At 43.8% G+C, this 288,358-nt stretch overlaps 7 protein-coding genes, 1 long non-coding RNA gene and 1 other non-coding gene across 26 annotated transcripts in view; 5 read left to right on the top strand and 4 right to left on the bottom strand.

Annotated features, from left to right (window-relative positions):
- Window positions 1–22,890: 22,890 nt before the first annotated feature.
- On the bottom strand, window positions 22,891–22,964 carry trnav-uac (transfer RNA valine (anticodon UAC)). Its single transcript has one exon. It is a non-coding gene; the product is annotated as a tRNA-Val (tRNA).
- Window positions 22,965–25,468: 2,504 nt separating this feature from the next.
- On the top strand, window positions 25,469–50,395 carry LOC106588939 (uncharacterized). The gene is made up of 49 exons (XM_014178511.3): window positions 25,469–25,674; window positions 28,170–28,171; window positions 29,814–29,849; window positions 30,381–30,464; window positions 31,140–31,196; window positions 31,986–32,030; window positions 34,254–34,307; window positions 34,663–34,716; window positions 34,901–34,954; window positions 35,068–35,121; window positions 35,782–35,835; window positions 36,318–36,362; window positions 36,789–36,887; window positions 37,206–37,259; window positions 37,630–37,728; window positions 37,940–37,984; window positions 38,654–38,752; window positions 38,856–38,909; window positions 39,018–39,125; window positions 39,231–39,284; window positions 39,434–39,532; window positions 39,671–39,724; window positions 39,949–40,047; window positions 40,329–40,382; window positions 40,876–40,929; window positions 41,037–41,144; window positions 41,438–41,482; window positions 41,698–41,796; window positions 42,136–42,243; window positions 42,510–42,563; window positions 42,680–42,733; window positions 43,834–43,887; window positions 44,024–44,077; window positions 44,282–44,389; window positions 44,516–44,569; window positions 44,846–44,899; window positions 45,011–45,172; window positions 45,485–45,592; window positions 45,896–46,003; window positions 46,129–46,182; window positions 46,421–46,528; window positions 46,627–46,680; window positions 46,843–46,950; window positions 47,234–47,287; window positions 47,403–47,510; window positions 47,763–48,009; window positions 48,337–48,521; window positions 48,820–49,062; window positions 49,362–50,395. Exons 1-49 carry the CDS (start codon window positions 25,605–25,607, stop codon window positions 49,506–49,508), a joined length of 4,059 nt encoding a protein of 1,352 aa, XP_014033986.1. The 5' UTR covers window positions 25,469–25,604; the 3' UTR covers window positions 49,509–50,395.
- A 1,570-nt stretch (window positions 50,396–51,965) lies between these two features.
- LOC123730909 (uncharacterized) lies at window positions 51,966–52,712 on the bottom strand. The gene is made up of 3 exons (XR_006762353.2): window positions 52,522–52,712; window positions 52,311–52,430; window positions 51,966–52,181 (listed from the first exon to the last, which is right to left on the bottom strand). It is a non-coding gene; the product is annotated as an uncharacterized LOC123730909 (long non-coding RNA).
- A 17,364-nt stretch (window positions 52,713–70,076) lies between these two features.
- Window positions 70,077–88,421, top strand: casd1 (CAS1 domain sialic acid O acetyltransferase 1). 7 transcript variants are annotated; one of them, XM_082970225.1, is made up of 21 exons: window positions 70,077–70,204; window positions 70,315–70,375; window positions 73,176–73,351; window positions 76,362–76,458; window positions 76,609–76,729; window positions 77,045–77,089; window positions 77,266–77,328; window positions 77,862–77,906; window positions 78,011–78,134; window positions 78,247–78,461; window positions 79,136–79,302; window positions 79,714–79,972; window positions 80,216–80,305; window positions 80,440–80,559; window positions 81,886–82,042; window positions 82,652–82,731; window positions 82,964–83,065; window positions 83,617–83,757; window positions 84,139–84,216; window positions 84,884–84,976; window positions 85,093–88,421. In XM_082970225.1, the coding sequence occupies exons 4-21, from the start codon at window positions 76,436–76,438 to the stop codon at window positions 85,366–85,368; spliced, it is 2,199 nt and encodes a 732-aa protein (XP_082826351.1). In that variant the 5' UTR covers window positions 70,077–70,204; window positions 70,315–70,375; window positions 73,176–73,351; window positions 76,362–76,435; the 3' UTR covers window positions 85,369–88,421. The 7 variants fall into 7 exon arrangements, with proteins under 7 accessions (XP_082826351.1, XP_014033980.2, XP_014033983.1 ...); XM_014178505.3 differs by lacking the exon at window positions 73,176–73,351 and adding an exon at window positions 70,650–70,966; XM_014178508.3 differs by lacking the exon at window positions 73,176–73,351.
- Window positions 88,422–89,000: 579 nt separating this feature from the next.
- On the bottom strand, window positions 89,001–114,495 carry sgce (sarcoglycan, epsilon). Of its 3 annotated transcripts, XM_014178501.3 has the most exons (12): window positions 114,126–114,490; window positions 106,312–106,434; window positions 105,849–106,006; window positions 104,852–104,924; window positions 103,472–103,670; window positions 100,462–100,624; window positions 98,479–98,693; window positions 97,773–97,799; window positions 96,965–97,150; window positions 95,565–95,608; window positions 93,027–93,070; window positions 89,001–91,121 (listed from the first exon to the last, which is right to left on the bottom strand). In XM_014178501.3, exons 1-12 carry the CDS (start codon window positions 114,160–114,162, stop codon window positions 91,071–91,073), a joined length of 1,320 nt encoding a protein of 439 aa, XP_014033976.1. In that variant the 5' UTR covers window positions 114,163–114,490; the 3' UTR covers window positions 89,001–91,070. The 3 variants fall into 3 exon arrangements, with proteins under 3 accessions (XP_014033976.1, XP_014033977.1, XP_014033978.1); XM_014178502.3 differs by lacking the exon at window positions 97,773–97,799 and having other exon boundaries at window positions 114,126–114,495; XM_014178503.3 differs by lacking the exon at window positions 93,027–93,070 and having other exon boundaries at window positions 114,126–114,484.
- ppp1r9a (protein phosphatase 1, regulatory subunit 9A) lies at window positions 112,521–241,532 on the top strand. 7 transcript variants are annotated; one of them, XM_045709835.2, is made up of 20 exons: window positions 112,521–112,847; window positions 121,000–122,597; window positions 156,600–156,732; window positions 160,991–161,111; window positions 183,718–183,822; window positions 195,285–195,420; window positions 205,701–205,883; window positions 207,413–207,466; window positions 208,382–208,611; window positions 211,649–211,745; window positions 216,942–217,053; window positions 224,713–224,801; window positions 227,021–227,165; window positions 227,493–227,613; window positions 233,900–233,948; window positions 234,149–234,193; window positions 236,609–236,728; window positions 237,133–237,156; window positions 237,552–237,734; window positions 238,250–241,532. In XM_045709835.2, exons 2-20 carry the CDS (start codon window positions 121,161–121,163, stop codon window positions 238,460–238,462), a joined length of 3,597 nt encoding a protein of 1,198 aa, XP_045565791.2. In that variant the 5' UTR covers window positions 112,521–112,847; window positions 121,000–121,160; the 3' UTR covers window positions 238,463–241,532. The 7 variants fall into 7 exon arrangements, with proteins under 7 accessions (XP_045565791.2, XP_014033970.3, XP_045565793.2 ...); XM_014178495.3 differs by having other exon boundaries at window positions 183,703–183,822; XM_014178494.3 differs by lacking the exon at window positions 112,521–112,847 and adding an exon at window positions 118,276–118,480 and having other exon boundaries at window positions 183,703–183,822.
- A 316-nt stretch (window positions 241,533–241,848) lies between these two features.
- asb4 (ankyrin repeat and SOCS box containing 4) lies at window positions 241,849–258,270 on the top strand. Of its 2 annotated transcripts, none has more exons than XM_014178492.3 (6): window positions 241,849–244,117; window positions 250,599–250,898; window positions 251,058–251,300; window positions 253,794–254,041; window positions 254,952–255,056; window positions 256,469–258,270. In XM_014178492.3, the coding sequence occupies exons 1-6, from the start codon at window positions 243,817–243,819 to the stop codon at window positions 256,655–256,657; spliced, it is 1,386 nt and encodes a 461-aa protein (XP_014033967.2). In that variant the 5' UTR covers window positions 241,849–243,816; the 3' UTR covers window positions 256,658–258,270. The 2 variants fall into 2 exon arrangements, with proteins under 2 accessions (XP_014033967.2, XP_014033966.2); XM_014178491.3 differs by having other exon boundaries at window positions 241,850–244,117; window positions 254,943–255,056; window positions 256,469–258,265.
- A 5,897-nt stretch (window positions 258,271–264,167) lies between these two features.
- pdk4 (pyruvate dehydrogenase kinase, isozyme 4) lies at window positions 264,168–281,183 on the bottom strand. The gene is made up of 11 exons (XM_014178493.3): window positions 280,752–281,183; window positions 279,722–279,863; window positions 276,808–276,879; window positions 276,219–276,403; window positions 274,371–274,460; window positions 273,348–273,425; window positions 271,270–271,346; window positions 271,017–271,115; window positions 270,372–270,485; window positions 269,897–270,010; window positions 264,168–269,093 (listed from the first exon to the last, which is right to left on the bottom strand). The coding sequence occupies exons 1-11, from the start codon at window positions 280,864–280,866 to the stop codon at window positions 268,947–268,949; spliced, it is 1,233 nt and encodes a 410-aa protein (XP_014033968.1). The 5' UTR covers window positions 280,867–281,183; the 3' UTR covers window positions 264,168–268,946.
- Window positions 281,184–281,341: 158 nt separating this feature from the next.
- The window catches only part of dync1i1a (dynein cytoplasmic 1 intermediate chain 1a), a 129,920-nt gene continuing 122,903 nt past the window's right edge, over window positions 281,342–288,358 (top strand). For 2 of the 3 annotated variants that reach the window (XM_045709257.2, XM_014178483.3), the window contains exons 1-4: window positions 281,342–281,778; window positions 283,619–283,737; window positions 283,910–284,024; window positions 286,423–286,519. In XM_045709257.2, coding sequence (XP_045565213.1) covers window positions 283,633–283,737; window positions 283,910–284,024; window positions 286,423–286,519 — 317 coding nt within the window. In that variant the 5' untranslated portion in view covers window positions 281,342–281,778; window positions 283,619–283,632. Of the gene's footprint in view, window positions 281,779–283,618; window positions 283,753–283,909; window positions 284,025–286,422; window positions 286,520–288,358 lie in introns of all 3 variants that reach the window. The other variant, XM_045709256.2, reaches the window with a different exon arrangement.

Below are 288,358 nucleotides of genomic sequence, written 5' to 3'. Positions count from 1 at the left end.
ACCATCATAATGTTTGGAGGAAAAAGGGGGAGGCTTGCAAGCCGAAGAACACCATCCCAACGTGAAGCACAGGGGTGGCAGCATCATGTTATGGGGGTGCTTTGCTGCAGGAGGGACTAGTGCACTTCACAAAATAGATGGCATCATGAGGAAGGAAAAATATGTGGATATATTGAAGCAACATCTCAAGACATCAGTCAGGCAGTTAAAGCTTGGACGCAAATGGGTCTTCCAAATGGACAATGACCCCAAGCATACTTCCAAAGTTGGGGCAAAATGGCTTAAGGACAACAAAGTCAAGGTATTGGAATGGCCATCACAAAGCCCTGACCTCAATCCTATAGAAAATGTGTGGGCAGAACTGAAAAAGCGTGTGCGAGAAAGGAGGCCTACAAACCTGTCAGGAGGAATGTGCCAAAATTCACCCAACTTATTGTGGGAAGCTTGTGGAAGGCTACCCGAAACGTTTGACCCAAGTTAAACAATTTAAAGGCAATGCTACCAAATACGAATTGAGTGTATGTAAACTTCTGACCCACTGGGAATGTGACGAAAGAAATAAAAGCATAAATAAATCATTCTCTCTACTATTATTCTGACATTTCACATTCTTAAAATAAAGTGGTGATCCTAACTGACCTAAGACAGGGAATTGTTACTGGGATTAAATGTCAGGAATTGTGAAAAACTGAGTTTAAATGTATTTTGCTAAGGTATATGTAAACGTCCGACTTCAACTGTACTCTGTGTCTCACAACGGCATGGCGGTTGGAACCAACAGTCTCAGATTTGGACTCCACCAGTCTAATCTCCATTGCTCGTATTTCTTGGCCCAAGCAAGTCTCATCTTCTTATCGGTGTCCTTTAGTAGTGGTTTCTTTGCAGCAATTCGACCATGACGGCCTGATTCACAGTCTCCTCTGAACTGTTGATGTTGAGATGTGTCCGTTACTTGAACTCTGTGAAGCATTTATTTGGGCTGCAATTTCTGAAGCTGGTAACTCTAATGAACTTATCCTCTGCAGCAGAGGTAACTTTGGATCTTCCTTTCCTGTGGTGGTCCTCATGAGAGCAAGTTTCATCATAGCGCTTGACGGTTTTTGAGACTGTACTTAAAGAAAGTTTAAATGTTCTTGCATTTTCCCTGATTGACTGACCTTCATGTCTTAAAGTAATGATGGACTGTCATTTCTCTTTGCTTATTTGAGCTGTTCTTGCCATAATATGGACTTGGTATTTTACCAAATAAGGCTATCTTCTGTATACCACCCCTACCTTGTCACAACACAACAGACTGGCTCAAACGCATTAAGAAGGAAAGAAAATCCCCAATTTAACTTTTAACAAGGCACACCTGTTAATTGAATTGCATTCCAGGTGACTACGTTATGAAGCTGGTTGAGAGAATGCCAAGAGTGTGCAAAGCTGTCATCAAGGCAATGGGCTACTTTGAAGAATCTCAAATATAAAATATATTTTGATTTGTTTAACACTTTTTTTGTTACTACATGATTCCATATGTGTTATTTCATAGTTGTGATGTCTTCACTATTATTCAACAATGTAGAAAATACTCAAAATAAAGAAAACCCCTTGAATGAGTAGGTGTGTCCAAACTTTTGACTGGTACTTTACATCTGCAATCTAACCCTAACCCCTAACCCAAACCATAACCCCAACCCTAAAACAATATCTTGTACCACATCTGATTTTATGGATATTATCATGTGCATTGTTTTGTGAGACCAAATGTTAATACCTACCACGGCTCAGCATCTAGCTGTGAACTCATATATTTTTACAGCTTTCCCTTTTCAAAATGTATTCAACTTAACTACCGCTCCAAGCAAGGCCAACTGTTTTGCGATCCATTTTTGCAACCAGTCACAAACAGCGAGTTTTAAATGGTAAAAGAGACTGAAAGCTGCTGCACTTTTTCTTTGGGAACGCTGTAATTAGTTTACCATTTGTTTCCTCTCAATCCCAAGACAGACTCAGAGAGCTAAGGGGGAGGGACTACAGGCCGCCACATCTGATTGGCCCACTCCATTCCCAAGTTATTTTGAAGAAAAAGCAGCAGCTCTCCTTATTTTCTTTTCCTCCCAAACAGGCTATACGTCACAGGAGGTTGGTGGCCCCTTAATTGGGGAGGACTGGCTTGTTGTAATGGCTGGAGCGGAATACTGGAGTTGTCTCAAACACATGGTTTCCAGGTGGTTGATGCCATTCCATTTGCTCTGTTTCAGCCATTATTATGAGCTGTCCTCCCCTCAACAACCTTCACTGCTATACATGGATGGTACCCAAGCATGCCCCGTCTTTCTGCTTTGAAACAAATCAATGTCTTATCAAGTACAAATAGAGTTTAGTCTTTAATCTGCACCTCAAACTATACAGCGCAGAGAGGGAAACCGACCTCTGCCTGTGCCTCATTCAATCTTTTTTATCCTCCCTCTGCTAGCTTTGGCACTGTGGGCTGTTTTCTCTGGAAGCCAGACTCTAACATTTGGACTGGCTCTCCAAAAGCCAAAGATCCAGACATGTTGAGCAGCAGGGAGAGAAGAGAGGGAAGGAAAGAAGAAAGACAGAGGGAAATGGAGGGAGGAGGATGGCTGGTTATGATGTTCAACTAGTGTCTTTGAAAAAGTGAAATGCTATATTTACAGGGAGAGAACGAGACCAAGGAAAACAATGAGAGAGAGAGAGAGAGAGAGAGACAGAGAGAGAGAGAGGGAAAGAATGAGACAAAGGGGAGAAAGAAAAAGAGAGAAAGAGAGAAATAAAGAGTGACTGTGAGGCCCGGTGATAGCAGTGAGCCTACATGCACCCACAGCTTCAACCCTCAACTCAAACCCTCCTCCTCTATCTGGCTTACAGGCTGGAAAACATGACAGAGCAGCAAAGCAGAGACTGGTGGTAACGACTCACAGACATCACTTCACAGGCAAGACTCTTACAGAACTAAACGAAAAACTCAGGGGACTACGGTAAAAAAAAAAAGAAATTGAAAAAGCATTGCTGACATTTTTTTCATGCCCCACACAGTTTTTTTCTATCCCTATAGGTCAGGCCTCTTTTACACAACTAAACTCATAAACTCAGCAAAACAAGAAACGCCCTCTCACTGTCAACTGCGTTTATTTTCAGCAAACTTAACATGTGTAAATATTTGTATGAACATAACAAGATTCAACAACTGATACATAAACTGAACAAGTTCCACAGACATGTGACTAACAGAAAGGAATAATGTGTCCCTGAACAAATGGGGGGTCAAAATCAAAATAACAGTCAGTATCTGGTGTGGCCACCAGCTGCATTAAGTACTGCAGTGCATCTCCTCCTCATGGACTGCACCAGATTTGCCAGTTCTTGCTGTGAGATGTTACCCCACTCTTCCACCAAGGCACCTGCAAGTTCCCTGACATTTCTGGGGGGAATGGCCCTAGCCCTCACCCTCCAATCCAACAGGTCCCAGACGTGCTCAATGGGATTGAGATCCGGGCTCTTCGCTGGCCATGGCAGAACACTGACATTCCTGTCTTGCAGGAAATCACGCACAGAACGAGCAGTATGGCTGGTGGCATTGTCATGCTGGAGGGTCATGTCAGGATGAGCCTGCAGGAAGGGTACCACATGAGGAAGGAGGATGTCTTCCCTGTAACACACAGCGCTCAGATTGCCATGCAATGACAACAAGCTCAGTCCAATGATGCTGTGACACACCGCCCCAGACCATGACGGACCCTCCACATCGATCCCACTCCAGAGTACAGGCCTCAGTGTAACACTCATTCCTTCGACGATAAACGCGAATCTGACCATCACCCCTGGTGAGACAAAACCGCAACTCGTCAGTGAAGAGCACTTTTTGCCAGTCCTGTCTGGTCTAGCGACAGTGGGTTTCTGCCCATAGGTGACGTTGTTGCCGGTGATGTCTGGTGAGGACCTGCCTTACAAAAGGCTTACAAGCCCTTAGTCCAGCCTCTCTCGGCCTATTGCAGACAGTCTGAGCACTGATGGAGCGATTGTGCGTTCCTGGTGTAACTCGGGCAGTTGTTGTTGCCATCCTGTACCTGTCCCGTAGGTGTGATGTTCGGATGTACCAATCCTGTGCAGGTGTTGTTACATGTGGTCTGCCACTGCGAGGACGATCAGCAGTCCGTCCTGTCTCCCTGTAGCGCTGTCTTAGGCATCTCACAGTACGGACATTGCAATTTATTTCCCTGGCCACATCTGCAGTCCTCATGCCTCCTTGTAGCATGCCTAAGGCACATTCACACAGATGAGCAGGGACCATGGGCATCTTTCTTTAGGTGTTTTTCAGAGTCAATAGAAAGGCCTCTTTAGTGTCCTAAGTTTTCATAACTGTGACCTTAATTGCCTACCGTCTGTAAGCTGTTAGTGTTTTAACGACCGCTCCACAGGTGCATGTTCATTAATTGTCAATGGTTCATTGAACAAGCATGGGAAACAGTGTTTAAACCCTTTACAATGAAGATCTGTGAAGTTATTTGGATTTTTGTGAATTAGCTTTGAAAGATAGGGTCCTGAAAAAGGGACGTTTCTTTTTTGCTGAGATGATATGCCTCCTAATACAAAATAAACTGTGCATTAAATTTGACTTTCAAAATGCTTTTTGACAGTGTTTCTAAACCCTACATAGTATTCTCTCTAAGTCTACTACAGTTTGTTTAGATGTCTCTACTCCTCCTCAGTCTGAGACAGAGAACAGAGATGTGAAGGATAAATAATGACATTCCTGACTGTGAAACAGAAATGTTCTGACGAACCTCGAGGCGTAGAAACAAACTGAGACAGACAGATGGGAACTGAACATCCTCCTCCTATTAAAACAGATGCAGATTCACCCACACTCTGCTGAGCTTGTCTTTGGGAGATGAACAGCACATTCTTCCATGGAGCCGAAGATCATTGTGCATTCTGAAAGAAATGGGGTCACAATTACAAATGATTCAGTGACTTTGCAGTGTGTGGAAGCTTATGATTGAGGAGGACAAAGTGATACATCCCACTCAAAGAATTAGATTTGAGTAAAAAATATATTTCTCCATAATAGGTTTAGATTGGAGGTTTAGCAATGTACCTTGTATGCTTACCAACCATTTGGTTATCAGTATCTGGTTTGCGACACCAACGTATCTGAACTAGCCTTTTCTCACCTAAATATCAAACAGATACAGTAGCTTAAACAAGCTAACAACAAGTCACTAACAACAGTAGCAACAACATGCTAACTGCAGTAGCAATGTTACAACCGTAGCATAAGGTGGCTAACAACAATGCTGCCCATATCAGGAAGTGCACCAACCTCACACCTACAGTGCTCTAATGAATAAACAATAAGAATTCCACCTGTGCAGTTATAGCAATGGATCTGTCTAGCCTTAATGTGATCATTTTACCACAAGCTCTGAGATATTTAAAACCAGAGTGCTCTCAACAAGTGTCCTCATAGGTTTTATGTGGCAGGTGGAGGTGTGATTGTAAACAGGTAGAAGACGTTTGAGCTTCTAGTTTTAGCCCATAACCCTGAAACGGAGGGCAGATGCATTACAGTTAGATGGATAGCTTAACCCATCTACACTCCATATGTCATTGTGCTAATAATACAAATGTGATCGTCATTCAATCAGTAATATCTTTGCTGAAGTTTTGTTGAAATATTTAGCCAATGCAAGCCTTCCTACACCCACACGGCGTAGGATTTTCAATTGATCGGAAAATAATTCAGAATAAACAGGCAGATCATACAAATATTCCTCAAAGGAAATGGTTGTACAGTAAACCATTTTTTCTCAATTCAGTTTGACCCGTATACACTTATATTGTATAACTGATGCACAATGCATTTGACACAATGGTTGTGATAAAACAAATATTATTGTGATACAATCAAGAGTTATAGTGCACAAACACAATCGCTGTGCGGTGTCCCCAAATGATTTTTGTCCAGACAAACTCCCTGTTGTATCCCAGGTTGATTTTGTCCAGACAAACTCCCTGTTGTGTCCCAGGTTGAGACAAAATGCATGGTACTTATGTTGTACAACTGGAGTCTTACAGCAACAACAGTAAGAACCCTTTTTGGAGAAAGGAGAGTCAGTGGTACTATCACGGGTGTTTCCTGTTCCTATGTCTGTCTGTCTGTCTGCCCCCCCCCCCCCCCCCCCCCCCCCTTCTCCATCTGTAAAACAATCCACGCAGAGAGAGAGAGGTCTGGGGGAGTCATTTACTTCCTGGGAAGTTTAGCAGCCCTAAAGCAGCAGGGTAAATCCTCAGGGAGGTGTACACTCACAGACTGCAGCAGGAAACCTGGAATTCCCTACTATGTATACTTATAGGGTAGCTATACCTATAGAGAAGTTGTGTTCAAAATAATCCATATATCCAGTCTTAATTCCTTTATTTAGATACATTGATGAATGTGTGAAGTTGTTGGATGTTACTCTCAGCACTTTCAGAAAGAGCTGGTGGAAAATAAGTAGAATTCTCTCAACTCTGATCTTTCCAGTCCAGTCTAAGCCACAAATTACATTTGAGTTTTCCATAATGTGTCCTTTGGCACAACAGAAGTTAAGGGTGAAGGTCCCCAGCCCATTCCAATGAGATCACATCGCAATAGACAATAGAAGGTCCTTCTCTAAGTCCATCAATGCAATAATTCTGTACTTGTGTTTCAAGTTTGAGAAAGAACAGTTTGAAATGCTGTTAGACTGTGGAACAATAGATTAAATGAAATCTGAGAAAAAAAAGGGGAATTTACTCTGGATGAGATTGGTTGAACAGAGAAAGAGAGAAAGAGAGAGGGGGACAGAGGGAGAGAGAAAGAGAGAGGGGGATAGAGGGAGAGAGAGAGAGCGAGAGGGTGGATAGAGGGAGAGAGAGGGGGGATAGAGGGAGAGAGAGAGGGGGGATAGAGGGGGAGAGAGGGAGGGAACAAGAAAGTGCAAGATGAGGAAGGTTTCTTTTGGGGTCTCCACAGTCTACACAAACCCCTCAGTTGTGCACAGGAAGTTGAAGTCAGGAATGGGGGTGGGACATGAGGTTTCTTGCTGTTGTTTTTCTCCTCTCTGACCTCCCCTCCATAACTCTTGATGGTGACCCACCCTCTCCTGCTGTTTACATCTGGGTGCGTAGAAGAGACCCACTGTGGGGGTGGGGAGCAGATGTGTGTGTGTGTGTGTGTGTGTGTGTGTGTGTGTGTGTGTGTGTGTGTGTGTGTGTGTGTGTGTGTGTGTGTGTGTGTGTGTGTGTGTGTGTTGGAGGGGCACGAAAATATAAGGCTTTGACGCGAGTTCTGAAAGGGGATGGTTTCTACATTTTTCATTCAGGTCCATTTTTCACAGTATTCCAACATTGTCTAAAGTAGATGGTCAGCAGGACTGCGGTTGAATCAAATAAGTTGAAGTCATGGAAAGGATATTATTGTGGCATGTGAAGCTGAGACAGCCAGGCAACATTCAACATTCATATTGGAAAAAAGCGAGGGAAAGAAGACCTCCATATAGATCTATTCTAGAGAGCAGAGAAACCAGGGCAACCACTTAAAGGGGGAGGAGTTATCAAAGAGAAGGGAATAGGAGGAGGCAATGAACAGGGTGTCAGATTCCCATCCACATGAACATTAATGATGATGCCATTTCCCCTGTCATCTTGGGACGTCCCTACCCTAAACCCTAGCCCTAACCTTAACCCTTAATCTTACCCAGACCTAGTCAAAACCATAACCCTTACCTAACCATAACCTTAACCCTTACCTTAACCATTTAAAATGTCTACTTCAATGGGGTAGGGAGGTCCCAAGGATACCGGATAGCTTTTGCCTAGACAAAGAAGGCTGAGCCTGATGGTAAACGCCCTCCCAACTTTTATAAAAGACAGCACAGATGCCGTGACACAACCAATGAGCACAGGCCCATATGACTCATCCTTAACCCCTTAATGTCACCAGCTCTCACTACCTCCTACATAATATGGGACTACAAATGGATGTCATTTAGCATGTTTATGGAGTTCAATACAGTATTAGTCACTAGTTTACAACATACCATTTTACATTACTCTCCTATTGGGCTTATCTTCTCAGCTCTAAAGTCTTTTTCATAAAAGCTGGTTACTCAGTGCGTTTCCCAGATGTGTAATGATAAACTGCGCTGCTCTGGACTTGCCCTCGTTGCCAGTGAGAGAGTCCGTGTCCCAAATGGCATCCTATGTAGTGCACTACTTTTGACCAGAGCCCTATGGGAACCCTATGGGAGCCCTATGGGCCCGGGTCAAAAATAGTGCACTACATAGGATGCCATTTGGGACACGGCCTCTCTCACTGGCAACGAGGGCAAGTCCAGAGCGGCGCACGTAGGGATTAGTGTGCCATTTGGACTGAACCACAGAGAGAGAGAGAGACGCTCCAGACAACTGGACTCACTTAAATCTGTTCCTCATGTGTGCAGTAATACGGAATAGATTTCAGCGTTCGACTCCTCTCATACTGCCTTGGCTTGGCTTAACCCTTTCATGGTATTTCAGAAAGAAACCTACTCCATACTGAGACCTTCTGAATGTACTGTACATTCTACTTCATACATCGGGTGGGTCTAATACCACGGGTGGGTCTAATCCTAAATGCTGATCGGTTAAAACCACATTCCAGCCGGTGTCTATTCCACAAGTTACCACCGGCTAAACCACCGGCTAAAATTAATATTTACTCTGTACCATCTAACTTCGCAATCCACTGTCTCATCAGCCCAGCCAGGCAATTTATAAACTTGATCTCCAATATAAAAAGCATCTAGACATTATTTCACAAATGAACAATTATTAGTATTCCTTGTAGTTCTTCCATCTCTGCCAGCTGGCTATATCGTGTGTTTACTAATAAAAGGGAGACAACAATTGGCGTCATTTTCAAAGCTACAAATGTAGGATCTTACTTATATGCATAGTCACTTTAACTATACATTCATGTACATACTACCTCAATTGGGCCGACCAACCAGTGCTCCCGCAAATTGGCTAACCGGGCTATCTGCATTGTGTCCCGCCACCCACCACCTGCCAACCCCTCTTTTAAGCTACTGCTACTCTCTGTTTATCATATATGCATAGTCACTTTAACCATATCTACATACTACCTCAATCAGTCTGACTAACCGGTGTCTGTATGTAGCCTCGTTACTTTTATAGCCTCGCTACTGTATATAGCCTGTCTTTTTACTGTTGTTTTATTTCTTTACCTACCTTTTGTTCACCTAATACCTTTTTTGCACCATTGTTTAGAGCCTGTAAGTAAGCATTTCACTGTAAGGTCTACACCTGTTGTATTCAGCGCACGTGACAAATAAACTTTGATTTGATCTTAATTTGAGCCAGTTTACTACAGCAGGAAAATAATCCTGCACCAACAAGAATAGTGAATTATTATGTAGATTTTAATGAATGGATTTTGTAGAATCATTAACATTCTTTGAACTTGAACTGAAACATCCTTTGTGTATTTCTTCACGAGCGCTAGACTTTTATAAATCATCTCTCGATGGACAGTCTCTCGCTGGTCTTACATCCCATCATACAGTACGTTGCAGGTTTTCTCTCTGAAACCACGGACAGAGCTATCCACCAATTTTCCTGTTGCTCCTGACTCCGGGGACATTGTGTGGGGATATTTCTGTCACGTTTATTATGCCTTTGCTGACCAGACTATGAGTCATGTGGACACAGAGGAAGATAACTATGTCTTAGGCAGAACCTAGGGAGGTTCCCAACTTTGATTCTCTTTCACGACACGTACTTTCTCTCACTAAACGTCAACTCTCACAGACAGGGAATAGGGATAGTTAGTGTATTGTTATTGTTGGATAACCCTTAGATACCCTGAGCAGTATGTTACCCATTTCTTTGACTCTGTGGGCTTACAGAGAAGCAAGCAATGCAATGAGCATCAATTCAGACTGCTGCAAGGCCCAAATAGCTTGTTTAAACAGAAGATGCAAAACTTTCGGATGAAAAACAGCTGTGTTTTGAGCTGTCTGAGCCTCAGTTGTTATCTATCTCCAACAGGACATTCAATTCCCAGTTTGACCCCCCATCCCCCATGTTTATGTATGACACATTTTTATACTCACAGGCCCTACCCCCACCCCCATCCTACAGTAATAAGTCCTCAATAACCCCACCCCCTCACTCTCTTAGTAACAGTGTTCTGAAACGATTGTGAGAAATATGTTCCATTGGAACATCCCGCATATGTGATAGCCTCAAGCAGCAGAGAGATAAGGGGGGAAGAGAGATAAAGAGAGGTGAGAGAGAGAGAGAGTGGTTGGGGTGAGAGATAGGGAGTGGTTGGGGTGAGAGATAGGGAGTGGTTGGGGTGAGAGAGAGAGTGGTTGGGGTGAGAGATAGGGAGTGGTTGGGGTGAGAGAGAGAGTGGTTGCGGTGAGAGAGAGAGTGGTTGGGGTGAGAGAGAGAGCGGTTGGGGTGAGAGAGAGAGTGGTTGGGGTGAGCGGATAGGGGGGGGAGGGGGTGGTTGGGGTGAGAGAGAGGGAGTGGTTGGGGTGAGAGAGAGAGTGGTTGGGGTGAGAGATAGGAGTGGGGGGGAGGTGGGGTGGTGGGGTGAGAGAGAGAGTGGTTGGGGTGAGAGATAGGGAGTGGTTGGGGTGAGAGAGAGAGAGTGGTTGGGGTGAGAGATAGGGAGTGGTTGGGGTGAGAGATAGGGAGTGGTTGGGGTGAGAGAGAGAGTGGTTGGGGTGAGAGATAGGGAGTGGTTGGGGTGAGAGATAGATAGTGGTTGGGGTGAGAGAGAGAGTGGTTGGGGTGAGAGAGAGAGAGTGGTTGGGGTGAGAGATAGGGAGTGGTTGGGGTGAGAGATAGATAGTGGTTGGGGTGAGAGAGAGAGTGGTTGGGGTGAGAGAGAGAGTGGTTGGGGTGAGAGATATGGAGTGGTTGGGGTGAGAGATAGGGAGTGGTTGGGGTGAGATATAGATAGTGGTTGGGGTGAGAGAGAGAGTGGTTGGAGTGAGAGAGAGAGTGGTTGGGGTGAGAGATATGGAGTGGTTGGGGTGAGAGATAGATAGTGGTTGGGGTGAGAGTAGACCACAGTCAAAGTAGTATAATTTGAAGTACATAAAGTTAATGAGCTCCTTAAAATGTTTGTACCTCTGCTTGCTTCCTTCCTGGTCTGTGTAGTTAAAGCCAGGAGCAACATGCCAGCAGCATTCTGATATGCGTTTAGGCCTGTTGGTGTAATGCGCTGAATTCTTTGACGCAGCATGCCTGGTGCTTAAAGACTCATGCATGTGCCAGCAACCTCCTACAGTATAGTATATAAGTCACCAGAAGACCCTGTTTTACTGCACTGATTTCAAATGAATGCAGGGGAATATTGTACAGCTGTTCATCTATTACTGACTGGTGGCCTATCTTCAGCCAAGGCAACTAACAACGTACTGTTCCTGCCAACATTATCTACAGGATGCTGTACCTGTTAACGTAGTGGGACTCATTACTTATATAACCTAAATTCCAGAGTGCATCCCAGTACTGACAAATAGGAGTTTACACCATAAATTATAATGAATACTGCTTCAATACAGCTAAGCTGAGTTTCACAGTAGACGTTTTCTTGCAGATTCTTTCCTTCAATATTTCATATGGAACGTTCATGACCACAGTGTCCAGAGCAGAGGAAGAGAAAATCATAGCCTGGCATTTAAAAACCTCAGCCGTCCTGGTCCTTGTCAATTGCTGCTGTGTGTGTTTTATATTCTCTCTCGCTCTCTCTCCCTCTCTCCTTCTCTGTCTCTGTCTCTCTCTCTCTCCATCTCTCTCTCTCCATCTCTCTCTGTGTCTCTCTCTCTCTCTGTCTCTCTCTCTCTCTCTCTGTGTGTCTCTCTCTCTCTCTCTCTCTCTCGTGTGTCTCTCTCTCTCTCTCTCTCTCTCTGTGTCTCTCTCTCTCTCTGTGTCTCTCTCTCTCTCTGTGTGTCTCTCACTCTCTCTCTGTGTCTCTCTCTCTCTCTGTGTGTCTCTCTCTCTCTCTGTGTCTCACTCTCTCTCTCTGTGTCTCTCTCTCTCTCTCTCTCTCTGTGTCTCTCTCTCTCTCTCTGTGTCTCTCTCTCTCTCTGTCTCTCTCTCTCTCTCTGTCTCTCTCTCTCTCTCTGTGTCTCTCTCTCTCTCTGTGTCTCTCACTCTCTCTCTGTGTCTCTCTTTCTCTCCCTGTGTCTCTCTCTCTCTCTCTCTGTGTCTCTCACTCTCTCTGTGTGTGTCGCTCTCTCTCTCTCTCTCTCGTGTCTCTCTCTCTCTATGTGTCTCTCACTCTCTCTCTCTGTGTCTCTCTCTCTCTCTCTCTCTCTGTGTCTCTCTCTCTCTCTGTGTCTCTCTCTCTCTCTGTGTCTCTCTCTCTCTCTCTCTCTGTGTCTCTCTCTCTCTCTCTGTGTCTCTCACGCTCTCTCCGTCTCTCTCTCTCTCTCTCTCTCTCTCTCTGTGTCTCTCTCTCTGTGTCTCTCTCTGTGTGTCTCTCTCTCTCTCTCTCTGTGTCTCTCTCTCTGTGTCTCTCTCTCTGTGTGTCTCTCTCTCTCTCTCTGTGTGTCTCTCTCTGTGTCTCTCTCTCTCTCTCTCTCTCTCTGTGTCTCTCACTCTCTCTAGTCAGTGAAATAAGTCCATCATTATGGGAGTGTGTGCTCCTCCTCTTTAATCACTGACTATCTCTCTCCGTCTCTCTCTCTCTCTCTGTGTCTCTCTCTCTCGTGTCTCTCTCTGTGTGTCTCTCTCTGTGTCTCTCTCTCTCTCTCTCTCTCGTGTCTCTCACTCTCTCTAGTCAGTGAAATAAGTCCATCATTATGGGAGTGTGTGCTCCTCCTCTTTAATCACTGACTCTCTCTCTCCGTCTCTCTCTCTCTCTCTCTCTCTCTCTCTCTCTCTCTCTCGGTGTCTCTCTCTCTGTGTCTCTCTCTGTGTGTCTCTCTCTCTCTCTCTCTCTGTGTCTCTCACTCTCTCTCTCTGTGTCTCTCTCTCTCTCTCTGTGTGTGCTCTCTCTCTCTCTCTCTCGTGTCTCTCACTCTCTCTAGTCAGTGAAATAAGTCCATCATTATGGGAGTGTGTGCTCCTCCTCTTTAATCACTGACTCTCTCTCTGTGTCTCTCTCATCACCCTCCCCCTATAAGGAGCTCCTCTGGACCGGTGTGCCGGTCACCTAACTTTGTCTTGGTACATCTGGACATGTGTACAAAACATTAAGAACACCTTCCTAATATTGAGTTAATAAAAATGAAAAGCTGAAATGTCTTGAGTCAATAAAGTATTCAACCACTTTTTTATGGATTCATATTTTTGTTCTGTACAAGCGACCTTGTTTTCACTCTTTCATTTAGGTGAGTATTGTGGAGTACAATGTTGTTGATCCATCCTCAGTTTTCTCCTATCACAGCCGTTAAAATATGTAACTGTTTTAAAGTCATCATTGGCATCATGGTGAAATCCCTGAGCAGTTTCCTTCCTCTCCAGCAACTGAGTTAGGAAGGACGCCTGTATCTTTGTAGTGACTGGGTGTATTGATACACCATCCAAAGTGTAATTAATAACTTCAACATGCTCAAAGGGATATTAAACGTCAGCTTTTTTAACTTTACCCATCTACCAATAGGTGCCCTTCGTTGCGAGGTATTGGAAAAAAATACTTGTCTTTCTGTTTGAATCTGTGTTTGAAATTCACTGCTTGACAGAGGGACCTTACAGATATGTGTGGGGTTTGTATGTGTGGGGTACAGAGACGAGGTAGTCATTAAAGAATAATGTTAAATACTATTTTTGCACACAGAGTGAGTCCTTACAACTTATCATGTGACTTGTTAAGCACATTTTTACTCATGGACTTATTTAGATTTTCCATAACAAAGGGGTTGAATACTTATTTACTCCAGACATTTCAGTTTTACATTTTTTATTAATTTGTAAACATTTCTAAAAACATAATTCCACTTTGACTTTATGGGGTATTGTGTGTAGGCCAGTGAAGCAAAATCTCAATTTTATCAATTTTAAATTCAGGCTGTAACACAAAATGTGGAAAAAGTCAAGGGGTGTGAATACTTTCTGAAGGCACTGTATCTAGAATTCCATTGATGTATCTGAAACCTTTTTATGAATCAAATGTTTAATGTACCTCAAGAACAGTGTATTACATTCACTAAAACTGATGAAAGTCATCTCTAAAGCCGTTTATCTTGTTGATTTCCTGTTTCAACTGGCTGCAGGGCTGAATTAACACATCATAGCCCACAAAATGTGTAAAATTGCAGGAAATCTTTTTTTTTCTGCCGTCAGGTGGGGGGCGACTAAAGTGTTTTGACCGTGAGGTGGCAGGGCCCCCAAACCAAATCTTGCTTAGGGTCCACAAAAAGCTAGGGCCGGCCTTGAATCAGTTACCCAACCAAGGCAGGGCACCCCAGTTACCCACATACCTCCTCTCCTCCACCCATTTAGCAGAGTGGCAGCAGGCAGCAGCAGGCTGTCTTCGCTCATTGAGAGTGGGCCCCTGAGTCCTTCTGTAGTTGGTGGTTACAGTAAACAAAATTGATATATATCATGTATTTCCTTTTTTATTTGGGGGGGTTCTGTTGGACACTGGCTGGCTGGCAGGTGTACAAACACCACTGACATGGAGGGATTCAGCCGGCCTATAATCCTCAGCGCCTGCCTCTAGATCTGGGGCAAATATGAGACGCCATGATAGGGGCCAGGGAGACGAGAGACCAATGCTAGCCAATCAGAACGCAGAATGCTGGCTAACCTAACACAGAGACAGAGGCTCCAGACAAAAGTGGAAAAGAAAGAGAAAAAGGTTTCAGCAAAATGGCCAACGGCTAGAAGAAAAGAATGAGGGAACTCTCCGCGTTGCCCTGAGAAGGACTTTAACTAGGAGAGAATATAAAGTTTAGACTGGAACTCTTTAGCTAATCAATAACATTAAGTGATCAATTAACTGCTACAAGGGGATGGCTAGCCCTCAAGGACTGGAGTTTTCGCACGCATTCAAATGAAAGGGCAAAATCGCCCTTTTTTTTCTGTGGGCATTTAATTCCCTTCCGTGAGTGACCGACATGTACCACACATCAGGGAGTCCATTGTAAACCATGATGTTCAGTTGTCTTATGACAGACAAATCAACACATAATCCTCTAACACAGACTGGCCAGACTTGATTCTAATGACAAGACTGTTGCATTAGCGTGTGAAGGGAAATGTTGGGAATCCCCATGGGGAGATCTTCAACTGTGAGACAGGTCCTACTGATAAACTCTCTGAATCTTAAGAAACCTCACGTTCCAGGGGTTTAGGCTGGACCAGACAAGCACTATCCACTACACTGTTCGAAAAAAAGGCTTCCAAAATGGTTCTTTAGCTGTCCCCATAGGAGAACCCTTTTTGGTTCCAGGTAGAACCCTTTTTGGTTCCAGGCAGAACCCTTTTGGGTTCCATGCAAAAGCATCTGTAGAAAGGGCTCTACACGTAAGCCAAAAGGCTTCTACCTGGAACTAAAAGGGTTTTTCCTGGAACTAAAAGGTTTCTACCTGGAACCAAAAAAAGGTTGTTGGAACTGTTCTCTTATTGGGTCAGCCTAAGAACCCTTTTAGGTTCTAGATATCACATTTTTTTCTAAGAGTGTAGAAACCTGGATTTAAGTACTATTTGAAATCTTTCAAATACTTTTCTTTGCTTTGGCTACTTGGATGTGCCAGATAGGTGGGGTTTACAGTTTTGGGACTATTCTATTGGTCTATTATCCCAGGCAAGCCCAGGTAATGTTTTTGTAATTATTTCTATTAAGACTAATCCACTAATGCTTTGAGGAAGACTTCTGCAAATTCAGTCTAAACAACTATCTAGACACTGACTCACTATTGGTATTATATAGGGTGTAGTGCCAGTGTGAAAGTCAATGTTGAAGGTACATTACGGTACCACCTACATATACTGAACCAAAATATAAACGCAACATGTACAGTGTTGGTCCCATGTTTCATGAGCTGAAATAAAAGATTCCCAAAATGTTCCATTTGCACAAAAAGCTTATTTCTCACATTTTGTGCACAAATTTGTTTACATCCCTGTAAGTGAGCATTTCTCCTTTGCCAAGATAATCCATCCACCTGACAGGTGTGGCATATCAAGAAGCTGATTAAACAGCATGATCATTACACAGGTTCACCTTGTGCTGGGGACAATAAAAGGCCACACTAAAATGTGCAGTTTTGTCACACAACACAATGCCACAGATGTCTCAAGTTTTGAGGGAGCGTGCAATTGGCATTGGCATGCAGACTGCAGGAATGTCCACCAGAGCTGTTACCAGGAATTTAATGTTAATTTCTCTACCATAAGCAACGTTTTGGAGAATTTGGCAGTACGTCCAACCAGCCTCACAACTGCAGACCACGTGTAACCATGACAGCCCAGGACCTCCACATCCGGCTTCTCCTGCGGGATGGTCTGAGACCAGGCACCCGGACAGCTGTTGAAACTGTGGGTTTGAACAACCACAGAATTTCTGCAAAAACTGTCAGAAACCGTCTTAGGAAAGCTCATCTGCGTGCTCGTCGTCCTCACCAGGGTCTTGACCTGACTGCAGTTCTGCGTCATAACCAACTTCAGTGGGCAAATACTCACCTTCGATGTCCACTGGCAAGCTGGAGAAGTGTGCTCTTCAAGGATGAATCCCAGTTTCAATTGTACATGGCAGATGGCAGACAGCGTGTATGGCGCTGTGTGGGCGAGCAGTTTGCTGATGTCAACGTTGTGAACTATCACACCCTGATCATTTTCACATGTCTTTGTGCTTGTCTCCCCCCCCCCCCTCCAGGTGTCGCCCATCTTCCCCATTATCCCCAGTGTATTTATACCTGTGTTCTCTGTTTGTCTGTTGCCAGTTCATTTTGTTCATCAAGCCTTCCAGCATCTTTCCCCTTGCACCTGTCTTTTTCTAGTTCGTGTTTTCTAGTTTTCCCGGTTTTGACCATTTCTGCCTGCCCTGACCCTGAGCTGCCTGCCGTTCTGTACCTTGTCACACCACTCTGGATTATTGACCTCTGCCTGCCCTGACCCCGAGATCGCCTGCCGTTCTATACCTTATGGACTCTGATCTGGATTACTGACCTCTGCCTGCCCTTGACATGTCGCTTTGCCTGCCCCCTTTTCTAGTAATAAACTTCTGTTACTTCGACACTGTCTGCATCTGGGTCTTCTCCTGAAACGTGATAAAACAGAGTGCCCCATAGTGGCGGTGGGATTATGGTATGGGCAGGCATAAACTACAGACAATGGACACAATTGCATTTTATCGATGACAATTTGAATGCACAGAGATACAGTGAGGAGATCCTGATGCCAGTTGTCGTGCCATTCATCCACCTCCATCACTTCATGTTTCAGCATGATAATGCACGGCCCCATGTCGCAAGGATCTGTACACAATTCCTGGAAGATGAAAATGTCCCAGTTCTTCCATGGCCTTCATACTCACCAGACATGTCACCCATTGAGCATGTTTGTGATGCTCTGGATCGATGTGTTCGACAACGTGTTCCTGTTCCCTCCAATAGCTAGCAACTTCATACAGCCATTGAAGAGGAGTGGGGCAACATGCCACAGACTAGAGGTCGACGGATTATGATTTCTTTTTTTAACGCCGATACCGATACCGATTATTGGAGGACCAAAACCCCCGCTGCCGATTAATCGGCCAATTTTTATTTTTTTAATTTTATTTGTAATAAGGACAATTACAACAATACTGAATGAACGCTTATTTTAACTTAATATAATACATCAATAAAATCAATTTAGCCTCAAATAAATAATGAAACATGTTCAATTTGGTTTAAATAATGCAAAAACAAAGTGTTGGAGAAGAAAGTAAAAGTGCATTATGTACCATGTACGAAAGCTCATGTTTAAGTTCCTTGCTCAGAACATGAGAACATATGAAAGCTGGTGGTTCCTTTTAACATGAGTCTTCAATATTCCCAGGTAAGAAGTTTTAGGTTGTAGTTATTATAGGAATTATAGGACTATTTCTCTCTATATGATTTGTATTTCATATACCTTTGACTATTGGATGTTCTTATAGGCACTTTAGTATTGCCAGTGTAATAGTATAGCTTCCGTCCCTCTCCTCGCTCCTACCTGGGCTCGAACCAGGAACACATCGACAACAGCCACCCTCGAAGCAGCGTTACCCATGTAGAGCAAGGGAAACAACTACTCCAAGTCTCAGAGCGAGTGACGTTTGAAATGCTATTAGTGCGCACCCGGCTAACTAGCTAGCCATTTCACATCGGTTACACCAGCCTAATCTTGGGAGTTGACAGGCTTGAAGTCATAAACAGCGCAATGCATTGCGAAGGGCTTCTGGCAAAACGCACGAAAGTGCTGTTTTGAATGAATGCTTACGAGCCTACTGCTGCCTACCATCGCTCAGTCAGACTGCTCTATCAAATCATAGACTTAATTATAACATAATAACACAGAGAAACACGAGCCTTAGCTCATTAATATGGTCAAATCCGGAAACTATCACGTTTATTCTTTCAGTGAAATACGGAACCGTTCCGTATTTTATCTAATGGGTGGCATCCATAAGTCTAAATGTTCCTGTTACATTGCACAACCTTCAATGTTATGTCATAATTACGTAAAATTCTGGCAAATTAGTTCGCAACAAGCCAGGCGGCCCAAACTGTTGCATATACCCTGACTCTGCGTGCAATGAACGGAAGAGAAGTGACAATTTCACCTGGTTAATATTGCCTGCTAACCTGGATTTCTTTTAGCTAAATATGCAGGTTTAAAAATATATACTTCCGTGTATTGATTTTAAGAAAGGCATTGATGTTTATGGTTAGGTACAGTCGTGCAACGATTGTGCTTTTTTCGCAAATGTGCTTTTGTTAAATCATCCCCGTTTGGCGAAGTCGGCTGTCTTTGTTAGGAAGAAATAGTCTTCACATAGTGCGCAACGAGCCAGGCGGCCCAAACTGCTGCATATACCCTGACTCTGTTGCAGAGGTGACACATTTTCCCTAGTTAAAATAAATTCATGTTAGCAGGCAATATTAACTAAAGATGCAGGTTTAAAAATCTATACTTGTGTATTGATTTTAAGAAAGACATTGATGTTTATGGTTAGGTACAAGTTGGAGCATCGACAGACCTTTTTCGTGAACGCGCACCGCATCGATTATATGCAACGCAGCACAGGTTAGATAAACTAGTAATATCATCAACCATGTGTAGTTAACTAGTGATTATGATTGATTGATTGTTTTTATAAGATACGTTTAATGCTAGCTAGCAACTTATCTTGGCTTCTTACTGCATTCGCGTAACAGGCAGGCTCCTCGTGGAGTGCAATGTAAAGCAGGTGGTTAGAGCGTTGGACTAGTTAACCGTAAGGTTGCATCCCCAAGCTGACAAGGTAAAAATCTGTCGTTCTGCCCCTGAATAAGGCAGTTAACCCACCGTTCCTAGGCCGTCATTGAAAATAAGAATGTGTTCTTAACTGACTTGCCTAGTTAAAAAATATTTATATAAATTTTTTTTTAACAAAATAATAATAATCGGCAAATCGGTGGCCAAAAATACCGATTGCCGATTGTTATGAAAACTTGAAATCGGCCCTGATTAATCGGCCATTCCGATTAATCGGTCGACCTCTACCACAGACCACAAGGAGATGTCGTGCTGCATGAGGCAAATGGTGGTCACACCAGATACTGACTGGTTTATGTTTGTTTCTTTTTTGTACTGTTTACTCCTTTTTCTCCCCAATTTTGTGATATCCAATTGGTACTTACGGTCTTGTCCCATCGCTGCAACTCCCATACAGACTCAGGAGAGGCAAAGGTTGAGAGCCATGTGTCCTCCGAAACACAACCCTGCCAAGCTGCATTGCTTCTTGTTATACACTGCTCGCTTAGCCCAGAAGCCAGCTGCACCAATGTGTCGGAGGAAACATCATACAACTGGCGACCGAAGTCAGCGTGCATGCGTCCGGCCCACCACAAGGAGTTACTAGAGAGCGATGGAACAAGGGCATCCCAGCTGACCAAACCCTCCCCTAACCCGGACAACGCTGGGCCAATTGTGCGTCGCCTCATGTGTCTCCCGGTCGCGGCCGACTACAACACAGCCTGGGATTGAACCCAGGTCTGTAGTGACGCTGCCCCACTCAGGAGGCCTCTGACTGGTTTTCTGATCCACACTCCTACCTTTTTGAAAGGTATCGGTGACCAAAAGATGCATATCTGTATTCGCAGTCATGTGAAATCCTTAGATTAGCGCCTAATGAATTTATACATTTCAATTGGCTGATTTCCTTATATGAACTATAACTCAGAAAAACATTTGAAATTGTTGCATATTGCATTTATATATTTTTCAGTGTACATGGTGACTTGACTTGATTTAGGTCTGTATGTGTATTTCTTGATTTAACTGTTGGTTTTTGATGCTTGATGTTTAGATAAGTCAAACATAGGCACACATACAGATGTAATGTCTTAATTTGATCACTCTGTTGTCATAGAGAATCTTCCTGCACCGCAGGACATTCAAACTTGTAGCAGTTTAAAAAGGCTTCTACAGTTTGTAATTTCCACTTTAAAATGTCAGACTTATTTTGCCCCAAAGAAACATGTATCAACCCCTACAAAATGTCCTTTAAATATAATCCACATTACAACTCACATGTCCTGTTACTGCAGGATTATTTTCCTGCTGCATAAACTTGTCAAATTATAGATAGCAGATCTGTAGATCTCAAAAGAACTCATGTTCTAAATATAACTCTAATGAAGAGTTTTTAAGACTAGACCTGTGTTTGAAGTCAACTGTAGTAGAGTCTGAGCCATCATTGTTTTGTCAGTCATAATGAAAAGATACTGGAGTCTTGCAAGCAGGGAGCATCTTTCATTTCATATTCATGAATGCAGTCTGGTCTCAAAGTAGTTCAAGACTTCCAGCGTCTCAGTCAGAGAACATGAGCCATGTTCAGCTGTAACAGTGAGTTGGGCGTGCAGCCATCTTTAAAACACATTTCATCCCAGTACCACTCACCCCTCACCACTCTGATCTCCCCTCCCCCTTTCACTCAGGGACAGAGAAAGTTGAGTTTGGGTTGTCTGGATATTCTAGCGATGACTCGTTTTTTCCGGCACTGCTAAGGTAGGAGAGGGGAGGCCAGTGGAGGAGGACCATGGAAAAAGAAGAGCAGAGAATCTGCCATTTTGAGGCAGACTAGGCTACATCAGTGGCTAAATAACGGACCCAACACTAGTATCATAATTTGAATCCGCACCTTTCCTACAGTATTTTGTTAGCACTGCCTGGGTTTATCATATAAGAGAGTGTGGATATTAGAGGAGACATCCCGAAATGGAAAAAGGAACACAGAACATCTGGAATCCGACTACAGGCAGTGCTATGTAGCTAGCCTGACCATCATCTGGGCTGGAAGCAACAGTTGAATAGAAGAAAAAAAGGTTTCAGCAAAATGGCCGACTGCAAGAAGAATAGAATGAGAGAATTCTCCTTGCTGTCCTGGAAAGGACTTCCATTAGGAGAGAATGTGGAGTTTAGACTGGAACTCTTTAGCTAGTCAATAACATTAAAGTGATCAATGAAGTACTAAAAGGTGATGATGAACATCAACAGGGCTGACTAGCCCTCAAGGACTGGAGTTATGCACCCAATCAAATGAAAGGGCAAAATCTCCATTCATGCTGTGGGCATTCAATTTCCATCTGTGAGTGGCCAACTTCGCTTTAGATGCCTGGATGTGCCGAATGTGCCAGATGGATCAGGTTTGCAGTTTGGGGACTATTCTATTGGTCCATCAAGCCAGAAAAGCACTATCAAGCCCAGATAAAGTATTTGAAAAAATTTAAAATAGTATTTAAACACAGGTCTGATCCATTAGAGGTCTGAGGAAGACTTCTGCAAATTGAGTCTAAACAACTATCTAGACATTGACTCACTATTCGTATTATATAGGGTGTAGTGCCAGCGTAAACATCTATGTTGAAGGTGCATTACTGTACCTCCTACATACATGGTGACTTGATGTCGGCCTGTATCAGCATTTCTTCATTCAACTACTGGTTGTTGATGCTTGATGTTATGATAGGTCAAACATAGACACTCTGCATAGATCCCAAAATAACTCTTGTTCTAAATATTACTCTAATGAAGTGTAATGTTTTTAAGACTAGACCTGTTTCATATTCATGAATGCAGTCTGGTCTCAAAGTAGTTCAAGACTTCCAGCGTCTCAGTCAGAGAACATGGGCCGTGTTCAGCTGTAACAGTGAGTTACAGCCATCTTTAAAACACATTTCATCCCAGTACCACTCACCCCTCACCTCTCTGATCTCCCCCCTCCTTTCACTCAGGAGAGAGACTTGAGTTTGGGATGTCTGGATATTCCAGCGATGACACATTTCTGTCCGGCACTGCTCAGGGAGGAGAGGGGAGGCCAGCGGAGGAGGACCATGACAAAAGAAGAATCGGCCATTTTGAGGCAGACTAGGCTACATTAGTAGCTGGATTAGGGACCCAACACTCATACTGTCTCCCTCCAGTTCATTTTCACTGGATTAAGACTATTAATGTCATTACAGTGCATGATCCACACATTGTCTTTATTGTTAACACTGCCTGGGTTTATCAGGGACAGCACAGGTATCTGAGGGGAGGTGCTATACCTGATGGAAATGATATTGCAATAACATTTACATTTTAGTCATTTAGCAGATGCTCTTATCCAGAGCGACTTACAGTAGTGAATGCATACATTTCATACATGTTTTTCCACATTTGTGCCCCCTGTGGGAATTAAACCCACAACCCTGGCGTTGTAAACACCATGCTCTACCAACTGAGCCACACGGGACTAATAAGAACTGTCTTCTCATTTGACGTCTGATTGTGTTCACACAATAATGTGTGAACACAATGAATAAACCAGCAAATATAGTCAGGGTGGAGAAAGGCCATGAATGTCATCAAGAGAAAGCCAGGATATGGGCAGGAACTTCTAATTGACAAACCTAGGGCGGCAGATAGCCTAGCGCATAGAGCATCAGGCCAGGAACTGAAAGGTTGCTAGTTTGAATATTAATACACAATTGTGAAATAGGACAAATATAAACACCCAACATATTATTACAATTGCAATGAGTTACTTCAAGTTAAAACATATGTGGGTATTTCTGATCTGAGAGTCTGCACTGATATTGCTGAAATGATTTTCCTCTCAGTTGAAGTAGGTCCTCATTTCCCTAAGGGGATGTCGAAAGTTGTATTATATACAATGTGTGTCCTTCGGTTGTCTGATGTCAGAATAGTCTTTATAGCCTACTTTTGCTCCTTTCCAAACTATACTGAACAAAAATATAAACTCATGTAAAGTGTTGGTCCCATGTTTCATGAGTTAAAATAAAATATCCCAGAAATGTCTAAAATGTTGTGCACACATTTGTTAACATCCCTGTTAGTGAGCATTTCTTATTTGCCAAGATAATCCATCCACCTGACAGGTATGGCATATCAAGAAGCTGATTAAACAGCATGGTCATTACACAGGTGCACCTTGTGCTGGGGACAATAAAAGGTCACTGTAAAATGTTGAGGGAGCATGCAATTGGTATGTTTACTGCAGGAATGTCCATCAGAGCTGTTGACATAGAATTTAATGTTCATTTCTCTACCATAAGCCGCCTCCAATGTTGTTTTAGAGAATTTGGCAGTACATCCAACTGGCCTCCCAACTACAGACCACGTGTAATGACACCAGCCCAGGACCTCCACATACGGCTTATTCACCTGCGGGATCGTCTGAGACCAGCCACCCAGACATCTGATGAAACTGAGGAGTATTTCTGTCTTTAATGAAGCCCTTTGGTGGGGAAAAACCTGTTCTGATTGGCTGGGCCTGGCTCCCAAGTGGGTATGCCTATGCCCTCCCAGGCCCACCCATGGCTGCACCTCTGCCCAGTCATGTGAAATCCATAGATTAGGGCCTAATGAATTTATTTCAATTAACAGATTTCCTTATATGAACTGAAATTGTTGCATGTTGTGTTTATATTTCTGATCAGTATATATTAAACTAAGTCCATTTTACTTTACAACTGCCTCCATCAATTATATTTACACTTTGATGTGGTAAAGATATCATTTTCTAATAGGCTGTTGTAGTAAGCATTACATTTACTTTTGAATGTATGATCATATCAAACTCTTAAATGTGCAGTCCAAATAAAAAGGGTCCATGTGACTGTGAGAGGTAGAGATAGCATTAGGGAAGCATTAGTGTGGTAGTAGTGTGACTGCCAACATGTCTGGTCATGTGGCCAGGTAAGAGCGGATTGGGGAGGGAGGGAGAGAATCTGAAATAGATCTCTCTCACCTGTCTTTTGTGTGATCAGTCCAGGCGGTAGAATACCTCCATTGCATTCCATGACAATGCACAGGCTTTTCCAGAATATAGTTCCCTTTGAACACGGGATCCACCATCACCATCAATGAATGTAGCCTACAGCTGTGCTATAATTTATACCAAAACACCCATATCTTATACTGTATGTTGCTTGAGGGATGATCTGTCATTAAACCTGTGATTTTATTCACTCAGATAAATATAACAAATGTTTGTCTTGATGAATGAAAAATGCTTTCTTTATATTAGTTAGGACTCACTTTGAAATTTTAGAAGCTTTACAATGTCGACAGGCAGGGAGAGGCCTGTGTGTGAAGTCAGTGAAATGATTGTGCAAAACAGTGAATAGTGATAATGCGTAAAGCTTGGGGGTAAATATAGGCTAAATACACGCTTAAAAAGTCAAACTTGGAGAACAAATAGTCAATGAAAAAATGTGCTGATTTTTACAAACAGAAAAATCTCCTCCATCCTCTGCCTGTATGGCATTTTCTTATTTCAATCCGACCGACAGAGATGCAGGGCGCATTCCTGCGCGCACCGCACTGGACAGATTTGGCCTACGCTTCAGACCCGACCCGGGCAAAGCGCAAGATGACAGTCGGATGGCCAACGTGCCCTCACCAAGCTCCGGCGTACTGAACTACCCCTTCTTTCTCGGCTACACGTCCAGTGTGATGAACCACCTTACAAAAAGTCTGAGAAAAAAAATGCAGGCTCCCTTTTTAAACGTCTACATTGTCCACGTCCTCAAGAATGGATCTAATTAAAACGATGCACTCGTCATCATCGACGAAGTAATGCCAACGTTTCTGAGAGAAGGCTGGAGATGTAGGACCACATGACTTATTGGGGATGGATGGGATGGGAGTCGTATAAGATTTCACTTCTCCTATTGGTCCGAGGGCTGACTGTTGACACGCAGACAAAGGAACCTCCTGCCATATAAATAGGACTGATTGGTCTGTATTATTCTAGCATCACGGCAGCAGGTTTCCAATCTTGGAGTTACTCTAGTCACCACAACTGTATGCCTGCTTGAAGTAGTTAAACAGGGCACTGCAGCACAAGGAGTCTGCATGTCTGCTTAGACATGCTCAGCTTTGTGGATAACCGGATTCTGTTGCTGCTTGCAGTAACTTCATTTCTAGCATCATGCCAATGTAAGTTTGATATGTTTTTGTCTTTTACCGAGGATTTTTGTCCTGTTTTAAGAGTTCAGGAGGACCTTACAGCGCTTATGCTTGGCTTTTATATGGAACTTACTTGGAAATAACCAGAGGACAACTAAAAGTTATTTTGAGGGCTTCCCCCTGGCTGTATAAAACCGAACGGATCCTGGTCATTTCGGTGGATTCTTCATTCTTTTTCCGTGGATACAATTGCCAATTGATTAGTCTCAGAGAAACGCACTGATGAAAAAACGTTATCACAGCCTTGAAAGAATCGTTTAAAGTTGTTAATGTAGTGGCTTTGAATAGATTTTAGAACAATGGAACTGCGAACATCTAGACTACAATTGGAATGTCTCTGTAAACGCCTAGGATGAAAAGTTTGGGGCGTTGTACATACTGTTCAGAGTCCAGGGAATGAACTTTTATTATAGGGAATTGAAACGTCGCCCCCTGGTGGGCAATTTGACAGCATCCCCTTTGGCATCAACCCTCCTAGATATATTTTCTATAGAAATACATATAGATCTTTACAAAAGTATAGATTTTCGATCCCAAAATTATTTCGACATATTCTTGAGTAACTTAGTGCAAGCTATGACCTATTTGTTAGGCCTTGTGAAAGAGAAGGTCTTGTGTATTGAGGTTTAGAGCTATTTCATTTAAACATAGTTAATATTAGTATTATAAGAATTAAGAGCATTATTTTCAAGTAAAACAAATGACATTTGCGTTGTATATACAAGTAATATAAGTTAAAACAATATTTTCCATGATGATATTCTTTTAAGTGTCCAACTGCGCTATCTAGCGGCCACGTAAGGACATTACAACGCAGTATTTTAGAGGAGGTGCGATGCCACTCCATCAGCAGGACGGGACCAAATGTAGAGGAACGGGTTGTTATGCCGCATCATAATGAGGACACCACTGAGGCCTAAACAGGAAACGCCTAGATCATAACAAGCAACATAAGATAATAGTTCTTCAAAATTTAGACCAAAATGTAGTAATTTAGACTCCTCAAAATCAAGTTGCTATACATCAGGGCTGCCCAACTCTCTTCCTGGAGATCTACTGTCCTGTAGGTTTTCAGTCCAATCATCTTCCTGGAGATCTACTGTCCTGTAGGTTTTCAGTCCAATCATCTTCCTGGAGATCTACTGTCCTGTATGTTTTCAGTCCAACCCTTTTCCTGGAGATCTACTGTCCTGTATGTTTTCAGTCCAACCCTCTTCCTGGAGATCTACTGTCCTGTATGTTTTCAGTCCAACCCTAATTTAGCATCTCTGATTCAGCTAGTTGAGGTCCTGTTGAGCAGCTAATTAGTAGAATGTGTTAAATTAGAGTTGGACTGAAAACCCACAGGACGTAGATCTCCAGGAAGAGGGTTGGACTGAAAACCCACAGGAAGTAGATCTCCAGGAAGAGGGTTAGACTGAAAACCCACAGGACGTTAGATCTCCAGGAAGAGGATTAGACTGAAAACCCACAGGGCGGTAGATCTCCAGGAAGAGGGTTAGACTGAAAACCCACAGGACGGTAGATCTCCAGGAAGAAAGTTAGACTGAAAACCCACAGGACGGTAGATCTCCAGGAAGAAAGTTAGACTGAAAACCCACAGGACGGTAGATCTCCAGGAAGAGGGTTGGACTGAAAACCCACAGGACGGTAGATCTCCAGGAAGAGGGTTGGACTGAAAACCCACAGGACGGTAGATCTCCAGGAACAGGGTTGGGCAGCCCTGCTATACAGAGTAGATAATAGGCAATGATGCAATACAAAAGCATAGGATAGCATAGGATATAATTTACTTAGGTATACTATAGTGAATGCTGATCACTTAATTTATATCAGTACATCCATATACAGTACCTAATTACACAAGGCCTACTTCTGGTCTTTTCTCCATCACAAGTTGATTTCCTTAGGGGATGCGGATACATGGGCCTTTGAAGCCTGTAAACACCTGACTGCTGGCTGGTTGGAAACTGTCTAAATGACACTGACATTTCCAGTCAGTGAGAAGTTGTCAACAATGCATTAAATATAATTCAGTCATATTTGAATATTTTTATTTTCCCTAAAGATGGATGCTGTTGAATTTTAGTAGCTACTTCAGGCCTATATATGACCCAATGTTGTCGTTGACAAAACTCGATTGAATATTGTAGAAGCTTGGCCACATTTATATGGACAGCTTTGATACTTTTCACCTTTTATATGGTTTTGGTTGTTTTTGTCAGATTGCCTTTTAGACGCTTATCATTCTAATCTTTCTAATCTTGGTGTATATTCTGGAAACAAATAACAACAGTTATTTTGCTATCTACAAAGGAAAATAAGGCATTTTGCATTAGACAAATGGGTCAAAAGAAGAGAGAATTTAGATTGCTCCAGAAACTATTTAACTATGTTAGTTATCATGTTCTAACTGAGTATGTCCTTTCCCCCTCCTCCTCCTCCTCCTCGTTGAAACATCACAGCGGTTAGTACATGTGCATGATATTATCTATCAAAACAGCTTTTAGAAGGATTTTACCTTTTTGCATCTTATCTGTTGGTTCCAAATTCCAGCTAATATTCGGTGAAAGGATCCCTCTGTCGACAATATGAGCAGTCTCAACTATAGCGGAGTATTTCAGTTTGATTTTAGGCTACATCTGAAGAGGGTTCTTTTTTCTTCATTTGCTGCCAATGAATAGGTGAGGCTCCTATTGGTCAGGGGTGGTGTCAGTGAAAGTTAAAACTGCCCGTGCTGGTTCTGGTTTACCCATGGGGCCGCTGGGCACAACGGGCCCTTTAATAGGATCAGGAAGAGGGTTGAAAGCTAAAAATGGCAGATACATTCCAGGCCCATTTTCAGTAAGTCTCTGAGAAGTGCTGATCTAGAATCAGTTTAGCATTTTAGATAATAATTCATACAATTATGTGGAAGGGAAGACCTGATCCTAGATAAGCACTCCTACTATGAGAAGCTTTTTTAACACAGGCCCAGGATGTGGCCTGTATTATATCAGTTTTTTTTTTTACAGTATAAAGGAAGTGTTGCTTGTTTAAAATGGCCTGTTATAGTTGAGATTGCTACAAATTGCTTACCTGGATATTGTTTCTCAGCTCTATATTGGCATTCTGATGCTTTAAAGGGGCAGTGTTTCTATAATGTGAATTGATTATGATTGATTGATTGGCCTCTACACCTGCATAGCCTACTGCCATGCAACATCAATCTGGATTTGGCATTAGATCACTGACCCAGCTCCATAGTGCACCTTTAAACATCTCTCTGCAATAGTGCTTAATATGACATATCTTTATGTGCTGTTATCGGTTTGATATAGTTATCTGCACAAGCATGTGACTTATAATATACACTTACGCATGCAATACTGTGTTATGACACTGGCAACTAATATGCTTTGTTGGAAAAGAGAGATGAGAACTGAGGTACAGTTGCTATAGCTTACACTTTGAATGACATAAGAAATGTAGGAAAGACTGAATAAATAAATCTTCAATTTATTTATCTTCTTTTCTATTTAGGGGGGACTCAAGGTGAGCAAACATGTTCTTATGTGTCATTTACTAGTGTAGAAAAGTGTGGCATATCTGAACTTTGAGGCTCAGGATTACTCAAAGGTCAAAGGTCAAGTGAGAGGCCAAGTCAGTATACACTGTTGACTCATACAGTAACATTAATGTGTTGACATGCTTGTCCTCAAACTGTAAGGTCAAGTTTGTTTATGTACACATTATAACACATAGCAGTCTATCTTCTAACCCTTGAACTCAATTAAAGGAAAAATCCACTCAAAAAATATATTTTGGTATTTTTTTCATTAATTCACTGTTGATACAGTCCCAAAATGTTTTACATGGCAGCAGTCAAGTTTTCAAGATATTGGACTTTCAAGAAGCAAAGTGTCACTGGCCACATCATCATAATGATCAACATTGGATTAATGAAAAAAATACCTAAAGATAGTTTGAGTGGATTTTTCCTTTAACATTGATGCAATCTATCTGAGATTAGGGTCTGACCAGCTTTGCTAGAAGTACTGATATGCTTTTAAAATGTTTATTTGAGTGGTTTGCCATACTTATCTGATTGAGATATTTTCCCACCATAGGGCCCAACGGGAGTGAAAGGACCTCGAGGTGACAGGGTAAGCAAAGAAAACCCAGCTGTTCCTTTGGTGTGTAGATGTTGTATGTTAGGTGTCTGCAAGTTACTACACTTGTTTAAATGCACATGACATACTTTGACCCCGTTGTGGCCACACCCCTTGATCACATGGCACAGAGGCCTACATCCTCGATGTTGACAACGATATTATTGGATGTATTTTTACCCAGATATATTATAAACATATAAGCAACAACATATGATTTTAAAATGGCTATAAATCAATTATACATCATTTTGTAAATTGTAGTCATTTTGTAATAATTTTGCTTATCTAATAATGTAGAATGTTTTCCCATTTTTCTATAGTGTACAATACAGCACTTACAGCATGTTACAGGACTGGGCAACATCACAACAGAAAACAAAACAAAAATAAAAAGTCATCATAAACAACATCAGAGGATGAAGGACATTTCCAGCGGAATTACAGCATGAAAATGTATAGAATATAAAGTATTTTAGCTGAAAGATTTCTTTAAATAATAAGTTGTTTCTATCTCTCTCTCAGGGTCCCCAAGGCCGTAATGGAAGAGATGGTAAAGATGGACTCCCCGGCGTTGCCGGCCCCCCTGGTCCCCCTGGACTTGGAGGAGTAAGTTCAGCAATATCATGATGTCCCTCATTATCTCACTCTAAAAACGAGCATGTTTTAGTCACACATAAAATGGCTGACAATTCTGTAACAAATGTTTTCACTGGCTGGCAATTTTGTCCCCCGAAAATGGAGGACATTTGTAACTCTAAACGTGACCAACAGAACTCATCTGTTTTGGTTTGTTACCGGGGCACTTGGTTCCTCTTCATATCAGCCATGGTAAAAGTGTTCAGTGTCCCTTGAACCTTACCTAGTACTCTCTAGGGATGAGTTCAATTGGGTGGTCTTGACCCCATGACCTCACACATGACCTCATATACGCTTATGACTTTATGCCCTGTTGACCTACGAACCTTTGACTCCACGATGACCCCCTGACATTGTAAATCATAAACATGGCTTACACACACAAAGTGATTGGAGGTGACCTTATATTCTGAGATCATTTCGTTTTAAACTAAAAACGTATTTTCAATACTGGGACAGTTTGTCAATATTGTTCAGTATGGTTCATCATGGTTGACCCTAAGGACTACTACTCTGATGTCTCAGGACCCTCTGGGATTAACCAATGGAATTATGACTACTATACGATTATTTTTTGTCAAACATGGCTTTTATTAATTGTTAATTTCTGTGATAATAATGTGTGTCCCTGTTTTGTTTTACCAGAACTTTGCTGCTCAGTTTGATGGAGGAAAAGGCAGCGACCCCGGACCTGGACCCATGGTGAGGCCCCCGAACACAAGAGAGTGGGACCCTGAATTAACCCCAAAATAAACCCCCCCCCCTAACCAGTTGGCACACCCTGTAGGCCCTGCCTACTTGGCACTAGCACTGGCACTGGCACTGTCCCTGCTTAGCCCTTAGGCCATTATTCCCTTGTCACTAGTCCTTGCCTAGCCCCTGACCCCTAGGCATTTGTGTGGATCTGATAAGATGGATGTAAGCAAGCAATGTGAAAATTCCACCTGACCTATTGGAGGACAAGGTAGAGTTGTAACTGTGAAGCTGATAGTCTTTCATCATCTTATCAGTGCCTATGGAGTAGGCTTTATTCTGGGATTCAGCCAGAAACAGCTTTGTAGATCCTGAGCTGTTACGAAACTGATCATAACCTCTTCATCGTCCAGCATATGACACCAAACCCTGGACATAATAGGTGCACTGCAGTTATTTCCTCTGTAGAGACACATCAAGATATATAGCTAAGTGTTTACCAATGGAATACCAATTCGGTAACCATGAATAATGTATTACCATTTTATTCTCTTCAAATGTTATCCCTCTTCTTCCCAAATCATTTAAGATTTAAATTTGGATAAGATGTCACACATTTCACACAGCCTTTCTCTGCTATTTTAAGCAAAAGTTTTTGTTTGACATTTTTCCAATTTCATTCCCTCTTCACTGATTCATATCTGAATTGGACGTCCATTTTGATTGAACAGCATTAAGATCATGTACAGTAACTTTACTTTGATGTGATTTCAATGTGCTTTGTCTTTCTCTCCTCAGGGTTTGATGGGATCTAGAGGGCCCAACGGACCTCCCGGATCCCCTGTAAGTAGTTCTCAAATGATGTCAAATGACTCAACGTTGTTTCTGTTTCTCATATAAACTCAACATGAAGGCCAGGAGGTTTTCCTGACTCAGTGACCTGGCCAGGAAAAACTCACAGGCCCTAGTACAGCCCCTAACTAGGACCCCTACTATAGCCCCTAACTAGGACCCCTAACTAGGACCCTACTATAGCCACTAACTAGGACCCTACTATAGCCCCTAACTAGGACCCCTACTATAGCCCCTAACTAGGACCCCTACTATATCCCCTAACTAGGACCCCTAACTAGGACCCTACTATAGCCACTAACTAGGACCCTACTATAGACACTAATTAGGACCCCTACTATAGCCCCTAACTAGGACCCCTACTATATCCCCTAACTAGGACCCCTAACTAGGAGCCTACTATAGCCCCTAACTAGGACCCCTACTATAGCCCCTAACTAGGACCCCTACTATAGCCCCTAACTAGGACCCCTACTATAGCCCCTAACTAGGACCCTACTATAGCCCCTAACTAGGACCCTACTATAGCCCCTAACTAGGACCCTACTATAGCCCCTAACTAGGACCCTACTATAGCCCTTAACTAGGACCCTACTATAGCCCCTAACTACGACCCCTAACTAGGACCCTACTATAGCCACTAATTAGGACCCCTACTATAGCCCCTAGCTAGGACCCCTACTATAGCCCCTAACTAGGACCCTACTATAGCCCCTAACTAGGACCCTACTATAGCTCATTACTAGAACCCCTACTATAGCCCCTAACTAGGACCCCTAACTAGGACCCCTACTATAGCCCCTAACTAGGACCCCTACTATAGCCCCTAGCTAGGACCCCTACTATAGCCCCTAGCTAGGACCCCTACTATAGCCCCTAACTAGGACCCTACTATAGCCCCTAACTAGGACCCTACTATAGCCCCTAACTAGGACCCCTACTATAGCCCCTAACTAGGACCCCTACTATAGCCCCTAGCTAGGTCCCTACTATAGCCCCTAACTACGACCCTACTATAGCCACTAATTAGGACCCCTACTAACTAGGACCCCTAACTAGGACTCTACTATAGCCCCTAAGTAGGACCCCTAACTAGGACCCCTACTATAGCCCCTAAGTAGGACCCCTAACTAGGACCCTTCTATAGCCACTAATTACGACCCCTACTATAGCCCCTAGCTAGGACCCCTACTATAGCCCCTAACTAGGACCCTACTATAGCCCCTAGCTAGGACCCCTACTATAGCCCCTAACTAGGACCCTACTATAGCCCCTAGCTAGGACCTCTACTATAGCCCCTAGCTAGGACCCCTACTATAGCCCCTAACTAGGACCCTACTATAGCCCCTAACTAGGACCCTACTATAGCCCCTAACTAGGACCCCTACTATAGCCCCTAACTAGGACCCTACTATAGCCCCTAACTAGGACCCTACTATAGCCCCTAACTAGGACCCTACTATAGCCCCTAACTACAACCCCTAACTAGGACCCTACTATAGCCACTAATTAGGACCCCTACTATAGCCCCTAAGTAGGACCCCTAACTAGGACTCTACTATAGCCCCTAAGTAGGACCCCTAACTAGGACCCCTACTATAGCCCCTAAGTAGGACCCCTAACTAGGACCCTACTATAGCCACTAATTAGGACCCCTACTATAGCCCCTAGCTTGCACCCTTACTATAGCCCCTAACTAGGACCCCTAATTAGGACCCTACTATAGCTCATTACTAGAACCCCTACTATAGCCCCTAACTAGGACCCCTAACTAGGACCCCTACTATAGCCCCTAACTAGGACCCCTACTATAGCCCCTAACTAGGACCCCTACTATAGCCCCTAACTAGGACCCTACTAGAGCCCCTAACTAGGACCCCTACTATATCCCCTAACTAGGACCCCTACTATAGCCCCTAACTAGGACCCCTACTATAGCCCCTAACTAGGACCCTACTATAGCCCCTAACTAGGACCCTACTATAGCTCCTAACTAGGACCCCTACTATAGCTCCTAACTAGGACCCCTACTATAGCCCCTAACTAGGACCCCTAACTAGGACCCTACTATAGCCCCTAACTAGGGATCAGATTACATGTTCAGGATGGACTAAGTCCTGGTTCTACTCATCACACCTAACTGATCACATAGTAATAAAACAATGTCTCATTTGGATAAATCGACTCACTGTTGTGTCGTTTTCCCATCAACAGGGACCCCAAGGATTCACAGGACACGCTGGAGAGCCTGGAGAGCCCGGACAGACTGTAAGATAACTCTCTCATGGAAATTGTAACCCACTGTTACATTATCTCTATAACAGGTTGATCAGAGCTCAGCATGTTACTCTATACATATCCCCTTACTCTCTCTCCTCTACCCCTTCTCCCACATCTTCACCACTGTCCCATGTAGTATAGTTATAGTACAACACACACAGTGATACCTCATAGTCAATTTGGACTAAACAGATATTCATTTCTCATACCTGTACGTTAACCATTTCAACTGTACAGACACAGATGAAGCCATCAACACTACACTACTACACAGAAAGGCAACATTGAACACAGAATTTGACTATGACCTTAACTCTGACCTCTGACATCTCTCTCATCCAAGGGCCCCATTGGTGCTCGTGGACCTCCTGGAGCCGCTGGCAAGCCCGGTGAGGATGTAAGTAAACGGTTAAAATCCTTGGTGTTATTTTGGTCTAAGTGTTGGTTTAATAACTACCTACCTGTGGCGCTACTTGCCTACTGGGGCAATTAGTGAATGTGGAAAATGCTACAGACACATGCTATCATAATAGTGGACCTACAGTATACACATCTAATGCAGCTTGTCTGTTCAATTCTAGGGTAACAACGGCAGACCTGGAAAGCCTGGTGACAGAGGTGGCCCTGGAACTCAGGTAAGGGCAATGTCCAGAGCTGACAGACCTTTAACAAAATATACATTGACACTAAATATACATGAACCTATAAAGTGTTATCAAGTAAAACCTCTTCTTTCCCTCCTCTGTAGGGTGCTCGTGGATTCCCCGGAACTCCTGGACTTCCTGGAATGAAGGGACACAGAGTGAGTATTTACATAAATACCTGCCTGGCCCTGCCTCTCCCAACGACCTCCCAACAACCCTGTTATACAGTATACCTGTTCTGTCCTGGAGACACACCTGGGCAGCATTCAGGAGGGTGCAACGCTCTGAAGGTTACAGATAGAGATGACTTGTATAGAGCTGACATTATTCTCCATTCCACGTGACAGAGAAGCATGTCTGTTCTACGTAATACATGTGTATCTGGATGTTCTGTAATGTTGCACCCCACTGAATGTGACCCAGTCACACACTTCCCTTGTAGTACTCATCTCAAATGACACCCTATTCCCTATCCCCCCCCACTGTGGCTCTGGTCAAGTGCACTATGAAGGGAATAGTGTGTATTTTGAGATGCAGATATAGTCTTTAGAAAAGACTAGTAATGATGGGAAATTCTGAGTTTTGTCCCATGAGAAGCTGAGTGAAAATGCATCCCACGTCAAACAGAATACAAGTAGCAGAGATCTCAAGATTAAACTCAAATCAATATTCCCTCACCAGATAATCAATATGAGAATCAATATGATCTGAACGATAAGAGGGTGGGGAAGATCATTTGTTTCCTGTTCTTAATTGATTTTAGACTATAATACTTGTGTATTGTCTCAGGATGCTAACATGTTCTCTTTGTGCTCCAGGGTTACAATGGTCTGGATGGACGCAAGGGAGAGTCTGGTTCAGGAGGTGCTAAGGTAACGTTGCAGCCACAGTACATCCTCCTTAATCACAACCTCATTCATTTATCCCTGTCAAATCCCACAGATAGCACAGGAGGCCTAATGCAGAGGTGTAACAGACATTTAGCTTTCATCTTTGTAGGCCACAGATTAGGCCTAGTCCTGGACTAAAAAAAAACACTTTCAATGGAGAGATCCATTGTGCAAGCTTTTGACTTGACGTATAGGATTAACCTGGGTCCGGAAACCGACCCTGTAACACCGAAAAGTAAAGTGAATTTCACATACAGTAGCACATTTTAGTGCACGTTTAGTCACAATCCAACTACATTGATAGTGGCTACTCAAATACCAGTGGTTGTTTTACCACTTGTTCACCATAGTACCTACATAAATCTACACCCATGTTTACCAATCTAGATATATCCAGTGTTCACACCGTTCGTAACCTATGACCTCCTGTCATCTGAATACGTGTTCTCCTGCTTCTCCCATAGGGTGAGACAGGTGCCCATGGAGCTAACGGAAACCCCGGACCAGCTGTAAGTTCACACATTATGTCACCCTTCTCTTTTTCATCCTATTGTTTCCTAGATGAAAATGTCAAAATTAGCATGTTGTCAGGTGCTAGCCCAAGGCATATGTATCACTAATAGAACATGTCACCTGCATAGCTGAGTCTGAATGTACCTCACATTGATTCTTTACCATTTGTCACATGCAAAATACATTGCGTTCACATAGCTGATTTCAAAGGAAACAGTGGAGATTAATACTTGCTGTATCCTCTTCACTGTCTACTGATCACCAATCACTATGTATTATCCTCGTTGGGAAATCAAATGTACAACCAGTAATATATCATATACTATACTATACTCACTATATACACGCACTTAAAAATAAATACACACTTGTACTCAACCATACTCTCTCTCATCTCTCTCTGCCTCTCTTCCCCACCTCAGGGTTCTCGTGGTCTGAATGGTGAGAGAGGCCGTGCCGGCCCTGCTGGCCCCGCTGGTGCCCGTGGTGCTGATGGAAGCACTGGACCCGCCGGCCCTGCTGTGAGTGCTACTTCTCCTTTGACCCCATAACCTCTGACCCCTTAACCTTATGGCTCACCTAGGAGTGACCCCTCTGTAGAAGTTACTGTATCTGCCTAGTTAAATAAAGGTTACATTTAAAAAAAGATTACAAAAATCTTTAGGCCCAGATCTGATCTAGGATCAGCGTATCCCTCTCGTAATCCTAACCTAAATCAGGTGGAAATGCTAAAACTGAAGTTAGATCGTCCGCTTCTAGGGGTAGCTTCATCTTACAACACTTTCTGTAACCCTTGACCTCTACTTCACTATGTCATCTCTCTATTTCCTGTTTCCCAGGGTCCTCTTGGAGCAGCTGGCCCCCCTGGTTTCCCTGGAGCCCCTGGCCCCAAGGTGAGGGATGTCATCATGGTCATCTCCAAAGCATTTCTTCATGATCACAATCTTTAGTATATCATGGACATTATTAGTGTGGACACCAGAGAAGATTCCCAGTTCTGGCAACCGTAGAACCACATCTAAAGAGCTTTCTCAACACCCATCATGATTCTCTAATTGGTTATCACTATCCGATAATCTGATTGATTTACTGTCTAAACTAAAGGGACCAATCATGTTGACCAAACTAATGATTCCATACATAGTATTCCAATGAGGATTTCTATACCATAAAACATCTATATAACATCTATATAACATCATAAAACATTTTATTACCCATTTGAATGGGTTGTGTGACTCAGTGAAAATGTTACTGTAACAGGGAGAGATTGGAGGTGTTGGAGCCAATGGCCCATCCGGACCTCAGGGAGGCAGAGGAGAGCCCGGTACTAATGGAGCCGTTGGCCCCGTCGGTCCCGTTGTAAGTATACACTACCAACAAACTACAAAATGATCACAGTGTGAAATATGTCATATTGAAGGCTCTGTTGATTTTCTTGTTACCTGGTCCTGAAATGCATACTGTAACTCTCTCCAATGGTCATATATATTTTCCATCATGTTGGTTGGTTTATTGGCATCTCTACACACTTGTCTGTAACACTCTCTCTTTCCTTTTCCTCTCCTTGTAGGGTAACCCTGGTAACAACGGTATCAACGGCGCCAAGGGAGCTGCTGTAAGTATTCTGGCCATAGTTGCATTGTGGTTAGACTAGATTGACAGTCCAAAGGTCATTTAGGGTGAGACAAAGGTCAAGTTGTAGAATCTTGTTCACTTGAGCCTTGGACTCATATAGGCATGATATGAGTTATGATTGAAGCACAGCAGTTGACTTATCAGTAAATAGCACACTCAAATAGCACACTCAAATAGCATCAACGATGAATCGCTTTAGCTTTCCAATTCATGAAGGACAGAAATGAATTCAGTTGTTCCCACATTACATGGAAGTGATATTAGCCATAAGTAACTGTTCTAGTGACACCATTGGGTGATTAGGTAATGTTATGGTAATGTGATTAGGTAATATGATTAGTTAATGTGATTAGGTCATGTGGTTATGGTAATGTGATTAGGTCATGTGGTTATGGTAATGTGATTAGGTCATGTGGTTATGGTAATGTGATTAGGTGACGTTATGGTACTGTGATTAGGTAATGTGATTAGATAATGTGATTAGGTAATGTGATTAGCTAAGGTTATGTAATGTGATTAGGTAAAGTTATGGTCATGTGATTAGGTAAAGTTATGGTCATGTGATTAGGTAATGTTATGATAATGTTTATGCAGTAGGTACTTCAGCTGTCTTCTTACTCACCACTCTTCCATCCTGTGTGTGTTCTAGGGTCTCCCCGGTGTTGCTGGAGCCCCTGGTTTCCCCGGCCCAAGAGGAGGTCCCGGCCCCCAGGGCCCTCAGGGATCCACTGGAGCAAGAGGCCTTGGTGTGAGTACCGCTGGACCTAAAAAGCAGTTCAACAACACTTTACTAACACAATCTGTATGAATATTGAGGTATTGATCATGTATCTGTGTCTCTTTGACTGCAGGGTGACCCTGGACCCTCTGGACAAAAAGGAGATTCTGGTGCTAAGGGAGAGCCTGTGAGTATCCATACTACTGCTGTTTAGCAGTATAGGTATGCTCTAGCATTATGTCAGTACATGGTGTGTGTTTGTGGCAGTCTCTAATGTCTCTGCTTTCTCCTTCAGGGTCACTCTGGTGTCCAGGGTCCCGCTGGTCCCGCTGGTGAGGAGGGCAAGAGAGGCTCAACTGGTGAGGTTGGTGCCACCGGGCCCGCTGGTCTGCGTGGAGCTAGAGTGAGTATATCATACCAGACCCAGTGTGGGGGTACAGTCTTGGTGTATTGCTATAAGGTGCAGGTGAGTGGTTATGGTCGACTCATGTCTGTTTGTGTCTCATAGGGAGGTGCTGGAACTCGTGGTCTGCCTGGTCTGGAGGGAAGAGGTGGTCCCATTGTAAGTCTCCCAAAATATTCTGTTTACTAAAATATTATTAGCCATTATGAAAGTTGTTCAAATGCAGGAAGAAAATAGTGAATTTTACCTTGTAATATAGTGACTGTTATGTACTCATGGGTTCCTCTTCCTCCTCCCCTCTCTGCCAGGGTATGCCCGGAGCTCGCGGAGCCACCGGCCCTGCTGGTATCCGTGGAGCCCCTGGTGATGCCGGCCGTGCTGGCGAGTCTGGTCTGACTGGAGCCAGAGTAAGTGTCACACACACCTGTCAATCATAATGTTTCAATAAGATGTTTAATGGATTCTCTGTTTAATCTCTGAACCAAATATAGCATGTGATCTCTAGCTGTTATGCTGAATGACTAACAAGTTCTGTCTGTTAATAGGGCCTGCCCGGAAACTCTGGACAGGGTGGACCCCCAGGCAAGGAAGGCCCATCTGTAAGTAATTAAACACATCTCCAATATTCATCCTTTCAAACACTGTATATCCTAAAATATTAGAATACAATGAAATTGCTGGTCATGATAATGGATTGGTTCAAAGCACTTACATTCTATTGGTGGTATGGTTACAGTAACCCACCCCATCCACCAACAATGTTAAAACCCACCTAGTGGTGGTGTGCCATATCTGATCCCCGTTGTTTTATGTCCTATTCTAGGGTGCTGCTGGTCTGGACGGACGCACTGGTCCCCCCGGCCCAACTGGACCCAGAGGCCAGCCCGGTAACATCGGATTCCCCGGCCCCAAGGGACCTGGAGTAAGTAGAACCAGGAAGTAAAACCAGGAAGTTGATCTACTAGCATGAGATTGGACTGTGAGAGAGACAGCTGGGTTGTTGATGCACTTCGATATGGGCAAAATAGGATCAAATTAATAAACAGGAAGTGATAAAGATTGCAGAATAGGATCAAAAGAATAAAGAGGAAGTAAAATTGAAGGACAGAATATGGACAGAATATGCTCGTATATTCTGTCAACCAACATGAAACGATGATCATCTGACGTTTCCATGGTCTCTTCTTCATTCTCACCCTCCAGGGTGAGGCTGGCAAGGGTGGTGATAAGGGACCAACTGGTGCAACTGGTCTGAGAGTAAGTATCCCCGCATCAGACAACATTCATTACATGATCAACTCTCTACTAGTCTGAGAGTAAGTACCCCCGCATCAGACAACATTCATTACATTATCAACTCTCTACTGGTCTGAGAGTAAGTACCCCCGCATCAGACAACAATCATTACATTATCAACTCTCTACTAGTCTGAGAGTAAGTACCCCCGCATCAGACAACATTCATTACATTATCAACGCTCTACTGTTAAAGGCATTCATTTACTACTATGGTTGCCATCTCTCAAATTAGCGGTTGGTAAAGCTAAGTATCCTAAATCTGTGACCTCGTATGACTGACGGTACAGAACCAAACAGTCAACCCAAATGTATTACTTACTCTACATCTATAGTCATTTATTACAAAAGAGTTGTGTTTCCTCAATGAACTTTGACTGAACTACCATGGATCATAGATCATTCACCTGCTGCCAGTGTCAGTGTTTCACCTAGCTCTCCCTGTCTCTGCTTAGGGCGGTCCAGGTGCTGATGGTAACAATGGAGCCCCCGGCCCTGCTGGAGTTGTTGTAAGTAGTCTACACTATTTCCTCTAAATACACAGTAAGAACTAGAATCTAATCTTACAGTGAATTGTATTTGATTTGATTGAACTTGATTCTCTCTTCTTCTACAGGGTAACGCTGGTGAGAAGGGAGAGCAGGGACCCTCTGGTGCTCCAGGTTTCCAGGGTCTGCCCGGCCCCGCTGGACCTGCTGGAGAGGCTGGCAAAGCTGGCAACCAAGTGAGCAACTAAACCTAGAACCTGTAACACAAACCCACCGTACATCCACACACAACACTTCCACAAACCTACATCCACAAACACATAAACACTTCCACAAACCTACATCCACAAAGCCATAACAAACAAACTTCCACAAATACATTTACACTGTAACACAAACTTAACAGCAAATTCCATTTTAGTTTATAGAAATGTTACCTCCTTTTTCCTCAGTTTCAGTATATTCTCTTTATTGTAATAGTATTCTCTATGTAATATCTTGCACTAACAAAGCATTCATCTCTCAACAGGGTATGCCTGGAGACCAGGGACTCCCTGGACCCGCTGGCGTCAAGGTATGTCCACTCATGAATACCTCTCACAGACCATTAACTATGATCTTCTGACAGCTGGTCAACCATACACCTGTTGCCATGCAGATGATCCTGTTCACTCATTTACATCTTTATATACATCTCACACCCACACACCTGTAGTGTATACATACTGTGGTGTGCCCATGACAGAGCCCTGGTGCTGACAGTCGCCCCCTCTCTCTGTCTGTTCCTAGGGAGAGCGTGGAAACTCTGGTCCTGCTGGCTCTGCTGGATCTCAGGGAGCCATCGGTGCTCGTGGACCTGCTGGAACTCCAGGCCCCGATGGTGGCAAGGTGATCCCAGCTCTATGAAGGGCTTAGAACCATTTTACTGTTGTAAATAGGGCAAGGTGATCCCAGCTCTATGAAGGGCTTAGAACCATATTACTGTTGTAAACAATGCCAGAGTTTTTCCTGGTCACGTTGTGTGGTCTGTAAAATGTTCTGGCCCTACAATAGATCTGGTAGTACCAATGTATGGTTTTGATAAAGACATAACCCGATTCTGTATAAGAAATACACCACTGTTCTTTTAAGCACTGTAGTCAAATGAAGCTCCTAACCACTCATGGTCTTGCTCCATGAGACGGATAGCTTATAGGTAGAACCATTCTTCACGAATGTCTGTTTCAGGGAGAGCCTGGTTCTGTCGGCATTGCTGGTGGCCCTGGACACCAAGGACCCGGTGGCATGCCCGGTGAGCGCGGTGCCGGTGGTACTCCTGGACCCAAGGGTGAGAAGGTAAGTCCCCCCGAATCTGCTGCAGGTAAACATATAAAAGTTACATTTCACAAGACAAAAGTTGAATAAAAGCTGTAATTGATGTCAATTATAATTTCTGATGTGAAATGCAGCGCTTGATAATTATTTTACAGTACAAACATTGGGAGAATTTGACATTCTTAGCCTTAATGCAGCATCTTCTCTGATAGACCTTGACTAAAAACAATAATATATAATGGTTATTTTAAACGAGTGACTAACACGTATTTTTCTTTCGAATCTAGGGTGAGGGTGGACACAGAGGACTTGAGGGTAACATGGGAAGAGATGGAGCCCGTGTAAGTTCCTCTCTCATCTCATTAGGTCACTTTCACAGTGAAAATAACATCTAATACATTGTTATTCTGTCTGTATTGTGTTTTAGTCTGACTTTGTGCCTTGTGTCTCTTTCTAGGGTGCCCCCGGACCAAGTGGACCCCCTGGACCTTCCGGTGCTAATGGTGAAAAGGTAAACAGCCTGAATATCGTCTCTCTTAGTCCTCAACACATGAAAGGATAGCAAAGGATGAATGAAACACATTGGTTCAGATGATGAGAAATATTGTGGGGCTCACTTAGGGAAGATTTGTCAACGATTATGCACATCCAAGAAATCCAAGATGGGTAACCGTTCACTCACCTGCAGAGCAGGAATAGCGAGGCTTCTTTTAGATTCTTTGACTCTTCACAAGTGATCAAGATATGGAATGGACTATATTGTTGAGTATGGTCATTCTGAATATTTGGACAACAACAAAGGCCTCTGTAGTCCAGACCAGAGAGAAGAACTAGTAGCGCCCCACCTGCCATGGTCCGTGCTATCCGGGATCCTTGAAGTGTCCCTACCCCATTGAAGTTGAAATTATATACAGCTAAAATTTGAAATGGTTATGGTTAGGTAATGGTTATGGTTAAGTTAGGAGTTTGGGTTTAGGGTATGGATGTCCCAAGGATTCCAGATAGCACTGACCCACCTGCCACAGCTTCTGAATCTAGAATCTCAACGTCGCCATTTGCTGGACAGTTTTCAGTAGCACACTGCCAAGGTCCAAACATCTGATGTCATCTTCAAGTGATGGAAACCTGTGTCATGGTCAGGAGGGTACACCATAGCGCCAATATATTGTTTTACGATTTGCATCAGAAAACAAAACATTTCTGATTGGACAAGTACCTCCCTGTTTCAATTTCTGATTGGAAAAGTACCTCCATGTTTCAAAAACATTTTCTTCCGAGCTGTGCCTACTGGACATGCCCCTGGAAGACACAACACTGCCTGAACACCTGCTCTATTATACACCATCACACTTCAAATGCATCTACCAGGATATGGCAACTCATTGTTTTGCCTGTTTTGAAACAAATGGTAGTTAATACGCTTCAACTTGAATACTGGACATCCTGTGGAACTTGAAAGGCTAGGGTTCATTGATCAAAGTTATGCAGACCATGAAGAAATGTTCTACATCCGAGCCATTTCCAAGCTGATTCTTTTCAGATTTTTAGATTGATATTGATCTTTTTTGAGTTGATTCAGCCTTTACATTTTCCATCTTTGCACTCTTTCAGGGTGAGTCTGGCTCCTTCGGCCCTGCCGGACCTGCTGGTCTTCGTGGACCCAATGTAAGTACCTACAACTACTTGTATAACACATTATCACACTTCAAAGGAATTAAGGACTAACATGATCTACTATTCAGAATGTCTTCCCAAAAGACATTACACCAGTCAACCCTATCATGTTCCTGCTCTGTTTTAGGGAGAGCGTGGAGAGGGTGGACCTGCCGGACCTCCCGGCTTCGCCGGACCCCCTGTAAGTACTGCTTCGGTTGATACCCTGAAACCACACATAAACATGTCACATGTATGCATCAGAATATAGTGATTTTCTTTAACATGGAGACGTATACCCTCAAACATGTGTTCAATTTTGTGTACACGCGCCAACACACACACACTACCTTGTGTTGCTGCGGCCCTTGTTCTGTTCTGACCCATGTCTTTGTGTTCCATGCAGGGTTCTGATGGTCAGCCTGGACCTAGAGGAGACAAAGGACCCGCTGGTGGAAAGGGAGATGTCGGCCCCGCCGGCCCTGCTGGACCTGCTGGCCAATCTGGACCTTCTGTAAGTCTCACTCAGAAATGCTATCTTCAACAGGAATCAACTATATCCATTCACACAGACATCATGTACTGTAAATCCTCACTGAGAATTATATAATTGACTGACTTTTCTTGTCTTCTTGTCTAGGGTGCTAGTGGACCCGCTGGCCCCCCTGGTGGTCGTGGTGATGCTGGACCTTCTGTAAGTACTGTCACTGATATCACACACACGACACCACAGGAGGCAGCTGAGGGGAGGACGGCTCATAATAGTGGCTGTAATGGAGTAAATGGAACGGTATCAACCACATGGAAACTATTTGTTTCATACCATTCCAATGACTTCATTCCAGCCATTACTATGAGCTCATCCTCCCCAATTAAGGTGCCACCAGCCGCCTGTGAACGACACCCCGTCTCTCTGTGACCCAGTGACCTTGGCTGCTTTCTACCTTTGACCTCTGTTCTTTCTCTTCAGGGTCTGACTGGTTTCCCTGGTGCTGCCGGTAGAGTTGGAGGCCCCGGTCCCGCTGTAAGTACACACACACACACACACACACACACACACACACACACATACACACACACCTCTCACTTTTTTCCCCTGAATAACCACTTGTACCGTCCTCTTCCCTACACACAGGGTATTTCTGGGCCCCCTGGCTCCGCCGGTCCCGCTGGTAAGGATGGCCCTCGTGGTCTCCGTGGTGATCCTGGTCCCGGGGGACCTCAGGGAGAGCATGGACAAATTGGACCCGCTGGTATCGCTGGAGACAAGGGACCCACTGGAGAGAGCGGTCCTCCCGTAAGTCTTCATAGCTCCCATTGAGGCTTCTTCTCAAGAATGAATGAGATTTATGTCGTGCCTTTCACTAGCCTGGTCCCAGATCTGTTTGTGCTGTTTTGCAATAGGACCATAGGAGTTGGCAAAACAGCACAGAACAGATCTGGGACCAGTCTAGCTTTTCATTTGGTCTCAAGGCGTTTTACATTGTTTGGGCTGCGTAACAAAACACCCCCATTCTCCACTAATGGTGATAGGGGGAAGTGATTGTGTTTCTTTCTCTGTTCTCTGCTTTTCTCCACTCTCACCTCCTGATCTCCTGTCCCTGTTCAGGGTGCTCCTGGTACCGCTGGACCCCAAGGTGTGCTCGGACACGCTGGCTTCGTTGGTCTGCCTGGTTCCCGTGGTGACAAGGGTCTTCCTGGCGGTCCTGGTGCTGTGGTGAGAACATTACACCTTCTGTTATTTCAAAACATTATTCAAACTGCCTTAGCAGACACATCCGACTGCAGAACAAAAAAAAGCTCTGGAAAATGTGCTATTTGGCATATAATATTGGAATGATCAAAAATGGGCTAAATCACACTTCTTGAAAATGACAGGCTATTCCAGACTAGTGCAGCCCATACAACAATATTAGTCTGTGTTGCAATCCATTGAGGAGTTATGGATACAGTACATTGACTGCGTTACTATGTTATGTGCTTGTACTGTGTTGATCCTGTGATACTGTGTGCCATTCAGGGTGAGCCTGGTAGACTTGGACCCGCTGGTGCCTCTGGACCCCGTGGTCCCGCTGGTAACATTGGCATGCCCGGTATGACTGGTACTCAGGGAGAGGCTGGACGTGAGGTAAGGATTCATTCATTGATTTGTTAAACAAGTACTTAAGTAAACAAATGGCTCAAAATCGAAATTACAGTTCACGTGCAGTTCCCATGGCAGTGCAATTAACATGCTATTTTGTCACCCCACAGGGTAGCCCTGGCAACGATGGACCTCCCGGCCGTCCCGGAACTGCTGGCTTCAAGGTACACTCCTCTCTGTCATGTGTGGTGTAGGGTGAAGTTGCCCCTAGACGCTGATCTGGGAGTCAGTTTTGCATTTTCCCCACTAATGGTTAAGGTTAGGATTGGGAGAGGGGAAGCTGATTCCATTTTACAGGCTTCATCACAGGAACATGAAACATTCATATGAACGGACCTTCATATCATTTGAAACAATGTCTTGAACTTTCAACTTTGAACCTTGAACTTTGCCCCCTTGCAGGGTGACCGTGGTGAGCCTGGTTCTCCTGGAGCCCTTGGAAGCTCTGGTCAACCCGGACCTAACGGACCCTCCGGCGCCGTCGGCAGACCTGGAAACCGTGGAGAGTCTGTAAGTTCATATTCACATAAAACAGACATAACTTCTACACTACACAAAGGAACTGTTACTGTGGTTCCATCTCTTAATCTTCTTCTCTTCCTCTCTAGGGCCCAACTGGAAATGGTGGTCCCGTCGGTGCTGCTGGTGCCCGTGGTGCCCCCGTGAGTACCTTATCCAACCTCATCTTGACTCGGACGGCTGAATTAAAACTTGTCTAATCATTTCAACTATCATAATGCATCACCGTAGCCTAATTGTGCCTATACTGTAGGTCTATATGAAATAACGCACGTCTGTTATGGTTCTGTCTCCTTGTGTTGTAGGGCCCCGCTGGTCCCCGTGGAGAGAAGGGTGGGGCTGGAGAGAAAGGAGACAGAGGCATGAAGGGTCTGCGTGGACATGGTGGTCTCCAGGGAATGCCCGGACCAAACGTAAGTCATGATGACTGCTCTGACCCTCCATCTATCCATCCATCCATCCCACATGATCTAATCTCATATCCTGAAATAGCCCATATCCCCAAGTTTGTATCACCTCCATTTCATTTACAGAAGCCTTATAGCCACGTCACGTAAAAATCTGGATAATTTACTGTATGACAATGTTCTTATGCTGTAGCTACCCCTGAGGTCTACTATCTTGCCATATCCCGCCCCTGCAGTATTCTGTATCTACCCCTGAGGTCTCTAATCTAACCATATCTCTCCCCTCCAGGGACCATCTGGTGAGACTGGCTCTGCTGGTATCACTGGACCTGCTGGACCCAGAGTAAGTAACCAGTGCTATCCACATCAAACTCCCTCCATTGTATCTTCCTCCAACTAGACAGATAAAAGACATGTATTGACACCTGTCCTTGTCATCTCCCTCTGCTTGTCTCTAGGGCCCTGCCGGACCCCATGGTCCCCCTGGTAAGGATGGTAGAGCTGGAGGTCATGGTGCTATCGGACCTGTTGGACACCGTGGTTCCCCTGGACATCTCGGACCTGCTGTGAGTATATCTAGTACTCACACACCTGCCTCAGTCAGTCAGCCAGTCAGTCAGACAAAGCCACAGTATGGCTGACAAAGGGGGATGATCTAATAAGCTCTGTGTAAAGGCAGATACTAGCTGTTAACATCCCAACACAATGTATCTAGGCTAACATGTATTTGTGAAGTTATGTTTAAGCTAATTACAAGTTACACTTGTAGTGACCTTTGACCAAGGTTGAGGTTGTTAACTCTCTTCTCTCGCCCACAGGGTCCCCCCGGCTCTCCTGGTCTTCCCGGACCCGCAGGTCCCGCTGGTGGCGGATACGATCAGTCTGGTGGTTACGATGAGTACAGAGCCGACCAGCCCTCTCTCAGGGCCAAGGACTACGAGGTGGACGCCACCATCAAGTCCCTAAACTCCCAGATCGAGAACTTGCTCACCCCCGAGGGTTCCAAGAAGAACCCCGCCCGTACCTGCAGAGACATCAGACTCAGCCACCCCGAATGGAGCAGCGGTGAGTTGGTACCACAGACACATCTCTGTCTATCTCTTTATTGATTGGTTGACTCACTGAGGTGCCTTAGAACCATCATACTCTCTTAACCAATAAAATATCTACATCCTACGAGTCTCAACAACTTTCTACCTCTTTATCTATCACTCTACATTTCACTACCAATACTCTCCTTGAGCGATCAAACTCATAAAATATACAGTATCATGTCGAACCTGAAAATTAAACAACACCTAAACAAAGTAAAACCCCAGTGAAGTATTAATAATAGTGTTAGTAGTATTATCAGTGCCAATCAATGTTTCTCATTCTTGTCCTCCCCTGCAGGTTTCTACTGGATCGACCCCAACCAGGGTTGCATCGCTGACGCCATCAAGGCCCACTGCGACTTCTCCACCGGACACACCTGCATCCACCCTCACCCAGAGAGCATCGCCCGCAAGAACTGGTACAGGAGCTCTGAGAACAAGAAGCACGTCTGGTTCGGAGAGACCATTAACGGTGGTACTGAGGTGAGCAGACTGAACCTGTACTGATTCTAATGACAAGAGCGGACAGTTTGAACATCAGGAAGACACATTGATTTGATTGGCACACCAGTCTGATTTGAGGCATGTTTTACTAGTATAGTATTGAACCATGTGTTTGGCTTACATTAATATCCACTACCCTTAACATGATTGTATTGGTTCCATCTTAAGGAGATCATCAGACATCTATCTATACGAATCTTCACCCAGGTTTTTTTTCTAAATGCTTGAGACTATATCTTGACACTGATCCTGTCTTAATTCCTCCTATGTTTCACAGTTTGCGTACAATGACGAGACCCTGAGCCCACAGAGCATGGCCACTCAGCTGGCCTTCATGCGTCTCCTGGCCAACCAGGCCACCCAGAACATCACGTACCACTGCAAGAACAGCGTGGCGTACATGGACGGAGAGAACGGCAACCTGAAGAAGGCCGTGCTCCTGCAGGGCTCCAACGACGTGGAGCTGAGTGCCGAGGGCAACAGTCGCTTCACTTTCAACGTTTTGGAGGACGGCTGCACTGTAAGTCCCCTTTCTATTTACACCGCAATGTCTGGAACAATAGCTTTGTTCGTTCTCTCTCTGTGCTCACTCACACAAATAGATGCAGTGCATGGTGGAAGGGTTAACTCAGGCTCAGGGTAGTTTTCTGTAACTTATTGGTTAGTGAAAGAGTTTGGGAATCTGACTCTTTACTTAAAGTATCATAGGCTACTTAGGGTGTTATTGTAAGTGAAGCATTTGTATGTTTTCACGATTTGATATACTGAGTGGGTGCACTATTCTGATACATGGTTTCTCCTTTTGTCCTACCTCTGCAGAGACACACTGGCCAGTGGAGCAAGACAGTCATTGAATACAGAACAAATAAACCATCTCGCCTGCCCATCCTCGACATTGCACCTTTGGACATTGGTGGAGCTGATCAAGAGTTTGGTTTGGACATTGGCCCAGTCTGTTTCAAATAAATGGACTCATGATAAATTAAAAAAGAGAGAAAGAAAAAAAAGAATCTCTGCCCTTCTTTCTGTGTTGTTTTTATACTGAATGCTGATTTTCCTCTGCGCATCCACTTGCTTAAGCTGGGCTCTATCGGAGAGGACCAATGGACTGAACGGAGCGTTGTGCAATGCAAATTAATACAGCAGCCCAAAGAGACGCGGGAAAACACCATGTTGTGGGACATGTCATCATTTTGTAAAAAATAAAAGAAGTGTAATAAAAACGCATCACTTTGTGCTCTTTGTATATCTTCCAAAGAGGAGGTTTAAAACCACAAAAATATTACAAAAAAAGGTTGAAGCTACCTCATGCCTGTTTTTTAGAAAAAATATTGAGAACCTGTCTGATCCACAACCTAGAAGTTACGAGTTCTAAGGCTTCAAGCTCCGTCCTGTATCAAAGGTGCTGAATTACTTGAAGCAGAGACCTATGGTGCTAAACATACAGCTGTGTAGGAGCAGGAAACCACTCTCATTCTTACTGTGTTTCTTTGTATTGACTTTGATGAGTCTTGCACAGGTCCCCCCCTGATTAACCCCATTTTAAGCAGGTGGAATTTTCTGGTCTGATGTTTGTCTGGTTTTGACCGTTTTTTAAAGTTTTTTTTTGTTCATTTTTGTCTAGAAGTTTTGATTTGTTTTTGTTCAGCCATTTTTCTCCTTCAATTCCCTCCTTCAATGCAGTGTTCATGCTGACAGCACATTATTTCATCCATTTTTAATGGATTTTAGGCGGCCTCTCTCTCAAAAGAAAAAACCCACAAAGTTTATTGTACCTATTTTGTATATGTGAGATGTTTAAATCAATTGTGAAAAGTTCTGAAATAAAGCATGTCCAATGTTCCCAAACACCATTCAATGACTAAAGTGCTTTCATGTTTTATAATGATAATATCATTAAATGATGTTGGCGTTGATTGATTGTTTTGTGTTTTTGGTTAGATAAAGTACTTTAACTTTTCCTTTCACATGTCATTTTCAACCAAGAGGAGAATACAAAGACCCTGCCAGTATTCAAGTAACTTCTTTAATCATCATGACCTATGTTCTATAAGTCATTGTCAACCAAAGGCCTATACTTTTTACAATAGTTTAGGAATCAAATAGGCCTAAAAGTACATGAATACAGATGCTTGTTTACAATTGTTTGTTAAATTCATTTTTCTTGCTTGTAAACAAATTTTTCAATGCATCCAGTGCCTCTGACAATAGACATTTCTAATATTTCATCTTGCATAATTAAAGTAACATTTTGTATTCAAATAGAATTGTGATATTTGGGTCACAAAGGCTTCAATAAAAAAGTATGCAGCAGTGTTGCATGTACACTATACAAGATTATCGGCATGTTTACATTCCTCCCACAGTGGACTTCTAGGTAACCTCATCCCTGCAGGCTCGAATTGCTGGAGCAGACAGAGAGCGAGCCGGCTGGTGCACGAGTTTAATTTACGCAATGTTGACATAGCGCCGCTCAGTGGTTTATGAGTCAAGAACAGATCCGGTAGAAGTTGCCTCTAAGGCTAAGCAAAGTCATAAAATCAGTTCCCCATATACCCAAGAAGACGAGGGACAGAACAGGGTAAGTATATGGCTCTGTTTGAATACTCAAAAAAAATGTATACATTTTAAGTAATCTGCACTGATCTGATGAAATTGGATTGATAAAACCATCCCGGGAGAAACGGTGCTCCTCTCATAGTCATTTACAGATCAGTTACAGATCGACAGTGCTTATAAGCCTGAACACAACCGGTGAAAACTGATATAATAAAATTCAAACCATTGTGCCGAAGGATGTCATTAAATAGGCCTAGGTTAGGTTAGTGGCTGGGTCAGAGGCAGGCCTTCCTGTACTGCTGTTGTGTCAAGCACATAATGGTTTAGAGCAATGTTATTATAGTAAACGAAAACTGAACCGAAAACAAATAATGAAAAAAAAACATTTAGTAAACTGAAATAAAATCAATTTCAACCTGTTAAAAAAAACTAAAACTATACTGAAACAATAATCTTTGACTCCAAAACTAACTAAAATAAAAGACAGTAAAAAATATAATGAATTATGTTTAGTTTTAGTATTTTTTTCTCATCTTTGAGCTTTTTGGAGGTTTTCAAGCTACCGAAGCTGCATCCAGAAGATGGCGACAGGATGAAATCAAAGATTCTTACAGGCTTCATACACTCTAAAAAGGTTCCTGGAGTATCCTTTAGGTTAGGGGTTCTTCAAATTGAAACTGTGGGGGAACCCCTATAAGTTCTTCAAATAACCCTTTGAAAGGGTTCTTCTTTTAATGGCTCCTCGAACAACCTTAGAAGAACCTTTTGGGGTTAATTTTTAACTGCCCCCCCTCCCCTATTATTATTAATAATAATAAATAATACTAATAACAACACACATAACAATAACACAATATTTTAGTTGTCAGTGTGGATTATGATTTTAGTGGCAAAGCAGAATAAAAAAATCTAAATATGAGGTAAACTCCCAGCAGAGCCCCATGTCCAATGGGTATATACTCTGGCTTGTTGATGTTATGTGTTGATGTTCTCCGTATCCATAGCCAGAATGATTTTGCAGTGCATGGTGGTCAAACAGGTATCCTGTGTTATTCATCAGAGGTGTAGGGAAGGTGAAGTCTATGAATCCAAAAAATAGTAATTATACAGATGATTAACAAAACATGCCACAACAGAATTAATAACTTGTTTTTTTGTGGTGAATGTGAATGAAAAAAGCTGTTTTGATAATGGTTTTCATACACATACCTTGTCCATAATGTACAGGCCTATGGGATATTCATTGATGAGGTAAGGGAAGAGGATGGTACATGTGATCTCCATAACATACCAATAGACATACTTTCGTATGCCTCATCGTCTGTATACCTGCAGACACAGACACAAAAGTGAGCAGTTCAGTCATCTGCACACAATGCTGCTAGCCTTCAACATATTCTAATAGCATACATATTCTTACCTCTTTGTTGATTGATATGCATTGAATTGTGTCCATTATCTGTTCTAGAAAGATTTGCACAAATATTAAGAGATAGATGGTATCATCACAAAACAATATAAATGTAGATCATATAAGGGACAAACCTTACCTTAAATTGAGGAGATCTTTACATTTTTCAGTTAAGTGCCTGCACCTGCTGTCCTTTCAAATTCAAATCCAAACTTTTAGTTGGGCAGTTAGGTTCTTGCAAGAACCCCCACCAACTAAGGAGGTTCCTCAATGAACCCCACCACCTATGGGGTTCTTGGAATAACCTTTTGAGGGCAATTTTCAGTGCCAAGAACCCTATGGTTCTTCAAAGAACTTTGAGAATTTTAGAAGAACCCTCGTTGAACCCCTAATTTTTAGTGTACGCATGCGTGTTACCTACGGCCGCCACTTCTCCAGATGCGCAATATTTTCTGTGGGAGAGTTTCAGGAAAGCAAACTAAATCAAACTAAGAGCATATTATATTTTCATAGCTGATGTGAAATTTCCTACATGTCAGTAGCCCATTCGAATCGGCCGCAAATAAGAGTAAATGCCCATTCAGAGAGCAACACACACACACAAGCTATAGCAAGAGAGCAGGGATGAGACAAAAAGTAGGCTATTTGCCGTTTTCATAGTATTGATGTCCCTTTTTCCATAGCCTAGCACTTTGTGCAATGCAAATTAATCAGAATCACCTTAATTCGCCAAGTACATTTGCACATACTCATAATGTTACTTGGTGATATGGTGCTGCTAGTGATAGACAACATTTAGACACATGATACAGACAGCGGAGTTTAAACAAAGTTTACATACATTATATACAATGAACAGAGTGAACGTTTGCCTACTTCTTTAAGTTGGGCTACACACGCTATTGGTTCTATACTACTGCAAAATGTACACAAATGTAGGCTTAGCTGAAATACAGTCATATACACAACTGTCATTTTGCACACTGTGCGGTAAAGCACGGCTCTGTCACTGCTAGCCTCAAGTCTCATATCTGTGCCATATGCACGAGTATACGCGATTTCACCGAGCATCTTTGTGATGTTGTCACTTGATTTCCAAAATTATTGAAACCGTGGCGAGGTGGCCAGTCCATCTCTGATCAATAAGGATTTTCAGTTTTTCCCCAGTGTACTGTGCAACCACCGTTGGTTTCCTAAATAAATTGTATAGAGAGCTAAACACATTTTTTTTAAGTCCTCTATTGTCTGGAGTCAAATCGTCTAAAAGTCGAATGCGCACAAGATGGAGAGATAAAACATTATTGCGCGAGCAAACACTTGCGTCACTGCTCTCTAACCTGATTTTTGATGATAGATGGCTGACAATAGGGAGGTACGTTTTATAGTTTTTCAGTAGAGAAACTAACCAACCAACTATCTAGATAATCAACTATGATTTAAACATTGACATTTAAGTTGGTAGTTAACTGGTCTTCTGTTATTAAAGCAGGCTATTATTGAGCCAAGCTAGGTTAACCTGTTTAGGATAGGGGGCAGTATTTTCACGGTCGGATAAAAAATGTACCCGATTTAATCTGGTTATTACTCGTGCCCAGAAACTAGAATATGCATATAATTAGTAGATTTGGATAGAAAACACCCTAAAGTTGCTAAAACTGTTTGAATGGTGTCTGTGAGTATAACAGAACTAATATGGCAGGCCAAAACCTGAGAAGATTCTATATGGGAAGTGCCCTGTCTGACCATTTCTTGGCCTTCTGTAGCCTCTTTATCGAAAATACAGGATCTCTGCTGTAACGTGACATTTTCTAAGGCTCCCATTGGCTCTCAGAAGGCGCCAGAACGTGGAATGATAACTCTGCAGTCCCTGGGCGAAAAACAGTAGGGGTTTTGGAGAGTGGTCCATCTGAGAACAATGACACTGGTGCGCGCGTGCATGTGAAGACATTTTCTTATTTCAGCGTTTGAACGGATACAATGTCTCCAGGTTGGAATATTATCGCTATTTTACGAGAAAAATTGCATAAAAATTTATTTTAAACAGCGTTTGACATGCTTCGAAGTACGGTAATGGAATATTTAAAAAGAAATTGTCATGAAACGCGCCGGCGCATCACCCTTCGGATAGTGATTTGAACGCACAACAAAACGGAGCTATTTGGATATAACTAGGGATTATTTTGAACCAAACCAACATTTGTTATTGAAGTAGAAGTCCTGGGAGTGCATTCTGACGAAGAACACCAAAGGTAATAAAATGTTTCTTATAGTAAATCTGACTTTGGTGAGTGCTAAACTTGCTGGGTGTCTAAATAGCTAGCCCTGTGATGCAGGGCTATCTACTGAGAATATTGCAAAATGTGCTTTCACTGAAAAGCTATTTTAAAATCGGACATATCGAGTGCATAGAGGAGTTCTGTATCTATAATTCTTAAAATAATTGTTATGCTTTTTGTGAACGTTTATCGTGAGTAATTTAGTAAATTTTTTGTAAATTCACCGGAAGTTTGCGGGGGGTATGCTAGTTCTGAACGTCACATGCTAATGTAAAAAGCTGGTTTTTGATATAAATATGAACTTGATTGAACAAAACATGCATGTATTGTATAACATAATGTCCTAGGTGTGTCATCTGATGAAGATCATCAAAGGTTAGTGCTGCATTTAGCTGTGGTTTGGATTTATGTGACATTATATGCAGGCTTGAAAAATGGGTGTCTGATTATTTCTGGCTGGGTACTCTGCTGACATAATCTAATGTTTTGCTTTCGTTGTAAAGCCTTTTTGAAATCGGACAGTGTGGTTAGATTAACGAGAGTCTTGTCTTTAAAATGGTGTAAAATAATAATATGTTTCAGAAATTGAAGTAATAGCATTTCTAAGGTATTTGAATAACGCGCACAGGATTCCACTGGCTGTTACGTAGGTGGGACGATTTCGTCCCGCCGACCCTAGAGAGGTTAAGTCTTTATTGAAGTCTCATCTCTTCAGTAGGTCCTATGATTGAGTGTAGTCTGGCCCAGGGGTGTGAAGGTGAACGGAAAAGCACTGGAGTAATGAACCGCCCTTGCTGTCTCTGCCTGGCCTGTTCCCCTCTCTCCACTGGAATTCTCTGCCTCTAACCCTATTACGGGGTCTGAGTTACTGGCTTACTGGTGCTCTTCCATGCCGTCGCTAAGAGGGGTGCGTCACTTGAATGGGTTGAGTCACTGACTTGATCTTCCTGTCCGGGTTGGCGCCCCCCTCGGGTTCGTGCGGTGGGGGAGATCTTCATGGGCTATACTCTGCCTTGTCTCAGGGTAGTAAGTTGGTGGTTGAAGATATCCCTCTAGTGGTGTGGGGGCTGTGTTTTGGCAAAGTGGGTGGGGTCATATCCTGCATGATTGGCCCTGTCCGGGGGTATCGTCAGACGGGGCCACAGTGTCTCCCGACCCTTCCTGTCTCACCCTCCAGTATTTATGCTGCAATAGTTTGTGTCGGGGTGCTAGGGTCAGTCTGTTTATATCTGGAGTGTTTCTCCTGTCTTATCCGGTGTCCTGTGTGAACTTAAGTATGCTCCCTCTAATTCTCTCTCTCTCTCTTTTTCTCTCTTTCTCCTCTCTTTCTCTCGGAGGACCTAACCCCTAGGACCATGCCTCAGGACTACCTGGCCTGATGACTCCTTGCTGTCCCCAGTCCACCTGGTCGTGCTGCTGCTCCAGTTTCAACTGTTCTGCCTGTGGCTATGGAACCCTGACCTGTTCACCGGACGTGCTACCTGTCCCGGACCTGCTGTTTTGGACTCTCTCTACCGCACCTGCTGTCTCTAACTCTGAATGATCGGCTATGAAAAGCCAACTGACATTTACTCCTGAGGTGCTGACCTGTTGCACTCTCTACAACCACTCTGATTATTATTATCTGACCCTGCTGGTCATCTATGAATGTTTGAACATCTTGGCCATGTACTGTTATAATCTCCACCCCGCACAGCCAGATGATGACTGGCTACCACTCAGAGCCTGGTTCCTCTCTAGGTTTCTTCCTAGGTTCCGGCCTTTCTAGGGAGTTTTTCCTAGCCACTCTGCTTCTACATCTGCATTGCTTGCTGTTTGGGGTTTTAGGCTGGGTTTCTGTACAGCACTTTGTGACATCGGCTGATGTAAAATGCTTTCTGACGTCACTCAGGGGGCGGTGACTTACTTGCACGAAATTAAACAATTTCCTCTTATAGTTTCCAAAATCACATCCCTCTTTAAACACTTTCATCATTTTTCATATTTCATGCACAACGCATCGGATGGACACCTCACATATGTGTGTATACCTCAAGTCACAGTATTTCCTTTATCATTTTTAATGACATCACAAAATAACCGAAATTACATAATTTAGATCGCCTCTGACCATTCCCCACGTTCTGTTAGAAATATTGTTCCAGTATTCACTTTAGAACGTGTTAAGAGTTTTGTCAGGAAAATGTCCGGACAAAAGCACATTCCTGTGGTGAACATTGGAGGGAGATGCTGAATGTTCTGCCCTTGATGAATATACCCTGACGAAGAGAGCTTGTCTGTCGAAACGTTGGATATTACATTATTCAATTATTTGTCACGAACCGGCTCGAAGTTCGTAACAAATAGGGAGACAACGTGGAGATAAGGAATAACAAAATATATTTATTAACTGAAGTAACGTAAATGCAATTAACAAATGTGTGTGTAGTCAGTAATCAGTAGTGTATGTGAGTGGTTGCATGCATAAATGTGATAATGAGGGGTGTTGAAAGGTGCCAACGCAAACAAACAAACAAAAATAGCCACAACCAAACTCTGTGTCTGCATAGAGAGTCTCCCCAATGAATGGGGAAGAGGTGTATTTATCCCAGGACACACCTGAGCCCAGGTCATATCCTGCCTCATATCCTGCCCGTATCCCAAATGACCCAGCCTGCGTCCCAAATCCATGAGGGGGGTACGTGTTCACACTTCCACTTGCCCCAGCAAACCTCATCCTCCCCAGACCTCAGCACACAGGAAGTAACCTTTAAGAGGAAAGAAGAAAACGAGACCAGAAGGGAACAGACAGGAGTGATAGAACAGGACAATACCAAACACAAAATAACAGTGGTCAGTCACGTGAACATTCACCCTGTTCATAAGTCACTTAAAGGTGGCAGGTGCATTACGCAGGCCAATTACGCAGGCCATTACGCAGGCCATTACGCATTACGCAGGCCATTACGCATTACGCAGGCCATTACGCAGGCCGAATACGAGTACAGACCAGAGGATGTAATAAAGGCACAGATTTAATGTGCCCTACTCGTCAGTGGCACCTGCCAATAGCCCTTTAACAGGTCAAATTTGCTCACAAACTTAGCTGCTCCGACTTGATCAATGCAGTCCTCCATCCGAGGAAGAGGAAATTAATCTGGCTTAGTGATACTGTTTACCTTACGGTAGTCTGTACAAAATGTGTTTGTCCCATCCGGTTTACTGACCAAGATACATGGAGAAGCCCAACTGGAGAATGAAGGCGCTGCTATATCTCTCTTCAGCATGTACCTGACCTCAGCATCCAGACAATGCCGTTTCTGTGAAGAAACTCTAGAACCGCTGACGAATGGTGTTAGTTTCACCAATGTCAATATCGTGTTCTATTAAGTTTGTAGGTGTATCAGAAAACAAACCTGGAAATCTCAGAATCAGACCGACCATCTCTTACCGCCCATCGGCAGGTAGATGAGCGAGAAGGCTGTCTAAAATATCCAGTGTCTATTAATTTTTCAATTTACCCTGCAGTATGCAATCGTCGGGACCAGGAACATCTTCCTCCTCATGCACGGACCTAGCATGACAAGAACCCAGCGAAATATTGGTATCAGCCCCCCCCAGAAAAAAACGGTTTACCGTCCACTATAGACTCCAATTATTCAGCCTCAGAGGAACATGCATAATAGGGTTTTAACAAATTTACATGGCACAGTTGGTGTGCTTTTCTCCGTTCTGGAGTGGCAACTAGATAGTTTTGGACCTTGAAACTTGAAACTTGGCATGAAAAGGAGAACCAACAATTGGCAGCAGAGCAAGAACCTGGTCACCTGGACTAAAGTGACGAGGCTCAGTTCGCCAATGAAATATGCCCTTCATCCTCGCCTGTGAAGATGATAGTTTCTTTAGCCATTTCACCAGCGATGTACAGGCGTCGCCGGTAATCACACACATAATATAACAGGTACTGAGGGGGCTCGGGAGACTTCCAGTCATCCTGGAGAACAGATAGAAAGTCCACGCACCCTATGTCCAAACACAAGGTAATTTGGACTGAAACCCGTGCTCTCCTGTGAAACCTCCCTAGCGGCTAACAGTAACCAAGGCAACCCCTCCTCCCAATCCTTATCCATCTCAGCACTATAAGCTCTCAACAAAGACTTAAGTGTTTGATGGAAACGTTCCTTGATGGAAACGCTCCTTGACTTTGCGCGTGATAGGCGCTATGCAAATTGTTTTTAATATGGAGCTGTTGGAGAACCTGACCAAACAGTTTAGAGGTGAAATTAGATTCTTGATCACTCTGAATGAGCTTATGGATTCCAAACAGTGAGAAAAACTGAGTCAAAGCTTTTAGCACAGACTTAGTCGTGATAGAACGGAGAGGATAGGCAGCAGGAAACCTAGTGGTCTGACACATCACAGTGAACAGGTAACTACTACCCTTTTTATAACGAGGCAAAGGACCAACAGTCAATAACCAGATACTCAAAAGGTTGGCTGAGTACAGGAATAGGAAACAGTGGTACCGCTTAATAGCTTGATTAGGTTTACCAGGTAATTAACAGGTGTGACAAGTTTTGATGAACTCAGAAATATCCCTCTTTAACCTAGGCCAAAAGAAATGTCTTAATATGCGATTGTAGAATTTCCTCACACCCATATGTCCAGCAACGTCGTTGTGGGAAGTTGTCAACACCAACTCACAAAGCTTAACTGATACACAACCTGACTAATCGCCTCCCCCAGAAAACAACTACCATGAGACATCCACTTTCTGATCAGGACATCCTCTTGGAGAAAATAGCCATGGGCGACATCTCCCAACTCTTCCACAGGCACAATTTGGTCACGCAACTCTTTTAACCCATTGTGCCTTGATTAGATTGGAGCACAGATAACAGGATAACAGGGAAAGTAGTGACTGATTTCTTTGTGGCATTCGTTAGCCGGGGCAGTGACCAGGTCACCACGGCTCATAGAACGTGTCACTGCACACGCAGAGAACACCTCTGGGAAACTGCGCACTCATCAGGAATCCCTGCAAATGACGGCTTAGCGGAAACCACTAGAGATGGAAACACGACAGGCCATACATGCTCACCAGCCAAATTAATCCCAAGGATAACGTCGATACCCTCAATAGGAAACACCCCCACAACAACCTCACCTTTCACCAGTCCACAATCCAACATCAGTTTATGCAATGGAACTGACAGAGTGTTCAAACCTATTCCCCTAATTAGAACACTATTCCCCAAGTCAGTCTCAGCAGAGAAGAGTAATACAGACTCCAACACAAACGATTCAGAGGCACCTGTGTCTCTCGATCGTCACTGGCACTAGGTCCTTACTTCCTAACATAGACACAAAACCCTCCGTAATGAAAGGTAAATGGTCTTGGTCAATATGGACTCACACATGCCCCTGGGCATGAGACGATGTGTCAGGAGTGAACTGATATGGAACAGGCGCAGCTAACACCGTAGGCTTAGATTTAACGTAAGTGCAAGTACTGGATTTACCCCTAGCCCTGAGAACCGGACATTCATATTTCCAATGACCCAAACCTTGACAATAGTGACCAAAGTCAGCTTTACCACGGGAGTCAGGCTCAATCCTAGTTGAATGAAACTCTGCTCGTGAACCAAAGTATCTCGGTGAGCGAGGCCCAAATCTCTCCATACGCCCCCACTCACTCTGAATACGAGGCTCTGCAAAGACACTTGAGTCAAAACATACCCGTCCGCCAAAACCGCAGCTTCAGCGACAGTCTACTTTTCGTTCGTTAATGTACGTGGCTATATGATCAGGGATTGTGTCCTTAAATTGCTCTAGCATAATCAGATCACACAGCCCTTAGAAAGTCATAACTGCAGATGCGGAACACCAGCGATTAAACTGTGAAGATAACTCTCACACAAACTCAACATGAGTCTGTTTATTGTCCCTTTTTAAAGTTCTAAGTCGTTGGCAGTAAGCCTCAGGGACCAATTCGTAAATCTGTAACACAGCCATTTTAACCTTATAACTGACACTGTCAGCTACACTAAGAGCTGAATATGCTTCCTGCACTTTACCAGTCAACACACACTGCAACTTTAAAGTGCGGTCAGAATCAGGCCAACTCCTAGTGTCAGCAACACGCTCAAACAACGAAGAGAATGTCTCAGGGTCCTCATTAAATTTAGGCAACAACCGTAAGTTCCCAACAATATCAAATGTGTCCTGGGCACAACCAAAAGAGGAACGACCCCTAGGTAAATCTGGGTCACCTTCCCAGAGCAAACTCTCCCCTGAGAGCTTTCCTTCCCTAACCAACTCTAGCCGCTCTTGTTGCAGTTTGATTTTAGCACGAGCCAAATCCTGTTCATACTTTACACGATCATGCTCTAGCTTCTCACGATCATGCTATAGCTAACAGAAGCAGTTCCTTCTGCTGTTCAAAAAGACTGCAAGGGCTAACAGATGGAGCAGCCATTGTAACGGAACAGGGAGACGGTGAGTCAGCAGAGGCTGCCCCAGTGGTAACTTCAAGAATACCACTCCATCAGATTGGCCTTCAATATCAACCTAATTTCAACCTTGTAGTGTTCAGCAATCTTCAACAGCTGTTCTTTAGTTCTTCAGTTCCTCTGATGGAAAGCGAATAAACTCATCTACGTAAGACGCCATAGTCAAGAAAATACAACAAAAAAATCTCACTCTTCCCCTCTGCTGAGCACACCAGACCACAACCAGAGAAATGACAATCACACTGGGCGCTACAGAAAAATAAAACAAAATAACCATGCCCAACGTATTCCAAAGTGAAACACATCGTTAAGCCTAACAGGGGAAAAAGAAAGGCTATAATTCCAGGTAGCAAGTTTCACTACCCTACACAAATCTCCCACTGAGGTACACAGCCAATTGTACTCACCTCAGGCCAATGTCCCAACAACAAGTAGAGCAAGAGTCTCCAGCCTGGGCAGGGGCTTGGAAACTAGCCAAAGTACTCTCCAATGCAGCACACAATGATGATCCACCGCAGTGGCAAGTTTACCAAACAAACAAAGGCAATCAATACTGGGCACCAAACATTAAAACTCAAACAAGCTGTTACAAAAGATGCAAACAAAGCACCTGAGTTTAACATTAACTCCACGTTTTCTCCCAAACACAATACCTTCAAGATCCTGGATGAGCCCCCACTTGTCACGAACCGGCTCAAAGTTCATAACAAAAAGGAGACAACGTGGAGATAAGGAATAACCAAATATATTTATTAACTGAAGTAACGTAAATACAATTAACAAATATGTGTAGTCAGTAGTGTAAGTGTGGTTGTGTGCATAAATGTGATCATGAGGGTTGTTGAAAGATGCCACAACCAAAATCTGTGTCTGCATGGAGAGAGTCTCCCCAATAAATGGGGAAGAGGTGTATGTGTCCCATTTCGCTGACGACCCTCCCGGCGCCGTCACATATTCCATCTGAGCTCCTAGTGTGTGCGGCTCTCCTTTTCTTTTTCAACTGTCCTTGATTTACAACAGGGGGTGAGGTGTTGACCCCCACCAGTTCCCTCCTTCCCCCTCTGTGGGTGAGAGGGGGTCTGGTTGGAGTTATTTATTGCAAAGCTGATCTGACCTATTTGGGTCCTTACAGGACAGTCATGACAGCGGTATTGAATGTGTCACTGTCTGTCACCTTGATTACTAAAAATGATCTCGACCTGTGCACCTACATTGTAAACTTTCATTCATAGGCTAGGTTGTAGCAACCTCATGATGGGTACAGGGTACATTTGAGTATCATGTAGTAGCCTAAACCTCTCCATGTTACATTGAGCTGGGTGAATGGAATATGAATGACAGTCATCCAATATGCTGTAATAGAAATAAGGAGATGCTCATAAAAAATAAATAATCCTCCCTCATCTTAAACGGCATGGGCCGCATCTGAATTTTACCCACACACCGCTACTGTGATAGAGCAAGTGAAGTTGAAGTAATGGTAGTTGATGCACCAATGCCCATAGTGTATAGGCCTATTTGTCAACCAAAAGAACCGGACATGCTGTATGTAAATAAAGTGGAATTTGTGGCATTCATTGCAACTGTGATAAACTGCACACACGGCTCAAGTAGAAAGGCAATCAAAGCAATTTGACATTGTGGCTGCGGCAGAAAAGTATCCTGACCTGTGTTCGAATACTCATACTAACCGCACTAACCATACTATTTGTGACGTAAATTGAGTATATAGTATGCTTATTGGTCAGAGTATGGATATAGTTAGTATGCCAAAAGTTCCCTGATGTTGTACTACATTCGCCAAAATACGACGTATATAAGCAGTGGACACTATTTCCTTGCTTTTAGGGCCCATAATGCATTTCATCAGAAAATGGGCGTAGCTTCACATTGTTTTCAGATTTGAAGAAAATTGAGGAAAATATGCAGACAAAATCCTACAAGAGCGGATACAATTCATTACTTTAACTAATTATGACAAATGTTAAGAAAATGTAATAAAGTAATGACTTTTCAAATAAGTTACCTTACACATTATGTTGGCTGACAATTTGTTAGCTACGCTATCCTTACGAACCACATAGCATATCATTACATCAGTATGTACCTGTATTTTTGCTAGCTAACTAACGTTTGATGTATTAGTAGCCAACTAACTTGCCAGTATATTAACTATATGCTACCTATCTACAGTACCAGTCAAAAGTTTGGACACACCTACTCATTCAAGGGTTTTTCTTGATTTCTACTATTTTCTACATTGTAGAATAATAGTGAAGATGTCAAAACTATGAAATAACACATATGAAATTATGTAGTAACCAAAACAAAATGTTAAACAAATCAAAATAGATCTTATATTTGAGATTCTTCAAAGTCGCCACCTTTAGCCTTGACAACAGCTTTGCACACTCTTGGCATTCTCTCAACCTGCTGCATTAGAATGTATTTCAGTTAACAAGTGTGCCTTGTTAAAAGTTAATTTGTGGAATTAATGCGTTTGAGCCAACCAGTTGTGTTTTGACAAGGTAGGGGTGATATACAAAAGATAGCCCTCTATGGTAAAAGACCAAGTCCATATTATGGCAAGAACAGCTCAAATAAGCAAAGAGAAACAAGAGTCCATGATTACTTTAAGACATGAAGGTCAATGCGGAACATTTCAAGAATTTGAAAGTTTCTTCAAGTTTCTTCAAAAAACATCAAGCGCTATGTTGAAACTGGCTCTCATGAGGACCGCCACAGGACAGGAAGATCCACAGTTACCTCTACTGCAGAGGATAATTTCATTAGATGTAACTGTACCTCAGATTGCAGCCCAAATAAATGCTTCACAGAGTTCAAGTAACAGACACATTTCAACATCAACTGTTTATAGGAGACTGCGTGAATTGTATTTTTGTATTTATTAAGGATCCCCATTAGCTGCTGCCAAGACTACCACATATCTACAGTACTAAATCCATGTGTGTATATATAATGCGTATGTTATCGTGTCTATGTTTGTGTTGCTTCACAGTCCCCGTTGTTCCATAAGGTGTTTTTTTAATCTGTTTTTTAAATCAAATTTTACTCCTTGCATCAGTTACTTGATGTGAAATAGAGTTCCATGTAGTCATGGCTCTATGTAGTACTGTGTGCCTCCCATAGTCTGTTCTGGACTTGGGGACCTCTTGTGGCATGTCTTGTGGGGTATGCATGGGTGTCCGAGCTGTGTGCCAGTAGTTTAGACAGACAGCTCAGTGCATTCAACATGTCAATAGCTCTCTTTTTTTTTTAACTAGGCAAGTCAGTTAAGAACAAATTCTTATTTACAATGACAGCCTAGGAACAGTGGGTTAACTGCCTTGTTCAGGGGCAGAACGACAGATTTTTACCTTGTCTGCTTGGGGATTCGATCTAGCAACCTTTTGGTTACTGGCCCAACACTCTAACCACTAGGCTACCTGCCGTCATAAATATGTAGTGATGAAGTCAATCTCTCCTCCACTTTGAACCAGGAGAGCTTGACATGCATATTATTAATATTAGCTCTCTGTGTGCATCCAAGGGCCAGCCGTGCTGACCTGTTCTGAATAAATTGCAATTTTCCTAAGTCCTTTTTTGTGGCATCTGACCACACGACTGAACAGTAGTCAAGGTGCAACAAAACTAGGGCCTGTAGGACCTGCCTTGTTGATAGTGTTGTTAAGAAGGCAGAGCATCGCTTTATTATGGACAGACTTCTCCCAATCTTAGCTACTACTGTATCAATATGTTTTGACCATGACAGTTTACAATCTAGGGTTACTCCAAGCAGTTTAGTCTCCTTAACTTGCTCAATTTCCACATTATTTATTACAAGATTTAGTTGAGGTTTAGGGTTTAGTAAATGTTTTGTCCCAAATACAATGCTTTTAGTTTTAGAAATATTTAGGGCTAACTTATTCCTTGCCACCCACTCTGAAACTAACTGCAGCTCTTTGTTAAGTGTTGCAGACATTTCAGTCGCAGTAGTAGCTGACGTGTATAGTGTTGAGTCATCCACATACATTGACACTCTGGCTTTACGCAAAGTCAGTGGCATGTCGTTAGTAAAAAAGCAAGGGGCCTAAACAGCTACCCTGGGGAATTCCTGATTCTACCTGGATTGTGTTTGAGAGGCTTCCATTAAAGAACACCCTCTGTGTTCTGTTAGACAAGTAACTCTTTATCCACATTATAGCAGGGGGTGTAAAGCCATTTCCAGCAGCAGACTATGATCAGTAATGTCAAAAACTGCACTGAAGTCTATCAAGACAGCCCCCACAATAATTTTATCATCAATTTCTCTCAGCCAATCATCAGTCATTTGTGTACGTGCTGTGCTTCTTGAGTGTCCTTCCCTATAAGAGTGCTGAAAGTCTGTTGTCAATTTGTTTACTGTGAAATAGCATTGTATCTGGTTAAACACCCTTTTTTCCAGAAGTTTACTAAGGGTTGGTAACAGGCTGATTGGTCAGCTATTTGAGCCAGTGAAGGGGGCTTTACTATTCTTGGGTAGCAGAATGACTTTAGCTTCCCTCCAGGCCTGAAGGAATACACTTTCTAGTAGGCTTAAATTAAAGATGTGGCAAATAGGAGTGGCAATATCATCTGCTATTATCCTCAGTCATTTTCCATCCAGATTGTCAGACCCTGGTGGCTTGTCATTGTTGATAGACAACAATACTTTTTTCACCTCTTCCACACTGACTTTACGGAATTCAAAAGTACAATTCCTGTCTTTCATAATTTGGTCCGATATACTTGGATGTGTAGTGTCAGCATTTGTTGCTGACATGTCATCCCTAAGTTTGCTTAACTTGCCAATGAAAAAGTAATATAAGTAGTTGGCAATATCAGTGGGCTTTGTGATGAATGAGCCATCTGATTCAATAAATGATGGAGCCGAGTTGGCTTTTTTCCACAAAATGTAATTTAAGGTGCCCCAAAGCTTTTTACTATCATTCTTTATATAATTGATCTTTGTTTCATAGTATAGTTTATTTTTATTTAGTTTAGTCACCTTATTTAATTTGCAGTACGTTTGCCAATCAGTTGGGCTGCCAGACTTATTTGCCATACTTTTTTCCTCATCCTTCTCAACTATACAATGGGGATTTAACAGTTTTTAGAGTCATTTTCTTAATAGGTGTGCGCTTATTAGGCCTTCATGGTCAAATTGCTGCAAAGAAACCACTACTAAAGTACAGCAATAATAAGAAGAGACTTGCTTGGGCCAAGAAACACGAGCAATGGACATTAGACCGGTGGAAATCTGTCCTTTGGTCTGATCAGTCCAAATTTTAGATTTTTGGATCCATCCGTGTCTTTGTGAGACGCAGAGTAGCTGAACGGATGATCTCCGCCTGTGTGGTTCCCACTGTGAAGTATGGAGGAGGTGTGATGGTGTGGGGGTGCTTTGCTGGTGACACTGTCTGTGATTTATTTAGAATTCAAGGCACACTTAACCAGCATGGCTACCACAGCATTCTGCAGCGATACGCCATCCCATCCGGTTTGCGCTTAATGGGACTATAATTTATTTTTCAACAGGACAATGACCCAACACACCTCCAGGCTGTGTAAGGGCTATTTAACCAAGAAGGATAGTGATGGAGTGCTGCATCAGATGACCTGGCCTCCACATTCACCTGACCTCAAACCAATTGAGATGTTGGGATGAGTTGGACCGCAGAATGAAGGAAAAGCAGCCAACAAGTGCTCAGCATATGTGGGAACTCCTTCAAGACTGTTGGAAAAGCATTCCAGGTGAAGCTGGTTGAGAGAATGCCAAGAGTGTGCAAAGCTGTCATCAAGGTAAAGGCTGGCTACTTTGAAGAATCTCAAATATAAAACATATTTTGATTTGTTTAACACTTTTTTAGTTACTACATGATTCCATGTGTTATTTCATAGTTGTGATGTTTTTACTATTATTCTACAATGTAGAAAATTGTAAAAATAAAGAAAACCCTTGACTGAATAGCTGTGTCCAAACTTTTGACTGGTACTGTAACTACCCAACTTTATTGACTTGATTATTCCCGTCATTCTTAGCTTAGCTAAATGGTATAGTCATTGTGCGTTCTCAATGGACATTCGGGTGCTTTCTAAATTTGCTCTGGCTATCTACTCCGATTTCAGAGCACGTAACTTGTGAATTTACGAATGCTCAACACACGTTGAATATGGCTGGTGTCAGTAAACTTCAGCAAAAAAGCGTAACATTTTGAACTCTTATTATGGTGGCGATTTGACAAAATTACATCATGATCTTGAATTGGACTCGCATTTTTCTGGTCTCGGTCTAGAGACTAGACTCTCGGGCTAGACTGTCTTGGATCCCTTGTCCCTCTCCTGGTATTGACTTTATCTGCAATAAATACATTTGAAGGAAACCCATGGGGTGATCAAACTTGAAGTGTTTGCCGCGCACACTTGTGGAGGGCTGGAACGAGCAGGGAATGGCTTCCATTGAGAAGGCAAGAATGAAATGTATGTCAGGAGAAGTGCATTATTATCATAAGGAGACATATCCTTGAATTATGGAGTAGGAATGGAGGGCAAAAGAGATGTAGAGGAGGTTGAAGAGAGAGACGGAGGAAGAGGATGAGCTTGAATTTGTTAAAAATTGAGGGAAAATGTCAGAAAGTATAAGCAAAGTAAGCTGTACACCGGATCGAAGACAGGAGGAGAAATGGAATTGAATGAGGGCGAAGTATCGGAGGTGATAGGTGTGGTGAAGTTCTCAGAGCCCGAGGATTGCACCAAGGGTCAGGATAAATCAGAGTCTGTGATGGTAGGAGTGACATTTTTGGAAAAGTGGACTCTTGCCTTTTGGCTGAAAATGGAGTTAGGTGCTTTGGAATCAGTGAAGGTAACCCAAAGTGGTCTTGAGATAGTTGTTTGTGTTTCTGTTGGTCAGATGGAGCAGGTGCTCCACGTCAAACGACTTGGGACAAGAATTGTTTGTGTGAATTGTTTTGCTCTCAAGAAAGGGCACCATTGAAAGGAGGGATTACTGTGGTACTGGTAAATGTGGCAGCGGACCAACTGAAGGGGAAGATTCCTGTTTTTCTTTTGTTTTTTGGGGGTGTGTAGATCAGCTTTAACATTGATTGCAGATAGATTGTGGCTTACATTGATGTAATTGTATGCATCATTTCCCATCCCCCATATATATTTTGTAAATATAAAATATTTTGTTTGTGATGCTTGTCGTTTGGTGCGACACAGAGAGGGTGGCGTGAGTGTAGAAATAGAAGAGTCGTTGTCTGTTCTTTTGACTGTTGATGTTGAGTCTTTGCTCGACTAAGTGATGTTAGGATATATCAGTTATCCCGCACACACTTTTGTGCCAAATACATCACATTGTTACAGGTGTCAAGCTTATGGGCATGTGGCAGCAGTGTGTAGGAGGGAGGTTTCTAGGTGTGAGAAGTGTGCAAAGGGCATGAGACAAAGGAATGTGTAACATTGGGGAAAGTAGTGGTATGTGTTAATTGTAGGGGTGCCTATAGGGCTGGGAATCAGAAGTGTCCGATGCGAGAGAGGCAGGTTGAGGTTACCAGGGTTAGTTATGCAGAAGTTGTCATATGCTGAAGCAGTGAAGAAAGTAGAGGAAGATTGGTCAAGGGATCCTGAGAGGAGTGTTGTGAGTAGTAGAACTGTACCAGTACACAGAGATAGGCCCTCAAGTGATATATGTTTCAGTCAAATTTGATTTTTAGCGTTTATAGCAATGGTTATCAACTGTACTGCAGGGATGGAACATAAGTATCAGAAAATTGAGGTTGGGGTGGCAGCTGCAGAGAAGTATTGTGTACGAGATTTGACGTCAGAAGAGTTACTGGGTGTGTTGTGTGGTGGTGTCCCATCCTTTCAGGCTGTTGGCCTGAGGTACGACTAGATAGATTTAGTGGAGTAGGGTGGTGGATTTTTAATGAGTGTAGGGTTAGTGTGGCCAGAGGCAGGGAGAATCTAAATCCTACCTGCCAGCCCCTGTTGCTCTTAAAAAAGATAACAAAATATTTGAGACTATATCTAATGACGTTCTACTCAATATACTCTTTAAAACTAATGTAATGTTTCCCCTTCTCCCTCATACTAGATCATCCTCTATCTTTCCCTCCAATAATGTCCACACTGTATCAATACATGCTCCATTGTCTCTGTTTCCTGGCAATACTCACATTTTCCTGTTGGATGCTTTCCTATCACATGTAAGGTCTTATTCAACTGGCTGTGTCCCACCCTTAATCTTGTAAATATAGCCTCCTCTCTTCTGTCCCTTCCTGCCGTTCTCTTCTCCCCAACTTTCCTCTGTACTTGAAATAAATGCCTGCCCTTAGTATCGCTCTTCCACTGCTCCTGCCTTTTCTCCACCAACACTGTCCATATCATGCTTTTCACCTCTGCCTTGCTCATTGAAACTACCACATCAACATCCCCACTACTTAGTGCTTGTTTAGCCAGTACATTAACTGCCTCGTTCCGCTGGGACCCATGTAAATATGATCTGTATACCCATTTGTTTACTCCTGCCAAGGGTTTGTAGCAGGTCTTGTCCGCTATGTGATATAAACGACTGGAGATTCCTTAACACTGCACATGAATCAGAGTAAATAACTACTCTCTCTGGCCTAACTTCCTCCACCCACTGCACGGCCAACAGTAGGGCCATCATCTCTACCGTATATACAGCCACATGATCTTTCGGCTGCATATTTTCCGCCTTTTTCTTCAAATCTGAAAACGTTGTGAAGCCACGCCCATTTTCTGAAAGATTGCATTATGGGCCATAAAAGTACGGAAATAGTTTCTATACTTTGTATTTTGCACGACATCAGGGAACTTTTGGCATTTTAACTATATCCATATTATGACCTATAAGCATACTAAATTCACATCACAAATACTTCGGTTAGTATGAGTTTTGGAACACAGATCCTGCGATTAGTATGACGCCAGTTGCTCATACCTGATCTAGACCACAGATTGTGGATTTACTGTAACATATTTTCCTATCATAGGTTCTAGGTCCATTTACAGAGAAAAAGTTGGAAGCCGTTCCTAGAATAACATCGGAAGCAAGTAAGTGCTTTATTTTTTTATGAGTGCTTTTTGTAGTCTATCCATGTCTTACCTTGTTATCTCTGATCTTTATTATAACCGATGCAGCCAATCCCCTTACTGTCTTTAAGCTGATATCAAAAACCCATGGTAATCAAGAAAGTAAAGTCACCACAATATATTGTTCCAGGAGCGGAATAATGACATACAATGAATACAATTCAAACCGCTGTCAGGAGTTTGCAGAATAAGTTTTCAGGATCCTCTAATTGTACTACTGGTTGTTTTAAACAAGGTTTGCACTAATGATGGAAGATGAAAAGCATATGCAGGTGGTTGTAGTAGTAGCACCCGAGAAGCCCGAACCAGCCATGCCCCACGCAACAACAGTGGCGGAATTCGGAGACGCGCCGGTGTGCTCAGCCCCCTACCACTCCGCTGCATCTCATCTGTCTGCTTGTTGTCATGGAGGAGCCAAGATGGCGTTCCTGGCCTATAGCCTAGGCAAACGGGAAATAAATCAGTATTTTAGCATTAAAAATGCTAAATTATTATCCGTCGCTGCCGTCATTCTACTCACCTTGTTTCACACCGTTTCTCGGTATTATGGAGGTAAGTGACTGGCTCCTAGATATATTGTTAGCTAGCTTGACACAGACTCAACTCGGTGTTAGTGGAACTTGTAGCTAGCTAGCTAGTAAACTAAAGTTACCTTCCCTCTGGCCATTTTTGTTCACAGTATTTGCAATTGCAAGGAAACATGAATAAACGTGCAGTAGCCTGAATTAACTGAATAAAGTAGCTAACTAACATTAGCAAGCTACATTGTTTCAGTGCAGGTGGATACTGGATACAGTCAGTAGTATCGGAAAGGAATCGCATCGTTGCGAACTAACCCATGTTTACATATTGTAGCCGCACACGATAACTGGCTAACTAGGTAACTTTCATGTGCATTGAAGTCTTCATATATACAGCAATTGATTGAATTATACTGAACAAAAATATAAACGCAACATGTAAAGTGTTGGTTTTATGAGCTGAAATACAACATCCCAGAAACGTTCCATATGCACAAAAAGCTAACTTCTCTCAAATGTAATGTCTAACGTTATCTCAACGTTAGCTAACGTTAACTAGCTGGCCAGTTAACTTTCACATTTCTAGCTAGCTAGTTACTATATAATTCATACTAGCTAGCTAATTAACCAACTGCACATGCGTGGTTATTAGCTACCATGCTAGTTATCATGGTTATTTACAGGAAGTTAAAATCTATCTTAATACTGTTGGTTGATAGTGGGGATCATAAAGCAATCTATTGTAGATGGGTAGCCTATGTCTTATGAATGGTAATGATCCTGCCTCAACCATACTGTCCAAGATGGCATAGCAGTCAGACGTCTGTCGTCGTCCCCTTGTCGTGTCCCGTGTGTGTGTGTATATATCTTTTATATATTTTTTTCTAAAAACTCAACCTCAAAACACTCTCCTGCAACCCGCATCACCAATTAAAAAAAAAATATATATATATATTATTTACCTCCAATCTGAAATCCTCAACAGAAGCTAGCCAGAGGTTAGCCAGACGCTGGCCATTTCACTGGCTAACGTTGGAGTTCAGCTAGCCACGGTTGGCGGTCATCGGCTATCCCTTAGCTCGAAAAGCTACCGCCAGTTTTGTACAGCGCGACTCAGACCAGAGCATACCGGACCTATTTTCTCTCCATATCCCCAGATTTCTACCGCAGGCTCTGGACATTTACACCTGGATCTTGCAGCTAGCTAGCTGCTACCCGAGTGACTTGGCTAACGTCGGTCCCGGAGCTAACATCAATTATTCTGGAGCTAGCTGTTCAAGCTAGCCAGCTGAAGAGTTCCATCAGCCACCTCTGGGCTACAATCACCTATCCGGACCCGTTTTACTGCCGATGCGGAGCCCCATCGGGCCTTCACGACTGGACTACCAACGTTATCTGCCCGAGGGAGTTATCCAACTGGCCCCTTCGTCGCGACGTAAACTGAACGTCCACCTGCGGCCCGCTAATCGTTAGCTGTCTTATCGGCTGCTATCTTAATAGGTCTATCGGACAATTTTCTTGGGCCACTATAACTATAACTATTTTGCCAATTGAACTGTCCCCCCTACCACACGGAACCCCACTAATCTACCGACGGAAACGCACGAGGTGGCTAAAAACAGACCTCCCTCTATCTTCTGCCAGCTTGCTACCTATGGCCCTGCTAGCTGTCTGAATCTCACTTGGACATTTATGATCACTCAGCTAAGCATGCCTCTCCTTAATGTCAATATGCCTTGTCCATTGCTCTTCTGGTTAGTGTTTATTGGCTTATTTCACTGTAGCCTCTAGCCCTGCTTATTATACCTTATCCAACCTTTCAGTTCCACCACCCACACATGCTATGACATCTTCTGGTTTCAATGATGTTTCTAGAGACAATATCTCTCTCATCATCACTCAATGCCTAGGTTTACCTCCACTGTACTCACATCCTACCATACCTTTGTCTGTACGTTATACCTTGAAGCTATTTTATCACCCCCAGAATCCTGCTCCTTTTACTCTCTATTCCGGACGTCATAAACGACCAATTCTCTAAGCTTTTAGCCGTACCCTCATCCCACTCCTCCTCTGTTCCTCTGGTGATGTAGAGGTGAATCCAGGCCCTGCAGTGCCTAGCTCCACTCCTATTCCCCAGGCGCTCTCTTTTGATGACTTCTGTAACCGTAAAAGCCTTGGTTTCATGCATGTTAACTTTAGAAGCCTCCTCCCTAAGTTTGTTTTATTCACTGCTTTAGCACACTCTGCCAACCCGGATGTCCTAGCCGTGTCTGAATCCTGGCTTAGGAAGTCCACCAAAAACTCTGAAATCTTCAGCCCTAACTACAACATTTTCAGACAAGAGAACAGCCAAAGGGGGCGGTGTTGCAATCTACTGCAGAGATAGCCTGCAGAGTTCTGTCCTACTATCCAGGTCTGTACCCAAACAATTTGAACTTCTACTTTTAAAAATCCATCTCTCTAAAAACAAGTCTCTCACCGTTGCCGCCTGCTATAGACCACCCTCAGCCCCCAGCTGTGCTCTGGACACCATATGTGAACTGATTGCCCCCCATCTATCTTCAGGGCTCGTGCTGCTAGGTGACCTAAACTGGGACATGCTTAACACCCCAGCCATCTAAGCTTGATGCCCTCAATCTCACACAAATTATCAATGAACCTACCAGGTACCACCCCAAAGCCGTAAACACGGGCACCCTCATAGATATCATCCTAACCAACTTGCCCTCTAAATACACCTCTGCTGTTTTCAACCAAGATCTCAGCGATCACTGCCTCATTGCCTGCATCCGTAATGGGTCAGCGGTCAAACGACCTCCACTCATCACTGTCAAGCGCTCCCTGAAACATTTCAGTGAGCAAGCCTTTCTAATCGACCTGGCCCGGGTATCCTGGAAGGATATCGACCTCATCCCGTCAGTAGAGGATGCCTGGTTATTTTTTTTAAATGCCTCCCTCACCATCTTAAATAAGCATGCCCCATTCAAGAAATGTAGAACCAGGAACAGATATAGCCCTTGGTTCTCTCCAGACCTGACTGCCCTTAACCAACACAAAAACATCCTGTGGCGTTCTGCATTAGCATCGAACAGCCCCTGTGATATGCAACTTTTCAGGGAAGTTAGAAACCAATATACACAGGCAGTTAGAAAAGCCAAGGCTAGCTTTTTCAAGCAGAAATTTGCTTCCTGCAACACAAACTCAAAAAAGTTCTGGGACACTGTAAAGTCCATGCAGAATAAGAACACCTCCTCCCAGCTACCCACTGCACTGAGGATAGGAAACTCTGTCACCTCTGATAAATCCACTATAATTGAGAATTTCAATAAGCATTTTTCTACGGCTGGCCATGCTTTCCACCTGGCTACCCCTACCCCGGTCAACAGCACTGCACCCCCCACAGCAATTCGCCCAAGCCTTCCCCATTTCTCCTTCTCCCAAATCCAGTCAGCTGATGTTCTGAAAGAGCTGCAAAATCTGGACCCCTACGAATCAGCCGGGCTAGACAATCTGGACCCTTTCTTTCCAAAATGATCTGCCGAAATTGTTGCAACCCCTATTACTAGCCTGTTCAACCTCTCTTTCGTGTCGTCTGAGATTCCAAAAGATTGGAAAGCAGCTGCTGTCATCCCCCTCTTCAAAGCAGGGGACACTCTTGACCCAAACTGCTACAGACCTATATCTATCCTACCCTGCCTTTCTAAGGTCTTCAAAAGCCAAGTCAACAAACCGATTACCGACCATTTCGAATCCCACCGCACCTACTCTGCTATGCAATCTGTTTTCAGAGCTGGTCATGGGTGCATCTCAGCCACGCACAAGGTCCTAAACGATATCGTAACCGGCATCGATAAGAAACAATACTGTGCTACCGTATTCATTGACCTGGCCAAGGCTTTCGACTCTGTCAATCTCCTCATCGGCAGACTCAATAGCCTTGGTTTCTCAAATGATTGCCCTGCCTGGTTCACCAACTACTTCTCTGATAGAGTTCAATGTGTCAAATCGGAGGGCCTGTTGTCCGGCCTCTGGTAGTCTCTATGGGGGTGCCACAGGGTTCAATTCTTGGGCCAACTCTTTTCTCTGTGTACATCAATGATGTCGCTCTTGCTGCTGGTGAGTCTCTGATCCACCTATATGCAGATGACACCATTCTGTATACTTCTGGCCCTTTTTTGGACACTGTGTTAACTACCCTTCAGACGAGCTTCAATGCCATACAACTCTCCTTCCGTGGCCTCCAACTGCTCTTAAATGCAAGTAAAACTAAATGCATGCTCTTCAACCGATCACTGCCCGCCCCTGCCCGCCCATCCAGCATCACTACTCTGGACAGTTCTGACTTAGAATATGTGGACAACTACAAATACCTAGGTGTCTGGTTAGACTGTAAACTCTCCTTCCAGACTCACATCAAACATCTCCAATCCAAAGTTAAATCTAGAATTGGCTTCCTATTTCGCAACAAAGCATCCTTCACTCATGCTGCCAAACATACCCTCGTAAAACTGACCATCCTACCGATCCTCGGCTTCGGCGATGTCATTTACAAAATAGCCTCCAATACCCTACTCAATAAATTGGATGCAGACTATCACAGTGCCATCCGTTTTGTCACCAAAGCCCCATATACTACCCACCACTGCGGCCTGTACGCTCTCGTTGGCTGGCCCTCGCTTCATACTCGTCGCCAAACCCACTGGCTCCAGGTCATCTACAAGACCCTGGTAGGTGGCTAGCTGAAGTCCCTTATCTCACCTCATTTGCTCACATTGTATATAGACTTATTTTTCTACTGTATTATTGACTGTGTTTGTTTTACTCCATGTGTAACGCTGTTTTATGTGTCGAACTGCTTTGCTTTATCTTGGCCAGGTCGCAATTGTAAATGAGAACTTGTTCTCAACTTGCCTACCTGGTTAAATAAAGGTGAAATAAAACAATTAAAAAAACAGAGGAGGCATGATCCTAACTGGACATTTTATAAGTTATTGTTTGTATCTGACTGGCAAGAACCTGCCTCCCGAATATGCCTTGCAAACAATGGTCTTTGTTTATGGAAGGTGTGGGACACTGGGCTTTCTGTTTGTACAATGATAACAGCTGCTGTTGTCTGGCTGGCTTTGACTCCAGATGCTCTTGACTCCTCCTCTTGCCACCTGTCATCTTCTGAATGTTTGCGTTGGTGAATTGGCAGATGGGTCTAAATCAACTAGAACACAAGTTAACGCCAGGAGGTGTCCTTTAATGGAAAATGTTAATAGATTAATTTGTACCGCAGGCTGAAATGCTGTCTTGGCTGAACCATGCATTGTGCACACTGCTGCATTTGAAAATGACTAGTGTAGAGTCAGCAGGTTTCACATATCCCTTTGTGTGTTTTGTTATGGCTGACTGGGATGTTCTCTCTGTCTTCCCCTCAGGCGGAGACACATGTGAGTGGCTGCTGTCCAGTGGGCGGTACCTGGGAGAGACCGTATGGCAGCCCTATGGCTGTATGATGCACAAATACAAAAATACGTGAGTCACACCCATGAGGGGAATGTATAATGTGCATGTGTAAAATGTAGATGGCATGTTTAACCAAGCTCACAACCACACAATTGCAAAAAACAAATTTCAGTTGTTACTATGTGCAAGTGATTCATTAGGTTATTTTTACCCTCACAGTGAAGCAAAGACTTGCCTTGCTGAGAAAAGGGTGGCCTTCGTTGGTGATTCTAGAATACGGCAGCTATTCTATTCATACATCCAAATAATCGATGCTGCACAAAGTGCAGATGGAAGAAAGGTAGGTTTAGTACCCCTGGCATAAAGCACACACAAAATATTTTTTGTTTATATTCATCCCACCATGAATCTGAGGGCTTTGGGCTGAATCCTAATTTCAGATCTCTGCCCGTGACTCATTTTCCCACAAGGCTCCCATTGACGTCAATGCATGATTGGTCAGAGTTAAGTTGGGGTTCAGCCCTAAGTGCATATAAACAATGTATATCCATTGTATTCCTGAAATGGGATAGGTAATTGCTGTACTATGTCATGACAGCAATGGTCTACTCTTAGATTGACTGTTTTATCCCCTGTTGTAATGTCTGTCCACCAGCACGAGAACATTCTCTTTGAAGACAGGAGCGCTTCAGTCAATGTGGTGAGCTATTTATCTCTATCTGTTTGTCAGTCAACAATAGCGATGTAAAAGCCAACTTTTTATTTTACTCTGTAGATTCTCTATTTAAAATGTTAAAATAATTTAAGGCAAATGGCATGTATTTTTATTTAGGAGATTTTCCCAATAAGAGTGACTGTTTTCTGTTTTGCTGATAGGACTTCCTGTGGTATGCAGAAGTGAATAACTCTCTGAAGGAGCGCTTGATATCATGGAGAAAGGTAAAGAGAAGCACATTTATCCAGCAGACCTGGGGTGTATTCATTAGAGCACACATAGCAACGTGTTATGCACTGAAAAATGTTTAGCAATGAAAATGAGCATTTTGTTATTGGGGAGGTTTAGGTTTGTCCCTCATTTTTTCAGCCCGTTGTGTTTGTTTTCTAGTGAATACACCCCTGGTTTTGTCAGGAGCAGATCAGAGTTCAGTCAAAAGATAAAACATTTCTAATCTGAATCACATCTTTGTTTACTCAACTTCTGTCCTCAAGTGAAAGTGTATACTGTACGTTACTGAACCTGTGATTTTTAACAATGCATTTTTTGCTTGACTGTATGCAATATGTAAGACTATAGGTATATTTAAGTGCTACTGTATAAATACTGATGTTTGATTGAATTGAGCCCTTAAGACCATTTGGCTATTTCGGTTTCCCATAAACAGAAGATACAGAGCAATAGTTTTCTGCTATTTAAGGTCATTCAAAGATAACAGTGCGCTGCAAGATTTAATAGGATTTCTTGACTGTTGTAGGATCCTTCTATAAAACCAGATGTCATCATCATCGGAGCTGCCACTGTGAGTGAAGGATGCTCGTCTTCCACTCTGTATACCACTGATTATCACATATCAGCCTGCATAGTTTAGATTCATTTCATCATTGAAATCTATCTTTCCCAAAGTGGTCCATCAAGTTGCATGGGGGCAGCAGCGAGGCGCTGCAGCAGTACAGGGCCAACCTCACAGCCATCTCCTTGCCTCTGGAACAGCTGGCTGAGGATGGGGAGGTCTACTGGGTCTTACAGGGTTAGTGCTTTACTGTTCATTCACTTGTCAGTCAGAGAGAAATTATGATAAGTGCTTTGAAAGTGAGGAATTGATATTGATTAAGCATCTCTCTTGTCTCTCTCTCCTCCAGACCCTGTCCACGAGGAGGGTCTGAGTGACAACAGGAAGATGATCACTAATGAGCAGCTGGAGCTATACAACAAGGTGGTGCTCAGCACTCTGAACAGCAACAAGAAGAACTCCAAGGCCAGAGTCAGGTTCCTGGGCGCCTTGCGCCAAGCTGCCATGGAAGCCATCGCCCAATCAGCTGACGGCCTGCACCTTCCTGAGAGCACCCGGAACGTGGTAGGTGTTTAGGTGCTGACTGGCCTGGCACCTCTTCCTGCATCTGTGGGATTCAAATAACAGCTGGCTTAAGGCTAAAATGAAAACAGACATAAAAGATGTATGATTTGAACCAGCTTTATGCTGAAAAAACATCAGGCTGTATGACTCTCCAAACCAGCACCGTGTCAAATAACACTGTCCATCCATTATAACTTTCATTCATCATTTGACAGCCTCCATGTGCACCTGTATTTCCCTAGTTAGTATACTTAACAAAAATATAAATGCAACATGCAACAATTTTTAAAAAGATTTTACTCAGTTACAGTTCATAAAAGGAAATCAGTCAATTGAAATAAATGAATTAGGCCCTAATCTATGGATTTCACATGACTGGGCAGGGGTGCAGCCATGGATGGGCCTGGCTCCCAGTGGGTGGGCCTATGCCCTCCCAGGCCCACCCATTAGGGAGCCAGGGCCAGCCAATCAGAGTGAGTTTTCCCCACAAAATAGTTTTTCCCCTTCTCAGGTGATCCCGCAGGTGAAGCCGGATGTGGAGGTCCTGGGCTAGCGTGGTTACACGTGACCTGTGGCGTTGAGGCCGGTTGGACGTATTGTCAAATTCTCTAAAACAACAGAGGCAGCTTATAGTAGAGTCTGGCGCTCTATAATGCCCCTCTACCCTCCACCAGGCTGCCATGGTGCTGATGAACGCTGTGTGCAACAAGGTCCTGCGGCCCACCGACGGCTCCTGCTGCCAGTCCCTGCCGGCCCCCAGCCTCCTCCAGAAACTGATGGCCTGCGTCTTCCTGGGCTCAGCCCTGGTCTTTCTGGTGCTCCATGCTCTGGGCCACAACAGGTACACTGGTGGGAGGAGCTATAAGAGGATGGGCTCATTGTAATGGCTTAAATGGAACCGAGTCAAACACGGTTTCCATATGTTTGACGTGCTTGATATGTTCCATTCATTCCATTCCAACCTTTACAATGAGCCCGTCATCCTATAATTCCTCCCACCACCTTCCTCTGAGGTACACACTCCCCTGTGGCTCAGTCGCTTAAAGCGTAGCGCTAGCAACACCAAGGTGGTTGGTTCCCACTGGGGCCACATACTGATGCATGCACCTGGACTATTTTGTGTGTTCAGAGCTCACTTGTAAAAGAGACCTGGATCTCAATGTGACTTCATTATATACATAAAGTTTCACTGTACTGTAAGTCGCTTCGGATAAAAGCATTTTGCTTAGTGTCATGTAAACAAATTTAACAGGCCCTGGAAGTCCCGGCCCACTCCCCCCGACGTGGAGAGTGGCGAAGAGAAAAAGCCGGCCACGGCAGCATCTCCACTCAACCACAAGGCTCCATTCCAGGCCCTGTCGAAGATGGGCCTCATCATGGTCTACTTCTACCTGTGTGACCGCGCCAACGTTTTTATGAAGGAGCAGAAGTTCTACACCCACTCCACCTTCTTCATCCCCCTCATCTATATGTTTGTCCTGGGGATCTTCTACAGCGAGAACAGCAAGGAGGTGAGAGGGTTTGGGATAGAATGTTTAAGGGAGTTGGGTGGAAACTGGTGTTTTTGCGAGAGTTTAAAAAAAAAAAAAAAAAAAATTGGGTGGGTGGGTGTAAGCATAGGTCTACATGAATTCAGAGATCTTTCTATTTTAAAGGATTTAAAGTTGTCGTCGTTGACGGCTAACCTCAATCGTCCATGTCTGATCTGAGAGAAGGCTCTATCTATCTCAGGGATTTTTCTATTTCCCACGCAGACCAAGCTGCTGAACAGAGAGCAGACTGACGAGTGGAAGGGCTGGATGCAGCTGGTCATCCTCATCTACCACATATCTGGAGCCAGCGTTGTGAGTTTCACCATTCATTGTCTTTGATTTATTGCTTTAAATATAAACTAAATTAATCATATTATGATTGCATGTTTTACTGCTATGTGTGACAAGTGAAGGGATGTGGGTTTTAAGTCAACCTTCCTTCCCAGTTCATCCCTGTGTACATGCATGTCCGTGTCCTGGTAGCAGCATACCTCTTCCAGACAGGATACGGACACTTCTCCTTCTTCTGGCTCAAAGGGGACTTTGGATTATACAGAGTGTGCCAGGTAACCATAGGAAATGATTGGGTTTTATTAGAGTTAATAAGTAGTGGTTCCAGCTGCTATGCCTATTCTAAGAGACGAAACTGAACATCAAATGAACAAGTGTTGACATGTAGTGCCATAGAACAATTCACTTTGAATCAAATACCAAAACATGAAAGAAACATGGATATTAAGCCTTAAATGTATTGATCACATCTTTATAAGGAAACCCTTGATAAGAAAGATTCCGTCTGGCCAAAGCTTACCTCACACAGGTTTTACTTCGGTTAGGCCCTCCAATATAGAGTTCCTTACCTCAAGTCACCCTCTGTGTTATCTTCAATTATAAACTGGGTGGTTTGAGCCCTAAATGCTTATTTGGCTGAAAGGTGTGGTATATCAGACCGTATACCACGGAGATGACACATTTTATTTTTACTCTTCTAATTAAGTTGGTAACCAGTTTATAACAGCAATAAGGCACCTTGGGGGATTGTGGTATATGGCCAATATACCACGGCTAAGGGCTGTATCCAGGCTTTGCATCGTGCCTAAGAACAGCCTTAGCCATGGTATATTGCCAATATACCACACCCCCTCAGGCCTTATTGCTTAATTATGAAACTGGTTGTCTGGATCCTGAATATTGATTGGTTAATACCAGGGATGTATAGCACTACATCATGATAATGTGTGTGCATCCAAAGAAATGGCAATAGGAACAAAGGTAAACAAACGAAAGTACACTGTTGGCTGTCATTTCAGCTGCTTGATGCTTTGTTAGCTTTAGTTGGCTAGCACGCAAAGGAGAAGTAGCTAGCTTTCATAGCTACATCCCAAAGATTTGTTTAGCATAGCAACCATTGCAAGTAGAATGGGTAGAATGAACCACCAACCCATTTGGTTAGCAACTTCAGAATCTTAGAGCTAACGACTGGCTTTTGCTCAGACTATTTTGTAAGGAAGGATTAAATAAAACTAATTTACTCAGTATAATGTTTTTAATAAGAACTGTTATAACCATTTTATTAAAGCAATAAGGCCCTCGGACCCGTATCTTATCGAGAATAACTGCCTCCTAGGGGCTGTTTCCCTTCCCTTGGCTTCAACAAGTAATGCACTTAGTTAGGAGTTATTTACACGATAATTCCCGGGTTCTCATGCCTTATTGCTTAAATGTGACCACTTCCTGTGTCTGTCCACTCTGGGGTGAATTTTCCCCTTGGTACAGATCTAGGATAATCCTCCCTTCCCCAATCCTAACTTCAACAATTAGTGGGGAAAATGCTAAACTGACCCAAGGTCACCGTTTAGGAGCAACTTCACCCTACTCCTGTCTCTCCACAGGTCCTGTTCCGTCTCAACTTCCTGGTGGTGGTGCTGTGTCTAGTGATGGACCGGCCGTACCAGTTCTACTACTTTGTGCCCCTGGTCACCTTCTGGTTCGTCGTCATCTATGCCACCATGGCCATGTGGCCCCAGATACGGCAGAAGAAAGCAAACGGTCAGTATGGGTCAGCCATTGTACTGGACAAGTTGCAGTAATGATGGTAGTATTGATAATGATATAAAATAGGGTTTAAAGAGTAAATGTCATGAGCAGTTGTAGTCAGTTGAAGAAGTAGATCAGATGGCCTGCCCTCCACAATCACCTGACCTCAACCCAATTGAGATGGTTTGGGATGAGTTGGACTGCAGAGTGAAGGAAAAGCAGCCAACAAGTGCTCTGTGTATGTGGGAACTCCTTCAAGACTGTTGGAAAAGCATTCCAGGTGAAGCTGGTTGAGAGAATGCCCAGAGTGCAAAGCTGTCATCAAGGCAAAGGGTGGCTACTTTTAAGAATCTCAAATATAAAATATATTTTTGGGGTTACTATATGATTCCATATGTGTTATTTCCTAGTTTTGATGTCTTCACTATTATTCTGCAATGTAGAAAATAGTAAAAGTAAAGACAAACCTTTAAGAGTAGATGTCCAAACTTTTGACTGCTACTGTATATACACACAGCATATTTGTCTCTGTTTCCCTTTTAAAATAAACAAAAATACTAGTGTTGATTTGTGAAGTAACACTGTCCAGCACAGTGAGTTTAGTCATTTGTCTTTTTACAGGTAGCGGGATGTGGCACGTTGGGATTCTAGGGAAGCTGCTTGGGCTACTCCTGTTCATCTGCTTCTTTGCTTATTCACAGGTGAGTTCATCATCTGGTTTATTCACTCATTTAGAGATATTCTCTTAATATTTCAAATTATTTTTTATTTTTTTTACTGCTATAGGTCATTTCATAAACCGTCTCAGAGTAGGAGTGGTGTACTTGATCAAGTCTCCCCCTGCCCATGTAATCTAATTCAGATTTAATCTAAAAGTCAAAACTGATCCTAAATCAGCGGATGTTTAACTAACTTACTCTGTCTCTTTTCCAGGGGTTATTTGAGAACATTTTCTCAGTATGGCCCATCTCCAAGCTCTTTGAGCTGAATGGAAGCATTCATGAGTGGTGGTTTAGGTGGAAGCTGGATCGATTTGTAAGTAAACATTTGAACGTGTTGCGACACTCTTTGGCTGTGTTTAGACAGGCGGCCCAATTCTGATCTTTTTTTTATTTTTACTAATTGGTCTTTTGACCAATCAGATCAGCTCTGAAAAAGATGTGAAAAGATTTGACATGATTGGTAAACTGCCCAATTAGTGAAAAAAAGATCAGAATTGGGCTGCCTGTCTAAACACAGCCAAAGAGTTGCTCTATTGTATTATATTATCATATTAAGGTATCAAAATATCACATCTCTCTTTAGTGAGTTGTGCCATAAACCTCTCGACTAGGTGAATCTGTTGGTCGATTTTTAATGTTGAAGATCGTTCTATGGGTTGGACAGTAGACTAAGTGGTCCTGTGTGGCTCAGTTAGTAGAGCAGGACACTTGCAACGTCGATAATTTGTGGGTTCGATTCCCACTGGGGCCACCCCTACAGAAATGTATGCACACAGCACTAAATTGTTTTGCATAAAAGCATCTGCTAAATGTTGTTTATTATTATATTAGTAACTGAATGTGTGTTTTGACTTTGTCTTTCAGGCCATTATCCACGGCATGCTGTTTGCCTTTGTCTACCTGGTACTACAGAAGTGCCAGGGCCTCTCCGAGGAGAAAGGAGAGCCTCTCTTTTCCACCAGGATCTCCAACATTCTACTCCTCATCTCTGTGGTCTCATTCATGGTAAAACAGAACAACTTTTGGTGTATTTAACCATTCTTAAAGAAATACACTCAAACTATCTTTTAGAATATTGTTTATTAGTCCACTGTTAATACAATCCCTAAATCATTGTGCATGTCGTCAGTACATTTTTCAAGATGGAACACTTTCAGTAAAGAGCGGAAACTGTGATTTAAATGAAATGTAAAAAAAATGATGCGTTTTGTGTAATGGAGTGTGGTATTCCTTTACACCAGTCAGGTGAGGATATCGATCACCTGTTCTCATAAAGTTACCCTCTTTAACATTCACACTGAGGTGAAATAAATCTCTTAGCTGATTTACGTTGTGCTCCTTGAACACCACTCCTTTCCTAACCACTCCATGTTTCATCTGTTCCAGACCTACTCCATATGGGCCAGCAGCTGTAAAAACAAGACCGAGTGCAACGAGCTGCATCCCTACATCTCAGGGCTCCAGGTAAATACAGTAGGAGGTCAGACCTTGCTTACCATTGGTCTCAAAGCCATGCTCACAGTTATTTTTGCCATACACTTGATTCAATTTTCGTTATTTGTCAAGTAGTTAGCCCTTAGCTAAGGAGTTGGTGAACATCTTTTAACACTTTCTGCACCTTCTACAAAACATATTGTAATTGACACAGACATGGATTTCACCAATGTTGACATTGCCAAAGCGCCGTTAAACAATAACTAGAGAAAGCATCACCTTTGGGTAGACTAACCTTTAGGTAGGCTAAATAATGGCACCTGTGGCCTAGAGGGTTTTGTTGAAACTAGCATTTATCTTCCATAAGTATCCCCTCTTAGGCTATGATATACCTAGCCCAAAATAACAAGGGAGTTAGTTGCCTTCTACAATAACAGGATGGGTGTACTCTACTGTAGCCCAGCCGAAGAAGAATTCACAACGTGTCATGGGTTACGCTTCATCTTTAGACAAATAAAACCGGTAATGTCCACTCACTGTTTTGCTGCTCCCAAATGAAACAGAGCTGACGTTCCCTTGTTTCTACATATTGGATCATCATTTGTTCCAGCCCCCGTTAGCATTGGGATGCTAGCTCCCCCCACCCGATACAGTTGGTTCATGTGCTGATTGGCTGGAATGTCTTTCTTCCTCTCAGATCCTAGCCTTCATCTTAATCAGGAACATTCCCGGTTACTCCCGCTCTTTATACAGCTCATTCTTCGCATGGTTCGGGAAGATCTCCTTAGAGGTAAGATGGACTCCCATGGCAGGCATGCTGAATTTCTGTATGATACTTGTGAATTTGGTTTATTGCATTGACGTCATGTTCTGTACCCAAACACCCTCTCTCTCTCCGTCCCCCAGCTGTTCATCTGCCAGTACCACATCTGGCTGGCGGCGGACACCAAGGGCATCCTGGTGCTGATCCCAGGCAACCCCTTGCTCAACATCATCATCAGCACCTTCATCTTTGTGTGCGTGGCCCACGAGATCTCCGTGATCACCAACGACCTGGCCCAGGTGGCCATCCCCAAGGACGGGGGCGCCCTGCTCAGGAGGTTGCTGGTCGCCGGGGTCTTCACCCTGGGCCTACTGCTGGTGTCCAGGAGCGCTGAAGGGATCCAGGGAGGAGGCCACTGAGGGGGGAGCGGGTACCACAGTGGGGGAGAGGTAGACTGATTTCTAGACTGAGACTGACTGACTTGTTAGTCTTCCATGCCCCCAGGGTCGTATTAATTTGGCACCAAGCGGAATAAAACGGTCTGAAAGATTGAGGGGCGTCCTGTTTCATGCCATACGTCGTGCCTCATTGAATATGACTGGGGTGAACAGACAGGTCAAGTTGAGGACAAGGATTTGTCTCTGTCTGTCTGTCTCTTGACTGCTCTGAGTACTGGGTTGAAAGTGATACACTGAAGAGGACGAAGTCCCAACGTGGGCCCACACCCCACGGAGCAGCACGGAATAAGGTTCTGACTCCTTTACTATAGACATTTACAATAGGAGGGTGAGGCGGGGGTCGGTTGGTGGTGGGTTCGATGATGTGTGGATTTTAAACTAGCTTAAAGGTCCTCATGCTTGCTGTGTGGTCCGTGCAGCATTTGCCCCACCCTTCTTAGCCAAACCATTCCCCCCTCCATGTTCTCGCTCTCGTTCCATTCCTCTAAGTTAATCACACTCACAGCTGTTGGTCTAAAGCAGCTCAATCTGGGGTGGACTTTACACTGAAAGCAGAGCTCTCTCGCGCTCTCTCTCTCTCCTCGCGCTCTCTCTCTCTCCTCGCGCTCTCTCTCTCTCCTCGCGCTCTCTCTCTCTCCTCGCGCTCTCTCTCTCTCCTCGCGCTCTCTCTCTCTCCTCGCGCTCTCTCTCTCTCCTCGCGCTCTCTCTCTCTCCTCGCGCTCTCTCTCTCTCCTTGCGCTCTCTCTCTCTCCTCGCGCTCTCTCTCTCTCCTCGCGCTCTCTCTCTCTCCTCGCTCGCGCTCCTCGCGCTCTCCTCGCGCTCTCTCTCTGCTCGCGCTCTCCTCGCGCTCTCTCTCTCCTCGCGCTCGCGCTCTCTCTCCTCGCGCTCTCTCTCTCCTCGCGCTCGCGCTCTCTCTCCTCGCGCTCTCTCTCCTCGCGCTCTCTCTCCTCGCGCTCTCTCTCCTCGCGCTCTCTCTCCTCGCGCTCTCTCTCCTCGCGCTCTCTCTCCTCGCGCTCTCTCTCCTCGCGCTCGCGCTCTCTCTCCTCGCGCTCGCGCTCTCTCTCCTCGCGCTCGCGCTCTCTCTCCTCGCGCTCGCTCTCTCCTCGCGCTCGCGCTCGCTCTCTCCTCGCGCTCGCTCTCTCCTCGCGCTCGCTCTCTCCTCGCGCTCGCTCTCTCTCAGATGGTGGTAACAGTGAAGAGTGGGTAGAAAAACAACGGATTTGTAGTGCTTCCCAAATGTCACCCTATTCCCTATGTAGTGCACTACTAGTGTGGCATTTAGGATGGAAATAAACTTGTGATGAGAGGTTATGGTCACCTAGCTCTGAAATCTGTTTTATGTACAGTATTAAATTATTTAAATTAAGCTTATATTTTACAAGGTTTTAGTTTTTCATTTTAATATTCAGAGCCTATGACTACTTTTTGTGAATGAAGTATTGCATGGGTATTTTTTGTTTTTATCATCACCTGAAAGACCAGCCATGCCAGACAGAAGATGCACTTATGAATTTTTATCACAGAATGTTGTTGCATTCTGGGTCTGACACAACCACTTGTCTGTGTGATACACTGTTAGTTTGTTGTTTCACCAACTTATCCTGGTATGTTAAAGGAGAGGTGTAGGATGTTCTTTCTGTGTTGCTCGTTAGTCCTTCTCTTAAACCAGGCTTCTCAGAGCTACAATAGAACAGGCACTGCTTTGTACATACAGATAACTGACAAAATAAAGGAAACGCTTGAGTAAGTGAGGGATACAAATGAGACAGCGTTTTCCACCACCATCAACAAAACACCAAATGATGGAATTGCTCGTGGAAGAATGGTGTCATGTCCCTCCAATAGAGTTCAAGACACTTGTAGAATCTATGCCACGGTGCATTGAACCTGTTCTGGTGGCTCATTGTGGCCCAACACCCTATTAAAACACTGTTGGTGTTTCCTTTTTTTGTCACTTACCTGCATCTACTGTACCATGGTAGAACTTCTGACAAAGCCTACTTTCATGTGCATCAGTAGCTACCACTGTAGCCAGGCCACTGCTAATGGATGAGTCAACAGATGGATGAATTCTGCACCTGATGTTAGGTTTCTTTGAAATGGAATAGTAGACAGATTTTAGTATATCTGCTACTTAATGCATTTAGTACCTCACCTTGGAGGTACTGTAGCCTAAACACAACAGCCCAAATTGTACAGATTTAAGGAAACACTGAATCGCTTCATATCCAGTTATTGAATCGTTTTGATACAATTTTGAGCCATTGGTTATAGTGGCCATTATTTGACACCCTTAAATGTGTAAATCAACTGCTTAAAGCTTGATGATAAGGCAATGTTGCAAATATTGTAAGTGTACATTAAGACTGCAAATGAGTGAATTTTTAAAAATGTTTTATTTTCTGTAAATGTTGAAGGTTAATGGAGTTGGGTGTACACTTGTTGATTTACTTCAGGTTCATCTAGCTTCTCAATCACATAAAATCAATACCACAGATTGGTCTGACGGGTCTTGGCACTAGGGGTTATTCAGAAGACTATAGTGCGTCCCACAGGGCACCCTATTCCCTATGTAATACACTACTTTTGATCAGGGTCCATAGGCACATATGGTATGTCACCTATTTGCTTGTAGACTCAAAACATGACCCATTTTGATGAATTGATTTATTGATTAAGGATGTTGGTAAAAGGATCTGACTAAATGTATTGCAATTATACAGAATTTTGTTCAGTGTCAACCTGTTTTTCCATCTGAGAAACATTTTGATACAGATTTTGATTTACAGTATTTTGATTTTCTGTATGTTATTCACTATTGGGGATGCATCTTTTTAAATTGGTTTTGGTTCAAAGTGAAAGAAGAAACAACTACGTTTACCCCAGAGCCCCAATAGATGTTTTATGTAAATCTTTATTATTTTGTGACATCTTAATGTGAGTTGTACCCATTTTATTTATAGATACTTTTTATTTGTATTCTACATTGTCAATAATACAAAACTTCCTAAAAATCTTGTCTGACTTCTTTGTCAGACATGTTTCCCGGAGGCAGATTAAGCCTCGTCCTGGACTGAAATGTATGCTCAATGGAGATTTTCCAGTGTTAATGCAGAGATTAAAAAACACAATCAAAGTTGCCCTCAGGTGAACACCAGAAAATGTCATGGCGACGGACAGTAGTGGCTGAGCTGGAAGAGACAGGTCCAAAGCTATGCCCAAAGACAAGCACTGGCCAAAGACAGACTCCAGTGGCAGAAGATGGTTGCAGTTTTATGTCCCACCAAGGATGTGTGGGATTAAGGAAGTAACTAATGCAACAACCTGGAGAGATTCAAAACTTAGAATTTTTAAATGTACATTATTGTACAAAATTCTTGCAACCAATAGAATGAGAGATATTGAGATGTGTATATAGCACATTTTGCTGCGAGGAGGCAGTCATTAGATCATTTATTTTGGTACTGTCCATATGTAGCTCGTTTTTGGTTACAGGTCCAGGAATGGCTGAAGAATTGCAACATTTACTTAGAACTAACGCTGCAGATAGCATTACTGGGTGATTTGAAAAGTCATAGTCAATCGATCAATAATCATTTTTGCCAAACATTTTCTTTTAATTTACAGTCTTTTAAAGCTATGAGAATAGAAAGGTTCAGTACTTTCGTGAAGCATCACAGCACAGTTGAAAAATATATGGCAAATAGAAATGCAAAATGGATGGTGTTAAGAGCTAGATGGGAGGGGTTGTATGGAGCTGAAGGGTGGGACTAAGATAACCAATGTAAAACATGTGGGGTCTGTAAAATGTATATAGGTTCAGAAATGTGAAATAGCAGTTACAAATAGAAACAAATGGGATGGACGTCAGAAATAACGGAAGGCCAGGAATAAAAACAAAATATAATTTATGTAAAATGTGTATAGAATGTATAAACTCAAGGTAGATTGTTTATTAGTTTACTCCAATTGGGGAGGGGTGGTAGGGTTTGCGGGGAATAATGAAGGTATATTCAAAAAAAAGTGTGTGTATAAAAAAATATATATCTGGGGGATTGGAAATGATGCAGACAATACATTGATGGATGCTACAACCTATCTGCAATATTAAAGCTGATCCAGCCCCTGAAAAAGAAATGACCCAGAGAGAGCGAGTGGGCCCCTCTAACCTTCCACAGATGGGCTGAACAGATTACTATAATACGTGTGCTGGGGGCCTGGTGCTACAGTTGCAGCCGTTGAACACAGTGGACAGCAAATTTAAACCAAATTAGTTTTTACTGTTATGTGACAAATGAGCATTTACATTTTTATTTGATCAGACTTGACGAGCGTCTCTGTTCATCTCCGTTCCCCTCTAAAGATGAGCATTGTGCAAGGAAAGTAAAAATACTAACATGATATTGTTAATGGCATCATATAATTTCTAGAACATATGCACTAAATATTTCAAAATATCCTATGAATGTAGCATTTGTTATTCATGATCAGGCTGGTATACACACACACACAGACGACTACTGATAAATGCAGCTGTTTAGTATTGTGGTGACCGTCTGCATTAAATAAGAGCACACAGTTATGAATGTAATTGAATTGGGACTGGTAAAACTGAATTGCACTTCAACAGCTTGCTCTCATACTAAGTGCACTTATCATGAGTTTACTGTACTCTGCACCACTCGCTCAAATACATAAGGGCACACTGACGGACACTGGCGTCGAGTATGAACGCACTGCTGGGGCATGCAGATTGGGACAGACGTAGTGTCTCTGGGCCCTGGTCAGAAGTTGTGCACTATATAGGAAATTGGGTGCTATAGAGCCCCACAATGGAGGTGTCATAATACCCATAAAACCTAGCGGTCAAATGGGGTGATGGTTCCAATCCTTTTGCTACCATTCATTTTTCCCATATGGGATTTTCGAAAAACTTAAAATATGGACTGTTTCATGTAGGCTTACCCTGGTGTGACGTTTTGATAACCATTTAAATCTCTCTAGGATAAGGTGACTTTTATCAATATATTCGGCTCTACTCTCAGATTTGAAAATGCTAATTAGGGTCAAAGTAGACATCATGCAAAACTACAAATCCCTGCAAGCTCCTGCACGTCATCTCTCGCTGACACCTTTGCTAACAGGTATTGTTTTAATGTAAAACTTCCACAAGATAGTTCACGGAATTGTCCATTTAAAGAAATTTAGCCAATTTATTCATTACTACATTTAGCTAACATTAGATAGTTAATCCAGAGATTCTTACCTTTGCCTCAATTTGGCATTCTCTTCCAGATCATCATGGTATTTGTAGTTCTTTATGATAGCCACATTAGCAGCTAATTAGCATTTCATTTTGGGGGATAAATCCAAGCAAATATATGGATAAAAGTCACCTTGTCCTAAAGAGATTTACATGGTTATCAAAACGTCACACCAGGGTAAGCCTACATGAAACACAGTCCTTATTTTAAGTGTTTCGAAAAATCCCATATGGGAAAAACGATTGGAACCTTTTCCCTGTTTGACCGCTAGGTTTGATGTCTATTATGACTGATACTGTGGTACTCTATTTAGGATGTAGACATAGAAAAACACTTGGCTTAAAGGGACACGGACAGACAGAAAGCAGCTCCACCACTGTCTCTTGGGCTTCTCTCTCGTCACAAGTTAAGTGCTTCAGCCACTTTCCTCTCCTCAGGAATACCATTTACCTAGAATGGAGAATAAAATACCTTATTCAAACATATTGCATCATATCATTTATTTTGATCTAATATAAACATTGATTGTTTACAGGTTCTGAGACTGAATATTTTAACAATGGGAATATGGTAAGTACATTAACTACTTTACTACTGTGGAAAGTGGAGGGTACTCAACCAACAAAAGTCGATGTGCAACCAAAAAATTTGATCATCATTGAAAAGGGGCAACGCTCGCTCAACATTAATAACCTTTCATTTTATTTAAACAATTATTAAAAGCTTGACGTTTCAGCCATTGATGAAGACCGAAACATCAATCTTTTAACCTGTTTAGGATAGGGGGCAGTATTTTCACGGCCGGATAAAAAAATGTACCCGATTTAATCTGGTTATTACTCCTGCCCAGAAACTAGAATATGCATATAATTATTTGATTTGGATAGAAAACACCCTAAAGTTTCTAAAACTGTTTGAATGGTGTCTGTGAGTATAACAGAGCTCATATGAAGATTCTATATGGGAAGTGCCCTGTCTGACCATTTCTTGGCCTTCTGTAGCCTCTTTATCGAAAATAGAGGATCTCTGCTGTAACGTGACATTTTCTAAGGCTCCCATAGGCTCTCAGAAGGCGCCAGAACGTTGAATGATAACTCTGCAGTCCCTGGGCGAAAAACAGTAGGGCTTTTGGAAAGTGGTTGTTCTGAGAACAATGACACTGGTACGCGCGTGCATGTGAAGACTCCATTTTCTATTTTCAGTGTTTGAACGAAAACAAGGTCTCCCGGTTGGAATATTATCGCTATTTTACGAGAAAAATCGCATAAAAATTGATTTTAAACAGCGTTTGACATGCTTCGAAGTACGGTAATGGAATATTTTGAAAGTTTTTGTCACGATACGCGCCGGCGCGTCACCCTTCGGATAGTGTCTTGAACGCAAGAACAAAACGCAGCTATTTGGATATAACTATGGATTATTTGGAACCAAAACAACATTGGGTGTTGAAGTAGAAGTCCTGGGAGTGCATTCTGACGAAGAACAGCAAAGGTAATCCAATTTTTCTTATAGTAAATCTGAGTTTGGTGAGTGCTAAACTTGGTGGGTGTCAAAATAGCTAGCCATGATGGCCGGGCTATCTACTCAGAATATTGCAAAATTTGCTTTCACCGAAAAGCTATTTTAAAATCGGACACCGCGATTGCATAAAGGAGTTCTGTATCTATAATTCTTAAAATAATTGTCATGTTTTTTGTGAACATTTATCGTGAGTAATTTAGTAAATTCACCGGAAGTTTTCGGTGGGTATGCTAGTTCTGAACGTCACATGCTAATGTAAAAAGCTGGTTTTTGATATAAATATGAACTTGATTGAACAAAACATGCATGTATTGTATAACATAATGTCCTAGGTGTGTCATCTGATGAAGATCATCAAAGGTTAGTGCTGCATTTAGCTGTGGTTTTGGTTTTTGTGACATTATATGCTAGCTTGAAAAATGGGTGTCTGATTATTTCTGGCTGGGTACTCTCCTGACATAATGTAATGTTTTGCTTTCGTTGTAAAGCCTTTTTGAAATCGGACAATGTGGTTAGATAAAGGAGAGTCTTGTCTTTAAAATGGTGTAAAATAGTCATATGTTTGAAAAATTGACGTTTTTTGGATTTTTGAGGTGTTTGTAATTCGCGCCACGCTCTATCATTGGATATTGGCGAGGCGTTCCGCTAGTGGAACATCTAGATGTAAGAGGTTTTAATAGCTGTTTAAATAAAATGATTTTAATGGCGAGCGCTGCGCATTCTCCATTTCAACTTGTTTACTAATGTCATATTAAGTACAAAGTAAAATAGTCTTTTATATAGTTGGCAATGATAAAATTATACATCGAAGCAAAGGCAGACCAGTATACTTACCTCCAGTCTCCGAAATGTTGACATACAATAATTATCTCTATCTCCTTTGTTAGCAATAAAATGAACAGACGGAGCAGTGAGTTAGACTGAGCAGTGAGTTAGACTGAGCAGGGAGTTAGACTGAGCAGGGAGTTAGACTGAGCAGGGAGTTAGACTGAGCAGGGAGTTAGACTGAGCAGAGGGCTCTCTTGCAGTTCATTGACATGCACACAAGGAGGAGCTAAAGTCTAGTTAGACACAGTCACCACAGAAGTGTAGGTGGGGTAAAGAATGAACAAAAATCTAAACGCAACATGCAACAATTTTTAAGAGTTTAATGAGTTACAGTGCATATAAAGAAATCAGTCAATTGAAATAAATAAATTAGGCCTAATCTATGGATTTCACATGACAGGGGCATGGATCAGCAAGCCAGTCAGTATCTGGTGTGACCACCATTTGCCTCATGCAACGCGACACATCTCCTTTGCATAAGGTTGATCAGGCTGTTGATTATGGCCTGTGGAATGTTGTCCCACTCCTCTTCAATGGCTGTGCAAAGTTTCTGGATATTGGCAGGAACTGGAACACGCTGTCGTACATGTTGATCCAGAGCATCCCAAACATGCTCAATGGGTGGTGAGTATCTGGTGAGTATGCAGGCCATGGATGAACTGGAACATTTTCAACTTCCAGGAATTGTGTACAGATCCTTGCAGGGCCGTGCATTATCATTCTGAAACATGAGGTGATGGCGGTGGATGAGCGGCACGGCAATGGGCCTCAGGATCTTGTCACAGTATCTCTGTGCATTCAAATTGCCATCGATAAAATGCAATTGTGTTTGTTGTCCATAGCTTATGCCTGCCTGCCTGCCCATACCATAACCCCACTGCCACCATGGGGCACTCTGTTCACAACGCTGACATCAGCAAACCGCTCGCCCACACGATGCCATACTGCCCGGTACAGTTGAAACCCGGGATTCATCCGTGAAGAGCACACTTCTCCAGCATGCCAGTGGCCATCAAAGGTGAGTATTTGCCCACTGAAGTCAGTTACGACGCTGAACTGCAGTCAGGTCAAGACCCTTGTGAGGACGACGAGCACGCAGATGAGCTTCCCTGCGACAGTTTCTGACAATTTGTTTCATCAGCTGGCCGGTCTTAGACGATCCAGCAGGTGAAGAAGCCGGATGTGGAGGTCCTGGGCTGGCAGGGTTACACGTGGTCTGCTGTTGTGAGGCCGGTTGTACGTACTGACAAATTCTCTAAAATGGCGTTGGAGGCAGCTTATGGTAGAGAAATGAACATTCAATGCTCTGGCAACAGCTCTGGTGGACATTCCTGCAGTCTGCATACTAATTGCACGCTCACTCAAAACTTGAAACGTCTATGGCATTGTGTTGTGTGACAAAACTGAACATTTTAGAGTGGCCTTTTATTGTCCTCAGGACCAAGTGAACCTGTGTATTGATCATGCTGTTTAATCAGCTTCTTGATATGCCACACCTGTCAGGTGGATGGATTATCTTGGCAAAGGAGAAATGCTCACTAACAGGGATGTAAACTAATTTGTGCACAAAATGTGAGAAATACGTTTTTTGTGTATATGGAACATTTCTGGGATCTTTTATTTCAGCTCATGAAACATGGGACCAACACTGTACATGTTGAGTTTATCTTGTTGTTCAGTATATTTTGGAAAGGAGCAAAAGTAGGCTATAAAGACTATTCTGACATCAGAAAACCCAAGGACACACATTGTATATAATACAACTTTCGACATCCCCTTAGGGAAATGAGGACCTACTTCAACTGAGAGGAAAACCATTACTGCAATATCTATGCAAACTCTCAGATCAGAAATACCCCCATATGTTTTAACTAATCACAATTGCATTTATATTTCGGTTCAGTGTGTTTGGTTGATCTGGATAAAAAGATAAAAGCAGGAAAAACAACTATTGCAAACTCAAATTGATTCATAGGCCTATTACATCATATCAAATGGATTCACACATGATATGTAAGATACTATTAACATGGACCATCAAGCTATTTGATTTTAGTTCACTTGCGGGTATATGAAACAACTGTGTAAAAAATAATTGTATGAATCTTTTGAATGTGACCTCATTGTCATTATCTCAATAAAAGTTATAGCACAAGAATATGTGAAATCAGGTAATGGCAGACTTCAGGGATGGGGTCATAGTCGATAATAATCTCGAGCCGCTAGCGAGCGCTTTTACCGGTCCGTTAGCGGATATCGAAGGTTAGTCACGTAACCACTGTTCTACTAACTAAACGACGCATTCAGCTGACTGAGGAAAACACAACACATGCATTCAGAATATTGCAGCGAGCCGCCAATTAAGTTGCAGAAAGACGAATGCGTCTCGTGAGACGTGCAATGACTATGTCTGGGCTAGATGATTGAGGATGATCATGATTAAGTCCACGGTGTCATGTTACTCAGCGAGAGACCTTAATGTATCATTTTCATTGGTTCGAGAGATAATAAAAGAATCGTACTAAAGCAGGAGTCAATACTAACCTGATGGCTGTTGCTGTGGTATCTGAATCTGGTTCTGCAGGTTTCTGAAATTAGAGAACATCTGATTATTAGAGCATTTAACGTTGTATAGCATTGTCTAGAGTCTAAGCCAGTTTGACAAAAGTCTCACTCATGTTTTTGTTTAGTACAAACTGTATTAGGACAACATTGTGTGTGTGTGGGAGAAAGAGAGAAAGGGAGAGCAAAAAAGAGAGGGAGAGAGAAAGGGAGAGCAAGAAAGAGACAGAGAGAGAGAGCGAGCAAGAGAGAGAGAGATCCAGATCTCAGAGAATTAGACCAAAGATCTCAATTGGTACAAAATATATAGAGTACTGCAGACACTACAATTACTTAAGTTTAAAAATAAGCTCAACTGGACACCTTAATGATGCACTGAATTAACTGAGAGAGAAAACACACAGGGCATTCTACGCCATTAAAAAACCAATTCCTATTGAAATACCTATTAAAATTTGGCTAAAACTAATTGAATGTGTCATTGAACCAATTGCACTGTATGGCAGTGAGGTGTGGGGTCCACTTGTAAAACAAGATTTCACCCAATGGGACAAACACCCCATTGAAACCCTGCATGCAGAGTTCTGTAAGATTCTCGTACATGTCCTGAGGAAAACTACAATCCACTAAACTCAAAAAAGAGCAATTAAGTTTTGGAAGCATCTAAAATACAGTGACCCCTCTCATATCAGAAAGGAAAAGAGTTCCCTCGTCCAGCTGGTCCTGGGGCTGAGTTCACAAACCTGTTCTACTAACACACTGAAGCCTCAGGACCAGAACATCCAATCAATCAGAATAAACCAAATTACAAGACAGTCAAAACAAAACTACATTACTTACATTACTTATTGGGAAACACAAGCACAAAGCAAAATGCAGTGCTATCTGGCCCTAAATCGACAGTACACCGTGGCAAACTATTTGACCATGGTTACTGATCAAAACCTTAGAAAAACCTTGACAAAGTACAGGCTCAGTGAGCACAGCCTTGCCATTGAGAAGGGTAGACATAAGAAAACATGGCTCCCTGTAGAGGAAAGGCTGTGCAACCACTGCACCACAGCAGAATCTGAGACAGAGCTACATTTCCTGACTATAAAATAATTAGAGAGTGTCATTTCCCCAAATTTGAAACCCTTATTCAAGGTTTCAAAGACCTCTCTGATGATAATAGGCTACCCGTCCTGTTGGAGGAGGACGCAGAGAGCTGTGGGTTGGCACCGCACTACATTGCTGCCTGCCATAAGAGAGAGAAAGATAGATAGATAATGAGAGAAAGAGAGAGATAGATGGTGCCAGGATGAAAGAGATTGTGTGCATCTGTTCTTCTAAGTGTTTATGTCCCTGCATGTGTGTGTTTGTAAACTCTAGCCAGGACTCACGTCTGTGTCTGCATCAGGGGCATGCTGGTTGTCTCGTAGTTGTCTGGGTGTATGGGGGGCACCACCTCCCCACTTTGGCTGAAGACAGGCAGGGTGGAGAGGGGCCAGGAGATCTCCCTGTTCTTAGACATGCTCCGCAGCTCCTTGGTCGACTTCTGGATGGAGCTGTGATGCACTAACTGGATACTGAGGAGAGGACAGACGGACAGAAAAATACACCATGAATGGACCATCTGAGTTTTTATCATCTCAGTCAACAGGCACACAGTCGTGTACTGTACATACTTGCATTAAGGAATACATAAGAACATAAGAAATATTTTGACAGCATTTGGTGTGTTTCTTCTTGGTAGGAGGAAGCTGTGTTGTGTTGTTACTATTGGTCATTTGCCATCTGCTGAGTCTAGTGGAGGTTGTTTGAGAGTATTTCTCCTCTCCCCCCTCCATCTCTCTGTCTATCCCTCTCTCTCTAAACAAATCTGGTCTGAGATTTCCCTGCTTCAGTTACAGAACAACAGACGTTCCCCTTCTATACTCAACCACTAGAGGTGGTGAACCAATATCTGACCCTGGATCTGTGGTTAAGATCAACTTCCTTTCTTAACATGCCCCTGCAGCTTTGAGCAGCTAATTGGATAATGGTATGTAAACACACAGATGACAGTATGGATGGACATGAGCATGTCACCATGGCGATTTGAAAGCAAAAGGTGAAAGGGCAAACCAACTGAAAGATCGGGGGTTCAAAGAAGAACCAAAACAGATCAAACTCAAAAGAAAAGAAACACAGGAGAGGATAAACACTTACTCTGGTGTTTGCATGTTTCTTTTATCCCTAGAAACAAAACAAAATGAATGAATTAAATACTAATATTAATAGTTAAAAGACATTCACACTGAAGTGAATGGAGAGCACGTGGCATTGGATGGATGGATGGATGGATGGATGAATGGTAGAGGTGAACAGCACTGCATGGACACACTGAGTGGTGGAGGTTGGAGGGGACAGTCTCCCAGCCTGTAAATGAGGGTGGGTGGTTGGAGGAGCAATATAATGGTTGATTGACCATCTATGTCATGATGATTGTGTTAATAACTATCAAAATGAGTATGAGAAATCGACCTGAAACAGAACAGTATGGAGAACATACATGGACCATAAAACTGGATGGTTATTGACAAGCTGCGTTTCCAGAATATTTAACCTCTTGACGTCTATCTATAGTGGCTCAGTAGCATAACTAAACATCCCATAACTCCCACTGAGGGCCGGTGACACTGCACTCAGACTAATCAGTCTATCCCTCAGGATCTGACAACCCCCACATGACAATTCAAAAGAAAAGTCCAACTGTAAACGTGTATCTCCTCAACTGACATCAAAACAACACTATGCTTTTGTATCCATCTCCTCTTTAAAAGTGTAGACCTAAATGTGTGTGTGTGTGTTGTGTCTGCATGTGTTTTAGTCTGTGTGTGTCTCTTTCTGTCAGAAGTGAAAGCTGCACACTTACACCCCTTCTCGCCGGCAGCACATGGAATAACCCAGGATGGTGAAGAGGACCATGGCCACGGCCGAGGGCACTGCCAACGTGATGAGGAAGTCAGCAAAGAAGTCCCTGCTCTTCAGAGACTCTGATGGGGGGTTGTACTCCCCGATGTCAGGCAGAACCCCTGTACCTGGGTCCGGACGGTTACTGTGGATCATGACCACCTTGGTGATGTCCACCTGGAGAAGAGAGAGGTTCAATCAGCACTTCATTTATTATAGATATTAGGGTGGCAAAATTCCATTAATTTCCCCAAAATTCTGAATTTTTCCAGAAATCCCGGTTGGAGCGTTCCCAGGTTTCCTGCTTATTCCCTCCTGATTCCAGTAATGTTCCAACATGATTTCTGGACAACCTGGACATTTTGGGAAAGTTACCAGAATTTGGAACCTTAAAAGATATATAGTATTAGCAGGGTGGCTGGGAAAATACATTGAACAAAAATATAAACGCTAAATGTAAAGTGTTGGTCCCATGTTTCATGAGTTAAATAAACGATTCCAAAAATGTTCCATATGCATAAAAAGCTTATTTCTCTCAAATTTTGTACACATTTGTTTACATCCCTGCTAGTTAGCATTTTTCCTTTGCCAAGATAATCCATCCACCTGACAGGTGTGGCATATCAAGAAGCGGAATAAACAGCATGATCATTACACAGGTGCACCTTGTGCTGGGGACAATAAAAGGCCACACAAAAATATGCAATTTCGTCACACAACACAATGCCACAGACATCTCAAGTTTTGAGGGAGTGGGCAATTGGCATGCTGACTGCAGCAATGTCTGCCAGAGCTGTTGCCAGAGAATTGAATGTTTATTTCTCTACCATAAGCCACCTCCAACGTCGTTTTTGAGAATTTGGCAGTACGTCCGACGGGCCTCACAACCGCAGACCACGTATGGTGTCGTGTGGGCGAGCGGTTTTCTGATGTCAACGTTGTGTTTCAAAGTGCCCCATGGTGGTGGTGGGGTTATGGTATGGGCAGGCATAAGCTACAGACAATGAACACAGTTGCATTTTATCAATGTCAATTTGAATGCACAGAGATACAGTGACGAGATCCTGAGGCCCATTGTCGTGCCATTCATCTGCCGCCATCACCTCATGTTTCAGCATTATAATTCACAGCCCCACGTCGCAAGGATCTGTACACAATTCCTGGAAGCTGAAAATGTCCCAGTTCTTCCATGGCCTGCATACTCACCAGACATGTCACCCATTGAGCATGTTTGGAATGCTCTGGATCAACGTGTGCGACAGCATGTTCCAGTTCCCTCCAATATCCAGCAACTTCACACAGCCATTGAAGAGGAGTGGAACAACATTCCACAGGCCACAATCAACAGCCTGATCAACTCTATGTGAAGGAGATGTGTCGTGCTGCATGAGGCAAATGGTGGTCACACCAGATACTGACTTGTTTTCTGATCCACGCCCCTACCTTTTTACTTTAAAGGTATCTGTGAACAACAGATGCATATTATATAGATCTTTTTTTTTTTTTTACCTTTATTTAACTTGGCAAGTCAGTTAAGAAAAATTCTTATTTACAATGACGGCCTACACCGGCCAAACCCGGACGACGCTGGGCAAATTGTGTGCCGTCCTATGGGACTCCCAATCACGGCTGGTTGTGATACAGCCTGGATATCTGTATTCCCAGTCATAGATTTGGGCCTAATGAATTTATTTCAATTGACTGATTTCCTTATATGAACTGTAACTCAGTAAAATCTTTGAAATGTTTATATTTTTGTTCAGTATACATGCCTAAATATCACTAAATATACATTTTCTTCTGAAGATTGTGGATTGGCTGTATTCGTGTATGCATGTATATGACATAACACACAAACACATATACACTCTCATTTTTGTTTGATATGGTCAGAGAACAGGTCAAGAGGTCACACCATGGTTCCAGGGTCCTGTCCAGTCCTCACCAGGTTGATCTTGCACCAGTCAATGTCGAACTGGGCCCTGAACTTCTTGTCACAGCTGATGACAGGCTCCATTTCCTGGCTGCAACGCAGCTGGTTGTGGGGGTTCTCCACCTCCCTCAGGCAGGAAGAGAACTGCACGTCAGCCCCCACCATCACATACACACTGGAGAGAGAGGCAGGGAGTTAGACACTGGCTTATAATACAGGTGGCTGGCGGCCCCTTAACTGGGGAGGCTCATTGAAATGGCAGGGACGTAATAAATGGAATGGGATCAAATACATCAACAAAGTGGTTTCCCTGTGGTTCATTCCATTCACTCCATTCCAGCCATTATTATGAGCTGTCCTCCCCTCAGCAGCCTCCTGTGGTGTACAGGTAATGACAGAGAGACAGTTAGTGGTATATCTGATAATACAGGTATAATGACAGAGAGACAGTTAGTGGTATATCTGATAATACAGGTATAATGACAGAGAGACAGTTAGTGGTATATCTGATAATACAGGTATAATGACAGACAGACAGTTAGTGGTATATCTGATAATACAGGTAATGACAGAGAGACAGTTAGTGGTATATCTGATAATACAGGTATAATGACAGAGAGACAGTTAGTGGTATATCTGATAATACAGGTATAATGACAGAGAGACAGTTAGTGGTATATCTGATAATACAGGTAATGACAGAGAGACAGTTAGTGGTATATCTGATAATACAGGTATAATGACAGAGAGACAGTTAGTGGTATATCTGATAATACAGGTATAATGACAGAGAGACAGTTAGTGGTATATCTGATAATACAGGTAATGACAGAGAGACAGTTAGTGGTATATCTGATAATACAGGTATAATGACAGAGAGACAGTTAGTGGTATATCTGATAATACAGGTATAATGACAGAGAGACAGTTAGTGGTATATCTGATAATACAGGTAATGACAGAGAGACAGTTAGTGGTATATCTGATAATACAGGTATAATGACAGAGAGACAGTTAGTGGTATATCTGATAATACAGGTATAATGACAGAGAGACAGTTAGTGGTATATCACATGACTAATCTACATACAAACACACAAGCACATTTAAGGTCAAGGAGAGGAGAGGAAGATTTAACAGCTAGGTTACACACTTAGCCCTGCTGGCCAAGTCTTTCTATGGGGCTCTCCTCTACAACCTTGTATCTTCCCAAATGGGGCCATGCATGTTTTATGAACAACTTATGGCAATTCATATGGGGATTCATTCTCCCTGACTACTAAAAACTGCCTGCCAGTGTTTGTCTGAGGCTGTAATGCCTAATACAGTGTTGATCTCGCTCTGTCTCTCTCTGTCTCTCTCTGTCTCTCTCTCTCTCACTTTCTCACAGTGGTAAGGTTACTGTAAGGTTCCACCTGCATTGCATAAGCATCTGTAAGTGCATGCTTGTGTTGCAACAGATGCAATACAATTTTCTGAACATTATTTAAGAATACAATACTTTGATGATGACAGTAGACAAGGCATTATAAAGCTGCTATAGTACTTTCTGAGGATGCATATTTAGGTAACAAACCATGCTTTTATGTCTGTATCTATCTCTTCCCTTGTATGCAATATTTAAATATTTAAATATTTACTCTGTCCTGTTCCTGGAAGTGCCTAAGATACTTGAATTCATCATCCTCTATCAACTGAAAATACTTGAATTCATCATCCTCTATCAACTGAAGAGGCTTTAATTCATCATCCTCTATCAACTGAAGATACTTGAATTCATCATCCTCTATCAACTGAAGATTCTTTAATTCATCATCCTCTATCAACTGAAGATACTTGAATTCATCATCCTCTATCAACTGAAGATACTTGAATTCATCATCCTCTATCAACTGAAAATACTTTAATTCATCATCCTCTATCAACTGAAGATTCTTGAATTCATCATCCTCTATCAACTGAAGATTCTTGAATTCATCATCCTCTATCAACTGAAAATACTTGAATTCATCATCCTCTATCAACTGAAGATTCTTGAATTCATCATCCTCTATCAACTGAAGATTCTTGAATTCATCATCCTCTATCAACTGAAGATACTTGAATTCATCATCCTCTATCAACTGAAAATACTTTAATTCATCATCCTCTATCAACTGAAGATACTTTAATTCATCATCCTCTATCAACTGAAGATTCTTGAATTCATCATCCTCTATCAACTGAAGATACTTGAATTCATCATCCTCTATCAACTGAAAATACTTGAATTCATCATCCTCTATCAACTGAAGATTCTTTAATTCATCATCCTCTATCAACTGAAGATACTTGAATTCATCATCCTCTATCAACTGAAGAGGCTTTAATTCATCATCCTCTATCAACTGAAGATACTTGAATTCATCATCCTCTATCAACTGAAAATACTTTAATTCATCATCCTCTATCAACTGAAGATTCTTTAATTCATCATCCTCTATCAACTGAAGATACTTGAATTCATCATCCTCTATCAACTGAAGATACTTGAATTCATCATCCTCTATCAACTGAAAATACTTTAATTCATCATCCTCTATCAACTGAAGATTCTTTAATTCATCATCCTCTATCAACTGAAGATACTTGAATTCATCATCCTCTATCAACTGAAAATACTTTAATTCATCATCCTCTATCAACTGAAGATACTTGAATTCATCATCCTCTATCAACTGAAGAGGCTTTAATTCATCATCCTCTATCAACTGAAGAGGCTTTAATTCATCATCCTCTATCAACTGAAGAGGCTTTAATTCATCATCCTCTATCAAATTATGTATCAAACTACTCTTGACCTTTAAGGGCTGCTGAGGGTGACCCTGTTTCTCACCCCAATGAGGTTGTTGATAGGCAGGGGAACGCGTCCGCCCCGTCCAGCGCCGAGGTGATGTTGATATGTAAATTCATCCTCATACTCTGTTAAACCATGTATTGAACTGCACTAAAATGGTTTCTGATTCTATTTCTACGCCCTCACCCCTCTTTCAGGTTGTTGATGGGCAGGGGAACGCGGCCGCCCCTGTCCAGCGCTGAGGTGATGTTGATGGCGTTGAGGCGTTCGGGCTGCCAGACATTCTTCACTGCGCCCAGGAAGTCTCCCAGAACCTCGCTGGCCAACATCTCCTCCACATTCATGTTCTTTATGAAGAACTCTGCCTGGTATGGCAGTGGGTACTCTGAGGGAGGGAGGGAGATTACAGATATAATCTGTTCATTTTAATAGGCCCAATATCATTCTGTGAACAAAGTGTAAATGTACAGTACATCCCTAACTGATACCCATATGTAATGATATTTAACAGCCGTAACATCAGACGAGCTGTAAATACATCCCTAACTGACAACCATATGTAATGATATTTAAAGGCCGTAATATCAGACAAACTGTTCGATAAAGGCCAATGTTTGTCTGCTCTGTTATGTGTCTGTTATGTGTCTGTTATGACAGCGGCTCGGCTCTGGGCAGATGGCTAGTGACGTAACTGCTCAGTGTGAGTGAGGTCACAGTACGCGTGAGCCAGAAACAGCTGGGCAGCTTTTCACCAGGCACCGTGGTGCTATTGTATCACATGTAGAGTGAGACTCTGTACGGACGTACAGCATAATGAGATGTATACAGGACATTTTAGAACTTGTAATGTATTTGAGGTTTAAAAAGGCTTCTGAAGTTAGAAATTTCCACTTTGAAATGTCTAACTTGATTTTCCCTGTATCAACCCCTACCAAAATGCCCATTAATTACAATCTACATAATAATTCACATTTCTTGTTGCTGCAGGACTAATTTCCTCTGTGGCAAACTGGCTCAAATGAAGATCCTACACCTGTACTGTAGCTGTAGACCTCAACATGAAGAGCATTCACAATACTGTTTTAATCTGCCTTATACACAATCATCATTTGTTCCCTATAGGATCACAGAGTGAGGCATTGGTTACTGTGGCACTGGGTATGACTTTATTAAAAGTCACAGAATAAATGTACTGTTACAATCTAACTACTTGTTTAGAGTACTAGGCCAGTTTTCAGTCAATTGCAGACAGTGGATTTTCAGATAGCGCTTTCAGAAGTGTGTTTATTGATTTGCACAACTGTGAGTCCCGTATTGGACTGTGTTGACACTTAAATTTAAAATTGTCGGTCTGGTTGAGTGTATAGTATTAGCCTTTTAGGTTGATGTATTCTGGATAATATATTAATATATATTATGTGAATGTTATTCAGCCAATCTTCAAGGAAATTAGCTTTGGGGTATTTTAGTCAACATCGGAAGAAACCCTCTAGATTTAAACTAAGAACGTCTTGCTTCATCATGTCCTCACTAAGCTTGTCCTTTGTCTCTCGCTCTCTTTCTTACCTTCCGTGGACATGATGTTTATGACCAAGTTGTGCCTGGCCGTTTCGAAAGTGCGTCTGTTATAGGCAGTAATCTGGAACAAATAAGGGTAAAAGTTTAAGCCAAGATCACTACAGCTTTATGTCCTAGGCTGAGGCTCGCCGGCGAGGTCCGAGCCAGATGCAAACATATTCCATAGTAGAAGGCTCAGAGGGAAGAAGGAATTGGGGCACTGCGTCCTACAGGAACATTCCTACAGGGAACCTAAAGCCTTTGAGAACATGCTACAGTAGTTTGGACACATAAATTACACGTCTAAAACCCTAGGAAAAAGCTATATCACAACGCACCATGTGACAGCTTTTACATATGTGCAAAAAACCTATTCATCTACCTGTGAACATAGAGTATCACAGTACACGTCATAATACCCAGAAACACTTCAAATAAGGGCTGTGTTTCATGTAGGCTTACCTTGGAGTGTTTCTAAAACCCCCTATGGGAAAAATGATTGGTGGAAAAACGATTGGAACCATTTCCCTGCTTGACCGCTAGGTTTTATGGGTATTATGACACCTCCACTGTGGAGCTCTATTGCTGAACTATATCATGTAAATTATACCCCTAACCACTACTATGATTGTTACAGGTTGTGATCCACATATCTGACTGATAGGACCCTGGCTGGAAAAACTTAACTGCGGACAAGACCCGGTGAATGCACATGATTATACATCCCCCAAGTCTGAAAATGTCAATGTTCAAAACATTTCAAAGTTCAAAACATTCAATGTTATAATGTATTCATTGATTGATTGATTGAATCTACAACTACTAATGTACTGTAGTTTAATGTGTGTGTGTGTGTGTGTGTGTGTGTGTGTGTGTGTGTGTGTGTGTGTGTGTGTGTGTGTGTGTGTGTGTGTGTGTGTGTGTGTGTGTGTGTCAGAGAAAGCTCCACTGTTCATGACTGCAGACAAACAACTCTAACTCCTTTAGCATCACATGGAGCCAACACCTCTATGATGGTGGCCTTGCCGACGTGTTCTGCAGTAGGGGATCCGTAGAGCACCCCATCGCTGTGTGAGGTTCTCTGGATGTAACGCAGCCAGCCTGGCCGGTCTGGGTAGCCCATCAGGTTGGTGTTGAAGGTGATGGGGTCGTTGCTGGAATCCCCTGTACGGACAGACGTTGGTACATGTACAATAAACGCTTAGCCTAGTAGTTAGTCAACGAGGCCCTGAGAGCGTGATTTGAGACTGAGAGATGTAAATTCTACTCTGACACTGACATTGATGGTGATAGTGAAACGGTCTCTGTATTTGCTGTACTGTAGCTTAGCGAAATATATTGTATTACTGAATAGATGAGTATTTATCATTAGTATTAATAATAAATAGGTAGCCTACTAGTAGTAATAGTACAATTGGAATTCGGTTATTATTGAATTGAGAGATCCAATGAGGAACACAGACACAGACCAGGTTTGGGATAGGGAGGGAACTCTCCTTTGAAGTGTTCTCTCTCCAGCACGTGGACAAACAGCACGCCTGCAGACGGGTAGACGTTCCGGTCGGCGTGCGACCTCGACAGGATGGTGACCACTGGAGCACAGAGAGAGAGGACACAGAGGTTATTAGCTGGGACTCCTGTGTGTGTGTGTGTGTGTGTGTGTGTGTGTGTGGGGGGGGGGGGGCGTCCGTGTGTGTCTTCATCATTACAGCCCCTGCCAACCACATTCAGGAGGGAGAAAATGCCTCTTTACAAGGTGAAAATCACCGTCAAAACATGTGAGGGGAAAGTGCTGTAGTCTCTTGGTTTTCAAATCATTTGGACTCGTGAGTGATAAATCGACGTAATCTGGGTGCCAGTTTATTTCTGCTTCAAAGGGGCAATCTGCAGTTGCTACATCCATTTTTTTACTTTTAAACTAACCAGGTCCATAATTATTGGCACCCTTGATAAAGATGAGCAAAAAATACTGAAAGCTTTTTGAAAAAGGCTGTGTCATTATCCTCGCAAGGGTGCTGGAGTGCTGCAAACAGGGGATCCAATCATTTTTAACCCCAATCTTTTTTAGATTATTTTATTACTTATTAAAAAAAGTCTCTTTCTCTTAGCAATTGTATTAGTATAAAATAATACAATTTGAAATGTTTTTAGCATGCAGTATTGCTCATTATTTGTATAATTTATTTTATACAGTCATTTTTTCCTCATCTTTATCAAGGGTGCCAATAATTATGGACCTGACTATACATTTTAGTCATTCAGCAGACACTCTTACCCAGAGCCACTTACAGTAGTGTGTTTATTCATTTTCATACTGGTCCTCGGTGGTACTCAAACCCACAACGCTGGCGTTGCAAGCGCCATGCTCTACCAACTGAGCCATACGGGACCATATACCCATTGATCATTGAAGAATATAAACTGGGTGGTTCAAGCCCTGAATGCTGATTGGCTGACAGATGTGGTATATCAGACTGTATACCACGGGTATGACAAAAAAAGAACTATGTTGGTAACCAGTTTATAATAGCAATAAGGCACCTCAGGGGTTTGTGGTATATTGCCAATATACCATGGCTAAGGGCTCTATCTATGCACTCCGCGTTGCGTCGTGCTTAAGAACAGCCCTTAGTCGTGGTATTTTGGCCATATACCACACCCCCTCGGACCTTATTGCTTAAATATAACTTAATCTGCCTCATGTGCTTAATTCAACTGTCGTACCCCATCAGAACCTAAAAAATTAGCTTGTTTTAGTGATTTGTTTGTAAACAATGTAAATGTAAACAAACACTGTATAGCCTCAAAACATGGTTAAAACTATACATGTTATATCATGGATAATCAGGCCCTGTATTCATAGTTCATGAGTTTGAGAGTGGTTACATTTCTCCAGCCCCATCCCTAAGCTGTTTACCAAATCAGTGGCAGGGGTAACTGTTTTGTTATTGTTCAAACTGCAGATTTCCCCTTTAACCAATTTGTTTTCTTGCCAAACAAGGCCAGTACTATATAGCCAGAGAGGTTTAAATGATTCAGTCTCTTTGATATAGGCCTAGCCTAACACTGATGAGTCCAAGAACAGTCAGCCAGGCACCCAGGCTACAGTCGACTTGTCAGTAGTTGTTAAGGGCGAAAGGCCTATGATATCAGAAACCAGAGAGTCAGAGGGCCAGTGCAGTGAATGGTTGTCAACAGCAGTAAGTAGCACCAGCACTGGGACTCAGTCAGCCTCTTAAAGCTACAGTCTGGGATTCAAACAAACAAATGGCTGCCCCGCCACTTGTTTATGTAAGCAGTTGTCGAATGGTGGGTTCTGAAAGGGTAAGACAATTTTGCAAAAGTCATGAGGCATTTATATGTTATATTCCCCAATAATCAATGGCTCTATATCATTCATGTAAAAGTACAAAAATGGTTGTCCCAATCCCAGACTGTAGCTTTAAGAAGCACAATAGCGCTGCTATTCTTCTCTGTCTCATACTCCCTGACTCCCATTATACCAGAGTCTATCCATTCACAACACAAACACACACTTATTCTTTATTCAGGAAGTGTTGCAGAGGCAAATGGCAGCTCCTCCTCCCCCTCCTCCTCTACCTCCTCTACCTCCTCCCCCTCCTCCTCCCCCTCCTCCTCTACCTCCTCCCCCTCCTCCTCTTCCTCCTCCCCCTCCTCCTCTACCTCCTCCCCCTCCTCCTCTACCTCCTCCCCCTCTCCTCTGGTTTGACAGAGCGTTTCTTCTTCTTTCTTTTTCTCCATCCTCCTCCTCCAGTGGGTGGGAGCTAAGTTTTTAATCACCATAGGAGAGTGAGTGTGCTGGGATGGGAGGGGGAGGGAGAACTGCAGTACAGTGTGTGTGTGTGTGTATGTATGTGTGTGTGTATGTCTGTGTGTGTGTGTGTGTGTGTGTGTGTGTGTGTGTGTGTGTGGTGTGTGTGTGTGTGTGTGTGTGTGTGTGTGTGTGTGTGTGTGTGTGTGTGTGTCTGTCAAAGAGAGAGACAGCTCCACTGTTCATGACTGCAGACAAATAAATCCAACTCCATTTGCAGCAAATTGAGCCTGGAAGAGCTGAAAAAAGGTCCCTACTCCCTACTGGAAAACATGTTACCATCATCTTCATTCATTCATCATTATTAAGACATATTGGGAGATTTAGGCCACTTTCCCGGACACAGATTAGGCCTAGTCCTACCTGGACAAAAAAAATCCCTTTCAACAGAGAATGAACATGCTTTTTAGTCCAAGATTCTGTGTCCCAGAAACCGGCCCATAATCTGTAGTTAATTGGAGTTACGGTAAACACTGCAAGAGTCCATATAATGGGTTAAACCACTCTGGTACAGAAGAGATTACAGGCAACACAGTCAGATTAAGGTAACACTACACACACAGACACTAGCCTATGTCCTATCCAGTACACACAGACACTAGCCTATGTCCTATCCAGTACACACAGACACTAGCCTATGTCATATCCAGTACACACAGACACTAGCCTATGTCATATCCAGTACACACAGACACTAGCCTATGTCCTATCCAGTACACACAGTTGTTTGAAGCATAATAGATCTGTGAAACCCATCTGAAGCAAAACACTAAACCTTAAAGTGTCCCAGATGTCTTTTGTCCTCGGGGACCTGGTCACAGGAAAAGGTGGTCAATGATCTAAACGGTTGTATAGATGTGAAATAAGCACAGGGTTGGGATCAGCCATAGAACCTGACTGGCAACTGCTATGATCATTGAGCTATGGTGTAGGGATATTACTAGCCTAAAGCTGAATGTTGTTTCAATATCACCACACTGATAAAGCTAAATGTGGGGCAGCAGGTAGCCTAGTAGTTAGAGCGTTGGGCCAGTAACCAAAAAGTTACTTGATCGAATCCCTGAGCTGACGAGGTAAAAATCTGTCGTTCTGCTCTTGAACAAGGCAGTTAACCCACTGTTCCCCGGTAGGCCGGCATTGTAAATAAGAATTTGTTCTTAACTGACTTGCCTAGTTAAATAAAGGTAAAAAAAATGTTTTGCTGAATTGTGCACTACTTTGACCAGAGCACTAGGAGCCCTGGTCAAAAGTAGTGGACTAATGTACAGTTGAAGTTGGAAGTTTACATACACTTAGGTTGGAGTCATTAAAACTCGTTTTTCAACCACTCCACAAATGTCTTGCTAACAAACTATAGTTTTGGCAAGTAAGTTAGGACATCTACTTTGTGCATGACAAGTAATTTTTCCAACAATTGTTTACAGACAGATTATTTCACTTATAATTCACTGTATCACAATTCCAGTGGGTCAGAAGTTTACATACACTAAGTTGACTGTGCCTTTAAACAGCTTGGAAAATTCCAGAAAATGATGTCATGGCTTTAGAAGCTTCTGCTAGGCTAATTGACATAATTTGAGTCAATTGGCGGTGTACCTGTGGATGTATTTTAAGGCCTACCTTCAAACTCAGTGCCTCTTTGCTTGACATCATGTGAAAATCAAAAGAAATCAGCCAAGACCTCAGAAAAAAATTGTAGACCTCCACAAGTCTGGTTCATCATTGGGAGCAATTTCCAAACACCTGAAGGTACCACGTTCATCTGTACAAACAATAGTACGCAAGTATAAACACCATGGGACCACGCAGCCGTCATACTGCTCAGGAAGGAGACGCGTTCTGTCTCCTAGAGATGAACGTACTTTGGTGCGAAAAGTGCGAATCAATCACAGAACAAAAGCAAAGGACCTTGTGAAGATGCTGGAGGAAACAGGTACAAAAGTATCTATATCCACAGTAAAACGAGTCCTATATCGACATAACCTGAAAGGCCGCTCAGCAAGGAAGAAGCCACTGCTCCAAAACCACCATAAAAAAAGCCAGACTACAGTTTGCAACTGCACATGGGGACAAAGATTGTACTTTTTGGGGAAATGTCCTCTGGTCTGATGAAACAAAAATAGAACTGTTTGGCCATAATGACCATTGTTATGGTTGGAGGAAAAAGGGAAGGCTTGCAAGCCAAAGAACACCATCCCAACCATGAAGCACGGGGGTGACAGCATCATGTTGTGGGGCTGCTTTTCTGTAGGAGGGATTGGTGCACTTCACAAAATAGATGGCATCATGAGGGAGGAAACTTATGTGGATATATTGAAGCAACATCTCAAGACATCAGTCAGGACGTTAAAGCTTGGTCGCAAATGGGTCTTCCAAATGGACAATGACTCCAAGCATACTTCCAAAGTTGTGGCAAAATGGCTTAAGGACAACAAAATCAAGGGTATTGGAGTAGCCATCACAAAGCCCTGACCTCAATCCCATAGAAAATGTGTGGGCAGAACTGAAAAAGCGTGTGCGAGCAAGGAGGCCTACAAACCTGACTCAGTTACACCAGCTGTCAGGAGGAATGGGTCAAAATTCACCTAACTTATTGTGGGAAGCTTGTGGAAGGCTACCCGAAACGTTTGACTCAAGTTAAACAATTTAAAGGCAATGCTACCAAATATTAATTGAGTGTATGTAAACTTCTGACCCACTGGGAATGTGATGAAAGAAATAAAAGCTGAAATAAATAATTATCTCTACTATTATTCTGACACTTCACATTCACAGGGATTTTTACTAGGATTAAATGTCAGGAATTATGAAAAACTGAGTTTAAATGTATTTGGCTAAGGTGTATGTAAACTTCTGACTTCAACTCTACATAGGGCAGTGGTTCCCTGGGGGTACTTGGCCTATCTACAGGGGGTACTTGAGAAGACTCATGAGACCATAGGCCTACTGGTAAAATGCACATGAGGGATACTTCAGTGGTACTCTGGACAGAGCAATGTTCAGCTGGTTGTACAGTAACCGAAAAGGTTGGGAACCACTGGTATAGGGAATAGGATGCCACTTAAGACGCAGCCCTCTCACAACACAGTCAAGCTTATTTTCTAAAACCACATGGCGGTTACAGCAACAGCCAAGGTCAAACATTGACCCTTCTTTTCAGAGACTCTTGATGTGGTTTAATTAAACACATGTTGTCCACAGATGTGTCCGTTAATAGAGGGAGACTTACTAGAATGGATATCCACATTCAGGTCAACATTCCTAATTCTATTTCTGTCTCAGCCCAGATGGACTTCCCCAGGTCACTGCCAGACGAAACATTAGAGACTCCAACAGGGCTGAATCCCAACTGGCACCCTATTCCCTACGTAGTGCACTACTTTCAACCAGTGCCATATGGACCCTGGTCAAAGGTAGTGCACTAGTCTATATAGGGAATAGGGTGCCATTTGGAATGCAGTCCAGCGACTCCAAACAAAGAAAGCAGAGATCATTGGTTAAGCTAGCGACAGGGTGTGCTAATAGCATCAGATCTGCTTACACCTGGCTCTCTGGGCACAGCAAGGCCTTCTGGAGATGATGAACCAACTGCCCCCTCTAATACATCACCCATTCATGGTTAATGCTCAACTCCCTAACCATGGCAGGACCCACACACACACACACACACACACACACACACACACACACACACACACCACACACACACACACACACACACACACGCATATTAGCTATGGTATACACACAAAACACACACCTTGCCATGTTCCCTTGCTGCAGATCACTAACAGAATGGATAACCCGCTTTTATGCCTTTATGGACCAACCCGACCTTGGGCACACAGCAGCCTCAGCCCAGAAATAGTCTGGCAGCAAAAGGATGTCCTCTGTCCTGTTGTTCAGTTGAATGTAAGGTGGTGGAGGTGGATCTATCTGTCCTTTCCGGTCAGGGGGAATGCATGTGCTTTTAGTTTGCATTAAAACTACACAGACTTATGGGAGCACTATTAGACTTGATCTAGCCTGTGGTCTGTCTCTCTAGACTGGAGTGAAACTGTGCTGGGTAACTGGCTCTATAGGCCGCGGTCGCTAGCAGGGGAGGACCACAGCAAACTCAGACGTCCCTACTGCACCTAGACTGAACTTGATGCACAACCATTCTGGACTGAGGTAACTAACAAGGAATATATTTTCTCGCTCCAGGTCATGGGGTCTTTTGGAGAGGGCTGTAAACAAGTAGCGGGCTATTGTCTAGGATAGGCGGGCATCAACATTTTTACTATCCACTGGAAAGTCTCTTAAAAAAGTTACAGTAACCAAGGACACTCTCACTTACAGCATCTCAAAATAATACAATTAGGGCTAGTCAGAATTAGACTGTGACTCAAACAAACCGAAGAGCAAAGATTACAAACAAAGCAGAAGAGGTTACACCACAGTCTGTTACAATCAACACAAATGTGTCCATTAATAGGGAACTACTTGAGGGTGTCACCACCATGTTAAGAGAATAGAGGGGGAGGGGGTCAGGGAGGAGTCACACAAGATGTGCACCACTGCACAGCCCACTCACCGTCTTGTATGGCAGTTCTCTGCTTCAAACCCAGATTAGGCTGTACATGGATGTTTCTCCCAATCACATCAGTGTGTGTGAAACCAGATACATGCACAATGAAAACTTAATAGACCAACAAACACAAACAAAAGCAATACTTATTTTGAACCTTTTCTCAAACAGAGGCATGTTTGCAAAAGAAATTGCTGAATGCTTCACTCGTAATTTCTAGCACATCTAGGCACATGGCAAAATGTACTTATAATCATGTGGTGACATAGGAAAGATGTTTTCACACAATATTAGGCCTAAAGCATTATTTTGGCTTCTACATAATGTCATGCAAATGTATTCAATTCATAATGATATGACGACAGTATAAGAAATAAAAGATTAAGATAACTTTTGCCCATCAATTGCATGACATACTTAGATTTACTGTAGCTATGTGATATTGGTATGTTATAATACATGTAGGACAACTGGTTTGAATAAGGTGATACAATGTATCCGCGAAAGAGAAATGTTGGGAATCACCAACACATCCTTGGAGTAAGTAATAGCAACATTATTGCAACAGTACATTAAAATAACTTTAAATGGTAAAATACCGGTAGATATATGTAGCCAGTTAATTCTACCAATAGCTAATAATCTCATATTCTAAATAGCTAAATAGTGTAGATTTAAACGGCAAGGCCACTATTATCTCCGAATAACGGGATAGAAAGCTAACCTTAGCCATTTTTTCCATGGCAGTGGGAAAAAATGACCAACCCACCAACCACATAACGTGTTAGCTGCTGTAGCAAGCTACCTTGCGACTAGCTAATATTGCTAATACAAAAAAGCCTAACTATTTCTCAATATTTCCATTCAAAATCGATACGTACCCATAGACAGCCATACGACAACAACCACAGTATCCATATTGCATTTGCGAATGTTTATTTTTATATGAAAATCTATATTTTTCTAATCGCTAGTGGTTTGACAGACATAACAAGCATCCATGAAATTCCAGCCTCCGCCTCCTCGTTCGAACGCTCGCGCTCTCATTGGTCGGTACATCTGGCGCAGAAGCTGGAAAATATCCTTCCCGCACGCCTATCATTAAAACGGGTGTGATGCAATTTCACCAATTGTAAACATCATCACTATTTGAATTTAGATAATCTAATAGATTAACAAACTCTATCTCTCTTTGCGCATGTTCTATTGACCTTGCGTGACCAACATAACCCCTCCATCCATCCTTCCACTGTGTAAACCCAGCTGTAAAGAGGGCAGTGAGATGACTGAGAAGTCTATTAAAATCTGTTCTCCCCCCTGTGGAGAGCCAGCAGACAGATGGTCATGCTCAGCCTCTCAGCCCCCTTTGCTCTTTGGCCTATTCAGCTCAGCCAAGGGACCTGGTAAAGGAAAGAAGGGTCCATCTGACTCTTAAGTCTCCATCTTGCTCCCTTGGAGTGTATTATGCAGGGGACATATAGGCACACTTTTAATGGTCTTTATAACTGGCATACCTATATTTGCGTGTGATCAATGATGGTGTGTGTGTTATGAATGATGCATTAGTATCTTATACTGTGTGTATACGGATTGATTTATTAGGATCTTGATTTGGTGCGTTCAATGCACATTGAAGAACAGCATGGCATCTCCTCTTCTCTGCAGTGCCAGGTTGTTTTTCTCTCTCAATTTCCAAGATTATATTTAGGTTGCTTAGCAACGTGTACAGATTTGAGGTGCTAGTGCTTGTGGGTAGATATGGTGAGTGTCATGTACAGTATCTCATAATATACCATAGTCTACTGTATATGAGGATTCCCGTTCATTGGCCAGTCGAGGACAAAACACTGTATTCAGTGGGGGAAACAATGTTGGTCAAGAATTTAGCAAAATGAGCACATGCCTTCACTCTGTCCTGGATTCTCATTTTCTAAACAGACAAGCATTTGATCCAGCTGATCATCATGCCAATGTGAAATCTATTTATTCCACAACGAACTGCATTAAACCTGATCCTTTTGTAACGGGTGTCGTAAGGATCAGACCAAAACGCAGCGGGAACGTGTATACTCATCTTCTTTTTAATGTGAAGAAGGAAAAACAAACAAATCACGTATACAAAACAAACGAACGACACTAACAGTCCTATCAGGTGCTCAGACACTAAACAGGAGACAACTACCCACAAATCCCATTACAAAAACACCCCTATACATAGGACCTAGCAAAACAATAACCCACCAAAAAAAATCCCAAAACTACAGGGAAGGGAAGGGAGGGTGGCCACCGTCACCGACGGTTCTTCTGCAACACCCCCCCCCCCCCCCCCCAATACTCCCCCCTACGGAGGTGGCTCAGGAGCGGGACGCAGACCCCGCTCCACCACTGGCTCACCCCACTTCAGTGTTGCCTCTAGAGCGAGGTCCCTCTCCGTCGACCCCGAACTGAAGACCCTCGCAACGGGCGACTCTGGCTGCGCCGGACTGGAGGGCGACTCTGGCTGCGCCGGACTGGAGGGCGACTCTGGCTGCGCCGGACTGGAGGGCGACTCTGGCTGCGCCGGACTGGAGGGCGACTCTGGCTGCGCCGGACTGGAGGGCGACTCTGGCTGCGCCGGACTGGAGGGCGACTCTCTCGGTTCCGGACTGTGGGCCGGAAGCTCTGGACGGGGCACTGTCGCCGGACACTCTGGACGAGGCACTGTCGCCGGACACTCTGGACGAGGCACTGTCGCCGGACACTCTGGACGAGGCACTGTCGCCGGACACTCTGGACGAGGCACTGTCGCCGGACACTCTGGACGAGGCACTGTCGCCGGACACTCTGGACGAGGCACTGTCGCCGGACGACGCACTGTCGCCAGACACTCTGGATGAGGCACTGTCGCCGGGCACTCTGGACGAGGCACTGTTGCCGGAAGTTCTGGATGAGGCACTGTTGCCGGAAGCTCTGGACGGGGACTGCGCACTGCAGACCTGATGCGTGGAGCTGGCTTAGGAAGTGCCAGACTAGGGACACGCACCACAGGGCTAGTGCGAGGAGCAGGAGCAGGACGAGCTGGACTGGGCTGATGCACTGGAGGCCTGGTGCGTGGGGCTGGTAGTGGAGGTACCAGACTGGAGATACGCACCCCAAGGTTAGTGCGAGGAGCGGGAACAGGACATCCTGGACTGGGCTGACGCACTGGAGGCCTGGTGCGTGGTGCTGGCTTTGGAGGCGCCAGACTGGAGACACGCACCTCAGGGCTAGTGCGGGGAGCGGGAACAGGATACACTGGGCCGTGAAGGCGCACTGGCGGTCTCCAGCGCAGGACTGGCACCACCCTTACTGGCTGGGTGCCCGCTTCCCCCCGGCAAATGCGGGATGCTGGCACCAAGCATATCGGCCTGTGGATGCTTGGCCTCGACGCCGTGCGTATCACCCCATAGCACGGGGCCTGACCAGTACCACGCTGCCTTTGGTAAGCACGGGGAGTTGGCTTAGGGCTCAACCCCGGCCCAGCCAAACTACCCGTGTGCCCCCCAATTTTTTTGGGGGGGGGAGCTGCCTCTCAGGCTTCCATGCTAACCGTGTTCCAGCAAAACACTCCCGGTCCTCTCCAGCCTTCCTCCATGGTCCCTCTCCCGCTAGGATCTCCTCCCAGGTCCACGACTCCCGATAGCTCCTCTCCAGCTCCTTACCCCGCTGCTTGGTCCGTTGGTGGTGGGTAGTTCTGTAATGGGTGACGTAAGGATCAGACCAAAACGCAGCGGGAACGTGTATACTCATCTTCTTTTTAATGTGAAGAAGGAAAAACAAACAAATCACGTATACAAAACAAACGAACGACACTAACAGTCCTATCAGGTGCTCAGACACTAAACAGGAGACAACTACCCACAAATCCCATTACAAAAACACCCCTATACATAGGACCTTCAATCAGAGGCAACGAGGAACAGCTGCCTCCAATTGAAGGTCAATCCAATGAACTAAACATAGAAATAGATAGACTAGACTGAACATAGAAATACACTAACATAGAACATAGACCAAAAAACCCCAGAACACATAAAACAAACACCCCTCTTACATAATACCATAGCCCAACAAACCCCGAAACACTCTAAACAAACACGTCCTGCCACGTCCTTCCCAAACTAAAATAACAATAGTGTGGTACAGCATATACTAGTAATACCACAAGTGTGTATTTTTGTGAGAGTGAAGTGCATGATGTTGTTATTATTAAAATGGCGTCCCCACATTAGAAAATAAATAATGAGAACCTTTCAGACAAAGCTCTCCATTCTTAATCACATGGCCCAGTCAGCCACATGCTGTAGGCTGGCTTTCTTGATCCGAGTGATCAAACGCAGCATTGTTTTCTTAGATTAATATTGTGTGTATTGTTACATTTGACCCCTTAGGTAGATAGTAGGCTAAGTAGGCTATAGGCATAATGGCCCTTAGATGAATGAATATAATATATCAAAATAACTACAATAATAATGTATTTCTCAGTTTAACACACACATCTGCATTATCTGTTATATCTACTGTACGTGATAGGCTAGCTTTGTCTCGCAACTAGCCATTTAAACTAACATTTATATTAAACATTTTGACTTTTAATGTTACAGATGGAAGACATTGACGACATCATCTGTGTGAATATCCAACACCAACATAACAACTGATGAAAACATTTACAAATTGATATTTTTCCCGCGTGGTCTGTGTTGTGCTGGAGCTCGATACAGTAATAAAGCCAGTAAAGTTATTTGTGGTGGTATTTCTACCAGACTGCAGTTTAGTGGAACCCCCTCCATGCATATTATTGGACCAAACCATTACTGCGATAAGGTTAAACACCTGTCACATGTGTATGCCATTAGCAAAACATCATATCTCCTAAATGTAAAGTATGTATTCGTTACTCGTTGATTAAGATTCATAAGATGTGTTCACCTTAGAAAACACGCAGTTGCGCACCTCTCATTGAGATTGAATATTTAATAGCGTCTACTCCCCCAATGTGCATGTCAGCATCACCCATTGCCTGCAATGGCGTTGTCTAGCGATGTGTAGATCACGGCTTGTAGTGTCTCAGTAGGGCGATACAATACTGGACTATCGACGGGCTTGAATAGAAATGTCGTATTCGATGGGGTTTATAACGAAAGCAGAGTATGTTATGTGAATTTTTACGGGACTATATTTAAGTTGTGGTCATTCATCACACGAAGCAATTAACGTAAGTCACTCTTGTTGTGCATTGTTGAAAGGGTAGCCTATGTGTGGTAAACAGTTAACTTCTGCTTTTTCTAAACATGATCAACAACACTATGCAGTAGCGTTTTCCTTGTACATGGGCTAGTGAAATGAAATAATTGTTCAGAATATACAGTTGATATGGAGCTGTCAACCACCATGACCTGTGCGGGTGAGGCGCGTCTATCTGTTCGTTGGATGTTGGATAGAGCTCGAGCTGATACAATGTTATACGTTTCAGTTTTATCTTTTGAATCTCGAAGTTTACCATTTATGTGGGACGTTGATGAAATGGCTTGGCGGATAGACTATATAGTCTACTGCTGCTTTCCCGAAAATGTCTATAGTACGTTTATCGTGTTTATCACAGTAGCAAAGGGGTGCGTTCGCAGAATGTTGCAATTTGCCATTCGTTGACTGGATTCCTGCTGATCATGAAAATCGACTGGGTGCTACACAAACCATTGCTGGCGGCATCCGATATCTTTTCACTTTGTAACATTGTAACATGTATCTCTGTTGTTGTGTGTCGTGGTTTAATGTTCTCCATTTTATATCTTAAATTGTAGCCTATGTGGGATTAGCAAATAAACTATTTGAATCTCACAAACAGGGTAGTGGTATGATGAAAGTACAGTAATCGAATAGTAGTAACACATGAAAACACATTTGAAATAAGGACATTTGATAATGAAATTAAAATGACATTTTCAAATGACATAAACCGTACGTTATGTAGCCTATACATACTTATAATTGTAAACAAATGGAATCCACAATATTATTTTTTATCAATGGATTATATCACAGTTATTTGTGGTGTTAAAACAACTCCCCCTTGCATCCTTTCCCTAAAACCATCTGGCCTGCCTGGGTGTTTATGAGCTGAACTGTCCTTCAGACCTGGTATTAATCGTGATGACCATGCAGAATGCTACGGGCTGGGGCAGTGGGTGTGGCAGTAAACTATACTGAACAAACATGTTGGTCCCATGAACTGAAATTAAAGATCCCAGAAAGGTTCCATACGCTCATTAAGCTTATTCCTCTCACATTTTTCCCACACATTTGTTTACATCCCTATTAGTGAGCATTTCTCCTTTGCCAAGATAATCTCTCCACCTGACAGGTGTGGCATATCAAGAAGCTGATTAAACAGCATGATCATTACACAGGTGCACCTTGTGTTGGGGACAATTAAAGGCCACTCTAAAATGTGTAGTTTTGTAACACAACACAATGCCATAGATGTCTCAAGTTTTGAGGGAGAGTGCAATTGGCATGCTGACTGCAGGAATGTCCACCAGATCAGTTGCCAGAAAATTAAATGTTAATTTCTCTACCATAAGCCACCTCCAACGTCATTTTAGAGTATTTGGCAGTACGTCCAACCGGCCTTACAACCGCAGACCACGTGTAACCACGCCAACCAAGGAACTCAAATCTGGCTTCTTCACCTGCGGAATCGTCTGAGACCAGCCTACCAGACAGCTGATGAAACGGAGGAGTATTTCTGTCTGTAATAAAGCCCCTTTGTGGGAAAAAACGAATTCTGATTGGCTGGGCCTGGCTCCCAAGTGGGTGTGTCTGGCTCCCAAGTGGGTGGGCCTATGCCCTCCCAGGCCACATCTATTCATGTAAATGTATTGAACAGAGTTCAAGATGTTTAATGTTTAGTCTCTAATTAAGCAATAAGGCCCGAGGGGTGTGGTATATGGCCAATATACCACGGCTAAGGGCTGTTCTTATGCATGACGCAACGCGGAGTGCCTGGATACAGGCCTTAGCCATGGTATATTGGCCATATACCACAAACCCCCGAGGTGCCTTATTGCTGTTATAAACTTGAAACACCCGGTTTATAACTACAAGTGGCCCACACATGATTTCCATCGCCCATATTGATCAGTGCATGTTTTATCTTCCACGTGAGGAAGTGTGTATTGATTAGATATATGGGTAAACACACTACTTTCTAAACAGATCTTTTTAGAGGGCAAATACCTTTTTATATTCAATGCACGTCTTGTGCTAAGCGTTGTCTATGATTAGCTTGCACTTTCACTTCAGATTCATAGAAATGGTGTTGTTCGTGACATTTTCGAAAGCTGAATTGCAATGGATCTCCCCAGCATGCTGTAGTGTAAAACCTCACTATTTTTATTTTTTATTAATGTTTATTTAACTAGGCAAGTCAAATTCTTATTTACAATGACGACCTACCAAAAGGCAAAAAGCACAAACCATGGTACAAACATTATTGGGCACAGACAACAGCACAAAGGGCAAGAAGGTAGAGACAACAATACAACTGTCAGTAAGAGTGTCCATGATTGAGTCTTTGAATGAAGAGATGGAGATAAAACTGTCCAGTTTGACTGTTTTTTTCAGCACGTTCCAGTCGCTAGCTGCTGCGAACTGAAAAGAGGAGCGACCGCTTGACAATTTGACAGGTTGCTTGGTATCTCTTGTATCTAACAGGCATCTCCTTATCTCTCCCAGGTGTTCATTGCCCCAAATGAAGTGTGAAATCAAATCACAGTGATAATCACACAGGCAGGGCACTCGCTGGACGCTACAGTAATCGCTACAGTAATATATGTGAGATGAAGGCCCAGCGATGCTGCTGAGATCCCCTCCGCCTCCTCGCCTCTGACGCCATCATGCTGAAGACGGAGGCCTCGGGGGAGAGGACCACTCTCCGGAGTGCCTCCCCTCACCGCAACGCCTATAGGACAGAGTTCCAGGCCCTGAAGAAGGCTTTCGACCAGCCGTCCCGGCAGGACGGCAAGGAGCCCCAGCTCAAGGACCCTGAGCGGGTCACCCAGCGCAGAGGACGACAGTATGGCGCACACGTCAGCCGCATCAAGGACATGTTCATGCAGATGCAGGGCACAGAGAGCACCGTCGCCGCCACCAGGCGGGAAGACCCGTCGCCTCAGAAGATGACCAAGCCCACCAACTTCATCAACAAGGCGGACGGCTCGGTCATCAAGCTCACGCAGCACCCTACAGCAGACCGAACCAGTGCAGGGTCAAAGGTCATAGAGACCAGGAGGCTGTTTGAGCAGCAGTCGCGCGACGCCGCCGAGTCACCCGTCTACTCCTACGGTCGGGAGAAGAGGGGTTCTTCTGAGCACCTGGACGACTGGCGAGGGGCGCGCTCCAACAGGGGCAGCACAGACTCCCTGGACTCGCTGTGTTCCAGAACGGAAGCCCAGTCACCCACAGTGAGCCAGCTGAGCGCTGTGTTTGAGAACGTCGACCAACAGGGAGGGGGAGGAGGGGGCGAGGGTTCATTCCGGCGAGGCTACCGAGGCCGGGCACTATACTCCCCTGACAATTCCCACCGGCACAGCGACGTCAGCGAAGACGACTCGCGCCAGTCCCCGGTGCCTGGCGGAGGGTGCAGGATTCGCGTGGGGGGAAAATTACCCATATCCTCGTCCTCAGAGGACCTCCTCAGCCCCAGCCCGCTGTCAGAGGCAGTGGAGCTAAAACCCGTCCAGCAACAGGAGGAGCCCCAGGAGAGAGAGGAGACAGCAGAGGAGTTGGGACAGAGGGACAGAGAGAGACATCCCGTAAGGGCCACCACCAACGGAGGCGAGGTGAACGGATCGTGTGATGAGAAACAGGCGGAGGAAACCGAAACCTTCAGAGAGACAGAGGGAGTCTGCATGGACTCAAAGCCCACGACTGACACCATTGTCGGGGACAAGACTTCTGAGGACACCCCTGATACCCCAGCTACCCCAGCCACCCCAGCCAAGGATGAAGCACAAGATGAGGCAGAGGCCCTTGGGGAGGAGGTGGAGATGGAGAAGGCTTCCTCCAGGCCCAGGGTTTCTCCAGAGGACCAGGCAGAAGAGCCCAATGAGGAATACAGTGGGAACGAGAGGGTGATTTTTAACGCGGATGGGGACGCGTGCTACCAGGGCTGGGGGGAGAGCTGTACTGACCCTGACGATGACCTTTATGGTGACGATGATGTCATCTACGACCCTGGGAATGATCTTACTGAGATCCCTGGTCTACCAGAAGAAGAGAAGGAGGATATCCCTCAGAAGAGGAAACTACGCTTCAGCACCAAACCCATGATGGTAAGTCCCTTGTCATTTTTTGATGTTGTGGCCCTTGACCTCATCAGTGTCGGGTAATATTTCCAGGTTTAAGGGGAAGTTGCCCATGTATGGTGATCTTGTATTTCCCCCACTAATGGTTAAAGTTAGGATTGGGGGAGGGGAAGATGATCTTTGATCTGTTAACATTTTATGTTTTTCAGGTCATACTGTATAATTATGATGAGAAAATCTTTAGTTTAGCTGACTCTCTTCATGTCCTAACATACCATTTATACAGTAATACCATTAGTCAGGTACCTTCAACATTTATACAGTAATACCATTAGTCAGGTACCTTCAACATTTATACAGTAATACCATTAGTCAGGTACCTTCAACATTTATACAGTAATACCATTAGTCAGGTACCTTCAACATTTATACAGTAATACCATTAGTCAGGTATCTTCAACAGTTTATACAGTAATACCATTAGTCAGGTATCTTCAACGTTTATACAGTAATACCATTAGTCAGGTACCTTCAACATTTATACAGTAATACCATTAGTCAGGTATCTTCAACGTTTATACAGTAATACCATTAGTCAGGTACCTTCAACATTTATACAGTAATACCATTAGTCAGGTATCTTCAACAGTTTATACAGTAATACCATTAGTCAGGTATCTTCAACGTTTATACAGTAATACCATTAGTCAGGTACCTTCAACGTTTATACAGTAATAGCATTAGTCAGGTATCTTCAACATTTATACAGTAATGCCATTAGTCAGGTACCTTCAACATTTATACAGTAATACCATTAGTCAGGTACCTTCAACATTTATACAGTAATACCATTAGTCAGGTATCTTCAACATTTATACAGTAATACCATTAGTCAGGTATCTTCAACGTTTATACAGTAATACCATTAGTCAGGTACCTTCAACATTTATACAGTAATACCATTAGTCAGGTACCTTCAACATTTATACATTAATACCATTAGTCAGGTACCTTCAACATTTATACAGTAATACCATTAGTCAGCTATACAGTAATACCATTAGTCAGCTATCTTCAATATTTGGATATTTGTTTTGAAAGTAGTACACTTCTCAACCTACAGTACCAACTATAGCAATGCCTATCTGATGAACATGATGATGAAGATGATAATGATTAGCAGAATGTAGCAGCCATAGACTTATATAACTATCTAGATGAAGGCTAGGGGTCTGGTAGCGACGTGGTGTTTGGGGTCACAATGCTGCCTTCTGGGTAATGTGCGCATGAACAGCGGTCCGTATGTTTGGCATCATTCTGGCTCAGCGACCAGTTGGTCTTCACACCGGCAGAGACCTGGATGTGTTTTAACCTGAGTCAGTCAGTCAGTTCATGAATGTTCCGGGTTTTGTTCACTAGCCACAAAACAGAAGCGAAGTGGCTGAAGCGGGCAGGGGCTAACTGAATTTGACCAATAAGAAACGCTTGTTATGGTTTTACGTTGAAAAACGTTTCGCTAAGATGTACCCTGATGAATGCGTCCCTAGTCTCCAGGTGTGAGATGGTGTGGATTGGGTAACATTGTGAGGTGCTCATCCTACTGAGTCACGTTCAGTGGGAGATGAGGGGTGGCAGGTAGCCTAGCGGATAAGAACGTTGGGCCAGTTACTGAAATGTTGTGGGTTCGAATCCCAGAGCCAACTAGGTGAACAAATCTGTTGATGCGCCCTTGAGCAAGGCACTTAACCCTCCTGTATGTAGCTCTGGATAAGAGCAAGGCACTTAACCCTCCTGTATGTAGCTCTGGATAAGAGCAAGGCACTTAACCCTCCTGTATGTAGCTCTGGATAAGAGCAAGGCACTTAACCCTCCTGTATGTAGCTCTGGATAAGAGCAAGGCACTTAACCCTCCTGTATGTAGCTCTGGATAAGAGGCAAGGCACTTAACCTTCCTGTATGTAGCTCTGGATAAGAGCAAGGCACTTAACCCTCCTGTATGTAGCTCTGGATAAGAGCGTAATTAAGAGGTGGCGATATAGGCTAGCATTAGTATTACTACTGGGGTTAGTGTGGGGTTGAAGATACAGCGCTCCATTTTTCCTGGTGACCATAATCATCTGCCCACATGGGCATCTATCTTAAAATACTACAATAAGTACATTTCTGAGAATATCAAACAGTACAATTCCTGGGCAGATATTATATTAAGGAATAAAGCATGTATGTATGTTTTTGGAACGTTTGCGTTACATTTATCCATTGCAGGTGAGATGAATTCAGCCGATTGTTCATTATATCTAAAACTCTTTATGTTATTACAGTTCTGTTTTCAAAGGATTACATCCTGTTTATAAGAGGTGCGTCTCGAATCAAATTGCTACAGTTACTTTATTTGCTTGGTCTTGGAGATCTGCTGACTGCGGCAAACAATGACTTCCTTGCTTGTGTTATTGCAACTGATATGAACATAAACAATGATCAATAGCGTGTGTGCATGCGTGTCTATGTGTGTTTGAAGGGAGTGTGTGTGGAATTAGAGCTAACACAAACATTCCACACGTTGGGTTCCATCCTATAAAAAAGGTGTAACAGAGCAGAACAATTACAATTACACAGGACATGTTGGATTGCTAGAGCAGCCAACACACACACACACAAACACACACACACATGCATGCACACACACGTATGCTGAAAACACACACTAATGCACACACACACACATATACACATACACACACGTGCTGTGGCTTTTCCGTTATAGAACAGGATAGGGTCAGTAAGGTTAACTTTTCCGTGTGAAGTATAACATATTCTTAGAATTCCAGAATCAGATCAGATCCCCATGCTACGCTCAATTTTAATTCTCAGATAAGCCAGCTAATTATAAGCCTGATATATAGGTCTGCCAGCCGTGCTACCCAATGCCATTCTGCAATGTATTATAATAATGCAAACTAACCATACCAGGCCATCACAATATGAAACATTTACTGAATATTGTGTTAAAAGTCCAAACGTTTGGTCCCACCTCTCCTATTAATATAGTCTATAGACTAGCAGGGCTGCTTCCTAAGAATTAAGAGGTTATTATTGCAAGACAGCTTTTATGAACTCAGAATGCTCTCCAGTCCCTTTTTAGGTTGGGTTATCTGTAGGTGTGTGTGCGCGTACAGTTGAAATGCTTAGCAGCTCCAGGGAGCTGTTTTCCTACAGAAGGTCTTGGCTGTTTGCAGTGTTTTTTCCCTTCTCTCGCTCCTCTGGGCACATTGCGAACAATCAGCGTTCTGTCTTTTGTTCCAACTTGTGAAAGAGACAGAGATATTTGTCCCTGAGCTTGAGCCTTCACTTGGGCTGACCCCGCACGAGATCGGCTTGACCCTTGAACAACATTGAAAAGAAAACATGTAGTCAGTTAGTCTTAACGTTTTTTTTGTAATATGTCTTAGTGCCTCTCAAAGCGGATAAATCTATTTTGACATCCCGGCTTCTGAATCTAGAAATCTTATTGGAGGCTGCTGCCTGCATGGGGAAAGTGGCAACTGCTGATATAAACACACTTTGTTTATTCGTTTCTGCATGGATGCACACAGATGCCTGTTAGATCAGTTTATGACGGTATACTGCTCTATACAAACAGAATGCATGATTAACTAGATTTTTATTGTATATACACTGCTCAAAAAAATAAAGGGAACACTTAAACAACACATCCTAGATCTGAATGAAAGAAATAATCTTATTAAATACTTTTTTCTTCACATAGTTGAATGTGCTGACAACAAAATCACACAAAAATAATCAATGGAAATCCAATTTATCAACCCATGGAGGTCTGGATTTGGAGTCACACTCAAAATTAAAGTGGAAAACCACACTACAGGCTGATCCAACTTTGATGTAATGTCCTTAAAACAAGTCAAAATGAGGCTCAGTAGTGTGTGTGGCCTCCACGTGCCTGTATGACCTCCCTACAACGCCTGGGCATGCTCCTGATGAGGTGGCGGATGGTCTCTTGAGGGATCTCCTCCCAGACCTGGACTAAAGCATCCACCAACTCCTGGACAGTCTGTGGTGCAACGTGGTGTTGGTGGATGGAGCGAGACATGATGTCCCAGATGTGCTCAATTGGATTCAGGTCTGGGGAACGGGCGGGCCAGTCCATAGCATCAATGCCTTCCTCTTGCAGGAACTGCTAACACACTCCAGCCACATGAGGTCTAGCATTGTCTTGCATTAGGAGGAACCCAGGGCCAACCGCACCAGCATATGGTCTCACAAGGGGTCTGAGGATCTCATCTCGGTACCTAATGGCAGTCAGGCAACCTCTGGCGAGCACATGGAGGGCTGTGCGTCCCCCCAAAGAAATGCCACCCCACACCATGACTGACCCACCGCCAAACCGGTCCTGCTGGAGGATGTTGCAGGCAGCAGAACGTTCTCCATGGCTTCTCCAGACTGTCACGTCTGTCACTTGCTCAGTGTGAACCTGCTTTCATCTGTGAAGAGCACAGGGCGCCAGTGGCGAATTTGCCAATCTTGGTGTTCTCTGGCAAATGCCAAACGTCTGCACGGTGTTGGGCTGTAAGCACAACCCCCACCTGTGGACGTCGGGCCCTCATACCACCCTCATGGATTCTGTTTCTGACCGTTTGAGCAGACACATGCACATTTGCGCCTGCTGGAGGTCATTTTGCAGGGCTCTGGCAGTGCTCTTCCTGCTCCTCCTTGCACAAAGGCGGAGGTAGCGGTCCTGCTGCTGGGTTGTTGCCCTCCTACGGCCTCCTCCATGTCTCCTGATGTACTGGCCTGTCTCCTGGTAGCGCCTCCATGCTCTGGACACTACGCTGACAGACACAGCAAACCTTCTTGCCACAGCTCGCATTGATGTGCCATCCTGGATGAGCTGCACTACCTGAGCCACTTGTGTGAGTTGTAGACTCCGTCTCATGCTACCACTAGAGTGAAAGCACCGCCAGCATTCAAAAGTGACCAAAACATCAGCCAGGAAGCATAGGAACTGAGAAGTGGTCTGTGGTCACCACCTGCAGAACCACTCCTTTATTGGGGGTGTCTTGCTTATTGCCTATCATTTCCACCTGTTGTCTATTCCATTTGCACAACAGCATGTGAAATTGATTGTCAATCAGTGTTGCTTCCTAAGTGGACAGTTTGATTTCACAGAAGTGTGACTGACTTGGAGTTACATTGTGTTGTTTAAGTGATCCCTTTATTTTTTTGAGCAGTATATTTAGGCACCAGATGAGATGTTTTCCTCTCACTAGTTACAGTATGATCTCCATACACCCACTCATCTGTAAGAGAGTGTCCCAGTGTGGAGGGACTCTACTGGGCTGGTCTGAGGCAGAGGCAGACCTGGAGGGTCTGGGTCTGACACATACCGATGTAGGATCTTCATTTAGTCACCCTGTTACAGGAGAACTTTCCTGCAATGCAGGACATTTTAAACTTGTAGTGTATTTGAGGTTTAAAAAGGCTTCTGAAGTTTGTAATTTCCACTTTGATATTTCAGACCTGATTTTCCTTTATGAAAAATGTATCAAAAAAGTCAATTAATTATAATCCAAATAATAATTTACATTTCCTGTTGCAAACTGGCTCAAATTAAGATCCGACATATGTATGGCCACACCCACATCCTGTGGTATGGCCACACCCACATCCATGCTGGTTGGCTACAGGTACATGCTGCTTGCTGCAGTGTACTGACTGCTCTCTACAGTAGCTATCATGTTCTGAAGTCACAGATCATATCATATAGGAATGGTGACTCCAGAACATAATAAATGGGATGCTTTAGGATACTTTGATATGTGTAGCTCACTCTTAGTCTTTTCTGGAGAATAGCAGAAAACATACGCAGAGATCTACAGTACAGTATCTACTGTACAGTATCTACAGTATCTACTGTATCTACAGTATCTACAGTATCTACAGTACAGTATCTACTGTATCTACAGTATCTACAGTATCTACAGTACAGTATCTACTGTATCTACAGTACAGTATCTACAGTATCTACAGTACAGTATCTACAGTATCTACAGTACAGTATCTAAAGTATCTACAGTATCTACAGTACAGTATCTATAGTATCTACATTACAGTATCTAAAGTATCTACTGTATCTACAGTACAGTATCTACAGTATCTACTGTATCTACAGTACAGTATCTACAGTATCTACTGTATCTACAGTACAGTATCTACAGTATCTACAGTATATACTGCATCTACAGTACAGTATCTACAGTATCTACTGTACAGTGTCTACTGTACAGTATCTACAGTACAGTATCTACAGTACAGTATCTACAGTGTCTACATTATCTACAGTATCTACAGTATATACTGCATCTACAGTACAGTATCTACAGTATCTACTGTACAGTATCTACAGTATCTACTGTATCTACAGTACAGTATCTACAGTATCTACAGTACAGTATCTAAAGTATCTACTGTATCTACAGTATCTACTGTACAGTATCTACAGTATCTACTGTATCTACAGTACAGTATCTACAGTATCTACAGTACAGTATCTCGAGTATCTACTGTATCTACAGTATCTACTGTACCTACAGTACAGTGTCTACAGTACAGTGTCTACAGTACAGTATCTACAGTGTCTACAGTACATTGTCTACAGTACAGTGTCTATAGTACAGTATCTACAGTACAGTGTCTACAGTACAGTATCTACAGTACAGTGTCTACAGTACAGTACCTACAGTACAATGCCTACAGTACAGTGTCTACAGTACAGCGTCTACAGTACAGTATCTACAGTACAGTGTCTACAGTACAGTGTCTACAGTACAGTGTCTACAGTACCATGTCTACAGTACGGTATCTACAGTACAATGTCTACAGTAGAGTGTCTACAGTACAGTATCTACAATACAATGTCTACAGTACATTGTCTACAGTACAGTACCTACAGTACAGTATCTACAGTGTCTACAGTACAGTGTCTACAGTACAGTATCTACAGTGTCTACAGTACATTGTCTACAGTACAGTGTCTACAGTACAGTATCTACAGTACAGTGTCTACAGTACAGTATCTACAGTACAGTGTCTACAGTATCTACAGTACAGTATCTACAGTACAGTGTCTACAGTATCTACAGTACAGTATCTACAGTACAGTGTCTACAGTAGAGTGTCTACAGTACAGTATCTACAGTACAGTGTCTACAGTATCTACAGTACAGTGTCTACAGTACAGTATCTACAGTACAGTGTCTACAGTACAGTGTCTACAGTACAGTATCTACAGTACAGTGTCTACAGTACAGTATCTACAGTACAGTGTCTACAGTAGAGTGTCTACAGTACAGTATCTACAGTACAGTATCTACAGTACAGTGTCTACAGTATCTACAGTACAGTATCTACAGTACAGTGTCTACAGTAGAGTGTCTACAGTACAGTATCTACAGTACAGTGTCTACAGTATCTACAGTACAGTGTCTACAGTACAGTGTCTACAGTACAGTGTCTACAGTTCAGTATCTACAGTACAGTGTCTACAGTACAGTATCTACAGTACAGTGTCTACAGTTCAGTATCTACAGTACAGTGTCTACAGTACAGTATCTACAGTGCAGTATCTACAGTACAGTATCTACAGTACAGTGTCTACAGTATCTACAGTACAGTGTCTACAGTATCTACAGTACAGTGTCTACAGTACAGTGTCTACAGTACAGTGTCTACAGTTCAGTATCTACAGTACAGTATCTACAGTACAGTGTCTACAGTACGTGCTACAGTACAGTGTCTACAGTACAGTATCTACAGTACAGTGTCTACAGTACAGTATCTACAGTACAGTATCTACAGTACAGTGTCTACAGTACAGTATCTACAGTACAGTGTCTACAGTACAGTATCTACAGTACAGTATCTACAGTACAGTGTCTACAGTATCTACAGTACAGTATCTACAGTACAGTGTCTACAGTACAGTATCTACAGTTCAGTATCTACAGTACAGTGTCTACAGTACAGTATCTACAGTTCAGTATCTACAGTACAGTATCTACAGTACAGTATCTACAGTACAGTGTCTACAGTACAGTGTCTACAGTACAGTATCTACAGTACAGTATCTACAGTACAGTGTCTACAGTACAGTGTCTACAGTACAGTGTCTACAGTACAGTATCTACAGTACAGTGTCTACAGTACAGTGTCTACAGTACAGTATCTACAGTACAGTATCTACAGTACAGTGTCTACAGTATCTACAGTACAGTATCTACAGTTCAGTATCTACAGTACAGTGTCTACAGTACAGTATCTACAGTACAGTGTGTCTTTGCAGTAAGGGATTTTCAACGTTATCCTTAGCAACTGTCTATTCTGATCTAAAGGTCCTTTACTCTTGTTCAGGATCCTGGTGATCCAAACAGGAACTCTCCCTTCCCCTCCACTCCTCTTTATTGACCTAGAGACTTATGTTAGTTCCCCAAGCTATTGCAGAGGCTTTAGCTCGGTGGGTTACCACAGTCTTGTGGTGTGTAAGAGAGCCCGATGTAAACCCGGTCGATCATACTCACTCTTGTGCAGGACACTGGGGATGGAGACTGAAGCTCTCCCTCCATACCTCCATAGTCCCTTTCTTTCTCTCATTCCTTCCCTGTAACTGTCCCCCCTTTTCCTCCTCCTCGTCCTCCCCACTACTACTTGAATGGAGTTTAAAGCAGCTGTAATGAAACGTTTGCGTCTACTGCTGAAAAGTAGTTTTTGCCTCAGCTCTGACATCTTGATTTCCTAATGGAATGAAGCACATGTGAAGGACTGACTGGTAGGCAGTGAGGCGTTAGTGAATGAACATTGAAGTGATAGTTGTACCCTCTCTGTGCTGCACTCTGTCATTACATCAAAGAGGCTAGCGTTTTGTCCGTTAGTGTATTTTGCTCACCGTTTAGGCTACTGTAATAAATCCCAGAAGAACCAAAGCCATATTAAATCAGTGTGTAGAGGAGGCCTATTCTATTCTAAGTGAGAGGGAATTAATTAATTGCACAGTCAGCGTTATGACAGTTTGATGTTTTACTCTGCCTTTGTTTTCATTTGACTCGGGACCACCTATAGGTAAAATGTTGCTTTGAATAAAAGTGTCTGCTCTAATGGCATGTATATTATATTATATAGTATATTATATAAGGTTGGGATTGTCTAGCTGTGGTCCAGGGCGTTAGTGCAAGTTCCTCTACAAACGTAGAGGCAACTCATTGTGGTCATCGCACGATAGGACCAGAGCTAGGAATGTCCGGTTGGTGAAAATGCTTAGTCAATCTGTCTCTGTTGGCTTTACAGTCTGGATGTGGAGGTGATTAACAAAGTGGTATTGTATTACGTTAATGTTGTATTGAATGATGTTATAAATCGGAATTTGAGTGATTTAGTTCCCCATAATGGAGAATAGAGTTCACCAGTTTAGTCAAGGGTTGTGTCCCAAATGGCATCTTATTCCCTATGTAGTGCACTACTTTTGACCAGAGCACTATGGCTCAGAAATAAAAGAAGTGCACTAAATAGGGAATAAGGTGACATTTGGGATGCACTTGCTATTTTAGCTAGGCCTGATATGACCTCTTCACAGATTATCCCCCAGGCATAGAGGTGGTCTGTGCAAAGCATCATCCACCCGTACTGCAGTATGTACCGGACCAAACACTATTACTGCAGTATGTACCGGACCAAACACTATTACTGCAGTATGTACCGGACCAAACACTATTACTGCAGTATGTACCGGACCAAACACTATTACTGCAGTATGTACCGCACCAAACACTATTACTGCAGTAGGTACCGCACCAAACACTATTACTGCAGTATGTACCGCACCAAACACTATTACTGCAGTATGTACCGGACCAAACACTATTACTGCAGTATGTACCGCACCAAAGACTATTACTGCAGTATGTACCGCACCAAACACTATTACTGCAGTATGTACCGCACCAAAGACTATTACTGCAGTATGTACCGCACCAAAGACTATTACTGCAGTATGTACCGCACCAAACACTATTACTGCAGTATGTACCGCACCAAACACTATTACTGCAGTATGTACCGCACCAAACACTATTACTGCAGTATGTAACGCACAAACACTATTACTGCAGTATGTACCGCACCAAAGACTATTACTGCGGTATGTACCTCACCATAGACTATTACTGCAGTATGTACCGCACCAAACACTATTACTGCAGTATGTACCTCACCAAACACTATTACTGCAGTATGTACTGCAACAAACACTATTACTGCAGTATGTACCACACTAAACACTATTACTGCAGCATGTACCGCACCAAACACTATTACTGCAGTATGTACCGGACCAAACACTATTACTGCAGTATGTACCGCACCAAACACTATTACTGCAGTATGTACCTCACCAAACACTATTACTGCAGTATTGTCACTGTTGTCGTAGAGAGGGGACCAAAGTGCAACGTGGTTGTAGTTCCACATTTTTATTAAATCCGTGAAACTTTGCAGTACATAAATAACTCAATCGACAAACAACAAACCGTGACGCAGAGAGAAACAAACACTACTCAAAATATAATAACCCACAAAACCCAGGAAGAAACACCCCTACTTAAATATGATCTCCAATTAGAGACAACGAGGACCAACTGCCTCCAATTGGAGATCAACCCAAAAAACAACAACATAGAAATAGAAAAACTAGAACTTAAACATAGAAATACAAAACATAGAAAAACACAAAACACCCCCTGTCACGCCCTGACCTACTTTACCATAGAAAATAACCTCTTACTATGGTCAGGACGTGACAAGTATGTACCGCTCCAAACACTATTACTGCAGTATGTACCACACCAAACACTATTACTGCAGTATGTACCTCACCAAACACTATTACTGCAGTATGTAATGAAACAAATACTATTACTGCAGTATGTACCACAACAAACACTATTACTGCAGTGTTTTCACCTCAGAGTAACAATTTACCAGTGGTGTAAAGTACTTAAGTACAAATACTTTAAAGTACTACTTAAGTCGTTTTTTGGGGTATCTGTACTTTACTTTACTATTTATATTTTTGACAACGTTTACTTTTACTTCACTACATTCCTAAAGAAAATAATGTACTTTTTACTCCATACATTTTCCCTGACACCCAAAAGTACTCGTTATATTTTGAATGCTTAGCAGGACAGGAAAATGGTCCAATTCACATACTTTACAAGAGAACATCCCTGGTCATCCCTACTGCCTCTGATCTGGAGGACTCACTAAACACAAATGCTTAATTTGTAAATTATGTTTGAGTGTTGAAGAGTGCCTCTTGCTATCCTTTTGATATTAAAGTACATTTTAGCAATTCCATTTACTTTTGATACTTAAGTATATTTAAAACCAAATACTTTGGCACTTTTACTCAAGTAGTATTTTACTGGGTGACTTTCACTTTACTGGGTGACTTTCAATTTTCTATAAAGGTATCTTTACTTTTACTCACGTATGACAATTTAGTTATTTTTCCACCACTGCAATTTAGTATGTTGTTGATGTTTTTGTTTTTTACCTCAGAGGAAGATAGCCAGACAGATGAAATTGGACAGAAAGCGGGTCTTTCTGTGTGTGTGTGTGAGTGCGTTGTTACTTTTCTTAAATTCTATCTGAAGTTGATATCTCCGAGAGATGGCAGTACATGTACTGCTATTTCCTTCAGAGCCATCTGGTATGTGGTGAGGAGCAGGGAGGACAGAGATGGACCCAGTGATGCTTGAACAACAGACTAAATGCCATCCCACATTCTCCTGCTCCCTCTAAAGATCTCTCACACTTTTACACATGCAGACTTCTCAGTAGGAGAGCTCATTTAGGTTGCCTGTGTTAACGACGACCGTGGCTTGAGGCTTGGATGGAGAGACACCACAGTGAAATGTACTGTCTGTATTTGGAGTCTTACAACCTCGTATTTGTTCTCTCTCGACATGATTGGAGCTTCAACATCTGTCCGAGTAACTGACATTATGATCTTAAAATGGCACCTTTGGTATTGGACTGGAATGAGATGGCCTGTAGCCAGCCTAACCCTTAACTGAAAGGATTAGGTGCTCTAGAATGGCTACAGATCTGTTTGTGCTTTAGCCAACAATTTAGACTATCAGAGATAGTCAGAGGATTAATCGGCCAAAGCACATCTGGACCAGGCTATAGGAATGGTCCTCAGGTTCCGGAAGAGGCTGATATTCAGTGGGAGAGAGACAGAGGATTTGATTTGTACACGATTTAGAGGTTGCTTTCCCTTCTTTTTGATAGTGGTTATGTGTAAACAAAACCATCCCATACTGACAGTACGTTGGTCAGTCGATGATGATTCGCTTTCACTGAACTTCTCTCTTCAGTCAAACTGTCATATTATTCACAAAAACTCCTCCATCACTCTCTCTCTGTCTACTCTCTCTCTATCTTTCCATCTCCATTTCCCTCTCTCTCTCTCTCTCTCTCTCTCCTCTCTCTCTCTCTCTCTCTCTCTCTCTCTATGTCTACTCCCTCCATCTCTCCGCTTCCCTTTGACTGAGCTCAGTGAAGCAGCAGCATGACTCCCTCCCCATCAGCCTGATAATTCTGTAATCTGTGTTGGGCTGTAATGAGACTGAACAGGGTTCCATGAGGCAGAGAGTTTCATAATGAAATGGCATTTTGCACAATGAAGCCCAATAAATACACTGCTCCATTGGCTTGAGCGTCAGACGCTTCCAGAATACCCATTGTGTCCCAAATGACACCTATACTGTAGTGGACTACTTTTGGACAGCCCAGCCACACAGCCTGCGTCTGCAAATGGCACCCTATTTCCTGTATAGAGCACGGTTCAGCCAGCCAAATCTAGTGCCATTTCAAACGCAGACTATCACTGTGGGGTCTACGTTTCCTGAACAGAGGTCATCTTTAAGGGAACTGAAATCTGGTCTTGAAGAATTTGTCTCTTCTCTCTCTCACCTCTATGATACTTGTGATAGTGACAATAACTGTGTGTGTGTGTGTTTGTGGACGTCTTTAAACAAAACAAAAATGGACCAACTGGAGACATTTTGTTGGTTCCTACAAGGTAAAATGCTATTTCTAGGGTGTTTAGGGTTAAAGTTAGAATTAGTCTAAGAATTAGGTTTATTGTTATTTTAGGGTTAGGGTTAGGAGCTAGGGTTAGTTTTAGGGTTAGGGTTAGGAGCTAGGGTTAGTTTTAGGGTTAGGGTTAGGAGCTAGGGTTAGTTTTAGGGTTAGGTTTTTGGGTTAAGGTTAGGGTTATGTTTAAGGTTAATGTTAGGGTTAGGAGCTAGGGTTAGTTTTAGGGTTAGGGTTAGGAGCTAGGGTTAGTTTTAGTTTTAGGGTTAGGAGCTAGGGTTAGTTTTAGGGTTAGGGTTAGGAGCTAGGGTTAGTTTTAGGGTTAGGGTTAGGAGCTAGGATTAGTTTTAGGGTTAGGTTTTTGGGTTAAGGTTAGGGTTATGTTTAAGGTTAATGTTAGGGTTAGGTTTAAGAGGGTTTCTGTTTATGCTGGTATCAAACCTTGGGTTGCACAGGCCTATCGCAACTTTCTGCCCTGTTTCTATATTGTACATCAGACCGGTCTGGAGAGGGTGAGAGAACATGAAAGGCCGAGAACTCCGAGGGTTCACCCATGACAGTTCAACAACATGAGGAAGACAATTGTTGATAAAGTGCTGAGGGTAAAAAACATTTATTTTTAAAACAACATTTATATAATAAAATCATAATAAAACATGCAAACTGGACCAATAAATGAATAGATAAATAATGAAATAAGATTTTTTTTTTTTTTCAAATCTTTATTTTAACAGGGAAAACAGACTGAGACCTGGATCTCTTTTACGGCTGTGCCTTGTGTAAACATGTTGACATGTACAGTTTTAGGCATACAGACAAGAACATTTCAAACATACAAAACAAAGACACAATTCAACAGAAACAATCACAGACAACATCATATTGATCCTCCATAACATTTTTGAAATGGGCAAGGGACACCAGAGTGTCTAACTTAAGTTGGATCTGCAGTTTGTTCCATAAATAAGGTGCAAAGGAACTAAAGGCAGTCCAACCCAACTCTGTGGAGACCGCAGGAGTCTCTAATGTAATCCACATCTTTGATCTGGTTTTAAAATTAGTATATCTAGAGGAAATGAATGATGATATATATGGAGGTAGTTTTAAAAGAAGTGCTTTATAAATAAACAAGAGAGCATGTTGCTCTCGCCTCACAGATAGAGAGGCCCAACCCACATGTTGATATAGGATACAGTGATGAGTTTTGTAACTATCACCCGTGATAAACCTGAGTGCACAATGGTAAATAGCATCCAGTGGTTTTAATGTGTTTGCCGATGCATGCATATAGATAATATCACCATAATCTAAAACGGACAGAAAAGTAGCCTGCACAATTTGTTTTCTGTTTACGGAGGACAGACAAGCCCTGTTTCTGTATAAAGGAACCCTATCTTGAATTTGAGCTTTTTTCCCAATTCAGTAACATGTTTTTTAAAAGAAAGCCTATCATCTAACCATACACCAAAGTATTTATATGCAGAGACCTAAAGTAAATTCATAAGTGGAAATCCCACCAAGGGATGAAGGATTAAGTTCTACAAAGATAAGTGTTACGTTGAAGTGCTTAATATAATAACATTCAATATAAAAAAGACAAAACCAGATTGAGCAAATAAATACATCATTTTTTATTGAACTTCCTCCTCGTGTCGGTGGCCCCTCCGGCTCTCTTAATTAGGCCCTCACTAACTCCCACAGTCAATGCTTTATCCTACTCTTTACCATTCATACCAAGTGGAGTTAGGGTTGGGGTTAGGGTAAGAGTACGGGTTAGGGTGAGGGTGAGGGTGAGGGTAAGAGTATGGGTTAGGGTTAGGGTAAGGTTAAGAGCTTAGGGAAAATAGGGTTTTGAATGGGACTGAATTGTGTGTCCCCACAAGCTTAGCTGTACAAGACTGTGTGTGTTTGTGTCTGTCTATTATTCATGTGGCGGTGTTATTGTTTCGGTGACACCCGACCCTCTGGGCTTGAATTTTTAATGTCCCAGGAAACCTGAGCTGAGATCTGTGCTTATGGAGGCTGCCTGCCAGGTCGGTTGTTGGTCGATGACGTGGACAGTGTTCCATGTCAGTCGCCCCTCGTCTCCGCCTGTGACATCACCGTCCTCTCACAGAGGCAGAGCACCTCATGTTGTTTCCGATGCCCGTTCTTAAAGATCACCATGTATATGTCCCACATGGCACCCTATTCCCTATATAGTACATTACATTTGACCAGGTCCCATATGGCTCTGGTCAAAAGTAGTGCACTATGTAGGGAATACTTCGGCGCCGACAGAGATGGCCGCCTCGCTTCGTGTTCCTAGGAAACTATGCAGTATTTTGTTTTTTTTATGTGTTATTTCTTACATTGTTACCCCAGGTAATCTTAGGTTTTATTACATACAGTCGGGAGGAACTATTGGATAAAAGAGAAACGTCAACTCACCAACATTACGACCAGGAATACGACTTTCCAGAAGCGGATCCTCTGTTTGGCCTACCACCCAGGACAATGGATCGGATCCCAGCCGGCGACCCAAAACAATGGCGCCGTAGAAGGGGCAGACGGAGCGGTCTTCTGGTCAGGCTCCGTAGATGGGCACATAGCGCACCGCTCCCGAGCATACTACTCGCCAATGTCCAGTCTCTTGACAACAAGGTAGACGAAATCCGAGCAAGGGTAGCATTCCAGAGAGACATCGGAGACTGTAACGTTCATTGTTTCACGGAAACATGGCTCACTCGAGACACACTATCTGAGTCGGTACAGCCAACTGGTTTCTTCACGCATCGTGCCGACAGAAACAAGCATGTCTCTGGTAAGAAGAAGGGCGGGGTTGTATGCCTTATGATTAACGAGACGTGGTGTGATCATAACAACATACAGGAACTCAAGTCCTTTTGTTCACCTGACTTAGAATTCCTCACAATCAAATGCCGACCGCATTATCTACCAAGAGAATTTTCTTCGATCATAATCCCAGTCATGTATATTCCCCCCCAAGCAGACACATCGACGGCCCTGAAAGAACTTCATTGGACTCTATGTAAACTAGAAACCACATATCCTGAGGCTGCATTTAATGTAGCCGGGGATTTTAACAAGGCTAATCTGAAAACAAGGCTCCCCAAATTCTATCAGCATATCGATTGTGCTACCAGGGTGGGCAAAACCCTAGACCACTGTTATTCTAACTTCTGCGACGCATATAAGGCCCTCCCCCGCCCTCCCTTCGGAAAAGCTGACCACGACTCCATTTTGTTGCTCCCAGCCTATAGACAGAAACTAAAACAGGAAGCTCCCGCGCTCAGGTCTGTTCAACGCTGGTCCAACCAATCGGATTCCACGCTTCAAGATTGCTTCGATCACGTGGACTGGGATATGTTCCGCATTGCGGCGAACAACAACATTGACGAATACGCTGATTTGGTGTGCGAGTTTATTAACAAGTGCATCAGTGATGTTGTACCCCCAGCGTCTATTAAAACATTCCCCAACCAGAAACCGTGGATTGATGGCAGCATTCGCGCAAAACTGAACGCGCGAACCACTGCTTTTAATCAGGGCAAGGTGACCAGAAACATGACCGAATACAAACAGTGTAGCTATTCCCTCCACAAGGCAATCAAACAAGCTAAGTGTCAGTACAGAGACAAAGTGGAGTCGCAATTCAACGGCTCAGACATGAGAGGTATGTGGCAGGGTCTACAGTCAATCACGGACTACAAAAGAAAAACCAGCCCCGTCACGGCTCACGATGCCTTGCTCCCAGACAGACTAAACAACTTTTTTGCTCGCTTTGAGGACAATACAGTGCCACTGACACGGCCCGCTACCAAAACCTGTTGGCTCTCCTTCACTGTAGCCAACGTGAGTAAAACATTTAAACGTGTTAACCCTCACAAGGCTGCAGGCCCAGACGGCATCCCCGGCCGCGTCCTCAGAGCATGCGCAGACCAGCTGGCTGGTGTGTTTACAGACATATTCAATCAATCCTTATCCCAGTCTGCTGTCCCCACATGCTTCAAGAGGGCCACCATTGTTCCTGTTTTCAAGAAAGCCAAGGTAACTGAGCTAAATGACTACCGCCCTGTAGCACTCACTTCCGTCATCATGAAGTGCTTTGAGAGACTAGTCAAGGCCCATATCACCACCACCCTACCTGACACCCTAGACCCACTCCAATTTGCTTACCGCCCCAATAGGTCCACAGACGACGCAATCGCCATCACACTGCACACTGCCCTAACCCATCTGGACAAGAGGAATACCTATGTAAGAATGCTGTTCATCGATTACAGCTCAGCATTTAACACCATAGTACCCTCCAAGCTCGTCATTAAGCTTGAGACCCTGGGTCTCGACCCCGCCCTGTGCAACTGGGTCCTGGACTTCCTGACGGGCTGCCCCCAGGTGGTGAGGGTAGGTAACAACATCTCCACCCCGCAGATCCTCAATACTGGGTCCCCACAAGGGTTCGTTCTCAGCCCTCTCCTGTACTCCCTGTTCACCCACGACTGCGTGGCCATGCACGCCTCCAACTCAATCATCAAGTTTGCAGACGACACTACAGTGGTAGGCTTGATTACCAACGACGAGACGGCCTACAGGGAGGAGGTGAGGGCCCTCGGAGTGTGGTGTCAGGAAAATAACCCCACACTCAATGTCAACAAAACAAAGGAGATGATCGTGGACTTCAGGAAACAGCAGAGGGAGCACCCCCCTATCTACATTGATGGGACAGTAGTGGAGAGGATGGAGAGTTTTAAGTTCCTCGGCGTACACATTACGGACGAACTGAAATGGTCCACCCACACAGACAACGTGGTGAAGAAGGAGCAGCAGCGCCTCTTCAACCTCAGGAGGCTGAAGAAATTCGGCTTGTCACCAAAAACACTCACAAACTTTTACAGATGCACAATCGAGAGCATCCTGTCGGGCTGTATCACCGCCTGGTACGGCAGCTGCTCCGCCCATAACCGTAAGGCTCTCCAGAGGGTAGTGAGGTCTGCACAACGCATCACCGGGTGCAAACTACCTGCCCTCCAGGACACCTACACCACTCGATGTCACAGGAAGGCCAAAAAGATAATCAAGGACAGCAACCACCCGAGCCACTGCCTGTTCACCCCCCTATCATCCAGAAGGCGAGATCAGTACAGGTGCATCAAAGCTGGGACCGAGAGACTGAAAAACAGCTTCTATCTCAAGGCCATCAGACTGTTAAACAGCCATCACTAACATTGAGTGGCTGCTGCCAACATACTGACTCAACTCCAGCCACTTAATAATGGAAACATTGATGTAAACAATTTATCACTAGCCACTTTATATAATGTTTACATACCCTACATTACTCATCTCATATGTATATACTGTACGCTATACCATCTACTGCATCTTGCCACCTTGATGTAATTAAATGTATCACTAGCCACTTTAAACAATGCCACTTCATATAATGTTTTCATACCCTACATTACTCATCTCATATGTATATACTGTACTCTCTACCATCTACTGCATCTTGCCATCTTGATGTAATGTATCACTAGCCACTTTAAACAATGCCGCTTTATATGTTTTCATACCCTACATTACTCATCTCATATGTATATACTGTACTCTATACCATCTACTGCATCTTGCCTATGCCGTTCGGCCATCGCTCATTCATATATTTTTATGTACATATTCTTATTCATTCCTTTACACGTGTGTGTATAAGGTAGTTGTTGTGAATTTGTTAGGTTAGATTACTTGTTAGATTTTACTGCATGGTCGGAACTAGAAGCACAAGCATTTCGCTACACTCACATTAACATCTGCTAACCATGTGTATGTGACAAATACATTTGATTTGATTTGATACATAGCCCAGGAGGCCTCAACTGGGACACGTTGTTGTGTGTTGTGCAGAGCCACCCAGCCAGCAGTGTTACTGCCGTCTCACTCTCTCTCACCATTGTGTGTCAGACAGTAAAGCCTGAGGTCCACACTTGAAAAGCCAGTCTAGAGGTCAGTGTGTGAAGTTGAAAACACATACACTATGTCATGCTGTACTATGTTCATGTTCCTATTGAGCTAATATAGTCAGCTGAGTGAAAGGGTTATACTCTGCTGTACAATTGTGTTGTTACTGTAGTCAATTGAGTGAAGGAATGTCTGAAATTCTCTAGGACAGTTTAAATGACAATGTCTACGTAGCTCGCTAGCAATTTCTCAAGCAATCAACCGTAATGGCTTAGAATTAGAATATGGCAGACCGCAACCACGCCACGTCATTCTAACTAGCCTAATGAATAACATGGGATTGGAGAGGGTGTTTGGATTGAATTATTGTAGTCAGTGCCTTAACAACCATGGAGATTTTGTTGTCACAGGCAACATTAAATGCCCCTCCTGCCCACACTTTGGATGCATCCCAAATGGAGCCCTATTCCCTATATAGAGCCCTATGGGCCCTGGTCAAAAGCAGTGTACTGTATAATGAATAGGGTGCCTTTTGGGTCACAACCCTTGTCCTGTGCTGTATGTGAACGAAGGTGACTGCACGACATGAAGGAGACAGTTGTTGACATCCATTCAGGGTTTGGCTTGCTCTTCCATTGTGAACGAGCCTCGCTCCCTCCCTCTCTCTTGCTGTGTCAGTGGGATGTTTGTTTGATGGGAGTTATGGGGCACCTAGTGGTTGTTATTGTGCCATAACGAATGAATTCTTTCTTGGGCCAACAGTCTGGTTGATAACAAATAACAAGTGAAGGGACACTTGTAAATGTGCTTTTAGAGGCCATGCATTTCAACACTCATCTTTAAAACAAAAACAATGTAGGTCAAAAGAGTTGATCTTAACAAAGGAAATAGAGGATCTAACAGTACAGATAGATAGCAATACAAACTGAAACATAGAGCATCTAACAGTACAGATAGATAGCAATACAAACTGAAACATAGAGGATCTAACAGTACAGATAGATAGCAATACAAACTGAAACATAGAGGATCTAACAGTACAGATAGATAGCAATACAAACTGAAACATAGAGGATCTAACAGTACAGATAGATAGCAATACAAACTGAAACATAGAGGATCTAACAGTACAGATAGATAGCAATACAAACTGAAACATAGAGGATCTAGCAGTACAGATAGATAGCAATACAAACTGAAACATAGAGGATCTAACAGTAGAGATAGATAGCAATACAAACTGAAACATAGAGGATCTAACAGTACAGATAGATAGCAATACAAACTGAAACATAGAGGATCTAACAGTACAGATAGATAGCAATACAAACTGAAACATAGCAGATCTAGCAGTACAGATAGATAGTAATACAAACTGAAACATAGAGGATCTAGCAGTACAGATAGATAGCAATACAAAGTGAAACATAGAGGATCTAGCAGTACAGATAGATAGCAATACAAACTGAAACATAGAGGATCCAACAGTACAGATAGATAGCAATACAAACTGAAACATAGAGGATCCAACAGTACAGATAGATAGCAATACAAACTGAAACATAGAGGATCTAACAGTACAGATAGATAGCAATACAAACTGAAACATAGAGGATCTAACAGTACAGATAGATAGCAATACAAACTGAAACATAGAGGATCTAACAGTACAGATAGATAGCAATACAAACTGAAACATAGCAGATCTAGCAGTACAGATAGATAGCAATACAAACTGAAACATAGAGGATCTAGCAGTACAGATAGATAGCAATACAAACTGAAACATAGAGGATCTAGCAGTACAGATAGATAGCAATACAAACTGAAACATAGAGGATCTAGCAGTACAGATAGATAGCAATACAAACTGAAACATAGAGGATCCAACAGTACAGATAGATAGCAATACAAACTGAAACATAGAGGATCTAACAGTACAGATAGATAGCAATACAAACTGAAACATAGAGGCACAGAATAAGTTAGAGGAAAAACTAAAAAGAAATGGAGGAACTTATTCAAGAAAGGTCAAGTATAATATATTATAAAAATAAAGCGAACTGGATGGAATATGGAGGAAAATATTTTTTTAATCTTCAACATAGAAATGCTACCAAAAATAATTTACAGAAACTTGTTGCAAATGACGGAAGGCCAGCATTTCGGAGTCGCCTCTTCACTGTTGACGTTGAGACTGGTGTTTTTGGGGTACTATTTAATGAAGCTTCCAGTTGAGGACTTGTGGTTCCAAACTTCTTCCATTTAAGAATGATGGAGGCCACTATGTTCTTGGGGACTTTCAATGCTGCAGACATTTTTTGGTACCCTTCCCCAGATCTGTGCCTCGTCACAATCCTGTCTCGGAGCTCTACTGACAATTCCTTCAACCTCATGGCTTAGTTTTTGCTTTGACATGCACTGTCAACTGTGGGACCCTATATAGACAGGAGTGTGCCTTTCCAAATCATGTCCAATCAATTGAATTTACCACAAGTGGACTCCAATCAAGTTGTAGAAACATCTCAAGGATGATCAATGGAAACAGGATGCACCGGAGCTCAATTTCGAAGCTCATAGCAAATGGTCTGAATATATATATTTTATTTTTAATACATTTGAAAAAATGTCTTAAAACCTGTTTTCACTTTGTCATGATGGGGTATTGTGTATAGATTCCTGAGGAAAAACAATAAATGTAATACATTTTAGGATGAGGCTGTAACATAACAAAATGTAGAAAAAGTCAAGGGGTCTGAATACTTTCCGAAGGCACTATAAAACACACTTTTACTGTTTCTAATGCAGTGTCCCCTCAGCCTCCCTCCGTTTCATCACTAGTCAGCACTAGCGCTAGCGTGGTGACGCGGTGTGTTGTGTGTGTGTGTGTGTGTGTGTGTGTGTGTGTGTGTGTGGTGTGTGTGTGTGTCTGGCCACAGATAGCTGTAATGGAATGCTAATGTACTGAGCTGTCCTTGTCGCTTCAGCACTACAGCAGATCAGGAACAGACAGGGACACGGTGCGTTGCGTTGCCACGGTTAATCTGCTACTGCAAGTCATTCTGGGTGTGTACCATGGGCCTGAGGGGCTAGTGCACTACTTTTGACTAGGGCCCATAGGACTAGTGTACCTGGGGAAAAGGGGTCTATGGTCCCTGGTGAAAAGTATTACACTATAAAGGGAATAGGATGCCATTTGGGACGCAGCCTCAGCCTGGTCTGGGTCTTGCCTGGCTGGATCAGTCGTCCGCTGGCAGGGTGGCAAGGTGTCTGGGTGGCACAATGTGGTCTCTGGCACCGCCACTCCAAAGGGCCATTTAATGTGATCAGCGGCGTTGGCTGGCCTGCGTCATGCAGTGCAATCTTGGCCACCAACTCAAATGGCCCCAGAGCTAACAGAACAGAACCCAGTCTGTTCCTCTCCTCCCCCCTCTCTCTCCTTCTCTCCTTCTTCCCTCTGATAACCCCTTCCTTCCTCCCGTCCCTCCTCCCATGCTGCCTGCTGCCCCCTAAGGCATGCCTTGGAGGAAAGGCAGTCAGACACAAATTGGCTCAGGGGCTGTTGGCCGGGCCCACTGTAGTCAATCAGATGAATACTGAGCAGGCCAGACTCCAACACCCAATCTCTCTCCTCTCTCTCTCTCTCTCTCTCTCTCTCTCTCTCTCTCTCCTCTCTCTCTCTCCTCTCTCTCTCTCTCTCTCTCTCTCTCTCTCTCTCTCTCTCTCTCTCTCTCTCTCTCTCTCTCTCTCTCTCTCTCTCTCTCTCTCTCTCTCTCTCTCTCTCTCTCTCTCTCTCTCTCTCTCTCTCTCTCTCTCTCTCTTTCTTTCTGTGACTAGAATGAGAGGAGAAGTGGAGGGGGAATAGAGGCATGACAGTAAGATAGGGAGAGAGTGGAGGAGTGGGGGATTTGTGATGGAGGGTTAATTTGTTGGCTGTCCTGGAGGAGCTTCCTTCCACCTTAAACAGGCTCACACAGACACACATACTTAAATACACACATCGAAACACAGTCGGCACACACACATCTGCACACACACACCTGCACACACACCAGAAGAAGTGAGATAGGATATATTATATAAAGTTGGAGGATACATCAGCAGTAGATGAAATTCATATTTCATTTTCTAAATGACACAAACCATCCTCCAGCACCAGCAGCCCAGAACTAACAAACCATCCTCCAGCACCAGCAGCCCAGCACTAACAAACCATCCTCCAGCACCACCAGCAGCCCAGAACTAACAAACCATCCTCCAGCACCACCAGCAGCCCAGCACTAACAAACCATCCTCCAGCACCACCAGCAGCCCAGAACTAACAAACCATCCTCCAATAACACCAGCAGCCCAGCACTAACAAACCATCCTCCAGCACCACCAGCAGCCCAGCACTAACAAACCATCCTCCAGCACCACCAGCAGCCCAGCACTAACAAACCATCCTCCAGCACCAGCAGCAGCCCAGCACTAACAAACCATCCTCCAGCACCAGCAGCAGCCCAGCACTAACAAACCATCCTCCAGCACCACCAGCAGCCCAGCACTAACAAACCATTCCTCCAGCACCAGCAGCCCAGCACTAACAAACCATCCTCCAGCACCAGCAGCCCAGCACTAACAAACCATCCTCCAGCACCAGCAGCCCAGCACTAACAAACCATCCTCCAGCACCACCAGCAGCCCAGCACTAACAAACCATCCTCCAGCACCACCAGCAGCCCAGCACTAACAAACCATCCTCCAGCACCACCAGCAGCCCAGCACTAACAAACCATCCTCCAGCAACACCAGCAGCCCAGCACTAACAAACCATCCTCCAGCACCACCAGCAGCCCAGCACTAACAAACCATCCTCCAGCACCACCAGCAGCCCAGCACTAACAAACCATCCTCCAGCACCACCAGCAGCCCAGCACTAACAAACCATCCTCCAGCACCAGCAGCCCAGCACTAACAAACCATCCTCCAGCACACCAGCAGCCCAGCACTAACAAACCATCCTCCAGCACCACCAGCAGCCCAGCACTAACAAACCATCCTCCAGCACCACCAGCAGCCCAGCACTAACAAACCATCCTCCAGCACCACCAGCAGCCCAGCACTAACAAACCATCCTCCAGCACCAGCAGCCCAGCACTAACAAACCATCCTCCAGCACCACCAGCAGCCCAGAACTAACAAACCATCCTCCAGCACCACCAGCAGCCCAGCACTAACAAACCATCCTCCAGCACCACCAGCAGCCCAGAACTAACAAACCATCCTCCAGCACCACCAGCAGCCCAGCACTAACAAACCATCCTCCAGCACCACCAGCAGCCCAGCACTAACAAACCATCCTCCAGCACCACCAGCAGCCCAGCACTAACAAACCATCCTCCAGCACCACCAGCAGCCCAGCACTAACAAACCATCCTCCAGCACCAGCAGCCCAGCACTAACAAACCATCCTCCAGCACCACCAGCAGCCCAGCACTAACAAACCATCCTCCAGCACCACCAGCAGCCCAGCACTAACAAACCATCCTCCAGCACCACCAGCAGCCCAGCACTAACAAACCATTCCCCAGCACCAGCAGCCCAGCACTAACGAACCATCCTCCAGCACCACCAGCAGCCCAGCACTAACAAACCATCCTCCAGCACCAGCAGCCCAGCACTAACAAACCATCCACCAACACCACCAGCAGCCCAGCACTAACAAACCATCCTCCAGCACCACCAGCAGCCCAGCACTAACAAACCATCCTCCAGCACCAGCAGCCCAGCACTAACAAACCATCCTCCAACACCACCAGCAGCCCAGCACTAACAAACCATCCTCCAGCACCAGCAGCCCAGCACTAACAAACCATCCTCCAGCACCAGCAGCCCAGCACTAACAAACCATCCTCCAACACCAGCAGCCCAGCACTAACAAACCATCCTCCAACACCAGCAGCCCAGCACTAACAAACCATCCTCCAGCACCAGCAGCCCAGCACTAACAAACCATCCTCCAACACCAGCAGCCCAGCACTAACAAACCATCCTCCAGCACCACCAGCCCAGCACTAACAAGCCTGGAAACCCTGGACTTCGGCTGTGTCTTAATGACACCCTATTCCCTACATTTGACCGGAGCCATATGGGCCCAGGTCAAAAGTTGTGCACTGCATAGGGAATAGGGTGCCGTTTGGGATGCAGGTGCATAACAGCACTCTGCACTTAGAACCCAGCAGCAGCAGTAACATCTATATTGAAAACTCTCCATTGTGTTTTGTCTCTGCACCATTACAGAGTACAGGCTAGCTATAGCCGCGGTAAAAGAAGGCTGATTTAGATGGAAAGAGAAATCCACTGCATTGTGCTGGCTGTCAACTGACCGCTCTATTGAGAGGAGGGTCCTGGGTGTGGATAAAGATAGATAGATAGCAGTGAGAGAGAAGAGGATCCTGGGTGTGGATAAAGATAGATGGATAGCAGTGAGAGAGAGGAGGATCCTGGGTGTGGATAAAGATAGATGGATAGCAGCAAGAGAGCGGAGGATTCTGGGTGGATGAAAGATAGATGGATAGCAGTGAGAGAGAGGAGGATCCTGGGTGTGGATAAAGATAGATGGATAGCAGTGAGAGAGAGGAGGATCCTGGGTGTGGATAAAGATAGATGGATAGCAGCAAGAGAGCGGAGGATTCTGGGTGGATGAAAGATAGATGGATAGCAGTGAGAGAGAGGAGGATCCTGTGTGTGGATAAAGATAGATGGATAGCAGTGAGAGAGAGGAGGATCATGGGTATGGATGAAAGATAGATGGATAGCAGCAAGAGAGCGGAGGATCATGGGTATGGATGAAAGATAGATGGATAGCAGTGAGAGAGAGGAGGATCCTGGGTGGATGAAAGATAGATGGATAGCAGCAAGAGAGCGGAGGATCATGGGTATGGATGAAAGATAGATGGATAGCAGCAAGAGAGCGGAGGATCATGGGTATGGATGAAAGATAGATGGATAGCAGTGAGAGAGAGGAGGATCCTGGGTGTGGATAAAGATAGATGGATAGCAGTGAGAGAGAGGAGGATCATGGGTATGGATGAAAGATAGATGGATAGCAGCAAGAGAGCGGAGGATCATGGGTATGGACGAAAGATAGATGGATAGCAGTGAGAGAGAGGACGATCCTGGGTGTGGATAAAGATAGATGGATAGCAGTGAGAGAGAGGAGGATTCTGGGTGGATGAAAGATAGATGGATAGCAGTGAGAGAGAAGAGGATCCTGGGTGTGGATAAAGATAGATGGATAGCAGTGAGAGAGAGGACGATCCTGGGTGTGGATAAAGATAGATGGATAGCAGTGAGAGAGAGGAGGATTCTGGGTGGATGAAAGATAGATGGATAGCAGTGAGAGAGAGGAGGATCCTGGGTGTGGATAAAGATAGATGGATAGCAGCGAGAGAGAAGAGGATCCTGGGTGTGGATAAAGATAGATGGATAGCAGTGAGAGAGCGGAGGATCATGGGTGTGGATAAAGATAGATGGATAGCAGTGAGAGAGAGGACGATCCTGGGTGTGGATAAAAATAGATGGATAGCAGTGAGAGAGAAGAGGATCCTGGGTGTGGATAAAGATAGATGGATAGCATTGAGAGAGAGGAGGATCATGGGTGTGGATAAAGATAGATGGATAGCAGCGAGAGAGAAGAGGATCCTGGGTGTGGATAAAGATAGATGGATAGCAGTGAGAGAGAGGAGGATCCTGGGTGGATGAAAGATAGATGGATAGCAGTGAGAGAGAAGAGGATCCTGGGTGTTAATAAAGATAGATGGATAGCAGTGAGAGAGAGGAGGATCCTGGGTGTGGATAAAGATAGATGGATAGCAGTGAGAGAGAGGAGGATCCTGGGTGTGGATAAAGATAGATGGATAGCAGTGAGAGAGAGGAGGATCCTGGGTGGATGAAAGATAGATGGATAGCAGTGAGAGAGAGGAGGATCCTGGGTGTGGATAAAGATAGATGGATAGCAGTGAGAGAGAAGAGGATCCTGGGTGTGGATAAAGATAGATGGATAGCAGTGAGAGAGAGGAGGATCCTGGGTGGATGAAAGATAGATGGATAGCAGTGAGAGAGAAGAGGATCCTGGGTGTTAATAAAGATAGATGGATAGCAGTGAGAGAGCGGAGGATCCTGGGTGTGGATAAAGATAGATGGATAGCAGCGAGAGAGAAGAGGATCCTGGGTGTGGATAAAGATAGATGGATAGCAGTGAGAGAGAGGAGGATCCTGGGTGGATGAAAGATAGATGGATAGCAGTGAGAGAGAAGAGGATCCTGGGTGTTAATAAAGATAGATGGATAGCAGTGAGAGAGAGGAGGATCCTGGGTGTGGATAAAGATAGATGGATAGCAGTGAGAGAGAGGAGGATCCTGGGTGTGGATAAAGATAGATGGATAGCAGTGAGAGAGAGGAGGATCCTGGGTGGATGAAAGATAGATGGATAGCAGTGAGAGAGAGGAGGATCCTGGGTGTGGATAAAGATAGATGGATAGCAGTGAGAGAGAAGAGGATCCTGGGTGTGGATAAAGATAGATGGATAGCAGTGAGAGAGAAGAGGATCCTGGGTGTTAATAAAGATAGATGGATAGCATTGAGAGAGAGGAGGATCCTGGGTGTGGATAAAGATAGATGGATAGCAGCAAGAGAGCGGAGGATCCTGGGTGGATAAAAGATAGATGGATAGCAGCGAGAGAGCGGAGGAAGAGGAAGCCGGACTGATAGAGCGAGGGAAGATGAAAAGAGCAATACAGTCAACTAGGAAAGTTGTTAGGAGCCCTGCTGTTTCTGTTTTCCCCCAGCACACACCACACACACACACACACACACACACACACACACACACACACACACACACACACACACGCACACACACAATCAGCTCTGAGAGGCTTGTCTTGTTGAGGAGGAGAGGAAGTGTCAGGCTTTTGGTACAGATCCAATGTTAAAGTACAGAACTATACTTGTCGCTGTTTGTCGTTCCTAAGTGTGATTGTTGTTTCCCCGTAGGTCTTTGTCACGTCACTATAGTAACTTTGTCATCACGTCACTTGGTCGCTAATGTGTCTGTAATATGTTACATTGGAAATTAAGCAGATTGGTTTGTCCTTTAAAGTGTGGGTCGTGGCTGAACACTGTTAGGACCAGGACGTAGATGTAGAAGTTATTACAGTGTTATAACATAGAGACAGAGATGTCCTCGTATTTTGATACGCTTTGACTCTCTGCCCTAGTCCTGTGGTTAGATTTTTCTTTATGTAGCTGGTGTTGTTCTTAGGGCTGTCCCTGACGGTGTACGGCGAGTAACATCTTCCATCTTCCCCACTGCGGTCCCGTCTACAGCGGTACTTCTACAGTGCTCTCTCCATCTTTAGTTTGGTCTTATCCTGCCAGTGTATTGGTCTAAAAGGATGGAAAGAGAACATTTAGGCTAATGTACACACATCCATACACAGGAGATGAATAGGAAAATAATAGGTACAGACTCTCTCACTCTGTCTCTATCTTTGGTTTGGTCTCATCCTGCCAGTGAACTGTTGTGTGCTTGTTGTAATGGTTTAAAATGATGGAAAGAATAGCCCATTTGTGCACATCCAAGCATTTTACAGGCAAAGCATTTTACAGGCCAAACATTTTACAGGCCAAACATTTTACAGGCAAAGCATTTTACAGGCCAAGCATTTTCCAGGCCAAGCATTTTAAAGACCAAACATTTTACAGGCAAAGCATTTTACAGGCCAAACATTTTACAGGCCAAACATTTTACAGGCCAAACATTGGACAGGAGCTAGGGCAATAGAAGTGATGATACAGATGTCATGTCATCTCTCTGTTTGCGTACTGGAAGCAGGAGAGAGTGTGTGGACATTACAGTCTTTCTATAGTCTGTCATGGACTATATCCTATGTGGAGCTGACATCACCTATTTATTGTATTAGTCTTTCAGATATACTCAGACTTTATCCTACGGGGAATCATGTTTTGTGAGACAGACAGACAAGGTCTCTGTTATTATAGCAGAATGAATGGCTGTCTTCATCAGGCACTTCTGTTCTGATCTATGTGTTTTTCCCAGATTAGATATTCTGGCATATTAATCATGACACATTGTCATTCTCCTGATGTCGCTCATTATGGAGAAGCAGAGACTGACACAGATGTACCACATGGCACCCTATTCCCTACATAGTGCACTACTTTTGACCAGAGCCTTATGGGCCCTGATCAAAAGTAGTGCACTATATATGGAAAAGGGTGCCTTTTGGGACGAAACCTAACACTGCCTTGTGTTAAATGTCACCTGGTCCCCTGCAAACAAATGACAACAATTAACAGATCCTAGATCACCACTATTACTCTGAGACGCTTTATGGGCCCAGGTGTACGTTCGTCACCCAGGTGTATGTTCGTCACCCAGGTGTATGTTCATCACCCAGGTGTGTGTTCGTCACCCAGTTGTGTGTTCGTCATCCAGGTGTGTGTTCGTCACCCAGGTGTATGTTCGTCACCCAGGTGTACGTTCGTCACCCAGGTGTGTGTTCGTCACCCAGTTGTGCGTTCGTCACCCAGGTGTGCATTCATCATCCATTGTGCGTTCGTCACCCATTGTGCGTTCGTCACCCATTGTGCGTTCGTCACCCAGGTGTGCGTTCGTCACCCAGTTCTGCGTTCGTCACCCAGGTGTATGTTCGTCACCCAGCTGTGTGTTCGTCACCCAGGTGTGTGTTCGTCACCCAGGTGTGCGCTCGTCACCCAGTTGTGCGTTTGTCACCCAGTTGTGCATTCATCATCCATTGTGCGTTCATCACCCAGGTGTACGTTTGTCAGTCAGGTGTAAGTTCGTCACCCAGGTGTAAGTTCGTCACCCAGGTGTGTGTTTGTCACCCAGTTGTGTGTTTGTCACCCAGGTGTGCGTTCGTCACTCAGGTGTGCGCTCATCACCCAGGTGTGTGTTCGTCACCCAGGTGTACGTTCGTCACCCAGGTGTGTGTTTGTCACCCAGTTGTGTGTTTGTCACCCAGTTGTGCGTTCGTCACCCAGTTGTGCGTTCGTCACTCAGGTGTGCGCTCATCACCCAGTTGTGCGTTCGTCACCCAGTTGTGCGTTCGTCACCCAGTTGTGCGTTCATCACCCAGTTGTGCGTTCGTCACCCAGTTGTGCGTTCGTCACCCAGTTGTGCGTTCGTCACTCAGGTGTGCGCTCATCACCCAGTTGTGCGTTCGTCACCCAGTTGTGCGTTCGTCACCCAGTTGTGCGTTCATCACCCAGTTGTGCGTTCGTCACCCAGTTGTGCGTTCGTCACCCAGTTGTGCGTTCGTCACCCATTGTGCGTTCGTCACCCAGGTGTGCGTTCGTCACCCAGGTGTGCGTTCGTCACCCAGGTGTGCGTTGGCCTGTATCCGTCTGGGATGTGGTGCTTGGTCAGTGACAGGAGTGTACATGTCCGTGCGTCAGCCCCTTCACATCAGAGTGAGCAGCAGAATCACTCAGGCTGAAGGGGAGAGGAAGTGACCCACGCTCAGAGAAAGGGCCACAACTCACCCTCTTTTCTCCTGTCTCTAAGGACCTCATATTTCCTCCATTGTGATGATGTGGTAATGAAGATGGGGAGCAACAGTAATTATCATAATAATATTATTAACCTCCCTGGGCGAGGTTAGTCAACAGCCAGTGGAATCGCGTGGCACGAAATACAAATACCTCAAAAATGCTATAACTTAAATTTCTCAAACATATTACTATTTTACACCATTTTAAAGACAAGACTCTCGTTAGTCTAACCACATTGTCCGATTTCAAAAAGGCTTTACAGCGAAAGAAAAACATTAGATTATGTCAGGAGAGTACCCTACCAAAAATAATCACACAGCCATTTTCAAAGCAAGCATATATGTCACAAAAACCAAAACCACAGCTAAATGCAGCACTAACCTTTGATGATCTTCATCAGATGACACTCCTAGGACATTATGTTATACAATACATGCATGTTTTGTTCAATCAAGTTCATATTTATATCAAAAACCATCTTTTTACATTAGCATGTGATGTTCAGAACTAGCATACCCACCGCAAACTTCCGGTGAATTTACTAAATTACTCATGATTAACGTTCACAAAATACATAACAATTATTTTAAGAATTATAGATACAGAACTCCTTTATGCAATCGCGGTGTCAGATTTTAAAATAGCTTTTCGGCGAAAGCACATTTTGCAATATTCTGAGTACATAGCCCGGCCATCACGGCTAGCTAATTTGACACCCACCAAGTTTGGCCCTCACCAAACTCAGATTTACTATAAGAAAAATTGGATTACCTTTGCTCTTCTTCGTCAGAATGCACTCCCAGGACTTCTACTTCAACAGCAAATGTTGTTTTGGTTCCAAATAATCCATAGTTATATCCAAATACCGCCGTTTTCTTTATGCGTTCAGGTAACTATCCGAAGGGTGACGCGCGAGCGCATTTCGTGACAAAAAAAATCCAAATATTCCATTACCGTACATCGAAGCATGTCAAACGCTGTTTAAAATAAATGTTTATGCTATTTTTCTCGTATAATAGCGATAATATTCCACCCGGGCGATGTTGTATTCATTCAAAGGCTGAAAGAAACATTTTTAGAATTCTCATGAACGCGCTTCTCAGTCTCACTGTTCCCAGGCTGACCACTCACAAACAGAGCTGCTGTACTTCGCCCAGAGACTGCAGACATCCCATTACACTTTCTGGCGCCTTCTGAGAGCCAATGGATGCCTTAGAAAATGTCACGTTACAGCAGAGATGCAGTATTTTCGATAGAGATGCAACTGAAGGACAACAAATTGTCAGACAGGGCAATTCCTGTATGGAATCTTCTCAGGTTTTGGCCTGCCATATGAGTTCTGTTATACTCACAGACACCATTCAAACAGTTTTAGAAACTTCAGAGTGTTTTCTATCCAAATCTACTAATTATATGCATATTCTCGTTTCTGGACAAGAGTAGTAACCAGTTTAAATCGGGTACATTTTTTTTATCCGGCCGTGCAAATACTGCCCCCTAGCCCCAACAGGTTTTAAGCATAGTCCCTTTACCCCTACCTACATGTACAAATTACGTTGACTAACCTGTACCCCCGCACATTGACACGGTACCGGTACCCCCTGTATATAGCCTTGTTATTGTTATGTACTTTTTTTTTTAAATGTTATTTTTACTTTAGTTTATTTAGTAAATATTTTCTTAACTCTATTTCTTGTACTGCATTGTTGGTTAAGGGCTTGTAAAGTAAGAATTAGACGGTAAGGTCTTACATTTTTTACATTTTACATTTTAGTCATTTAGACTTACAAACTGGTGCATTCACCTATAATATCCAGTGGAACAACCACTTTACAATAGTGCATCTAAATCTTTTAAGGGGGGGGGTTAGAAGGATTACCTTATCCTATCCCAGGTATTCCTTGAAGAGGTGGGGTTTCAGGTGTCTCCGGAAGGTGGTGATTGACTCCGCTGTCCTGGCGTCGTGAGGGAGCTTGTTCCACCATTGGGGTGCCAGAGCAGCGAACAGTTTTGACTGGGCTGAGCGGGAACTGTGCTTCCTCAGAGGTAGGGAGGCGAGCAGGCCAGAGGTGGATGAACGGAGTGCCCTTGTTTGGGTGTAGGGCCTGATCAGAGCCTGAAGGTACGGAGGTGCCGTTCCCCTCACAGCTCCGTAGGCAAGCACCATGGTCTTGTAGCGGATGCGAGCTTCGACTGGAAGCCAGTGGAGAGAGCGGAGGAGCGGGGTGACGTGAGAGAACTTGGGAAGGTTGAACACCAGACGGGCTGCGGCGTTCTGGATGAGTTGTAGGGGTTTAATGGCACAGGCAGGGAGCCCAGCCAACAGCGAGTTGCAGTAATCCAGACGGGAGATGACAAGTGCCTGGATTAGGACCTGCGCCGCTTCCTGTGTGAGGCAGGGTCGTACTCTGCGAATGTTGTAGAGCATGAACCTACAGGATCGGGTCACCGCCTTGATGTTGGTGGAGAACGACAGGGTGTTGTCCAGGGTCACGCCAAGGCTCTTAGCACTCTGGGAGGAGGACACAAGGGAGTTGTCAACCGTGATGGCGAGATCATGGAACGGGCAGTCCTTCCCCGGGAGGAAGAGCAGCTCCGTCTTGCCGAGGTTCAGCTTGAGGTGGTGATCCGTCATCCACACTGATATGTCTGCCAGACATGCAGAGATGCGATTCGCCACCTGGTCTTCCTACACCTGTTGTATTCGGAGCATGTGACAAATACAATTTGATTTGATTTAAAGTGATAAGGCCCAAGGGGGTGTGTCATATGGCCAGTATACCACAGCTAAGGCCTGATCTTAGTGCCTGGACACCGCCCTTAGCCGTGGTATATTGGCCGTATACTACAAACCCTTGAGGTGCCTTATTACTGTTATAAACTGGTTACCAACGTTATTAGATCAGTAAAATCATTTTTGGGGTCATCCCCGTGGTATACCACGGCTTTCAGCCAAACAGCATTCAGGGCTGGAACCACCTGGTTTATAATAATATATATGCCATTTAAAGTATAAACAACTGTAGTAGCCTACTGTGTGTTGTCTGCTCTTAAACTCACTGTCAGCAGACCAGTATGTTGTACATATCCACCAAAGCTATTCATTGGCCGTGATGAGAATATCATCTGTATTACTTGAAGAACACATTTCAAACACTTGTAGAACCGCTCATCTAAAGGCATGGTCCTGCACAATATACTTAGACGCATACTACTGTAATTGACTTAACTACTCAATAACAAAACATGATTCCCCAAAAATAGCTCGGTAAGTATTGAGCTCAGTGTGGTAACTAACCAGGGTGTGTGTTTGTGTGTCTCCAGGTGTTCAACACCTACTGTAACGAGGACTATGACAGGAGGAATGAGGAGGTGGACCCGGTGGCCTCGTCAGCAGAGTACGAGCTGGAGAAGAGGGTGGAGAAACTAGAGCTGTTCCCTGTAGAGCTGGAGAAAGGTAGGACGACCTGGGGACGATCCCAAATAGACCCATATAACCATATTCTATATAACCTTACTCCATATGCACTATCCCTTCACTCCCTACCCCATATGCACTATCCCGTCACTCCCTACCCCATGTGCACTATCCCTTCACTCCCTACCCCATATGCACTATCCCTTCACTCCCTACCCCATATGCACTTCATGTAGGTAAATATGGTTAGCTTTGTGGGCATTCGTATACCACATTGTTTATACCTGTCCAGTCCTTTCATTTTACACAAATGCATAGTGGTTAGTGCTAGGGGTCAATTTGGGGTTTGGCATAAAACATTTCCCAGATTAAACTGAAGAGGAAATACAAAGCGATATTTAGGGTTAGCTAGTGTCTGCAGGGTTAGGGTTAGCTAGTGTCTGCAGGGTTAGGGTTAGCTAGTGTCTGCAGGGTTAGGGTTAGCTAGTGTCTGCAGGGTTAGGGTTAGCTAGTGTCTGCAGGGTTAGGGTTGGCTAGTGTCTGCAGGGTTAGGGTTAGGGTTAGCTAGTGTCTGCAGGGTTAGGGTTAACTAGTGTCTGCAGGGTTAGGGCTATCTAGTGTCTGCAGAGTTAGGGTTAGCTAGTGTCTGCAGGGTTAGGGTTAGATAGTGTCTGTAGAGTTAGGGTTAGTTAGTGTCTGCAGGGTTAGGGTTAGGGTTAGCTAGTGTCTGCAGGGTTAGGGTTAGCTAGTGTCTGCAGGGTTAGGGTTAGCTAGTGTCTGCAGAGTTAGGGTTAGCTAGTGTCTGCAGGGTTAGGGTTAGATAGTGTCTGCAGAGTTAGGGTTAACTAGTGTCTGCAGGGTTTGGGTTAGCTAGTGTCTGCAGAGTTAGGGTCATCTAGTGTCTGCAGAGTTAGGGTTAGCTAGTGTCTGCAGGGTTAGGGTTAGCTAGTGTCTGCAGGGTTAGGGTTAGCTAGTGTCTGCAGAGTTAGGGTTAGCTAGTGTCTGCAGGGTTAGGGTTAGCTAGTGTCTGCAGGGTTAGGGTTAGCTAGTGTCTGCAGGGTTAGGGTTAGCTAGTGTCTGCGGGGTTAGGGTTAGCTAGTGTCTGCAGGGTTAGGGTTAGCTAGTGTCTGCAGGGTTAGGGTTAGCTAGTGTCTGCAGGGTTAGGGTTAGCTAGTGTCTGCAGGGTTAGGGTTAGCTAGTGTCTGCAGGGTTAGGGTTAGCTAGTGTCTGCAGGGTTAGGGTTAGCTAGTGTCTGCAGGGTTAGGGTTAGCTAGTGTCTGCAGGGTTAGGGTTAGCTAGTGTCTGCAGAGTTAGGGTTAGCTAGTGTCTGCAGAGTTAGGGTTAACTAGTGTCTGCAGGGTTAGGGTTAGCTAGTGTCTGCAGGGTTAGGGTTAGCTAGTGTCTGCAGGGTTAGGGTTAGCTAGTGTCTGTAGGGTTAGGGTTAGCTAGTGTCTGCAGGGTTAGGGTTAGCTAGTGTCTGCAGGGTTAGGGTTAACTAGTGTCTGCAGGGTTAGGGTTAGCTAGTGTCTGCAGAGTTAGGGTTAGCTAGTGTCTGCAGGGTTAGGGTTAGCTAGTGTCTGCAGGGTTAGGGTTAGCTAGTGTCTGCAGGGTTAGGGTTAGCTAGTGTCTGCAGAGTTAGGGTTAGCTAGTGTCTGCAGAGTTAGGGTTAGCTAGTGTCTGCAGGGTTAGGGTTAGCTAGTGTCTGCAGGGTTAGGGTTGGCTAGTGTCTGCAGGGTTAGGGTTAGGGTTAGCTAGTGTCTGCAGGGTTAGGGTTAACTAGTGTCTGCAGGGTTAGGGCTATCTAGTGTCTGCAGAGTTAGGGTTAGCTAGTGTCTGCAGGGTTAGGGTTAGATAGTGTCTGTAGAGTTAGGGTTAGTTAGTGTCTGCAGGGTTAGGGTTAGGGTTAGCTAGTGTCTGCAGGGTTAGGGTTAGCTAGTGTCTGCAGGGTTAGGGTTAGCTAGTGTCTGCAGAGTTAGGGTTAGCTAGTGTCTGCAGGGTTAGGGTTAGATAGTGTCTGCAGAGTTAGGGTTAACTAGTGTCTGCAGGGTTTCGGTTAGCTAGTGTCTGCAGAGTTAGGGTCATCTAGTGTCTGCAGAGTTAGGGTTAGCTAGTGTCTGCAGAGTTAGGGTTAACTAGTGTCTGCAGGGTTAGGGTTAGCTAGTGTCTGCAGAGTTAGGGTTAGCTAGTGTCTGCAGAGTTAGGGTTAACTAGTGTCTGCAGGGTTAGGGTTAGCTAGTGTCTGCAGGGTTAGGGTTAGCTAGTGTCTGCAGGGTTAGGGTTAGCTAGTGTCTGCAGGGTTAGGGTTAGCTAGTGTCTGCAGGGTTAGGGTTAGCTAGTGTCTGCAGGGTTAGGGTTAACTAGTGTCTGCAGGGTTAGGTTTAGCTAGTGTCTGCAGGGTTAGGGTTAGCTAGTGTCTGCAGGGTTAGGGTTAGCTAGTGTCTGCAGGGTTAGGGTTAGCTAGTGTCTGCAGGGTTAGGGTTAGCCAGTGTCTGCAGGGTTACGGTAAGGGTTAGCTAGTGTCTGCAGGGTTACGGTAAGGGTTAGCTAGTGTCTGCAGGGTTAGGGTTAGCTAGTGTCTGCAGGGTTAGGGTTAGCTAGTGTCTGCAGGGTTACGGTAAGGGTTAGCTAGTGTCTGCAGGGTTACGTTAAGGGTTAGCTAGTGTCTGCAGAGTTAGGGTTAGCTAGTGTCTGCAGGGTTAGGGTTAGCTAGTGTCTGCAGAGTTAGGGTTAGCTAGTGTCTGCAGGGTTAGGGTTAGCTAGTGTCTGCAGGGTTAGGGTTAGTTAGTGTCTGTAGAGTTAGGGTTAGCTAGGTGTCTGCAGGGTTAGGGTTAGCTAGTGTCTGCAGAGTTAGGGTTAGCTAGTGTCTGCAGGGTTAGGGTTAGCTAGTGTCTGCAGGGTTAGGGTTAGCTAGTGTCTGCAGAGTTAGGGTTAGCTAGTGTCTGCAGGGTTAGGGTTAGCTAGTGTCTGCAGGGTTAGGGTTAGCTAGTGTCTGCAGGGTTAGGGTTAGCTAGTGTCTGCAGAGTTAGGGTTAGCTAGTGTCTGCAGGGTTAGGGTTAGCTAGTGTCTGCAGGGTTAGGGTTAGCTAGTGTCTGCAGGGTTAGGGTTAGCTAGTGTCTTCAGAGTTAGGGTTCGCTAGTGTCTGCAGGGTTAGGGTTAGCTAGTGTCTGCAGGGTTAGGGTTAGCTAGTGTCTGCCGAGTTAGGGTTAGCTAGTGTCTGCAGAGTTAGGGTTAGCTAGTGTCTGCAGGGTTAGGGTTAGCTAGTGTCTGCAGGGTTAGGGTTAGCTAGTGTCTGCAGGGTTAGGGTTAGCTAGTGTCTGCAGGGTTAGGGTTAGCTAGTGTCTGCAGGGTTAGGGTTATCTAGTGTCTGCAGGGTTAGGGTTAGCTAGTGTCTGCAGGGTTAGGGTTATCTAGTGTCTGCAGGGTTAGGGTTAGGGTTAGCTAGTGTTTGCAGGGTTAGGGTTATCTAGTGTCTGCAGGGTTAGGGTTAGGGTTAGCTAGTGTCTGCAGTGTTAGGGTTAGGGTTAGCTAGTGTCTGCAGGGTTAGGGTTAGCTAGTGTCTGCAGGGTTAAGGTTAGGGTTAGCTAGTGTCTGCAGGGTTAGGGTTGTCTAGTGTCTGCAGGGTTAGGGTTATCTAGTGTCTCCAGGGTTAGGGTTAGGGTTAGCTAGTGTTTGCAGGGTTAGGGTTATCTATTGTCTGCAGGGTTAGGGTTAGCTAGTGTCTGCAGGGTTAGGGTTAGGGTTAGCTAGTGTCTGCAGGGTTAGGGTTAGGGTTAGCTAGTGTCTGCAGGGTTAGGGTTAGGGTTAGCTAGTGTCTGCAGGGTTAGGGTTAGCTAGTGTCTGCAGGGTTAGGGTTAGCTAGTGTCTGCAGGGTTAGGGTTATCTAGTGTCTGCAGGGTTAGGGTTAGCTAGTGTCTGCAGGGTTAGGGTTAGGGTTAGCTAGTGTCTGCAGGGTTAGGGTTATCTAGTGTCTGCAGGGTTAGGGTTATCTAGTGTCTGCAGGGTTAGGGTTAGGGTTAGCTAGTGTCTGCAGGGTTAGGGTTAGGGTTATCTAGTGTCTGCAGGGTTAGGGTTATCTAGTATCTGCAGGGTTAGGGTTAGCTAGTGTCTGCAGGGTTAGGGTTAGGGTTAACTAGTGTCTGCAGGGTTACGGTAAGGGTTAGCTAGTGTCTGCAGGGTTAGGGTTCATGTAAATGTAAATGTAAAAATGAGGTTACAGTAAGGGTTAGCTAGTGTTTGCGGGGTATACACACATACACAGACACTTGTCATTGTATAACTCCTGTCTCCTCTCTGCCAGATGATGATGGCCTTGGTATCAGCATCATAGGGATGGGAGTGGGCGCTGACGCTGGTCTGGAGAAACTGGGAATCTTTGTCAAGACTGTTATTGAGGGCGGGGCGGCTGAGAGAGATGACAGGTAAGAGCTTTCTGCTTCCTGAGTAGGTGCCACCTCAATCCCTACATACAGACATACACACAAGTGCACACACACAGACAAGTGCACACTATGCCGTTCTGACATTGCTCATCCATATATTTATATATTCTTAATTCCATTCCTTTACTTATATTTGTGTGTATTAGGAATATGTTTTGAAATTGTCAGATATTACTTGTTAGATGTTGCTTCACTGTTGGAGCTAGAAACACAAGCATTTCGCTACACCTGCAGTAACATCTGCTAAACACGTGTATGTGACCAATATCATTTGATTTGATTTGACACACACAGACACACACACTCCAGTCCCCATGGCCCAGAGAGATTTAGCAGCAGGAGTCTGGGATTACTGCCAGGAGAGAGACATGGCCTGAAACTGAAGGAACGACTCTGGGATGTTATCACACCCTGCAGTTACAGCTGTGTGTGTGTGTGTGTGTGTGTGTGTGTGTGTGTGTGTGTGTGTGTGTGTGTGTGTGTGTGTGTGTGTGTGTGTGTGTGTGTGTGTGTGTGTGTGTGTGTGTGTGTGTGTGTGTGTGTGTGTGTGTGTGTGTGTGTGAAACCTGCTAGGCCAGAGACAGTCGTACTCAGATCAGAGCTCCACAGCAGGCTACCAGTGTATTACCTCATACAGTACTCCCAATCTGACTCACATTCCCACCAACAAGATTATTCAAGCTTTTAGAGCCTTTGTTATTTATTTTATTGAAACGTTATTTAACTAGGCAAGTTAACACCTAGTAAGGGTAGGTAACAACACATGCCACGCTGCCTGACACAGTGGAATATATAAATGGCGTGTTAGTGAGTTCCAACCACACAGGAACATGTTGGAGGTATTACTATGGGTTAGGTATTACTATGGGTTAGGTGTTAATATGAGTTAGGGTTAGGTGTTAATATGGTAGAGAGCCATATCAGAGGGGATGTACTGTGTAGTATAACACAGAGCTCTGATTTAATAGACACACAAACATGGACATACACACACACAAACACACAGCCAGGGAGTGAGATCCCCTGAATCCTCTCTGCATCATCTAACGCTGAGCCTCCCAGTCCCAACCAACACACACACACAGCCAGGGAGCGAGATCCCCTGAATCCTCTCTGCATCATCTAACGCTGAGCCTCCCAGTCCCAACCAACACACACACACAGCCAGGGAGCGAGATCCCCTGAATCCTCTCTGCATCATCTAACGCTGAGCCTCCCAGTCCCAACCAACACACACACACAGCCAGGGAGCGAGATCCCCTGAATCCTCTCTGCATCATCTAACGCTGAGCCTCCCAGTCCCAACCAACACACACACACAGTCAGGAAGCGAGATCCCCTGAATCCTCTGTGCATCATCTAACGCTGAGCCTTCCAGTCCCAACCAACACACACACACAGCCAGGGAGCGAGATCCCCTGAATCCTCTCTGCATCATCTAACGCTGAGCCTTCCAGTCCCACCACACACCTTGCTAAAATCTGAGGGTGGATCTCTCTTAGCTAGAGATTTAACATGAGACTGAGACAGAGAACAGGGGTCTAGCTGGCTGCCCTCAGGTGTGGTGTTGTGGGCGGGAAGCTGGGAAGCGCTCTGTGCTCAGAATGCAATTTCCTTTTCATCATTAGGTCCCTGCCTGACTGTCAGCTGGTTATGAGTGGTGCTTAATTAGTCGGTGTGTGGATTCCAAATACACCTTAATTCCTACATAGTAAACTACTTTTGACCAGGGCCAATAGAGTAGAGTGTCAGTACTGTACATGAAACAATTCTATTGGTTCCCCTTTAAGGCTGTATGATTGTTTCGCGACCCCTTGACCAATGAAATGTTTTCAAAATAGCTTGTCATCAAACCTCTTTAGTCCATTGACTCTCAAAGTTGTCCGTTAAACCCTATATCTCCACCACGGCTCTTGAAGTGAAGCCAGGGTTGCGATGTCTGTGGTTTTCCTGCATATTGGGCTACTTTAACAACAATGTCGCGGGTGAAAATGTATTGTAAGTTACCTTGTGTTATTATGCAATTGATAATGGCCATGTTTCGTTAATTAAATTGGAAGTTATCAAAGCTCTATCGCAGTTGTCGACCAGTTGTTAGAATGCATTAGATTGACGGTAAAATTCTGTCAGATCAATAAAATTAAAATTAAGAAACACTGGCTGTTGTTGACAAGCATATTCAGTTCATATACATATTATTAATATTTAATTCAGTGAATGAAATGACGATCTCATCCTCAGTAGCCTATTCCAGCCTGCTATTGGGAAACACAAGCATTTCTTACCTCGAAATCACCAAGCTATTCATGTTGAATAAATGAGTCTGTTAATTTGAAGTAAGCAAGCTGCTAATTCGTTCAGTATATGTCTTGCCTACATCTTGTCTAGGCTACTGTAGATTATCCTGAAATTAGATGTTGGCCTATCAGGGGCTATAGGCTACCTGCATCTATCTAAGCAAACCATGGCAAAATTGAATTACAATTATAAACCCAGATTTTATCTGTAGCCTATGCCTATTGAAATGACAAGTCAATCTCGCAAATGGGCCATTTATAACTGTTTGTAGTCTTAACATCTGGTTTGTCGTATCTGCCCAATATACCACAGTTAACGGCTGTATTCGGGAAAACCACGTTGCGTCATGATTAGGAACAGCCCTTAGCCGTGGTATATTGGCCAAATAGGGAAAGGGAAAGGGGGATACCTAGTCAATTATACAACTGAATGTATTCAACTGAAATGTGTCTTCCGCATTTAACCCTCTGAATCAGAGAGGTACGGGGAGGTGCCTTAATCGGCATCCACGTTATCGGCGCCCGGGGAACAGTGGGTTAACTGCCTTGCTCAGGGGCAGAATGACTGATTTTTACCTTGTCAGCTCGGGATTCCATCCAGCAACCTTTCATATACCATGCCCCCTCGTGCCTTATTGCTTAATCATAGCAGTCAGGTGAGTTAACTCGACGTCCATTGATAGAAAATGATCTGGCAAGTTTAATAATAATGGCAAATAAAGTTTTCTCTTGCAACATATTCAAATTAGTTTATTACGTCATGTCCGCAATAATTATTATTTTGATGAAAACCGAATTTTGATTCTAACTTCGTTACAAGTTACGTCAATATTCCTTCTTAATTGGCTCGATAACGTTATGGAAAAAGGACTTATTTTATAAATGTCTTTCAAAGTCTTTCAAGATATGTTCACCCTCTGGTTTGTATTGTCATCGGAACAACTTAGTCCTTTTTGAACAGACTAAAGGTTTATCTATTTGACAGAATGATCCTGTATTTGGCTCCATCCATCTTTCCATCAATTTTAACCATCTTCCCTGCCCATGCTGAAGAAAAGCAGGCCCAAACCATGATGCTGCCACCACCATGTTTGACAGTGGGGATGGTGTGTTCAGGGTGATGAGCTGTGTTGCTTTTACGCCAAACATAACGTTTTGCATTGTTGCCAAAAAGTTCGATTTTGGTTTCATCTGACCAGTGCACCTTCTTCCACATGTTTGGTGTGTCTCCCAGGTGGCTAGTGGCAAACTTTAAACGACACTTTTTATGGATATCTTTAAGAAATGGCTTTCTTCTTGCCACTCTTCCATAAAGGCCAGATTTGTGCAGTATATGACTGATTGTTGTCCTATGGACAGAGTCTCCCACCTCAGCTGTAGATCTCTGCAGTTCATCCAGAGTGATCATGGGCCTCTTGGCTGCATCTCTGATCAGTCTTCTCCTTGTATGTGCTGAAAGTTTAGAGGAACGGCCGGGTCTTCGTAGATTTGCAGTGGTCTGATACTCCTTCCATTTCAATATTATCGCTTGCACAGTGCTCCTTGGGATGTTTAAAGCTTGGGAAATCTTTTTGTATCCAAATCCGGCTTTAAACTTCTCCACAACAGTATCTCGGACCTGCCTGGTGTGTTCCGTGTTCTTCATGATGCTCTCTGCGCTTTAAACGGACCTCTGAGACTATCACAGAGCAGGTGCATTTATACGGAGACTTGATTACACACAGGTGGATTCTATTTATCATCATTAGTCATTTAGGTCAACATTGGATCATTCAGAGATCCTCACTGAACTTCTGGAGAGAGTTTGCTGCACTGAAAGTAAAGGGGCTGAATAATTTTGCACGCCCAATTTTTCAGTTTTTTATTTGTTAAAAAAAGTTTGAAATATCCAATAAATTTCGTTCCACTTCATGATTGTGTCCCACTTGTTGTTGATTCTTCACAAAAAAATACAGTTTTATATCTTTATGTTTGAAGCCAAGAAATGTGGCAAAAGGTCGAAAAGTTCAAGGGGGCCGAATACTTTCGCAAGGCACTGTATTTTCAAGAATCACGAGACTCATTTGAATTTCCTCATGCAACAGGGAAATTCTCCGCTACAAAAGAGTGATCAAGTTAAGATCCGACATCTGTTTTTCCGTCCCAAATGTATGGGCCCTGGCCAAAAGTAGTGCACTAAATAGGGAAGTGAATAGGGTGCCATTGGGGACACAGACACTTGGATAACCTTGTTTCTTTTGTTGACCAAAGTTGCGTTGGCTCACAATCCCTGGGCGCTAGCATACAGCGCTAGCTACACATCCTGTCACGTCCTAGCTAATGCCATGATTTGAATAGGGTTAGGCAATAGTGCTGCTCCACTATTGTAATGGAGAGTGGTTGCCTCAAGACAGTCTTGCTCTGTATTCAGTCATTTACTTCCTGGTCTATGCTGACCATATCTCGCTATGTATTTCTATGTATTTCTCATGCCTGCTTCCTGTGTGTTCTCTTCAACATCATCAGTTTGATAATCTGCTATTGCATCATTTCTGAACACAGTTTCAAAACCAGATTATGAAATCCCCTGACTTAGATTACATATTTTCTATGCAACCATTACTATTCTAATCACTCTGCATAGTGCCACACCAGTGCATAGTTTACTACTGCACAGTGGATCCTTAAGGTGCTTTCTGATTTGATTGAACAGAGAGAGAGAGAGAGAGAGAGAGAGAGAGGAAGACACTGGGGAGCGATAGAGAGAGAGGTTGACAGTGAGGAACGAAAAAGAGGACGACAGTGGAGACAGATAGAGAGGATTACTGTGAAGAACGATAGAGAGGACGACAGTGGAGACAGATAGAGAGGATGACTGTGAAGAACGAAAGAGAGGACGACAGTGGAGACAGATAGAGAGGATGACTGTGAAGAACGAAAGAGAGGACGACAGTGGAGACAGATAGAGAGGATGACTGTGAAGAACGATAGAGAGGACGACAGTGGAGACAGATAGAGAGGATGACTGTGAGGAATGAAAGAGGGGACGACAGTGGAGACAGATAGAGAGAGAGGATGACTGTGAAGAACGAAAGAGAGGACGACAGTGGAGACAGATAGAGAGGATGACTGTGAGGAATGAAAGAGGGGACGACAGTGGAGACAGATAGAGAGGATGACTGTGAGGAATGAAAGAGGGAACGACAGTGGAGACAGATAGAGAGGATGACTGTGAGGAACGATAGAGAGGACGACAGTGGAGACAGATAGAGAGGATGACTGTGAAGAACGATAGAGAGGACGACAGTGGAGACAGATAGAGAGGATGACTGTGAGGAATGAAAGAGGGGACGACAGTGGAGACAGATAGAGAGGATGACTGTGAGGAACGATAGAGAGGACGACAGTGGAGACAGATAGAGAGGATGACTGTGAGGAACGAAAGAGAGGACGACAGTGGAGACAGATAGAGAGGATGACTGTGAGGAACGAAAGAGAGGACGACAGTGGAGACAGATAGAGAGGATGACTGTGAGGAACGATAGAGAGGACGACAGTGGAGACAGATAGAGAGGATGACTGTGAGGAACGATAGAGAGGACGACAGTGGAGACAGATAGAGAGGATGACTGTGAGGAATGAAAGAGAGGATGACAGTGGAGACAGATAGAGAGAGAGGATGACTGTGAGGAACGATAGAGAGGATGACAGTGGAGACAAATAGAGAGAGAGAGGATGACTGTGAGGAACGATAGAGAGGATGACAGTGGAGACAGACAGAGAGAGAGAGGATGACTGTGAGGAACGATAGAGAGGACGACAGTGGGGAATGATAAGGAGAGGATAACTGTGGGGAACGATAGAGCGAGACGATAACTGTGGGGAACGATAGAGAGAGGATAACTGTGGGGAACGATAGAGCGAGACGATAACTGTGTGGAATGATAGAGAGAGGATAACTGTGGGGAACGACAGAGAGAGAGGATAACTGTGGGGAACGATAGAGAGAGGATAACTGTGGGGAACGATAGAGAGAGGATAACTGTGGGGAACAAAAGAGAGAGAGGATAACTGAGGAACTATAGAGAGAGAGGATAACTGGGGAACGATAGAGAGAGAGGATAACTGTGGGGAATGATAGAGAGAGGATAACTGTGGGGAATTATAGAGAGAGAGGATAACTGTGAGGAATTTTATAGAGAGTGAGGATAACTGTAGAGAACGATAGAGAGAGAGGATAACTGTGGGGAATGATAGAGAGAGAGGATAACTGTAGGGAACGATAGAGAGAGAGGATAACTGTGGGGAACGATAGAGAGAGAGGAGAACTGTGGGGAACGATAGAGAGAGAGGATAACTGTGGGGAACGATAGAGAGAGAGGATAACTGTGGGGAACGATAGAGAGAGGATAACTGTGGGGAACGATAGAGAGAGGAGAACTGTGGGGAACGATAGAGAGAGGATAACTGTGGGAAACAATAGAGAGAGGATAACTGTGGGGAACGATAGAGAGAGGATAACTGTGGGGAACTATAGAGAGAGGATTACTGTGGGGAACTATAGAGAGAGAGGATAACTGTGGGGAACGATAGAGAGAGAGGATAACTGTGGGGAACGATAAGAGAGAGGATAACTGTGGGGAACGATAGAGAGAGGATAACTGTGAGGAACGATAAGAGAGAGGATAACTGTGGGGAACGATAGAGAGAGAGGATAACTGTGGGGAACGATAGAGAGAGGATAACTGTGGGGAACGATATAGAGAGAGGATAACTGTGAGGAATGATAGAGAGAGGATAACTGTGGGGAACGATATAGAGAGAGGATAACTGTGGGGAACGATAGAGAGAGGATAACTGGGGAACGATAGAGAGAGAGGATAACTGTGGGGAACGATAGAGAGAGGATAACTGTGGGGAACGATAGAGAGAGAGGATAACTGTGGGGAACGATAGAGAGAGAGGATAACTGTGGGGAACGATAGAGAGAGGATAACTGTGGGGAACGATATAGAGAGAGGATAACTGTGGGGAATGATAGAGAGATGATATCTGTGGGGAACAATAGAGAGAGAGGATAACTGTGGTGAATGATAGAGAGAGGATAACTATGGGGAACGATAGAGAGAGGAGAACTGTGGGGAACGATAGAGAGAGGATAACTGTGGGGAACGATAGAGAGAGGGATAACTGTGGGGAACGATAGAGAGAGAGGATAACTGTGGGGAACGATAGAGAGAGGATAACTGTGGGGAACGATATAGAGAGAGGATAACTGTGAGGAATGATAGAGAGAGGATAACTGTGGGGAACGATAGAGAGAGAGGATAACTGTGGGGAACGATAGAGAGAGGATAACTGTGAGGAACGATATAGAGAGAGGATAACTGTGAGGAATGAGAGAGGATAACTGTGGGGAACGATAGAGAGAGGATAACTGTGGGGAACGATATAGAGAGAGGATAACTGTGAGGAATGATAGAGAGAGGATAACTGTGGGGAACGATAGAGAGAGGATAACTGTGGGGAACAAAAGAGAGAGAGGATAACTGAGGAACTATAGAGAGAGAGGATAACAGTGGAGACAGATAGAGAGAGAAGATAACTGTGGGGAATGATAGAGAGAGGATAACTGTGGGGAACTATAGAGAGAGAGGATAACTGTGAGGAATTTTATAGAGAGAGGATAACTGTGGGGAACGATAGAGAGAGAGGATAACTGGGGAACGATAGAGAGAGAGGATAACTGTGGGGAATGATAGAGAGAGAGGAGAACTGTGGGGAACGATAGAGAGAGGATAACTGTGGGGAACGATAGAGAGAGGATAACTGTGGGGAACGATAGAGAGAGAGGATAACTGTGGGGAACGATAGAGAGAGAGGATAATTGTGGGGAACGATAGAGAGAGGATAACTGTGGGGAATGATATAGAGAGAGGATAACTGTGAGGAATGATAGAGAGATGATATCTGTGGGGAACAATAGAGAGAGAGGATAACTGTGGGGAACGATAGAGAGAGAGGAGAAATGTGGGGAACGATAGAGAGAGGATAACTGTGGGGAACGATAGAGAGAGGATAACTGTGGGGAACGATAGAGAGAGAGGATAACTGTGGGGAACGATAGAGAGAGAGGATAATTGTGGGGAACGATAGAGAGAGGATAACTGTGGGGAACGATATAGAGAGAGGATAACTGTGAGGAATGATAGAGAGATGATATCTGTGGGGAACAATAGAGAGAGAGGATAACTGTGGTGAACGATAGAGAGAGGATAACTGTGGGGAACGATAGAGAGAGAGGATAACTGTGGGGAACGATAGAGAGAGGATAACTGTGGGGAACGATATAGAGAGAGGATAACTGTGAGGAATGATAGAGAGAGGCTAACTGTGGGGAACGATAGAGAGAGAGGATAACTGTGGGGAACGATAGAGAGAGGATAACTGTGAGGAACGATATAGAGAGAGGATAACTGTGAGGAATGATAGAGAGAGGATAACTGTGGGGAACGATAGAGAGAGGATAACTGTGGGGAACAAAATAGATAACTGAGGAACTATAGAGAGAGAGGATAACTGGGGAACGATAGAGAGAGAAGATAACTGTGGGGAATGATAGAGAGAGGATAACTGTGAGGAATTTTATAGAGAGAGGATAACTGTGGGGAATGATAGAGAGAGAGAGAGGATAACTGGGGAACGATAGAGAGAGAGGATAACTGTGGGGGACGATAGAGAGAGAGAGGAGAACTGTGGGGAACGATAGAGAGAGGATAACTGTGGGGAACGATAAGAGAGAGGATAACTGTGGGGAACGATAGAGAGAGGATAACTGTGGGGAACGATAGAGAGAGGATAACTGTGGGGAACTATAGAGAGAGGATAACTGTGGGGAACGATAGAGAGAGGATAACTGTGGGGAACGATATAGAGAGAGGATAACTGTGAGGAATGATAGAGAGAGGATAACTGTGGGGAACGATAGAGAGAGGATAACTGTGGGGAACAAAAGAGAGAGAGGATAACTGAGGAACTATAGAGAGAGAGGATAACAGTGGAGACAGATAGAGAGAGAAGATAACTGTGGGGAATGATAGAGAGAGGATAACTGTGGGGAACTATAGAGAGAGAGGATAACTGTGAGGAATTTTATAGAGAGAGGATAACTGTGGGGAACGATAGAGAGAGAGGATAACTGGGGAACGATAGAGAGAGAGGATAACTGTGGGGAATGATAGAGAGAGAGGAGAACTGTGGGGAACGATAGAGAGAGGATAACTGTGGGGAACGATAGAGAGAGAGGATAACTGTGGGGAACGATAGAGAGAGAGGATAATTGTGGTGAACGATAGAGAGAGGATAACTGTGGGGAATGATATAGAGAGAGGATAACTGTGAGGAATGATAGAGATGATATCTGTGGGGAACAATAGAGAGAGAGGATAACTGTGGTGAACGATAGAGAGAGGATAACTATGGGGAACGATATAGAGAGAGGATAACTGTGAGGAATGAAGAGGATAACTGTGGGGAACGATAGAGAGAGGATAACTGTGGGGAACAAGAGAGAGAGGATAACTGAGGAACATAGAGAGAGGGATAACTGGGGAACGATAGAGAGAGAAGATAACTGTGGGGAATTATGAGAGAGAGGATAACTGTGGGCAACTATAGAGAGAGAGGATAACTGTGGGGAACGATAGAGAGAGAGGATATCTGGGGAACGATAGAGAGAGGATAACTGTGGGGAATTATAGAGAGAGGATAACTGTGGGGAACGATAGAGAGAGAGGATAACTGTGGGGAACGATATAGAGAGAGGATAACTGTGAGGAATGATAGAGAGAGGATAACTGTGGGGAACGATAGAGAGAGGATAACTGTGGGGAACGATAAGAGAGAGGATAACTGTGAGGAACGATAGAGAGAGAGGATAACTGTGGGGAACGATAGAGAGAGAGGATAACTGTGGGGAACGATAGAGAGAGGATAACTGTGGGGAACGATATAGAGAGAGGATAACTGTGAGGAATGATAGAGAGATGATATCTGTGGGGAACAATAGAGAGAGAGGATAACTGTGGGGAACGATAGAGAGAGAGGATAACTGTGGGGAACGATAGAGAGAGGATAACTGTGGGGAACTATAGAGAGAGGATAACTGTGGGGAACTATAGAGAGAGAGGATAACTGTGGGGAACGATAGAGAGAGAGGATAACTGTGGGGAACGATAGAGAGAGGATAACTGTGGGGAACGATATAGAGAGAGGATAACTGTGAGGAATGATAGAGAGAGGATAACTGTGGGGAACGATAGAGAGAGAGGATAACTGTGGGGAACGATAGAGAGAGGATAACTGTGGGGAACGATATAGAGAGAGGATAACTGTGAGGAATTTTATAGAGAGAGGATAACTGTGGGGAATGATAGAGAGAGAGAGAGGATAACTGGGGAACGATAGAGAGAGAGGATAACTGTGGGGGACGATAGAGAGAGAGAGGAGAACTGTGGGGAACGATAGAGAGAGGATAACTGTGGGGAACGATAGAGAGAGGAGAACTGTGGGGAACGACAGAGAGAGGATAACTGTGGGGAACGATAGAGAGAGGATAACTGTGGGGAACTATAGAGAGAGGATAACTGTGGGGAACGATAGAGAGAGGATAACTGTGGGGAACGATATAGAGAGAGGATAACTGTGAGGAATGATAGAGAGAGGATAACTGTGGGGAACGATAGAGAGAGGATAACTGTGGGGAACAAAAGAGAGAGAGGATAACTGAGGAACTATAGAGAGAGAGGATAACAGTGGAGACAGATAGAGAGAGAAGATAACTGTGGGGAATGATAGAGAGAGGATAACTGTGGGGAACTATAGAGAGAGAGGATAACTGTGAGGAATTTTATAGAGAGAGGATAACTGTGGGGAACGATAGAGAGAGAGGATAACTGGGGAACGATAGAGAGAGAGGATAACTGTGGGGAATGATAGAGAGAGAGGAGAACTGTGGGGAACGATAGAGAGAGGATAACTGTGGGGAACGATAGAGAGAGAGGATAACTGTGGGGAACGATAGAGAGAGAGGATAATTGTGGTGAACGATAGAGAGAGGATAACTGTGGGGAATGATATAGAGAGAGGATAACTGTGAGGAATGATAGAGAGATGATATCTGTGGGGAACAATAGAGAGAGAGGATAACTGTGGGGAACGATAGAGAGAGAGGAGAAATGTGGGGAACGATAGAGAGAGGATAACTGTGGGGAACGATAGAGAGAGGATAACTGTGGGGAACGATAGAGAGAGAGGATAACTGTGGGGAACGATAGAGAGAGAGGATAATTGTGGGGAACGATAGAGAGAGGATAACTGTGGGGAACGATATAGAGAGAGGATAACTGTGAGGAATGATAGAGAGAGGATAACTGTGGGGAACGATAGAGAGAGAGGATAACTGTGGGGAACGATAGAGAGAGGATAACTGTGGGGAACGATAGAGAGAGAGGATAACTGTGGGGAACTATAGAGAGAGGATAACTGTGGGGAACGATAGAGAGAGGATAACTGTGGGGAACGATATAGAGAGAGGATAACTGTGAGGAATGATAGAGAGAGGATAACTGTGGGGAACGATAGAGAGAGGATAACTGTGGGGAACGAAAGAGAGAGGATAACTGAGGAACTATAGAGAGAGAGGATAACTGGGGAACGATAGAGAGAGAGATAACTGTGGGGAATGATAGAGAGAGGATAACTGTGGGGAACGATAGAGAGAGAGGATAACTGTGAGGAATTTTATAGAGAGAGGATAACTGTGGGGAACGATAGAGAGAGAGGATAACTGGGGAACGATAGAGAGAGAGGATAACTGTGGGGAACGATAGAGAGAAGGATAACTGTGGGGAACGATAGAGAGAGGATAACTGTGGGGAACGATAGAGAGAGGATAACTGTGGGGAACGATAGAGAGAGAGGATAACTGTGGGGAACGATAGAGAGAGGATAACTGTGGGGAACGATATAGAGAGAGGATAACTGTGAGGAATGATAGAGAGAGGATAACTGTGGGGAACGATAGAGAGAGAGGATAACTGTGGGGAACGATAGAGAGAGAGGATAACTGTGGGGAACGATAGAGAGAGGATAACTGTGGGGAACTATAGAGAGAGGATAACTGTGGGGAACGATAGAGAGAGAGGATAACTGTGGGGAACGATAGAGAGAGAGGATAACTGTGGGGAATGATAGAGAGAGGATAACTGTGGGGAACGATATAGAGAGAGGATAACTGTGGGGAACGATAGAGAGAGAGGATAACTGTGGGGAACTATAGAGAGAGAGGATAACTGTGGGGAACGATAGAGAGAGAGGATAACTGTGGGGAACGATAGAGAGAGGATAACTGTGGGGAACGATATAGAGAGAGGATAACTGTGAGGAATGATAGAGAGAGGATAACTGTGGGGAACGATAGAGAGAGAGGATAACTGTGGGGAACGATAGAGAGAGGATAACTGTGGGGAACGATAGAGAGAGAGGATAACTGTGGGGAACGATAGAGAGAGAGGATAACTGTGGGGAACGATAGAGAGAGAGGATAACTGTGGGGAACGATAGAGAGAGAGGATAACTGTGGGGAACGATAGAGAGAGAGGATAACTGTGGGGAACGATAGAGAGAGAGGATAACTGTGGGGAACGATAGAGAGAGAGGATAACTGTGGGGAATGATAGAGAGAGGATAACTGTGGGGAACGATAGAGAGAGAGGATAACTGTGAGGAACTGATAGAGAGAGGATAACTGTGGGGAACTATATAGAGAGAGGATAACTGTGGGGAACGATAGAGAGAGGATAACTGTGGGGAACGATAGAGAGAGGATAACTGTGGGGAACGAAAGAGAGAGAGGATAACTGAGGAACTATAGAGAGAGAGGATAACTGTGGGAACGATAGAGAGAGAGGATAACTGTGGGGAATGATAGAGAGAGGATAACTGTGGGGAACTATAGAGAGAGAGGATAACTGTGAGGAATTTATAGAGAGAGGATAACTGTGGGGAACGATAGAGAGAGAGGATAACTGTGGGGAACGATAGAGAGAGAGGATAACTGTGGGGAACGATAGAGAGAGGATAACTGTGGGGAACGATAGAGAGAGAGGATAACTGTGGGGAACGATAGAGAGAGAGGATAACTGTGGGGAACGATAGAGAGAGAGGATAACTGTGGGGAACGATAGAGAGAGGATAACTGTGGGGAACGATAGAGAGAGAGGATAACTGTGGGGAACTATAGAGAGAGAGGATAACTGTGGGGAACGATAGAGAGAGAGGATAACTGGGGAACGATATAGAGAGAGGATAACTGTGGGAATGATAGAGAGAGAGGATAACTGTGGGGAATGATAGAGAGAGGATAACTGTGGGGAACGATAGAGAGAGAGGATAACTGTGGGGAACGATAGAGAGAGAGGATAACTGTGGGGAACGATAGAGAGAGAGGATAACTGTGGGGAATGATAGAGAGAGAGGATAACTGTGAGGAATGATAGAGAGATGATATCTGTGGGGAACAATAGAGAGAGAGGATAACTGTGGGGAACGATAGAGAGAGAGGAGAAATGTGGGGAACGATAGAGAGAGGATAACTGTGGGGAACGATAGAGAGAGGATAACTGTGGGGAACGATAGAGAGAGAGGATAACTGTGGGGAACGATAGAGAGAGAGGATAATTGTGGGGAACGATAGAGAGAGGATAACTGTGGGGAACGATATAGAGAGAGGATAACTGTGAGGAATGATAGAGAGAGGATAACTGTGGGGAACGATAGAGAGAGAGGATAACTGTGGGGAACGATAGAGAGAGGATAACTGTGGGGAACGATATAGAGAGAGGATAACTGTGAGGAACTATAGAGAGAGGATAACTGTGGGGAACTATAGAGAGAGAGGATAACTGTGGGGAACGATAGAGAGAGAGGATAACTGTGGGGAACGATAGAGAGAGGATAACTGTGGGGAACGATATAGAGAGAGGATAACTGTGAGGAATGATAGAGAGAGGATAACTGTGGGGAACGATAGAGAGAGAGGATAACTGTGGGGAACGATAGAGAGAGGATAACTGTGGGGAACTATAAGAGAGAGGATAACTGTGGGGAACGATAGAGAGAGGATAACTGTGGGGAACGATATAGAGAGAGGATAACTGTGAGGAATGATAGAGAGAGGATAACTGTGGGGAACGATAGAGAGAGGATAACTGTGGGGAACGATAGAGAGAGAGGATAACTGTGAGGAACTGATAGAGAGAGGATAACTGTGGGGAACGATAGAGAGAGGATAACTGTGGGGAACTATAGAGAGAGAGGATAACTGTGGGGAACTATATAGAGAGAGGATAACTGTGGGGAACGATAGAGAGAGAGGATAACTGTGGGGAACGATAGAGAGAGAGGATAACTGTGGGGAACGATAGAGAGAGAGGATAACTGTGGGGAACGATAGAGAGAGGATAACTGTGGGGAACGATATAGAGAGAGGATAACTGTGAGGAATGATAGAGAGAGGATAACTGTGGGGAACGATAGAGAGAGAGGATAACTGTGGGGAACGATAGAGAGAGGATAACTGTGAGGAACGATATAGAGAGAGGATAACTGTGAGGAATGATAGAGGATAACTGTGGGGAACGATAGAGAGAGGATAACTGTGGGGAACGATATAGAGAGAGGATAACTGTGAGGAATGATAGAGAGAGGATAACTGTGGGGAACGATAGAGAGAGGATAACTGTGGGGAACAAAAGAGAGAGAGGATAACTGAGGAACTATAGAGAGAGAGGATAACAGTGGAGACAGATAGAGAGAGAAGATAACTGTGGGGAATGATAGAGAGAGGATAACTGTGGGGAACTATAGAGAGAGAGGATAACTGTGAGGAATTTTATAGAGAGAGGATAACTGTGGGGAACGATAGAGAGAGAGGATAACTGGGGAACGATAGAGAGAGAGGATAACTGTGGGGAATGATAGAGAGAGAGGAGAACTGTGGGGAACGATAGAGAGAGGATAACTGTGGGGAACGATAGAGAGAGAGGATAACTGTGGGGAACGATAGAGAGAGAGGATAATTGTGGGGAACGATAGAGAGAGGATAACTGTGGGGAATGATATAGAGAGAGGATAACTGTGAGGAATGATAGAGAGATGATATCTGTGGGGAACAATAGAGAGAGAGGATAACTGTGGGGAACGATAGAGAGAGAGGAGAAATGTGGGGAACGATAGAGAGAGGATAACTGTGGGGAACGATAGAGAGAGGATAACTGTGGGGAACGATAGAGAGAGAGGATAACTGTGGGGAACGATAGAGAGAGAGGATAATTGTGGGGAACGATAGAGAGAGGATAACTGTGGGGAACGATATAGAGAGAGGATAACTGTGAGGAATGATAGAGAGATGATATCTGTGGGGAACAATAGAGAGAGAGGATAACTGTGGTGAATGATAGAGAGAGGATAACTATGGGGAACGATATAGAGAGAGGATAACTGTGGGACGGAGGACGTGGGGACTAGAGAGAGAGGATAACTGTGGGGAACGATAGAGAGAGAGGATAACTGTGGGGAACGATAGAGAGAGGACGGGGACGTAAGGGGGTCTGTGAGGAATGATAGAGAGAGGATAACTGTGGGGAACGATAGAGAGAGAGGATAACTGTGGGGAACGATAGAGAGAGGATAACTGTGAGGAACGATATAGAGAGAGGATAACTGTGAGGAATGATAGAGGATAACTGTGGGGAACGATAGAGAGAGGATAACTGTGGGGAACAAAATAGATAACTGAGGAACTATAGAGAGAGAGGATAACTGGGGAACGATAGAGAGAGGATAACTGTGGGGAATGATAGAGAGAGGATAACTGTGAGGAATTTTATAGAGAGAGGATAACTGTGGGGAATGATAGAGAGAGAGAGAGGATAACTGGGGAACGATAGAGAGAGAGGATAACTGTGGGGGACGATAGAGAGAGAGGAAACTGTGGGAAGATAGAGAGAGGATAACTGTGGGGAACGATAGAGAGAGGATAACTGTGGGGAACGATAGAGAGAGGATAACTGTGGGGAACGATAGAGAGAGGATAACTGTGGGGAACTAAAGAGAGAGGATAACTGTGGGGAACGATAGAGAGAGGATAACTGTGGGGAACGATATAGAGAGAGGATAACTGTGAGGAATGATAGAGAGAGGATAACTGTGGGGAACGATAGAGAGAGGATAACTGTGGGGAACAAAAGAGAGAGAGGATAACTGAGGAACTATAGAGAGAGAGGATAACAGTGGAGACAGATAGAGAGAGAAGATAACTGTGGGGAATGATAGAGAGAGGATAACTGTGGGGAACTATAGAGAGAGAGGATAACTGTGAGGAATTTTATAGAGAGAGGATAACTGTGGGGAACGATAGAGAGAGAGGATAACTGGGGAACGATAGAGAGAGAGGATAACTGTGGGGAATGATAGAGAGAGAGGAGAACTGTGGGGAACGATAGAGAGAGGATAACTGTGGGGAACGATAGAGAGAGAGGATAACTGTGGGGAACGATAGAGAGAGAGGATAATTGTGGTGAACGATAGAGAGAGGATAACTGTGGGGAACGATATAGAGAGAGGATAACTGTGAGGAATGATAGAGAGATGATATCTGTGGGGAACAATAGAGAGAGAGGATAACTGTGGTGAATGATAGAGAGAGGATAACTATGGGGAACGATATAGAGAGAGGATAACTGTGAGGAACTATAGAGAGAGGATTACTGTGGGGAACTATAGAGAGAGAGGATAACTGTGGGGAACGATAGAGAGAGAGGATAACTGTGGGGAACGATAGAGAGAGGATAACTGTGGGGAACGATATAGAGAGAGGATAACTGTGAGGAATGATAGAGAGAGGATAACTGTGGGGAACGATAGAGAGAGAGGATAACTGTGGGGAACGATAGAGAGAGGATAACTGTGAGGAACGATATAGAGAGAGGATAACTGTGAGGAATGATAGAGGATAACTGTGGGGAACGATAGAGAGAGGATAACTGTGGGGAACGATATAGAGAGAGGATAACTGTGAGGAATGATAGAGAGAGGATAACTGTGGGGAACGATAGAGAGAGGATAACTGTGGGGAACAAAAGAGAGAGAGGATAACTGAGGAACTATAGAGAGAGAGGATAACAGTGGAGACAGATAGAGAGAGAAGATAACTGTGGGGAATGATAGAGAGAGGATAACTGTGGGGAACTATAGAGAGAGAGGATAACTGTGAGGAATTTTATAGAGAGAGGATAACTGTGGGGAACGATAGAGAGAGAGGATAACTGTGGGGAATGATAGAGAGAGAGGAGAACTGTGGGGAACGATAGAGAGAGGATAACTGTGGGGAACGATAGAGAGAGAGGATAACTGTGGGGAACGATAGAGAGAGAGGATAATTGTGGGGAACAATAGAGAGAGGATAACTGTGGGGAATGATATAGAGAGAGGATAACTGTGAGGAATGATAGAGAGATGATATCTGTGGGGAACAATAGAGAGAGAGGATAACTGTGGGGAACGATAGAGAGAGAGGAGAAATGTGGGGAACGATAGAGAGAGGATAACTGTGGGGAATGATAGAGAGAGAGAGAGGATAACTGGGGAACGATAGAGAGAGAGGATAACTGTGGGGGACGATAGAGAGAGAGAGGAGAACTGTGGGGAACGATAGAGAGAGGATAACTGTGGGGAACGATAGAGAGAGGAGAACTGTGGGGAACGACAGAGAGAGGATAACTGTGGGGAACGATAGAGAGAGGATAACTGTGGGGAACTATAGAGAGAGGATAACTGTGGGGAACGATAGAGAGAGGATAACTGTGGGGAACGATATAGAGAGAGGATAACTGTGAGGAATGATAGAGAGAGGATAACTGTGGGGAACGATAGAGAGAGGATAACTGTGGGGAACAAAATAGATAACTGAGGAACTATAGAGAGAGAGGATAACTGGGGAACGATAGAGAGAGAAGATAACTGTGGGGAATGATAGAGAGAGGATAACTGTGGGGAACTATAGAGAGAGGATAACTGTGAGGAATTTTATAGAGAGAGGATAACTGTGGGGAACGATAGAGAGAGAGGATAACTGGGGAACGATAGAGAGAGAGGATAACTGTGGGGAACGATAGAGAGAGAGGAGAACTGTGGGGAACGATAGAGAGAGGCTAACTGTGGGGAACGATAGAGAGAGAGGATAACTGTGGGGAACGATAGAGAGAGAGGATAACTGTGGGGAACGATAGAGAGAGGATAACTGTGGGGAATGATATAGAGAGAGGATAACTGTGAGGAATGATAGAGAGAGGATAACTGTGGGGAACGATAGAGAGAGAGGATAACTGTGGGGAACGATAGAGAGAGGATAACTGTGGGGAACGATATAGAGAGAGGATAACTGTGAGGAATGATAGAGAGAGGATAACTGTGGGGAACGATAGAGAGAGGATAACTGTGGGGAACAAAAGAGAGAGAGGATAACTGAGGAACTATAGAGAGAGAGGATAACTGGGGAACGATAGAGAGAGAAGATAACTGTGGGGAATTATAGAGAGAGAGGATAACTGTGGGCAAATATAGAGAGAGAGGATAACTGTGAGGAATTTTATAGAGAGAGGATAACTGTGGGGAACGATAGAGAGAGAGGATAACTGGGGAACGATAGAGAGAGAAGATAACTGTGGGGAATTATAGAGAGAGGATAACTGTGGGGAACGATAGAGAGAGAGAGAGGATAACTGTGGGGAACGATATAGAGAGAGGATAACTGTGAGGAATGATAGAGAGAGGATAACTGTGGGGAACGATAGAGAGAGGATAACTGTGGGGAACAAAAGAGAGAGAGGATAACTGAGGAACTATAGAGACAGAGGATAACTGGGGAACGATAGAGAGAGAAGATAACTGTGGGGAATTATAGAGAGAGAGGATAACTGTGGGCAACTATAGAGAGAGAGGATAACTGTGAGGAATTTTATAGAGAGAGGATAACTGTGGAGAACGATAGAGAGAGAGGATAACTGGGGAACGATAGAGAGAGAAGATAACTGTGGGGAACCATAGAGAGATAGGATAACTGTGGGGAACTATAGAGAGAGAGGATAACTGTGGGGAGCTATAGAGAGAGAGGATAACTGTGGGGAATTATAGAGAGCGAGGATAACTGTGGGGAACTATAGAGAGAGAGGATAACTGTGGGGAACTATAGAGAGAGAGGATAACTGTGGGGAATTATAGAGAGAGGATAACTGTGGGGAACTGATAGTAGAAGAGAGGATAACTGTGGGGAATGTATAGAGAGAGAGGATAACTGTGGGGAAATGATAGAGAGAGAGGATAACTGTGGAGGAACTGATAGAGAGAGGATAACTGTGGGGAACGATAGAGAGAGAGGATAACTGTGGGGAACATAGAGAGAGGATAACTGTGGGAACGATAGAGAGAGAGGATAACTGTGGGGAACTATAGAGAGAGGATAACTGTGGGGAACGATATAGAGAGAGGATAACTGTGAGGAACGATAGAGAGAGGATAACTGTGGGGAACTATAGAGAGAGAGGATAACTGTGGGGAACGATAGAGAGAGAGGATAACTGTGGGGAACTATAGAGAGAGGATAACTGTGGGGAACGATATAGAGAGAGGATAACTGTGGGGAACTATAGAGAGAGAGGATAACTGTGGGGAACGATAGAGAGAGAGGATAACTGTGGGGAACTATAGAGAGAGGATAACTGTGGGGAACGATATAGAGAGAGGATAACTGTGAGGAATGATAGAGAGAGATACTGTGGGGAACGATAGAGAGAGAGGATAACTGTGGGGAACGATAGAGAGAGAGGATAACTGTGGGGAACGATAGAGAGAGAGGATAACTGTGGGGAACGATAGAGAGAGAGGATAACTGTGGGGAACGAAAGAGAGAGAGGATAACTGAGGAACTATAGAGAGAGAGGATAACTGTGGGGAATGATGGAGAGAGGATAACTGTGGGAAACTATAGAGAGAGAGGATAACTGTGAGGAATTATATAGAGAGAGGATAACTGTGGGGAACTATAGAGAGAGAGGATAACTGTGGGGAACTATAGAGAGAGAGGATAACTGTGGGGAACTATAGAGAGAGAGGATAACTGTGGGGAACGAAAGAGAGAGAGGATAACTGAGGAACTATATAGAGAGAGGATAACTGGGGAATGATAGAGAGAGAGGATAACTGTGGGGAATGATAGAGAGAGGATAACTGTGGGGAACTATAGAGAGAGAGGATAACTGTGAGGAATTATATAGAGAGAGGATAACTGTGGGGAACGATAGAGAGAGAGGATAACTGTGGGGAATTATAGAGAGAGAGGATAACTGTGGGGAACCATAGAGAGATAGGATAACTGTGGGGAACTATAGAGAGAGAGGATAACTGTGGGGAACTATAGAGAGAGAGGATAACTGTGGGGAACTATAGAGAGAGAGGATAACTGTGGGGAACTATAGAGAGAGAGGATAACTGTGGGCAACGAAAGAGAGAGAGGATAACTGAGGAACTATATAGAGAGAGGATAACTGGGGATGATAGAGAGAGAGGATAACTGTGGGGAATGATAGAGAGAGGATAACTGTGGGGAACTATAGAGAGAGAGGATAACTGTGAGGAATTATATAGAGAGAGGATAACTGTGGGGAACGATAGAGAGAGAGGATAACTGTGGGGAACTATAGAGAGAGAGGATAACTGGGGGACTATAGAGAGAGAGGATAACTGGGGAATGATAGAGAGAGAGGATAACTGTGGGGAATGATAGAGAGAGGATAACTGTGGGGAACTATAGAGAGAGAGGATAACTGTGAGGAATTATATAGAGAGAGGATAACTGTGGGGAACGATAGAGAGAGAGGATAACTGTGGGGAACTTGATAGAGAGAGAGGATAACTGTGGGGAATCGTATAGAGAGCGAGGATAACTGTGGGGAACTATAGAGAGAGAGGATAACTGTGGGGAACTATAGAGAGAGAGGATAACTGTGGGGAATTATAGAGAGAGGATAACTGTGGGGAACTGTAGAAAGACAGGATAACTGTGGGGAATTATAGAGAGAGAGGATAACTGTGGGGAAATATAGATAGAGAGGATAACTGTGAGGAACTATAGAGAGAGGATAACTGGGGAACGATAGAGAGAGAGGATACTGTGGGGAACTATAGAGAGAGAGGATAACTGTGGGGAATTATAGAGAGAGAGGATAACTGTGGGGAACTATAGAGAGAGGATAACTGTGGGGAACGATATAGAGAGAGGATAACTGTGGGGAACGATAGAGAGAGAGGATAACTGTGGGGAACTATAGAGAGAGAGGATAACTGTAGGGAACGATAGAGAGAGAGGAGAACTGTGGGGAACTATAGAGAGAGGATAACTGTGGGGAACGATATAGAGAGAGGATAACTTGAGGAATAATAGATAGAGGATAACTGTGGGGAACTGTAGAGAGAGAGGATAACTGGGGAACAATAGAGAGAGTGGATAACTGTGGGGAACTATAGAGAGAGAGGATAACTGTGGGGAACAGAGAGAGGGCTGGGGGACGTAGAGAGAGAGGATAACTGTGGGGAACGAAAGAGAGAGAGGATAACTGAGGAACTGTAGAGAGAGAGGATAACTGGGGAACGATAGAGAGAGAGGATAACTGTGGGGAACGAAAGAGAGAGAGGATAACTGAGGAACTATAGAGAGAGAGGATAACTGTGGGGAATGATAGAGAGAGGATAACTGTGGGAAACTATAGAGAGAGAGGATAACTGTGGGGAATTATAGAGAGAGAGGATAACTGTGGGGAACAATAGAGAGAGAGGAGAACTGTGGGGAACTATAGAGAGAGAGGAGAACTGTGGGGAACGATAGCGAGAGAGGATAACTGTGAGGAACGATAGAGAGAGAGGATAACTGTGGGGAACTATAGAGAGAGAGGATAACTGTGGGGAACTATAGAGAGAGAGGATAACTGTGGGGAACTATAGAGAGAGAGGATAACTGTGGGGAACGATAGAGAGAGGATAACTGTGAGGAACGATAAAGAGAGAGATTTTACCAGATATTAGCCTATGCCAACACCAGGCTGCAGCATTACCACTAGACCAGCCAGGCCACTTCCCAGTAACCTGTATGTGACCTGTGTGTGACCTTTATGTGACCTCAGTGTGTTGTGTCGTAGGATCAAGGTGAACGACCAGATTGTGGAGGTGGACGGCACCAGTCTGGTGGGAGTGACCCAGAGCTTTGCTGCCTCCGTCCTGAGGAACACCCAGGGAGTGGTCAGGTAATACCAACAGTGATATTCATTAAAAAAATTTTTTTATTTCTTTATCCAGATGAGTCCAAGGTACCACAAAGTGGCATAAACCACAGCAGTCATGGTTATGAGAGAACAAGGACAGAGCCCCGCCTACTCTGGAGTCCTCCTCTTTCTATCTCTCTCTACCTCTGCACCTCACTCTACCTCTCTCTACCCCTCTCTACCTCTCTCTACCTCTCACTACCTCTCTACATCTCACTCTACCTCTCTACCACTCTCTACCGCTCTCTACCTCTTTACAGCTAAGACTTTCTATTGCTCTCTCTCTCTCCTTCTCTCTCTCTATCTCTCTCTACCCCAGTCTCTTTCTATTGTCTCTCTCTCTCTCTCTCTCTCTCCTCTCTCTCTCTCTCTCTCCCCCCCATTCAATTCAATTTCAATGTAAGGGCTTTATTGGCATGGGGAACACATGTTACCATTGCCAAAGCAAGTGAAGTAGATAATTAAAAAAAGTGAAATAAACAATAAAAATGAACAGTAAACATTACACTCACAAAAGTTCCAAAAGAATCAAGACATTTCAAATGTCATATTATGTGCAAATAGTTCAAGTACAAAAGGGAAAATAAATAACATAAATATGGGTTGTATTTATAATGGTGTTTGTTCTTCACTGGTTGCCCTTTTCTTGTGGCAACAGGTCACACATCTTGCTGCTGTGATGGCACACTGTGGTATTTCACCCAGTAGATATGGGAGTTTATCAAAATTGGATTTGTTTTTGAATTCTTTGTGGGTCTGTGTAATCTGAGGGAAATATGTGTCTCTAATATGGTCATATATTTGTCAGGAGGTTAGGAAGTGCAGCTTGGTTCCAACTCATTTTGTGGGCAGTGTGCACATAGCATGTCTTCACTCTCTCTACCTGTCTCTGTCTACCTTTCTACCCCCAGTCTCTTCTCTTTCTATTGCCATCTCTCCCTCTCTCTTTCTTCTCTCTCGCTTTCTTCTCTCTCTCTCTCTCTCTCTCTCTCTCTCTCTCTCTCTCCTCTCTCTCTCTCTCGCTCTCTCACTCCCTCTCTCTCCCCTCCCCCCTCTCTTTCTCTCCCCTCTACCTCTTTCCCCTCTCTCTACCTCCCAGTCTCTTTCTATTGCCCTCTCTCAATTCAATTAAAAGGGCTTATTGGCATGGGAAACGTGTTTGCATTGCCAAAGCTAGTGGAATTCCACCTACAATTTGTGTTCCAAAAAAGGTCCAGTAGCCAGAACAACAAATACAAATTCTATCTAGACATCGTTGCCCTAGAGCACACAAATAACTATACATACCTCGGCCTAAACATCAGCGCCACAGTTAGCTCACAGCTTTGTGGAAGCTATCTAAGAGACAAGGCAAGAAGGGCCTTCTACGCCATCAAAATAAACATACAATTTGACATCCCAATTAGGAGCTGCCAAAAAAGACTTGAATCATTTATAGAACCCATTGCCCTCTATGGTTGTGAGGTCTGGGGTCCACTCACCAACTAAGAATTCACTAAATGGGACAAACATCAAATTGAGACTCACGCATACAGAATTCTGCAAAAACACCTTCCGTGTACAACGAAAAACACCAAATAATGCTTGCAGAGCAGAATTAGGACGATTCCCACTAATTATGAAAATCCAGAAAAGACCAATTAAATTCTACAACCAACTAAAAAGAAGCGATTCTCCATAACAAAGCCTCACCTATAGAGAGGTGTACCTGGAGATAAGTCTCCGCAGCCAGCTTGTAAGGGGACTCTCTTGACAAACACAAACAGACCCCACGGAGCCACAGGACAGAAACACAATTAGACCCAACCAAATCATAAGAAAACAAAAATAACATTTCTTGAAACATTGGAAAGAATCAACAAAAAAACAGAGCAAACTGGAACGTTATTTGGCCCTTAACCAGAGAGTACATAGTAGCAGAATACCTGACCACTGTGACTGACCCAAAATGAAGGAAGCTTTGACTATGTACATACTCAGAGAGGTCGCTATCGCACCTGGCTCTCAAGAGAAGACAGGCTATGTGCCTACTGTCCACAAAATGAGATAGAAACTGAGCTGCTCATCCTAACTTCGTTCCTAACCTTGTCTCTTGACCATATTAGAGACACATATTTCCCTCAGATTAAACAGACCCACAACGAATTTGAAAACAAATCAGACATTGATAAACTCCCATCTCTACTGGGTGAAATACCACAGTGTGCCATCACAGCAGCAAGATGTGTGACCTGTTTCCACAAGAAAAGGGAGCACAAACAACATTGTAAATACAACCTATTTTTATCTGTTCATTTATTTTCCCTTTCTTACTTCAACCATTTGCACATTGTTACAACACTGTACATAGCCAATAATATAACATTTGAAATGTCTATATTCTTTTAAAACGGAGTGTAATTGTTACTGTTTATTTCAGATTGTCCTGTAGTTCATTCAAGGTAATAGTAGAATTGAGTGGGTTCTGGTAGTCTTTAATAGCTGACTCTAAGATTTGAAAATGTTTTTGCTGTTTGTTCTTTGTTATAGAGCCAATAAGATTGGAGAAGTGGTTTATCCATACATTGCCATTTTGGGTAGATTGGTCTTCATGTTGTTTGTTTAGTGTTTTCCAATTTTCCCAGAAGTGGTTAGATTCTATAGATTCTTTAATTACATTGAGCTGATTTCTGACGAGCTGTTCCTTCTTTTTCCGTAGTGTATTTCTGTATTGTTTTAGTGTTTCGCAATAGTGAAGGCGTAGTCTCAGGTTTTCTGGGTCTCTGTGTTTTTTGATGGACACGTTCCTCAATTTCTTTCTTAGTTTTTTGCATTCTTCATTAAACCATTTGTCATTATTGTTTATTTTCTTAGGTCGTCTGCTTGAAATGTTTAGATTTGATAGAGAAGCTGAGAGGTCAAATATACTGTTTAGGCTTTCTACTGCCAAGTTTACACCTTCACTATTACAGTGGAACATTTTGTCCAGGAAGTTGTCTAAAAGGGATTGAATTTGTTGTTTCCTAATTGTTTTCTGGTAGGTTTCTACACTACTTTCCTTCCATCTATAGCATGTCTTAATAGTATGCAGTTTATTCAGCACTGATGCCTCATGATTGATTATTGCTCTGTTCAAGTAGGCTGTAGCGTTGCTGTGGTCTGATAGTGGTGTCAGTGGGCTGACTGTGAACGCTCTGAGAGACTCTGGGTTGAGGTCAGTGATAAAGTAGTCTACAGTACTACTGCCAAGAGATGAGCTATAGGTGTACCTACCATAGGAGTCCACTCGAAGCCTACCGTTGACAATTGTGCACCACCCTATGGGACTCCCGATCACGGTCGGTTGTGATACTGCCTGGGGTCAAACCAGGGTCTGTAGTGACGCCTCTAGTACTGAGATGCTGCACCACTCGGGAGACTTTAATGTATTTTAGAATAACGCTGTGAAGGTGGTCTGAATGCTGAGTACTTTCCCAGTGCAGTGTAGCTAGCACACAGGAGGACATGTTTCTCTAACCAGATGTAAAATGCTCCTGTTTTCAACCAATTTAATAGAGTGGCTTAGGTCTGATCTATACCAAATGATCATACCCCCTGAGTCCCCTTCCTGTTTCACGCCTGGTAGTTTGGTGGATGGGACTACCAGCTCTCTGTAACCTAGAGGGCAACCAGTGGGCATAAGCCTGATCCGGGGGCCTATATAGGATGTGGCCAGGGTTGGTTTGGGGGGGTGGAGGCGTGGCTGATGATGCTGTGGTCTGAGTGTATGTCCTCTGGGTAAAGGTCCTGGGTCGTGAAGTCTCGCGGGTCGTGGAGGGAGTCTCGCGGGTCGTGGAGGGAGTCTCGCGGGTCGTGGAGGGAGTCTCGCGGGTCGTGGAGGGAGTCTCGCGGGTCGTGGAGGAAGTCTCGCGGGTCGTGGAGGGGTGCTTATCGCTCTGTTGCTCCTGTGTGAGGTGCTGGGGCTGCGGTTGAGAGCGATGTCTTTCAAGGTTCTGGCAAAGTTGGGGTCCGTGGTCTTGTTGAGGTGTACCTGGTCATAGAGGCTGTCCAAATCCAGGGTGGGGGGATGGGCCAGGGAAACATTGGGTTTTGAGTGAGACACAGTCACGGGAAATGCTTGCATTCACCTCTCTCTCTCTCTCTTTCACTCTCTCTCTACCTCCCACTCTTTCTATTGCTGTCTCTCTCTCTCCCTCTCTCTGGTCTGTTTAGTTAAAACTGCTTTGTTAGAGGAGCATAACTCAGTGTACAGCTACAGTAGTCTGTTGTATAGTCGTTCTTTCTGCACATAAAACATTATGCATGTGTCCACTTTACTGTGATTCTCTTACAGAACCTTTTCTCTTTAGCTCTGAGCTCACTGAGAAAGTGCTGTTTACATTATGTTGTGCCTTATAGAGGAAAGGGGCCATTTTGTCTCCAAACTGCAGACCACCAAAACTGCTACACAAACACACAACATAGACTGCATGTGAAAAAAGTTTTGCCGGACCCCCATTCATGCTACATTAGCATAATGTAAATAGAGTGGAAATATGTCTGGGAAGAATGTATCATTGTGAGAGAGTAGCAGTGGGCAGCAGGCCTCCGCTCCACAGAGCAGAGCACTCTTCTCCCAAACAATAGAGGAGCACAGCATGGAAGAGAAGTGCTTTATTAATAACCCGCCTCTCAGCATGCTTCAGTTAGGCAGGCGGCTAGCCGAAGTCGGCTAGGCAAACCGAATGAGTGTGCTCGCATACTCAAAAGACCTTCGCTTGAAAAATGAGAAGAAAACGGCAATAGTACTGTTTGGCCATTCTGAGACACCGTAGCCAGTATACACTTTCTCAAAATAGTCAGAATTCATCTAAGATTTTGACGTTTTTGCAGCGGAGATCTTAGTTTAATCTAACTAAGATGTTTGGTGCATTATTTCTCAATGAAAAAACGTGCATGAAAACAGGTCGTCTCTCATTGAATGACAACAAAGACTTTATTAAAAAATCCCTACAGTTGACCAATCGCGGAAGAAGGGGCATTGACTTTGGCTCCCGAACTTTGACTGGCATCGAGAAAAAAATGTGTGTGCCCGAACAGCCGGAAAAAGCCTTACCGAAGTCCAAAACGAAGAAAAACATCACAAAATGGCGTCATAATATATGCACAAACTCTTCCAAACTGTTTTGTCTGAGAAGCATGCGGACGTGTTTAGATCTCTCTCTCTCTCTCTCTCTCTCTCTCTCTCTCACTCTCTCTCTTTCAGTCCTCTATGTCTCTCCCTATCTCTTTCAGTCCTCTCTCTCCCTCTCTCTTTCAGTCCTCTCTCTACCTCTCTTTCAGTCCTCCCTCTCCCTCTCTCTTTCGGTCCTCTCACTCCCTCTCTTTCAGTCCTCTCTCTCCGTCTCTCTTTCAGTCCTCTCTCTCTCCCTCTCTCTCAGTCCTCTCTCTCCCTCTTTCAGTCCTCTCCCTCCCTCTCTTGCTCTTTGTGTCCTCTCTCTCTCTCCCTCTTTCAGTCCTCCCCCTCCCTCTCTTGCTCTTTGTGTTCTCTCTCTCTCCCTCTCTCTTTCAGTCCTCTCTCTCTCCCTCCCTCTTTCAGTCCTCCCCTCCCTCTCTTGCTCTTTGTGTCCTCTCTCTACCTCTCTCTTTCAGTCCTCTCTCACACTCCCTCTCTCTTTCACTCCTCTCCCTCCCTCTCTTGCTCTTTTTGTCCTCTCTCTCCCTCTCTCTTTCGGTCCTCTCACTCCCTCTCTTTCAGTCCTCTCTCTCCGTCTCTCTTTCAGTCCTCTCTCTCTCCCTCTCTCTCAGTCCTCTCTCTCCCTCTTTCAGTCCTCTCCCTCCCTCTCTTGCTCTTTGTGTCCTCTCTCTCTCCCTCCCTCTTTCAGTCCTCTCCCTCCCTCTCTTGCTCTTTGTGTCCTCTCTCTCTCTCCCTCTCTCTTTCAAACCTCTCTCACACTCCCTCCCTCTTTCAGTCCTCTCCCTCCCTCTCTTGCTCTTTGTGTCCTCTCTCTCTCTCCCTCTCTCTTTCAAACCTCTCTCACACTCCCTCCCTCTTTCAGTCCTCTCCCTCCCTCTCTTGCTCTTTGTGTCCTCTCTCTCTCCCTCTCTCTTTCAGTCCTCTTTCTCTCCCTCCCTCTTTCAGTCCTCCCCCTCCCTCTCTTGCTCTTTGTGTCCTCTCTCTACCTCTCTCTTTCAGTCCTCTCTCTCTCTCCCTCTGTCTTTCAGTCCTCCCCCTCCCTCTCTTGCTCTTTGTGTCCTCTCTCTACCTCTCTCTTTCAGTCCTCTCTCACACTCCCTCTCTCTTTCACTCCTCTCCCTCCCCCTCTTGCTCTTTTTGTCCTCTCTCTCTCTCTCCCTCTCTCTTTCAGTCCTCTCTCTCTCTCCCTCTGTCTTTCAGTCCTCTCCCTCCCTCTCTTGCTCTTTTTGTCCTCTCTTATATAGTGTTACGTTTTTCCCTCTCTCCCCCTCTGTTGGTTTACTCTCCTCTGCATTATTATTTTTTTTATTATTATTATTATTATTATTATTATATTACTCTGTCATCCATCACAGACAAGATGACCAGGATTAGACAGCGCTTTTATTTCTGTTAACCAAACAGATGTTAGCCTGTGAGTAACCTTCCATCTAAAGAGCACTAATAGTATTGTAAATATTACAAATGGAATTCTATTGATTCCACACTGCCGCTGTAATCTCTCAGGGACTTGTGTACCGAATGACACCCTAGTCCCTATATAGTGCACTACTTTTGACCAGAGCCCTATAGGGACTAGGGTGCCATTATTAGGGAAGCCATATCTGCTTACTGGTGTGAATGGTGTGAATGGTGATGAAGGCTGGAGAGGAAGGATGTGTCAAACTGTATTGCAGCATATTGTTCTATAAGCAGATGGCTGTTTACTGAGACAATATTGATTGAAGCATGGTCAACAGCAAAGAGAGAAAGTGAAAAATAACACACATTTTCTTTCTTTCTCTCTTCTCACTTCTCTTCTGTTGAGTTCTCTCCTCTCCACTCCTCTCTATCTCTCCTTTTTCATTCACTCTCTTCTTCCTCCTGTCCAGTAAATCCCTCTCCCTCTCCCTCTCTCTCTCCTCCCTGGGTTTGATCGCCTGTGTCCCAGATTTGCCATTTCAACTCAATTTAACCCTGACTTACGACATCATCCAGGTCTCTGAAACCATACGAGTAAGATTTCACTGGTTACCACATGAAACCATAATCGCATTATGGTAAAAAAAGAAGAAAAATCTATATTTATGAGCCAGATATTAAAAGACAGCACAATATGAAACTAACATCCCACAATGGTTGACAGAGGGCATATCCGTTGTGTGAGGGAGTTAAGTGTGGACATCCCTCAAATCCCTAACCCTGAGCGTCCCACATGGCACCCTATTCCCTATGTAGTGCACTACTTTTGACCAGAGCCCTATGGGCCCTCGTCAAAAGCAGTAAGGGAAGGGAATAGTGTGCCATTAGAGAAGCAGCCGTGTCTGTCAACATAGCAGCTCCTAATGGACTAGACACGTTCTCTGCATTATGGCTGTTGTTCCCAGAGCAGTGGGAGGCAGGGTGGAACCCCCCTGCATGTTGCTTTTCCAGGAATGCAGAAACTGTTTCCAGGTCAGCTGCTAGATGGAGAGATGGCCGTGATTGTGATTCCTCTCTGTTGTTGCTTCAGATGTAGCTCAACGTTAGCCGTTGGACTGTGGAGCGTATAGCACAGTAGCTCTGTAATCAGCCTGCCCACGCCGGATGATTGGAGACTCAGTCAAATATGCTCTCCCGCTGAGATAGAGGGATCCATCTTGGAGTAAACGAGAGAGAAACCAGAGAAAGATGTGTTTTTGCCTCCTGTATGCTGGGTGGTAGAGCGGGAACATGGGGAGTGGTGACCTGGCGTTCGCTGTCTGTCCTCAAATCCATTACTGAACGACATAAAGACCATCCCAAACACTGGATTTGGGTTTTGGAGGTCTGAGTCAGAGTTAGCAAGATACTGCCAGAAGAAATATATACCTTCAATGTTGCTATAAACTGGACAAAGTGGATTAATTAAAAGGTGAATGTTCCTAATAATAGTAGTAGTGGAAATGGGATTACCACTAACAGCAACTACAACAACAATATTAATGAAAATGACGACCAGTCTCTATAGCCAGACTGCTCACTGAGTCTGTACCTAGTCAGTGTTTTCCTCAGTTTTCTATCAGTCACAGTGGTCAGATAGTCTGCCACCATGTACTGTCTGTTTAGAGACAAATAGCATTGAAGTTGACTTAGATTTTTTTGTGGTGTCTTTCCAATAGGTGATATATTTTTATTTTTGCTTTGTGATAATTTGGTCGGGCCATATTTTCTGAGTGCTGTCCTGAGGCTCTATGGAGTTGGTTTGGGTTAGTGATCTGAGCATCAGAACCGGCTGAGGGGACTCTTCTCTTGTTTCATCTCTTGACATTATAGGGCTGTGTGATGATATGTTTCAGGGTTGCTTATTTGTTCTATTCTAATAAGGAGGGCTATTGGCCCAATTCTGCTCTACATGAGTTATTTGGAGGTTTTCTTTGCACTTCAAAACTCTGCATGCAGTATTTTGATTGGATGTTTGTCCCATTTGGTAAATTCATTATTAGAGAGGGGTCCCCCATACTTCGCTGCCATTTTGAGACAGATTATAATTGGAATTTCCATTTTAATGTTACTTTTAATGGCATAGAATGCTCTTGTTGCTTTGTCTCTCAGCTCGTTCACAGCCATGTGAAAGCTTCCTGTGCTGCTGATATTTAGTCCCAGATACGTGTCGTTTCTGGTGTGTTCTAATAGAACTGTGTCTATTGTGATTGTGTGTTTGTGATCCTGATTTCCTGTGATCCTGACTTTTTTTGGAATATTCTATTTGTTTTATTTTAGGTTATGCGCAGATGATCTAGGTGCTGCAGTAACTCCTTAGTGGGAGACCACAGCACCAGGTAATCTGTGTACAGCAGACACTTGATTTCAGTGTTGTGTAAGGTGAGACCAGGTGCTGCAGATTCTAATGTTTTTGTCAAATCATTAATGTAGATGTTAAACAGTGTTGAACTTGAGCAGCCCTGTTTCACACCACGTCCCTGAGCGAAGAAGTCTGTTTACTTGTTGCCAATTTTAACCACACATTTGTGTTTAGTGTACATTGATTTAATAACTCTCTCGCCAGTGGACGGCATGGCATTCTTAGGCTTTGTAGGGTATGGTAAGGTGGGTTACGGTAGGGTATGGTAGAGTAGAGTATGGTAGGGTATGGTGAGGTGGGGTAGGGTATGGTAGGGTATGGTAGGGTATGGTAGAGTATGGTAGGGTATGATAGGGTGGGGTATGGTAGGGTATGGTAGTGTAGGGTGGGGTATGGTAGAGTATGGTAGGGTGTGGTAGGGTGTGGTAGTGTAGGGTGGGGTATGGTAGAGTATGGTAGGGTGTGGTAGGGTGTGGTATGGTAGTGTAGGGTGGGGTATGGTAGGGTAGGGTGGGGTATGGTAGTATAGGGTGGGGTATGGTAGGGTATGGTAGAGTACGGTAGGGTAGGGTAGGGTGGGGTATGATTGAGTATGGTAGAGTATGGTAGGGTGTGTTAGAGGGGGGTAGGGTGGGGTATGGTAGAGTATGGTAGAGTATGGTAGGGTGGGGTAGGGTTGGGTATGGTAGGGTAGGGTATGGTCGAGTATGGTAGAGTATGGTAGAGTATGGTAGAGTGGGTATGGTAGAGTATGGTAGAGCATGGTAGGGTATGGTAGGGTGGGGTAGGGTGGGGTATGGTAGAGTATGGTAGAGCATGGTAGGGTGGGGTAGGGTTGGGTATGGTAGGGTAGGGTTGAGTATGGTAGAGTATGGCAGGGTGGGGAATGGTGGGGTATTGTAGAGTATGGTAGAGTATGGTAGAGTATGATAGGGTATGGTAGAGTATGGTAGGGTATGATAGGGTGGTGTATGATAGAGTATGGTAGAGTGTGGTAGGGTGTGGTAGGGGGAGGTAAGGCATGGTAGAGTATGGTAGAGGAGGGTAGGGTGGGGTATGGTAGAGTGTGGTAGGGTAGGGTAGGGCATGGTAGAGTATGGTAGGGTCGGGTTGAGGGGGGTAGGGTGGGGTAGGGTAGGGTAGAGTATGGTAGAGTATGGTAGGGCATTGTAGGGCATGGTAGGGTAGGGTGGGGTATGGTCGAGTATGGTTGGGTATGATAGGGTGGGGTAGGGTGGGGTATAGTAGGGTATGGTAGAGTATGGTAGGGTATGGTAGTGTATGGTAGGGTATGGTAGAGTATGTTAGGGTATGATATGGTAGATTATGGTAGGGTATGGTAGGGTGGTTTTTGGTAGGGTGGGATGTGGTAGAGTATGGTAGGGTAGGGTATGGTAGAGTATGGTAGGGTATGGTAGGGTGGGATAGGGTGGGGTATGGTAGAGATGGTAGAGTATGGTAAGGTATGGTGGGGTGGGGAAGGGTGGGGTATGATAGGGTACGGTAGGGTAGGGTGGGGTAGGGTTTGGTTTGGTAGGGTAGAGTATGGTCGGGTTGGGTAGGGTAAGGTTTGGTGGGTGGGGTAGGGTAGGGTATGGTGGGGTAGGGTATGGTGGGGTTGGGTAGCGTAAGGTTTGGTGGGTGGGGTAGGGTAAGGTATGGTGAGGTAGGGTGTGGTCGGGTTGGGTAGGGTAGGGTTTGGTGGGTGGGGTAGGGTAGGGTGGGGTGGGATAGGGTGGGGTGGGGTAGGGTATGGTCGGGTTGGGTAGGGTAAGGTTTGGTGGGTGGGGTAGGGTAGGGTATGGTAGGGTGGGATAGGGTGGGGTATGGTAGGGTACGGTAGGGTAGGGTGGGGTAGGGTTTGGTAGGGTAGGGTAGGGTCGGGTTGGGTAGGGTAAGGTTTGGTGGGTGGGGTAGGGTATGGTATGGTGGGAAAGGGTGGGGTGGGGTGGGGTAGGGTGTGAGAGAACGGCTGGTACAGCTGTAACCCTGCACATTCCACCCTGGAGGGCTGCATGACATTTGTCACGTGACTGTGTTACTGCTGAATGCCACCTTCCCCCTCCTCGCCTCCACTCCCCTATAATCAGATCCTGCCGTTAAGTCCCTGCCAATCGCACAGACTGCCTGTTACAGCCTTAATCAACACACAAACAAACAGTGTCAAATTAGGACAGAGAAAGTTCAGACATGTTTAGTTAAGCTGATAAATGAATGAGAAAAGGTCACTGGAAGAGGTGTATTGAAGTGCAGCTCTCATTCCTCAGTAAACCAACATGCACAGTGTTTCAGTGTATTGTAAAGTCACTGGAAGAGGTGTATTGTTTCAGTGTATTGTAAAGTCAGTGTATTGGAAAGTCAGCCCTTCTGTGACACGCAACAGCAGTTATTTTTCCAATCTATTATCAAATGATTCTTCATTACAGTATGTGAATGTTTAACCCCCCTGTATGCTCTTGCTGATTTGCTGTTGCTGTCCGTTTCCAGGTTTGTGATTGGTCGAGAGCGTCCGGGCCAGGTGAGCGAGGTGGCTGCTCTGATCCAACAGACTCTGGAGCAGGAGAGGAGACAGAGAGAGATGCTGGAGCAGCAGTATGCCCAGTATGCCCAGTACGATGATGAGGTGGGTAGCCTACTGCCCCGCTGTCTCACCCTGCGACTGATACACCTGTTAGTGTGGCCAATCAAATCCTATACAGTTTTATTAACTCATTCTACAACAATGGCTAACTTACTGACCCACTAATCAAATCAAATCAAATTGTATTGGTCACATACACATGGTTAGCAGATGTTAACCTCTCTGGGGTATGTGGGACGCTAGCGTCCCACCTGCAGGACACACTGCCAACAGCCAGTGAAATAGCAGGGCGCCAAATTCAAAACAACAAAAATCTCATAATTCAAATTTCTCAAACATACAACTATTATATCCCATTTTAAAGATACACTTCTTGTTAATCCAACCACATTGTCCGATTTCAAAAAGGCTTTACAGCGAAAGCATAGCATTAGATTATGTTAGGACAGCACCGATACAAGAAAAACCACACAGCCATTTTCCAAGCAAGGAGAGGCGTCACAAAAGACAGAAATACAGCTAAAATGAATCACTAATCTTTGATGATCTTCATCAGATGGCACTCATAGGACTTCATGTTACACAATACATGTATGTTTTGCTCGATAAAGTTCATATTTATATCCAAAAAAACCATTTTACATTGGCGTGTAATGTTCAGAAATGTTTTGCCTCCCAAAACTTCCGGTGAATGAGCACATCAATTTACAGAAATACTCATCATAAACGTTGATAAAATATTAAACTGTTATTCAAAGAATTATAGATACACTTCTCCTTAATGCAACCGCTGTGTCAGATTTAAAAAAAACTTTACAGCGAAAACACGCTTTGCAATAATCTGAGTACAGCGTTCAGACACGAAACCAAACCCGCCATTTTGTGGAGTCAACAAAACTCCGAAATAATATTATAAATATTCACTTACCTTTGATGATCTTCATCAGAATGCACTCCCAGGAATCCCAGGTCCACAATAAATGTTTGTTTTGTTCGATAAAGTCCATCATTTATGTCCAAATACGTCCTTTTTGTTCGCGCGTTCAGTCCACTACTCCAAATGCAGGAAGCGCGCGCAAAATGTCACGATGAAAAGTCAAAAAAAGTTTTATTTACGTTTGTAGAAATATGTCAAACGATGTATAGCATCAATCTTTAGGATGTTTTTAACATAAATCTGCAGTAATATTCCAACCAGACAATTCCAATGTCTTCAGAAAAGATAAGGAACACAGCTCACTCTCACGTGAGTGCGCGCCTCTGAGCTCATGTCATTTTCTCTGTCAGCTACTTCCAGGACCTCTTATTCTCTCCATATTCACAGTAGAAGCATGAAACAACGTTCTAAAGACTGTTGACATCTAGTGGAAGCCTTAGGAAGTGCAAAATGAACCCTAAGTCACTGTATACTGTATAGGTAATCACTTGCAAAACTACAAACCTCAGATTTCCACACTTCCTGGTTGGATTTTTCTCAGGTTTTTGCCTGCCATATGAGTTCTGTTATACTCACAGACATCATTCAAACAGTTTTAGAAACTTCAGTGTTTTCTATCCACATCTACTAATAATATGCATATCCTACCTTCTTAGCCTGAGTAGCAGGCAGTTTAATTTGGGCACGCCTTTCATCCGGATGTCAAAATACTGCCCCCTACCCCAGAGAAGTTAATGCAAGTGTAGCGAAATGCTTGAACACTCCTCTACTGATCATGACCTGTAAGCATCTCTGAGTAGGATTTCTGATTTAGGATCAGTTTTGCATTTTAGATTAGGATGAATATGTATGGAAAGAGGGGGGGGTGTTGATGCTGGATCAGTTTTCCTATTCTGAGAAATTTGATATGGCCCCAGCTCTGTTTCACCCTCCTAATGACTAACCTGTGTGGTCACACTGCACTCAGACCTGTGTGGTCACACTGCACTCAGACCTGTGTGGTCACACTGCCCTCAGACCTGTGTGGTCACACTGCACTCAGACCTGTGTGGTCACACTGCACTCCAATCCCGTTCTCCAACATTGCAATGGCTGCCGCAGGTCAATCTTGGTCATGAGTTGGGGTTGTGATAATGGAAAATCAGGCGTAGCGAAACATAGCTCAAGAATAATGTGGTTGTTCACATTATAACAAGCCTCTAGGTGTGTTTTAAAGTGTTTGAGCATCTGTGGTTGTTAAAAAACACTCAATGGCAACTCTCTCTCTCAGCCAACATGTTTTCCTGCCTGTGTTTGTTCTAGTACACACTAAAGCCCATTCTCTCATTATTAGTGGGTCAGGAGGCTGGAGGACAATAAGGCCACCCGTCTCTCTCTCTCTCTTCCCCTCCCTCCCCCTCCCTCCCTCTCACTCTTTCTCCAGATCTCTCTCTCTTTCTCCCCACCTCCCTCTCTCCAGGTTTCTCTCTTTCTACCCCCTCCCTCTCTCCAGATCGCTCTCTCTTTCTCCTCCCCTCCCTCTCTCCAGATCTCTCCCCCCTCCCTCTCTCCAGATCTCCCTCCCTCCCACTCTTTCTCCAGATCTCTCTCTCTTTCCCTCCCTCCCTCCCTCCCTCCCTCCCTCCCCTCCCCTCCCTCCCTCCCTCCCTCTCTCCAGATCTCTCTTTCTTTCTCCCCCCTCTCTCTCTCCAGATCTCTCTCTCTTTCTCCCCCCTCGCTCTCTCCAGATCTCTCTCTCTTTTCCCCCCTCCCTCCCTCTCTCCAGATCTCTCTCTCTCTCTCTCTCTCTCTCTCTCTCCCTCTCGCCCTTTGTCTGTCTGTCTGTCTGTCTGTCTGTCTGTCTGTCTGTCTGTCTGTCTGTCTGTCTGTCTGTCTGTCTGTCTGTCTGTCTGTCTGTCTGTCTGTCTGTCTGTCTGTCTGTCTGTCTCCTCCATTCATTCAGGACTGATTTGTTTCCATGCATCAGACAAGGGACATTTCCTTAATGGGTTGCGTGTTGCCATGGCACCGAGGCTGAGGGTCTTTATTAAATCCCCATTTAGAGAGACGAGACGTCAGGTTAATTACCATGTATCTGGGCAGAGTGATACATAGCCTATAGGCTCTGGTCTGGTGCATGCGGGTATGTCTATGTCTGTACTGTACAGTATGTCTCTGTGATGATTTCAAAGGTACATTTTTTTTTTTTTTCCTTCACTGTTTGTCATTCATTGGTGGATTGATTGTTGTGACTCAGAGGGTTGTATGGCATGTCTGTTTGTGTCCTGGGAACAAACCAAACCAAAATCTCCACAGCTGTCTGGTATTACCAGTCCCATGCTGCGTTTAGGATGAATCATTTGCCATGTGGTGGGAACTTAATCTAATATTTATAGAGATATTAATATTAATGCTCTCATTTTATTGCAGAGCATAGATCATCCTAAATAATTCATAATTGTTTACCATGTAGGTTATGCGTGAAGGAATGGATGTTTTGCTAGTTATAATTCAGTGTGGATCCCCAGTACCGTTTTCACTGCCTAGTGTAGGTATGGATTCTGTAGGAATGTGAAACGTACTAGTAAAGGATTAGTAATGGTAAGTCATTACACTCATTAATGGTAAGTCATTACACTCATTAATGGTAACTCATTACACTCATTAATGGTAAGTCATGGTAAATCATTACACTCATTAATGGTAAGTCATTACACTCATTAATGGTAAGTCATTACACTCATTAATGGTAAGTCATTACACTCATTAATGGTAACTCATTACACTCATTAATGGTAAGTCATGGTAAATCATTACACTCATTAATGGTAAGTCATTACACTCATTAATGGTAAGTCATTACACTCATTAATGGTAAGTCATTACACTCATTAATGGTAAGTCATTACACTCATTAATGGTAAGTCATGGTACACCTCATTAATGGTAAGTCATTACACTCATTAATGGTAAGTCATTACACTCATTAATGGTAAGTCATGGTAAATCATTACACTCATTAATGGTAAGTCATTACACTCATTAATGGTAAGTCATTACACTCATTAATGGTAAGTCATGGTAAATCATTACACTCATTAATGGTAAGTCATTACACTCATTAATGGTAAGTCATTACACTCATTAATGGTAACTCATTACACTCATTAATGGTAAGTCATTACACTCATTAATGGTAAGTCATTACACTCATTAATGGTAAGTCATGGTAAGTCATTACACTCATTAATGGTAAGTCATTACACTCATTAATGGTAAGTCATTACACTCATTAATGGTAACTCATTACACTCATTAATGGTAACTCATTACACTCATTAATGGTAAGTCATTACACTCATTAATGGTAAGTCATTACACTCATTAATGGTAAGTCATTACACTCATTAATGGTAAGTCATTACACTCATTAATGGTAACTCATTACACTCATTAATGGTAAGTCATTATACTCATTAATGGTAAGTCATTACACCCATTAATGGTAAGTCATTACACTCATTAATGGTAAGTCATTACACTCATTAATGGTAAGACATTACACTCATTAATGGTAAGTCATTACGCTCATTAATGGTAAGTCATTACACTCATTAATGGTAAGTCATTACGCTCATTAATGGTAACTCATTACACTCATTCATGGTAAGTCATTACACTCATTAATGGTAACTCATTACACTCATTAATGGTAAGTCATTACACCCATTAATGGTAAGTCATTACACTCATTAATGGTAAGTCATTACACTCATTAATGGTAAGTCATTACACTCATTAATGGTAAGTCATGGTAAGTCATTACACTCATTAATGGTAAGTCATTACACTCATTAATGGTAAGTCATGGTAAGTCATTACACTCATTAATGGTAAGTCATTACGCTCATTAATGGTAAGTCATTACACTCATTAATGGTAACTCATTACACTTTGTGCTGTCAGGCTGTAAGGCTTAATGTATGGTAGCTCAATCATCACCATTACACTGTGTGCTGTCAGGCTGTAAGGCTTAATGTGTGCCCAAAGTGGCACCCTATTCCCTATATAGTGCACTACTTTTGACCAGGGCCTGAATAGGGTGAATAGAAAATGGGGTGAACAGGGTGAATGGGGTGAATAGAGAATGGGGTGACTAGATGGGGTGACTAGAGAATGGGGTGACTAGATGGGGTGACTAGAGAATGGGTGACTAGAGAATGGGGTGACTAGATGGGGTGAATAGAGAATGGGGTGACTAGATGGGGTGAATAGAGAATGGGGTGAATAGAGAATGGGGTGACTAGATGGGGTGACTAGAGAATGGGGTGACTAGAGAATGGGGTGACTAGGTGGGGTTAATAGAGAATGGGGTGACTAGAGAATGGGGTGACTAGAGAATGGGGTGACTAGATGGGGTTAATAGAGAATGGGGTGACTAGATGGGGTGAATAGAGGATGGGGTGACTAGATGGGGTGACTAGAGAATGGGGTGACTAGATGGGGTTAATAGAGAATGGGGTGCCTAGAGAATGGGGTGACTAGGTGGGGTTAATAGAGAATGGGGTGACTAGAGAATGGGGTGACTAGATGGGGTGACTAGAGAATGGGGTGACTAGAGAATGGGGTGACTAGGTGGGGTTAATAGAGAATGGGGTGACTAGAGAATGGGGTGACTAGATGGGGTGACTAGAGAATGGGGTGACTAGGTGGGGTTAATAGAGAATGGGGTGACTAGATGGGGTGACTAGAGAATGGGGTGACTAGATAGGGTTAATAGAGAATGGGGTGACTAGGTGGAGTTAATAGAGAGTGGGGTGACTACATGGGGTGACTAGAGAATGGGGTGACTAGATGGGGTTAATAGAGAATGGGGTAACTAGATGGGGTGACTAGAGAATGGGGTGACTAGATGGGGTGACTAGAGAATGGGGTGACTAGATGGGGTGAATAGAGAATGGGGTGACTAGATGGGGTGAATAGAGAATGGGGTGACTAGATGGGGTGACTAGAGAATGGGGTGACTAGATGGGGTTAATAGAGAATGGGGTGACTAGATGGGGTGAATAGAGAATGGGGTGACTAGATGGGGTGAATAGAGAATGGGATGACTAGATGGGGTTAATAGAGAATGGGGTGACTAGATGGGGTGACTAGATGGGGTGAATAGAGAATGGGGTGACTAGATGGGGTGAATAGAGAATGGGGTGACTAGATGGGGTGACTAGAGAATGGGGTGACTAGATGGGGTAAATAGAGAATGGGGTGACTAGATGGGGTTAATAGAGAATGGGGTGAATAGAGAATGGGGTGACTAGATGGGGTGACTAGATGGGGTTAATAGAGAATGGGGTGACTAGATGGGGTTAATAGAGAATGGGGTGACTAGATGGGGTGACTAGAGAATGGGGTGACTAGATGGGGTTAATAGAGAATGGGGTGACTAGATGGGGTGACTAGAGAATGGGGTGACTAGATGGGGTGACTAGAGAATGGGATGACTAGATGGGGTTAATAGAGAATGGGGTGACTAGATGGGGTGAATAGAGAATGGGGTGACTAGATGGGGTGACTAGAGAATGGGGTGACTAGATGGGGTGAATAGAGAATGGGATGACTAGATGGGGTTAATAGAGAATGGGATGACTAGATGGGGTGAATAGAGAATGGGGTGACTAGATGCAGTGACTAGAGAATGGGGTGACTAGATGGGGTGAATAGAGAATGGGATGACTAGATGGGGTTAATAGAGAATGGGGTGACTAGATGGGGTGAATAGAGAATGGGATGACTAGATGGGGTGACTAGAGAATGGGGTGAATAGAGAATGGGGTGACTAGATGCAGTGACTAGAGAATGGGGTGACTAGATGGGGTGACTAGAGAATGGGGTGACTAGATGGGGTTAATAGAGAATGGGGTGAATAATGATCTAGGTGTTGCTGTAACTCCTTAGTGGGAGACCACAGCACCAGGTCATCTGTGTACAGCAGACACTTGATTTCAGTGTTGTGTAAGGTGAGACCAGGTGCTGCAGATTCTTCTAATGTTTTTGCCAATTCATTAATGTAGATGTTAAACATTTTTGAATTTGAGCAGCGCCGTTCACCCTATTCACCCCGTTCTCTATTCAACCTATTCACTCTGTTCGCCCTGTTAATAGAGAATGGGATGAACAGTGTGAATGGGGTGAATAGATATTTGTAGTTGTTAAAAGCAGCAGGGCTGAAAGCTTTCGCTGTACCAGAGGTTTCAAATCATGTGTCAGCGTAAGCTGTTTGTGTGTGTGTGTGTGTGTGTGTGTGTGTGTGTGTGTGTGTGTGTGTGTGTGTGTGTGTGTGTGTGTGTGTGTGTGTGTGTGTGTGTGTGTGTGTGTGTGTGTGTGTGGTGTGTGTGTGTGTGTGTGTGTGTGTGTGAGAGAGAGAGAGAGAGAGAGAGAGAGAGAGAGAGAGAGAGAGAGAGAGAGAGAGAATGTGTGTGTCTGTGTGTGAGCGAGAGAGTGAGAGAGTGAGAGAGAGATATGTTCGCCCTGCAACAACTCTGTGAGCTCCAGCACCAGTGTCTCTGGCAGTAGGACCAGAGAGAGGGGCCCGGCCGGCTCCATGCCAGGATGGGTCATTCGATCCTGGGTAGTGCCTTCTCATGGCTTGAGTCTGGCTTGCTGTCCCTGCCTGGCTCTCTGCAACCAGATGTGAACTGCAGCAGTGCAGAACTCCTCTTTATAATCCTGACTGTGTCCCAAATGGCACCCCGCTCTCTACATAGTGCACTACTTTAGACCAGAACCCATTGGGGATAGTGTGTCATTTTGGATGCATTCTGTCTGTCTGGATCAGTTTAGTAAGAGGCTGCCAGGCTGTAGAGAGAGAGAGCTCTAGCAGGAAGAGAAACATATACTATCATCAACCCTGCTGTCTCTATTCTACTGACCACACATACTGCACAGGCTGATGATGATGATGATAGTGACAGGGTGATGATGGTGGTGAAGCTAATGGATCATTCACGCTTATAGCCAGCTACCATGTGCGCATTGCTGTGCTTATAATGTGAAGAAATAGCCTAATAGTTTATTAACATTTTAAGCTAAATGTTCTGATCTGTTGTGTCAGCCACATTGCATAAAAAAGCTAGTGGTTGTATTAATTTGGGATCTATCGCATCCCACAACTGTCCCAGACTATGTTTGGAATATGTATTTCTCGCACAGAATTGAATAGGGCGACTTTTGACTATGGGGGATAGTAGATTGATATAGGCTAGTGCTTGCTGTTCGTTAGGCCTACTCATCTTGTTGGCTGATGAAAATGTGGACAGTTCTTCCAATATCTTCAATATGGACCTCGTAATTAGATAAGGACACGCGCAGTTGTGATGTGTCTGATGTGTCTGTCTGTAACGGCTGTCGTATAGAGGGGACCAAGGCGCAGCGTGTTGAGTGTTCATAATGACGTTTATTTAAACTCAGAACACTAAAGAAAATAACAAAGAGAAAACGAACAGCAAACAGTTCTGTCAGGTACTGAAGTCTACACAGAACACAACTAAACAGAATTCAACTGCCCACAAACACACTAGAAAAAAACCCAACATAAATATGATCTCCAATTAGAGACAACGCGAACCAGCTGCCTCTAATTGGAGATCATCCCAAAAACCTCCAACATAGAAATAGAATACTAGAACAAAACATAGGAATAGAAAACATAGACAAACCACCCAAAACACCCCCTGTCACGCCCTGACCTACTCTACTATAGAAAATGACATCTTACTAGGGTCAGGACGTGACACTGTCTTCACTTGTAGCCTGTGAGAAAGACCCGAGAAAGAGTCATGTGATTGAGAGAGGCTTAGGATTGTGCAGCACAACGCAGCACTCTGGGCCGCAAAAGGCATGTTTGCTTTAGGGTGCATTACGGCCATAAAGTGGATGCTGCCGTGAAATTCGTGGCATTATCAAGTGCTTGTCAAATTGTGAATGAGAGACTATTGGAGTGAGCTCATGCCTTTCAAGCAACTTTTTTCAAATCATCATTACAGTCTCATCATGCAGCCTTACAATGTATTAAAAATCTAAACATAAAGCCCAGTGTTTGTAGGACAACTAAAGTTACATTAATAACTCTAAATTAAATATATAGGAGGACCTGTTTCTTTGTTAAACGCTCAACACAATAGTCGCATGTGCGCACACCCTCAAATCGTGTGGAGAAAGTATCCTTTCTATTTTATTCAGCTTTGTTCAATTGTATTCTTCATACTATAAAATAATGCCACGGAATTCTAAGCAAATCTTGTCTGCTAAATGAACTAGTGTAGCCGACAGCCATTTGGCATAGCCAGATCAGGACCTAACATAAGGACAACTCAGAGTATGCTATTCTGTTCTTCTGAAATAGACTACATTTTCTTCATATCATGCTTCTTTAGACCTGTCTAAATTAAATAATGGATTTATTGTGAAGTTGTAGGCTATATTACATGGATTTATTAGACTTTTTAAAATGTGTGGAAGCCAGGAGATGCTAAATGTGTTTGTTAATTAACGGTCAATTAGGGTGAGACCAGCTGACGGAATTTTGTGCCCGCCACAGCCCTAGTCGTGATGATGGTGATGGATTGCTCTCATAAAGCACCACTCATCTGAAAGGGTTTTACATACTGTGGGTCATCACAGGATGCAATGACCTAACCCTAACCCTGACCCTGACCCTCTCCTCAACCCCCCATCCTCCATTCCCATCCATCAATCATCTCCTTCCTCACCTCACCTCAGCCCCCAGCTCACTTTGACAGGGCCCCTGTTATTCTATACCCAGACATGACAACTGGTCTCTCTCTCAAACTTGTCTGAGAGAAAGCTTAAGCTGGTGTATTTGTTGTCCTCACCGTAAACATGATTAACTGTTTTCATTATCAACATTCGAGTTGCCTGGCTACTCATCCACAGAGCGCCGGCCAAACGCCACGCCCACTAACCTTTCTTCTCCACCATGAGTTGATTTGATCTCCTCACAGATGACTTTGCGAATGCAAATCGTTCTGATTGGTCCCAGAAACCAGAACTGGCCTACACAAATCTTTGATTAATGTAATTTTAACATTAGCACAAACGACTTCTAGGATGTTAGGTTCAGACTGATGCATGGTGCAGCCAATAGAGCAGCGGAATTAAATACAGGATGAGTCGTCTGGAAAACATTGGAGTAGCAGGCAACGTTTCCTAAAATAGGAAGAGATGACTCAATGAAAGTTAGACTAAGTCAAACAAACTAAAAAGATGATGTAAACGTTTGATGATTAGGAGCTTGTGTTGTTCTCTGTGAAATGTATATGTATGACAAATTATGTAGACGGAAATGTATTCTCATGTTATGTGTGTGTGTGTGTGTGTGTGGCTTCAGACAGGGGAGTACGCCACTGATGAGGAGGAGGAGGAGGAGGAGGCAGGACCAGCTGTGGACAGGGCCAGAGACGGGAAGGGCGACGGCGAGAAGAGCATTGAGGTGTTCGATTTGCCAGAAGCGGATGACATCATTTCCCCCTCAGAGTTGGATGCCACCAAACTCTACCAGAAGTTCAGAGAGGTCACTTCACTTCCTCTTTCCTTGTCTCTTTTCCTCTACTTCTTTCCTTTCACCACTCTAAAAAAAGACAGAAGGTCCCAAAAAAAAGGTCTTACTATAAATGTATTTTCCTCGCCTTAATATCACTAATACTGTTGCCCAGCACTTTGTCAAACAACTCTTTCTTGTTCCTGATTGGAACGAAGTCAAAGAGTAGCAAATGACTGAAATAAAGTATTTGGCCGTTACTTTCTTCTAGAACCCTTTTGATTTGATGTATATTTTTTTCCTTTTTAAAGTAGCCAGCCTGCAAGTAATATTGATTAAAAAGCCTTACTACCACTGCTGGCAGCAGGACATTTTGTCCCTCACGCCACACTTGCGTGACACACTTAACAAATTGCTCGAGCTGCACTGCGGTGTTCTGGATATTTAGTGAGAAATCATGCAATCTCTACTGTCCCAAAACCTCTGAACTCTCTCTCTGGGACTCTCCCCCCCCCCCCCCTTCCTCTCTCTCATTCTCGCTGTCTTTTTCTCCCTCCTTTCTCTCTCTCTTTCTCTTCCTCTCTCTTTCTCTCTCTTTTCTCTCTGGGACTCATTCTTTCCCCCTTTCTCTCTCCCTCTCTCTCTCTTTCTCTCTCCCCCATTCTCGCCCCCTTTCAATTCAATTCATTTTGCTTTATTGGCATGACGTAACAATGTACATACTGCCAAAGCTTATTTTGGATATTTACAATATAAAAATGAAAATGAGAATCAAAATTGTCAACGGGACAACAGTAACAACAATAACCAAGGGTCAAAATAACCATACATTGAAAAATAACAATAAGCATACTGTAGAGGACATGTGCAGGTTGATTGGTCTGTCAGACACTGTCCCTCATCTTATGGCAGGCAGCAATGTAGTGCGCTGCTAACCCAACCCCTTTCTCTCTCTCTTTCTCTGGGACTCTCTCTTCCTCTTTCTCTCTCTCTGGGACTCTCTCTCTTTCTCTCTCTCTTTCTCTCTCTTTCTCTCTCTTTTTCTCTCTCTCGTTCTCTCTTTCTCTCTCTTTCTTTCTCTCTCTTTCTTTCTCTTTCTCTCTTTCTTTCTCTTTCTTTTTCTCTCTTCACTTTCCTTTACTGCCTCTTTCTCTCCACTTCTCTCATTCTACTGTGTCCTTCCTCTCTCTCTTTCTCTTTCTGTCATTCAATCTCCACTTTTCTCTCTCTGCCTATTGCCTCCTTCTCTTCTTTCTGCATTTCTCTTTCTCTCTCTCTTCACGTCCTGTTCTGTGAGTCTCTCCGTTTCAGTGGTAGAGAGTGCTGTCATGCATGAGATGTGGCTCTTCGTAGTGCTGTGTGTGTGTGTGTGTGTGTGTGTGTGTGTGTGTGTGTGTGTGTGTGTGTGTGTGTGTGTGTGTGTGTGTGTGTGTGTGTGTGTGTGTGTGTGTGTGTGTGTGTCTGTGTGTGTGTGTCTCTCTGCATGAGGCTTGTCCAGCACAGAGACTGCTTAGCCAAGTGTTTGATCATCAGATAGACCTCTTCCCTTTCTACTCCCTCAGCTGCAGATCAAACACACTGTCACCGAGGCAGAGATACAGAAGCTCAAAAACAAGGTAAGAGCTCCGCTACTATCATCTCTAAGAATGGTCTAAAAAATGTTTACAAAGTACAATAAAAGCATGAGGAATAGACATATGTTTGGAAAAAGGACATCATTGGACAGTGCAGTGGAAAATAGTTTCTATTTCAAGTTATTTCTGAATATTTAAGGCAATTGCATGTGTATTTCAGAAGTTTAGCTCCACTGCCTCTCTTGCAGTTTCGTGTCACGCGTGTCTGGGCGGTGAGTGAGCCAATGTTTAAGTGAGAGTGACAGGCAAGCAGGCACAGACACAAGAGCTTTTTAAAAGTGTCTGGTTTATCATCCCCTGCATCCTGATAATGTTTTTTTTATTTAACTAGGCAAGTCAGTTAAGAACAAATTCTTATTTTACAATGACGGTCTACCCCGGACAAACCCTCCCCTAACCCGGATGGTGCTGGGCCAATTGTGTGCCGCCCTATGAGGACAGTTTAGATCAAACTGCAGGAAGTGATCTAAAAGCTCCGTAGATTATTAACTCAATTGAATGACTGGATTTAGTGACACTGAAAGATAAGCTTGTTGGTGTAATTCTCTGAGCATGAGCTGATCTGGTGGTTGTTGGGAGACTGTTGCTTCAGAAGTTTGCCCTGACGAGGAGTAGAAGGATGCAATACAATAACAACATTTGGAAGAAGGTTGTGCTGATATACTAAACTCATTGAAGGGCTTGTTGCATGATATGCTGGAGTTTCTATTTGTTGTGAAGGCTGGATTGTGACCCGTAAGTTAAGGTGTTCATCCCATAGCATTGTCTCATACCATAGTGCGTGCATGCGTGTGTGTGTCTGTGATTGTGTCTGTGATTGTGTGTGTGTGTGTGTTGCCATGCTAATGTGTTTATTTGTGTTCAGTATCTGAATGTCTGTGTGTTTGTCTACCCCAGCTAGCAGCGGTGGACAGGGAGAAGGCGCGCTGGGAGAAGGAGAAGAGCCAGCTGAAGGCCAGCATGGAGGAGAACAAGGAGAGGATGCTGAAGCTGGAGAGTTACTGGATCGAGGCTCAGACCCTGTGCCACACGGTCAACGAGCACCTGAAGGAGGCCCAGTGCCAGTACACCACCCTAGAGAAGAAGTACAACAAGGCCAAGAAACTCATCAAAGATTTCCAGCAGAAGTGAGTCAGTCTGTTGCTAAACTAGTCTAAATGTAACAACATACTGGTTCAATATACTGTATCATTCCTAGGCTTGGTAAGGCTGTTACGAACTCTCACAAGTGAAATATCTAACTTAGGGTAGTGCGTTTGTCTTGGGGTCAGGCGACCCAGGTTCTATCCCCGCTCAGGGAGTTACTCATTCCCGCCATTCACGTCCATACAGAACTATAAATGTATTTTCCTCGCACTAATATCACTAATACTGTTGCCCAGCACTTTGTCAAACAACTCTTTCTTGTTCCTTTGGCATCTTTTAACTGACTACAGACCAATACCAACATCAACATGTACTTTTGTGATTTACTGTACTTTGTATTATACTGTAGCACACTTGGAATGTTGCTTTGGGCCAATTAGCTAGGCAGACTGGAACTACAGTAACCAGTTAATAGGATTAAATAGGTAATCTGTTGCTCTGATATAGTCAGTAACTAGCCACACACTCCAGATCTGTTGCTCTGGTCAGTAACTGGTCAGTAACTAGCCACACACTCCAGATCTGTTGGTCTGGTCTAGTCAGTAACTAGCCACACACTCCAGATCTGTTGCTCTGGTCTAGTCAGTAACTAGCCACACACTCCAGATCTGTTGCTCTGGTCTAGTCAGTAACTAGCCACACATTTCAGATCTGTTGCTCTGGTCTAGTCAGTAACTAGCCACACACTCCAGATCTGTTGCGCTGGTCTAGTCAGTAACTAGCCACACACTCCAGATGTGTTGCGCTGGTCTAGTCAGTAACTAGCCACACACTCCAGATCTGTTGCTCTGGTCTAGTCAGTAACTAGCCACACACTCCAGATGTGTCCGTGTTATCTGTTGCCATTAGAGGAAAATGGGCTCCTGAGTGGCGCAGCGGTCTAAGGCACTGCATCTCAGTGCTAGAGGTGTCACTACAGACCCTGGTTCGATTCCAGGCTGTATCACAACCGGCCGTGATTGGGAGTCCCATAGAGCAGCGCACAAATGGACCAGCATCGTTAGGGTTTGGCCGGGGTAGCCGTCATTGAAAATAATAATTTGTTCTTAACTGACCTACCTAGTTAAATATATATATATTTTTTAAATGACTGAAAACCTGAACAACTGCAACATTATTCAGTCCACTTCAGTTTATGTGAACAACATCTTATCGTAGCTATGTTATTTAAGATTCAAATCCAAATTTAGAGGCCATTGCAAATGACAGCTTATGTTAGGTAATATACATCTGTTATTCAAACCCTGTTATTTTCCTACAGTATATGTATCAAACCTTTTCACAAACAGATTCCACCCATTAATCTGAAGGACATTTTAACCAAGTGGCACTTAGTTGAAGCATGTCTGTAGAGAGAGAGAGAGAGAGAGAGAGAGCTGTGTTGACTTCCTATGCAGCTCTGCTCCACACCGCAGCCTCTCTCTCAGAGTAGTGAGTTGATCTCTATGGTCATTCCCATCAGAAGCGCTTTGCCACTCTCCGCTCTGACTGCCTTTAACTGCCTTTGTCCTTGAGGCAACATTGCTGCTAACTGCGGAAACAAACTCTCCCTCCATTTTAGCAGCAGCAATGTTGAACAGGCCAGAATAAGACAGGCAGATCATTTCACCAAGCGGATGTAGTGAGCACAAGGAATTGCAAATGTCTCAAGAGCCAATGGCTGTGTGTCTGTCTGTCTATGTTGGGTTTGTTATGGTTGTTTGTCTGTCTGAGTGTGCGTGCAAGGGAGCCCTGTGTCCTTCAGCCCTGCTGTAAGACAGAGGCAGGACTGTCAGGCTGTCACTCTGTCTTTACTTCACTGAGCTCCTAGCCTCCCTGGGATAGTCTCCTTTTACCACACACACACACACACACACACACACACACCACACCCACACACACACACACACACACACACACACACACACACACACACACACACACACACACACACACACACACACACTATACCCTTTACCTTCTACACTCCTGTTAAAGGAGACAACACAGAGAGGAGCTCTACATATCTCGTCATATTCACACATTCCTGTCCTCACCCCTGTGAGATGAGCGGTCCCAGCTCCCCCAACCACCTAACACTCCGTCCCTGTCCTCACCCCTGTGAGAGGAGCGGTCCCAGCTCCCCCAACCACCTAACACTCCGTCCCTGTCCTCACCCCTGTGAGAGGAGCGGTCCCAGCTCCCCAACCACCTAACACTCCGTCCCTGTCCTCACCCCTGTGAGAGGAACGGTCCCAGCTCCCAAACCACCTAACACTCCGTCCCTGTCCTCACCCCTGTGAGAGGAGCGGTCCCAGCTCCCCAACCACCTAACACTCCGTCCCTGTCTTCACCCCTGTAAGAGGAGCGGTCCCAGCTCCCCCAACACCTAACACTCCGTCCCTGTCCTCACCCCTGTGAGAGGAACGGTCCCAGCTCCCCAACCACCTAACACTCCGTCCCTGTCCTCACCCCTGTGAGAGGAGCGGTCCCAGCTCCCCCAACACCTAACACTCCGTCCCTGTCTTCACCCCTGTGAGAGGAGCGGTCCCAGCTCCCCAACCACCTAACACTCCGTCCCTGTCTTCACCCCTGTGAGAGGAGCGGTCCCAGCTCCCCCAACACCTAACACTCCGTCCCTGTCCTCACCCCTGTGAGAGGAGCGGTCCCAGCTCCCCCAACACCTAACACTTCTGTCCCTGTCTTCACCCCTGTGAGAGGAGCGGTCCCAGCTCCCCAACCACCTAACACTTCTGTCCCTGTCTTCACCCCTGTGAGAGGAGCGGTCCCAGCTCCCCAACCACCTAACACTTCTGTCCCTGTCCTCACCCCTGTGAGAGGAACGGTCCCAGCTCCCCCAACACCTAACACTCCGTCCCTGTCTTCACCCCTGTGAGAAGAGCAGTCCCGGCTCCCCAACCACCTAACACTTCTGTCCCTGTCTTCACCCCTGTCCTCACACCAAACACTCTCCCTGTCATCACCCCTGTCAGAAGGCCACCGACGTACCCTTCTCTCCCCTCTCTCTGTTTCTTCCAGGGAGGTGGAGTTTGTCCAGAAGGAGGATGAAGAGAGGAAGAGGCTGGAGGATGCAGAGAAGTCCCACCTGGAAGAGATCCAGGGACTGCAAGTCAGGGTAATATGCTCTCACAATGGCCTTCCTCTATGGTCATCTAATCAATGCTGCTGAGCACATCCAGGTGTAGAGTGAAATTGATCTTGGGTCAGTTTAGCATCTTCCCCATTAATGGTTAGGGTTAGGATTGGGGGAGGGGAAGCTGATCCTAGATCTGTACCTAGGGAAACTACAATCCGGAGCATAAACCCACAACCAAAGATCAGAGTAATTGACATGCTTATGGCTGTGTGATATGTTTATACCGGTAACTATACAAATGTACATTATGTATCTGTATAAGTACAAGATAAACCCCTAATTCCCACTGAACATAACATACCAGCCCACTGAACATAACATACCAGCCCACTGAACATAACATACCAGCCCACTAAACATAACATACCAGCCCACTAAACATAACATACCAGCCCACTAAACATAACATACCAGCCCACTAAACATAACATACCAGCCCACTGAACATAACATACCAGCCCACTGAACATAACATACCAGCCCACTGAACATAACATACCAGCCCACTAAACATAACATACCAGCCCACTAAACATAACATACCAGCCCACTGAACATAACATACCAGCCCACTGAACATAACATACCAGCCCACTGAACATAACATACCAGCCCACGCAACATAACATACCAGCCCACTGAACATAACATACCAGCCCACTGAACATAACATACCAGCCCACTGAACATAACATACCAGCCCACTAAACATAACATACCAGCCCACTGAACATAACATACCAGCCCACTGAACATAACATACCAGCCCACTAAACATAACATATCAGCCCACTAAACATAACATACCAGCCCACTGAACATAACATACCAGCCCACTGAATATAACATACCAGCCCACTGAACATAACATACCAGCCCACTAAACATAACATATCAGCCCACTAAACATAACATACCAGCCCACTGAACATAACATACCAGCCCACTGAACATAACATACCAGCCCACTGAACATAACATACCAGCCCACTGAACATAACATACCAGCCCACTGAACATAACATACCAGCCCACTAAACATAACATACCAGCCCACTGAACATAACATACCAGCCCACTAAACATAACATACCAGCCCACTAAACATAACATACCAGCCCACTGAACATAACATACCAGCCCACTAAACATAACATACCAGCCCACTAAACATAACATACCAGCCCACTAAACATAACATACCAGCCCACTAAACATAACATATCAGCCCACTAAACATAACATACCAGCCCACTAAACATAACATACCAGCCCACTGAACATAACATACCAGCCCACTGAACATAACATACCAGCCCACTGAACATAACATACCAGCCCACTGAACATAACATACCAGCCCACTAAACATAACATACCAGCCCACTAAACATAACATACCAGCCCACTAAACATAACATACCAGCCCACTGAACATAACATACCAGCCCACTGAACATAACATACCAGCCCACTGAACATAACATACCAGCCCACTGAACATAACATACCAGCCCACTAAACATAACATACCAGCCCACTAAACATAACATACCAGCCCACTAAACATAACATACCAGCCCACTAAACATAACATACCAGCCCACTGAACATAACATACCAGCCCACTGAACATAACATACCAGCCCACTGAACATAACATACCAGCCCACTAAACATAACATACCAGCCCACTAAACATAACATACCAGCCCACTGAACATAACATACCAGCCCACTGAACATAACATACCAGCCCACTGAACATAACATACCAGCCCACGCAACATAACATACCAGCCCACTGAACATAACATACCAGCCCACTGAACATAACATACCAGCCCACTGAACATAACATACCAGCCCACTAAACATAACATACCAGCCCACTGAACATAACATACCAGCCCACTGAACATAACATACCAGCCCACTAAACATAACATATCAGCCCACTAAACATAACATACCAGCCCACTGAACATAACATACCAGCCCACTGAATATAACATACCAGCCCACTGAACATAACATACCAGCCCACTAAACATAACATATCAGCCCACTAAACATAACATACCAGCCCACTGAACATAACATACCAGCCCACTGAACATAACATACCAGCCCACTGAACATAACATACCAGCCCACTGAACATAACATACCAGCCCACTGAACATAACATACCAGCCCACTAAACATAACATACCAGCCCACTGAACATAACATACCAGCCCACTAAACATAACATACCAGCCCACTAAACATAACATACCAGCCCACTGAACATAACATACCAGCCCACTAAACATAACATACCAGCCCACTAAACATAACATACCAGCCCACTAAACATAACATACCAGCCCACTAAACATAACATATCAGCCCACTAAACATAACATACCAGCCCACTGAACATAACATACCAGCCCACTAAACATAACATACCAGCCCACTGAACATAACATACCAGCCCACTAAACATAACATACCAGCCCACTGAACATAACATACCAGCCCACTAAACATAACATACCAGCCCACTGAACATAACATACCAGCCCACTGAACATAACATACCAGCCCACGCAACATAACATACCAGCCCACTAAACATAACATACCAGCCCACGCAACATAACATACCAGCCCACTAAACATAACATACCAGCCCACTAAACATAACATACCAGCCCACTGAACATAACATACCAGCCCACTAAACATAACATACCAGCCCACTAAACATAACATACCAGCCCACTGAACATAACATACCAGCCCACGCAACATAACATACCAGCCCACTGAACATAACATACCAGCCCACTAAACATAACATACCAGCCCACGCAACATAACATACCAGCCCACTAAACATAACATACCAGCCCACTAAACATAACATACCAGCCCACTGAACATAACATACCAGCCCACTAAACATAACATACCAGCCCACTGAACATAACATACCAGCCCACTAAACATAACATACCAGCCCACTAAACATAAGCACATTCCTTTGATTACGACACTGGTTTGATTAGCACAGTGGTCTTCAAACCTCACCTTGCGGACCCCCCAGATGTTTCACAATTTTGTTGTAGCTCTTAACTAGCTCCCCTGATTTACCTAGTCCAGGGCTTTATGATTAGTTGACAATTAGAATCAAATCAATGTGTATTGGTCGCATACAAATACAAATACAGTTGAATTTGGAAGTTTACATACACTTTAGCCAAATACATTTAAACTCCGTTTTTCAGAATTCCTGACATTTAATCCTAGTAAAACTTCCCTGTCTTAGGTCAGTTAGGATCCCCACTTTATTTTAAGAATGTTAAATGTCAGAATAATAGTAGAGAGAATGATTTATTTCTGCTTTTATTTCTTTCGTCACATTCCCAGTGGGTGAGAAGTTTACATACACTCAATTAGTATTTGGTAGCATTGCCTTTAAATTGTTTAACTTGGGTCAAAGTTAGCCTTCCACAAGCTTCCCACAACAAGTTGGGTGAAATTTGGCTCATTCCTCCTGACAGAGCTGGTGTAACTGAGTCAGGTTTGTAGGCCTCCTTGCTCGCACACACTTTTTCAGTTCTGCCCACAAATTTTCTATAGGATTGAGGTCAGGGCTTTGTGATGGCCACTACAATACCTTGACTTTGTTGTCCTTAAGCTATTTTGCCACAACTTTGGAAGCATGCGTGGGGTCATAGTCCATTTGGAAGACCCATTTGCGACCAAGCTTTAACTTCCTGACTGATGTCTTGAGATGTTGCTTCAATATATCCACATAATTTTCCTCCCTCATGATGCCATCTGTTTTGTGAAGTGCACCAGTCACTCCTGCAGCAAAGCACCCCCACAACATGATGCTGCCACCCCCGTGCTTCACGGTTGGTGTTCTTCGGCTTGCAAGCCTCCCCCTTTTTCCTCCAAACATAACGATGGTCATTATGGCCAAACAGTTCTATTTTTGTTTCATCAGACCTGAGGACATTTCTCCAAAAAGTGCGATATTTGTCCCCATTTGCAGTTGCAAACCGTAGTCTGGCTTTTTTATGGCGGTTTTGGAGCAGTGGCTTCTTCTTTGCTGAGCGGCCTTTCAGGTTATGTCGATATAGGACTCGTTTTACTTTGGATATAGACACTTTTGTACCTGTTTCCTCCAGCATCTTCACAAGGTCTTTTGCTTTTGTTCTGGGATTGATTTTCACTTTTCGCACCAAAGTACGTTCATCTCTAGGAGGCAGAACGCGTCTCCTTCCTGAGCAGTATGACGACTGCGTGGTCCCATGGTGTTTATACTTGCTTACTATTGTTTGTATAGATGAACGTGGTACCTTCAGGCATTTGGAAATTGCTCCCAAGTATGAATCAGACTTGTGGAGGTCTACAATTTCTTTCTGAGGTCTTGCCTGATTTCCCATGATGTCAAGCAAAGAGGCACTGAGTTTAAAGGTAGGCCTCGAAATACATCCACAGGTGCACCTTCAGTTGACTCAAATGATGTCAATTAGCCTATCAAAAGCTTCTAAAGCCATGACATAATTTTCAGTGAATTTTCCAAGCTGTTTAAAGGCACAGTCAACTTAGTGTACGTAAACTTCTGACCCACTGGAATTGTGATACAGTGAATTATAAGTGAAATAATCTGTCTGTAAACAATTGTTGGAAAAATGACTTGTGTCATGTACAAAGTAGATGTCCTAACCGACTTGCCAGAACTATAGTTTGTTAACAAGAAATTTGTGGAGTGGTTGAAAAACACATTTTAATGACTCCAACCTAAGTGTATGTAAACTTCCGACCTCAACTGTATTTAGCAGATGTTATTGCAGGTGTAGCGAAATGCTTCTGTTCCTAGCTCCAACAGTGCAGTAATATCTAACAATACACAACAATACAAACCTAAAAGTAAAATAATGGAATTATAATGTGAGAAATAATACACACAAAAAAAAATACTGCAAAGTTTCTCAGGAGCAAGAAACTGATCTACCAGCTCCATCTTATCAGGTACGCTAGCTCTGAAGTAGATCAAAGACATGGAACGGCTGTGGGTCAAAACACTGTCCCTGCTGGTACATGGTGTTACCAGTGGAGGGAGTCACCCTGCATGGGTCACTTACACTGAAACTCGAAACGGTTTCTTCACAGATTGCAGCCCTGGAGTTTGAGCTGATGCAACTGATGAAACAAAATGGCATCCAGGTGAACAACAACAACAACAGTGCCCAACGGAGTCCTGGGAAGGCCGGTCCTGCCAGAGGTGAGTCTCGGGGAGATAGGGAGATACAGAAATACGATGCTTACACTCTACTACTATTATCTCCCTACCCAGGCAATTATACCCCACACTGTGGTAATATAATACACATTACTGGTCATATTCAGATGATTCTGTAGTGAGTCACAACAGGGTGAGTCACAACAGGGACCCTGTGACTAGTCATCCATTCATTCTCATCCCCCACTTCCCATTGAGCTTAAAAGACTCAAGTCGACTTCATTTACCTATCACTCTACATCTATATCTATATCATTTACCTCTACGTCTATATCGATATAATTTTCCTCTCTATCTATATCTATATAATTTACCTCTCTACATCTACATCTATGATATTTACCTCTCTACATCTATATCTATGCTATTTAACTCTCTACATCTACACTGTGTGCACAATTATTAGGCAAGTGAGTATTCTGATCTTATCATTATTTCTATTCACATTTTCAAACTCCAAACCATATAAACTTGAACGCTTATTGGATTTAATCATTTTCAGGTGTAATGAGGGAGGGTGTGGCGAAAGTGAATAACACCTTATATCAAGGTGTGCATAATTATTAGGCAGCCTCATTACCTCAGGTAAAATGGGCCAAAAAAGAGATTTAACTGACACTGAAAAGCCAAAAATGTAAAATGCCTTTCAGACGGATGCAACACTCTTTAAATAGCTAAACTATTGAGGCGTGACCACCGGACAATCAAACATTTTGTTGTGAATAGTCAACTGGGGCGCAAAAAACGCATGGGGAAGAAAAGGCGCAAATGAACTGCAAAAGACTTGAGAAGAATTAAACGTCAAACTACCAGGAACCCATTATCCTCCAGTGCCACCGTATTCCAGAACTGCAACATACCTGGAGTGTTCAGAAGTACAAGGTGTCAAGTGCTCAGAGACATGGCCAAAGTCAAGAAGACTGAAACAAGACCACCACTGAATAAGATTCACAAGTTGAAGCATCAAGATTGGGCAAAGAAATACCTGAAGACAGATTTTTCGGTATGGACAGATGAAATGAAAGTGACTCTTGATGGACCAAATGGATGGGCCCGTGGCTGGATCAGTAATGGACACAGGGCACCACTTTGAGTCAGGTGCCAGCAAGGTGAAGGAGGGGGTACTGGTATGGGCTGCTATCATTGAGGATGAGGTAGTTGGACCTTTTCGGGTTGAAGATGGACTGAAACTCAACTCCCAAACCTACTGCCAGTTTCTGGAAGATTCTTTCGTTAAACAGTGGTACAGGAAGAAGTCCTCAGCATTCTAGAAGGCCATGATCTTTATGCAGGACAATGCTCCATCACATGCATCCAAGTACTCCACTGCTTGGCTAGCCAGCAAGGGCCTCAAAGATGCCTGAATAACGACCTGGCCCCCTTCCTCACCTGACTTAAATCCTATTGAGAACTTGTGAGCCCTTCTCAAACGTGAGATTTACAGTGAGGGAAGACAATACACCTTTTTGAACAGCATTTGGGAGGCTGTGGTTGCTGCTTCAGCGAAAATTGATCGTGAACAGATTAAGAAACTGACAGACTCCATGGATGGAAGGCTCATGGCAGTTCTTGAAAATAAGGGTGGCTATATTGGTCACTGAATATTTTTGATTGGCCAAAAATGTTATATAATTGTCATTTTGTGTTACTTATCTGTTACACTTACTCTAAAAATTGAGAATCAACAAGTGAGTTGAGAGAAATAATTTTTGTAATTTAGTTGCCTAATAATTGTGCACACTAATAGTTGCCTAATAATTGTGCACACTTATATATTTCCCTGAGAAAGACAAAACTCACTTTTCCTTTGTTAAATATTCAGGTTTGAGGTTCAATAACATTTTGGATTGACTGAGAGCATTGTGTTTGTTCAACAATAAAATGAATCCCGAGGAATACAATTTGCCTAACAATTGTGCACGCAGTGTGTATCTATGTTATTTACCTCTCTCATCTACGTATATCATTTACCTCTACATCTATTAATTTACCTCTCTACGTCTATATCTATATAATTTACCTCTCTACATCTATATCTAAATAATTTACCTCTTTACATCTATATCTGTCATTTACCTCTACATCTATATCTGTATAATTTACCTCTCTACATCTATATCTATATAATTTACCTCTCTACATCTATATCTAAATAATTTACCTCTTTACATCTATATATGTCATTTACCTCTACATCTATATCTGTATAATTTACCTCTCTACATCTATATCTATATACCTCTATATCTATATACCTCTACATCCTACAGTACCAGTCAAAAGTTTTAGAACACCTACTCATTCAAGGGTTTTTCTTTATTTTGACTATTTTCTACATTGTAGAATAATAGTGAAGACATATAAGCGCAGCAATGCCCACATGGTATCAGGCTATAAGCGCAGCAATGCCCACATGGTAGCAGGCTATAAGCGCAGCAATGCCCACATGGTAGCAGGCTATAAGCGCAGCAATGCCCAGATGGTAGCAGGCTATAAGCGCAGCAATGCCCACATGGTAGAAGGCTATAAGCGCAGCAATGCCCACATGGTAGCAAATTTATCAAATCAAATCAAATTTATTTTTTTATATAGCCCTTCGTACATCAGCTGATATTCTCAAAGTGCTGTACAGAAACCCAGCCTAAAACCCCAAACAGCAAGCAAAGCATGTGAAAGAAGCACGGTGGCTAGGAAAAACTCCCTAGGAAAAACTCCCTAGAAAGGCCAAAAACCTAGGAAGAAACCTAGAGAGGAACCAGGCTATGAGGGGTGGCCAGTCCTCTTCTGGCTGTGCAGGGTGGATATTATAACAGAACATGGTCAAAATGTTAAAATGTTAAAATGTTCATAAATGACCAGCATGGTCAAATAATAATAATCATAGTAGTTGTCGAGGGTGCAACAAGCACGTCCGGTGAACAGGTCAGGGTTCCATAGCCGCAGGCAGAACAGTTGAAACTGGAGCAGCAGCACGGCCAGGTGGACTGGGGACAGCAAGGAGTCATCATACCAGGTAGTCCTGAGGCATGGTCCTAGGGCTCAGGTCCTCCGAGAGAAAGACAGAAAGAGAGAAAGAGAGAATTAGAGAGAGCATATTTAAATACACACAGGACACCGGATAAGACAAGAGAAATACTCCAGATGTAACAGACTGACCCTAGCCCCCCGACACATAAACTACTGCAGCATAAATACTGGAGGCTGAGACAGGAGGGATCAGAAGACACTGTGGCCCCATCCGATGATACCCCCGGACAGGGCCAAACAGGCAGGATATAACCCCACCCACTTTGCCAAAGCACAGCCCCCACACCACTAGAGGGATGTCTCCAACCACCAACTTACCGTCCTAAGACAAGGCCGAGTATAGCCCACAACGATCTCCGCCATGGCACAACCCAAGGGGGGGGGGCTATAAGCGCAGCAATGCCCACATGGTAGCAGGCTATAAGCGCAGCAATGCCCACATGGTAGAAGGCTATAAGCGCAGCAATGCCCACATGGTAGCAGGCTATAAGCGCAGCAATGCCCACATGGTAGCAGGCTATAAGCGCAGCAATGCCCACATGGTAGCAGGCTATAAGCGCAGCATTGCCCACATGGTAGCAGGCTATAAGCGCCAATGTTCCATTAGCGAAAAACACCATTATCAAAAGTGACCGCAAATGCAATTTTGCATGTAATGCTTTTATTATAAAGGTGTATTTTTATGGTGAAAATTATCTTCACCAAACTTGAAACTATATATGCCAATTATGCTCTACACCCCTTGTAAAGCCGATAAATGTGCTTAATTTTAAGAAGTTATGTGGCCACTTTAGTTGTGATACAAACCTTATTAAAACATATAGGCCTTTGGGCTGGGCTACATGAGGTGTGTGACTATGATTTGAAAAAGTCGCCAAAAACAAAGGAATTGTTTCTTATGCTGGGCATCATTCACAAGTGATAATATATAATTCACAAGTTATAGGCTAATATTGTCACCCATCAGACTATTCTTGATTTAATCTTGTCTTTACGTACACCAAATAATATACAGTACCAGTAGAAAGTTAGGACACACCTACTCATTCAAGGGTTTTTCTTTATTTTTCTATTTTCTACATTGTAGAATAATAGTGAAGACATCAACACTATGAAATAACACATATGGAATCATGTAGTAACCAAAAAAGTGTTGAACAAATCAAAATATATTTTATATTTGAGATTCTTCAAAGTAGCCACCCTTTGCCTTGATGACAGCTTTGCACACTGTTGGCATTCTCTCAATCAGCTTCATGAGGTAGTCACCTAGAATGCATTTCAATTAACAGGTGTGCCTTGTTAAAAGTTAATTTGTGGAATTTATTTCCTTATTGCGTTTGAGCCAATCAGTTGTGTTGTAACAAGGTAGGGGTGGTATACAAAAGATAGCCCTATTTGGTAAAAGACCAAGTCTATATTATGGCAAGAACAACTCAAATATGCAAAGAGAAAGAACAGTCCATCATTACTTTAAGACATGATGGTCAGTCAATCCGGAAAATGTCAAGAACTTTGAACGTTTCTTCAAGTGCAGTCGCAAAAACCATCAAGCGCTATGATGAAACTGGCTCTCATGAGGACCGCTACAGGAAAGGAAGACCAGAGTTACCTCTGCTGCAGAGGATAAATTCATTAGAGTTACCAGCCTCAGAAATTGCAGCCCAAATAAATGCTTCACAGAGTTCAAGTAACAGGCACATCTCAACATCAACTGTTCAGATGAGACCTCATGAATCAGGCCTTCATGGTCGAATTTCTTAGGCCAAGAAACACCAGTAATGGACATTAGCCGGTGGAAATCTGTCCTTTGGTCTGATGAGTCCAAATTTGAGATTTTTGGTTCCAACCGCCGTGTATTTGTGAGACGCAGAGTAGGTGTGGTTCCCACCATGAAGCATGGAGGAGGAGGTGTGATTGTGTGGGGGTGCTTTGCTGGTGACACTGTCTATGATTTATTTCGAATTCAAGGCACACTTAACCAGCAAGGCTACCACAGCATTCTGCAACGATACGCCATCCCTTCTGGTTTGCACTTAGTGGGACTATCATTTGTTTTTCAACAGGTCAATGACCCAACACAGCTCCAGGCTGTGTAAGGGCTATTTGACCAAAAAGGAGAGGGATGGAGTGCTAGATCAGATGACCTGGCCTCCATAATCACCCGACCTCAACCCAATTGAGATAGTTTGGGATGAGTTGGACCTCAGAGTGAAGGAAAAGCAGCCAACAAGTGCTGAGCATATGTGGGAACTCCTTCAAGACTGTTGGAAAGCATTCCAGGTGAAGCTGGTTGAGAGAATGCCAAGCATGTGCAAAGCTGTCATCAAGGCAAAGGGTGGTTACTTTGAAGAATTTAAAATATAAAATGTATTTTGATTTGTTTAACACTTTTTTGGATTACTACGATTCCATATGTGTTATTTCATAATGTTGATGTCTTCACTATTATTCTACAATGTAGAAAATAGTAAAAATAAAGAAAAACCCTTGAATGAGTAGGTGTCCAAACATTTGACTGGTACTGTATATCTATATAATTTACCTCTCTACATCTATGTCTATATAATTTATCTCTCAACATCTATATCTATAATTTACCTCTCTACATCTATATCTATATTATTTACCTCTCTACATCTATATCTATATCATTTACCTCTCTACATCTACATCTATATCATTTACCTCTCTACATCTACATCTATATCATTTACCTCTCTACATCTACATCTATATCATTTACCTCTCTACATCTACATCTATGTAATTTACCTCTCTACATCTACATCTATGTAATTTACCTCTCTACATCTATATCTATATAATTTACATAGATATAGACCAAGATCAGGCCCTGGCCCTGGTCAAAAGTAGTGCGCTATATAGGGAATAGGGTGCCATTTGAGATGAACACACTATCTAGATGATGCATTGTTTACAGTATGTACTGTGAGGGAGATTCAGGACACTATTTCCATAAATGTTATTGCCAATGTAACAAGGACAGCTTGTCCCCCCATCACAATGTCCCTGCCTTAGCTATAAGTCTCTATCAGGGAATTTCAATAGATGACAATGGAGGCTGTAGAGACAAATGACATATTCTTAGGAGGGGTTGATGTGTCAGTGTCACTCAAACACTGAGATACACCCTACAGCTCTCCTATCAGCTCGTTTCCTATTTCCTATGCCCTCAAACTGTGCTGTTATTGCTTTAGTAGGGACATGGAGAGGCAGACAGGACTGTGTCTGACTCCATGTTATTTGGGATGCAGCTTGTGTTACTGCATACTGTCAACACTAGCTCCAAGACATATAGTACCAAAGGCTTGAGATTTGTTTTTGGATTAAAGCTTGTTTTGCTTGTTGCTCCTTTTTTAGCAAATCCCTCTTACTCTTTTTTTGTCACTGTGCATTACCTCTGAATGCACTTTCAACTTTGACCTTGTACTCCAATGCCACTTCAGTTAACAAACAAACAGTAAACAAATACAAAACAAATTCTGGCCGGAACAAGTATACACACGTCTGGGTTTTGGGTTGTGTCCCAAATGGCACCCTATTCTCTATTCTCTATGGGCCCTGAAAAGAAGTAGTGCTCTGTGGAGGGGCTCCTGAGTGGCGCAGTGGTCTAAGGCACTCTATCTCAGTGCTAGAGGCGTCACTACAGACCCAGGCTGTATCACAGCGGTCTAAGGCACTGTATCTCAGTGCTAGAGGCGTCACTACAGACCCAGGCTGTATCACAGCGGTCTAAGGCACTGTATCTCAGTGCTAGAGGCGTCACTACAGACTCTGGGTTGATATTCCAGGCTATATCACAACCGGCCGTGATTGGGAGTCCCATAGGGCGGCGCACAACTGGCCCAGCATCGTCCGGGGTAGGCTGTCATTGTAAATAAGAATTTGTTCTTAACTGACTTCCCTAGTTAAATTAAAATGGAGTAGGGTTCCTTTTGGTATGCAGACTTTCACTGGCCTTTTTTTCTTCTGGGCTCCTCCGGCTTTTTCTCCCAGGCCCAGTCTATTATAATGGATTACAGTGGCCCTTGATCTGCTATCTCCATAATTGGCCTGATAAGGGGACAATGGGCAGTCTCTGAATACTGATCCAGATCTGGAGAGACTGAATGAGACAGTTCAATAAGCAATATCAGTAAGAGAGACGGGGGGAGGGAGGAAGAGAGAGGGAGGGAGAGAGAGAGAGGGAGGGAGAGAGAGAGGGAGAGAGGGAGAGAGAGGGAGGGAGAGAGAGGTGGAGAGAGAGAGAGAGAGGGAGGGAGAGAGAGGGAGAGAGAGGGAGAGGGAGAGAGAGAGGGAGGGGGAGAGAGAGGGAGGGAGAGGGAGAGATTGTTCTTCTGTGGCGTTGTGTGTATTTGTGTGTAGCTATAAGTTCTGTAGATCTACATTTCAATAGGATCTGATGACAAACTGTCTGTCTTTTATCACAGACTTGCTTTAGAATTACATTAAAATGTATATCAACCAAGTGGACATTTATTAGCCTGGTCCCAGATCTGTTTGTGCTATCATGTCAACTCCTTGTTATGTCAAACAGACCTGGGATCAGGCTAGACCTTTATGATGGCTGTGTTGTGTGTGTTGTTCCAGAGCTGAGTGAGGTGGTTCCCCACGCTGGTAGTAGACAGAGACTCTCCAGAGGACTGCTACAGGACAGCATCAGCTCTACAGAGGGAGAGGTTAGTATGGACACACACAAACACACACAAACACCTCTGTTCATCCTTTTAATATCCACAACAATGACAATATTAATAATATCTGCTCTAATCACCACCAGATGTTCTATCAACATTACTCATTGAAAATGAATTTAACTGTTTTCTCATTTATATGTTTTATTTAAAGTTAATTACACTGACAGTGTTTGTGTGGTTAGCCCTGTCTGTCCTCTGACCTTATAAAAAAGCCTTTATGTAATGTATTAATTGCTGGCTACAAGTCAGTGCCCGGCGGCACATCAATCTAATCCTGAGTGGTGGCAAAGCCTATTCCCCCTCCTTACTGAGATAATTGCTGGTAAAGTCTCTTTTGGAGAACACTCTTTCCCATTTATAAGATCTGTCCCTTACTGAGCAAAAATAATGAACAAGGCTTTGTCCCAAATTCCACCCTATTCCCTTTGTAGAGCACTAGTAGTGTACTATATAGGGAATAGGGTGCCATTTGGGACGTGGCCCAGGAATATATAGGCTTAAAAATCCACTATACTGGAGACAGACAGTCACCATCCACTATGTCCACTATACTGGAGACAGACAGTCACCGTCCACTATGTCCACTATACTGAAGACAGATAGTCACCGGCCACTATACTGGAGACAGACAGTCACCGGCCACTATACTGGAGACAGACAGTCACCGTCCACTATGTCCACTATACTGGAGACAGACGGTCACCGTCCACTATGTCCACTATACTGAAGACAGATAGTCACCGGCCACTATACTGGAGACAGACAGTCACCGTCCACTATGTCCACTATACTGGAGACAGACGGTCACCGTCCACTATGTCCACTATACTGAAGACAGACAGTCACCGGCCACTATACTGGAGACAGACAGTCACCGTCCACTATGTCCACTATACTGGAGACAGACGGTCACCGTCCACTATGTCCACTATACTGAAGACAGATAGTCACCGGCCACTATACTGGAGACAGACAGTCACCGGCCACTATACTGGAGACAGACAGTCACCGGCCACTATACTGGAGACAGACAGTCACCGTCCACTATACTGGAGACAGACAGTCACCGGCCACTATACCGGAGACAGACAGTCACCGGCCACTATACTGGAGACAGACAGTCACCGGCCACTATACCGGAGACAGACAGTCACCGTCCACTATACTGGAGACAGACAGTCACCGGCCACTATACTGGAGACAGACAGTCACCGGCCACTATACTGGAGACAGACAGTCACCGTCCACTATACTGGAGACAGACAGTCACCGGCCACTATACTGGAGACAGACAGTCACCGGCCACTATACTGGAGACAGACAGTCACCGGCCACTATACTGGAGACAGACAGTCACCGGCCACTATACTGGAGACAGACAGTCACCGGCCACTATACCGGAGACAGACAGTCACCGGCCACTATACCGGAGACAGACAGTCACCGTCCACTATACTGGAGACAGACGGTCACCGGCCACTATACTGGAGACAGACGGTCACCGGCCACTATACTGGAGACAGACGGTCACCGGCCACTATACTGGAGACAGACAGTCACCGGCCACTATACCGGAGACAGACAGTCACCGGCCACTATACTGGAGACAGACAGTCACCGGCCACTATACTGGAGACAGACAGTCACCGGCCACTATACCGGAGACAGATAGTCACCGGCCACTATACTGGAGACAGATAGTCACCGGCCACTATACTGGAGACAGACAGTCACCGGCCATTATAATGGAGACAGACAGTCACCGGCCACTATACTGGAGACAGATAGTCACCGGCCACTATACTGGAGACAGACAGTCACCGGCCATTATAATGGAGACAGACAGTCACCGGCCACTATACTGGAGACAGACAGTCACCGTCCACTATACTGGAGGAAATCATGCAATTAGTGTGTAACCTTTACTACGGTAAGATAACGACCTCTGGATAATGGTACATAGAGAGAGAGAAAGAGAGGGAGAGAGGACATATTTAATTTACGGAGTTAGGTGGCTGTCAGGTGCCTTAGGGTGAACTGTCTCAGTGTCTCTTTTTTTGATAGCATTGTTAAAGTAAATGTCTCTTTCTCTGTGTTCATCTCTGTCTCTCTTTCTATCCCGACTTCCATCTTTCTCCTTCTCTATTGATCCATCCTCCCTCCTCACTCTGTCCCCCCTTCTCACCTCCCCGTCTCTCCAGGCATCAGAGGGCCCTGGCAGTACTCGTTCGTCCATCCGGAGTGCAGCCTCCAGTACTGTGGATGAGTCCAGACCCTCCAGGGCCCCTGGCAGTGCTGAGGACTCCCCCAGACATACCCTCCTCCAGCAGGCTGCAGACAACGACGGTCAGTGTAGAACCACATCATAAAATATTTTATCGTTCATCACTATAGATACAGGAGCCTCCTTCCCCATGGTCCATTCTGGCTTGGACAAAGCTTACTTACCCTAAACTATTTTACTTGACGTTTTTAAGTGAACTGTTACACACATGTTTAAGGCTAGCATCTCAAGAATATGAGTGTGGAACCCGAATTATCGCTCAGATCTCCCATGGTCTTCAATTATGATTTACAAGAAAGTCTTAGTCACATGATGGATTCCAATGTAGGTTATCACTATCTTTGCTGTATGTTAGCATATATTTGCTGAACCACTGATGATGTGTGCAGGGTCTCAGTCTCCTGTGGTGTCCAGCCCCTCTCTCAGCCTGGAGGAGAAGATCATCAGGAGAGGTCTGGACCCACTGACACGAAGCAAAGGGAAAGACCCCAGAAGTTCACCTGGAAACAGGTACTAACCACCTCGCTACCACTGTGTTCCTCTGACTCCAGGGTGACGTTTCCCCTAGGTACAGATCTAGGATCAGCTTCCCCTCCCATCCTAACCTTAAAGGGGGAAACGCTAAACTGACCCCAGATGAGCGTCTAGAGGTTGTAGTGGTATTGTTAGAAAGGGTAAAGAAAATGATTAACCCTGCCGAAAGGAAAAGTGTAGGATAGATAGAGACCCCCTACCAGACACACATCAGCAGAAGGGACTGCCCATAGTGTAGCCGTTTGGCCAGATAGCCAGTGGAGAGAAAGGATAAGGCACACCATATCTATCAAATGTATTTATAATGCCCTTTTTACATCAGCAGATGCCACAAAATGCTGTACAGAAACCCAGCCTAGAACCCCAAACAGCAAGCAATGCAGATGTAGAAGCACAGTGGCTAGGAAAAACTCCCTAGAAAGGCAGGAACCTAGGAAGAAACCTAAAGAGGAACCAGACTCTGAGGGATGGCCAGTCCTCTTCTGGCTGTGCTGGGTGGAGATTATAACAGTACATGGCCAAGATGTTCAAACGTTCATAGATGACCAGCAGGGTCAAATAATAATAAGTGGTTGTAGAGGGTGCAACAGGTCAGCACCTCAGGAGTAAATGACAGGTGGCTTTTCATAGCCGAGCATTCAGAGTTAGAGACAGCAGGTGCGGTAGAGAGAGAGAGTTGAAAACAGCAGGTCCAGGACAAGGTAGCACATCCTGGACCTGGTCAGGGTTCCCTAGCCGCAGGCAGAACTGGAGCAGCAGCATGACCAGGTGGACTGGGAACAGCCAGGAGTCATCAGGCCAGGTAGTCCTGAGGCATGATCCTAGGGCTCAGGTCCTCTGGGATGGGAGGGAGAGAATTAGAGGGAGCATACTTAAATTCACACAGGACACCAGATAGGAGAGGAGAATTACACCAGATATAACAGACTGACCCTAGCCCCCGGCACATAAACTACTGCAGCATTGAGACTGGAGACTGAGACCAGATATAACACATGTCACAGCACAGGGGTAACCCAACCAATAATACCTCATACAAAAATAATGGCAGAGCAATTCAAAGGCAACTTCATAGAAACAATTGAACCCAGTCATAACCCATAGAGAATTTGCAATTTTCTGTATTACCTTCCAGTAGAGGAGTGAGGGGGTGTGAATGGGTGTGTGGGGAGAGTGAGGGAGTGTGAATGGGTGAGGGGGAGGAGCAAGGGGGGGGATGGGTTTGTGGGGGTGTTTTCATAGACAAAACAAAGGTCTTAAAATGTCTAATCTCTTCTTGGCCAAATGTCAATAGTACCACACCAAATCAATACAGTTCAAACAACAATAAACTTGCACGCAACCTCCCTTTTACTAAAATGTCAACCCAAATATGTCTGGCAGGGAAATAATAATCCAGCGACACTGAACATTAAAGGGAGCGCATTGAAAAAACAGTCTGCTGCAGTGTAAAGCATTGAAAGGAAAATGAGAGTAAGAGAGAGAAAGGGGTCTTAGCTGTTGACTTCAGGCTTGCAGTTGCACTGACTGTCTGTTAAATACACCTGATGGTTGGTTGGTTGGTTTGTTTGTCAAAGCTTCACAACAATGTTGCTATCACTCCATGCAATCAATGACAGGAGCGGCCCCAAAAGATACACCGGCGATCGACTTAAACACTTTAAAAACTAAGCACGTGAAAATAAACATGACTTCTGCAGAGTTGTACACACTGTGAAACTGCCCCGCCAGCCCAGAGCTCTCCACAGAGAGCCAGAAGAGCTATATTTTGACTGACTGCTCTTAAAGTGGCAGCACACGGTGAAGGCTCCGTGCAGGATTTCGCCACAAGGTTACTACCCGTTCCTTTGACTGCTGTGCTGTTAGATACTGTATACTTAGACTGTCTGCAATCCATACTGAGGGCTTACTCTACAATGTTTTCCAGCTGTTGCAGACGGTGTGTCTGTGTATGTGTGTGTGTGTGTGTGTCTGTGTCTGCGACTGGTCACTTGGCTGACTCTGGTTGGCTGGCAGCAGCTGCTGTGACTGTCTGTATGACTGCGTGAGGCTGACTCTGGTTGGCTGGCAGCATCTGCTGTGACTGTCTGTATGACTGCGTGAGGCTGACTCTGGTTGGCTGGCAGCAGCTGCTGTGACTGTCTGTATGACTGCGTGAGGCTGACTCTGGTTGGCTGGCAGCAGCTGCTGTGACTGTCTGTATGACTGCGTGAGGCTGACTCTGGTTGGCAGGCAGCAGCTGCTGTGACTGTCTGTATGACTGCGTGAGGCTGACTCTGGTTGGCTGGCAGCAGCTGCTGTGACTGTCTGTATGACTGCGTGAGGCTGACTCTGGTTGGCAGGCAGCAGCTGCTGTGACTGTCTGTATGACTGCGTGAGGCTGACTCTGGTTGGCTGGCAGCAGCTGCTGTGATTGAAGAAAGAAACACAGCTGGGACTCCTACACAACAAACAGGGGTCACTGCACACCCATCCCACCAAACTAGAGGTCGACCGATTAATCGGAATGGCCGATTAATTAGGGCCGATTTCAAGCTTTCATAACAATCGGTAATCGGTATTTTTGGCCACCGATTTGCCGATTATTGTTTTAAAATGTTTTTTTTATATATAAATATTTTTTAACTAGGCAAGTCAGTTAAGAACACATTTTTATTTTCAATGACGGCCTAGGAACGGTGGGTTAACTGCCTTGTTCAGGGGCAGAATTACATATTTTTACCTTGTCAGCTTGGGGATGCAACCTTACAGTTAACTAGTCCAACGCTCTAACCACCTGCTTTACATTGCACTCCACGAGGAGCTTGCCTGTTACGCGAATGCAGTAAGAAGCCAAGGTAAGTTGCTAGCTAGCATTAAACTTATCTTATAAAAACAATCAATCAATCAATCAATCATAATCACTAGTTAACTACACATGGTTGATGATATTACTAGTTTATCTAGCCTGTCCTGCGTTGCATATAATCGATGCGAAAAAGGTCTGTCGTTGCTCCAACTTGTGCCTAACCATAAACATCAATGTCTTTCTTAAAATCAATACACAAGTATATATTCTTAAACCTGCATCTTTAGTTAATATTGCCTGCTAACATTAATTTATTTTAACTAGGGAAAATGTGTCACCTCTGCAACAGAGTCAGGGTATATGCAGCAGTTTGGGCCGTCTGGCTCGTTGCGAACTGTGAAGACTATTTCTTCCTAACAAAGACAGCCGACTTCGCCAAACGGGGGATGATTTAACAAAAGCGCATTTGCGAAAAAAGCACAATCCTTGCACGACTGTACCTAACCATAAACATCAATGCCTTTCTTAAAATCAATACACAGAAGTATATATTTTTAAACCTGCATATTTAGCTAAAAGAAATCCAGGTTAGCAGGCAATATTAACCAGGTGAAATTGTCACTTCTCTTCCGTTCATTGCACGCAGAGTCAGGGTATATGCAACAGTTTGGGCCGCCTGGCTCGTTGCAAACTAATTTGCCAGAATTTTACGTAATTATGACATAACATTGAAGGTTGTGCATTGTAACAGGAACATTTAGACTTATGGATGCCACCCGTTAGATAAAATACGGAACGGTTCCGTATTTCACTGAAAGAATAAATGTGATAGTTTCCGGATTCGACCATATTAATGACCTAAGGCTCGTGTTTCTGTGTGTTATTATGTTATAATTAAGTCTATGATTTGATAGAGCAGTCTGACTGAGCGATGGTAGGCAGCAGTAGGCTCGTAAGCATTCATTCAAAACAGCACTTTCATGCCTTTTGCCAGAAGCCCTTCGCAATGCATTGCGCTGTTTATGATTTCAAGCCTGTCAACTCCCAAGATTAGGCTAGTGTAACCGATGTGAAATGGCTAGCTAGTTAGCCGGGTGCGCGCTAATAGCGTTTCAAACGTCACTCGCTCTGAGACTTGGAGTAGTTGTTTCCCTTGCTCTACATGGGTAACGCTGCTTCGAGGGTGGCTGTTGTCGATGTGTTCCTAGTTCGAGCCCAGGTAGGAGCGAGGAGAGGGACGGAAGCTATACTGTTACACTGGCAATACTCAAGTGCCTATAAGAACATCCAATAGTCAAAGGTATATGAAATACAAATCGTATAGAGAGAAATAGTCCTATAATTCCTATAATAACTACAACCTAAAACTTCTTACCTGGGAATATTGAAGACTCATGTTAAAAGGAACCACCAGCTTTCATATGTTCTCATGTTCTGAGCAAGGAACTTAAACGTTAGCTTTTTTCCATGGCACATAATGCACTTTTACTTTCTTCTCCAACACTTTGTTTTTGCATTTTTTAAACCAAATTGAACATGTTTCATTATTTATTTGAGGCTAAATTGATTTTATTGATGTATTATATTAAGTTAAAATAAGTGTTCATTCAGTATTGTTGTAATTGTCATTAATACAAATAAAAAATAAAAAAAAATTGGCCGATTAATCGGCATCAGGGGTTTTGGCCCCCCAATAATCGGTATCGGTATCGGCATTGAAAAATCATAATCGGTCGACCTCTACACCAAACCCACCCCTCCATCCCACCAAACCCATCCCTCCATCCCACCAACCCACCCCTCCATCCCACCAAACCCACCAACCCACCCCTCCATCCCACCCCTCCATCCCACCAACCCACCCCTCCATCCCACCAAACCCACCCCTCCATCCCACCAAACCCACCCCTCCATCCCACCAACCCACCCGTCCATCCCACCAAACCCACCCCTCCATCCCACCAACCCACCCCTCCATCCCACCAAACCCACCACTCCATCCCACCAAACCCACCCCTCCATCCCACCAACCCACCCCTCCATCCCACCAAACCCACCCACCCCACCAAACCCACCCCTCCATCCCACCAACCCACCCATCCATCCCACCAAACCCACCAACCCACCCCTCCATCCCACCAAACCCACTCCTCCATCCCACCAACCCACCCCTCCATCCCACCAAACCCACCAACCCACCCCTCCATCCCACCAAACCCACCCCTCCATCCCACCAACCCACCCCTCCATCCCACCAAACCCACCCCTCCATCCCACCAACCCACCCCTCCATCCCACCAAACCCACCAACCCACCCCTCCATCCCACCAAACCCACCAACCCACCCCTCCATCCCACCAACTCACCCCTCCATCCCACCAAACCCACCCCTCCATCCCACCAAACCCACCAACCCACCCCTCCATCCCACCAACCCACCCCTCCATCCCACCAACCCACCCTCCATCCCACCAACCCACCCCTCCATCCCACCAAACCCACCCCTCCATCCCACCAAACCCACCCCTCCATCCCACCAAACCCACCAACCCACCCCTCCATCCCACCAAACCCACCAACCCACCCCTCCATCCCACCAAACCCACCAACCCACCCCTCCATCCCACCAACCCACCCCTCCATCCCACCAACTCACCCCTCCATCCCACCAAACCCACCCCTCCATCCCACCAACTCACCCCTCCATCCCACCAAACCCACCCCTCCATCCCACCAAACCCACCCCTCCATCCCACCAAACCCACCAACCCACCCCTCCATCCCACCAAACCCACCAACCCACCCCTCCATCCCACCAAACCCACCAACCCACCCCTCCATCCCACCAAACCCACCAACCCTTTCCCTCCATAAACCCCTTCAACCCCCTAACTTACCCCCCATCCCTCCGGCACACTAACACCACTCTTGATCAGGCAGGGGTCTGTCTGTGGGACTATCCATGAATACATCTCATGCTTGCTGCTTGCTTTACGGCTGTGTGTGGATGATAAGAGAGCGCTGTACCACACACACACACACACACACACACACACACACACACACACACACACACACACACACACACACACACACACACACACACACAGTATTCAGGTCTTGTGTTTAGTAGATGCATTTCTGTGTGACTCAGCCGTGGATCAGAGAAAGGTCAATGTGTCCAATCCGTTTAGCGTCCATCTCACCTCCAATACTGCCTGGGTCAGTTAGTTCATTACGCGTCCAGCTCTGTTATCCTCAGGGAGGAGGAAAAATACAAAGATACTGCATGAACCTGTCTGGTTTCTCCTTTGACCTTTGACCTTTTGTTCTTCTCCTTTGATGTGTTCTTCTCTCTGGAGAAGCATTTTACTGGTGTGAATGTTGAGTAAATCTGTTCTTATGTCTATAGTTGTTTTCTACCAACATAACAATCTGTTTCTCTCTCTACCAACTCATGCCTCTTATCCTCAGTTCTACAGAACCCTCTGCTGAGAATAGCCCAGAGAAACTCAAAGCCAAGGTATGTATGTGAAGAGAACCCCAATGTACACAGTAAACAGGATCAGGGCATCTCCATGATAATACATATTGACAGTGCTCACTGAAGTGTGCTAATGCATATTATTATATAATACCTGTAGGCTATTGTGGTGCATATTGTTTGTTTTTCGTTGCGTTGATTTAACCTCTGTCTGGTTCTGATGCCTTTGTGTTTAACAGAAATCTCTTACATGGCCACACTTCTTCTCCTATTCATATTACTTGGTATTGTATTTGTATTTTTGTTGCTCCAATCAAACAGAATACCAAACAACTACTGTATAGCAGGGTATGAAGCGGGCTGATTAGCATATTCTTAATGCACTTGTTATTGAAGTTCATTTCAGTAATTTGCACAAATATAGAAGGTGTATTGGATTAGGTTAATATTTAGACCAGTAATTTATAATTCCTTCAAGGGTGTGAATCATCATAACTCAAGTATTTAGATATTATAATTTCAAAGGTTGGGTTTTTGCATTACGGCATTTCTCTTTTAATCACATTATCTGGCGCTCACTTTGGGAGTGATTATGTTTGATTTGTCCATAGTAATTCATTAATTAGATATTCTCTAGCCACTGATGTTATTAATCAAGCTATAGCAATGGGGAAATCACTTCAATACACGGAGTGTACAAAACATTATGAACACCTGCTCTTTCCAAGACATTGACTGACCAGGTGAAAGCTATGATCCATTATTGATATCACTTGTTAAATCCACTTCAATCAGTATAGATAAATGGGAGGAGACGGGTTAAAGAAGGATTAAAGAAGTGCCTTTGAACGGGGTATGGTAGTAGGTGCCACGGGCACCAGTTTGAGTGTGTCAAGAACTGCAACGCTACTGGGGTTTTCATACTCAACAGTTGCCGGTGTGTACAGTATCAAGAATGGTCCCCCACCCAAAGGACATCTAGCCAACTTGACACAACTGTGGGAAGCGTTGGAGTCATCATGAGCCAGCATCCCTGTGGAACGCTTTCAGCACCTTGTAGAGTCCATGCCCCGATGAATTGAGGCTGTTCTGAGGGCAAAAGGAGGTGCAACTCAATATTAGGAAGGTGTTCCCAATGTTTTGTACACTCAGTGTACAATATCCAATGTCGTTCATAGTACCTAGTCTTTCATCCCTGATACATAACCCTAAGGTGAGGTAAATGTTGAGGTGCTGAATCTCTCTCTTCTCACAAACCTCAAGGCTGCAAACCAATGAATTAGTCATAGATATTGTGACTCAAGCTTTTCACCTAAAAAAGGACCAGAGAGGTACTGTAAGTGCAACTAGTTACCCAGCTCAGTCGATCAAATCTGGCCACAGGCTAGAGAATCAGACAGACTTACTTCACAGTCCTCAGATCAAAAGGAGGGTTATGTTTGTGCTGACATCAAATGACAGCTATAGCTGACACCAAGTTTTCTCAGGCCTCCACACGGCTTGTTGACTAAGGCACACCCACCTGGGGTGGGTAGGTAGGTCGGTTGGTACGGAGGGAGGGAGGGAGGGAGGGAGGGAGGGAGGTAGGTAGGTAGGTAGGTAGGTAGGTAGGGAGGGAGGGAGGGAGGTAGGTGGGAAGGTAGGGAGGGAGGGAGGGAGGGAGGGAGGGAGGGAGGGAGGGAGGGAGGGAGGGAGGGAGAGAGGGAGGGAGAGAGGGAGAGAGGGAGAGAGGGAGAGAGGGAGGGAGGTAGGTAGGTAGGTAGGTAGGTAGGTAGGTAGGTAGGTAGGTAGGTAGGTAGGTAGGTAGGTAGGTAGGTAGGTAGGTAGGTAGGTAGGTAGGGAGGGAGGGAGGGAGGGAGGGAGGGAGGGAGGGAGGGAGGTTGGTCGGTCAGGCAATCGGTCGGTCGGTCGGTCGGTCGGCCTGGCCAGCTGTAAACTTCACAGATGAAGATGCCCCCAGTCTGTCTGCCAGACAGCGTTTATTATTGTTATCACTGGGGACAGAGAGAACTACTGAGGTCTCACAGGGAAACACACACACATAAACACACATGCCTGTGGACATGAACGTTCACACACACATATGCACGCGCAGCCAGAGAAACATATACACTCACGCACACACACACACACACACACACTGCAGGGTCAAGGTGACTGAGCTCAGATACCGATCCCCAGACAACAGCTCAAACCACAGTAAAATGGCACATTCCGTTTCATTATACAGTATAATATTTATGTTCTATTTAATTGCATCACATTCATGTTTGATCATTGAATAATACAATACGTCTCTGAATCAGCCATAGGTGTGCAAATATTCTCTGTATGTAGAATGTATGCCGTTTTAATTGTGTATGTTTGTTAGAGCCCCTCTTGTATATTCCCTCTATTCATTATGAAATCATTGATTGAAATAATCAATCTGCAGCAAATGACTTCAACAATGGCATTTATTAGCTTTAGATTCAAAACATCATAGAACAAAAATGGCTTTGTGTTGAGAGGGGAATACAATGAAATAGACCTTGAAATGAACTGAGATAGACTATAGGCTGTCTGAAATGGCACCCAATTCCCCACTACTTTTGACCAAGGCCCATAGGGCACTTTATAGGGAATAGGATTCCATTTTGGATGTAGACAATGTTTTGACTAAGGTCTAATAGACTTTTACATGGTGTTGTTCTCAATAGGGTCCTGTGGTGAAGGGTGATCTGAGTACCAGCAGTAGCAGCTCAGTGGAGGTCAGTGGTCTGGTGACTGAAGCCAAGATGTCCGGTCGCTCACACACCCTGGTGCTCTCCTCAGACGAGGTGAGAAACAAGGATTTGATCTCACATAAAAAATCTACCTAGTATCAACAAGTTATAGTTAACTAGTTATTCAACCTAAAATGTAAAAAATGTGAGTACATTACCTCAAGTGTAGAAAATGAAGAAAAAGGGACCTATATTTCCCCATCTAGTGCTCCTATCATGTCATGCTGAGTAACCTCTGGTTGCCAAGTGTCTGGAATGTGTAACAATGGTGTTCGAATGGCCTATTCCATGTTTAATTAGTTACAATTTATATTCTATTTAACTATTTTTGATGTTAGCAACTGTAGCTTTGCTAGTCGGCCATTTTGTATGTACCCTGTACCATTTTGTGCCCTGAGCCGCTGCTGTGTTTTTGTGTTAACAAACTGTCCTGTCGTTCTCTGTGCTGCCATGTTCAGAGTCTGGATATGATAGATGACGAGGTGAGATCTAGTTCTGAGTGGCCACCGAGGAAGCCAGAAAAACAAAACATTATGCATGCTCCCATACTGTTTACCAAGCTTGTAAAAAGCCTATGTTTACATCACATGCATGCTTACTCATTAGTCTAAACCTTTCATAAGCTACTGTTTTTCTCTATTTCTCTATTGAAGTGCATGTCACAAATGTGACATTCAGTCTTCAGCATGCTCTCAACTTCTATTCTAGACATTTCGAAATTATTCACCCATCACTATGTGTGCTCTCTCGGCGCTGTGTGTGTGTGTGTGTGTGTGTGTGTGTGTGTGTGTGTGTGTGTGTGTGTGTGTGTGTGTGTGTGTGTGTGTGTGTGTGTGTGTGTGTGTGTGTGTGTGTGTGTGTGTGTGTGTGTGTCTAGATCCTAGATGAGGGCCAGTGCCCCAAGCAGCACCAGTGGCAGAACATCAGTGTGACAGAGTGGACCTCCCAGCAGGTGTCCCGCTGGCTCATGGGACTAAATCTGGAGCAGTACATCCCAGAGTTCACGGTCAACAATGTGGACGGAGACCAGCTACTGCAGCTGGACAGCACTGCGCTCAAGGTGACGGACTGAAGTCTGTGGTATTGTAGATATCCAGCTATGTTAGTTACTTCTGGATTCAATTCTAAATGAGTTATAGAGCATCACACTACGCAGCCCACAATGCACCTTAAATGCATTTACCGCGACGTTCGCGGAGATCACATTCATTGTAAACGCTGCATGTCAGCTCAATCCTAAAAGTCTGTTATAGTTCGCTGCTTGGCTTGAATCCTGGCCTGAGTTACTAGTTAGTTACTAGTATCACCTTGTTTATGTATTGTCATTGTTTCCAGGGTGTTTGGTGCCACCCGTCAAGGTACAAGTAGTTTAACATTTTGATATAGTAATTTGCCCTGAAGCTTTGGGCCAATATAGACTCAAATTGTTACAACTCCTGTTATATTTGTTTTGATCATAGCTGCTGAGTTTTATTCCCTGACTAGTGCTCCTGTTCACTCACATCCCCCCATCTCTGACCCCTGTCCTGTGTGTGTGTGTATGTGTGTGCACGCGTGTGGTGTGTTTATGTATAGACCCTTGGCGTTGCCTCCTCCCAGGACCGGGCTCTGATCAAGAAGAAGGTGAAGGATCTCAAGGTCCTGATGGAGAAGGCTCGGCGGAACCGGCAGAAACTGGACAAACGGCGAGCGAAGCTTCGCAAGAAAGAGCTTGAGCAGCAAAAGAAACAGGCCCACAAACCCAGCAACAAGGGCCACTCCGAAACAACAGGGGGCACAGCAGAGTAACCCACGCCTTTAAGACCTACCTCTCCTTGTCTTTCTACCAACCACCGCTACCAAGTAACATCTCCAGGGATAGAAACAGTCAGCAGAAACACTGAGCTGAACACCTAACAGGGCTTGAGTTCAGGCTGTAGTGGTGGAGGCTGTCGAGCTACTGTACCACCAAACAGATGATACCAAAATGAGCAGACAGTTGGATAGTAAAGATGCTGCCTCTCACCTCATTGTACATCCTCGTAGTGTTTCCAAACCTCCTGCGCCATTACATTTGATTTATTTTGGTGTCATTTAGATGTATTTATTCATTCTGAGTATCTTTTTAAAAGGCATATCACATCTGTCTGTGTTCCTCCTCTTTCTATGATGTGTTATATTAAACACCTTTAGACATAATGAAAAAGTAGTGAATGTACATATATGATAATATATAGATAAATATGTCTAACGTGCCATTTTTTATATAGAGAACATGTTTATCCTGTGCAGATAGCTAGATGGATTTATGAAATCTGAATCTCCCCTCATAGCTCTGATGAAGCACATTACATATTGTATAAAAGGCCTGTGTCGTGGATGGTGGTGCAATTACTGAATCTCACCACTAGGGGCCAGACCTGTGTAGTGGATGGTGGTGCAATACCAAGATCTCACCACTAGGGCCCAGGCCTGCTGCTTGAATCCCACCACTGGAGAATAACAACAACACTGGAACTACTCAAGAGGAACTCAAGTCTATTGAGCAGACAAGTTTCAAGACTTGTGGAATAAGAACCAAGTCTGTGGGAGGAACAAGAGGTATTTATGTTCTTTGCTGAAACTACACTGGAGGTCCCAACACTGGAATTTCAACTACTGTATAAACTAAACCCTTTACTCTGCATACAGTAAACCTGCCTCTGTATCGTATTAGAGCACTTCACACTATGAATGACTAAGGACTTAGTGAGTCGACTGATTCCTCTTTGTGTGAAGTGAACATTTCCATGAAGTTGTAACATACCAAACCCTGCTCCAAAAACATGATGGTGAGATTTCAAGAGAAGATCCTGAGTTATGCATAATGTCGCTTCTTCAACCTCCGCCTCTAACCTGCTTTCAACCTCTAGTTGATGTTATCTAAATAACTAAAGTAATTCCCAATTGCTGCCTTTTCATAACGCCACCCGCTGTTACCCGAGTGTTAAAATAGAGTGAGACGACATTTAGTCATCCATTATTCTATTTTATTTCCCAAATGTCTCTAAGCAGGCAAATAGAGATGACCATGCCATCATTCTTTTGTGATTTGATCTTTTCAGATGATTCTGTTTGCGTTGTATGCCCTGGGATAACGCAAAGGCTCTTTGGTTAGAATTCTCAGAACAGGGCGTATTTACCCCACTACCTGGGTTTATTGGTTTGTTTACGTGTTTGTTTATTTGGATCCCCATGAGTTTTTTCCGAAGCAGCAGCTACTCGTCCTAGGGTCCACAAAAAAACCCACTAAACATGACAAGTAACAAAATAGTGATACACTGATAAACAACAGTCACACACATGAAATACAACGACACACAAACAATACAACAACAAAATAATACAAACAACAAAACTAAACTGAAACATGAAGAAAGACGCAAAATCAAAAGAGAGGGTTGTATTTGTGTACAGGTTCATTACAGGTTCATCATGACTGGGGCCCTTGGTTTCGCCGCGGTACATACACGATTACAAACATTGCACTAGATACATGCACGCAATACAGTCCAACCACTTTGGATTTTATATCTCAATGTTTCTTAATAGATACCTTTACATTTTTTAAATGACATGGACATCGTTGCTATAATGATGCTGTATGCAATATGTCTTTTGAATATATGTCAGTCATTCTGTTCCATTATCTTACCCAGGAATCATCATTTGGTCATGTTTACATACAATGTATGGCCATTGAAATGTCTCCATGACGGTGATGCTACTGTTGTTGCAACAGAGTAGGGTGAAGTTGCCCCTTGACACTGATCTTGTGTCAGTTTTGCATTTCCCCCACTAATGGTTAAGGTTAGGATTGGAGGAGGAGAAGCTGATCCTAGATCTGTACCTAAGGGGAAACTTCACACCGGAGCCTGATGCAACAGAAATATGTAAGGCAGCTTTGGATACAGTGTTCCCATTCCTGTTAAAGGGATAGTTCACTCAAAAACAAAACACATCAGCGTCACAGTTTCTGCTCTGTACTGAAAGTGCTCTATCTTGAAAACGTGACATGCACAATTCTGTGGGATTGTGTTAACAGTGGACTGATGAACAAAATACTAACTGATAGTTTTTCAGTGAACTGTCCCTTTAAAGAGACACAAATATGATAGTACCATGCAATGCCACTTAGATTACACCGGTATAAATGTTTATTTGATATTATTTGTAATTTTTATGCTAAAAACAAAGCATTTTGGCTATTGTTTATAATACCTTATGCAACATTAGAGTATTAACGCATAATTATAATATCGAGAAATTGTATGATTACCCTTTTGCCAAAAAATTCTAAAACAAATGTTCATAAAATGTTGTAAAAATGAAAATGATCATCAAATTGAGTGATTACGAGGCTTGAAGTTTGTATGTTAACCCGATTTAGGGCTCTATTCAATCCGGGGCGCTGAAGAACTGCTTTATAGTGCGGTTGACAATTAAAGGCAATGTTCCCACCGTCGCGGAGACTGCATTCATGGTAAACACTGCATATGTCAGATCAATCGGAAATTGCCTTAACATCACGCGGATCTTCCGCGATACTTCGGCGATACGGATTGAATCCAGCCCTTAAATCCAGCCCTTAAATTGCATAACCTGAGCAACAACAAAAAATCCCCTTCCTCTTTCATTGTGATTGTAGTTGCAGCATCCTTCCTGTCACGTTACCCCACTGCTACTCTTATAACAGAGCGCCTGGGGTTATGCTACGATGAAACCCTTTTGTAACACTACTTCAACCTATTCCCAACGCTCACCCACCCATTCTACCATTGGATAGCACTCTATGACTTTTGTATGTACAGTAAAAGCTGAAAGCAATATGTTGTATTAACCCTGAAGAAGCCTTGTTTTCTACTGTGTCAGTACGCTGCCTGTGTACAGTTTGTGTGACCTTTGGGGCTGGGGTTGGGGTTGGGGCTGGGTTTGGGGCTGGGGGCTGTGGTTGGGGTTGTGGCTGTGGCTGGGGTTGTGGCTGGGGTTGGGGCTGGGGCTGGGGCTGGGGGCTGTGGTCGGGGTTGTGGCTGTGGCTGGGGTTGGGGTTGTGGCTGGGGTTGGGGCTGGGGTTGGGGCTGGGGTTGGGGCTGGGGGCTGTGGTCGGGGTTGTGGCTGTGGCTGGGGTTGGGGTTGTGGCTGGGGTTGGGGCTGGGGTTGGGGCTGGGGTTGGGGCTGGGGGCTGTGGTCGGGGTTGATCGGTCCATGCAAATGTTCTGAGAGCGAGAGATAATCATGATTGATAGGCTAGCTGTGCTTCTTGTTCCCCTCTCTTTCTTTTTTTCTCATTTTCTTGCTCTCCCTCGTTTGCATTCTGAAAAGTTGAAAGGGCAACTGTCTGTCACACTGAATAATAACATGGAACAGAGTCACTGGATCAGAGAACCGAGTCGCTGGATCAGAGACACTGGAACAGAGTCACTGGAACAGAGTCACTGGACAGAGTTACTGTCATTGTTCCGTTGTTTTCCTTCTCCTTTCTACTGTGTTGCATCTCATGCAGTCATCCCATGACATTGCTTTCTCCAAACCAGTGCTAGAACAGCACTGAGAGTCTGTAGGAAAAAAACATGTTGAAGGTAAAGCTTTTCTATTTTTTTGTCATGTCCTTCTCTAGCTCTGGTCCAGGGCGATAGTGCACGTTCGGAGGCAGAGGCAACTCGTTGTTGTCGTCATGATGGACCAGAGCTAGTCCTTTTCTAGCTGTATAAAGAACCCCAGGCACCATGATGATGCCTATACAGAGTCCCAGTAGCATTCTCAATATGAATTGAACTCCTTATTTTAGTGGTGAATCAGGTGACTTTGTCTGGGGCTACAACAGCGATGTGTGCTGTTGGGGATAAGGGAGGACTGGAGTTGGGATCCACTGACCTATATAGGGTGCCATCTTGGATGCACAACGTAGCCTCTATTACTCATGTTAAATAAACCCCTCCAGATCAGTTGAACCTGTCAGAGTGAGACTTTTTTCCAAACCCGCCTTTTGTTTCTGTTTTTCTTTCTTAGTATCCTTGTGGTATGAGTTATGAGTGAGTATTTGTTTGCAATACTGCATCCCCTGTTTCCAGTTGCATTTATGTGGTTAAATGTTGCTCTATGTAATGTATCTAAACTACACAGCCAGCGCAGACACATAGCACCCAACACACCGCATCATTACATACTCAGATGTCATAGAAGGATATGGAACGGATTGTGTGCGTCCATTATGCCACCCAATACCCATACAGTGCATTACTTTTGACTAGGGACCATCGGGCTATGTAGGGAATAGGGTGCCATTTGGGACAAAGTCATTGATTCACAGCCTGTAGGCCAGTGGAGGCTTCTGAGGGGAGGACGGCTCATAATGGGGGGAATGAAGCGAATGGAATCGCATCAAACACATGGAAGCCATGTGTTTGGTTTTGTTGATACCATTTCACCTATTCCGCTCCAGTCATTACCATGAGCCCGTCCTCCCCAATCAAGGTGCCACCAACCTCCTGTGATGTAGGTTAGCTTATATCCACTCATATCACACCCTGCAGACATCATCAATTCCAGGTACATTTCACAGAGCTTTGCAGAATGCATAGAGTACACTTGTTCACTGTTAACCTTGCTTGGCTCCCCTTGTGTCCACATGGAGCTAAATATAAATGTCTGTTTGTATACTATTATTATCACCTGACCATGTGACTGTGAGCATCCCCCCCATAATGCTATTCAGTCAGAATGTGCACAGTTGAGGATCAACACTGGCCAACCCACGTCTGCCTGGTTCAATCACAACTGAACTGAGTCCCAAATGACACCATATTTCCCTTTATAGTGCACTACTTTTGCCATAGCCCTATGGGTAGTCTCTCTAGACATCTAGCTGTTGCCTATGGCCTGGTTTTCTAGACTACACTGTGGGTGCAATTTTGGGACTGAACCCAACTCCCACCTTCCTATCTATTTATAATCTGCCTAATAACATGACTCTAGAGGGATTGAATTTCATACCCCACTCTCTTTCCGTCCTTCCCTCTCTTCTCTCTTTCACTTCCTCCCTTCCTGTCTCTTTCTAGAATCCTGGTGTGGTGTGTTGTGGGGGACACTGTCACTTCAGGAGGAGACCCCCAGAGGGGGAGGGGATGTCTATGTTTGTCCGTGTAAGCCTAATACTATCCACCATTTATGACATCATCAGAAGGTGCCTCCATGCCTTGGTGAGAGCAGTAGTAACACCAGAAGAAGAGAAGGGACAGTGGGCCATGGAGGAGCTGCTGACCCCCAGACAACATACTGCTAGGCAGATCAAGGCCCGTTTCCTGGAGGCCCTACAGACCAACAACGTAACGGAGGTCCTGGAGATACTGTACACCACCAACCTGGACATTGACACTGTGCTGGAGGTGGAGGACAAACGCATGGTCCTGGCCTCATACAAGCAAGGTAGGATTGGGGTTGTGCTAGTGAGTTTGGATTCCAGACTAGGGTTGTGCATTGTAGGAGTATGCAGGAACTAAGGTAAAGGCATGGTTGTGATTTCATTCACGCATGGTAAAGGTGAATACTGATATCACTGTTGACTGACTAATATAGGCCTCCATGTGTGGTGGGGGGTTTGATGCAACACTTTGCATTGGTTTAACTCTATGCATGCCTGCAATAGATGATACTTTACTGGTACTGTATGTCTGACAATGCATATACTCAGGGCATTGAAAGCAGATTTGTGGCTTGGCTGTCTTGTTGTTTGCATTAGTTTAGATAGGGTGTGGTGGGTTATTTAACTGTCAACGGTGCTTATAATACAGGTGTTGAGGAGTAGTGTAGGATACCCCCCACTGGATGGCGATAGAACTCCATCAGACCCACTTAGAGTACCCTGAGTAGAGTGATGTCCAGGGAGAGTTTCTAGAGTTGGAAAGGGCACAAGATGATTGACTTTCTTGTTATTATTCTCCTCATGCATACCGTTATATTCACTCATGTTCTTTGTGCCACCTTATATAATAATGCTAAGTAAAGGCTCCCGAGTGGCGCAGCGGTCTAAGGCACTGCATCTCAGTGGTAGAGGTGTCACTACAGACACCCTGGTTTCAATCCAGGCTGTATCACAACTGGCCGTGATTGGAAGTCCCATAGGGCGGTGCACAATTGACCGGTGTAGGCCGTCATTGTAAATAAGAATTTGTTCTTAACTGACTCGCCTAGTTAAAATACAACAGTTACCCCTGCTATTAGTCAAGGTAACCGAATGTGCAAAAGGCATTCAGACACTCTTGGTGGAACATTTTCATTTTAGTAATTTAGGAGACGCTCTTATCCAGAGCGACTTACAGTTAGTGCATTCACCTTAAGATTTACTACATGACCAAAAGTATGTAGACACCTGCTCGTCGAACATCTCATTCCAAAATCATGGGCATTAATATGGAGTTGGTCCCCCCTTTGCTGCTATAACAGCCTTCACTTTTCTGGGAAGGCTTTCCACTAGATGTTGGAACATTGCTGCGGGGGGTGCTTCCATTCAACCACAAGAGCATTAGTGAGGTTGGGCACTGATGTTGGGCGATTAGGCCTGGCTCGCAGTCTGCGTTCCAATTCATCCCAAAGGTGTTCAATGGGGTTGAGGTCAGGGCTCTGTGCAGGTCAGTCAAGTTCTTCCACATCGATCTTGACAAACCATTTCCGTATGGACCTCGCTTTGTGCACGGGGGCATTGTCATGCTGAAACGGGAAAGGGCCTTCCCCAAACTGTTGCCACAAAGTTGGAAGCACAGAATCGTCTAGAATGTCATTGTATGACACAGTGTTAAGATTTCCCCTCACTGGAACTAAGGGGCCTGGCCCGAACCATGAAAAACAGCCCCAGACCATTATTCATTCTCCACCAAACTTTCCGATTTCCAAACTGCCTTTGGAAGCAACATCAGCACAAGAACTGTTCTCCTGGCATCCGCCAAACCCAGATTCATCTGACGGACTGCCAGATGGTGAAGCATGATTCATCATTCCAGGGAATGCGTTTCCACTGCTCCAGAGTCCAGAGGTGGCGAGCTTTATACCACTCCAGCTGACGCTTGGCATTGCGCATGGCTGCTTGGCCATGGAAACCCATTTCATGAAGCTCCCGACGAACAGTTCTTGTGCTGACGTTGCTTCCAGAGGCAGTTTGAAACTCGGTAGTGAGTGTTGCAACCGAGGACAGATGATTTTTACTCGCAATGCGCTTCAGCCCTCGGCGGTATTTTTGGCCACCGATTTGCCGATTGTTGTTATTTATTTTTTATATATAAATATTTTTTAACTAGGCAAGTCAGTTAAGAACACATTCTTATTTTCAGTGACGGCCTAGGAATGGTGGGTTAACTGCCTTGTTCAGGGGCAGAACGACAGATTTGTACCTTGTCAGCTTGGGGATGCAACCTTACGGTTAACTAGTCCAACGCTCTAACCACCTGCTTTACATTGCACTCCACGAGGAGCCTGCCTGTTACGCGAATGCAGTAAGAAGCCAAGGTAAGTTGCTAGCTAGCATTAAACTTATCTTATAAAAACAATCAATCAATCAATCATAATCACTAGTTAACTACACATGGTTGATGATATTACTAGTTTATCTAGCCTGTCCTGCGTTGCATATAATCGATGTGGTGCGCCTTCGCGAAAAAGGTCTGTCGTTGCTCCAACTTGTACCTAACCATAAACATAAATGTCTTTCTTAAAATCAATACACAAGTATATATTTTTAAACCTGCATCTTTAGTTAATATTGCCTGCTAACATGAATTTCTTTTAACTAGGGAAAATGTGTCACCTCTGCAACAGAGTCAGGGTATATGCAGCTGTTTGGGCCGCCTGGCTTGTTGCGAACTGTGAAGACTATTTGTTCCTAACAAAGACAGCCGACTTCGCCAAACGGGGGATGATTTAACAAAAGCGCATTTGCGAAAAAAGCACAATCGTTGCACGACTGTACCTAACCATAAACATTAATGCCTTTCTTAAAATCAATAGTTAGAAGTATATATTTTTTAAACCTGCATATTTAGCTAAAAGAAATCCAGATTAGCAGGCAATATTAACCAGGTGAAATTGTCACTTCTCTTCCGTGCACGCAGAGTCAGGGTATATGCAACATTTTGGGCTGCCTGGCTCGTTGCGAACTAATTTGACAGAATTTTACGTAATTATGACATAACATTGAAGGTTGTGCAATGTAACAGGAACATTTAGACTTATGGATGCCACGCGTTAGATAAAATACGGAACGGTTCCATATTTCACTGAAAGAATAAACGTGATAGTTTCCGGATTCGACCATATTAATGACCTAAGGCTCGTGTTTCTGTGTGTTATTATGTTATAATTAAGTCTATGATTTGATAGAGCAGTTTGACTGAGCGATGGTAGGTAGCAGCAGGCTCGTAAGCATTCATTCAAAATAGCACTTTCGTGCGTTTTGCCAGAAGCCCTTCGCAATGCATTGCGCTGTTTATGACTTCAAGCCTGTCAACTCCCAAGATGAGGCTGGTGTAACCGATGTGAAATGGCTAGCTAGTTAGCCGGGTGCGCGCTAATAGCGTTTCAAACATCACTCGCTCTGAGACTTGGAGTGGTTGTTCCCCTTGCACTGCATGGGTAACGCTGCGTCGAGGGTGGCTGTTGTCGATGTGTTCCTGGTTCGAGCCCAGGTAGGAGCGAGGAGAGGGACGGAAGCTATACTGTTACACTGGCAATACTAAAGTGCTTATAAGAACATCCAATAGTCAAAGGTATATGAAATACAAATCGTATAGAGAGAAATAGTCCTATAATTCCTATAATAACTACAACCTAAAACTTCTTACCTGGGAATATTGAAGACTCATGTTAATAGGAACCACCAGCTTTCATATGTTCTCATGTTCTGAGCAAGGAACTTAAACGTTAGCTTTCTTACATGGCACATAATGCACTTTTACTTTGTTTTCCAACACTTTGTTTTTGCATTATTTAAACCAAATTGAACATGTTTCATTATTTATTTGAGGCTAAATTGATTTTATTGATGTATTATATTAAGTTAAAATAAGTGTTCATTCAGTATTGTTGTAATTGTCATTATTAAAAAGGAAAAAATCGGCCGATTAATCGGCATATGCTTTTGTTGGGGTCCTCCAATAATCGGTATCGGCGTTGAAAAATCATAATCGGTCAACCTCTAGTAGGGACTCTGCTGTCCAAGCTTCAGGGGGAAGCTGGTTCCACCATTGGTTGCCAGGACAGAGAAGAGCTTGGACTGGGCTGAGTGGGAGTTTCCCTCCCGTAGGGGTGGGAGGACCAAGAGGTGGCAGACCGTAGTACTCTGGTTGGGGTGTAGGGTTTTTGCAGAGCCAGAAGGTAGGGAGGGGCAATTCCTCTTGCTGCTCCGTAGGCAAGTACCATGGTCTTGTAGTGTATGTGAGCTTCAACTGAAACTTGGAAAGGGTGAACACCGGCTGTGCTGCGGCATTCTGGATAAGTTGCAGGGGTTTGATAGCACAAGCGGGGAGCCAACAAACAGCAAGTTGCAGTAGTCCAGATCGGAGATGGCAAGTGCCTGGATTAGGACCTGAGCCAATTCTTGTGTGAGGTACTGTCGTACTCTACGGATGTTGTACAGCATGAACCTGCAGGAGCGAGTCACTGCTTTGATGTTTACAGAGAACGACATGGTGTTGTCCAGGGTCAAGTCAAGGTTATTTGCACTCTGGGAGGGGGACACTGGAGTTGTAAATTGTGATGGAAAGGTCTTGTAGCGACAGGCCTTCCCCGGGAAGAAGAGCAGCTCCGTCTTGTTGAGGTTGAGCTTGAGGTGGTGGCCCGACATCCAAGCTGAGATATCTGCCAGGCACGCAAAAATGTGTGTTGCCACCTGGGTGTCAGAAGGGGGAAGGAGAAAAGTAGTTAAGTGTCATCTGCATAGCAATGATATGAGAGACCATATAGAGAGAAGAGGAGAGGGCCTAGAACCGAGCCCTGAGGGACACCAGTAGTGAGAGTACATGGTGCAGACACAGATCCTCTCCACGTCACCTAGTAGGAGCAGCCTGCCAGGTAGGATGGAATCCAAGAGTGTGCAGAGCCAAAGATTCCCAGCCCTGAGAGGGTGGAGAGGAGGATCTGATGGTTCACGATGTCGAAGGCAGAAGATAGATCTAGGAGGATGAGAACAGAGGAGAGATAATTCAGCTTTGGCAGTGTGGAGATTCACCGTTACACAGAGGGGTCGAGTGTTGGTTTCTTGAGGAGTGGAGTGACTCGAGACATTTTGAAGTCAGAGTGGTCAGGAATGAATAGATGAGGGAAGTGAGGAGAAGTTCTCCAGAGATGCTCTAGAGGAGGGAGGAAGGGATGGGATTGAGCGGGCAGGTTGTCGAGTGACCGGAGCTCACTACTCTCAGGATGCCATTGGGAGAGAGAGGGGAGATTGAGTCTCATTAACTTCTTAAAGTATAGGGGGCAGTAGTTTCACGGCCGGATGAAAAACGTACCCAAATTAAACTGGTTACTACTCTGGCCCAGAATCTAGAATATGCATATTATTAGTATATTTGGATAGAAAACACTCTGAAGTTTCTAAAACTGTTTGAATGGTGTCTGTGAGTATAACAGAACTCATATGGCAGGCAAAAACCAAAAAAACTTCATCCAGGAAGTGGGAGATCTGAGAATTGTAGTTCTTCTTTCTAATCCCTATCGAAACTACAGTGTCTGTGGGGTCACGTTGCACTTCTTAAGGCTTCCATTGGCTGTCAAAAGCCTTCAGAAAGTTTTTTCATCGTTGTCCTGTAACCGGGCAGAGAATAGTAGCTCAGTCAATGAGTGGACTGCCTATGGACAAAGCGATTGGTAATGCCCGATCCCACGAGAGAGCCTTTCCTTATTTTTCTTCTGGAATGAATACGCTATTGTCCGGTTGGAATATTATCGCATTTTTACGTAAAAAATACCATAAAGATTGATCGTAAACAACGTTTGACATGCTTCTAAGAAAGGTAATGGAACATTTTGACTTTTTGTGTCTCAAGGTATTTGTCTCAAGGTATTTGGACATAAATATGGATTATTTCGAACAAAAACAACATTTCTTGTGGAAGTAGCAGTCCTGGGAGTGCACTCTGACGAAGATCAGCAAAGGTAAGAGAATATTTATAATACTAATTCTGAGTTTAGGTGACCCCAGAACTTGGCGGGTGTCTGTATAGCTTGCTTTGATGGCGAGCTATGTACTCAGAATATTGAAAAATGTGCTTTCGCCGAAAAGCTATTTTAAAATCTGACACAGCGGTTGCATAAAGGAGTAATGTATCTATAATTCTTAAAATAATTGTTATGTATTTTGTCAACGTTTATGATGAGTATTTTTGTAAATTGATGTGGTCATTCACCGGAGGTTTGGTGGGAATACATTTTCTGAACATCACGCGCCAATGTAAAATGCTGTTTTTGGATATAAATATGAACTTTATCGAACAAAACCGTCCAGGAATAGGCTTTGTGTAACATGATGTCCTAGGAGTGTCATCTGATGAAGATCGTCAAAAGTTAGTGCTTCATTTAGCTGTGTTTTGGGTTTTTGTGACATATATCCTTGCTTGGAAAATGGCTGTGTGGTTATTTTTGTCTATGTACACTCCTAACATAATCTAATGTTTTGCTTTCGCTGTAAAGCCTTTTTGAAATCGGACAATGTGGTTACATTAAGGAGAAGTGTACCTTTAAAATGGTGTAAAATAGTCGTATGTTTGAGAAATTGAAATGATTATATTTTTGCTGTTTTATATTTTGCGCCATGCTATTTCACTGGCTGTTGAATAGTGTGGGACGGTCATGTCCCACCTAGCCCAGAGAAGTTAATGATTGTAAAAAGTTAATATTTGTAATGTTTTTTTCACTACTCTAGGTTTCTGGTTGCCAGACTACAAGCTAGAGTGTTCATGGGCGATGGGCCTCCACGTCTGTGTAATGTACAACTACCTGGAGACAGCCCTGGTGCTGCTGCAGAAGGGGGCGGCGGTTAACAGGAAGCCCAATGGGAAGACCCCACTTCACGTGGCCTGTACGGTCGCCCACGGTGACTGTGTGGCCCTGTTATTGGGCCACGGGGCGAGGGTCAACAGCCTGTCTCTGAGTGGACACACACCACTACACTACTGTATAACTAAAGAGTCTGTGGACTGTGCCAAGCAACTCATCCTTAATGGTGAGAATGGATGGAGATTAAATAAAAGTGTTCAGTGCAGGTAAAATCATGTTATTTTGAGGTTGCCATGTCTTTGGATATGCAAAATCATATGATTAAGTAGGCCTACTGTACTTATGCATTTTCTATCTCCCTGCCTCCTTCCCTCCCTACCTCCAGGGGGCAATGTGAACAAGCCCAGTCAGAGCAAAGACGAGGACACACCTTTACACACGGCAGCCCGCCTGGGCATCCCTGAGCTGGTGGCTCTCTACATCTCCCACGGGGCCCAGGTGGACGCGGTCAACTCCCTCCAGGAGACGCCCCTGATCACTGCAGCCTTCTGGGCCCTGGACATCCGTGAACAGACCTACAGCGAGGACCACCACCTGGTCTGCCGCATTCTGCTAGACCACGGTGCAGGTGAGGTAAAACGGATTGGTGTTCTGGGTCACTCCTAACAGATTTTTATTTTATTTTTTTATTTTTTTATTTCACCTTTATTTAACCAGGTAGGCCAGTTGAGAACAAGTTCTCATTTACAACTGCGACCTGGCCAAGATAAAGTAAAGCAGTGTGACACAAACAACAACACAGAGTTACACATGGAATAAACAAACATACAGTCAATAACACAATATAAAAAAATCTATATACAGTGTGTGCAAATTAGGTAAGATTAGGGAGGTAAGGCAATAAATAGGCCGTAGTTGCGAAGTAATTACAATTTAGCAATTAAACACAGGAGTGATAGATGTGCAGAAGATGAATGTGCAAGTAGAGATACTGGGGTGCAAAGGGGCAAAAAATAATAATAACAATATGGGGATGAGGAAGTTGGATGGGCTATTTACAGATGGGCTATGTACAGGTGCAATGATCTGTAAGCTGCTCTGACAGCTGATGCTTAAAGTTAGTGAGGGAGATATGAGTCTCCAGCTTCGGTAATGTTGCAATTCGTTCCAGTCATTGGCAGCAGAGAACTGGAAGGAAAGGCTGCCAAAGGAGGAATAGGCTTTTTTACGAGGGTATGTTTGGCAGCATGAGTAAAGGATGCTTTGTTGTGAAATAGGAAGCCGATTCTAGATTTAATTTTGGATTGTAGATGCTTAATGTGAGTCTGGAAGGAGAGTTTACAGTCTAACCAGACACCTAGGTATTTGTAATTGTCCACATACTCTAAGTCAGAACCGTCCAGAGTAGTGATGCTGGACGGGTGGGCAGGTGCGGCCAGCGATCGGTTGAAGAGCATGCATTTAGTTTTACTTGCATTTAAGAGCAGTTGGAGGCCACGGAAGGAGAGTTGTATGGCATTGAAGCTCGTCTGGAGGTTAGTTGACACAGTGTCCAAAGAAGGGCCAGAAGTATACAGATGAGGTCTGGGGCCGTACTGTATGTATCAAGCATCTCAAAGTAGGAGTGCTGATCTAGGATCAGGTCCCCCTTGTCCATGTTGTCTTATTGATTGTAAAACCCCTTACAGTGGATGTACGTGCCCCCGCGGAAATTGAATTAGAATAATTTAAAAAACGTGTCAGTTTAAGCTAGAGATATCGTTTTTTTGCATTGGATGCATCTCAATCCACTGTATCCGTCTATGTCGGCCTTCTGCATCGGCGGTGAAAGGTGACAGAGCTAGAGCAGTGTTTGTCAGACCATGAGACAACACGAAAATCAGTCTTCTCACAGCCAATCTGCTGTGTTCGGACAGTGTGGGCTACACACCCCTCTGTGGAAAGGTGAGACTCTCACGAACACGTACATGTCGGGTGACGACAGACCTCACAAGACTCGTCTCAAGGTCCCCGGTACCAGCTGAAAAAATGTATGGAAGTATATATGGAGTGCCAAAAATAAGGCATAGGACAGATACTTCAGAACAAACTTCCTTCAGATTTTTGGGGGGACTATCTGTTCCATGTAGTGAATCTGTTAGTCAATGCGTTTGTATAATTGTTTTATTCTTCAAGGCGTCTTAAAATTCAAAATCAAATAGCTAAATGATCCTTGGTATGACATTCTTAAAACATTTCTATATAGCTTAGTAGAACCCTACCCCCTCTCACGGCTTAGACAGGGCTTAGACTCTTATGGGTTAACAGCAAAACTGATCCTAAATCAGCACTTCACTCTGAGACGCTTGATACGGCCCCTTATAAGGCTTGGATTTACATCATGGTTCACCTCGTCAGATGCATTATCATCATCAGGATGCAAAACGACTTTGTCTGTGTCTCATCACACCCCTACAGAAGGCCTCAAAATCATATCTTCCAGGCATTTGTCTAGGTAATTGTGTATGCTAATTACTGGTAGAAAAAAAGGAGGCAAACTACATTACTGTTAACCCTTTGTTGGTTCCAGGCCCTAACCCGTTGTTGGTTCCAGGCCCTAACCCTTTGTTGGTTCCAGGCCCTAACCCTTTGTTGGTTCCAGGCCCTAACTCTTTGTTGGTGCCAGGCCCTAACCCTTTGTTGGTTCCAGGCCCTAACCCTTTGTTGGTTCCAGGCCCTAACCCTTTGTTGGTGCCAGGCCCTAACCCTTTGTTGGTTCCAGGCCCTAACCCTTTGTTGGTGCCAGGCCCTAACCCTTTGTTGGTTCCAGGCCCTAACCCTTTGTTGGTTCCAGGCCCTAACCCTTTGTTGGTTCCAGGCCCTAACCCTTTGTTGGTTCCAGGCCCTAACCCTTTGTTGGTGCCAGGCCCTAACCCTTTGTTGGTTCCAGGCCCTAACCCGTTGTTGGTTCCAGGCCCTAACCCTTTGTTGGTTCCAGGCCCTAACTCTTTGTTGGTGCCAGGCCCTAACCCGTTGTTGGTTCCAGGCCCTAACCCTTTGTTGGTTCCAGGCCCTAACCCTTTCTTGGTTCCAGGCCCTAACCCTTTCTTGGTTCCAGGCCCTAACCCTTTGTTGGTTCCAGACCCTAACCTGTATGAAGACGACTATAAGACAGCCCTGCACAAGGCCTCCTGGAACTGTGACCATGTGCTGATGCAGATGCTGCTGGAGGCGGGGGCGAACACTACGACCATGGACATCAACGGCTGTGAACCCATCCAGTACGTCCTGAAGGTCACCTCCGTCAGGCCCATGGCTATCCCTGAGCTCTGTTACCAGCTGCTGCTCAACTTCGGAGCTCCACGGGTCTACCCGCCGCAGTTCCACAAGGTAGGGAAAGACTTTGGAGGTCATTAGAGATACTGGCCGGAGTTCCACAAGGTAGGGGTAACACTTTGGTGGTCAGCAGAGATACCTGCTGGAGTTCAATGGTGTAAAGTACTTACGTAAAAATACTTTAAAGTACTACTTAAGTTGTTTTTTGGGGGTATCTGTACTTTACAATATATATTTTTGACAACCTTTACTTCACTACATTCCTGAAGAAAATAATGTACTTTTTACTCCATACATTTGCCTTGACACCCAAAAGTACTCGTTACATTTTGACAGGAAAAAACTGAAATTCACACACTTATCAATAGAACCTCCCTGGTCATCTCTACTGCCTCTGATTTGGTGGACTCACTAAACACACATGCTTTGTTTGTAAATTATGTCTCAGTGTTGGACACTGCAAGATTCACAAAAAATACATGTTTTTGTTAAAAAATGTCTAGCCTGTCTATGGGTAACAGGGTTGACATGTTATGCTCGACCTGCTCAGTGTTCCACCACAAAACAACAAAAAATGTCCAAAAAGAGTAGAATCAGCTCACCTGCTTTTACACTAGGATTTGACTATTAGATATTCAATGTTTCTTTTGGAAAACTAATTTAAAAAATGTATAGTTTCACCATAAAATGAGGGACAGACATTTTATGTGATTAGATTAATCGCTAATCACATGGAATAATAATATTTGGAAATAACTAGGGCAATGATGGTGAAAACTTGTTGTACAATGTTGGGGTTAAGTGGGTTCAGATCTTCCTAGAAGTCACAGAGGGACATGTATCAAATTTGGCAGGCTTTTAAAATTCTAAATTGGTGCACAATTTCCACTTAAAATATCAAAGGAATGCAAAAGGTACTAATTTGGTGGAACGACCCATTTGTCTAACTCTGTAGGTGTTGCAGGCCTGCCATGAGTGTCCCAATGCAGTGGAAGTCATGATGAACTCATATGAGTGTATCAAACCCACCAACAAGTGGAGATCATCCATTCCTGACGCCTCCTACAAGGTAACTTTGCAGCATTATAAAGTTAAACAAACTGAAATGTTGCTGACTTAGTTGCACACTAATCAGGACCAGTCTGAGACACATTTAATATGATATAATCACCCCAAAGGGATTATGCACTGACATTCATTTACGCGTATTCTCCATATTATAGTGACATTTAACCCGGGTCCAGTGACTGTCAACCCAACACGCTAGTCGTTACGCCCAGAGATCCAAACCTTTTGACAAGGTGTTGGGTAAGGTCGCTGTGTGTTGGGTTAAGGTCACTATGTGTTGGGTTAAGGTCGCTGTGTGTTGGGTTAAGGTCACTATGTGTTGGGTTAAGGTCGCTGTGTGTTGGGTTAAGGTCACTATGTGTTGGGTTAAGGTCGCTGTGTGTTGGGTTAAGGTCACTATGTGTTGGGTTAAGGTCACTGTGTGTTGGGTTAAGGTCGCTGTGTGTTGGGTTAAGGTCACTATGTGTTGGGTTAAGGTCGCTGTGTGTTGGGTTAAGGTCACTATGTGTTGGGTTAAGGTCGCTGTGTGTTGGGTTAAGGTCACTATGTGTTGGGTTAAGGTCGCTGTGTGTTGGGTTAAGGTCACTATGTGTTGGGTTAAGGTCGCTGTGTGTTGGGTTAAGGTCGCTGTGTGTTGGGTTAAGGTCGCTGTGTGTTGGGTTAAGGTCGCTGTGTGTTGGGTTAAGGTCGCTGTGTGTTGGGTTAAGGTCGCTGTGTGTTTGGTTAAGGTCGCTGTGTGTTGGGTTAAGGTCGCTGTGTGTTGGGTTAAGGTCGCTGTGTGTTGGGTTAAGGTCGCTGTGTGTTGGGTTAAGGTCGCTGTGTGTTGGGTTAAGGTCGCTGTGTGTTGGGTTAAGGTCGCTGTGTGTTGGGTTAAGGTCACTATGTGTTGGGTTAAGGTCGCTGTGTGTTGGGTTAAGGTCACTATGTGTTGGGTTAAGGTCGCTGTGTGTTGGGTTAAGGTCACTATGTGTTGGGTTAAGGTCGCTGTGTGTTGGGTTAAGGTCGCTGTGTGTTGGGTTAAGGTCGCTGTGTGTTGGGTTAAGGTCACTATGTGTTGGGTTAAGGTCGCTGTGTGTTGGGTTAAGTTCACTATGTGTTGGGTTAAGGTCGCTGTGTGTTGGGTTAAGGTCGCTGTGTGTTGGGTTAAGGTCGCTGTGTGTTGGGTTAAGGTCACTATGTGTTGGGTTAAGGTCGCTGTGTGTTGGGTTAAGGTCACTATGTGTTGGGTTAAGGTCGCTGTGTGTTGGGTTAAGGTCACTATGTGTTGGGTTAAGGTCACTATGTGTTGGGTTAAGGTCACTATGTGTTGGGTTAAGGTCACTATGTGTTGGGTTAAGGTCACTATGTGTTGGGTTAAGGTCACTATGTGTTGGGTTAAGGTCGCTGCAATAGGTTTCTGTTTTGTTTCTCCAGCAACATGAGGAATTCTATGAGTCCATGTTTGCTGTGTGCTCCAACACGCCTCGTTGTCTGATGCACCAGGCCCGGTGTGCTGTCAGGAGGGCTATGGAGAACCGCTGTCACTCTGGGGTAGGAACCCTCCCCATACCTACCCCCATCCAGAGATACCTGCTACTGGAACCTGAGGGGACCTTCTATTGATGGACTTACTGATTAGGTGTTTGACTGAATGATCTACCTTTAGAGAACAGCTGCCCTGAGTGATACACGAGAGACAGTATCTGATGCTATTGGTAGTACTATAGATGGAGGGTAGTTTAGGTTAGTTAGTACTTAGCTAGGTGCACAGGTATACAGCACACTGCCACTTCCACACTCTATCCCTAGGTGGCAGCAGCAACCAGGTCAGGTGCTGAGCTCTGCCAGGAAGCCTCGATAAACAGTGAATTGCTCACAGGTGGGGGCAATAAGAGACTGCAGGTGATTGCAAAGAGGGAGGTTGGCCAGCCAGCGTTTGTGTAAAAACTTGTTGAAGGCCTTTTGTATATCACTATTTGAACGAATACCAACCACAAGTATAGCGTTGAGACAGAGATCGACCTGAACCTGGTAAGTTTGCTGTCTCCTCGGACACATGTGTTCAACACCTGGCCCGCTTAGTCTTTCTTCTCATGTTAATGCACACATTTAGATAGGTTACACATCATTTAGCCAGGCCTAGGACCCCTAGACATAGAGTGTAGTGATAAATGAAGTCTGGCCAGGTGCTTTCCAAACACTATCACTTAGGTCCAGTCATTGAAACAGGAAATAAAAAAAACTGTACTAAGAGATGCTGCTGTTGCTGAAAGTGGAACCAAAAGAGATGATGATAGCACTGCCTAGTAGTCGAGACTAACACTGGGTCAAACACACTGACTGGATATCTAGATCTTACTGTAGACTCCAGTCTATTGTGATAATGACATATGAGGACATTGGTCTTCTTTAGCCCGACGTGATGGATGTATCAGTCTGACAGCTGAAGCTTCTTTCAGACATTAATACTGGATGTCCTGGTCTATGATGTCACCTGTTGGTGTGACACCAAGGATCCACTGCAGCACTGACTGACTTCAGGCTGTCTGACTCCCTCCCTTCCCTCTCCTCTCCCTCCCTTCCTTCCCTCTCCCTTCCCTGCCTTCCCTCTCCCCCTCCTCTCCCTTCCCTCTCTCTCCCCTCTCCCTTTTTATATTTTTCTCCTTCCTCCCCTCTCTCTGCTCCCCTCCCTTCCTCCTTCTCTTTCTTTATCACTTCCCCCCTTCTCCCTCCCTCTCTCTGTGTGGGTAACCCCATGACTCACCACTGCAGAGTGGATTTCAGATTTCACCCAGCAACCAGCGCACCCTGCTCTCACGCGCTCCTTTCAAAAGGACAAATACTTGGCAGTTCACTCAAGACATTTCTCAGTGTGTTTCCATTCACTTGATAGTGCTGACAGTGTGATGCACAGACATCATCACAGGGACTCGCTATCTTTACTTCTAAGACAAATGTTTTTGGAATACTCTGATAATGACTGCGTTATCTAAGGTTGTGTTATTTTGAATCATTTCTATGCTGCTGCAATCTCTGTGTTTACATCTGCCCAAAGATGGGCAGTAGACCACCTGGGGGGAATGTATGACTTCTTGAAACAGTTAGCATTGCACAGATGTACAGTAGCCTACAGCATGCACTTGGAGACCTATAAGTTCAATAAAGCATCTATTCAATGGCAACACAGCACACAATAATGATGTATGGTCTCTAAATAACTTCACCCTTTGTTGATCCTCTCCAGACTACTTAAGATGAAGTAGTTCACTCTATGACTGAGCTCCTATCACCTTTAAGGCTTAGATGGCTCTGTATATTGTATTAAATGTAACCTTTACCTTCAAGCTCCATACCCAAATGTCTGTATAATGGTGGGTCTAGTTCAATCAGCATTAGGTATAATTTGCGATGGTGGGAATATAGATAATAGCAGAGAGCATAGAGGGAGCACTTCAGAGACTTGGGCTGAATAGAGCAAGACGTCAAAGCTATTAATCCTTCTGTTAGAGAGGAGATAACGAAGCTCGTCGCTGAGAGAGAGATGAACTGGCAGCCGTACACTCAGAGGCTGAGCTACAGGGTTCTGTACTTTACATAATGAGGAGGGAACAAACACAATGGGAATGAATGGAGCAGCCAGCAACTCCATCTGTATAGTCCTGTAGTCTCATAAACCAGGTATTATATATGAACAGATGAATGCTCTATAGCGAAAGAGCAGAGTGGTTTAGGAAGTTACACTAGAAAGGATAAAGGATGTGGAGGAGTCAATAGTTTCGTTAGTAAGTGTGTGTGTGTAGGGGGATCTTGCAGTAACATGTCTTTTGGTCTAACGTGAAGGGTCACTAGAGTGTGACATGTTCAATGGGGCTTCCAATGGTCTGGTAATGGATGGTGATGATTGTGAAAGGAGCCCTAAACAACCCAGTACACAGGGGCAGTGTTGTTATTGAGAATGGACTGTCAATTACTTAAGACGACTACTGTCTTTTTATATTCATATGTTCTTTATTTTTTAACATCTCTACCTGTGCCGTTTTACAAAACTTTGTTGTGTAGCAGTAGCCTCAGCACAGTCCAGTCCGCGTCACATGCTGTAATGCAGGGATCATCAACTAGATTCAGCCATGGGCTGGTTTTTTTCATGAGCGGATGGTTGGGGACGGAACATAATTACAAATCATTTGTAGACTACAACAAGGCCAAACAGAGATCCTACTAAATGATTGTGTCATTCTATGCATATCACTTAGAACCGGGGTAGGCAACCCTGTTCCTGGAGTGCCTCAGGTACTGCAGGATTTTGTCCCAACTAGGCACCACACCTAACCAACTGAGCTAATTGATCAGTTCAGTGATTGCCTAAATTCAACACACCTGGTCTTCCAGGTCAGTTAAATCAAAATGTATGAAGTGCCTGTGACACTCCAGGACCAGGGTTGCCTACCCGACTTAAGAATATCCTATTCTCCACAATTCCACCTGGTTAATTGTGACAACTGGTGTTACCAGATGCTGTCTAACAACCCCTGATAAAAGGTCCGTTTTTCTCCATCTCTCTGATGGTTAAGATTGGGGTAGGATAATCTGATCCTAGATCTGTGGTTCTGTGGGAAATGTCTACCTCAAGTATTCAGTCGCCTATGTTCTAGTTATGTACTGTTATACCTTGTAGCACGTGATGTCTTTTGAGGGAGTAATAGCAGGGGACTGTACTGTAATTGTCTTGTCGCGTGTGCGTTTGGGGGAGTGTCTGGTAGCTAGCTACCCCCCCCCGCTCGCTCACACACGCCCCCTTCTTTCCCACCTCCTCAGTGTCATCTGACAGTAATGCCGCCCATATTTCCACTCATTATCATCAGGCCCTGCAGGGAAAACAGAGAACAAACAATAGCCCTTCACTCGGGCCTCTCCACTACCATAGCCCTTCACTCGGGCCTCTCCACTACCATAGCCCTTCACCAGGGCCTCTCCACTGTCATAGCCCTTCACCAGGGCCTCTCCACTGTCATAGCCCTTCACCAGGGCCTCTCCACTGTCATAGCCCTTCACCAGGGCCTCTCCACTGTCATAGCCCTTCACCAGGGCCTCTCCACTGTCATAGCCCTTCACCAGGGCCTCTCCACTGTCATAGCCCTTCACCAGGGCCTCTCCACTGTCATAGCCCTTCACTAGGGCCTCTCCACTGTCATAGCCCTTCACTAGGGCCTCTCCACTACCATAGCCCTTCACCAGAGCCTCTCCACTATCAAATAAAATTGTATTGGTCACATACATGGTTAGCAGATGTTATTGCGAGTGTAGCGAAATGCTTGTGCTTCTAGTTACGACAGTGAAGCAATATCTAACAATTCCACAACAAATACCTAGTACACACAAATCTAAGTAATGGAATAAGAATATATAAAAGAATATATACGGCCCCGGTGATGCGTTGTGCAGACCGCACCACCCTCTGGATTGCCTTGCTGTTGTGGGCGGTGCATTTGCTGTACCAGGCAGTGATAAAGCTTGACAGGATGCTCTCAATTGTGCATCTGTAAAAGTTTGGCAGGGTTTTAGGTGACCAAGACAAATTCATTTAGCTTCCTCAGGTTGAAGAGGCACTGTTGTGCTTTCTTCACCACACTGTCTGTGTGGGTGGACAATTTCTGTTTGTCCATGATGTGTACGCTGAGGAACTTTCCTTCTCCACTGCTGTCCTGTCGATGTGGATAGGGGAGGTGCTACCATAGCCCTTCACCAGAGCCTCTCCACTACCAGAGCCCTTCACCAGAGCCTCTCCACTACCAGAGCCTCTCCACTACCATAGGGGCTAGAGACTGGGTGGTATTCTGCACTCCTCTTAAGCAACCATCATTGATGTGTGTGTACTGTATAATGTAACAGGCAGGAGAGTTTTAAAAGTCCAGTTAACTGACTATATACACTGCATGACGTGTTAAATCCCCAATGAAACAGAGTGTAGTTCACCTCCGAACACTCGAAGTTCAACTCTCCCAGCTGGGCCAGTCATCGCTGTGGCCCAGGTCCCTGTGTTGTTGTGGCAGCCTGAGTAAGGTTAGAAGAGGGGGGATATTGTGTGGATGAGGGGTCAGACAAGCCTCCATAAGGCCATAAAATAGAGCAGGGGTTCAGGGGTCAGAGACAGGAACTGGAAATTGTGAGGAGTGGGTTAAACAGTGGTGGGCGGCATGCGTTCTAAAGTACATTGGTCAGACAGGCGGCGTTGAAAGAAAATAGAAAAGCAGCACTGGGGTGACTGGGTGCAGGTTAGTGTTTTTCGTCATGAATCTTGTTCTGGAGGCACCTCCACATAGTGGTCACTAGCTGGCACAGCCACAAAGTTATACAATCTGATGTCAAACCTAACCACACTGCTAACCTTAATGCCTAACCGTAACCTAAATTTAAGACCAAAAAGCTAATTTTTGTTTTCATGAACTTTTGACTTTGCAGCTGGCCGGTCTAGCGGAAATCACTCAGTTCTGCCTCCAGGACAAGACTCATCCCAATGAACATCAACCTGCTGACTGAGTTGGCAGCTCTCCAGGAATGGACTCTGTTACTGAAAACAAGTGGTGAAAGGGGGTGGAATGGGGGAGGTCAGAGTCAGGGAGTACAGTGCCTTTGTAAAAGTATTCATCCCCCTTGGTGTTTTTCCTATTTTGTTGCATTACAACCTGTAATTTAAATGGATTTCATTTAATGGACATACACAAAATAGTCCAAATTGGTGAAATTAAAAATATTACTTGAAAAAAAATGGGAAAGTGGTGTGTGCATATGTATTCACCCCCTTTGCTATGAAGCACCTAAATAAGATCTGGTGCAACCAATTACCTTCAAAGTCACAAAATTATTTAGATTGCACACAGGTGGACTTTAAGTGTCACATGATCTGTCACATGATCTCAGTACATATACACCTGTTCTGAAAGGCCCCAGAGTGTGCAACACCACAAAGCAAGGAGCACCACCAAGCAAGCGGCACCATGAAGACCAAGGAGCTCTCCAAACAGGTCAGGGACAAAGTTGTGGAGAAGTACAGATCAGGGTTGAGTTATATAAAAATATCTGAAACTTTGAACATCCCACGGAGCACCATTATATAAAAAAATTGAAAGAATATGGTACCACAACAAACCTGCCAAGAGAAGGGCGCCCACCAAAAATCACAGACCAGTCAAGGAGGGCATTAATCAGAGAGGCAACAAAGATAACCCTGAAGGAGCTCCACAGCGGAGATTGGAGTATCTGTCCATAGGACCACTTTAAGCCGTACACTCCACAGACCTGGCCTTACGGAAGTGTGGCCAGAAAAAAAGCCTTTGCTTAAAGAAAAAAATAAGCAAACACGTTTGGTGTTCACCAAAAGGCATGTGGGAGACTCCCCAAAGGTATGGAAGAAGGTACTCTGGTCAGATGAGACTAAAATTGAGCTTTTTAGCCATCAAGGAAAACGCTATGTCTGGCGCAAACCCAACACCTGTCATCACCCCGAGAACACCATCTCCACAGTGAAGCATGGTGGTGGCATCATCATGCTGTGGGGATGTTTTTCATTGGCAGGGACTGGGATACTGGTCAGAATTGAAGGAATGATGGATGGCGCTAATTACAGGGAAATTCTTGAGGGAAGCCTGTTTGTCTTCCAGAGATTTGAGACTGGGACAGAGGTTCACATTCCAGCAGGACAATGAACCTAAGAATACTGCTAAAGCAACACTTGAGTGGTTTAAAGGGAAACATTTAAAATGTCTTGGAATGGCCTGGTCAAAGCCCAGACCTCAATCCAATTGGGAATATGTGGTATGACTTAAAGATTGCTGTATACCAGCGGAACCCATCCAACTTGAAGGAGCTGGAGCTGGAGCAGTTTTTCCTTGAAAAATCCTAGTGGCTAGATGTGCCAAGCTTATAGAGACATACCCCAAGAGACTTGCAGCTGTAATTGCAGCAAAAGGTAGCTCTACAAAGTATTGACTTTGGGGGGTGAATAGTTATGCATGCTCAAGTTAATTTTTTTTTGTCTTATTTCTTGTTTAACAAAAAATATTTTGCATCTTCAAAGTGGTAGGCATGTTGTAAATCAAATGATACCAACCCCCCCCAAAATCAATTTTAATTCCAGGTTAAGGCAACAAAATAGGAAAAATGCCAAGGGGGGGTGAATACTTCCACAAGCCACTGTACAAGCAGTGGTGGGAAAAGTATCCAATTGTCATACTTGAGTAAAAGTAAAGATACCTTAATAGAAAATGACTCACGTAAAAGTCACCCAGTAAAATAATACTTGAGTAAAAGTATTTGGTTTTAATTATACTTAAGTATCAAAAGTAAATGTAATTCCTAAAATATACTTAAGTAGAAAACTTCAGATTACTTGTATTAAGCAAACCAGACGGCACGGTTTTTTTATTTTTTATTTACGGATAGCCAGGGGCACACAACACTGACATAACTTACAAAATAAGCATGTGTTTAGTCAGTCTGCCAGATCAGATGCAGTAGGAATGACCAGGGATTTTCATGAATTAGACAATGTTCCTGTCCTGCTAAGCATTCAAAATGTAACGACTACTTTTGGGTGTTAGGGAAAGTGTATGGAGTAGAAAGTTCATTATTTTCTTTTGGAATGTAGTGAAGTAAAAGTTGTCAAATATAAATACCCAAAATAACTACTTAAGTAGTACTTACATATTTTTACACTGAGTAATTTATATTAGGATTCCCATTAGCGCCGTAACACTAGCTGGGGTCCAACACCAATTAACAAGACAAACAACCACAAATCAAAACTAACATTCAACAAGTAGACAATACAGATAATGAAAATACCTGACAGGATGGAAGTACAAGCTGTTAGAACAGGAGGATGGTCTAGAAAGCAGCTAGCTACATAACAGGGATAGAAAGGTTATGGACCACAAATAGAAAGGAATTATTGTCTTGAATTTCAGTGAACATTATTTTAATCCATTTCATGTAATATATTACTCCTAGATTCCATTAAGTTAAACTAAATTTGAAATAGTCAAACACCATTGTATTGTTAAAGGTGATATTACAAATCTCTAATCAAATTGTCAATATATTATTCAGGTTATAACACAAAACAAGGACACGCCAGTCACATTTCCTATTTTGTTTATTGTAGTTTTTAAAGAACTAATCTGGTAGGGGGGACTAGGAAGCATGCTCTAACAGAAAGCTCTAGAATAGCTCATAGCGTACTGTAGAACAGGTAGCAGCCAGGGCATTACTATACACATACAAGCAGTGATCATGAAGATATTTCATATACATCAGAACAGCTTTCACATGTCTTATTATCCCATACAGTAGATCAACTGATTGCATTGTGTGAAAAGATGTGTGTTGTCAACAAACACTCAGACACACACACACACTGGCTGCGGGTAGCCTGGCAGTACAGTACTGTAGAGGCCTTTAGAATGCAGGCTTGGTCAGGGTACATAGAGGTCACCAGAGGGGTCAAGTTCACCACTGACTGTCAGAACAGGATAAGTGTTAAATGTATTATATCAGTGTTCAGCCTGATTGACAGTTATCTACAGGGCCATTTGACTGGTAAACTTGACTGTACTGTGAGAACCTTCCCCACGTTCCTAACGATCGGTGTTAAGCGTCTAAGATGAGAAAATTATAGGATAAAATAGCCATGAGGGAAAACACTGATCATCAACCCTTACATTGTTGTTTGGTTCCTTCTTAATGAAAACCTAACTAAATCAAGAAAACAAAATGTGTACAGGAGTGCATTAATAATACTTTAGTTAGTGGATAGGATTATGGTAACAACAATTTTTTGACTAAAGCACATGCAAAAAGGCTGCTAAATGGAAGCACTGCAGGCACATTTGTTTGGCATTGGCACAAAAAGGCAGAGGGAGAACTACATATTACATAAAGAGTTGCATTTTATTGAACCTAAAGACGTTTAAAATATTCACTCAATTCCCTTAAAATCCATATAGACTGAAATCCTGACATAAGATGGCTGCCCATAAAACAAATACTGTAAATCATTATTCATGTCATCAGGAATAGGTTATGTGCGCCAGTCAGGACTTTGGCCCACAGCGTTAGATGTCAAATCAACAGCTTCAGCTGATTGATAGCTCCTCCCATGTCAGTTTAATGACATCACACAGCACTTAAGGTGATACCAGAAAAAATATGAAATGCCTTCAACATCCTGAGAACGTGTGATTTTAAAACCATAGATGGTAAAAAAAAAAAAACATTTTGAACAGTTCAGCGTTGAAGACGTTTCCACTTCAGTGTTCGTTTAGTCTCAAACCATAATTTTTTTTCAATGCACAAAAAGACTGATTACAAAATAAAAGTGCCTTCAGAAAGTATTCACAACCATTGACTTTTTGTTGTTACAGCCTGAATTTAAAATGTATTAAATTATGATTGAGTCACAGATCTACACACACTACACCATAATGTCAAAGTGGAATTATGTTTTTAGAAATGTTTATAAATATATGAAAAACTGAAATGTCTTGAGTCAATAAGTTTTCAACCCCTTTGTCATGGCAAGCCTAAATAAGTTCAGGAGTAAACATTTGCTTAGTCGTAATAAGTTGCATGGACTCACTGTGTGCAATAATAGTGTTTAACATGATTTTTGAATGACTACCCCATCTCTGTACCTCACACATACAATTATCTGTAAGATCCCTCAGTCGAGCAGTGAATTTCAAACACAGATTCAAGACCAGGCAGGTTTTCCAATGCCTCACAAAGAAGGGCAACTATTGGTAAATGGGTAAAAATAAAGAAATGCAGACATTGAATATCCCTTTGAACATGGTGAAGTTATTAATAATTACACTTTGGATGGCGTATCAATACACCCAGTCACTACAAAGATACAGGCGTCCTTCCTAACTCAGTTGACTGAGAGGAAGGAAACCACTCAGGGATTTCACCATGAAGCCAACACAATCACTGAGTACCAATCTTCATATTTTTAAGCATGGTGGTGGCTGTATCATGTTATGGGTATGCTTGTCATCGGCAAGGACTAGGGAGTTTTTTAGGATAATAAAAAAAAAGGAACAGAGCTAAGCACAGGCAAAATCCTAGAGGAAAACCTGGTTCAGTCTGCTTTCCAACAGACACTGGGAGACAAATCCACTTTTCGGCAGGACAATAACCTAAAGCACAAGGCCAAATATACACTTACCAAGACGACATTGAGCTTGACGAATTTTTAAATGAATAATGGGCAAATATTGTACAATCCAGGTTTGCAAAGCATTTAGAGACTTACCCAGAAAAACACACTAACACTGTAATTGCTGCCAAAAGTGATTCTAATATGTATTGACTCAGGGTTGAATACTTATCTAATAAAAAAATAAATATTTTTTACTTTGATATTAGAATATTTTGTGATCGTTGACAAAACAATGACGGTTAAAAACATTTTAAACCCACTTTGTAACACATCAAATGTGGAAAAAGTCAAGGGGTGTGAGTACTGTCTGAAGGCACTGTACATAGCCGTTATTGGGTTAAATGTAAGTAACTGTACATATTGTCTTATGGAAGTTCTTATTGGTAAAGTAATACGTGACTTTTCTTAGTGAATACCAGGGAATGAAATTCATTAATAATTGAATGACAAATATTTGATTGAACTCAGTCTGTGTCCCTAATCACAGAAATGTGATAATACTCCCATTTTGCTCTCTGGCACACATTATTCAATAAATACTTAATGCATGGAAGACCTAGCCGGCCTCTAAAATGAAATAATTTTAGTAAATCTACAAAATTGAGTTAAATGTTAGAAATAAAGTTCTCAATATTCACATAACTTATTTTAAAAGTCAGTTGGCCACTACAATACTTCAATATCTACATTCTTTATAGGAAACCTTGAATGGACCTTGGAAGCCAGGGTGGTACTCAAAATGGCACCAAGAAAAACAGTTGATGGGGAACCCAAATAAAATCCCTTTAGGACCAAAAACATTGTAGATAAATTGTCTAAAAGTTCGAGGTGGACAAATATTTGTGAGGGGTAGAAAGTGACATGCTCAGAGCTGAAACTAAACAGTCTACAGTGTGCGCCAAACAATATTTATTGTTCAGAGATGAGTCGGAGGCTGCTATGTACCCCCCCCCCCCACCCCTTCTACAGAACATTCTGTAGTAGAAGGGTAACCAAAGAAAATCCCTTGACTGACAGCATGGCCTTAACATCTGTTTCTGTCTGTCCATGGAGCTCAGTGTCCTAGCTGCAAACCGTAGCTGTGAGTGAAGAGTTAAGAACTAAATTCACATTTTAAAAATGTATCACAGATTATAGTACTGTGATATAAGATGTACTAACCTAATTCAGTCTTGATAAATGAAATTATCGTTAAACATTTACCTTTTAATAATAAGCAAAACGCTAGCTTTTTACGCTGTGTAATAACGTTAAAATAAGTGAGTGGAATAAATAAGTGAAACGTGTGGTTAAATTATAACCAAAAGGAAAGATGATTGTGTAATGTACGACCCTGTTTCTAACTAACATTCATCAAGTCGCTTATTGAATAGAGATCCTGGTATTGCCATTGAAACGCCTCCGACAGTGATGTGTTTTTCCACTTCAAGTGAATGTATGAGAATATCCATTGCGAGAGGAATCCATGGCGAGAGGAATCCACATCTCTCTCACACACAGTAATAGATGTAGGTACAACTGTGTACCTTCTGTCAGTTTGATCCTCCTTCTGTCTTCCTCCTTTGTTCTTCCTGCTAGTTCAGTCTGTTTGGTTAACTTCTAGGGGTGTAACGGTTCACCAAATCCACGGTTCGGTATGTATTGCGGTTTTGGGGTCACGGTTTGGTTTCGGTACAGCAGGAAAATTACGTTTTCACACTGATGCTCACGTTTTCACACTAATGCTGCATTTGTAACCATGTGGGAGGTGGGAATTTACCAGTTGTGAAGTCATACATTTAGTCCCAGATGCGCACTTGTGATTTCTCATAAAGGGTAAGTGTCTGTAGCACGGTATCTCCCACTCCGGGGTAAGGTAATGGGCTGTCACTTAAGTAATCGCAACACAGGGTGCATTGGCCAATTCCTAGAAAACTGTGGCTTGCTTATATAGAGCGGGTATGACCTGTTTGCTGAAATGGGTGCAAGAGGGAAGTTCATAACGTGGCTCGAGCACTTTTACAAGGTGCTGGAATTCCCTATTCTCAACCACTGAGAACGGGCGCGGCTTTAAACCAAAGCCTGTAAAAAATAAACACAGCCTACTTATTGCTCTAGTCATTTTTGGCCGGTCAGAACCAGTTCCCAAGGGCTGCTTGAATGCAGAGGGGAGGTGATTTTGGGTTGTTTCTTTCCATTTCCGTCTTGTGACGTCGGCATAAATGTGTCAACATATTTGAGGTGTTGGCAGCTGGATAGCCTATTCTCATTGAGCAGTGGCGACATACTGTTAAAGTCTTATCCACAACTCTCTGTACGTCACCATTGTGATCTACTGGGATGCCAAAACGTTCCCAAACTGTAGATTTAAACGATGGAGGATCCTCCTGGTTTATCCACCCCACCACTCGCCATCGTACAGAACTAGTTCCTGGCTGCGCCTCACAAAAGGACAGTTTGAAATGCGCCAATTAAGATTTCAATGTGCACATAGGCTCTAGTTGTTTTAACAGAATAGCCCTAAAAAAAAAAATCAAAAAAAAAAATAATTCAGCTCAAATTTACGAGGCACCGGCCTACAACGCAGCATAGGCATAGCCTATAGGCCTTTTATTTTGTATATATTTTATGAAATGTATTCATTCAGGTTGAGTGCAGACTGAACCGAGGCCCCCTACCGAACGGTTTGGTACGAACACGTGTACCGTTACACCCCTATTGACTTCTCCTCTCATACTTCCCCAGCTTCTTGGGATCCTTGCTGGGCATGCACCAGTCATCCGCCTCGTTGCTCGTCTGGTAATGCCTTATGGCTGACTGGTTGTAAACAGGAAGTCTTTCCACAGAATCTGAGGACAAGGCCTGTTAATGGAGCACAGAGTGGAGTGGTAGGTTAGATGTAATCTTGGGTAACCCAAAACTAAAATCTCACAGAATTTGGTGAGCTAGGTGATTTAGTTCTGGGTGTTAGAAATTGGGAGTTCTGATTTGCGAAGTCGCCACCCTCGCAAAAGAGAACTCAGCCAAAGCCCTCCCCCCTTCCGCTAATTTCAACACATGCAAAGCAGTCCGTCTAAGCACACCTTCGCCAAATAACCAGTGACGAAAACCCAAACACCGGAAATACTGCTGCTCATTGTCCTACGCATTCCCTCCTGTTGCAACAGATTCTGAAGACAAGGCTCTATTTCTATCACATGATGAGTCTTCCACCATTCAGAGAATGAACCTTTACAAACTTATTTCAGACTTTCAAAAACGCCAACGTTGTATAGAGCAGGGATCATCAACTAGATTCAGCTGTGGGACAATTTTTCCGTGAGCGGATGGTCGGAGGGCCGGAACACAATTCCAAATAATTTGTAGACTCAATTTGATCACAAGGCCAAACAGATGTTTGACAAAAACATGATCATTTAAAACCTTATACGACCGTATACGATCACGTGTCTCTATTAGGCTTGGGAATACTTGGGTACAGTTTTCAAAAATTTAAATAACTGGTGTTTTTACAGTCTTACGTCCAAAAATGAAAATTGTAAAAAAAAAAATGCAAAAAAAAAATACAAATTGAGGGCCAAAATGGGGGAACCTTGATTTAGAGGTTCAATTATCTAGAATAAGACAACTGTTGAAGTAACACATTCCATTCGTATAAGTGTTACCTTCAGGTAGATGACAGCTGACGTCCCGTATCCCTCCATGGAGTAGAGCTGCAGGTCTCCCTGGAAGTACTTGGCATAGAGACGGGAGATGGGAAGACCGTAGCCGAAACCAGCCTACAGAAAGCCAGGGACACAGAGTTAAAAACTCACTCTGAACTGACTGTCACAGTACTATAGTAGACAAGCATTCAGTTACACTTTAAACCCTGGGCAACGAATGACTGGTCCAGTTTGTAATTCTGCTAATTTACAACCGTGTTCGCTTGCAGTTTACACTTTAGTCAGTATAAAATGATCACAATTTACATTTGAGCTGAAATGAAATAAACAGCCTTACATGCCTCTAACATGTGATCAAACTGCAGTCATAGATCATGTTCTACCGAATGTTGTGCTCCAGTGTATTAAATCTGACTTATTAACCTGACTGCCAGTAAAATCTTTCATGTTCAGTGGCACCAGGACAGGGTCTCACCAGTGGAGCGTTGCGTGAGTTGTCAATATCGACGGGGCTGGGAGCGGTGGAGTACATGTAGCTGAACAAACGCTCTATCTTCCTCAGGGGAACTCCACCTCCTCGATCTGATATCTAGAAACAACACCAACAACGTTACAGCTCTGTTCCACTCTGATCTTCCTGTTGTATCATCGTATAGCACCTACAGAACAACCACGGGAGGAAATCTATGGTACAGTGTATTCATACACAAAATATACACATTAAACTGTACAGTAGGCTTCTACATCCCATGGCATTATTTCCACCCTGCATCTGTGGAAGTGTGTTGGATGGCCATACACTACTTTTGAACAAATGTATATTGTTGGGGCTCAGAGCTGAAGGTTCACTGTACTCAATTAAATGGCTTTATTAGCATGGGAAACATGTTAACATTGCCAACGCAAGTGAAGTAGATAATAAACAAAAATTAACAGTAACAACTTTACACTCACAGAAGTTCCAAAAGTAGAGCCATTTCAAATGTAATGTCTATACTCCAATTACTCCTAAAACTCTGTGACTATTAAACTTCTCATTTAAAAATAAAAGTCAATGTACTGCAATGAGCACAATGCATATCATTCATTGTAAGGGTGAATACTCTGAGCCTGTGTTTACCTTGATTGTCAGGTCTTCACTGCCCAGTGAGACCCGAACTTTGACCGGCGGGAGATGCAGGGCCGTTTCATGAGTCTCCACTGTTGCTCTCATGGCGTTCTGGAAACAAAACAAACATTGCTTGAGGAAATGACAAAGTAATATAAATCAGATTGAGCTAATGTAACCAAATCATATGTAGTAGCGTCCGCCGTAGGCTCCCTCACACGTGTAATGAAATGTTTATACAGTAGAAGGTAAATGTTTGGTGTACCTTGAAGAGCTCAAACAGCATGTGGTAGAGATGGGAAGGCACATAGACAATACGAAGTGGCTGGTCAGGACCTTTGGCTGAGGAAAAACTGAGGATTACTCCAAACCAAACATGACTGCAAATGTATAACATACACAACTGAGGATAGGAGTTACTAGAAACAAAACAACTTTCCCTTCTTATTGCAAATGCACAAATGAACTCAATAATCACTATGAAATACATAATTGACTATTCTACCAACGTAATTACGTCCTCAGACACTTCTGATAGCCTATAGCCTGGGGATGAGGTTGCTACCAGCTAAAACCATGAATAGACATTGTTTAGCTTTTTTAAGGCTTATGTAACATGGTGACTGTTAAACAGCTGAATGTGGGTGAACGGAGGTTTGTTACTGAGACTTAGACGGTTCACTGAGAGAGGAGAAGTCTGCCTGGCGACAAGACTAAGCCTGTAGCAAGGGGCTTGTTGCTGTTCTGTTCCGCTGCTGACTGGAGAGATAAGAGACTGATGGGTGCTTGATTTGGTGCACAATGACCAAAGGCAAACTATGACATAACATTTTTGATGAATCATTATGGCTGATGTGACTGTCCACACCCCCACTGTAATGCATCAGACGTAGGCTAGACTGTGCAGCCCATTGATATTTTATGGCTGGCGCGTTTTGAAAGTTTAGGCACCAAGTGATGTCTCGATCTGTTCTTGTTTTAGCAACGATTATCATTTCCCTCTACCTACAATAAAATATTTATCAAAGTCATGGTTTGACCTTTCAAGTGGTGCTATTGTCCTGTACAAAACATTAGAAACACCTGCTTTTTCCATGACAAACTGACCAGGTAAATCCAAGTAAAAGCTATGATCTTTTATTGATGTCACTTGTTAAATCCAATTCACTTCAATCAGTGTAGATGAAGGGGGGGAGACTGGTTAAAGAAGGGTTTGAGACATTGTGATACGTGTATGTGTGCCATTCAGAGGGTGAACAGGCAAGACAAAAGATTTAAGTGCCTTTGAACGGGGTATGGTAGTAGGTGTCAGACGCACCTGTTTGAGTGTGTCAAGAACTGCAACGCTGCTGGGTTTTTCACACTCATCAGTTTCCTGTGTATATCAAGAATGGTCCACCAAACCAAAAGACATCCTGCAAAATTATCACAACTATGCATTGGAGTCAACGTGAGCCAGCATCCCTGTGGAATGCTTTCAACACCTTGTATGCACCGACATATTGAGGCTGTTCTGAAAAAAGGAGTTGCAACTCAATAGTGGGAAGGTGTTCCTAATGTTTTGTACACTCAGTGTTTAACCTAGACATGCAGTTTTTTTTAAACACAGGGCGATACACAGAAGTGAATATTTATACCTGTGTAAGTGAGGTGTATGAAAGAATGGTTCTCTGTAGACATGTACACATGCCTCAGATGCAGAAAAGTCTCACTCCAGTAAACAGTTGTTGCACGCTGTTCAACTAAAGCAACAGAGTTAATTGCTAAAAATGGTTCAGCTAAATATCTATTAACACCACTCACACAAGCTAGCAACACACAAACACACACACTTTGCAAATTGCGCCCTGAATTGAGTAGACCAGAGGAATTGAATGAGATCAAGAATACTCAACCCACGGGCAGAGAAACTCAAATCAAACCTGGCCAAACAACTCACAATGCAAATACAACCTCATTGTTTCTGTAAACCTAATCTTCTCTAACAACCCCCGGCCTAAAACTCACTTGCTAACCAAATTGTACTATTTGGAAATAGGAGAACGAGAAACGTCTTCAAGCTACTCTGGCCCTTCTCGCTTCCCTTGGCACACTAAAGCATGTGACTGCAATAATGTTGTATCAAAACAGACTTGGCTCCAAATAGTGTTTACAATCTTTCAAATACTTTGAGTGTTTGATATAGCTCATCAACAGTGTCAGTTGGGCCAGGTTGCACTTCTGGGACTATTCTATTGGGTAAATTGAGCCAGGCCAGCTCAACCAAGCGCAACTAAAATATTTGAAGGAAAACAAATACCTTCCAGATCCCAGGTCTATAACCCTGTATAGAATGTGATTTACCGTTGACTTGTGTGATGTCAATCTCTGGTGAGGTCAGGTAGTACTGCTCACAGAGCATCTTGGAACTATCGAAGGCATCTGGGGAAGAAACAGTCAAAACAAAGACAAGGACTGTAGCACAGGAGGAAAAACACTGACTTTCAATCTAGTTACTATAACAGCTAATGACCACTGATTAGCTGTTATGGTGATTAGCTGTTATTCTGACTTCTAAACCTGACATTTTGTTAATTATTAGGTATCCTACAGAAATGAGAAGGGCCACAGTCTGGTTTATACACCAGAAGTTAATGGTTATCTGTATGAACAATGTATGGGGAGGGGTCAATTAAGGCTGGATATGAACCAGGGGAATGCACTGAGTAAAGGAAAGGCAATCGCATGGTTACAGTCACTGATAAGGGTGGAGCTCTGTGGATTAGTGAGGAATGGGAGCTGAGGTCAGATTAAGGGAGAAGGAGCAGTTTATTACCCACATCACTTAACAATAAAGATGTTTTAGAGGGAAGGAGGAGACTGCACCTAAATTGGGGTATATCTACTTGTGCTGGTGGGAACATGTTTATCTGTTCTGCTGTCTGACCCTTTGGGTGAATAAACTTGGTTTAACACCACTGACTTTCAATCTAGTCACCATAACAGCTAATGTACAGTGACTTTCAATCTAGTCACCATAACAGCTAATGTACAGTGACTTTCAATCTAGTCACCATAACAGCTAATGTACAGTGACTTTCACTCTAGTCACCATAACAGCTAATGACCAGTGACCACAGAGTAGATGTTGAAATAGGTGGGTGAAGAACAGTCTGCCTCTGTATTTAAAAGGCATTACTATTACACATCATTTAGTTCTATTCTTATTATGAGAATAAATGTGATACTGTGCAGATCAAGGTGAAAAGGACATACCTACTGGAGCAGTGGAAAGGGTTAAATAATGATACTGCACCTGTAAATCGTACGTCTGTGTGTGTGTGTGTGTGTGTGTGTGGTGTGTGTGTAGCTGATGAGGGACAGTACCTTTTACCACCTCTGTCACGTCACAGTCGGGGTCGATGGTGCCAATGTGCTTGGGATGGGCGGGGTTGGCACTTCCATCAAAGATGAGAGCTGAAGCGGTACATAACAACAACAAATTCAGACTCATTGGGTAACTACACTTGCATGCTGTATGTATTTTGTGTACACAGCCCTACTGTGACTAGTGCTGATTCATGAGCATGGTGATGTAATATAGTTACAGACAGTGCTGGTTCATGAGCATGGTGATGTACAGTCGTGGCCAAAAGTTTTGAGAATGACAAATATTAATTTCCAAAGTTTGCTGCTTCAGTGTCTAGATATTTTTGCCAGATGTTACTATGGAATACTGAAGTATAATTACAAGCATTTCATAAGTGTCAAAGGCTTTTATTGACAATTACATGAAGTTGATGCAAAGAGTCAATATTTGCAGTGTTGACCCTTCTTTTTCAAGACCTCTGCAATCCGCCCTGGCATGCTGTCAATTAACTTCTGGGCCACATCCTGACTGATGGCAGCCCATTCTTGCATAATCAATGCTTGGAGTTTGTCAGAATTTATGGGTTTTTGTTTGTCTACCCACCTCTTGAGGATTGACCACAAGATCTCAATGGTATTAAGGTCTGGGGAGTTTCCTGGCCATGGACCCAAAATATCGATGTTTTGTTCCCCGAGCCACTTAGTTATCACTTTTGCCTTATGGCAAGGTGCTCCATCATGCTGGAAAAGGCATTTTTCACCACGAAACTGTTCCTGGATGGTTGGGAGAACTTGCTCTCGGAGGATGTGTTGGTACCATTCTTTATTCATGGCTGTGTTCTTAGGCAAAATTGTGAGTGAGCCCACTCCCTTGACTGAGAAGCTACCCCACACATGAATGGTCTCAGGATGCTTTACTGTTGGCATGACACAGGACTGATGGTAGCGCTCACCTTGTCTTCTCCGGACAAGCTTTTTTCCGGATGCCCCAAACAATCGGAAAGGGGATTCATCAGAGAAAATAACTTTACCCCAGTCCTCAGCAGTCCAATCCCTGTACCTTTTGCAGAATATCAGTCTGTCCCTGATGTTTTTGCTGGAGAGAAGTGGCTTCTTTACTGCCCTTCTTTATATCAGGCCATCCTCCAAGTCTTTGCCTCACTGTGCGTGCAGATGCACTCACACCTACCTGCTGCCATTCTTGAGCAAGCTCTGTATTGGTGGTGCCCCGATCCCGCAGCTGAATCAACTTTAGGAGACGGTCCTGGCGCTTGCTGGACTTTCTTGGGCGCCCTGAAGCCTTCTTCACAACAATTGAACCGCTCTCCTTGAAGTTCTTGATGATCTGATAAATGGTTGATTTAGGTGCAATCTTACTGGCAGCAATATCCTTGCCTGTGAAGCCCTTTTTTGTGCAAAGCAATGATGACGGCACATGTTTCCTTGCAGGTAACCATGGCTGACAGAGGAAGAACAATGATTCCAAGCACCACCCTCCTTTTGAAGCTTCCAGTCTTATTCGAACTCAATCAGCATGACAGAGTGATCTCCAGCCTTGTCCTCATCAACACTCACACCTGTGTTAACAAGAGAATCACTGACATGATGTCAGCTGGTCCTTTTGTGGCAGGGCTGAAATGCAGTGGAAATGTTTTTTGGGGGATTCAGTTAATTTGCATGGCAAAGAGGGACTTTGCAATTAATTGCAATTCATCTGATCACTCATCATAACGTTCTGTAGTATATGCAAATTGCCATCATACAAACTGAGGCAGCAGACTTTGAAAATTAATATTTGTGTCATTCTCAAAACTTTTGGCCACGAGTATATATGTAGTATAGTATATATGTAGTATAGTTACTGACAGTGCTGGTTCATGAGCATGCGGGTGGAGATGCGGCTCATGTAGAAGCGATCCAGGAAGTATTGGACGTTCTGATTGGTCACAGGGTCAGAGCCGAAAGCCTCCTTGTACTCCACTACGCCCTGGGCCATGGTGGGGACCACGTTGTTGTGACGGTTCCTGACGTTCACCAGCGTCTCAGTGAACCTGAGGAGACAGTGCAAAGGCTGGGTCGAAAGTTCACAATTCCACACATTCTATTCCAATAGTCTGCAATCCTAATTTTCCCTCTGGGTATGAATAAAGTAGCTATAGTCATTCAGTCATTAACGCACTAACATCTGCGAGGTTGCTACCAGCTCAAAATATGATTGATCTAATTCAGCAGCAGCAGAGGTATGGTGGACGTGGTAATCCATCATATCACATTCCATTTCAGATCAAGATTAAAACCATAATCTATTATTCAGTTAGAATAGATGGCTATTGTTAGGCAGAGATTAGAGAAATGTTATCTTTCCTTACCCGAATTAACTATGACTGACTTTGGAGAGTCCATCTAATGAGATGTAGGCCTATCTGCTGGATATGACTGTGTGTAATTGACTTACTTCTTTAGGATCGCTTTATCATCAGGATCTTTCTCCAGGAAGCCCACAAGCTCCATCAGACTTGTTGCATACCTGTAGGAATAGATCACAGAAGACAGGCTAGTTTACACAGGGAAACTATACTGCTACTTTAAACCAAACTACATTTATAAAGGCTTTACAGAGCATTCATAAAGAGTATTTATAAGCAAAGTGCTTGGGAGTGTAGCATGACATTTGCTTATGAATTACATAGGCATAATGAAGGGTTTATGAGTACTTCATTAAACCTTTATTTCAGTCCCATGGTGACAGAAACTAAAGGTATGTGTAGAAGCCAGAAACCAGGGAAAATATCACTTCTTTCCTTTAGCAAATCACTTTTGACTCCTGGAGTTCCACCTTTAAAAATCTCAGACTTCTATTTTGGAACGGACTCCGACTCTCGTGGTGACCATGAAAACCACATGGGGGTATTTATACATGCTACAATAACTAGGGCTACTTGTGGCTGGAGATAGGCCTATTATGCATCCCAAATGGCAACCTATTCCCTATATAGTGCACTACTTTTAACCAGAGCCCTATGGGCCCCGGGGAATAGAGTGCCATTTGGGAAGTTATGTTCCTTCTGATGTTGAAACATTCCTCACCATTTTCAACATCTCAAAATGTGAATATTCTCTGTACAGCACACGCTAAATACTTCTGACCTAGTGGAAGTAGGCCTAACACGTTAACACTAAGCATTTCAGTAGCTTACTTATTAGCCTACTAGCTTGTTCAGAGGAGTCACTATTATGGCCTAGTTAAGAGACTGTAGACTAAATTGTCCCGACTTCAGTGACGTGCAGATTGAGTCAGGAAGCTAGGTGAGAGATCAGTGGCTGACTGTTTTCAAACCCTCTTTGTCCACCAACTGACCTTGAACCCTCCCACTTTACTAACACAGCTGCTGCAACTAGGCTAACTAGCTTGAATTACAAAGTTTAACTAACGCTTGTTGTTGCCGTCAGGCCACTACTCTACCATTAGCCAAGTCGAATAAATGGTGCCAAATCAATATTGTGGATGGAAAAACCCCACGGCCTAAAGCGGAACATAACCTTAATAGAGTAGCGATGACGCAGAACGCTAACTTTAGACATATATATCTGCCATATCATTACATTGATAATAAAGCTGGAACATAGGGTTCTGTACTGGCCACCTATCAGAGAGACACTAAGTTATTGCCCTAGTTTCAACTGTGCTGTACTTTCCCTGACATTACACTCTAGTTAGCTGATGGTTTTCCCTAACTAGGAGAGCCTAAACAATTCCTTCACAGCCCTAGCACTCAACAATCAATTCCATTTATTTTTGGGAAAGTATTCCGTTTCAATAAGAGAACATATTTGGAAGTACCCATTTTAACTGACAAAATATCTGACTGTCACTAATATAGACTTGATGCACATTGTAGTCCTCCATGTTTCTAGGCTACACTTCTGATGGTCGTCAAACAACGTCGCGCACAGCCCCTGTTTCACTGTGAGGATACATGGTGTTCCAGCCCACATTGTCCCTGTATTTTGTATTTATTAAGGATCCCCATTAGTTCCTTCAAAGGCAGCAGCTACTCTTCCTGGGGTCCAGCAAAATGAAGGCAGTTTATATCATTTTAAAAACATTCATAACAGATTTTAAACATTTTACATTTTAAACGACATTCATAACAGATTTCACAACACATTAAATGTGTGCCCTCAGGCCTCTACAAAAGAAAATCCATTTGTACGAGTGTGTAGAGTGAGTATGTTATTGTGTGTGTATTCATGCGTCTGTGTACACCTGTGCAGCCTGCCTAACAGACAGAGATATGAGACGGAGACAGCTGGCACCTGCAGCCTACATCGCAGGGTAGGCCTTCATCTCATCCCTAGAAATGAGATGTACCACTCCGTTTAAGGGACGTGGTGCTTTGATTTGAGACCCCCATAACTCTCACCCCCCATACCCCTCACTAGGGCAGAGTAGTTCAGTAAGATAGTCTATGCACTGTTATGGTCGCCAGGATAATAACATCCTGTTGGCTCTGTCGGAATAGGCAATATCACCCTCAGTAAATGGCTCTTCAAGATAAGATATTTTACAACTGCTGATGTAAAAAGGGCTTTATAAGATACATTTGATTGGTTTGATCATACACGTGTCGCCGAGAGCAACGTACAAGTTCAATAATCATTTCTGACAACTATGAAGGAACAAACATACTGTAGCAGAGACTTGGCTAAAAGGTACAAACAGATCTTTTTTTAATCCCAACCAGAGGCCTCTTGCCAGGCAGTCATTGTAAATAAGAATTTGTTCTTAATTGATTTGCCTGGTAAAATAAATGGAATAACTGTAAGGGGAAAAATATACTCTGGGAGTGATCCAATTCTCCACATTCTATACCGACGGTCCTACCGAATGCATGAAGCAGTGTAATGTTTACAGTAGGGTCAGCTCTCTGTAGGAGGAGCACACAGCATTCAGTCAAATATAAGGAGGGGTCAAGAATATTTACGCTTTTGCTAGAAGACACCCTTCCAGGAACCAAGTTATTCTATTCCCAGTCCATTCAAGGGATGCTAAAATATCTGACCCATGCCGTGACCCTGCATCAGTGGTAAGGTAACTATTCCACACACACACAGCTACACAGTGAAATGAAGTAGTTTCTTCAGCCTGGAATGGGATTGGACTCAGTGAGATATAGAGGATGTACTATCCACACTCACACTCCTGCAGCCTGTGTAGGTGAGGTGGTGTGTCTGCAGCCTGGAGGGGGATTGGACAATATTCAGTGATATGTAGGGTAAAGGTTCATAATAGGTGATGTAGCTGCTGTAGTAAGGGGGTGCACAGATTCACTGAGATATAGAGTTGTATAAGCTACAGCTGTATTTACCAGCTCTGTAGCAGCTGTAGTGAGGGGGTGCTGAGAAGCTTGTCAGGGAGGAAGTCGATCTCCTTCATGATGTTGGCCAGCCGGACAGGAAGCTCCTGACGCAGGAACACAAAAGACGTCTTCTCACAAGCATTGGCCGAGCCTGCAGTCACATGACACAGGAACACATCTGGGTTGTACTCATTAGGCGCACACCACAGCAAAACGTTTTGCAATGGAAAACAAAAATGTTGTTTTCTCATTGGACCAGTTGAGGTAGTCCCTCCCTGTTTCAGTCTCAGGGATAAATTACTGACTGGAAATCTCAAGACAGTACACACACTACTGTGTAAATGTTTAAGACAATGTGAAGACATTGAACTGGTTTGTTTTGGCAGAAGGATTACGTCACGTTTTCACCTAAGAACAGGACCAAGTGCTATCTAGCAGAAAAGCATGATAGGGAGAAAGGTTTTAATTTCCACCTTTTAGTGACTTGTTAAAACTGAATCTAACTAACAGTGGCTGTGAGTGTCACGAGGGATTTGATTCAATATCACAGTCTCAGCTTTACAATTGATGGATATCTTTGCTTGGTATCTATCACATTATAATACGTTGCTTAGTCCTGCAACGAGACCTTGTTTCGTCCCGCAACTAGCCGTAAACAATCTATTGTCAGGAGAGTGGCAATACAATGGGTGCCATCCCCACTGTTGTGAATGCAGCCATACCCACCAGTATCATGATAAAATTGAATACAATAATGTTTGTCAACGCTTCAGCAGAGAGTTCCTCTGTGATCAGAGAGGGCACATACTGCAGTACTCTGGGAACACTGACAGCTGTCAGTGACTTAGCTACCCTACTTAAACAATGCAACCAGTGGCACTTGTTTTGCACGTAGCTGCTATGGACTCAGAATGAACGTTAGGCAAGCTACAATGTTGCACAGTAACGTCATTGTAATGTTTAGCTTGCTTGCTACATTTTTGCACAGTATTGTAATGTTTAGCTATGTTATTATGACAGGACAGGGATGAAAACTTACCAAAGTCTATGAATTGTTTCATTGACAGCGGCGAAGGTGAGAACTTGGAAAACCTATCCACTAATGCTTGTTTCGGTATGGAGCTGTTCTTTAGCAAAAATTGAGTTAACCTCATAGTTGCAACAAATTAAAATTGAAGTCCCGAGACAGTCCGATTGTTGTCAGCCAGGATGCCCTTTCTCTTCACCAGCGGCACGCTCCAGTCTCTCAGACGTAAAGACGCTAGCTAGCGGGCTAATGCTAGCCACCAAGGGCAATATCAAAGCGTTAAATTGACATTATTCAAAACAATTGTCAATGAAACACAGTCACATTCCTGAACAGTGCCGAATGTCTTTGCATCACCTAAACTTTTAACAAGCAACAATATTCCAGAATTCACGAATGCTCTTCACAAGACCGACCTCTGTGTTGAGTTGTTGTTGATGAAGTTTGGATTTGATTGGCATTGGCTTCGACCAATGAAAGAACACTACGCTTTGTTTTTTGGGGGGAGGTGGTTGTTTAGAAAGAAAGAAACATGTGCAAACAAAACAATATACAATGAAAATATTAATGATTGTATTATATAAAAAAACTGGTTTCGTTGAGTTAAATAATACATGTAAATCTGAGAACGCCGTGTACCCGTCCACTTCTCTAAATGGCCTGTAGATGACGACATTGTAACAGCTAATTGAAAGCGGCACATTGCTCTGACAGGATGTAGGGAAAGATTTCCTCTGATACTCTGAAGGAGGAGATGCTGCATCATGGCATGCACTTGTTTTATATTTGCTTTTGGTCATCTGGCGCGAATATGTTTCATTTTAGCCATTGACAGCAATACCATCTAAACTGAAACGACCTGTTTTTACCATACATCCGAGGTTTGCTGCTCCAATATCATTAGAGGAGGATAATAATGTGGTGATTTGCGGAGGGTGTAGCAGTCGCGTGATACAGTATCTTTGCAAGTGACCATCATCGTCATCATCATCATCAGCATCATCATCATCATTATCATCCATAAGGAAAGAAAGAGCAGGTATGACAAGTCTTTACAAGGGAATAGAATAACTAATTGTGTACATTTGTAGCATGTGTCATTTGTGCTTGTGTACTTGCTAATTTTGCGAGGTGTTTCTGTATGGTTTTGGATAAAGGGAAGAAGAAGCGCACTGAAGAATGACGTCATTGCTAATGATACCCAATTTATCCTTTACCTTACCCACCTCAGTGCAGTACTGTAGGCATCATCACCATACTGTAGATCAGTGGTTCCCAACCCTTTTCGGTTACTGTACCACCAACTAAATTTCGCTCTGCCCGGAGTACCCTCAAAACCCCACCCCCCCCTCATGTGCATTTTAAATACCCCATGTGGATAGGCCAAGTACTCCCAGATACTGTGGTAAGGCTCTGTCCTAAGCGATAGAATAGTAATATCTCCGGCTAGGTCTTCATGCATTGCCATTTTTTTTTTTTTTTTTTTTTCACCTTTAATTTAACCAGGTAGGCTAGTTGAGAACAAGTTCTCATTTGCAACTGCGACCTGGCCAAGATAAAGCAAAGCAGTTCGACACATACAACAACACAGAGTTACACATGGCGTAAACAAACATACAATCAATAATACAGTAGAAAAATCTATATACAGTGTGTGCAAATGAGGTAGGATAAGAGTGGTAAGGCAATAAATAGGCCATGTTGGCGAAGTAATTACAATATAGCAATTAAACACTGGAGAATGGTAGGATGTGCAGAAGATGAATGTGCAAGCAGAGATACTGGGGTGCAAATGAGCAAGATAAATAAATAAATACAGTATGGGGATGAGGTAGTTGGGATGGGCTATTTACAGATGAGCTATGCACAGGTGCAGTGATCTGTGAGCTGCTCTGACAGCTGGTGCTTAAAGCTAGTGAGGGAGGTAAGAGTCTCCAGTTTCAGTGATTTTTGCAGTTCGTTCTAGTCATTGGCAGCAGAGAACTGGAAGGAGAGACGGCCAAAGGAGGAATTGGCTTTAGGGGTGACCAGTGAGATATACCTGCTGGAGCGCGTGCTACGGGTGGGTGCTGCTATGGTGACCAGTGAGTTGAGATAAGGCGGGGCTTTACCTAGCAGAGGCTTGTAATTTTTTTTGCTTATTTGACTTTTTGTCATTTAAATTGTTTTGTTAAGTATTTCAATAAAGCGTTTACTTTACTTTATCCTCCACGTTTGTTCAGTACATATTTTCTTTGTATGTAATTCCCTCCAGTGTGCTCAGCCCAGCATTCCCTTACCAAGGAGAGACATTTGCCTTCATCAATGATGCTGTCTATTTATGTCACATAAACTGTAGTTGGACGTGTTTTGGAAGAATCAATTTGATGCAATCTCTTGCTTATGTTGTCATTGTCCTTTTACTATAATTTAATATTCACATTTTTTATATTGTTCCCAAACTAGCCACCCTTTGCCCTTGCATTGGTGACTTCAAGTGAAGTATGATTATTGAGTATTGACCCTACCACAATACATTGACAGGGAGATGCAGATAGATTATGCACTTAGACATGGATGTCGATTAAGGCAGCCCTCCGCACCTCTCTGATTCAGAGGGGTTGGGTTAAATGCGGAAGACACATTTCAGTTGAATGCATTCAGTTGTACAACTGACTAGGTATCCTTTCCCTTTCCTTTATTTATCTCCTGCAATGTTATTTACTATGGAGCAGGTTACAGGCCAAAAAGAAAGCAACTTAACCTAAGGCCACACCCAGTAGAAGTTATCTAGTGCAGAACAGTAGGCATACCAACGTCACCTAAAAAGACACCATCTTAAATTGTGACCATATTACAAAGGTACATTGCATCGTTGTGTGACATTCCTTCTTTCCCAGCTCAATAGGAAACAATGGCGGACAAAAGTGACCTAAAAGCCCAGCTAGAGCGCAAAAAGCAGCGGCTAGCTCAGATCAGGGAGGAGAAGAAGAGGAAGGAGGAGGAGAGGAAGAAGGAGGTAAGGAAGAAAAAAGTGAGTAGACACACTTGTTCAAGCTCATCCCTGTCTGTCCATAGACAAAAACCTAATCCTACATCTCACTAACATACTATTACAAAGCTAATATAGTGTGTGTGTGTGTGTGTGTGTGTGTGTGTGTGTGTGTGTGTGTGTGTGTGTGTGTGTGTAGACAGAGACGCATCAGAAGGCTGAAGCTGCCCCAGTGGACTCTGACTTGGACCGGAAGCGCAGAGAGACAGAGGCGCTCCTACAGAGCATCGGCATCTCCCAAGAACCATCACTAGGTACACACACACACACACACTGCACATCTCCCCAGAACCCCCACTAGGTACACAGACACACTGCACATCTCCCCAGAAACCCCACTAGGTACACACACACACACACACTGCACATCTCCTCAGAAATCCCACTAGGTACACACACACACACACACTGCACATCTCTCCAGAAACCCAACTCAAATTAGCACATCACACACAGTTATTCACTTGAGGAAGAAATTACCACCAACTCATAGTAGTAAAATTACTAGAATGGGCATAGCGCATCAGACCACAGCAATTTGACTGCTCCAGAAATTATATTTCTATGCACTAAATCCAGTAGATGGTGAGCCAGGAATGGAGAAAATGCAATGTTATGTCTATCTTATTATCTACATACTATGTATCTACAAGTTAACAGTGTACAGCATGTCTGCTACTATTTGATTGCATGCAACAAGTGTGTGATTGCATGCAACAATATTTGTAAGTTTTACTTTTACTCATCTCTAATATAAATCTGTAATCATGATTATGATCATTATGTTTCATATTTCACTGTTCTATTTCTTCACAATGTCTATTGCAAAATAAATGCAAATATTTTGAATTGACATTTGAGTATAGTATATCTTAAAAATGTATACCATTAATTTCATTTCTGTGAAAGTTCATTCTTCATGTTTTGCACATTCTAGCCTAGGCAGCCACTGGTATTAACGTTACACTCATGTCCCCCGGCGACCGGTTCGTCCATAAAACATCCTCAATTCAGGCTGCAAAGGCATCGGCTTCCTCCTTAACTAGTTTTAATGGCGTGCTGCCGGGAAAAAAACCTCAAAATATGCATACTGTCTTAATAAAACACATTTTCCCACCACCTTGCTAGAGGGGCTACTTCCTGATGTTGCACCCCACGTTCAGCCAGGGGTAAACATACTTCTGCAACCTGATTGGCTGAAAATAGGAACATTGTTTTATATTAAGACAATACACATCTTTTTTTTCTCGTTTTATTCCGGCGGTACGCCATTAAAGCTAGTTATGGAGAAAACCGAAGCCTTTGCAGCCTGATTGGAGGATGTTTTAAGTACAAACCGGTCGCCGGAGAGAAACGAGTGTATTACTGGCTGGGCATATAAAGCCTAGACGATAGTGGCGGTCTGGCGCCCACTAGCGGCTGCCTAGGCTATGCACATTCTCTCAAATAAAGTTCTAACCGTATCATACATATCCCATTTCATCTTATCTTTCCCATGTTTTTTACATGTATTTATTTCCTCACGTGTGGCTTAGTATTATATTAGTACTTCATCTATGCCCAGGTGTTTCCCCAAGCCTATGATATTGAGGTGGATTTGTTGTATGCAAATACATGTGGAGAACGTCCACATTTCATATTGAAATGATGGGCTTAACAACATTTGAAAACATATCTCACTACCCAAATACAGTGGTGGAAAAAGCACCCAATAGCCATACTTGAGTAAAAGTAAAGATACCTTCATTGAAAATTACTAAAGTAAAAGTGAAAGTCACCCAGTAAAATACTACTTGAGTAAAAGTACAAGTTTTTGGTTTTAAATATACTTAAGTATCAAAAGTAAATGTAATCTCTAAAATATACTTAAGTTTCAAAGTAAAAGTATAAATCATTTCAAATTCCTAATACAAACCAGTCAGCACAATTTTCTTGTTTTATTTATTTACGGCTAGTCAGGAACACTCTCCAAAACTCAGACATCATTTACAAACGAAGCATTTGTGTTAAGTGACTCCACCAGATCAGAGGCAGTAGTGATGACCAGGGATGTTCTCTTGATAAGTGTGTGAATTAGACCATTTTCCTGTCCTGCTAAGCATTCAAAATGTAACGAGAACTTTTGGGTGTCAGGGAAAATGTATGGAGTAAAAAGTACATTATTTTCTTTAGGAATGTAGTGAAGTAAAAGTAGTCAAACATATCAATAGTGAAGTGCAGATACCCCCAAAAAAACGACTTTCTGTAGTACTTTAAAGTATTTTTACTAAAGTATTTTACACCACTGCCCAAATACTGTACAGCACATGTAAAAAGGTATTTGTCAATGTTCTCTAGTGGTACAAATTTGTAACAACATCCTATTGCAATATTACTTTTTGGTTATTGTACAAGAGTGGCTTTTGTTAATTAACCTATCAATGACCAATGAAAGCCATTACTGCTTTGACTTGAATGGTAAATGAGCAATCCATTTGACTTTCTGTCCCGTTTTTCAATTTTTATTTTATCGTTATTTTTCATCACTCATTTGCTTTTAACCATTTCACCCTGTTTTTACTTTTTGGTACCTCTCTCATTGGCGTTGCTTGGGTTGACCAGTCAATCCGCTGCAACCTTTAATGTTGGAAACGTGTTATTTTCATTATTTAGTCCCGATCCCCATGTCCCCATCCAAATCAGTAAGCCGACACAGCACCCCCAGTGAGACGAGAAGCCAGGACTCAGCCGATGGGGCCGCAGCCAGCAGGTAGGCAGCCATCTTGTTTGTCTTACTGTTATTATACTGCATTTTTAACCAATCAGCATTTAGGATTAGACCCACCCGTTGTATAATTAAGTGATAATGCCCGAGAAGCCAGTGTTTAGAGGATTTATTGGCACAGGTGTTATTAGGCCCAAGACTAAGTCATAGATTTAGCCGGTGTAACTTGTGGAATAGAGACCGGCTGGAATGCGGTTTTAACCAATCAGCATTCAGGATTAGACCCAGCCATTGTATAATTTATTGTAACATATGGTTGAGTTGGAGTTACTGACCCAGACTAGGGCCAGGCCAAGATAAACTGGAATATTGACTAGATGATAATATAATGAGTATGGTTCTTAACATCCCTGATGTGTTGGATGATTTCTGAAAGAAAATCCTTGATTTTAGATTCAGAGGTATTAAAGTAGTATTACTGTAGTATTATAGTGCCCCTTTGGCTTTAAGGAATGCTACATGCAAAATGCATCATATGATGCATTAAGGCTAGTTTTTGCTCTACTGAAAGTGCTTTATCTTGAAAACCTGACTGCTGACATGCACAATTTTGGGGGATTGACTAATTGTCAAATACTTAAAGATAGTTTTAATGACCTGGTGGTTGTAGTAAAGTGACCAAACACTTTATGAGCATACTGTCACGGTTGTCGTAGGTTAAAGCGGACCAAGACGCAGCTGGGAAATGTGCACTCATCTTCTTTTTATTTAAACGGACAAGAAGGTGAACCAAAACAAACACGTACACAACAAAAACACAACGACTAATAACAGGCCGGTAAGGCAACAAAGCTATACCAAGCACAATCTCCCACAAAAAACAAACTCCTACTTATAGGACCTTCAATCAGAAGCAATGATAACCAGCTGCTTCCAATTGAAGGTCCAACCCCAATAAACTAAACATAGAAATAGACTAGACTAGACAGAACATAGAAATACACTAACATAGAACAGTGCCCAAAAACCCCGGAATACATAAATCAAACACCCCTCTACATAGACACACACCCCGAACCACATAAACCAAATACCCCCTGCCACGTCCTGACCAAACTACAATAACAAATAACCCCTATTACTGGTCAGGATGTGACAGTACCCATCCCCCAAAGGTGCAGACCCCGGATGCACCTCACACAAATAAACAAAATAACCCCAAAACAAAATAAATCCCCTAAACTAAAGGGAGTGAAGGGAGGCTGGCTGCGTCAACGACGGCTCCTGTGCTACATCCCTCCCTCCCCAACCAACCTATACTGGAGGTGGCTCAGGCTCAGGTCTACTTCCCCCACCCAACCTGTCCACCCTTGCTGACCGCTCAGGGCTGTAGAGCGTCTCTGGGAGCTCCGGACTGTAAGCCGACTCTGGAAGCTCCGGACTGCGGGCAGACTCACTCGGCTCCGGACTGCAGGCATTGGTTCCGGACAGTGGGCCGTCTCTCTTGGTTCCGGACACTCTGGACGAGGCACTGTTGCTGGAAGTTCTGGACGAGGCACTGTCGCCGGAAGCTCGGGACTGGGCTGACACACTGGAAGCCTGATGCGTGGGGCTGGTAGTGGAGGTACCAGACTGGGGACACGCACCTCAGGGCTAGTGCGGGGAGCAGGAACAGGACGTACTGGACTGGGCTGATGCACTGGAAGCCTAGTGCGTGGGACTGGTACTGGAGGTATCAGACTAGGGACACGCACCCCAAGGCTAGTGCGAGGAGCGGGAACAGGACGTACTGGACTGGGCTGACGCACTGGAAGTCTAGTGCGTGGGGCTGGTACTGGAGGTATCAGACTAGGGACACACACACTAAGGCTAGTGCGAGGAGCG

The sequence above is a fragment of the Salmo salar genome, chromosome 27 (assembly GCF_965601325.2).
Source record: "Salmo salar chromosome 27, fSalSal1, whole genome shotgun sequence".
Taxonomy (NCBI): domain Eukaryota; kingdom Metazoa; phylum Chordata; class Actinopteri; order Salmoniformes; family Salmonidae; genus Salmo; species Salmo salar.
Note: the sequence above shows the minus strand (reverse complement) of the source record. Positions and strands in the feature narration are given on the sequence as shown.

What these genes read in the sequence shown, in the direction of transcription:
- LOC106588939 (XM_014178511.3), top strand. Translation starts at nt 25,605, where the DNA reads ATGCTCAGCTTTGTGGATAACCGGATTCTGTTGCTGCTTGCAGTAACT. An exon ending in CCGGTGCTAATGGTGAAAAG is followed by an intron (nt 42,734 to 43,833) that starts GTAAACAGCCTG and finishes GCACTCTTTCAG; the next exon opens with GGTGAGTCTGGCTCCTTCGG. An exon ending in AGGGAGAGGCTGGACGTGAG is followed by an intron (nt 46,004 to 46,128) that starts GTAAGGATTCAT and finishes GTCACCCCACAG; the next exon opens with GGTAGCCCTGGCAACGATGG.
- casd1 (XM_014178505.3), top strand. Translation starts at nt 70,660, where the DNA reads ATGATGGAAGATGAAAAGCATATGCAGGTGGTTGTAGTAGTAGCACCC. An exon ending in ATGCACAAATACAAAAATAC is followed by an intron (nt 76,459 to 76,608) that starts GTGAGTCACACC and finishes TTACCCTCACAG; the next exon opens with TGAAGCAAAGACTTGCCTTG. An exon ending in ACAGCGAGAACAGCAAGGAG is followed by an intron (nt 79,973 to 80,215) that starts GTGAGAGGGTTT and finishes TTTCCCACGCAG; the next exon opens with ACCAAGCTGCTGAACAGAGA.
- sgce (XM_014178501.3), bottom strand. Translation starts at nt 114,162, where the DNA reads ATGGATACTGTGGTTGTTGTCGTATGGCTGTCTATGG. An exon ending in GCAAGGCCACCATCATAGAG is followed by an intron (nt 104,925 to 105,848) that starts GTGTTGGCTCCA and finishes TATTTGTTCCAG; the next exon opens with ATTACTGCCTATAACAGACG. An exon ending in CCCCTGATGCAGACACAGAC is followed by an intron (nt 95,609 to 96,964) that starts GTGAGTCCTGGC and finishes CTCTAATTTCAG; the next exon opens with AAACCTGCAGAACCAGATTC.
- ppp1r9a (XM_014178495.3), top strand. Translation starts at nt 121,161, where the DNA reads ATGCTGAAGACGGAGGCCTCGGGGGAGAGGACCACTCTCCGGAGTGCC. An exon ending in TACAGAAGCTCAAAAACAAG is followed by an intron (nt 207,467 to 208,381) that starts GTAAGAGCTCCG and finishes TGTCTACCCCAG; the next exon opens with CTAGCAGCGGTGGACAGGGA. An exon ending in TGGATATGATAGATGACGAG is followed by an intron (nt 237,157 to 237,551) that starts GTGAGATCTAGT and finishes GTGTGTGTCTAG; the next exon opens with ATCCTAGATGAGGGCCAGTG.
- asb4 (XM_014178491.3), top strand. Translation starts at nt 243,817, where the DNA reads ATGTCTATGTTTGTCCGTGTAAGCCTAATACTATCCACCATTTATGAC. An exon ending in CCTGGCCTCATACAAGCAAG is followed by an intron (nt 244,118 to 250,598) that starts GTAGGATTGGGG and finishes TCACTACTCTAG; the next exon opens with GTTTCTGGTTGCCAGACTAC. An exon ending in TTCCTGACGCCTCCTACAAG is followed by an intron (nt 255,057 to 256,468) that starts GTAACTTTGCAG and finishes TTGTTTCTCCAG; the next exon opens with CAACATGAGGAATTCTATGA.
- pdk4 (XM_014178493.3), bottom strand. Translation starts at nt 280,866, where the DNA reads ATGAGGTTAACTCAATTTTTGCTAAAGAACAGCTCCATACCGAAACAA. An exon ending in TGCTGTTTGAGCTCTTCAAG is followed by an intron (nt 271,116 to 271,269) that starts GTACACCAAACA and finishes TTTTGTTTCCAG; the next exon opens with AACGCCATGAGAGCAACAGT. An exon ending in ACTCACGCAACGCTCCACTG is followed by an intron (nt 270,011 to 270,371) that starts GTGAGACCCTGT and finishes GGCTTTCTGTAG; the next exon opens with GCTGGTTTCGGCTACGGTCT.